The sequence below is a fragment of the Nyctereutes procyonoides genome, unplaced genomic scaffold (assembly GCF_905146905.1).
Source record: "Nyctereutes procyonoides isolate TBG_1078 unplaced genomic scaffold, NYPRO_anot_genome, whole genome shotgun sequence".
In the NCBI taxonomy this organism is placed as follows: Eukaryota; Metazoa; Chordata; class Mammalia; order Carnivora; family Canidae; genus Nyctereutes; species Nyctereutes procyonoides.
In genome coordinates this window covers 13,227,790-13,516,147 of record NW_026575159.1, presented here as the reverse complement: position 1 = coordinate 13,516,147, position 288,358 = coordinate 13,227,790, and the positions used below count along the sequence as shown (strand labels likewise).

At 38.1% G+C, this 288,358-nt stretch overlaps 2 protein-coding genes and 1 long non-coding RNA gene across 3 annotated transcripts; 1 reads left to right on the top strand and 2 right to left on the bottom strand.

Annotated features, from left to right (window-relative positions):
• Positions 1 to 33,102: 33,102 nt before the first annotated feature.
• COLEC10 (collectin subfamily member 10) lies at positions 33,103 to 77,385 on the bottom strand. The gene is made up of 6 exons (XM_055313901.1): positions 77,098 to 77,385; positions 55,263 to 55,334; positions 53,463 to 53,534; positions 43,189 to 43,242; positions 41,482 to 41,577; positions 33,103 to 39,673 (listed from the first exon to the last, which is right to left on the bottom strand). The coding sequence occupies exons 1-6, from the start codon at positions 77,243 to 77,245 to the stop codon at positions 39,282 to 39,284; spliced, it is 834 nt and encodes a 277-aa protein (XP_055169876.1). The 5' UTR covers positions 77,246 to 77,385; the 3' UTR covers positions 33,103 to 39,281.
• Positions 77,386 to 109,713: 32,328 nt separating this feature from the next.
• On the bottom strand, positions 109,714 to 184,460 carry LOC129502515 (uncharacterized). The gene is made up of 4 exons (XR_008662977.1): positions 183,882 to 184,460; positions 182,333 to 182,414; positions 113,725 to 113,916; positions 109,714 to 109,804 (listed from the first exon to the last, which is right to left on the bottom strand). It is a non-coding gene; the product is annotated as an uncharacterized LOC129502515 (long non-coding RNA).
• A 537-nt stretch (positions 184,461 to 184,997) lies between these two features.
• Positions 184,998 to 212,636, top strand: TNFRSF11B (TNF receptor superfamily member 11b). Its single transcript, XM_055313869.1, has 5 exons — positions 184,998 to 185,074; positions 203,402 to 203,771; positions 207,586 to 207,777; positions 209,394 to 209,618; positions 211,476 to 212,636. Exons 1-5 carry the CDS (start codon positions 185,045 to 185,047, stop codon positions 211,862 to 211,864), a joined length of 1,206 nt encoding a protein of 401 aa, XP_055169844.1. The 5' UTR covers positions 184,998 to 185,044; the 3' UTR covers positions 211,865 to 212,636.
• Positions 212,637 to 288,358: the final 75,722 nt, after the last annotated feature.

Sequence of the window (288,358 nt, the reverse complement as noted above, 5' to 3'; positions counted from 1 at the left end):
TAATTAACAATACATTGGAAGAATTGTAATGAATCAAGGCCAAATACTCATGCTTTTTAATATTTGTTCCCAATAAGGCTATTCTGTGGGGGAACTTCTGCCAGTGACACAAATGTCTGTCTCATCTGGCTGTCAATGACTTCAGTTTTCTGATTAAAGATCTCACTGAAGCTAACCACCGTGGGACTGGCTAGGAGGTAAATCCTTCAGTCGTAAAGATTAAGGTTAAAACACTAAATAAACCATAATATCTAAAGCAAATAATAACAGTGTTCTTTCATTTTAGATTATTCTGTCTGTTGACATGCATTTTTTTCTTAGCACGGTATATTAAGAATGGCATTTTTTTTTCAAAATAAGATCACATCTACATCAGAGGAGACTGGTAATACAAGAAGAAATTTCTTCCAAAAGTACTTTGTCCTTATCTACTGGGTAGACTGAGAATTAAAGATTAATCTGATTGTAGCAATACACTTATCATCTTTAGACAAGTAATTATGAGAATACTTCAAAAAGTAAGCACCAGTATGGCAGTAATCCCTTACAATTGCTTTTTGTGCTTTTTAAACAACCAACACACTGTTCTAAATTCAGTAACCTTTGCCTGCATATAAAAATGCTTGTGAAGAACTGACTTAACAACTTAGTTAACATAGAACTTATATGGACCCAGTGGTGTGTTTCTTAGGCTAAAATTCTACTCCCTTATCATCTGGCTTTTAATTCAGCATCTGAGTTTTATCTTTCACAACATTCTCACACATTCCAGGTTGCACTGGACACCTCACAATTCCCTGAACTCTCACTTTTATGCTCTTGTTCCTCTTCTGGAGTTCCTACTCCCTTCTGCTGAAATCTTCTCCTTCCTTAAGGGCTTAAAGAAAGGCCACACCTCCATTATGTCCTCACACATCTATCACTAGATGTGAGTTCTCTTTCCTTTTAAACGCCATGGCATTTAAAATATGCCTCTCTGGGCGCTTCAGTGGCTCTGTGGTTTAAGCGTCCAGCTCTTGATTTGGGCTCAGGTCATGATCTCAGGGTGGTGAGATCAAGCCCCACATAGGTAGGACTCAATGCTGGGCATAGAGTCTGCTTAAGATTCTCTCTCTGCTCTCCCTCTGCCTCTGTCTACACCGCTCCACCCCCCCCCTCATGTGCACATGCTCTCTCTCGCTCTCTCTTTCTCCTTAAAAATAAATAAATAAATCTTAAAAAAATGAATTATGCCTTCCATAGGGCACTTTTAAAATGATCTATTTCCTGGAATTCTCCATACTGGGATATTGCATTTGTTCATAGACTAGAGTGTAAACTTCGAGGTCACAGCTTAGGTCTTATGGATGTCTATCCCCAACGATGCCTGGGATGGTGCTTTTCAAAAAACAAGTGTGCAAGTAATAATTACTGAATATTAAATGAATTTCCAGGAGATCAATAAACTGTTAAAAATATTACACAGAAGATGAGGAAGAAATTGTCTCATGTTTGCAATGGGCCAAGAATGCGTGATAGTAACATCTGAAGCCTGAAAAAACTGAGACAAGCTTTCTTAATTCACAGCCCTGTTTCACCATTTGGAAGGCTGTTGTTCTTGACCATTGACTCAACCACTTTAATCTTCATTTCCTCATTTGTGTAATGGTGATAATAATATCACCCACCAAAACAGTTTCATTTAGGATTAAATAGGATAATTTATATGAGAGAGTTTTGCTGAATGTCCATATACTCATTATCTCTTGGCTAGAGTAAGTTTATTTTTGTTAGGATCTTCATGTGGGTATAGACCATATTTAAAATGATGTTGGTGGTAGGTGGCATTTTGCCTGCCTAAATGATAGTCGATGAGAAATTTGTAGCAAAAATATTAGAAGGTAAAATGAAAACTTGGTCAATGTAACTGGAGAAATTTTTTGTTAAAACATAATGTACCCAGGTTGATGAATAAAATTAAGAGATTCTTCTTATATCAGAGCCATTTCTTTGCACATTACTATTCAATTAAGCAATATTTTTTGAACCAAGAGCTCCTTAGATGAAATTAATAACCAAGTAGACTTTTCAGATTTGGTTGGAATTCTAAGCTTTGAAATTAGGTAGAAAAAACTTTCTAATTTCATCTCAATTTTCTAAGCCATGCTCTTTCACAATTTTATCATAAATTAAATATAAGCTTGAATAAATATGAGGTGTACTGTCAAAAGCAAATTAATTCTATTAGGTGTCAGTGCTCAGATCAGTGAGCACGTTCCCAGATTCATTTCCCAGTTGTCTGCTAAATGTGTAAGGGGACGAAGGAGGAAAGAGAAAGGCAAGATTTCACCTTCAACTTGCAGTTTTAGCACAGGAGCACGGGATACATGTTTCCCAGTTGTCTGCTAAATGTGTAAGGGGACGAAGGAGGAAAGAGAAAGGCAAGATTTCACCTTCAACTTGCAGTTTTAGCACAGGAGCACGGGATACATGTTTGAGATCCAGAGCCAGACAAATGACCTCAAATCTTGCCTTGCTTAGTCATTCACTGCATGTGACTTTCGGGATTTCAGATGGTGTCTTCATTTACAACATCGGAGAGATGTTAGCTACATTATGAATCTGTCATCGAAGTAGCCTAGGATTTATGTCAAGTATTCACCAACTACTCACACACAAAATCATCTTAATAATTAAGGTTTTGAGCTCAGAAATGCACCAAAGTACATCCATGATACTCTGAGCTTGAGGGGAAAGATGCATCTTTGCATGGCCAGTGCTAAGCACAAGGCCTGTACATACTGGCTGAGTGTTAAATGTAATCAGATGGAAAGAAGGACTTCAACTTCATTCTGTGGATACACAGTAAATATCCTGTCATCTTTCATGTTCTGTATGTATAGACATCTCTTGTCAATTCTTATCTGGGATGCAGTGGCATTTGACAGGAACACAAGATCCAGGGATCCTCTAACAGCTGGCTAACACCTCCATTGATTGAAGAATACATTCTACCAAAGGGATATTCTAGGAAAAATCATTCTGTTTATTTTTTAAAGACTTTCCACCAAATCCCAATAGAGTCTTCTTATCGTATAATGCCTTGAGAAAGCCTTATACCATGGGCTATAGTCAGCAGGACAGCTGGTCTTCTTGGCCTCATTTTTCTAGGTCTACACCCTAATCTCAACTTTCCATCTTAATGCTATGATAGTGAATAAAATAGATCCCAAAGAAAAGAAAGCAGACCAATTATTTATTTATACTTCTTATACTAATAATTTGGTAATATGTCCTGAGTTGTCCTTGGACTTGATATGTGCAAAGCAATAAATCTCTTGTGGGGTTGACATGTAAAGATGAGCTCTGAACACCAATCACTACTTTCTCACAATTTCTACCATGAATTAAATCTGCACCAGCCCCACTGCATTTTTCCTTTTCCAATTGAATATATACAGGTCTTTAGTTGCAACTTGGCCCTTGATAATTTCATCATCTTGAAGCAGCTATTATCCTCGAGTATTAATTTGTTTATATGGGACTGGAGTTATCCACTTCAAGGTTGTTTAAGGGAAAAAATGGAAGATTATAGGAGAAATTTCTGGAAATAGGCTGGTTCTCCAGAAGTATTAACTATTAAAGCCTTTTTCATTTGCTTTTCCTATTCACTCTTCACCTTGACTTTAAGAAAAATTTGATATAAATAAAAGGCAGGGATTAATAGGGAAAATAAAACTAAAAGATCAAAAGATAGTATGCCAACTGGATATCTATCCCAACAAACAGTCATTGCCATGTCTGTCTAGTCATTCACCTCTCCTCCTTCTGGAAATTGTTTCTCTGCACTCACTCCCTCCTTCTGGGAAGTGGTGTTTCTCCTATTGGAGCCATCTATTTTGAATGGAAACTGTCACTTGTAAATCCCAGCAACACTTAATGATCTGAGGTGAGTAAATAAATCCAGAGTAACATCCCTCACTGCCTGACCTTAGCTGATTGGTCTGAAAATGAACCTTCACTCACACTGAACAAAGTACACATCTTCTCCTTGGCTTTTTAATTTGAAAGAGAGAGAGAGAGAGAGAGAGAGAGAGACAGCAGAAGCCAGTCATTTCCTAGTGATGACTCTGGAAGATTGAGGATGGAGCTGCTGCCAGATTCTGTGTTTCCTGCTGGTGGGAAAACCTTTCCTAAGAAAATGAAGCCAACATGTGGATTCAAGACATGTAGTACATTCTGGAGACATTGGAGTTTCTATTCCCAGTTGGTCTCTGAGCCATATTTGCTCTTCTTGTGGTTATAAGTCTTCCAATAAATTTCCGTTTTTTTGGCTCAACTAGTTTTTTGTTGGCTTGCTGTCACTTTGAACTGGAAATAAACCTGACTTAGGAAATTCTTTTAAAAAATCAAGACCCCAAAAACTCTCACTCCAAGGACAACAGGAGGTTCTAGGATCTTCTCAGATAGGAGCACTTGGACCTGGAGCTAAGGGGTGGATGTTGCCCTTGCCTGGCTCTAAGCAGAACTAAGCAATTAGGGATTCCAGACAGGGGCAAAGGAAAAGATGGGTACTAAGAGTCCCTCTCCATTAATCTTCTAACCTTTATGAGCTCAGTCACAGAGTAAACAACAAAAATAATAAACATGTAATCAAAGGGGGTTAAAAGCCAGAGTCGGTGACTGGTCTTAATCAAATGGAGCAAACAGGCTAGAGGATAGATAAGAGTCCATCTATTCTACAGATACTTATTTAGGTACTGATATAAAGAAGCCAGTACTTCAGTTAAAGGGTGACTATGACTCCACTTGCAGAAGGAAACCCATTGTTAAATGAGTGGTATAGGCATCTCATCTAAGACAATAATTTTATTCTGAACACTAGTTCCAACACCAAAACAATAATTTTAATAGGAGACTATTCAAGTGACAGTGTTTTAATTCTTCATTTGTATTGTCTCTTCGTCCCATGTAGATAGTTTTTCCCAGTTCATGAGCGAGGTACCCAAGTTAAAAAAAAAAATCCTAGTGGAGTATATCTCCACTTTTACAATATTAGGCTTATAAAAATTCAAATTTACAAGACCATTATTTGTCTACACTGAAAGATTCTTTATTCCCTAAAAAAACTTATCACAGCATTTCTTTATCTAAATAAAACCTGTTTCCAATATGAATCATTCTGTATGTAACATATTAAGATACATCTCTTACATGAAGAAAAACAAACCTATAAGCACAAATAAATTGTCCAATGTATTTAAATTTGTAAGGTTTTAGTCTGCTGTTGATGATATGTATGAGTTCAGAGGTTGGACATAAACACATCTCATTCTACATAAGTCATATTTACTTCGCTATTTTAACAGTTCTCAGATGTTCTTTATACATTGATTCATTCATGGTATAATTAAGAAGAAGAAGTTGTAGGGTCTTTAGAACTCAACATCCAAAGTCATAAATTCACTAATACCATGGCAAGGACAATTGAATGGAGGATAATAACCATCATCTCTTAGATGAGTAGTCTTTTAGAACAGAAAGCACTTTCCCATTTATGATCTTATATGAGCCTTATTGTAGTCCTTTGAAGCAGGTATTATAGCCTTTTTAAGGATGATAAAACTGAGACTGGAACATTAAATGACTTGTCTAAAATTATACATGAGGGTAGTACATGGGAGAGCCAGGATTCATATTCATTTCTTGGGCCTGTTTTGCTTTCCAGTACAATACAGCTGCTTCACAGCAAAATACCTTATCTGTCCTTGAATAAGCTGTCTGAGATAGTTTACAAATGACAGTAACAACTTCCTCTTAAGGCAGTTTCCTGTTTTCCAAGCATGATTCTGCATAAGTGGCCCTGGACTGAACTTCTTGATAGTTGTTCAGAAATCAAAGCGTGAAATGTATTCAAGCAGTTTCTCAATTACTTAGCTCCAAAACTTTCCTTGGATATGATCCTGCTGTCAGATAACTGATAGATATGCCCCAATTTCTATCTGGTAAATTAACTACTGCTATTTGTCTCTGTTAAACAGATTTAGCAAAATATGTTTATTCTACAACCAACTAAAATGAATACTAAAGTGGAGTAAAACTTCAGTTGTTAATTTTGCATGAATAAGTTGGAGAATAATTTTTAAAAATTGAATCTATATTTAAATATTTGAATTTTATTGCATTTTAGAGACTTTATTACATTTTTAGAGGTTTATATATTCACCATGAACATTTATTATTGTGAGTCTGAGAAATATATAGTCCTTATTTATATGGCAATGTGTTTACTTTATTGAACAAATCCTAGGCTAAATACTCATTAGAGCCTAGGGATAATAACATAGGATAATGATTTTGCTTTCTTTTAATTGATGGATAGATTTGTAAAAAGACAAAATATTATAACCATGTTTGAAATAAAACACCTTTTGGGATTAATCAAAACTATTAGGGAAAGTTGGAATGTGCTTATAATTTCAGGCAAGTGAAAAATTGGGAAAAAGGAAAACAGTGATTAGGTAGGTTGTTTAATAAATAATTAGAAAAAAAATTAACCTTCTCTAGTCAACTAATTCCACCATGTCACTTATATTCCTCAAATGGGAAGTTTTAATTATGTATTAAAACACTGTTTGTATCAAGGAATAAATATTATAAGGCTTAACACTTTCTCATTATGGTTTTGTATACACATTTACAAGTTAAAAAATAAATGGAAGCACTTAGTAACTTCACAATAGAGAATTTTGAGGGGACAGAGCATTAAGTAGCCATTATTCGGCTTTGAAATCTATGATAACTCTATCATATTAATGTTGGTGACCTTCAGAGAGCCCCTTAGTGGATATGGTCAGTCTTCAGCTAATTTGAATCTGTGAAAAGATAAAAGTTTGTCTGAAGAATCCTATTGTTTCCATAGTTGCTTCCATCTTAAAAGCATCATCTGGTAAGGTTATCTGCTGAGCCCCTTTTCTTCAAAGATGTATGCTAAAGACATTGGATTTATTACTTCATTTAAATGTGTTATTTACAGCACAAATCTTACGGCAAGGATTTCATGCTTGGAAATCCTCTTGAAATAACTGCTCGTTTTGCCTAATTTACAGTGTTGCAATATGCAGTCAGTCAAATAAATGCCACATTAACAAGATAATTATTCACATATGGACTTCATCTTGAAGTAGGAATATCCAAGCCTTCCACATACTGTAGCAGACACTCTGACCATGTCACATTATTAAGTCAATAAAACATTATACCTATGCATGCTTGTAGTATAGGTATTTCTAAAGATTTCTTCCCAGATATTTGGCCCCTATTCAGGGCCTTAGGGCGAATGCTCTCAAGGGAAGCTGACCAGTTTTTGGCACTTCATCTTGTCTTGCAGTGAGATTTTTGTGGGTTGGATTCCAAATGTTATTGAAGTTGCCTAGCTACCACATCTCAATAGAAGGAGAAACTGAGAATTTTGACAGTGATGACCATGTAGCCAATTACCAGGGCTTTTCTTGGGTGGTAGGGACTATTCCATTTGCACCTACCATATCTTCTCTGATGAGACTGAAATTGGGCAAATGCTAGAATGAATAATCCTTCATTGCTTCTGATTCACCTCTAGTTGCAGTGGTTTCAGGCCCTTGTGAACTAGGAGAGAATTTAGAAGTCAGTGAGCAGATTTTGCAGAGCCTTCATTGTATGCCAAGATATGAGAGAGGGGTGCGTAGGGCCTGATCTGAGAGAGTTATGATGGTGAGGGAAACTTCTCTGAGGAGGAGATCATTAATCTGGAACAGCAGGAGTGTGTTGGCACAGAAAAAGCAAGAGCCCTGTAGGCAGAAGCAACTGCCTGTGTGGTGACTCAAGAAGAGCATCGTGTGTTCAAGGGTCTCAGGAAAGCGTATGATGGCAGAAAAGAAGACAGTCATGAAGAGAAGCAAGAAGTCAGTCTGGGCCAATTCTTGCAAGATCTTAGAAGAATTATGAAGAATTTTAGATTTTTTCCTAAACACAATAGGGAATCATTACTGGGCCTTCACAGAAGAGCTTTATGAGTCACAATTACAGTTTTAAAGAGATCCTACTGGCTACCACAAGAAAAAAATGGGTCCATGGAGGCATGAGTGAGACACTATTGGATGCAGAAGACCAGTTAAGAAGCTATTATATTTTTATTCTATTATTCCAGACACAAGATAGTGGAGATATGTACTAGGGTAATGCCACCAGAGATGGAAGGGAAGAGAGGGATCCAGGAGGCATTTTAGAGAGACAACTGGTAGGACTAGATGGTTGGTTTGGAAGTGAGAAAGGGAAGGTAGGGATCGAGGACAAAGACACATTCTCATGAATGTCAGTGAGAAACAAAGAAGGAGCAGGGATTTTTCTTTGGGAAAGTAGAGCTCTAGATTCTTGTGAGCAATGAACATCCTGAGTGGTCTCTGGTTTTCGTTGGTTCTCCTCAACTCATGACTTGGAAGTCTATTGGCTCAACTGTATCTCTAATGCAGCTGTATTTATGTTCATCACTGTGGCTATTTCTATTTCCAGTTAACTTATGGATATAATAATAGGATTTAGGGCGAAAAGAAACATTTTCTCTTTTTTCTTCCTCCATAATTTTTCCTTCCAATTTCTCTTTTGGGGCCCTAGAAAGGCAATGACATAGAAAGCAGAAGTTTGTGTGAGTGAGCGTGTAGATTGCTGCTGGTGTTTTGGGAAGTTTTAGTTTATGGTGATTCTACCAATGATTTCTAAAATCACCTTAAACGCACCGCTCCCAAGACTTAAATGAGAAAATCCATGATGTTTCAGTATATCTCTGCAGGGAGATTTTTAATAAGTATAATTTGTGCTAATGGAAAATGCATGATCTCTCATTACTGATTTTGGGAAGGTAATAATTGCTATATTTCCTGGACAAGTGGAAGAGTCCTAACCAGTAATGGCAGGGACAGAAAATAGGAAGAAGCACCCATTCCCCCCCCCACCACCACACACACACACACACTCATTACTCTCAGAATAGTTTTTGTTAGTCTATTCAAAATTCCTACCTGAGTTTTGGAATCCACATGATTATAATAGATGAATTCCAGCTAAGAAATGTAGAAAGAATGGTAAAATTAGAGAAATCACAATTATAAAACTCCTAATCAAGCAGAAGAAGGGCCTTGAGGGCTCATGTTTATGAATTGCCCCAGTTCTTGAGAGCCTGCAGGGTCTCAGGGACAGTAATGATGTGAGCAATCAAGCGGAGCAATGTGTTTTCTACCTGTGGGCCCACACAGGTACTTTACACAGCCAGAAAGTTTAAATTTCAATTTTCTCATGTGTAATATGGTGCCATGAATCATATCTGTTTCTCACTTAGAATGAAATGATATAAGACATAAAGTGAAAAAAAAAAGACATAAAGTGTTGAACTTTCATTAACAAAAAGTCTCTAAGTACCTACTCTTTAACAGACATTATTTAGAGATTTTTTTTAAAGATTTTGTTTATTCATGAAAGATATATAGAGAGATCCAGAGACACAGGCAGAGGGAGAAGCAGACTCCTCACAGGGAGCCTGATGTGGGACTCGATCCCAGGACCAGGATCACATCCTGGGCTGAAGGCAGATGCTCAACCACTGAGACACGCAGGTGTCCCAACAGGCACTATTTTAACACACTGTTTGTTATAGACACTGCTATAGGTGCCAAAAATATAAAATGGGCAAGACACCCCAGACTCCAACTTCATAAAACTGACATGTTTGTGGTGGGAAGACACCAAAATGTAGAACTGCCTCTATGTAGAGGCAGATAAGCAAAAGATTACGAGTCATAATAAGTGCTGGGAGAAAAGTAACTATTCCATTTTGGTAGTCAAGGAAGGCCTCTCTGAGGAGGTTACATTTAAACAATGCAAAAAGAGGGGGAGGGAATGTTGGTGGGAGAGGGAATATTTGTGTAAAAACTCTAAAAAGCTTTGTCTTCTTTGTGGAATCTGCTGTAGATTATTTGTACCGCACCCCCCCCATTCATTTGCTAAAATCTAACCCACAATATGATGGTATTAGGAGCATGGCAGGATACAAAATCAATGCCCAAAAGTCAGTGGCATTTCTATACACTAACAATGATACTGAAGAAGGAGAAATTAAGGAGTCAATCCCATTTACAATTGCACACAAAAGCATAAGATACCTAGGAATAAACCTAACCAAAGAAGTAAAGGATCTATACCCTAAAAACTACAGAACACTTCTGAAAGAAATTGAGGAAGACACAAAGAGATGGAAAAATATTCCATGCTCATGGATTGGCAGAATTAATATTGTGAAAATGTCAATGTTACCCAGGGCAATTTACACGTTTAACGCAATCCCTGTCAAAATACCATGGACTTTCTTCGGAGAGTGAGAACAAATTATTTTAAGATTTGTGTGGAATCAGAAAAGACCCCGAATAGCCAGGGGAATTTTAAAAAAGAAAACCATAGCTGGTGGCATCATAATGCCAGACTTCAGGTTGTACTACAAAGCTGTGGTCATCAAGAGAGTGTGGTACTGGCACAAAAACAGACACATAGATCAATGGAACAGAATAGAGAATCCAGAAGTGGACCCTCAACTTTATGGTCAACTAATATTCAATAAAGGAGGAAAGACTATCCATTGGAAGATAGACAGTCTCTTCAATAAATGGTGCTGGGAAAATTGGACATCCACATGCAGAAGAATGAAACTAGACCACTCTCTTGCACCATACACAAAGATAAACTCAAAATGGATGAAAGATCTAAATGTGAGACAAGATTCCATCAAAATCCTAGAGGAGAACACAGGCAACACCCTTTTTGAACTCGGCCACAGTAACTTCTTGCAAGATACATCCACGAAGGCAAGAGAAACAAAAGCAAAAATGAACTATTGGGACTTCATCAAGGTAAGAAGCTTTTGCACAGCAAAGGATACAGTCAACAAAACTAAAAGACAACCTACAGAATGGGAGAAGATATTTGCAAATGACGTATCAGATAAAGGGCTAGTTTCCAAGATCTATAAAGAACTTCTTAAACTCAACACCAAAGAAACAAACAATCCAATCATGAAATGGGCAAAAGACATGAAGAGAAATCTCACAGAGGAAGACATAGACATGGCCAACACGCACATGAGAAAATGCTCTGCATCACTTGCCATCAGGGAAATACAAATCAAAACCACAATGAGATACCACCTCACACCAGTGAGAATGGGGAAAATTAACAAGGCAGGAAACCACAAATGTTGGAGAGGATGCGGAGAAAAGGGAACCCTCTTACACTGTTGGTGGGAATGTGAACTGGTGCAGCCACTCTGGAAAACTGTGTGGAGGTTCCTCAAAGAATTAAAAATAGACCTGCCCTACGACCCAGCAATTGCACTGTTGGGATTTACCCCAAAGATACAGATGCAATAAACGCCGGGGCACCTGCACCCCGATGTTTCTAGCAGCCATGTCCACAATAGCCAAACTGTGGAAGGAGCGTCGGTGTCCATCAAAAGATGAATGGATAAAGAAGCTGTGGTTTATGTATACAATGGGATATTACTCAGCCATTAGAAATGACAAATACCCACCATTTGCTTCAACGTGAATGGAACTGGAGGGTATTATGCTGAGTGAAGTAAGTCAATCAGAGAAGGACAAACATTATATGTTCTCATTCAGTTGGGGAACATAAATAATAGTGAAAGGGAATATAAGGGAAGGGAGAAGAAATGGGTAGGAAATATCAGAAAGGGAGACAGAACATGAAGACTCCTAACTCTGGGAAATGAACTAGGGGTGGTGGAAGGGGAGTAGGGCGGGGGGTGGGGGTGGATGGGTGACGGGCACTGAGGGGACACTTGACGGGATGAGCACTGGGTGTTATTCTGTATGTTGGTAAATTGAACACCAATAAAAATTAATTTATTAAAAAAAAAAGACTCCTAACTTTTGGAAACAAACTAGGGGTGGTGGAAGGGGAGGAGGGCGGGGGGTGGGGGTGAATGGGTGACGGGCACTGAGGGGGCACTTGACGGGATGAGCACTGGGTGTTATTCTGTATGTTGGCAAATTGAACACCAATAAAAATAAATTTATTATTAAAAAAAAGAAAAAAAAAGGAAATGGGGTCTTTGGGATGTGAAGAGGTATATGAGGATGGAATCCTAATGAATAAGATTGTGCCCAATAGGAAAGACATTTGACTCTTTGAATCAGGAAGTGCACCCTCACCAGACACAAAATCTGCTGATGCCTTCATCTTGGATTTCCCAGCCTCCAGAACTATGAGAAATAAATTTCTGTTGTTTGTATGCTACCCAGCTCATGGTGTTTTTGTTATAGCAGCATGAATGGACTAAGACAATCCATGGAGATAAAGTGGCAGGAAATAAGCCTGAAATCAGAGCCAGAGCCTGATCATTGCAGGTATTATAGGTAGAGTTGAAAATTGGGATTTTTTTCTAAGACCAACAGGAAACTAGTGCAGAGCTTTGAAACAGGTAAGTTAAGTGATGTGGTGTATACTTTGGGTTTTTTTTGAGATTTATTTATTTATTTATTTATTTATTTATTTATTTGAGAGAGAGAGAGAAAGCAAGAGAGCAGTGGGGAGGAGCAGAGGCAGAGAGAGAGAGAGAATCTTAAAGCACACTTCCCACTGAACGAGGAGCCCAACATTGGCCTTGACTTCATGGCCCCGAGATCATGACCTGAACCAAAATCAAGAGTTAGATGCTTAGCCAACTGAGCCACCCAGGCACCCCTCCTATGTATGGTTGAAGCATGCTTTTAATGCTGTATGGATTTAGGGCAGGTAAAGGAAGAGAGTACACAATTAGGAGGCTGTTGCACTGATCCATGAAGAAGCAATGGTGGCCTGGTCAAAGGGGCCAGAAATGGATAAGGAAAGAAGGACAGGAATTCTGGATATACTTGTGATGGAATAAAGAAGATGATGGCAATTAGTGCAAGGAAATGAAGAAGAGAAAGTGGAGATTGGGATTAGGACCTGGGCTTCTGGCTAATTCACTGTGTAGGGTGTCCATGCCATTTCCAGGGGTGAGGAGAGGACAGGAGGAGGGAGGAAATGACCAGGTCAATCAGCAGTTCTTGCTAACTCATGCTAAATTTGAGACATCTATGAGAAATCCAACTATAGACACTTTCTCCCACCATGTTAACAAATGTCATTTATTATTATTAATAACCTTAATATCGCTAGTGAATGAAGCTGTTGCTTGGAGTGCATCCTTAGCAATTCTTCGTTGAGAACCTAAAATAATCACAAGTGATTATTCAAAGATTTGGGGATTCTATTTTGGCAAAATGTAATTTTATCACGATTAAATCAGTGTACTAAATAATGTCAGAATTTAACTTTTGAAAACTCTGATAAAAAAAAAATACAAATAGAAAAAAATATGAACATAAAATCCTGAGTGGCCAAACGGAAATGGAAACCTCACTTCATTCAGTCAATAAAATCAGTCAATAAAATTGTATGATTTGGAAAGCCAAATGATAACTTGCCAAGTTTTATCCTAGTTACATGAAAAGACCATATACTATCTTGGATTGAGTTAATGTGTTTGTTTTATACTACAAATTACTTTAACAGCAACATTCATGAAAAAGCAAATGGTATAATACCTTTCCCTCAAATCTTGAAACATTAAATCTAAATCACTGTAAAAACAGATGTTCATTCACACTGTCACTTAAAAAATATGGATACAAGGCCTCAGAGTGAGACAATTAGAAGTTACGGTTCCCTCAACAATTATAAATTGCTTGTGTTCAGCTGGCATTTCTTGTGTAACTGAGAACCATATGATTTGAAGGCTTGCATCTCTGTATCATTTGAAAAGTATAAGGCATTGAATTTTCTTGCTTTTTCAAATAAAGAGTTTTTTTAAAAAGCCCTAAAACATGGTTTATTATGTTATGTTGTCAAATAATCAAACACTTCTTTTCTGAACAATAGTTAGTTCATATACTATTCCTAGCAGAGCAGTAGGCACCCTTGAGAAAACCCAGTGAATACTATTTAAATTAAACCAACTTGAATCGGGTCATGTATGAGAGGGTGACCACCTGTCCTAGCTTGCTCAGGACCGAGGGGGTTTTCAGCATTGGGATTTCAATTTTAAAATTAGGACTTTCTTGGGTAAACCTGGATGAGTTATTCACACTTTAATGTGTCTTGTGTTGGAGAAGGGGAAGTGTTATTTTTACATATGTGTATTTTTAAAATTTGTGAGACCCCCAAATATCACGAAAAATTGAATCTGTTGATTTTGAGATTAAAAAAATAGATCTGCAGAAATATATAATAGATTTCATTTGTCCTTTATAAGTATGTTTCAAGCTGGGACTGAATCTTACCCTCTTTCTATGCTTGGCATCTCAATAATGCACACCATAGGCACTTTATATGTGTTGAATTAACAGGATATTGATTTGTCAAGAAAATTAAAAGGAAGAGTGGTACCACAATGTTGGTGCTTCCTTCCTTTCCCCCATGCCTTTAACTCTCAGATTTCCCTGAAAATGGAAAATTACTACAATCTATGCTTTATAGAATTTTTCTGGGGGAGAAGAGAGTGTGAGAGACTTTTAATTCCAAGACAGAAAAAAGTTTTATGAACAAGATTGCAGGTTGGTAATAAAAGTATTTTCTTTCTTTTTAAGATTTTACTTATTTATTTTTTTAGAGAATAGGAGGAGGGCAGAGGCAGAAGTAGAGAGAGAATCTCAAGCAGACTGCACTGGGCACAGCCGGATTTGGGGCTCAATCTCACAACCCTGAGATCAGGAAGCTAAGATAAAATCAAGAGGTGGACACTCAACCAACTGAGCTGCCCAGGCAGCCCCGTATTTTCTTCATCAGAACTATAATTTGGGGCAGCCTGGGTGGCTCAGCGGTTTAGCGCTGCTTTTAGCTCAGGGCCTGATCCTGGAGACCTGGGATCAAGTCCCACGTCGGGCTCCCTGCATGGAGCCTGCTTCTCACTCTCTCTCTCTCATGAATAAACAAATAAAATCTTTAAAAAAAACAGAGAGAGAGAACTACAGTTTGTTATGCTGCTGCAAAAAAAACAAATTTTAAACCCAACCTTTTCCCTTTTTTTGCTCTTTAATAACATAGCTGTTCTTTAGTGTATTTTTCATTGTTTAACTGAAACATTCGATTTGTAGTTTTTCAAGAAACTAAAATTAAAGAAAGCATTCTTTTTCTGTTCTTTTTATTTAATTTTTAAAAAATACATAAAACTAATCAAACCAGTTAGTCTACATTCTTGGTGAAGCATTACCTGTCCTGTTTCTTAATACAAGGAAGTAAAAATACATAAAATATATATAAAGGAGTATTGGATCAAGGCCATGTACCTTACTGCTTATGTTGTCACTTGAGACCGAAGATCAGAAACTCAGTCTTTGTCGTTTCTAATGGCTGAGTAATATTCCATTGTATACATAAACCACATCTTCTTTATCCAAATACCCACCATTTGCTTCAACGTGGATGGAACTGGAGGGTATTATGCTGAGTGAAGTACGTCAATCGGAGAAGGACAAACAGTGTATGTTCTCATTCATTTGGGGAATATAAATAATAGTGAAAGGGAATATAAGGGAAGGGAGAAGAAATGTGTGGGAAATATCAGAAAGGGAGACAGAACATAAAGACTCCTAACTCTGGGAAACGGACTAGGGGTGGTGGAAGGGGAGGAGGGCGGGGGGTGGGGGTGAATGGGTGAGGGACACTGAGTGGGGCACTTGACGGGATGAGCACTGGGTGTTATTCTGTATGTTGGTAAATTGAACACCAATAAAAAATAAATTTATTAAAAAAAAAAGAAACTCAGTCTTTCATCCTGCATATTCTTTGCCAGCCATTTGATTAATTCAATGGAGATGCTAAGTGCATCTACAAACACAGCTAAAGTTTTAGTGTAAATGGGAAAAGGAGCAATGCAGAACATTAGTGGGTTTCCCTTCATGGCATTTACAAATGGGAATAGATTAAATCGATTGCACAAGAGAGGTAGGTGTAGATGCCGAGAGAATAGGCAGGGTGGGCAGTGCCAGTGAAAGGGGAGACTTCCAGCCCTGCCTGGACTTGTCTCAAGAACAGTGGAATGCAAGACTCACTATATCAAGTATATCCTAATTTCTACGAGTGGAACAAGTTTCATAATGGCAGATATTCTCAGATTATTGAGAATTACTCGTATCAATATTAGGCATTCATTTTAAAGCAAAAATATACTTGATAGTAGTTTCTGTGACTGCCTGCCAATATACATGTAAATACACATTTTTTGTGCCTTTTATTTAAGAACTCTGCATTTAAAGAGATGTCTGACTTAGGTATTTGTATTTGGGGATAATAGTTTAATTCCTAGATTGCTCCTGTTGCAATTTGGAATAAGTCTGGAGAGATTTCGATGTCTTATGTCTACCCATAAGCTATTAGATTTAGCCAGTTCTGAAAAGAATAAAAGAAAATGTATTATATTCCTCTTGCCTCTGTGATAAATTCAGTGACATGGAATAAACTTAAATATGCCATCTGACAGTTCTGAAAGCCAGAATTAGTGAAAAAATTTGTGCATGAAATTTGTAAATACATGCTCTAAGAAGGTTTTTCCACAATAGCCCCAAACTAAAAACACCCAAAGTATTTATCAGTAGGTGAGTGTCTGCCTTCTGGGTATCTCCAACTGAATAGCAGTGGCCTCGAATTCAACATTTTCCTGCTGGAAATAATGAACCATCCACTTCCCTAACTCTTTACGCATTTTTAGGGCACACACTTGCTCATCACTTAACCAGGAACTGAAGGGTTCTCCTTGTTTTCCCCTCATCCACTGTGTATCTCATAGGTGCTAATTTCTGGCCATTTGGTCTCCTAAGTAGCTCTTGTGTCTGCCTCCTGCTTTTTCTCCCATCGTCACACAGAGCCACTGTTGGGTCTCGTATTAGCTCAAGTTTGACCAGTGTCAGTAACCTACTGCCTTATTTTACTGCTTCCACCTCAACTTTTACAGTTATTGTGTTTGGGCCAGAGGCCAGTGTGCCCTTATCAAGTGCAACTTGGCTTCCAAAGAGGACATAGAGCAGTAAAACAGTGTGGGAGCTAGAGTCGGCCACTTACTGTGTGTGACCTGGGATCAGCTATTCACTTCGACTTCCTCATCTACACAGTGAGGAAATAATAATGCTTCCCATCAAAGCGCAGTGAGGAGCCTTACATGAAAAGATCAATAAAAAATGTTCTACATGGTCCTGGCTCATTTGAAGAGATCAATAAATTAAATGTTTTCACCTGTTATTCATAAACTTAGCTTGATTCTGTGGACAATCACGAATAGTTGAAATCTCAGGATGACTTACTGCAATTTCCTGTTTTCTGTTTATTCCTATCCACTCTATACAATACAAAAAGCAAAGTTGAAGTTAAAAAGAATCAGTGATCAATGGAATGTACTGCAGTGTATATACTCCAGAACCACACCCAATTAAACTATTCTTTATGCAACGGGTGGCATAAATTAATTTCTAATTTAGTGGTCTGTATTGATGTATATTTCACAAGTTCTGGCCAGGACTTTTTCCTTCTTTTTTCCTTTCTTTCTTCCTTCCTTCCTTCCCTCCCCATTTTTTTCTGGGGTCATATGAGAAGCTTATCAGACAATAGTAGGTGACATTGTTTTCCATTTAGTTTATACTATATAGCCTATTTCTTTCTCTCTAAAATAGGGGAAAGACTGTAATTATCTAGTACTGCAATTATGAGAATCAAATGATTTAATTCATGTAAAGCGTATAGTTCCTGGCCCATAGTAAGGACTCAATAAATGTTTATATATATTATTTATTGCTGCTGCTATTATTATTATTACATCCTCAACTCATTCACACTCAATGGTAATCTAGAGATAGCATCAAAATGGACACATGCACACACATTTAGATAGCAATATCTGCATATGTGCATACACAAAACATATTAAGGATTTTAATTTTCTTTGATGCAGATTTGATTTCCTTTGCAGAAGGAATTTCTCATATTTTCTTTTTTTTTTTTTAAGATTTTGTTTATTCGTGAGAGACACAGAGAGAGAGGCAGAGGCAGAGACATAGACAGAGGGAGAAGCAGGCTCCCCATGAGGAGCCTGATGCGGGACTCGATCCCAGGAACCCAGGAGCACGACCTGAACCAAAGGCAGATGCTCAACCACTAAACCACCCTCATGTTTTCAATAGATGATTGAAATGACTTCTGTGCCGCTTCACCTGTTCTATTTTGCTTCATTTAACTAATCAATAAATATTGGATTAAATATTCTGTGTGGTACACTTTTGTGTGGTACTGGGCACCAAATGGTGAACGGTATTAATATATCCCTGCTCTTGTAGGGTCTAGATTCTAAGCGTGAATATAAATATTAAACAAGAGATTACAAGTTCGATTAATGTTATATTGGGGGAAATAAATGGTACCGTGGGAAGGTGCAGCTGTCATCTGTTGATTTATTAGTTTCCAGGGCAATGCATAAACTGAGTTATTTAATTCATTTTGATAATAGTTTCTCAGACTCTATCTCCTAAACAAGGAGTCTTTTGCACTTCTTACCTGTGTTATTTTAAAAACAAAACCTTTCAGCACTGCACTTACCTTGGTAATCAGGCATTTAAAAGCCTAAAATAAAAGAACAAAGCTTTTGAACCAAGTTACTCACACAATCAGAATGTACAAAGTAAATGAAAGGAATTCGAGCACAAATTTCTTGCCCTAAATAATACTCTGGAGAGATCAGTGCATTTAATGAATGAATAAATGAATTCAGTAAGAAGAATAGAAGTTTAATTATGAGTGTACAATCCTGAAATACATTCTTTAATTTTAGATTTGCCATATATTGACTTTATAATCTTTGGCAAGTGTTTTATCTCATTTACTAAGATTTTGATCTTTCCAAATAGAAAATAATTAGAAGTAAAATTGTGTAGTACCTTAAAGTTTACAAACTACATCAACTATTTTGAATAAAATTAGGTAATAAGTATGAGAAATAAAATTATAGAATCTTATAAATTTCAGTTTTACTTGACATGTAAAATAGCTATGATGCCAAATATTGCAGAAATAAACAATCTTTAGATATCATAATGTATATTATATTCTTCAAAGGAACTGTAATCCTCTTTAAGGTAGAGACTGTTTTGTTGATCCATTTAACTTAAAGACAATGAATAAATGCCTTTGCAAGAAATAGAAGTGATTTTTTGTGAAGCGATTTTATTTAAAGTTAACTGAATAACCAATGAAAGATTTTTTCCTAATACATTTATGTATATGTGTACGCATATGTTCATCTATATAGCCAAACAGCCAGCTATGTATTTTGAATTTATGCAGAATTGGCAGTCATTCTTTCAAAAGCCCTTTTTGAGCATCTGCTGTATACAGTGCTAGGCTAGGTGTAGATGAGAGGCAAAGATGAATAAGATTGGTCTCTGGCCTTAAGTGGTTTATAATTATCTAAAGATCATTCTCTAAGTATCATAAATTATGTTAGTCATTTGTTTGCTCAAAGGTACAAAATTTTCATGGCTGAAAGCATGTAATTCATGTAATTTCATGTAATTTAGACTTCTAGGGAATAGTGGGAGCCAAATATTTCTTCAAATAATTTTAAATTTTTACATTGCAACTGTTTTATAGTTGAAATTTCAGAATTTTAATTTTAGTACTTCTACCAGTCTAATATTTCTCTATCGAATCTTTGTCTTGATTTCTTTCTTAATCTCATTCACTTTACTATATGCTCAATTAGATAACTACAACTATCTATCTACAGCTATCTATTATTAAATCATAAACTACCACCTCTTCCCTTCCTTATAATATATGCTTTATACCTTATATTACATGTATATGCACACACGGTACCCACACACACAGGGTGCACACACATATTTCTACATCAAATATGGAGGCTGCCTCTATACACAGGGTACAGTGAGATGCACAAACCTGATTATGAGCAAACAAGTGAGCAAGAGAGAAGGAGAGACAGAAAGAGAGAAAATTACTGAAAACCTAAAATAGCTGGCAAGTAGCACAACTTATAAGGCCAATGAACTTGACTACAGGGTGGCTTTAAGCTTTCAGTCATCAACTCCAGTTTACATATTTCCTCTTTCCTAAAAAATAAGAACACAAAAGTATACTGACCAACCAGTGAGATTGTAAAGTCATTAAACCAATAATAGAAAAGGCTAACTGGTAAGTCAACATGAAGAAGGCTGATGATGATGATGATGATGATGATGATGATGATGATGATAATGATACCCAGACACAAAAATTCTGAAAGCATAGACATCTGGATTAAGGAAAAGCTTCAAATACTTTGGAAGTCCTCAAGGCATATTTTGTAATACAACACCATAATTTATATTCATAATAATCACTTCAACTATCAAAAATGTTTTATATTTCATATGGTCTTTTGAAGAAGAAATGCAGTTTTAATAATTCAGTGTATAAAGTTTCTCTCCAAAATAGTTAACATCGTTTAAGAGTTTGATCATTGCATGGGGAAAGTTTCATCAATCTAGACAATCTACATCACATCAATCTACTTCTGTGAAATATTTTATTCCCTAATACTTGTGTAAATAAGACACTCACTTTTCCTGGGTGCTAATCCTATGCATTTCTTTCTGGATCTTGGTAATGAGATTTCTTTAAACAAATGCAGTGTTCTGAGCATCAATAAACAGAAAGATTTGCCTCTGCTCTGCAATGGGGTATCACTTTAAGTTTGCCATACTTTATCAATGGCAAAGTCCTTAGAAGTTTTTATCATATATATTATATTTTGAAAGTTACTCCACAGTCAAGAATATGAGCAGATCATATGAGCTTCCATTTGTGGTGTTCAATTCCCTTTACTCGAGGCTTTTTTGTTAATGTATCCAATTTCTCTGAATGACTATAACATTTCTTGGATAGTGATACCACCAGTCCTTCTGGAAACCTGAAATGTAGAAGCACAGGACTTTTTACATCTTTTTTTTAAAAAACATTATCTAATGTCTGGTTTTGGTTATTTTAATCCTTTATACAGCCAAGTTTGATTATAATTTGGTTTTCAATCCAGACTTGGTGGCTCATTGCTTACGGGGTTTTTTTTTTTTTCAGTCTTTTTTTTCCCTTTCTTCTACTTAATTTTTGCCCCCTGGTCATTTGCATCTATTCCTCCTTCTTCTCTTAACCCCAGTTTTCCTCCCAAACTAAGGGCAAATGGTGGTGGGATGTCCTTCAAAGACTGAGGTGTAAATTTGCATAAATGAGTCATACAGGAATGCAGAAAATATAGATTTTATACTTTCCACCAAGGAAAGGATTGGTAATATTTTTTTCTTCATGTGCTAATTGGGTGATTATTTTTCAAGTTATTCCCATTTTTCCCTAAGGCAGATGGCTTCCTTTATTCAAGAAGGAAAGATTTCTGTGATAGCCCTTGTTTCCATAAATTTTATTGTTTGTAATCCCAGAGAAGAAGACACATAATCTCACCCATCATCCATACATGAAACATTAAAAAAAGGGACTGGCCTTGGCTGGAGTCACATGCCTATATCTGAACCAATCACAGTAGTTGGAGAAAGAAGTTGATCTGATTGGCCAATCCCCACCCATGGCGAGGGAAAGAGATTGATTGATGTTTGCAAGCCTGATTGCAGCTAGGTGGAACCGTTGGGCAAATTACTGATGTCTAAAATTCTAGGGCACTATTTTAGTATAGACCTGGCTTTGTTTGTAATATTAAACTAACTAATTCTACATTTAACAGTGCTATCTTGTCATATGGCCATTGTTTAGACCTGCAACTTTGTAGTAAATGTCTTTCTTTTCTAAATGGAACGTGGTAAATTGTCACCTTGAATGCAGATTGACTTTTTTTTTTTTTAAAAAAATGTAAGCCTGTTGATAGTGCCTAACAATGACAAGTAACAACACATAAACAAGGAACATGAAAATCAAGATCACATAGGAGCAGAACCATGTTAACAGTAGTGAAATCTATTTTAAATCCATTAGAAAAGCTTCAGTAGGTACCAGTAATGAGTTTTAAAGCACCTGGGTCAGAAACACCAAACAAGCTGCTAGTTCGCCACACAGGATTCATTAATCATTTATGCTGCCTGCAAAACTGGTCTGTTGAAATGGACCATGCGTGTAGTGGTGATGCTGATCCATGAAATTTTTAGATATGAAGACTGCACAGATGTTAACTACCAAGAACAGTTTCAATAGGAAACTGATGATTTTGATATTATAAGGAAGACAAGATTAGTAATTATGACTTCTAGAATATTCTGGATGGACACATATTTCTCCATTTAAGATTCCAAGCAAAATAGTCGGATGCTCAGCATAGAACTTTACTGGAAGTTCTCTTTTCTGCCCTTTAACTCTGATTTGCTAGTTTTACTGTTGTAGTTCCTCGCTTGGCAAATTACAATTGCCCATCCCTCTGGCCACTGAATTCCTGCAGAGACTGGGTACCTGTGCTATGTCTGCGTGCCTCAGCTATTAGCTATTGATCTGTGCACTTACAAAAAGTCAGATGCGTAATGTGTTTGTTCCCAAACCTGCTTTTGCCACTTAATTTATTACTATAATAAAGTAATTAAATATTAACAAACTGAGGTAATATTCATAGCAAAGGAGAGTTGTTGATGTGAAAATTAGGTTAAATCCATTGTAAATTCTTGGCTAATATAATTTTTTAAAATGCTTTCTAATTAGGTGCACACATGGATTTCCAAGTGGTTGTGCTGGCCATCTTGTTTTCCACTCAGTCTCATTTTCCTCCATTTCTCACCTTTGATATCTTCTGATGTGCCCCTCAAATTCACTCATTTCTTTTTCTTATCTTCTTTGGTTCTTTGGGAAGCTGACCCATATGGATTTATTTGTCAATGGGGTCCCTCAATCTCTGATTTCTGCTTGTTTTGGCAGTGAGAATCACTGGCAGGAGATCAGAGAGGAAAGTACTGAGTATTTTTTGCCCCAGTTCCTTCCTAGTGGGATCACATTAGGTTGGCTACACTCCTGGATTGAAATTCTCATCTTCTGACAGGTCACTTTCTCTCTCTAGCTCCTGGTAACTACTCCTCTTTTCCTTTTAGACCTACAGGAAGGAACTATCATCAGATTTTACCAGCCTCACTGTACTACATTATCCCTGGTGTCACCTCATACTTTGCCTACATTTTTATTTGTAGTCTTTTTTTTTTTTTAGAACTCACTTTGACTTACCCATTTTGAATGTATGTGCTGTTTCCTGCTAGCATTCTGGCTGACATGCCGGAGGAGTGAAGAGTATGGCTACTGACTTGCACAGTCCTGAATATAAATCTTAACTCTCTTCCTATAGTAAGTGGAGAATGCAGAGCATCGATGGTTCCTTTTCAAACCACACATTTTTCTTCATAAAAATGGATATAATAATAAAAACTACTCCACAGATGCACAATCTCCTTCTACTGCCATAGCGAGAATCCATTATTTATAACTTTTTTGTTTAACTCGGTTCTGATGCATACTAAATGCTTATTAGGTTTTGATACGTGAATAAATTATTTTATGAATGAAAGACAATATTTTCTCATACAGACTCCCTTCTTGGTAAATTTGGCAGTCATTAATCATATAATTCCTTTAGAGTCTTTAGGAAGAATATTCTTTGGGTGAGAACCCATCCGAAGAACTTTCACTAATGTCTCATTCTTTTGGTTTAGCACATAATCTAAAATAAATCCTGCGAAAGTGAAATGAGCTACAGTGAAAGGACACAAAATGAGTCATGAAGGTAGGCACTATTTTGGCCTTAGAGCCATGTGGGCTAGGATTTTTAAATGTCTGACTTCCTAATCAAATAGACTTTCTATAAAGTGACACATCTGCTAATTATCCCAATATGCTCTGTGCCAACATACTAACAATTTGCTATGTAGCATTTATATAACCTTATATAGCCCTTACTGTGCACCAGACTTAGTCGGATTACTTTATGTATATAAACTTATGCCCTCCCCATATAATTATACTGTTATTGTCCCCATTTTACAGAAAAGGAAATTAAAGCACACAGCAGTTAAGTAACTCACTTAACGCCCATGGCCAATATTGATGAAATCAGAGCCTGTACACTTAACCACTAGCTTGCAGTCACCTATAGCAGAGAAAAGGCTGTGTGTTTACTACAACATTTCGTCTTTCAGATCACACAGAAGGGCTGCATTTCCTAGATTGTCCTGCAGCTAGATGTGGTTAAATAGCTGAGTTCTGACCAGAGGAATGTAGGTAACAATGAAGTAACCCCCCCTTCCAGACTTGGCCTCTGAAATCACCCTAAGAGTCCTCTAGCTCTTCTCTTCTCTAGCTTGGGAAGGCAGGGGCTCCACAAGGGATCACAATGAGATAGAAAAGGGCAGCCCAACCTGTTTTCAACTATGACATGAATAAGAAGTAAATTTTGATTGTGTTAAACTATTATGATTTAAGGGTACATTATTCAGACATAGCTTAGGGTATACTAACAAAGAAATTGGTATTTTCAATCAGACTGTTTTAAAGTAAAACAATAATATATGGCATTGACCTCGTTATGCATCAGTAAGGTCAATATGAGAGATGGGGATGTATAAGAAACTAACTATCCATTTTATACTGTGAAAGAGCAGCTGGAAAAAACTGTTGCCTTTAGTAACTTGGGAGGCAGAGTAAATATCTTTAACTTGTACTTTCAGAAGAAGCGAATGAATATATAAGGGAACTAGTGTCTACTGGCTATTACTTGCCTTGGTGAGGTTGTTACAAAAAAAAAAAAATCAGAAAATAACCAGCCAGCATGTAAGTAGAATTAGAATAGATTCTGAAATAGATTCTGGAAATTGGGGTCTTGCAATGTTAGAAGACGCCAAATAATTACAGATGAGGTTTTAGAAGGCACTCAAGAAAAGAATCAGGCCTCAAAGATTATAAAACCCCAGAGGAAGGCATGGTCTCTAATACACACATCAGATTGTGTCCAAGCAGAATAAGGACCAAGATTCTCTTCCCTGCACAGAGACCCAGCGGTGCTAGAGAACAATGGTTAAATACAGTCCCCCAGGAGTGGCACGAGAGTGGTGGGTCAGCAGAACCAAAGAACACACATGGCGTTTATTCTGCAGCCTGAACGACTTTACGTTCTCAAACTGGCTGATGGCCTGTTATATTGCCAGGTACAATGTATCGATTTAACAACAATATCTCACTTTAATCATTAAAAAAAAGCCCTTTACACCTCAAAAATGCCAACTTGATAAAAAAATAACACAGTAAGATCACCATGGACATTACAGTAATTCTAAATATCTCATGGCAGTTGCTTTTTTAAAAACTATAATTGCTATTTCCTCATTTGGGAAATTTTTAGTGATCGTCAAAACACTTATGGAAACTGAAATTTCAGTGAATACAAAAGTGACACTGGAACAATAGGATTGATTTCGGACTGGCAGTTATATCCCCATGGGCTTACCTAAGTTTGGTTTCTTTGCGAGGGAGTAAGCGCAGCCCTGCCTACTGGATTAAGGTATGCAGAGCAGTGTGCTGGAGATGGGGAGGTGCAGAGCAAGGGAGAAACAGGAGGTATATTTCTTTACTACCAGTTTTACTTAAATGACTGGTAGATACATTATGTAGATTAGATTGTAACATTTAGAAGAATTTTGAGATAAGATATAGAACTACAAATAAATTTATTTTTGCATCATTGACAAGCTTCACTTCCCTGGGCTGAATCACTTGGCAAGGACGAGTTTGTGCATCTGAGTTAGCTGAGAAGCTGGGAGGTGAGAGGGAACAGAAGGAAAGAAGGGATGTAGGAGGCATCTTGTGATTTAACAAAATGGGTATTGGTGCTTCTTGATATTTATATCCCCAATCCCAGTGGTCTTGGGCCACTGGAAAGAAGAACAAAATTCAGTCCTAGAATTTCTAAGGAGTGAACGTTCTAAGTAATTGTGATGTATAATGTCTCCTGGCCAAATGAAGGTGGAATAAGAGCATGCCTTTGCTCTTTATCTCTTTTCACTTGTTTCCCTTTCTCTCACTAAGTCCTTAGTTTGATGCAAATTAGCATAATTCAAAATGCTGTTAGTCCAAACAAAGGTGTATTTATTTATAGGTAGATAAACGGGCGGATGTGTGGATAGAAAGATGGAAAGAAAAAGAGAGGCACAGAGAAAGACATTTTATGAGTTAATGAAATCATTACTCCTCTGCGCCTGTCCCCATCTCACCCATTCCCCTGCCACAGTGGTGACACAAGACCAAGCCTGAGCCTCTTGGGGACAACAGCAGATCATGGTGTCACAGACAGCAGGTCACATCATATTTTTTTCTGGAGTTGGTAAAGTGGAAAAATGGGGATCTGGGCTTACAGGCGATCGTCTTCCCTATCATGAGATGAGTCTGTAGAAAGGAGTCCAATGAAGAGAACCCAGGGAAGACCGAATCTTTTCAGAACCCAGATCTAGACGAGCCACAGTCCAGCTGCCCTGTGTTTACTACTTTCTTTCCCTGCTTCACTTAGTCTGAGTTGAGTTTCTGTTTCTTCCCATTAAAAGATTCTGGGCTGAAGTAGCACAAATGGGGATCTACAAGAACTGGTGGTGCAGAGGGAATAGGAAGATGGAATTCTAAATTAACTGTTATTTTCCAAATCACCTTTTTCTTTTTTTTTTTTATAAATTAATTTTTATTGGTGTTCAATTTACCAACATACAGAATAACACCCAGTGCTCATCCCGTCAAGTGTACCCCTCAGTGCCCGTCACCCATTCACCCCCACCCCCCACCCTCCTCCCCCTCCACCACCCCTAGTTCATTTCCCAGAGTTAGAAGTCTTTATGTTCTGTCTCCCTTTCTGATATTTCTCACACATTTCTTCTCCCTTCCCTTATATTCCCTTTCGCTATTATTCATATTCCCCAAATGAATGAGAACATACACTGTTTGTCCTTCTCCGGTTACTGTGGCCAAGTTCAAAAAGGGTGTTGCCTGAGTTCTTCTCTGGGATTTTGATGGAATCTTGTCTCACATTTAGATCTTTCATCCATTTTGAGTTTATCTTTGTGTATGGTGCATGAGAGTGGTCCAGTTTCATTCTTCTGCATGTGGCTGTCCAATTTTCCCAGCACCATTTATTGAAGAGACTGTCTTTCTTCTAGTGGATCGTCTTTCCTCCTTTATCGTATATTAGTTGAGCATAAAGTTCAGGGTCCACTTCTGGGTTCTCTGTTCTGTTCCATTGATCTATATGTCTGTTTTTGTGCTAGACGGACCAGTGATACTCCCCCGTGTTCCAATACAACTTGTTTTTGGCAAATCACCTTTTTCTTGATTGAGCTGATTGTGATTGAAAGTAAAATCTTGAGTCACATACTGGGTCTTGAGATTTTTATTAGGATTCAAATAGATTTTTTAAAAATTAAACTTACTGTTAATTTTTTTGAAGAACATAAATATAATTATATATGTTATAATTTATTTAATTATATATTTAGTTAAAATTATACTTTACATATAATTAATAGTGATATTAATGGTTATAATGGCTATATAATTAATGGTTATATAATTAATGATTATAATGATATAATTAATGATTGCTATATAATATTCATAATTTGTTATATTATTATTTTATATGTTATATGTGCATATACATATATATCTCCACTTTATAAGCATGATGACTGTAATGTCAAAGAATTTCAGAGTCTTGTGGAAACTTTAAAAATAGTTCTGAAGGATTTGAGTTGCAGGAGAGGCCTAATAGACCTGAGATGCCAGGATATGCCAAGGAGTGGACAGCACTCTTGGATTATGTTTGGCCCCTTTGGTTTTAGCAATTTAGAAAGTTCCTAAAGTTAGGAGTCATATCTTTGTCCTCTTTGTATCTGCCAAAACCAGCTCTGCAGACCTACTGGCTCCTTCTTCACCTATGAATAAATCTGTATATATTTTGAAAAAAAGGCACTACAACCAACTGCATTGTTTTAGAGAATTTCTCCTGGCCACAGCTTCTATTTTTCATTAAAACTCCTGTTCAATTCTGGGTTCCTGACCTATTGCCTTACATCTGGTTCCTGCCAATCTGCCTGCCTCTTGACTCTGATGCTAATTAGAACTGCCCGCTCATATTAATCCTGGCTGTCTACTGCTTGTTGCCTTTCTAATTTTGAAACTCTTCCAACTTCTTCATCTCATCCTCGTTTTCAAAATCTATCATAAGCCATCATCAGACTCTGCTTGATGAAGATGAGTTTGGAATCCACTCTCCATGCTGGATATCTTTGTCTGACCTTCAGTTCCATCTCTTTCTGGCTCTACCATGCTCAAAGCCTGAGGAGGCTGAATTTTACAGCTTACAACAACTGGATCCTATACCCTCTGGCTTCCAGTTAGAATTGGCCAATGAGAAGCACTTATAGGAGAACAGAGAGCAGGGAGACTGAGTCACTAATGATTTCCTGGCTTCCCTGTGGTCAGTCACAGTAGCCACAGGTCCTATCAGGTAGCTCTTACCTGTGGCTCTCTCTGGATCTGGTAACCTGTCCCCCATATTGGCCCTACAGGCCTTGCAGTTGCTGTCTTACATGTTTCATGACCCTTTGATGGTTTCCCTTAATTCTACTCAGACCTTTGTATAAGATTTCCCTTTCGACTCTTCTCAATTACCTCATTTGTGTGTGCTCTTTCCTGTAAGGACCTTGATTAAAGCACCTCTAGTTCCTAGATTGCTGCCCTGAATGCAGTAGGACCAGGGGGCACCCCAACTTCAAATTCTATTCCTGGATATATCACTTATAAGGTAGTTACTGAACAAGCATGCATTGGTTACTTCTTATATTCTGGGCACTTTGCCTTGCATTTAATCCCTCTTCCCATTAGAAAGCCATGACAGCAATGTGTAGAGCTGTGCCTCCAGAACAGAGGGAGAACCCCTGAGGGCCTTTAGGAAGCTAAGATTGTGAGTCCTATTTCACTGGATGAATGAGAGGTTGCTACACAGATAATGGGGAACAATACATGAAGGCAAAATACACCAGAGAGATGAACCTGTTGTGGAAACTTCTAGTACATGTCTAGATTTGGAGGTATGGGGATGCCTGGGTGGCTCAGTGGTTGAGTGTCTGCCTTTGGCTCAGGACCCTGGGATCAAGTTCTGCATTGGGTTTCCCCCAGGGAGTCTGCTTCTCCCTCTGCCTATGTCTTGCCTATGTCTCTCTGTGTGTCTCTCATGAATAAATAATTAAAATCTTAAAAAATATATTTGGAGGTATGCACCTGGAAATGGGTTGCAAAAGGAGGGGCTTAAAAAGGTGGGCAGAAGTCATATTACAAAGAATGCATATTCATTCATCTATTATCTAAGTTTGATAATACATTATATTATGAATTTGTGCTCTTATTTTGTAGGAATATAAAAGTAGGAGATAGGGGGCACCTGGGTAACTCAGTGGGTTAAGCTTCTGCCTTTGGCTCAGGTCATGATCCCAGGGTCCTGGGATTGAGCCCTGCATCTGGCTTCCTGCTCAGTGGAGAGCTTTCTTCTCCCTCTCCCTCTTTCCCTCCCCCGCAGTTTGTGTGGGCTCTCTCTCTCTCTCTCCCTCTAATAAATAAATAAAATCTTTTTAAAAATCATAAAAAAAAGAGTAGGAGATAGGATTGGAACAAAACTTAAGTGACTGTTTACCTGCAAAAGTTAAAAAGTTGTTGCCATCATAGAATACATGATATTTCATTTTTAAAATTAAATAAACACAAAATCTCCTATTACATACTTCACAATAATAAGAGAGGAAAATAGTCATTTGAAAGTTCTGAAGAGTTGTGTGTCCAGTCAGTCTAGAATACTGTCTCTACAGCACAGGGACCCGAATGCTTTCAGAACCCCAGAGGACTTGACAGCCTCACCTCCTGGAACCCATAGGCTATGCTTCCCTCCAGAGTGACTGGTGATGTTCTATAGGAGGATTCTGTAGTCTCCATCTTCCTGTCACACTGCATCCCAGGATCATATCACTTCAGCCCAGGGGACCCCAATTATGTCGTTTTTCCTTCTGTTGGTCAGAGCAATTGCTGCTCAAGTTTCTTTTCAGAAACTTCATGTTTGACCTCAAGTGTTTTAAACCAGACCCCGTTGGAACACTCTCTCCATTAGAATCTCTTCCTTTATGTGAGGTGGTATTTTCCTTTGCCTTCTGAGGGATAGAAAAAAAAGAATTGTCTTCAGAATTCTTGAAATATCTATTTATTCCTTTTGAGGAATGGATGAAATGTTCCTAAGTTTACAACCTATTACATGACTGGTGAAGGTGCTGTGAAACAGTCATGTTTTTGCACAGTTTTCCCTCTTTTCCATGCATCCATCTATATGTGCATTGTACGCACAGATAACAAGCTCAGGTAAGTGGGTTGTGAGCAGTCTCAATAAAGCATAAGTAGCAAGACAGAAACTGGACCTTCCAAATGTGCCCATTATCCTATGGTGAGACAGAAAGTGCTGTAGTTAATAATGCAAACACTGACTGCACTGAAATCCCATCAGAGTGAACTGAGGAATGTTACTTAATCTTTGTGCCCCAATTTACTCATAGGCAAAACAGAGATAATAATAGCATGTACCACATAGAGTGGATTTGTGGATTGAATCAAAATCACATGTCAAATGCTTAGTGTAACACTCAAGTTAAATAAGTTATTATTTTGATTGACTATGTCCAAAACCTCTCTTGATCTTGTTGCTTCAACTCCCCTTTACAGGCAAATTTCCTAAAAGTGGTATGACTTCCCTTTTCTATTAAATCCCGTGGTTTTAAATTAAAATATGCCTCTCACATGGCACTTTAAAAAATGACCTATTTCCTAAAATTCTTTATATTGGTATGTTTTCTATATATGCCATCTCTACCTTCTTGCAGCCCATGTCCCCATCAACCCCACTGTACTTTGTCTTTTGCCTCCATCATACTATTGAGATTTCTGCTAAGTTCCTTAATGACTTCATGTTGACAAATTCATTATTGTTGGGTGCCAATGGAAGAAACCATATTAAAAATCATATTAGGAGTAAAGGTATTTACCCCAAAGATACAAATGTGATGATCCTAAGAGGCACATGCATCCCAATATTTATAGCAGCAATTTCCACAGTAGCCAAACTGTGGAAGGAGCCCAGATATCCACTGACAGATGAATGGATAAAGAAGATGTGGTATGTATATACAATGGAATATTACTCAGCCATACATTGACATGGATGGAACTGGAGAGTATTATGCTGGGTCAAATAAGTCCATCAGAAAAAGATAATTATCATATGATTTCACTCATATGTAGAATATAAGAAACAGCCAAGGATCATAGAGGAGGAGAGGGAAAATGGAATGGAAAGAAATCAGAGAAGGAGACAAACCATGAGAGACTCTTAACTATAGGAAACAAACTGAGAGTTGCTGGAGGAGAGGTGGAGAGATAGGGTAAATGGGTGAGGAGGGCATTAAGGAGGGCACAAGATGGAATGAGCACTGGGTGTTACATGCAACTGATGAATTATTGAACTCTACATCTGAAACTAATAATGTACTATGTGTTGGCTAATTGAATTTAAACTAAAAAAAAAAAAGAGTAAAGGAAATAAGGACCTATAATCCCAATAGCTATGTGATAACTATACTTCAGCAAAGGGTGAGGATATTTTCCAACAACCATGGCCAGGAATTCCTAGGAAATAATGGGCCATAGGGATTATGTTAAATGCAAGGATGTTTCAGAAACCCAAGCATAGCAAATTATTTAGACAATTTAACAGCAAATATTTCTAGTATAAGGAATTTGCATACTAGGACCCAAATATCATATAATTTTTGTCCAGATGGATCTGAGGGCTTGTTTGTGGTGATCAGAGGAATACATTCCTTACTATGTATAATTTCACTCTATAAATATTATCTTGATAATTCATAGTTATATGAATCAGTGAAGCCAGAACATTAGTGTACATCAAGCTATTAAATTTTTTGAAAATGTAGGAATGAAGGAAACTTGTAACACAACATTTTGAAAGAGAAGCAGTAGTATCATGTTCCATCCCATTCACAATAAGGGAGTATTTGAAAAAAGAAGAGCTTAGCTATTTTTTTTCCTTTGCACTTCCAAAGGTGGAAATATAAACATATATATATTCCTCCTTCCTTGTTCTTTTTATAAAATCTCTCTATGCATAGGTGTTTAGTGTTAGGAAACCCAGATGAAATATTTTCAAGCTTCTTTAACAACTGTGCTTTTTGATGCTTTATTTTAGTGTCTCAATATGTATTTTTGGATATATCAACTTATCTCCTTTTTCTCAGATCTAGAGACCAAAATTGGAAATAGCTTCTTGTGTTTGTTCATTCTATTCTTTAAGTCCTAAGGCCCTTTAGGGCAAAGATAATATCCCTATTCTGTGGAAGAGAGAATTATGGTGCTTGTAAGTGCCCATATGGAAATCCTCATCTATCCTAGACATTGTATCCCTAAAGGGTACCAAGGTTGGCAAGTTCAAAGATAAAATCATACAAAACAGGAGATTGGGGGGAAATGTTTTTAAACATAAACATTGCCAGAAAGCATCCACTCATAAAACATGTATGTTTCTCCTGGTAGCCTTCTCCAGAATCACCTTCCTCAAGCTGATTTAGGAAATATCCATGTGAAATTGTGATCTGCTATGGGAAGAGTCTCCTATAATTCTATGTTATGTTGACTATACTTAGTAAAAATATTTATGTAGACTTTATTGGATTTAAGTTAAATGTGTTTGCAATTACATCTCTTCTTACCCTATTTTCTCAAGACTTAGAAAATGTTCCTGTGCCTGCCTGGGCTTTTCATACATCAGTACTCTTCCCTGGGGCTTATATTTTATTATATAAGCAAGAGTTGATTTTACACAGTCCTCAAGTTCTCATCTTCATTCCTTCTCCCAGAGGCCCACCAACCAAGTTTACACAAAGAGTAAGTTAACTATTGATAAATTAGTCTGCTTAAGGGTTTTAAAGTGAAAAATGCAATATGCCAAAGGGTTATATTGCTTTAAAATTGTATGGACACACATTAATCTCCATTATTTCCCAAATGCAGAGGCCAACATGGTGATTGATCTGGGGTTGCTATACTCACATTTTAAGAAATGGTAAAGTTTCTAACTCACTGTGCCTTCCTTCCTCCTATCTGTTCTTATTTTATTATGAAAATAACGGTCTATGGCAAATCTGGGTTTCACTGAATGTCAGGTGTAGGTCACCAGGAAAAAATAAGTCAATTGCCAGGTGTCAATGCTCATTTATGCACAACCACGAAGATACATTCTATCTTTGTGAGGAAATGGTGTGGGTGAGTATACACACTGATATAAGAACTTTTTGTTCACATCAAAATGAGTCAATGTGTAAATGTATTCATAGATATGTCTATGTTGCTCTTTGAGAAAGGGTAATGAAATACTGTTACAAAAAAAATTTCCTCATCCAACTTATTTTAATATATCTTTGAAGAGTTGTTATGTTGAAGAGGAAGCACATATAAAAATAGAACAGGTTTATATATTCCATCCCTAATAATGGGATAAATCTTGGGCCTCAGTGTGGTAGGCTTGATATTCAATGAAACTGATGAGAGTTCTCCCCATGAGTCTAGAAACCTGATTTGTCTTCTTTTCCATTGTATCTCCAGCCCTTATCATGGTGCCACTTAACACATATTCAATGCATATTCAATACTCCACAAATATATTTGATGAATTAATGAACTCTACTATCCACCCAAGCCATTGCACATCATATAGGCTTTATGAATATGGACTCTGATTTTGACTTCATTCTCCCACTGGCACTGGACACCTGCCCTGAACTCTCTCAATGAGACCTTACCAAACCATCTACCTTTTAATAGCCTCTTCTCTGGGGGTTAAACCCTGCCCACCATGTAACTTCCTAATAAGTAGATTTTTTTTTTATGACTGAGATGCCCCAAGTGACTTTGAATACCATTTATATTCTACATCTGTGCCTCTCATGCCTCACCAACAAAATTTGAATTCATTGGGTGTGGGACAGATCACCTAGGTTTAGAGAAACTTATAAAACTAGATATCTATCCTAATAGTAAGTGCCATAGCGAGGACAGTTGTCCCTGCCCCAATTCATACTTTCATTAAGAGCCTACTCCAGCTTATCTCTGGGCCAGAACTCCCCAAGTTATAAATAGCAAAGAGCAGAACAAGGGCAATGGGTGGAAACTAGAAGGAAGCATATTTTAGTTCACCATCAGGAAGATTTCTCTAACAGGGCTAGCAAATTACCAAAAACATTCATATATGGATTGCTTGACTACCTGTTGGGAGTGCAGTGAAAGAAATTCCTATATTCATAAAAATATTCACGTATACAATATCTGTGACAAATGGTTCCTTTCCTTTCACCTTCATTTTTCTTTTTCCCCCCTCAAATTTTACCGGCTAGATTATGAAGGTCTTACAACCTCAACATGGTGCAAGTTGATGATTTCATTTTTAAGTTTAAAAAAGTAGTTACTTTTTATGTGATAAATATGAGTTCAGATGAACTGCATCTTAGAAAAAGTGGGAATGGTTTTAGAATCAATCAAAAGTAGAAATGGGTTTAGAATCAGTCTCAATGCTAATTCTAACCAGGAGTGCAACTTTTGGCAGATATATTCACTGCCCTAAAGATGAAAATTTTATCTAGGAATGAAGATAAGAAAAGTGACCTGTTTGTGTATACACTCACAGAGACACCTATACAGCATATTCATATATACATACATATAGTGTATATGCGGTTTACATATAGTTTCTCACTAAAGTGATTCTTTGTATATAGAATGTATATAGATAACCCTCCAACTTCAGGAAATTCGCATTTCAGTGCTTTGCTTTTATGAAGACCTGTATTGGTACCTGCTTTCAGTAACTGAAAGACATCCGAAGAGAATTTCCACTTTTATGGGAAAAAGGCTGAAAAGTGAACACAGTGCCGGTTTGGCAGCTGCCGTGATAGAGGCAGCTACGCTCCAAACAGTGACAGTCACCCAGCCAACCTCCTTCCCCGGGACCTACACTCAGCATCCCAGCATCAACTACCAGAGCTCTGACCTGACTGTGAGCACCTGTGTTTTACTTTATTTTGTGCATCGTTATCAAGATGTGTCCTAAGGTATTAGAAAAGCCTAAGTGAGGCGCCTTAGGAGAGGGGGGAGGGAAGAGGTTGGGAACACTCAGAAATATTACATATAAGTTAATAGCAATTGTTTCTTCAATTCTCACCATTTCAGTTTACAAAAGGTTCACAGGAAAGCTCTACTTTCGTGTAGTAGGGTGAAACCTGTATCTTAAAACCGGACTTGTTTCTTTTCAACATGTAGTTGGTAGTAATCGTTAAGTTTTATTGCACTCATGTAAGGTGTCTGGCTGGTACCCTGTTTCTTACCTCATTGCACATTACCTCTTTAATTGTCACAGTACTCTGTGAGGAGGAACTATACCGATTAAGAAAACAAGGTTTAAAGCATAGAAATTTTCCCCTAATAGGGCTAATAGGTGGCACAGTTGGCATTGGAATTTATGACATCATGCACCAGATCTAGATTTTTTTTACTTTTAAAGTGATACACTTAAAGATTCAGAGTACTACATGGAATCCTGTCATGATTTTCTTATTAAAGAGAAACCTACAGATGTTCGGCTTTAATCTATTAATGATGCACTGGGTGCTGCAATTTAATTAATCTTTCCTCTTCAATAAATATCTTATTGTCTCAAATTATGCAATCCAGAAAAGTGAAAATTAGTTGGTTAATAACAAATCAGCCCATATATGGTTAACATAGATCTAAGCAGAACAATATATATGTATATATATTTTAGTGCCAGCAGTTTTTAAGGGTAACTTGTCCAAAATATAATCAATGTCTATTATATTTGTCTCAACATTGGATATACACCTTTCCACAGTGTTTGGAAAATAACTCTGGACATAAGATATTTCTTCTTACCTAGTTGCTGTGGAATGTGTTGCTTTGAAAAGACAGTACTATGAGGTTGTAAATGTATTTTTTTTTTAATTTTCTTCTCTTGGAACTTTTATGTAGTCCTTGTGATGTACACAGATGTATCCCTGAAAAGTTGAGTATTAACTTAACGCTTTGAGAATAAAATTGATTTTAAATGCTTATTATTTAAGGGAATTCTCATTAATTTTATGGGGCAAATAAATTATTTCATTTTTATTTTGAGCAAATCTTGATTTTCATACATCTGATTTGCTTTCCCTTTATCGGAGCTATCTACAGAACTATAGTGAGGCTGTACTAAGTCACCTCCCCAACACTAATGCCATATATGGACAATTTATGAATTGAAAAATAAACTGGTGAACACCAAATTTGTAAGGTAAGTTTCTGAGTCCCCAGCATCTCTGTTTCTTTACTCTAATGTTTAGCTTTGGAAACTAATCAAGAGAGATTAGTTGAGTTCCTGCTATGAGAGAATCATGGATGAGCTGCCATTTAAAATGAACAGTAAACAGGCTGGAAAGAACACTGGCTGGAGTCCTGCTTTTCTCCCAAATGAGTCGACTTTGATAAATTGCTTAGCTTCCTCAGGCCTAGTATTCTCATTAGGAAAATGGCAGTAAAAATGTCTTCCCTTTCTACAGCACAGTTTATCAGGATCAAATAAGACATAATGTGTGAGGGTGTTTATTTTGTAAAGCACAAAGAACTTGACAAAATTTAAGTAAGTTTTATATTAAATCTAATTAAGTGGGTGGTGCCTTAGACACTCTGTCATCTCTTGGAAGCATTGGCAGCAAAGATGAGTCATTGAAAAAAATGTTTTAATAAAATGAGGATAATAATAATAGTACTTAGAGTACACACAATAAATATTAATACTTTGGCCACCTAGGATAGATCAGAATATGGATCCCACTGCCACTTGCCTCTAAGCAATGTTTGCTGTGTATTCCCTCTGCTTTCCTCTTATCTCTTTCTTTTCCTCCAGCCATTCTTCAGTTCTTGTTTGTCATGCCCTTGACTGGCTGGCATTCCACTCAAGATTATTGGCTTTGATATAGTGTCTTGCTTTGTAATTTTTATTAAACTGCCTTGCCTTCAAAATATCATATGCCACATTCTCAAAAGCCTAAATACGTAGTTTATTAACCTGATGAATGGCAAACATTGAACAAATTCCTGTAATTGAGCTGAATGGATTGAAGTGTAAATGGGAGACCTTGACTTTGATGTCAGTGTATCCTAATGACCTTCTTCATGGATAGAACCTTCAGAACTTTTCCCCAGAGGTGGGAAATGAAAAGTTCACCTTTTTTTGGCTAGCAGACTGTTTTGTGTGACTTAAAACTTGGTCTAAAAATTGACTAGTTGCCAATATTTTTAAATGAATATATATCATAAAGTTCCGTCTGACTATCTTGAAATATCAGAACATATGGTGATATTGCATTCTCCATAGCAAGCATGGTGGTGACAGAGGCAGGGGAGCAGCAGAGCTGGTTTCTTTAGAAGAATAAGCTATGTTCAGTACTAGGATCCCCACCCATTTCCCTTGATTTATTTATGTCATTTTGTATGGCCCCTATAGGACCTGAGTTTGTGACTCTCGATAAACCGACAGAAATAACCTAATTAAATCTTATCTCATAACCAGTTAGTCATGGGTGAAATCATGGACAGATGGTTTAAGGTGAACATATGTTGTTGATCTGTTTCTCTTATTTCATTAACCATTTTGCCAGCATTTTAAACAGTCTAATCATATGTCACAAACTATAACTGGAGAAACAGTTTATAAGGGGGAAAATCTAGAGTTTTGTTGAGCTATATTATTTTCAAATTTGAAAGGAAAGCTGCTTTGAGTTTTGATTGGCAGTTCAAAGTAGAGTTTTTCCAGCTCAATAAATGTGAGTCCTAGGCATGTTCCAAACTCTCCACCTGCCACATTCCTATGATTTCAGAATACTACAAAGGGCATCTCTGGTGAGGTTTTTACAGCATATAGTTATGGAAAGTAAAAGGCCTCTCATGAAATGTCACCATAAGTGATATATTAGAGGCAAAGAGGAGAAGACTTATCAACTTAACATTGGTAGCACCTGAGGCTTCTAGAGTTTTCTGAAGTCTTCACAAACTTCTTCCTTCATTCTCCATGCATAAGGGGAGAAAAGTTGATATGGCCAAATATAAGATAAGGAAAAATGTAGTCATATTAGTAGCAAGGGGAAATTTAATAGGAGAATTATATTTTTGGAAAAAATCCTCTCTCTCTCTCTTTCTCTCTCTTTTCAATGCCTGAAGTTCACCTTTCCTCAAATCAAAATTAAAACTTGGAGCTCAGGAATTAAGCTGTGGTCCTATAGAAAGAGACCGAGGTAACTACTTGGTAGACCTCAGTGAAGGCTGTCAATCGGAAACATGGAAGTTCTCTGTGTGATTCTATACAGTCTGGAACAGGTCACAGGCTAAAAGGTTCTCATATAGAGAGGTTTGGGATTGAAGTATTTTTATGTCTGGGCAAACAAGAAGCCCTTTTGAGTTGGCTATAGAAATGGTAACTGAATAGTCAAAGAATAGAGGATCTTGGCTTCAAAGATGTTAGATAACATCTTTACATTCCTAACAGAAGGCCTTCCCATATGTCTGGCTTTGAGCAAGGGCAAGTTAGCCTAATCTTCACCAACCAACTGTCCAATTATCCACTGGGCTAACTAGACAGTGGTTTAGGGGTCTACGGAGAGGCAGCAGAGCAAATACCAAGAGAACATTTCATCTGACACATAGACAACCACATTCTACACAATTAGTAATTCAAACTCTCTCTCAGGATCCATATAACTTGGTGAGCTATTGGCTCAACGATATACCGTGTATGAAAATGTTCAAAATGAAAATGTTCAAAGAAGACCATGGCAATGGGGATTCCAAACCTCAGTTTAGCATTTTCTACTTGTCTTGAATCAGAATGAATTTGGTGTAATTAGAAAGAAAAAGATGTATAAAAATAACTGCAATGGTAGACACAGAGAAATAACAAATGGGTGGCAGGAGCAGAGTTACTTTTTCTTCTTGACAAACTCACAAACAAAGTACATGGTAAGATGGCACTCCGTGTCATTCCATCTGCCTGAGCTCAGCATTTCCACACAGTCCTCATGACCATAGGGATCACTGGGCTCTCCCTCCTTCCAGTTGCTGTAGTTCTGCAGTGGAGTGTTGTCCGTGAACACATACTGTCCCTCCTTCTCCAGGTCATTCACCCCAATGAACACCCTGAAGAAGCCACTCTTAGCGACATAGTCAGCGATGAGTGTGTTGGCAGCTTCATCCTTTGGCATGGCCAGCATCCCACCCCGGATCCGGCAGTGTGTCAGGGACTCCCTGTAGTTCTTCTCTTCCTGCACGATGTAGTAGAATTTCTCCTCAGTTTCCCTAATCCCTGCTATGACTTTGCCGAGAGGAAAAGATGAGCATGATTATGCATCTCAGAAGGAGAAATGGCAATTATGTAATATTGCTGGACTTAAATTCATTTATTTGTTGTTCAACAAGCAAGTCCCTATTATGAGGTAGGCACTGGTTAATTTTTTTTTTATCATCTTTGTAGTTATCAAATGGAGAACAAAGTCCTGCCAATTGTCCTCCCTGTCCTTCCTCCTTAACTCCCTGCACAACTATGAAGAAGAGACTATTTTGACAAAGGCTTGTTATATGAATTGCCATTCACCTCCTCTCAGACTATTTTCCTATCCTATATTATGCTTTGCCACACATAGAGTTCCAAAGCATGCCTTTTTCTATCGCACTTCTATGACTTTCATGCCTGGAAAGTCTACTCATTGCTTTACCTGGAAAACTCCTACTTGCCATTTAGATCCCCGTGGAAGAATTTTCTCCTATAAGAACTTTTCGAGTATCTCTGGATAGGCATGGGGCTCTTGAGCACTCTCCTCCATGTTTCCATAGCTCCTTCCTCTTCCCCTTTTGTATCACTGAACACATTCTAATCTGTTTGTCTGCATGCCTCATGTACTAAACTACAAACGTCTTGAGGACAATAACCATGTCTTACCACTCAGAACCTGTAAGAGTGCATGAGAAGGTAAAAGCTTATTGAATGGATATAGGAATAATACAGAAGATTGTCCACTTTTCCTGGGCTATGAACACGTCCATAGATTGAGATTGTCCATGCTCACTCCAGGTACATGAAGTACTGAGCTACTGAATAAGCTTCAGGACAGAATTGGGGACTCAGAATCATCCTGAGCTCATAATATATTAAATGCATTTTAGGCTTTGGGGGCATCTACATGTATTTCTTTGGGTCTGTAAATTAAAATTTACCAAGAAATCTATTATCACGCCAATAAATGCTGAAAATTATTGTTCTATGTTGAACGCCCAGTATCTGTTTTTTTTTTCTTTCATTAGAATCCAAGTCATGTCAGAGACAGCATCTCAGTATTATAACCAGATTTAAAATTAAGAGTATTCTGAAATGAAGATGAACACAGATGGCATATGTGTGTTTCTAATAATGTACAAAAAACATAGCTGGATTATAATAAATAAAAGTAAAACAAAATTAAACCAATTTCAACTGTAACTACAATAGATTCCCATTCACACTGTCTCAGAAGAGAACATGTAAGTCCCACTTAAAGGGCTGAATTCACTACTGATTGCAATGGGGAAATGGCTGATGTGGGAAGTTGCACAATTCAGGAAAACACATAATATTCTGTTGATTTGTACTGAGGGTAGAGGAATCAGTGAAACCTGTATTTGAATCCCTGATACTCTGTTAATTGACTTTGTATCTACGGGCAAGGTAATTTCTGTAAGCTTCAGGGTAATCGTAATACCTACACCCTAAGTATTATTTCAAGTACTCAAGAAAATAGCTATTGTTTTTACTTCTCTTTTCTGAGATGCCGGCTCTGACTTTTCCTGGCCCTTTTGATTCTTAGGCATGACTTGCCAAACTTTGCCCTTTTCTCCATTCACCTCTCTCCAGAAAGTATCTTTTTCTATCCATAGGTAATGCAATATATGTGAATATACGTAGATAGTGGTCTCAGAGTGTCCTGGAGTCTGAGAGGATAATTAGCATTTTAAGAGACCTATAAAGTGGTGACATTATCTCAGTAGACCTTTTCCTGAACCAAGGTATTTCCCACTAGGAATACTGGAATTGTAATGTTGAAAGAGATGAAATCAGTAGATAGCACAAAGCAAAAAGGATATACTCACCATTCTTGACAAACTTCATAGATGTCTTGAGGCGAGCAACACTAATATCCAGTTGTCCAACTACTTTCCGATACCTTCCACAATCACAGACAGTGCCTTTTAAATGACAAAAACTATGAATTCATGTGAAAGCACATAGAGACCAGTTGGAAAGAGCAATTGCTCTCTTCTCCATCTTTACTATCTTTTCCTAGTCTGGCTTTATCTTTCTGTGCATGGCTATCCTTTTAGTCTTTTATTTAAAACAAGGCTTCTGCTTTACACTGTCTTCAGGAATTTACAAAATATCTTTTGAGTATTTTAAATGAGTCGAAACATAATTCTAAGCCAGATTTTTAAAGAGAAGAGTAAATATGGCAAACCCCTGCACACATACTGTGGACCGTTTGGCATTTTTGTTGAACACAAAATGTGCCTGTCCAATCTCAAAATAAAATCTTTACAGCTTTCTTAAATTTCTAGTCAATATTCTCTTCTGTTAACTGCATTGCTCACTGGCTCACACAACTCTCCCAAGACAGGAGAAAACTTTCATGATGAAACCAAATGATAATTCTAATTATCCATTTCAAGTACAGCTTGAATGATCCTTGAATGTTTCAAGGACTAAGTTTAATTCTTGTGAATAGATTCAACTTATAATTTCAAGAACCAGTTGTCCCATTTGTGGATTAACTCTGATTTTAATTTCTGCCATTCATTCCCTCCTTGCTCATTTACTTTTTCAACTACCTGCTGATACTGTGACAGAGAAAAAAGTGTAAGGAAAATGATATGAAATTCAAATGATTCCCTTTTTCTATTTAATGACTGCCTCATGTAATCAGTTCCTTTTACTTTCTTCTTTGGCAGTTGAAAAGCAGAAAGAATTTTATTAGCCAAAGGGGGAAAAAATCTGTGGCTTTATTTATCCACATTCACAGTTAAATATAAGGAATTTAAAACAGGTCTTAGAATTAGCCTTCACTACACCTCTGTGACCTCCCCCAGAGCAATCTGCTTTCTTTCCCTGCACATATCACTGGAAATAAAACTCTTTTACAACTTATGGGGACTCTCCCTGACCATTGAAGGGATGTTGTGTATCCATGGGGTCTTTCTGGATCAGGCCAGTTTGCTGTGGGCAAACTGCTGGCCCGTTTGGTTGAGATGCTGGTGGAATGTAAGGCACGCCGGTGCAGTCCTACTTACTGCTTAGGCCATGGTGGATTTTCCTAGGGCTCTAGGACAATGAGGGCTACTTCCTAATGTGCTGGGTTTGTTTCCTCCCACTAAGCATGACTAGGATGGAATGTGCCATCATTCCCTTCCCCCAGGGCTTGGAAAGTCACCAGCAGATAGAGAGGAAAGTTTCCTTCTTTCCTTTCTCCTAGCCCAAGTAAAATAAGGTTAAACACGGAGAGGACAATTGTTTTTTTCATAAAAATACATTATTTTTAAAGATGAATACATTTAGAGGTACCTGGGGATTCAGTCAGTTAAGTGTGTGCCCTTGAGTTCAGGTCATGATCTTGGAGTCCTGGGATCGAGCCCCACGTCATGCTCCATGCTCAGCGTGGGGTCTGCTTCTCCTTCTCCCTCTGTTTCCCACCCCCCACTCATGCTCTCTCTCTCTCTCTCTGTCTCAAATAAATAAATAAAATCTTTTAAAAAATGAATACATTTGGGATAATGCTAAAATTTAAGAGAAAAATGAGCATGTTGTACCTGCTTTGCCTTTTCCTCCTGGTATTCCAGGCAAACCTTTTTCCCCTTTGTCTCCTGAATAAAAAGAAAAGCCAGGATATGAACAATGAACTAAAATGGCGAATCATTTCTGGCAGAAAATATCTTATATACCTAAAAACACGGGAAACAGTTTTTAAATTTCATTTGCCATATCTCCAACTAATATCCCTTGGTTTTATATTCATAATTTGATTTTGAGTTAATTACTCAAGTACAAAACTAATCAAACAAGTCATAATTTATTTAGATTGAATGCAGAATTCTGATGGGATGGCAAATAAAGATTGAAATTTGTGTCACCTGCCCTACTAACATAGTCTTCTGAGAAAGGCTAATACAATTCTCCGCATGTTTTTAACTTCAAAAGTGCCATTGTTTTGTGTATCTGAATCACTTGGTTAGCACATTGCAGTGTCTATGTATTTATTATGTCTCCAAGTCCTTCCATATGGCTTTGTCCTTGGATTTTCAAAGATATGTTGTGCTTTTTCAATTTAATTCAAATATTTACTATTTATTACTTACCCTATGCAAGACAAAAAGCTTCGTACTTTGACAGGATATAAAGAGAGACAAGATTAAACTTCTGACTTGAAGGATTTTACACTTTTGAAAAGATGTGATATATGCAAATATCTGTAATATAAAGTTGTGTCAAATATATTATACTGAAATATCAACCTTGATAATTTTCCCTTCTACTCTTTGTATGTGGCCATTTTCTTATTCAGTCAGAGGTATCCACAAAATAATTCTTAGAGAATCAGGATTATTAAAGCAGAGAGAAAAAAAAATGTTGATTTTTTTCGGCTTCAAAATAAGCCCTTGAAGCCTACATCAGACACAATAATTGAAAGCAAAAGCTTTTGATTTCCAAGAGGAAATGTTTGGCTGAAGTTCTTGAGAATCAAAAGAGAAGATCCTGATGGAAATAAAATAGAGTTTATGCTTCAATGGTGAACTGGAAAAAGAAAAAGAAAGAATTTGAGAGGAATGAATATAGGATGAAGGTCATCCATGCTAAAAGAGTATGGGGGCTTACTTTCATGGAAGTTTAGTGAGGCCAGGGAATTAGTTATATTCCCCGAGGGAGCAATGTGAGGGGAAATGGAATCAGAATTAAGGTTCCGCCTAACCTCATCCTTTCCCAGCAAAAGGGAAAAAATGGGAGCCACTCTAAAACCCATAAGGTGGCCCACATTGCCTGCTCATTATCTATTCTTTTCATCACTGCCTGCTGAGTACTTTTCACTAAGAGTCCTGTATGTCTTAACTGTTGATCTTCCAGGAAAGCCTGCATGCCAGGGCTCTAAGAATTTGCTGAGCCTTTCCAAATTGACCCCCGTGAACACTTCTCTTTATAGTGATGGTGGATATTCATGAGCTCCCCAAACAGAAGGAGGGGTCCTTGAAATCCAGAACACAATTAAATATGTAGGATGAAGCCCCAGAACTTGCGCTTGGGTGAAATAAAACAACAGTGAAATCCATGAAAATGGAATGTGGTAAATTCTGTAAAAGAGGTGTTGAACAGCAAAAAAAAAAAAAAAAGGCGTTGAACAGAGATAATATACTCTGGGTGGGAGGTAGATGACATAGTACTTCTACTGGGAGGATGAAGAAAGGCTTTCCTGGGAAGATAACCCTGGAGCTTAGTTATGAAAAAGAGAATGAAAGATGAAGTTATGAAAGATGAAGATGGGAGCAAGGTAGGGGAAAATGCACAACAGAGGTATAGTTGGAAAAAAGCATGGAAATATGCCACACACCCAGATGAAGATTGCTCTGCTCACACCTAAGTTGTGTCCTGCAAATTCCTCAATTTCTCATACATGTAAATTGTAAAAGGTAAAAATAGATTCTGAGAATATATTAATGGAAGAAAGAGAACTTACATTTGCTAAGTATTGTTCCAGATACTTTATATAGATATTATCATATTATTTATAGATACCATCAAATTAAATCCTATGAGTTAAGTAATATTATCTTTATTCTACAATGAAAAGAATGGAAGATCATAGAGACAACATAACTTGTTCAAGGACATCTAAGCAATTCAGTGGCTGTGCTGTTATTGAAACCCAACCATTTCTGGCTCCCCAGTTCATGGTGCCTCCCAAATGAGTGAACCAATGATTTAATGAAATAAAGTATTGAAAAAATATTATCAGTAATTGAAAGGAATGCCAAGTCCTTGTCACCACCAGAAACAATACGGACTTAAAAGATCATATGAATATAGTTTAATATTTTATCTTTTGAAAATAGTGTGTTTTCTTTAAATGTGGATTCCTTTCAATTCAGCGTGGGCTGAAAGTTTATTCTAGTCCTGCTATGATCCTAGTTCTGGGCTAAACCCAATGGTGGATATCAAAGAAGGCTAACATGTAGTATTTGTTTTATAAAAATAATGGGGGTTTTAAGGAAAACAAAACATACATCAGAGACCACAGAAATGGGACACTGTTACTATTACCTACTCACAGAGTGAAATAAAGGAAGTGCCTCACAGATATTTGGCAAAAATGGCGTGGATCAGAGTAGAGAAGATGTTCACTGAAGCAAGAGCCTTCAGCTGGATCTTCCTAGCTTGCTATTTTATTTTATTTTGTTTTGTTTTATATTTTTACATTTGTTTTTATTTAAGTTCCATTTATCAACATGTAGTTTAACACCCAGTACTCAGCTGGATCTTAATAGTGCAGAAAACAAATTTTTAAATTGATAGATGGCTTTCTTGTCTGACAAGATGTAAGGACTGCGACTACTTTCCAGTATTTTCACATGAATTTCTTTCCTTTTTTAACAGATGGGAAAGCCAAAGCAGTATGGTAGAGTGAACAACCATGGCAGTCCAAAAAAACCAACGCTTGAATTCTGGCTCTGCCGCTTACTAGATAAACATGAACCGGTTACATAATTTTTTAAGCCTCTATTTCTTTATTTATTTAAGTGGAAATAATGATGCAAGAAGCAGTAGATTATGAAGGGAGATAAATTAGGTAATGTCATCTTATCCTGGAATTAACTCTGTGCTTAAGTCATAGAGAATGGTCAACCAATGTTAGCTTCTGCCAGTACTTAGCCAGAAAGCATGCCACATCCTTAGCTGGTTCATGGAGGATGTGAGTTTATAGTGCCTATTCCCAAAAATGAATTCTGGCTTAAAGCCATACACAAAACTTACTTTGGCCCATGAGCAGGAACGTGTCAGTAATAACTGTCTTAAGGCTGAAGAATTAGAGGTTGTATTTAAACAAACAAACAAACAAACAAATCATAGCACTTTTACTGTAAAAGGATTATTGACCTTAAGTAAAAACATTTATTTTGCTATGAGATTGAATTTGCCTATATTAAATCATTCTCTCTTATTCCTAAAATGAAATATTGACATCCTGAAAGCTACCTTGTCCATGCGAGTGACAACATTAAGGTCAGCCCAGAAAGTTGAGATTAATCTGAGTCAGTGAAAAATTTAGAAGGGCCCACTGATGAAATGAGGACAATAAATTTCAAAGTGCAGATTAAAAATGAAATTAATCCAGGTGAGCCAGAACACTAACCCTCCATTTTTTTGAAATTCCAGGACATGCTCATAAATTTTGATGGCATATCTCTGGAGGAGAAAGAAATCTCAGTGAATGGTGGAAACTGATGTTAAGGGACAGTAGTACTTATAGAAATAAAGAGTAGAAATAGGCCACATCATAGGAAATGATATGTTTTATCATTTACTTTTTCATTCTTAATGCAGTAAATTAGAAAGTTTCCACTGTATAATAGGCATTATGATAAAATGATGAAAAAGTATGGTCCCCACGCAGAGCTTATATTTATTTAACTAAAAGTCCCAATACAGCCTTCACTCATTTGTTCCTCCAGATGTTCACAAGTCTGTAGGGGAAAAAAGACAAGCTAATAAACCATGACAATGTGTAAAATGATAGAAGTGTACAAATATGGAATTGGCTTGAAGAAGATAAGGTTAGTTAACTCTATCATTTCCAGACTGTTACTTCTTCAATATTTGTGGAAGTCCATCCATTATGAGGCTCAGAAAATCATACTGAACTCTACTCTTCCTATCTCTGTCATGCACCACCCTCCCCAAAATACCTTGTCTTATTCTATGAAAGGTTTAAGACTTGACTCAAGTTCATGAACAACAACTCTCGGAGTTGGAGCCTCATCTGTATTTGACACATCTAAATCTAGGCAAATGCACCAGCTAGAACAACTCATTGAAAAACAAACTTCTTAAATTCTGGACATGTTCATGAGAATGACTCCTCTTTCCGCTCCACTCCTACTCATCTCCAGGGCAGTACTTGGGATCTCAACCACATGGAACATTGAGACATTTCAGAAATCTTGAAGTCCAAGATCCCATTTACTGGCTATATCTTTCCATCTCTTAGCCAGTAGTTAAATGAAGCTGATACAGCTAAGAGCAGCTCCATGATGCATTTTATCTGAAAATTATACAATCTGAGGAGCCCTCTTTAAGAAAAATAATACACAATTGCAAATGGAAAAGTGGTATAAAAATGAATACCTATAAGAAAAGAAATAAAAACAAATCACTACATTTTAAAAGTAGACACCACATTGAAAATTCACTAATAATCATAACATTTTAATTAATAAAGTTGCGAATCTATAGTTCTTTTTTTCACACCTGTAGGCTGCATATGTTTGGCTGCATTCATGAATATGCAACTGACCTACTACTACTTATTGATAAGTGCATCATTTCCCATTGCAAAATAGCATCAACTTTGCAAAAACCAAACTTAGGAGTCTTCCTGCATGTTCCATTCACTTTCATTGGTGTATTTATCTGCTTCTGCATAAATTAACACTATTTTGTAGCTTTAAAAAAATGTTTAAATTCAGCCTTCCAGTTTTGTTTTTCTTTTTTAAGGTTTTCTTTGGCTGTTCTTGGTTCCTTTCATTTCCATATACATTTTGAATTGGCTTATGAAATTCTGAGAGAGCTACTTCTGGGATGTTTATTGAGATAGCATTGATCTATGCATAAATTTGAGGGTCATCTTATTCACATTGATCATCTTAACTATATTGAGTCTTCCAATCTATGAATGTAGTTTTATTTCCATTTTCTTAAACATCCTTTAATTTTTCTCATTATCACAATGTCCTGTTTGTTGTAGAAGTCTTAGACACCTTTGTAATTTTATTCCTAGATATTTAATAATTTTGATGCTGTAATAAGTGGCATATTTTTCATTTCATGTTTCTGATTACTGATTTCTGATCATATAGAAAGAAAATTGAGTTTTGTATGGCTAAACTGTAAAAAACTCAGTACAAATAGTTAATCTGTAGATTCATTTGTATTTTTTTAATAATAAATTTATTTTTTCATTGGTGTTCAATTTGCCAACATACAGAATAACACCCAGTGCTCATTCCGTCAAGTGCCCCCCTCAGTGCCCTTTACCCATTCACCCCCACCCCCCACCCTCCTCCCCTTCCACCACCCCCAGTTCATTTCCCAGAGTTAGGAGTTTTCATGTTCTGTCTCCCTTTCTGATATTTCCTACCCATCTCTTCTCCCTTCCCTTCTATTCCCTTTCACTATTATTTATATTCCCCAAATGAATGAGAACATATAATGTTTGTCCTTCTCCGATTGACTCATTTCACTCAGCATAATACCCTCCAGTTCCATCCACGTTGAAGCAAATGGTGGGTATTTGTCGTTTCTAATGGCTGAGGAATATTCCATTGTATACATAGACCACATCTTCTTTATCCATTCATCTTTCGATGGACACCGAAGCTCCTTCCACAGTTTGGCTATTGTGGCCATTGCTATTATAAACATCGGGGTGCAGGTGCCCCGGCGTTTTATCGGTATCTTTGGGGTAAATCCCCAGCAGTGCAATTGCTAGGTCGTAGGGCAGGTCTATTTTTAACTCTTTGAGGAATCTCCACACAGTTTTCCAGAGTGGCTGCACCAGTTCACATTCCCACCAACAGTGTAAGAGGGTTCCCTTTTCTCCGCATCCTCTCCAACATTTGTGGTTTCCTGCCTTGTTAATTTTCCCCATTCTCACTGGTGTGAGGTGGTATCTCATTGTGGTTTTGATTTGTATTTCCCTGATGGCAAGTGATGCAGAGCATTTTCTCATGTGCGTGTTGGCCATGTCTATGTCTTCCTCTGTGAGATTTCTCTTCATGTCTTTTGCCCATTTCATGATTGGATTGTTTCTTTGGTGTTGAGTTTAAGAAGTTCTTTATAGATCTTGGAAACTAGCCCTTTATCTGATACGTCATTTGCAAATATCTTCTCCCATTCTGTAGGTTGTCTTTTAGTTTTGTTGACTGTATCCTTTGCTGTGCAAAAGCTTCTTACCTTGATGAAGTCCCAATAGTTCATTTTTGCTTTTGTTTCTCTTGCCTTTGTGGATGTATCTTTCAAGAAGTTTCTGTGGCCGAGTTCAAAAAGGGTGTTGCCTGTGTTCTCCTCTAGGATTTTGATGGAATCTTGTCTCACATTTAGATCTTTCATCCATTTTGAGTTTATCTTTGTGTATGGTGCAAGAGAGTGGTCTAGTTTCATTCTTCTGCATGTGGATGTCCAATTTTCCCAGCACCATTTATTGAAGAGATTGTCTTTCTTCCAGTGGATAGTCTTTCCTCCTTTATCGAATATTAGTTGACCATAAAGTTGAGGATCCACTTCTGGGTTCTCTATTCTGTTCCATTGATCTATGTGTCTGTTTTTGTGCCAGTACCACACTGTCTTGATGACCACAGCTTTGTAGTACAACCTGAAATCTGGCATTGTGATGCCGCCAGCTATGGTTTTCTTTTTTAAAATTCCCCTGGCTATTCGGGGTCTTTTCTGATTTCACACAAATCTTAAAATAATTTGTTCTAAGTCTCTGAAGAAAGTCCATGGTATTTTGATAGGGATTGCATTAAACGTGTAAATTGCCCTGGGTAACATTGATTGCTTGTATTTTTTGGATATGCAATCACATCATCTGCAAATAATGACACTTTCATTTTTTGTTTCCAATTATTGTGATTCTTATCTCTTGTTCTTACCATTTTTCTCTAGCTAGGACCTCTGCTATGATGTTGCTTAGAACTGGGGATGAGGGCTGTGGCTCATCTCGTTTCCAATCTCAGGAGAGAAGTGTTCAAGATTCCCTTTTGAGTATGATTTTTAATAGGTTTCTCTTCCTGGTGTTGATATTACCTTTCAAATTAAATGTTACCCTCTAATTCAAATATATTTTGAAACACCAATGGGTATATGTTTAATAAATATTTTTCAGAATTTCTGGAGTTCTAAATGAAAAAGTTTATTTTTGAAGTGAAAAAGAGTGACATTTTCCTGGGCCACTCTCTTTTGGTAGGCCTTGAATGCCAGTTCAGTTTGAGCAACTTTGTGCATGAGCTTCTCAATCTTCTAGTGCTGCCTTGCTTATGAATTGGTGAATGATTTGAAAGGAAAAATAGTACTGAATGCACAGCCACCTTAGTGTGTTTCTCTTCTCCTCCAGATTAGGCCCCTAAAGTCCTATTCAGTTTGGTAGCTCTCCCACACATTCAAATTTATATTTGTTTTTTTTGTTTTGTTTGTTTTGACTCAGGTAGTCATTCTTAACAGATGGATTAATGCAAGTGAATTTCTCATAGCTTATAGCAGAAATCTGAATTTTGTTTTATTATTAATAGTAAAATTAAGAAATTTCTTTATCTTTGCCACTTAGGATTGATGATTTATGTAAATTAAAAATATTGTCAAATTTGAGGATACCTCTCTAAAATCCTTTTCATATAAGAGCTGTTGGGTTTGAAAACATTTTTCAAAGCCCAGCCCTAGCCCTGTACATTTCAAACGTTGTTTCTTTTCCACAACTCACACATTCCTTGTTCTAGATGTGCCAAGACACATTCATATGATGATCCAATCTCTACTCCTGCACGTTTTCACCATGACCTGGGAGAGATCTACACTGTAAGTGGTAGGAATATTCTTGGAAGCTATTCCTAGATTGAAAATATTAGCTATAACTCTCTGTGGAAATAACTGCAGACTATGTAAGCATATCCCATAAAGTCTAAACTATATGTTTCTCTCACTCAAGCTCCTCTTGGTGAGCTCCCAAAATACTTGTGTCCACTCCTTTGATCAGCTGATACAAAGAAAAATGTAATGGAGGGAAGCTGAAGCAGGAGACAGTGATGCATTCTCAATGAGGATCACCTGCTAAATGATCAGTTCTAGAGGGGTGAAAAATCTTACTGTGTTTTTACATAAAGCAAAAATATACACACAATACATAACAGATACATAGTCCAAGGGCGGTATTAAAATTTCATTTGGGAGGGCAATTAGAAAAAAATGTCTAACAAACTGGTTGGTTTGGGGGGCAATATGTCTAAAAAGGCTGGTTAAGCAAAAAAAAAAAGGCTGGTTAAGTAGGAAATATTTGTGCTTTTTTAAATGTTAAGAGATATTCTTTTAACCAGCTGAGGATAAAATGCCTTACTTTACAAACTTTACCAAGACATATGGCCATGTGCACCCATTGATGAGACTCTTCTCAGGGACTTAGGAAGGAATCTAAAAAGTGTGGGGGCTCTGAACCAAAGTTTCATTAGTTTCATGGTAAAACCACCCAAAATACATACTACAGAAAGAATCATAATCGATGAGGAGTCCTTCTAGCTTGTTCCAGCTATGAGAATTAGAATCACAGGTGAACATACACTATAAGCCACTGAATCAAAAATAAGCGTAGCAATTTCTTTTCAGTGGCACTACACTCTATCCCTGCTCTCAAATGCAGGCTGAAGGAAAATTCTCAAAGGAATGAGTTGGAAAAGGACAGGGAGAGAGGAGGTACCAAGCTATAGGACAAGAGGAGTGGGGCCACAGCCTCAGCTTCCAATGCATTTATCAGCCTGCCCAAGAACATACCGCAGGTGCCTAGGAGGTACATGATTGGTTATGCAGCTGCTCAGGCACATATGGAAGGAAGGCTGCCGGATATGCATCAAAGCTGCAGAATTCTGTTACCTGTGGCATTGAGTTTCCCCAGATCTATACCTTTGCACAAGTATCTCTTGCCTCCCACCTCAAATGCCTTTCCCTGTATTTCCATAAACATGTCACTGTTTTTCAAGACCTAGGTCAAGTCTTTATATCAATCTGGCCTTAGTCTCCCACATGGTTCCTATAGTAGTCATTTAGTTATTTAGTATTATAATTCTTTCTGAGAAAGTCCTATGTCCTATTCCCTAAGTAGTCTATGAGCTCCTTACAATAAAATTGTTATTCTCATTCGCCTTTGTATCTTCAAACTAAGTAGAACAATCTCAGTATGAACTGTTGGCCAGCAGAAGCTATTGGAACCTGCTATCATTCAATGAGAAGACAATATGGAGGAGTGCTTAGATAATAAAGAGGAGGCCACCCCTGTATTATAATAGGAAAGTAGTAATTTTGTGCAGGATTGGGACAAGACAAAATGGTATGAATATATACACTTAAAGTTTCTAATCTGTTAATAAATCCCAGATGCAGAATCATTATTATTTCACTCAGTTTAAGAAAAAAAAATATACTGGGGGCCCTAAGTGGCTCAGTCAGTTGGGTGTCCAGCTCTTGCTTTCAGCTCAGGTCATAGTCTCAGGGTCATGAGATCCAGCCCCACATTGGTCTCTGCACTCAGCAGGAAGTCTTCTTGAAATTCTCTCTCTCCCCCTCTCTCTGTCCCCTCTTCCTGCTCTCTCTCTCAAATAAATAAATAAAATCTGAAGGAAAGAAAGAAAGAAGAAAAGAAAGAAAGAAGAAAAGAAAGAAAGAAGAAAAGAAAGAAAGAAAATTCTGCTGTGTGCTGCCTTGAGTCTTACAAATAATTGCTTTCTACTACTGAACATGCTTTATGGTCACGATACCCATTTTAATTGTATCAAGTATTATAATCAGCAGATTCTAGGAGATACTTCAATACAGAAACTACCAGAACTTTATGTTTGATTCTGTCTCTGAATTTCAGTTTAATCTTGCTCAAGGCCTTTATTTATTTTTTTAGACACATTGTTTATGTATGAAAGGCACAGCTAAGATATGAAGAAAAACTCATGTTTTAAAACAAAGAAAAGAGATCATTTTCATGATACAGAGTCCTTCAGAATATATCAAGGGTGTGATTGATTTGCTTCAAACTGCCACTGGAAGAAAGGAAAACATAGCTTACCCTTATTGCCAATGGGCCCAGTCTTGCCAATGTTGCCCTGGTCTCCTGCATCACCCAGCTCCCCCTTAATTCCTGAAAAGCAAAGCATGTCATCTTTATATGCTAAGGTCTTATATTCCCTTTGAAGATGTGGCTAACACATGATATGCACTTGAAGGAAATACCAAAAGTGCATTCTTCTATCTGTGGTATGCGACACACATCCTGTGCTTTTTTTATCTACCTTAATAGCATTATAGTGTTTGTATTAAAACTAAATGTGGCTAAGTATGAAAATCCTGGACCCAATAATATTAAAATGCTTACCAACACAATACTTCTAAAAGGTCTATAGTAGAGGATGTTTAATCTAAAGGTCAAATAAAGGGCTGAGCGGAAGAATTCTTATATTTCATTCTAATTCTATTCCTCTGCAGCCCCTTTTTGGCTTCACTTTGAGAGCCTATTGCTTCCCTATTTTAAGATTTGACTATCTTAGGGCAGCCCGGGTGGCTCAGCAGTTTAGTGCTGCCTTGGGCCCAGGGCGCCATCCTGGAGACCCGGGATCTAGTCCCACGTCGGGCTCCCTGCATGGAGCCTGCTTCTCTCTGCCTGTGTCTCTGCCTCTCCCTCTCTCTCTCACTGTCTCTCATGAATAAATAAAATATTTAAAAAAAATAGAACCTCTTATCTTTAAAAAAAAAAGATTTGACCATCTAGCCATTTTTTAGAACAGGAAGAAATGTATAATCATAAAATCTAGTGATCAAAGGGACATCAGTGATTGTCCCACCAATTTTTCATATATATATATATATATATGAAATATAAATATAATATAAATATAAATTTATATTTAAATATAATATAATATTATAATATATAAATATATTGTAAATATAAATATAATATAAATATATCATATTTTTATATATGATATATTTATATTATATAAGTATATAAACATAAATATATATAGTTATCAATTTTGTTTCTTTGTATGATGACTTAAAAAATACCTAACAGCTATAAAACTATCTCTGTGATAATTTTGCAACTATTTGTATATAATTATAAAATATTGTACATATTTATAGAATAAGAAGAGTTTAAATCAGTATTTCTCAATTTGAGATCTCAAAGGCCTGTGAGTTCTTTTTTTTTTTTTCTCTTTAACTTTCTGAAGATTTTTGAAATCAGTGGTCTATGACCACCGCCTTGTAGCAGTTGGCAGGAAATATGTCCGATGCTTGGAAGACACACACTTACACATCATGTCTAAAGCTATATTTTGGTGAGATTGCTCTTGCTTTGTGAGTAAAAACACTCTTTAATAGCCTTTGTGTCATTCTCATCTTCTTTGCTCTGCTCTTCCCATACCCCACCATTTGCTGACAGCTCTTGAAAATAGGTAACTCAATGGATCAGACAACTCTTTTGAAGTTCCGTATCTTCCTCCTTACGCTCTAGGCCACCCAAAAAGAGTTGTTTAGCAGTGGCTTCTGAGAAGAGACATAGCTATCAACCCAGCTATATTTCTAAAACTCAGGGTTTCTTAGATGTTTCTGGAGACTGCTATTCCCTACAGCTCCTGGAGTGTCCACTCCTACCCACCCCAAGAAGGCAGCTTGAGAAATGCATTGAGTCCTATCGACAGTGTCATAGGAGCTCCCTGGTGGTGAGTAAATTCCCATCTGAAATACATTTCATTTTTCTTTGGAGCAGAGAGTGTTACAAAAGCTGACAATTTCCAGGGCAACACCAGTAGAGAGAGAAAGCAATTCTAATATTAGAATGTCAAATTCATGTCATTGCACTTACCTTTCGGCCCCATGCGTCCCACTTTTCCATGTTTCCCCTCCTCTCCTGGATCTCCTTTTTCACCATCATCTCCTTTTGAAATGGAAAATGAATGAGTATAGCAGCCCAAATAATAACATAGCACATCCTTTCCAGGTTATGGTGGTGAAGATGGTTGGAATCCATTCCTCAGCTCAGTGCTTGCCTTATAACTCCAATGTGACTATGTGTATTGGCCCACATGGACTGGACACTCAGGGGAAGGGAGGACACTTCTGGCATCTTTTGTCTTTTATTTTTTCCACATTGTTGGGGGAGGTCATTAGGGGATGTGATCACCCACTGGCCTATACCTAGAATTGACCTGGGAAGTCAATCAAAAGCTTCTCCTCTTTCCCTGTCTTGAAATGTATGAGCCCACTGTTCCCACAGTGGGAGCCATTTCAAGGAGGCAGCCTTGAGAGAGTGAGTTGTTGAGACCATCTGGCTGGTATATGTGTGACTCAACCCTGATAAGGCTTCTGTATAAACTTTTGAGACTGGCAGACGTGTGGAGACCTTTTCTTACCACCACTGAAGATAAGCCTCATATGTAACTTCCCTTGCTTATTAAAACAACCACCTACCAATCTGGATTGATCCGCTTTGTTTCTTGGTTCTCCCTTGCTCTCAGTGTATGTTGAGGGAGGGCGTCAGGGAACAGTTTCAAATTTTCTGCAAGAAATTATCATTTTTGCAAACCTACTAATTTTATGCTCAAAGAACTATCTTTAGTGGTGATTTTCTGAGAACTTTGGTTTGACAAATCTTTTTTTTTTTTAATTGAAATGTAGTTGACAATATTACATTAGTTTCAGGTGTACAACATACTGATCTGACAAGTCTATAGATCTTGCTATGCTCTCCACAAGTGTAACTGCCATCTGTTCTCATGTAATGCTATTACAATACCATTGACTATATTCCCTATGCTGTGCCTTTCGTCTCTGTGATTTATTCATTTCATAACTAGAAGCTTGTACTTCCTACTCCCCTTCACCCATTTTGTTCATCTTCCTACCTCCTTCCCCTCTGACAACCACCAGCTAGTTCTCTGTGTTTATGGGTCTGTTTCTGCTTTTTGTTTATTCGTTCACTTACTTTGTTTTTTAGATTCTACATATAAGTAAAATCATATGGTATATGTCTTCGTCTATCTGACTTATTTTACTTAACATAATACACTCTTGGGGATCCTTGGGTGGCTCAGCGGTTTGGCGCCTGCCTTTGGCCCAAGGCGTGATCCTGGAGTCCCGGGATCGAGTCCCATGTTGGGCTCCCAGCATGGAGCCTGCTTCTCCCTCCTCCTGTCTCTCTCTCTTTCTCCCTCTCTTTCTCTCTCTCTCTCTATCATAAATAAATAAATCTTAAAAAAAAAAAAGATTCTCACGGAGTCTTTTAAAAAGAACCCATAATACACTCTAGGTCCATCCATGCTGTTGCAAATGGTGAGATCTCATTCTTTTTTATGGCTAAATAATATTGCATTATGTGTATACATATACATACACATATACATTATATGTGTGTATGTTTATACACATATATGTATATAAATATGTGCATGTATACATATTGCACATATTTATATGTGTGAAAAATCTTTATTTTTGCTGGAGAATTTGGCCAGTTCTGGAAACATGTACATGTACAAACATGCATGCTGATGTGTGATATATACATATACTACTTATATTTATATATAATTATCTAAATATACAAAAATTCTAAAAATATATAAATTATAATTTATATCTGTAAATTATTACTCTGTGACTGCATGCTTGAGAGCCTCAAAATTACAGGCATAGACCAGGAAGCTAAGAATAGAAGACAGCTAGGAATGGGGATGCACAGCGGTTCTGTGTGAGCAGCACCTACCTTAGTCATAGATGGGTCTAGCTTTAGTACCTTGCCCAGTCAAGGACTGAATAAGTGCTTTAATGAAAAGTGTCTGGGGAGCACTTGGGGGGCACAGTCAATTAAGCCTCTGACTCTTGATTTTGGCTCAGGTCATGACCTGAGTTGTGAGATCAAGTCCCACTTTGGGCTCCATGCTCAGTGGGGAGTCTGTTGGAGATTCTCCCTCTGCCCCTCCTCCTGCCCATGCTCTCTCTCTAAAATAAATAAATCTAAAAAAAAAAATAGATGTGTCCTGGACAGTAAATCAAAAGCCCTGGATTTTCACATCATGTTAGTCACTGATGAGTTGAGCAGACCTTCAAAATCAGTAATAGAGCTTACTGGCTTTGTAGTAAGACAGATCTGGCCCTTCTCAGCTTGACCACTCATTATCTGGAGAAATTTGGTTATGTGATATCCCTTTCTGAGTCTAATTTCCCCCTCCTGCAAATTAAACTAATAACATCTACCAAAAGAGGGTCCTTGTAAGAAGTTTAATAAGATAAAATGCATAAGAGACATGGAACATAATCCATGCAACAGTAGCTATTGTTATGTTTTACTTCATATTTGAGTTTCCTCATCCTTAATATGAACTTCATACCTGCACTCCCTATCTCTCTCAGTTGTTTTTTGACCAACAAGGTAAGTAGGTGAAGATGCTTTGAAAATAAAGAGCACCATACACACAATATTATGACCTGCATTATCACCACACCAATCTCAAGATAGGAAGGAGTCCTGTCCAGGCCTAGCAAAAAAGAAGTAGAAAGAAGTAAATAAAAGGCTTCTAATGACAAAAGTGAAGCTTCTTGGATTAGACAGTTTGGGAGAGAGAAAGTTGAGATGTTACTTATTTATTCAGAAAAAGCATGATCAACCTCTCTTTTTCTCACAGAAGAATATTAATATTTTAAGTGAAAGCATAAGTCAAGTATGGAATAGTTGGATTTCCAGGTCATGAGATTGGTTAAACATTAAAATACTTCACACGTGAAGCTCTAAAGTCTCCTTTCAGGGAAGGCTTTCAAAAAAGAACACACAGATGATTTGTGTGATCAGAACAGAGAGGTGAAGTGGATGAACTAAGCGGCATTTCTTTAGATAAACTTAATAGCAAATGTTTATTGAGTAGTTATAATGTATGCCAACACTGCTAATCATCATACCAATTCTAGGAGGTGGAAACTATTATGGTGCCATTTTATGAATGGAAAAACAGATTCAAAGAGGTTAATTTCTTGCACTTTGTCATAGAGCTTGTAGGTGGTGCAACGAAATGTGTGTCTCTGTGCCTGGAGATCCTTACCAATAAACAACTGTCCCTTCCAATTTAGGATACTGTGACCCTTAGCAGATTTGGGAGTTTAGATAATTTGACATTGTGCCAAATTTTTTGAGGATAGAAAAGGGAGATGCAGAAAGAATGACTGCTTTTATTCCTTTTTAAAAATGGAAAACAGTGGGGAAGAAAAAAATAGCCTAGTATCTCAATGACTTAATTCACAGGGAATGTATCCTTGAGGTAGTTCAGTATCACTGAGACTTGGCTTTGCCACTCACCATATGAGGGAGCTTGGGAAGTCCTTGACCTTTTCTAAGCCTTGATTCATTCACTCATTTGTAGAATGGACAAAATACAAGTTTCTTGAGAGAGTTTTAGGAAAGATAAAATTGCAGAAGTATTTTCCTGTAGGAAGCCCCCTCCAACACTTTCAGGCTGGGCTAAATTCTCCTTTTAAGTACCTTCATGGTTGAAAATAATGAACTTTGTACTGACTGAGCCTATTTTTCTGTGCTGTTCCTTACAGTCATCTGGACCTGTGGGATGGCTGGGGTCATGGTTGATTTATTCTAGCATCCCCATCATTTGACACAGTGTTTGACTCTGGTGCTTAATGAATATAGTTGAACTGGATATATTTTGTTAGTCATAAAACATTTTACAAGTGTAATGGTAGTGTTTGCTGAATACTATGGGTCAAAGGGGTTCCTAGTCCTTGATACACATCCTATCACTTGATCTCTATAACAACCTTTGAGATGGATACTATTTTTAGCTCCATTTTTCAGATGAGGAAATGGGTCAAGAAAGGTTAATAACTTCCCAGGGCCACATAGCTTGCAAGTGATAAAGCCAGGATTCAAACCAGGGCATCTGCCTTCAAAGCCCATGTTCTAATCAAGCTGAATGATTGGGGACAAATTCTTGTTAACATTTCTGGGGTTGGAATTGTTCTTCTGTGCAATGGGACCAAAGACTGCATGTCCTGTTCACCAAAAGGCAAGATCAAACGCAGGCATGTATGTGAAGCACTTTGTGAATCATGAAACCACACAAATGTGAACTATTGGTGCTATTACTATTCTTCTTCCCTTCCCCATTCCTATGAGCTTTCCCTTTGATTTTCAAGCAAATATCTAACTGAAAGCAGCCAAACGAGTGACTTAGTCATCTACTGCTCCCTGGTGGCTCCTGATGGAGACCTGGGAGGGTGAAAATAGGATTATTATTCTTCTGACCTGTGTGCCTGTATTCCAGCCTGGTGGCGAGCAGGCTGCTGGCAGAGATGAAGTAAACAACTTGTGCCCTTGCCTTCAGCTTGTATCCTGAGTTCATTTGATCTTTGGGACTTGCTTTAATGAGAACAGAAGAGAGGTATAAAAGCAAGCTTTGGAAAGGATCCCCCACATGGCTCACAGTTGTCTGCTTTCATCCTCTTGGCAATATTTCATTGGATTAGTAGTGCAATTTAGACTTTCTTTTTTCTTTTAAAAATAGCTACTTACATTTTAAAATTAAATGAAAAGCTATCAATTGAAATGAACCAATTTCAATTTTACAAAAATGATTTGTTTTGGGCCCCCTAGGCCACCAGCTTGCTGTGATAATCTCTCTAGCAGAATTCCAGCAGAGCACACAGTTGACCAATTTTTCTTAGGTAAAGTTTTTTTCCCCAACAAGCAAAAAAGTCTTTTAAAATTAAATTCTAGTTTGAAATGAAATAGCTGAACCTAGGTCAGTACCCCCTGCTTAAAGGAAGCAATTATTAAAAATTAGTGAATTGATTTTGAAAAGGCTAAAGAAAATTCACTAGAAGCTGTACTTTTCCCACAGCCAAAATAATCTTATGGGCTAGAGGAAAGTTGTTGGCAATCCTTCTCCTGATCAGCCTTAGAACTGAGTAGAATAGATGGTATGGTGTGCTTTATTAATTGAGCCAGGACTTTTCTCTAGAATATATCCTCCCCATCTCTACCTACACCTTCTTGCTGATTGCATTCTCATTCATGGAAAGCTCTGTGGTCATATCAATTATTCCCTGGACCTCTCATATGCACCAGGTGTATCAGTATGGTCATACAATGGACTATCTCCCAGTACTTTGACGTCCTTGATCACAACCTTACCCTTTCACTGAAATATTCAGCCATTCTTGGGACCTACTATGTTTGCTTTTTCCCCATTCACTTAGTTCATCAGTCTCTCTGTGCCTTTACTTATCTCCCCATGTGTCCTGAATTCTTTCAACTCACTCATTCCTACATCACTCTCCCTAAGGCAAAAGGAGTGCCTTTCTTCGGTGAAGAGGGCTCTGGAGCAAGTTATCATTTTTCTGAGGCTCAGTTTCATCCATTAAATGGAGAAAACAATCATTACTTCATAGGATTGTTGTGTCCATAATGGGGACAATGCATGAGAAGTGTTTAGCCCAGTGCCTGGTGCTTGGTAAAATCATCTGTTCTTCTTTTAATAACTCAGAAGGTAGGTATAAGAATGATTATCATCCTCATCACCAGAAATGACATCTCTTTTAAATCTTCCTTTGTATTCACCACCTGAATCCTTATTTTTAATCATCACTTACTTTTTTACTTGATTATGTATACTAAGTAAATTTTCACATAAAGATAAATAAATATAAATATATACCCGTTACTGAGATTTAACAATTAACATATTGCCATTGCTCCATCTATGTATTTTTATTGATTTTTTTAAAAAAGTAAATTCCAGACATGACATATCTTCCTTAAATACTTCAGCAAATCTCTAAAAGATAAGAACATTCTCCTATGTCAATCTTAAGTTTTAATTGGCTACAGGGATTTACTAAAGTCATCTTTATAGAGTTCTGTGACCTTGTTTATCTTGGATCCATACTACTGTGCTGTATATAAACTAATAAAAAAAAAGAGGAGCAGACATTCAGAGGAGTAAACCTAGGTTTGGTGAAAACAAATCATGACAAAAATTCCATTTTTCTTCTGAAAGGACTACTAATAAATTGAGAAACGACCATGACTAGAGTGGCTGGAAGAAGGCACATTTCCACTGGTTATTCACAGAAGACTACAGTTCCTGTGAAGCTGGAGTGATGTTTTGGTGAAATCTGTGGGCTTCGCTCTTACAGATCCTGAATTCAATTTCTAATTATAGCCCTTTCCAGCTTTGTGAACTTAGGTATGGTATTTAACCTTTCAAAGTTTCTGTTTTATCTGTAAATAGAAATAAATAGAGTGCCTACCTGTTTAGTCTCCCAAACTGAGGGCTGTTTGCTTACTCTGAGACACATGGTACTTTGATTCATTTTGATAGCTTTATGATGGAAATTGCTGGTAGAGGAAGAAATCAATAAAAAGATTTCTTATTTCCTTTTTTCCCTGTCAAATATATTGCAGGTAATGTGTAGTATTACCTGTACTGCTCCTGCCCATTCCCTGAAGGTGGGATTTTTCAGCTCTCCAAAGGTCTTATACTCTAGAACTGGTGCCAAGAACTTGGTTAACAGGAGCCAACAGGAGAAGGTGACCTGTAATTTAAAACCAAGCATCTGCAAGCATGGCTCACTGACCCTCAAAGATAGCAGTGGTCATAAACTGTGGAGAGATTACAGACCCATGGTGACATTTCATCGCAGTTCTCTTTCCTCATTTGAGACACTGAGGGGTTTTTCTTCATATTTCTTTCAATGAAAGCATAAAAAATGAGCAAGCGTGATTTCTAAAAGAAAAATGGTTTGTAGACATTACTTTGTATCTTCATTACCATGAGGCAACTTATCTGAGACCTGACCTTGGCCAACCTGACTTAAGAGCAACAACAAAATAATAATAATAATAATAATAATAATAATAATAATAAACACTATACTCCATGAATAGAAAAAGGTCTTTCCATGACAGTAAGACAGACATCCTCTAAGAGATTTTCCAAGGCGTTTCCCAAACATTACCTTACTCAGTTATGATGAATGTGCTTGGAATAAGACCATCCTTGTAAAACAATTAATACCTTTCCTAATACATTCAAAACATTTGCAAACTATTTATTTTAGTCCTACAGCAGGAATATGGTTACAAAAGAACTAAGTTCATGTTAGTCTGTAGGAAACTGCTGCCTCTAAGGAGAAAAGCTGTCCAAGGGAGAAAGGAGCTCTTAACTAAAATGCAATTTGCCAAGGGTTTCAGCCTCAGAACCACAAGTCTTTGGAAACGTGGTCCTATGAGCAGAACAGGAATTTTGTAGTCTGTTATGGGCTGGATTGTTTCCTCACCCCCAAAATTCATATGTTGAAGCCCTAATCCTGGTACTTCAGAATGTAACTGTATTTAGACATAAGGCCTTCAAAGAGGCGATTAAGTTAAATTCTGGCTGTTTGAACAGTCCTAATCCAATCTGACTGGTGTCCTTATGAGAGAAGGAAATTTGGACACACGAAAGGATACAAAGGATGAATGCACTTACCCCTGAAAAGGCCATGTGAGGACATAGTGAGAAGGCAGCCATGTGCAAGCCAAGGAGAGAGGTCTTAGCTAACAGAGACCAAATCTGTCGACTCCTTGACCTTGCTTGGACTTCCAGCCTCAGAACTGCAAGACAATGACTTCCTGTTGTTTAAACCACCCACTTTGTGTTTTTTTTTATTATGGCAGCCCTAGCAAAGTAATTCATAGTCAGAGACCTGGGCTCAAATCTCTACTTAACAGCTCTTTAATATTATAGTGAATAAGTCCTCTCTCTGCTTCAGTTTCCTAAACTAGAAAATTGAGATAGTTACACTTACGCAGTTGCTTAAAGATTAAATAACATTATAGATGACAGAGCTAACAGGATCCCTGTGCATTGCATGTGCCCTTATCGACCCGCTAAATATCTCGTATGCCATGGGAATCTACTGCTTTCACCTTCCTGGTACCCTCAATTTGTGCTTCCAATAACGGCCCCACACATTTCCAAAGGAAACCATATTCATTTATTCTTCGTCCATGTGGTTTGAACCTAACCCACAGTGATTGGTACAGCAGTGGGCATGTGCCATAGTAAGAGCCAGTGAGTCTCAATTTGGAGATAAGCCTCCTCAATAACTCAAGCAGTTACAACTTGCAAAAATGGAGACTTGTTCTTGGGGTTGCAGTGAAGACAGACTATTATTGAAATGTCTGAATCTATTTTACTGCCATGAAGGGAGAACCTTCTTTAAAATGAAGTCATTATTGAGGAATATGGTATGAAGGCTGAGTCCTGAGCACATTGCTCCAGACAGGATGTAGCACAGCTTGAGTCCTGCCCTGTGACATGACACCATAGATTCCCCTTCTTGCCTCTGTTTGTTGGTCTAACTAACCAGTTTCAGCTTGGTTTGTATTTGGTTTCTTTCGCTTGCAAACACAAGTTTCCTTACTAATAGAACTACTAGACACAGATCAGGAAAATGAGAGCCTTCCTCTGAGGAAATGAAAACCTTAGGTGAAGATGGGCAGGTAAGTATGTGATTGTTGTGATAAATGCTGGAAGAGCAGCTGTTACAGGAGCATAAGGAGGAAACACCTGTCTCTACCTGCTTACACCTGAAACTTGCATATTCTTTCTCTGGATAATGTAAATAGGATCCCTTGCCCTGGACTCCATCAAAATAAATTTGTATCTTCAGGTAAGTGAAAACTAAAATACAAATTTGTCCTTATGTATGAGGCAGGCTCATACTAAAACATTCTTATCAATAAAAGTTTGTGTGGATTTTTATCTTCCATTCAAACCATGCTCACATGTGTTTGGCTCACATTTCACCTCCTCTCCCCAGGAGTCTGCTCAGTGCAGACTTTTCTGCTGCCATCTCCCTCTTCAACCATCAGGATTAATCTTTTTAAGTTACCCTGAAGCGAACACCCCCTGTACATCACAGCATCCACCACACTGTGTCAGATGATGGGACAGGTCAGGGAAGATACCCTATTTCCTTTGTGTCCCTGGTTCTTGGCACAGAGGCTCAGATGCAACAAGTGCTTTCTCAATGAAGGTTTTCAAAGAAAAGGAATAATCTTAAAGTGAAGATTGGTAAATGTGAGCTTAGTGACAATACAGTCACATAAGTTGGTAATTGATTGAAATGTCATTCTCACAAATGGCTGATTAATGAATGGACTTGAGTTGGCCAGTGGAGAAGTCTGTGTGATGGCTTGTGATCTAGGAGGGCAGCCAGACTGGCTCTACTGTTCCTTCTGCCCCATATTTTTGCTTCCTCCTCTTATTTGCTGGTGTCTCCCAATATCACTGCCATGCTCTAATCTCCCAGGCTCAGTACTCAAATTGGTTTTGGCTATTCGTCCTTCCTAACTTCCACTTTGATTCTTACTTTTTCTCCTTTCTTTTTCCTCTTATTCTATCTCTCTCTGTCCTCATACTCCAGCCCCTAGTCCTTGCAGGTGGCCTCTAAATGGTCTTCATGGTGTTCTATTCACTAGTGACTCCAAGTACCTAGAATAGTGTCTGTTCAATGAACAACTGTTGAAATACTGATTTCCTTACATCTGAGCTTCACTTTTTCAAATCATCTTGCAGACTGATCTTTATAAAAAATCACATTTTCATTACAAAACTGCTCTATTCAAAACATTTCAGCAGTTCCTCTGTATTTCTAGGCCACATCCAATCAAGTTAGTCTAGCATTTGGACTTTCACAGACTGGGCATCAGTAGAACTTTCTAGCATTATTTTCTGACATTGACTTTCATAATCTTCTATTCCTGTTCAACTTGTTTATTCATTGTTCATTAAAATGTCTTTCAATTCATGCCTCCATTGAAAGGCTTTTCTCTCTGTTTGAAGCTCATCTCTTTGGAGGAAAAAAAGCAGAAGTTAGAAAAGAAAAGAAAGATATCTTTGACCATATAAGAAATTAAAAGTTTCTATGTGATAAAAGGAGTCACATCAATATATAGAGTTTGTAAACAAATATATGACAGACAAGGACAAAATCAAACACTAAGACATCAAAAATGATTAATATTCTTAACATGCAAAAGCTTTTGCAAAAAGACAATAAGTGAAATAAAAAGGTGATCTAAAAATATAAATAATAAATAATAGATGAACAATGCCCATACTCACTACTCATCAGAAAAATAGTATATATGGAAATGTCTATATCATATTCTGCCATCAGAATTAGTAACAATTTAAAAAGACTATAGCATTCAAAGATGCCATAGATGCAGAGAGTACTCACTCATTGCTTCCGGCAACATGAATTCCTACAGTGTTTCTGGAAGCTAGTCTGTCAATAAGAATTAAAATAAAGAATCCACACCTTCCATTTTACCTTAGGGGATCTATTTCATGGGAATAACTTTAAGAACTAACATATAGGGACACCTGGGTGGCTCAGTGGTTGAGCGTCTGCCTTCAGTTCAAGGCGTGATCCCGAGATCTCGGGATCAAGTCCCACATCGGGCTCCCTGCAGGGAGCCTGCTCTTCCTCTGTGTATGTCTCTGCCTCTCTCTGTGTGTCCCTCATGAATAAATAAATAAAATCTTAAGAAAAAAAAGGACTAACAGATATATGTGTGTGCATATTTATATATATGAGAATGTTTGTAGTGGCAAAAACAAAAACCACAAACAATCTGAAAGTGTATCATCATGAAACTGATGAAAATACCAGTAGAAATATTGTGCAGAAATAATGTGTTTAGAAAGACCTCTGAAGAAGACGTGATCTCCATGTCATATTATATAAAGAAAGTCTCTTGGAGAGTCATATGCATATGATACTATTTAGAAGAAAGAATAAACAAACAAAAATATAGAGCAATGTGTTAATACCAAGCTATTAATGATGGTTACAAGGGATAAGTGGGTCTGGAAAGGGAAGAGTCACAGTAAAAAGTGAGATCATTAGCATTTTCTTTACACATCTTTATTCAGCACATATTTTCACATGCTATATTTTTTAATTAAATTTTTTATTTAAATTAAATTTATTTAACAAATATTGTATTGTTAGTTTTAGGGGTAGAATTTAGTGATTCATCACTTGCATGTAACACCCAGTGCTCATTCCATCTCATGCCCTCCTTAATGCCCATCACCCAGAAACTCATTCCATTCCCCGCCTCCTCCCCTCCAGCAACCCTCAGTTTGTTTCCTAGAGTTTGGCATCTCGTATGGTTTGCCTCCCTTTCTGTTTTCATTTTATTTTATTTTTCCTTCCCTTCCCCTATGTTCATCTGTTTTGTTTCTTAAATTCCACATATGAGTGAAATCATATGGTATTTTTCTTTCTCTGACTTATTTTGCTTAATGTAGTACACATGCTATATGTTTAAACAATCATGAAATACTCTTCCAATTTGAAAAATATATCATAAATAATGTAAAGAAACTGTGGAGCTTCTCTCCTTTTATAAATTTTACCTATTAGCCTTGTCTCAAATTCTAAATTCTCTGAATTTATTGATAGAATTATTTCCTTGGTAATTCACCATCTGGTTCCTTGTTACTACTCTCTAATTGCTGCCTTGGAGTATTATTTTAAAATGCACTGTTATTTAACTTTTTGTATTAATGTCAACTACTTAATTATAGTGTAAGTTTCTTGTTTTGAGGGCAAATATTTTACACTTTGTTCTCAAGAGCTACTCAAAACTTCACAATTTGCTCACTCATTCATTCCTTGAACAAATATTTATTGAGTCTCTACTAGCTACAAAGTCCTCTGTTCAGTCCTGGGCATACAGCACTGTCTCAGACCAGACATGATCTAAACCTAAAAGTTTGGTGGGAAGGAGACACCAAACAAGGTCTTATAAATGTTATGAGCATTATGAATAGGAAATTGTCATGTGTGTGGTTGGCAACTAATAAGGTAGGATTTTTGAAAAGATCAATGCTCTTTTTCCTTCTCCCTGGTGAGGAGATTTGGCTTTTATTCATCTATACTGCTCTTTCCTCAAATGACAAGATAATGTATCAAATAAGGAAATAGAATAGAAAATTTTTTCCTCTATAATTATGCTAAACAAGGCAAGGAAATACAATAGGTAAAGACATCTATTGTGATTAATTTATCTAATAATAATATCAATGATACTAGTGAAACAACTATGTTTACTGGGTGCTTCCTATGATCCAGTCCAGGTTGTCAATGTGTATGACCATGACATCAACCAATCCCTTTATTGTGCTCCATCAATTTCAGAGATCCATAAACTTTATTCCCCTTGCAGCTACTTTTTGAATAACCTAGCAAAGAAAAGTGGATTTCAAGGATCCTGCAGTGTTTCTTACTTGAATTACAAAGACCTCCTTTTTGCAGGTTTATTTGGTTTAAGAAGAATTACTACATGGAACCTGTAAGTCTTTTGTAGTCATTCCATGTCTGAGCAACAGGGAGGAAAAAAAAAATAACATTGTACTTAATGAAAAATACAATATTAAGATTTGTTGGGCAGGTTTTCTTCCTCCTGCACATATCATTCATTATTAAAATGCATTCACAGCCAAGTCAGTAGTAACAAATGCAAAGAGAAACTCCATCCATCTAGGATGAAGTGGCGTGCTTCTGCAATACAATGCAATTGTTAAGAGCAGAAGATCTGGGATCTGAGGGCTTAGTTCAAGTCCAAGCTCCATTGAGACCTCACTGGCAACCCCTTAAATTCCATAAGTCGAAGTCCCCTATTAGTACATCAGAATAGTGAAATATCTCCCTTACAGTGTTGTTGAGAGAAGTAAATGTGATAATGCATATGAAACGTCAAATGGTGCCTGGAATGCCGTGAGCGCTTGTGAAATTTGTGTTATAACAATTATCATCCAACAGCCACCCAGAATTTCTAGGCACTAGAAATTAGAGGGATAAAGAAGAGGCCAAGGGCAGGCAATACCCCTTTTAGCACATATCATGGCTGTGCAGATTTGTAACTCCCTGGCCGATGTGTATTTTTGCTTCCAGAGATTTGTGCCTCTGGCATTGAAACGTTTACAACACTCTATAGATGTAACACACAATATTCTGTCTAAAATTTCTTTCAGTACAAAGTGGGGCAGAAACTAATGTAAAGAAAACGAATAGCATTATAAGTAATAACTATGATTATATCCCAACATCCCAATCCATGGACATCCCACCTATCTGTGAGAATAGCAGTGTCCTCCCTGATGAGTCCACTAAATGAGACAAGTTATAAAAGCCATGAGTCAAGACAAATAGTGTTATTTGTTTTTGTAGAGAAGAAATACCTAAAAAATATTTACGGTATCTATTTTCAACTGCCTGCTGGACTTTTCCATCTGGATGTCCAGAGGCGGTTCAAACTGTTCAGAACTCATTGTAATCAGCCAATTTTACTTCTGAAATCTTTCTCTAATCCCACCCCTTTCTCCCTACCCCAACAACACTAATTCATCTCCAGTTTTTAGTTCATGATCCACCAGGAGCTTCTCACGTCCTTTCAGTCCTCTAGCCTATCTTCGACTCAGCCAAGAGATTTGTCTACTTGAAAAAAAGTCTAAGTTGCTTCATTCTCCTACTCAGACTTCCACTGGCTCTTCTGGTTTAACATTTGGCTAGTCAGACCTGATACAATCTTACAAGTTCTACAGGATGCCTATGAAAACTGAAAAAAAAGGAGAAAGAACATCCACAGTATAAGGAATATTAGATTAACAAAGTGTAATGAGTTTCCATTTACAATGAAGCCATTGGCTAGATTAGGGAAAACATTCTATGCTCTATGTTCTTGAAAAATTGATTCTATTTACCTAAAAGGAGGCAGAATAACACTCAGTTTTTCCTCCATCAGACACCTCTGTTCCAACAGTAGGTCTCTATGATGAGAAAGTGATGTCAATAATTTTGTTGCATTAGTGATGCATTTTGACATGGCACAGTACTGTGCCCTAACCTCCCACACCCGCATGTATTTCTAATTCCAAAAAGTAAGATAGGAAGGAATACAGGAAAACAGGCAGTAAAATGATAGATTTGGGGGAGATTCAGTTCTCAATGGGAAAGCCTTGTAGGCAGGTGCAGGAATACCTTGGCGTCAGTGAATGCTGAGCATTTTAATTTTGCATACTCTCATCTGTGCATAGCTAAAATGTTAGAGCATCAGGAAGAGAGAGCAGGAGAGAGTTCCACATTAGCATGGTCGGGTCACCTTAGAATAATACTACCATTGCATTGCCTCCCATCAGGGTCCTCTAAGTTAGGAAAGAAGGCCATATCCCTTGCTTTTGTATGCTCCATATGAGCATTATTTCAGTGTATTTGGTTTGTCTATGGGCCACTAGTGACGTTGCCCCAGGATCACTGGTGGCATGGTCTAGCTTTGCTCTTCAAGTGCTAGGATAAATCCATTCTAGAGACTTTCCTTTGTAATATATCCAAGTCCCTCCATCTCTTTGGGGACTTTGACTTTGGTCTGCAGCAAATTGTCACACTTGTATCACTCCATCTCCCAAGTTCCTTGGACGTAAGGGGCTATTTGGTCACTCAGCATGTAGTATGAAGCAGGTGGGGGGGCGGGGGGTACTTTGGCTCTGAATGTCCAAAATTCTCTTCTACATTTTTGTTTATCTCAAGCAAGGTAGAACACCAACATTTAAACTATTTTTGACTGCACTCAATACTGTAATGTCTCGCATATACACTCATCCCTGGCTGATGTCAAATAAATGACCCTCAGAAGGGTTACAGGCAAGAGTAGTGTGCTTTAGTTCCTTTACTTTATTATTTATTTACTTATTTATCTCCCTTTTTAAAATGGGAATAATGATTCCTATAGTATGTCAATGGAGCTAAAGAAAAATAACTGATAAACCCTTTGTAAATTCTAAAGACTCATATAATTTAACAGATACAAGTATTGTCAAGGGGCCACAAGAGACCTGAAATGATGGTCTAGAATTTTTAAATCAAGAACAATCACAATAAATATTTTGAAAACAATTAAATTATTCAGATGCTACTTCAATTGAGGCTCTGAGTGTCAGTTTTTTACTATACGTATTTATAATTACAGTTTATAAAAGATCAGAGAATGCTCTAGAATATAATTTAAAGAATTTTATAAAATTATAGAATATTGCAGATCAAATATGTGGTATAAAAACCAGACAGACTGGTTATGGATTGCAATATTCAGAAAAGATGAAAAAGGCCAAATAACACCATTTCTAACAGAAGTAGAATTTCATGAATAAAAAAACGTGAGACTTAAATGGTGTCTGGCCTACACATATGATCGATGACCCAAGGCCAACAAAACTGCCTTTCTGGGGCACAGGAAAATATTCCTTACAGGAAGAAAAAAAGACCAAAAAGCAGAGAAAACATTCTTTCTCTTGAGCTTTGCTAATCCATGGTTTTTGAATACTTAAAGGGTCCTTGGCAATATGTCAAGGACAATACGAAGTGCTTTGTATGGTTTAACTCATTTCTTCTCACCATGGCCCTATGAAGTAGTCACACTTATCCCATCTTTTCTTACTGAAAAGAAAACTAAAGTTCGGTTTTGTGGGGTTTAACTCATTTAACTCATACCCCATTACATCCCTGGGGGTATTTACACTGTTATTATTCCTATTTAATTGATACAGAACATCAGGCTCAGTTGGAGAACAAGGGGAAGAAGGCAACAGGAGGGAAGAGAAAGAGGAGGCTCAGGTTTGTGAACTACTGATAAAAGTTGACTTCACAGTGGGATCACAATAGGCAGGAAATTGCATCAAGGAGCAGAAGGTGGTGGGTATTTCCCTGATGGATTTCTACTTGAGGAGCCAACTTTACAGTCTGTGAGCATTTCATTATGCATGTGGGAAGAAAGGGAGCTTATAGTAATGGAAAATGGAAGCTAATGGGAAAAATGAGGAGACCTAAGTCATATGCTACACATTTAATTTTCAAATTAAGCATTATCTCCATTTAAAAAATGAAGACACTAAAGCTTAAGGTCGCATGAACAGGTAAGTGGCAGAGCTCAAATTCAAAGTCCATGATCTTTGCCAGCATGCAAGTACTTACTACTATGGCCCTAGTGGTGACTGATGGATAGCCAAGTTATTGTGCAAGGGAATTGAGGAAAGGGGTGGCTTGGGTAAAGAATACATCCTTATTAAAATGAAACAAGCTAATATTTTTTATCATTATCATTCAGTACCCCCTGACTCATCTTTGCTCACACTTTGATTGACTGGAGTTTTACTCTTCCCTTTCTGGTCTAACCTTGAGATGCTTTCTTTGCATCTACCCAAAGGAAAAAGGAGAAGAAAAATGGTCCAGAGCACCCTGGTCAAGCCACTTAAAATTTTGGTCTGTCTTTATGCATAAAATACATATTAAAACTCTCAATGAAAGAAGGCAGTGCATTAATACAGTTAATATAAAGGTCTTGGGAAAATACCTACTTGCTTAACCTCTCTGATAAAGCTGCCAGAAAGAAATTAGCAACTTAATTTATATCAAGGTGACCGAGCTAAAACAATTCTGTACCATGTTTATACATTGACCTCACAGAACTCCTTTTCTAATGTTAATTTATAAAATTAAATGAAGAATCATTTCATGCTTAATGAGAATGATAAAACATGAGGATGATGATTTAAATGGCAGAATGGAACAATGACTGGCCTGGCGATTAGAATCTGAATTCCAGTTCTAGCCCTGCCACCAGTTAATCACTGTGTGACCTAAACGAGTTATTTTTACCTCTCTGGGCTTCAGCTTTAACAAATGTAAAAACAACTAGGATTAAAACAAATTATCTCTGATAGTTACATTATGGGTAGTAAGACTTACAATTTGGCTGTGAAAATAATCCAGACATTCCCGGGCATATCTGGCCATCTGTTTGGGAAAGTCAGGAGAAGGCTTGTTTGCACTGGAGGCTGAGAAGTTACCTGGAAAAAACTCAAGTTGTGCCAGTTGCTAGGATCCAGAGACTGAAGGGGTATCAGATAGGGCCCTACCATGCAAATGACATTTGAGCTAAAACGTAAATGAGGAGAAGGAATGATCCTTGGGGAGATCTGGCCTGGGGTAAGTTTGAGCCAGACAGAAGAAACATCAAGGACAAAGATATTGGGCAATATATTGCCCAATATTTTGGGCAACAATGAGAGACAAAGCAAGGATGCCTGAATCAGACTACAAGTGGAAAAGCAGTTTGATGTAGGAGAAGTAGGGAGAAGCCAGATGGATTACAAAAAAGCTTTTAGGCCACACACACAAAAGTCATTGGGGGGAAAAGCTCCTAAATAAAGAAGCTAATGGAATCCAACATAAGCAATAAGGCAAAATATCTTTAATTTTCAAACAAACTAATGAAGTAATGGAGTTGATTATCAAAAAGGAGGGATATCATTACTTTCAGCATATTTTAATATCCAGTACAATGTTGAGCTGTAAGGTTGTGTGAACATTATGTTCTTAGGCATCGTTGCATCCATTTCTTATCACAAAGGGGTCAGTAGACTATATTTTCAAACTTGATTCTGATAGAAACCAGCAGATGTCATGGAATGGTACTGGACCCAGAGCCAGGAGGCCAGGGCTAAAGTTAAAATTGTGTATCTGTTCTTTAAGTATGTGAGAGACCTTGAGAGTTCTACTTGGCCTCGTTGAGATTGTTTCCTTATCTTTTAAGTTTAAAGTAATTGCTGTCACATAGGGCAATTGTGAAAATTAAACAAGATAATCTACTTGAAAATACTTCGGAAATTATGAATCATCACTCAAATATTTATTATTTCTACATTTCTTTTGAACATTTCTTATTAAAATTTCTTGCCACTGCTGTTTTCAAGTAAAACCACTAGAGGTCAGAATTTTACACGAATTGTTTAATAAAGAAACCAGGAAGGTGGGAAAGACATTTTCTACTAAACAGCACAAAATAATAAATTTAGGCATAGAAAGGAAAATAAAGATGGCTTTCAACAGAGAAGTTTTGATAATTGGAACATTACTGAACCCCAACATTGTTACTCAACAGACTTAGATAAACAAGGAGAAGAAGGAAAAATAAATAGAATTTAATTATCTATTTATGATGTCTACACTGCTTAAAGTATACATTTATTAGCTTATATTATTCTTAAAACAGTTCCCTAATGAAGCACTTTGCAAATAAAAGAACTAAGCACAAATATATGTTATAGCATACTGGAGATCAAACAGATTGAATTCAATGTCTTTCTTCCCACCAATTTATGCTTGGGAAATAATGCAGTAAAAAATGGTGAGTCGATATTGGACAATATATTATATGACAGGTTAGCATTACTTGTTTTCCTCTTGCAACTCTAAATAGTTTATTTAGTTCCCAGACTTCCAAATGCATTTAAAGAAAACGCCTTTTATTGTTTCTCAGAGTATCTAGAAGTTTCTAAGCACAGTACTGGTAACTATAGTATTGACATGATTTGCTGTAGAGAAAAATGATAGACCAGCTTGGTTGTAGGAAAAATATATTGAACAGAAGCAATAATTCAGTCCTTTAAAATGTTTCCTTCGCCAACAAGCTTGTTTTTCTTTATTGTTAGTATTTGGTTTTTGCAGAAATAAATATGCAAATCTGCCTTGTTCAGAGGTAGGGAGGAGCTATTATGTTCAGGAATGAAATAGGGTAGACGGCTGTTTGTGTCTTGAGAGATGACAAAAACTAACTCTTTTTTTTCATTTGTAGGCACAGCATCTAGCATGGTGCAGTGCGGAGGGTGGCAGAGAGGCGGTGATGGAGATACACAGGTTGCTCCATGCACATGAATATAGGCAATTTGCAAAGAAAAAACTGAGTCAACCGAGCCCTGAGTCCAACAGCTTGCAATCTAATATTCAGCTTGAAATGTAAACATGTTCTAGAATAAGTGCTTTAATTTGAAACCTTTAGCACCTAAGATGAGGCCTGAGATGTAGAAGATATTCCATACATTACATTCCAGAATTGTAGAGTGTCTTTAATAAGGAGGGAACTTAGGAATGCCTGGGTGGCTCAGTGAGCATTTGCCTTTGGCTCGCACTCTGTGCCACCAAACCTGTGTCCAGTGCCCCTGTTTGGAATTGTGCAATGGCAACTCTACCATCATATGACCGAATGGTGGAAGTTGCTTAAAGTAGCATCTTTCAAATACTTGGTGGCTTTACAGATATGCATGGCCTTGATAACTCAGGCAGTTTCACGGGTGTTCTTGAACCTGAAGATTTGAATTCCTTGATCTGCATGTGTTTGTTGGGCCGAGCAAGTAGGGAAGCATTTTCCAAAATGAACTTGACCACATACAGGCAGAGAATAAAACCCATTTTTAATGGTTTTCCTAGCCCGTTCTCCTCACGTCTGATCTGTCTCAGTTAACAAAGGATCAACACAGCGGACATTCAGGTTTTAACTACCTTTTTCTGTGCACAAGTTCCCACTCTCAATTGAGTGTTTCCTTCTTTGAGCTAACTATGTATCTGTCCACAGAGGACCTACAACATCCTCCCTGATTTCAGTAAAATGGAGACAGTAGACTGATCTAAAGCCAGATACCAAGAATTTAGACTGTGGTTAATGGGAAAGGATCCAGTAGGGCAGAGACAAGGAGAAGTGGTAGCTAGGAATGCCTGGGTGGCTCTGCAGTTGAGTGCCTGCTCAGGGCGTAATCCTGGGATCTGGGATTGAGTCCTACATCGGGCTCCCTGCATGGAGCCTGCTTCTCCCTCTGCCTGTGTCTCTGCCTCTCTCTGTGTGTCTCTTATGAATAAATAAATAACATCGTAAAAAAAATAAGAAGGGAACTTAGAATTCATTTTGATGCAAAGCCCTCAGGCTCTGGGGGAAGAAAAAATCATGCTAGGTCCTAGTTAGGAACGTAGTTCTGGAACCCCAGCGTTCTAGAGGACACAGGCTCAGGAAGAGTGAAGGATTTACATTGTTTGAAATCTTTGCAAGGTTTCTAGTGGGAAGGGGAACATTTTACATCAAGAAATTGGGACGCCTGGGTACCTCAGTGGTTGAGTGTCTGCCTTTGGCTCAGGGCGTGATCCCAGTCCCAGGATCGAGTCCCACATCGGGCTCCCTGCGAAAAGCTTGCCCCTCTCTCTCTACCTGTGTCTCTGCCTCTCTCTCTCTCTCTCTCTCTCTCTGTGTGTGTGTGTGTGTGTGTCTCTCATGAATAAATAAATAAAATCTTTAAAAAAAAAAAAAAGAAATGGGAATAGGAAGACCGTGACGAACAGGCTGCTGGTATCTAATAAAAATTAATTGCCCACTCTTCCCTCCTAAGTTTTTCCATTTATTGCTTATGGCACTAATATATGTTATTTGATGCATCTCTTATGCCTAAAATAATGCATGGCACTTAATAGGTACTCGATATGTTTTGGCCAAATTGGAATAAATAGAATTGCGGTACTGGAATGCATGGTATTTTGGAAGTTACTTTGACAAACTCTGTGCATTCTTCTAGCTTGAAAGCTGTAGTTTCTCGGCAAGGAAAATTGTTTAACAGTATTATTTCCAAATGGACTCTCTCATTTGCAGGGACAAGGAAAACTTAATTTTCAGCATTTTCCATGATACCCCAGGAATAACACAAAGTTATCTGTACATTATTGGAAAGTCCAATAATAGTTTTAAGTAAATACTTTTATTTCTAATCAAAACTTTCTTTTCTGAACACTTGCCCTTGCATTATTCATTATTCACCCAAGAAATTATTTGGAAGCCCCAAGGTCTCATTGTTACTCCCTGCATTTATTTTATGGTATCAAAGGTTAAAGCTTGGATTGCAATCTTAGGAGGAAATTAATTCACTGATTAAGAAAAATGCACTTTAAGCAATACACATTTAAATAACTGACAAGCATAGGGCGATGTATTTCTGCTTTTTCTGAAAGACCCTTTTTTTTCTACTTAAAATTTTAAGCAGCTGCAATTCTTCCACCCTATAGCCTGGAGAAACATAACATGAATTACTAATGAGGGAGCACCAATTTGCACTGCAGTGACCACTTTTAGAACAAAAGGGTCAGAACTGAAACCAGGAAAACAGCAGCATTTTTTATCAACCAGTTGCTTGAAGCACATTTAGACCTTGGCTCTACTTGAAAAAATTCTGCAATACTCTATCATCCTTCAGCTGAAGGCACTTGGGCCCAAAGACTCAACTTTCAATAAATAACTGTTCATTTATACACTACTTGCAATCCTTGACAAAATTTCTCTTCTTCATGGGAAGCCCACTAATTTATGAAATATATGAAAGATTTAATTTTCTTGTTACTGAGCTTTTGCCTGGCAACTTTACCAAAATCAGTGTTGAGAAAAGCATTTGAATAAAATCAGCCCAAGAACAGAGATGGTCTTAAGGAAAGTATTCCTGAAAGGCTGAAGTCTCAGCTTATGTTCCCCTGGAACAGCAGGGAGAAGAGAATTTTCCCCTGCCCTGGGTGAGTTCTACACCCTCCCAGCATTCTCCTACCTAATAACATCAAGGAAGGTTTTTAAATAGATAACAGGCCATTGAATTTCCAAAATAGAAGGAAAGGACGCTAGGGAGAAAAGAAAGTCATTGAGAGTTACAATAGGGTTGAAGGAGGAGAGAAGAGAGTTCACTTATCACTTATGAACATTTTGTTTCTTTCCTCACCTTTGGGTCCTGGTGCAATTGTGTGTGTGGCACAGACTTCAGTGGTAGGACGACTATCCATATCCAGACCTAGACTCTGAATTTGCAAAAGAAAGAGCACCAGAAGGATGAACTGGTTTCTTCGAAGTAGGGCTCCAAAGCCACTCATTGCTGTGGTTCTTCAAAAGAGGATTGCCCAGAAGTACCAAATAAGTAGCTTTATTTTAAATAAAACTTCTGCTTTAGGGAAGAAAAGTAAAGTATCTGGAGCACACATTCCAAAAAGGGCTACATAGACAAGTAGGAAGCATATCCTAGGCATATCCTAGGCTGTTTATTTTCTCAGTGTTCCAAATGGAACATACATTGTCCAGACTGTTTATTTTCAAGTGACAACAGTTTACTGGAAATTATCGCTGAACTAAACACTCGAGAAGAAACAACCCAGAGAATGGAGAGGATAGAGATGACTTCTGCTCAGTACATGAGCTGACAATTTAATATCCCATATTGCATTTGTATGTTGGGTTCCAGAAAGATTGAGCCAGAGATTGCTTGAATTACCTGCATATTATAGATACACCATGCAAGGCTTTGAGCTCTTCATAAGGAAATTTCATTACCTGTTTGTGGCAGCTGAATGCTAGTGCTCCCATTGCTCTTCGTGACCTTATTTCCTTCTCTTGTTACAAAGAATTGTCTTGGGATTAAATCCCAAAGGAAAGAACACCAGTTTTTCTGCAAAGCAATTGGCAATAGGTATCAAGAATATTAAAAAATGTCTATAGCCTTTGGTCTAGTGATTGCTTTTCTAGTACACTATTTTAAGAAAATATCTTGAAATGTGGACAAAGTTTTATTTAAGAAAATATGGTAAAAAGAGGAAGGGACATCAATCACCTAACAATGCATTGGGATTGGCAAATCGTAGTAAATACAAACATATGAGAGAGTATGACATGACCATTTTATTAAAATGATGTTTGTAGCAAGTTTTTGATAAAATGGGGGGAATAAGCTTATGTTATTATGTTTCTTAAAAAGCAGGATAGATATAGATAATAGAGATGCAGATATAGACATATATACAGGAATAGAAATAGAGATCATTCTTCCTTTCTCTATCTTCTATCATCTGTCATCTCTCTTTCTCCATCCATCCATCCATCCATCCATCCATCCATCCATTCATCCACCTATCTACTCCATCAACCCATGACCTGTATGAATAGCCTAGGTTTAGTAGGATATTAAAAAACTAGAACTAGAATCACATATAATAAGAGATGCCTTACCTTCTCTACTCTTGAGAGGCATGTTAACTAAGAGTTAGGCCAGAACGGGTTTTAGATCTACTTTCCTTGAAATTGGAAAAGAAGGACCTTATATATCCTCATAAGGGCTAATGAAGAATTATTTCTAAGAGATGTCATTATAAGTAATCATCAATCCAAGAAATACAGGTGTATTAGTTTCCTAGGGCTGCTGTAACAAAGTGCCAAAAACTGAATGGCTTAAATAACAAAAATTTATTGTCTCATAGTTCCGGAGGCTGGAAAAAGTGTGGGCAAAACCATGCTTGTTTTGAAGACACCAGGAAAGGATCTATTCCAGACCCCTATCCTACCAATTTCTGGTATTTGTTTGGCTTGTGACAGCACAGTTCCAGTCTTCACATGACATTCTCCCTGTGTGCATCTGTGTGTGTCTCTCTGTGTTAAATATTTCCCTTTTTATAAGCATACCATTCATAATGGATTAGGGCCCCTCCCCCTCAGTGATCTCATTTTAACTTGATTATCTCTTAACAATCTATCTCTAACTACAGTTAAATTATGAGGTACTGAGATTTAGGACTTCAACATATGAATTTTCTTTTGTCTGAGAAGACACAATTCAACCCATAACAGGCTTATAGTATAATGTAACTGGATATTTTTATTAGCAATACAGAGAGAGGGAGGAAAAAGAATTGTCATTAATTGAATAGTCATTATGTGTAAAAAAGGGTTGATCTCTTAATCAAGTGCATCTTGTTTAAGCCTTAAAATAACCTGGTGGAATGGATAGTAACTCCCCCATTTTGCAGACAAAGTACTTGAGGCTCAGAAAAATTCAGTAAATTGTTTGAGATCACTGTGAAGGTTAATTTTATGTGTCAATTAGACCGGATTAGGAGGTACCCAAATATTTGCCAAAACATTATTTGTGGGCATGCTTATGAGAGTGTTTCCAGACAAGATTAGCATTTGAATCTGAAGATTGTGTAAAGCAGATTTTGCTCCTCAATTTAGGTCGGCCTCATCCAAATCATTGAGAGTCTTACTATAACAAAAAGGTAGAAGAAGGAAGAATTTCCTCTCTGCCTCATTGGTGGAGCTGAGATTTTGGCTTTCTCCTGAACGTAGACTGGGGAGCTTACAGCATCATTTCCCTGGTTCTTGGGCTTTTGGACCTGGACTGAACTTAACACCTTTATTTTCCTGATCCTCAGGCCTTGAGGCTTGGACCAAAATTATGCCACCAGTTTTTCTGGGCCTCCAGCTTGCAGACGGCAGATTATGGGATTTCTCAGCCTCCATAATCATGTAAGTCAATTTCTTCTAACAGATCATGCTCTCTTTTGATATAGATATATGTATATATTGATATATACAGATATAGATATTGATATAAATATTTCTTGATGGTTCTATTTCCCTGGAGAATCCTGATTAAAAGTCACCAATTGAAAAAGGAACAAAAAATTCAAATATAAATTATTTCCCAAAATTCCTGCTTTAAAATGCTATTTACCTTCCATAAAGGTGGATAGGCTCAAGCTTTGAAGATGCATTAATTTTCACACATTCTTAAAACATCAAAATGATTGCATATGCCATATTAACAGTGATAGGAAAATAGTGGGAATCCATAGAATGGTGTGAGAAACTCAAATTCCATATCTATCATAACCAGATAAATGATATAGAGCAAATCACTCAACTTCAAATGCCATAAGGCATATAAAGTGAGTTTAGACCTGATATTTAATGTACTTTCTGAATTCTAAGATTCTTTGAAACTAGATGTTCTTTAAGTTGTTTAGATTATTCTAAATTTATTTTGTTTATTTCATTTCTTTGTCAAACGTTCCCTGACACATAGTGAAATACATTCATTACATTTATATGTAGAAATCCCTGGTAAAGTTTGAAGTAAATAATAGTCCTTAGTATTTTTCCTTGGGGTATCCTATGCCTATTATTTCTAACTCTCTCTCTCTCTCTCGCTCGCTCTCGCTCTCTCTCTCCCTCCCTCTCCTTCTCCCTCCCCCTTTCCCTCCTTTTTTTTTTTTTCTAGTTCAATAAAGCAGAGAGACTTCCAGGGAAGACAGCAGAGTAGGAGGACCTTAAGCTCACTTGTCCCACAGATACACCTAGAAAACACCAACATCAGTGAAAATAACCCAGAAAATGACCCAAAGACTAGCAGAACAGACCCTTTCCAGCTAAATGTAAATATGGAACTTAAAGTAATAATCATAAGATACTCAGTGGACTTGAGGAAAATATGGAGGACATCAGTGAGACCCTTAACAAACAGAAAAGGTGAAGAACCAATCAGAAGTGAAGAACACAATAACTAAAATTAAAAATACACTAGATGGAATAAATAGCAGACTAGAGGAAGCCAAAGAACAGATAAGCAACCTGGAGGACAGAGTAATGGAAAGCAATCAAGCAAAACAAGAGAGAGTAAAAATAATAATAAAAAATGAAAATAATAAAAAATGAAAATAGACTTAGTGAATTCAACAATACCATGAATTATAATAACATTCACACTATAGGGATCCCAGAAGAAGAGAGAGAAGAGGGCAAAGAAAATTTATTTGAAAAAATAATAGCTGAAAACTTCCTGAATCTGAGGAAGGAAATAGAAACCCAGATCCAAGAGGCACAGAGAGCCTCCAACAAAATCACCCCAAGGAGACACACAATAATTAAAAATGGCAAAAAGTAGTGATAAAGAGAATTTTAAAAGTCAAAAGAGAAAAGAAAATTACATACAAGGTATACACTAGAAGGCTATCAGCTGATTTTTCAGCAGAAATTTCACAGGCCTGAAGAGAGCGGCATGATATATTCAAAGTACTGCAAGAAAAAAAGCCTGCTACCAAGAATACTCTATTCAGTAAGGATATCATTCAGAATAGAGAGATAAAGTGTTTCAAAGATAAATAAAAGTTAAAGGAATTCATGACCACTAAACCAGCCCCATGAGGAATGTTAAAGGGGACTCTATGAGTGGAAAAGACCATAAGCAAGAGTAAGGAAAGTAGTAAACACAAAAGCAGTACAATTAAGTGTATCTATAAAAATCAGACAAAGGATTCACAAAATAAAAGGATGTAAAGTACGACACAATATACCTAAAATGTGGGGGCTGGAAGAGGGGTAAAGAAAGGGTTTAAATTTAAGCCATCAGGGTACCTGGGTGGCTCAGTGATTGAGCATCTGCTTTTGGCTCAGGGAGTGATTCCCAGGTTCAGGGATCAAGTCCCATCAAGCTCCCTGTGAGGAGCCTTCTTCTCCCTCTGCCCAGTCTCTGCCTCTCTCTGTGTGTGTGTGTCTCTCATGAATAAATAAATAAAAATCTTTTAAAAAAATAAATAAATAAACTTAAGCCACCATCAACAATGGTATATATAAACAACAATATGTGTATATATATATATATATATATATATATCATATATATAATGGTGTGTGTGTATATATATATCAACAATATATGCTGCTATCTATAAGATATTGTATGCAAATCTAATGGTAAACACAAATCAAAACCCATAATACATATGCTAAAAAAATCAAGAAAAAGGAATCTAAGTATATCACTAAAGAAAACCAGCAAACCATGAGAGAAGAGAGCAAGAGAAAAAGAAACAGAGTAGAACTACAAGAACAATCATAAAACAAGTAACAAAATGGCAATAAGTACATATCTATCAATAATTACTTTGAATGTAAATGGACTAAATCAAAAGACAGGATGATAACATGGATCAAAGAAATAAGCTTTATCTACATGCTGTCTGCAAGGGACATACACATACAGATTGAAAGTGAAGGGATGGAAAAGCATTTATCATACAAATGGAAGTGAAAAGAAGGCTGAGGTAGCAATACCTTTATCAGACAAAATAGACCTTAAAACGGAGACTGCAACAAGAGACAAGGACATTACATAATCATAAAGGGAACAATGCAACAAGAAGATACAACAATTGTAAATATTTCCACACCCAACACAGGAGAACCCGAAGAAATAAAGCAGCTAATAACAGTCATAAAGGAAGTAACTGATAGTAATGCAATAGAAAATTGTAACACTCCATTTACATCAACGGATAGATCATCCAAACAGAAAATTAACAAGAAATAATGGCTTTGAATAACATATTGAACCAGATAGATCTAAAAGATATATTCAGAATATTCCATCCTAAAATAACAGAGTACATATTCCTTTCAAGTGCACATAGAACATTCTCCAGAATAGATCACATATTAGGCCACAAAACAAGTTTCAACAAGAAACATACCAAGCATCTTTTCCAACCACAATGCTATGAAACTAGTAATAGCCACACAAAAAAATCTGGAAAGAATGGAAATACATGGAGGTTAAATAACATGCTCATAACCAACAGATGGGTCAACCAAGAAATGAGAGAGATCATCCAAAAATACACAGAAACTAATGAAAAGAAAAACACAGTGGTCCAAAATCTGTGGGGTGCAGCAAAAGCTGTTCCAAGAGAGAAGTTTATAACAATACAGACCTACCTCCAGAAGCAATAAAAATCTCAAATAAACAAATTAACCTTTCCCTTAAAGGAGCTAGAAAAAGAAGAACAGTAAGGAAGGAAATAATAAGGTTTAGAGAAGAAATAAATGACCTAGAAACTTGAAAACTAAAACCTAAAAAAAACCAACAAAGAGCAGATCAATGAAACCAAGAGTTGGTACTTCGGAAAGATCAACAAATTGTAAATCTTCAACCAGAGTCATCAAAAAAAGAGAAGAAAATCAGAAATGAAAGAGGAGATCTAACAACTGACACCACAATTTATAATACAAATTATAAGAGAGTACTATGAAAAAATTATATGTTGACAGACTGGACTAGAAGAAATGGATAAATTCTTAGAAACATATAACCTCCCAAAACTGAATCAGAAAGAAATAGAAAATTTGAACAGACTACCAGCAGTGCAATTGAACCAGTACTCAAAAAACTCCCACCAAAGTCCCGAACTATATGACTTCATAGGTGTATTCTGTTAAATAATTAAAGAATTAATATCGCTTCTTCCCAAACTATTGCAGAAAATTGAAGAGGAAAGAAAACTTCCAAACTTATTCTATGAGGCCAGCATTACCCTGATACCAAAACCAGATAAAGATACTACAAAAAAAGAGAACTACAAGCCAATATCTATGAGGAACATGGATGCAAAAATCCTCCACAAAATAGTAGCAAACCAAATCCAACAATGCATTAAAAAAAAATCATTCACTATGCTCAGGTGGGATTTATTTCTAGGATGTAAAGGTGGTTCAATGTTTGCAAATCAATCAATGTGATACATTACATCAACAAGAGAAAGGATGAAAACCATATGATTATTTCAATAGATGCAAAGAAAGCATTTGACAAATTATAACGTCTATTCATGATTAAAAGCCCTCAACAAAATAGGTTTAGAGGGAATATATTTCAACATAATAAAAGTCATATATGAAAAACCCACAGCTAACATATTCAATGGTGAAAAACAGAGAGCTTTCCCTTTGATCAGGAACAAAGATGTCCACTCTCACAAATTTCATTTAACATGATACCGGAAGTTCTAGCCACAGCAATCAGGCAACAAAAAGAAATAAAAGACATCCAAATTAATAAGAAAAAAGCAAAACTTTCACTATTTGAAGATGACATGATATTATATGTTAAAAGCCCTAAAGAGTCCACCAAAAACTACTGGAAATGATAAATGACTTCAGTAAAGTTACAGGATACAAAGTCAATATACAAAAATTTATTTCATTTCTATGCACTAATAATGAAGCAGTAGAAACACAAATTAAGAAAATAATCCCATTTACAACTGCACCGAAAATAATCAAATAGGAATAGACTTAACCAAGGTAGTAAAATACCTGTGCTCTGAAAACTATAAAACACTGATGAAAGAAATTGAAGAGGACACAAATGGAAAGATTTTCCATGCTTATGGATTGGAAAAACAAATATTGTTTAAATTTCCATACTACCCAAAGCAATCTACAGATTTAATGCAATCCCTATCAAAATACAAACATTTGTAACAACATGGATGGATCTAGAATATATAATGCTACATGAAAATAAGTCAGAGAAAGACAAATACATTATGATTTCACTCATATGTGTAATTTAAGAAATAAATAAGCAAAAGGGGAAAAAAGAGAGGCAAAACAAGAAACAGACTCTTAACCATAGACAACAAACTGAGAAGAAAAGGGGGGGATGGATTAAATAGGTGATGGGAATTGAAGAGTGCACTTGTTGTGATGAGTACCAGGTGATGTACGGAAGTGTTGAATCATTATATTGTACACCTAAAACTAATCTTGCATTGAATGTTAGCTAACTGGAATTTAAATAAAAACTTTTAAAAATGCATATAAATATCTTTCTGTATAAATGAATAGACTATTATACCAAAATTTAAATTACTGCAGATTATTCATCACATATTTTGTATGTAAAATACTACTTATTCTATTGTTGGAAATTTAACATTTCTAATATTATTAATACAAATAGCACTGTAAGGAACATCTTTGAAGATTTTATTTATTATTTTAGAGAGAAAGAGTGTGAATGTGTGAGTGGGAGGAAAAGGAACAAAGGGAGAGGAAATTTCAAGCAGACTCTTGAGATTAAGTGAGGTTCAATCTCAGGACCCTGAGATAATGACCTGAGGTGAAATCAAGAGAGATGCTTAACCAACTGATCCACCCAGGCACCCCATAGAGTGCAATCTATGTACCTATTCCTTCTGGACATTAAAGAAGACAAATGTATATAGCTTGGTAACTCACTGAATGTTGAGAGCAACATATAAGGATAAATTTTTTAAAAATGGGCAGCCTGGGTGGCTCAGTGGTTTAGCGCCGCCTTCAGCCCAGGGCCTGATCCTGGAGACCTGGGATCGAGTCCCACGTCAGGCTCCCTGCATGGAGCCTGCTTCTCCCACTGCCTGTGTCTCTGCCTCTCTCTCTCTCCCCCTGTGTCTCTCATGAATGAATGAATAAATAAAAATCTTTAAAAAATAAAAATAATAAAAATAAAGATAAAATTAAAAATAATTCCTATATTGTAGTCATATTCTGTTCTTCTTTCTTTGGAAACTGGACTCCATGGTTGATTTCTTTCTTATCTAATTTAGAAATTATAGTTCCCTTTTTTCCTGACTGGTAAATATGGGGAGCTTGTAACTAGGTGGAGATTCAAAGAAGAGTGCTTCCATAAATCAGAGAGGACTGCTCTACTTTTAGCTAAGATTTACTAAGAAATGTGATCTTAAAAATCTCTTTTCAGCTATAATCTGGGTGACTGGAAAAACACTATTGCCACTAAGAAATCTTGGTTAAGAAAAGAACTAGTTTTGAGAAGACAATAATGAAGCTGGGTGAGTTTAAGGGTCAGGAAAATAACAGGATAGAGATAATAGGCAGGCAGTTTGGAATGCAGGTCTTGATGCTAAGAGAAAATCTAGAATTTGAGATTTCAGCTTTAGAGTCACAAGGTATGGAGATTATAGATGAAAATAGAATGTTGAGTAGAAAAGTTCAAGAGTATAAATGTCAGAGTCTATATTCAGGGGCCAGAAAGAGAAGAAAAAGCTAACAAATAAATCAGAGAGGGAGCAAAATGTCATGGAAGCCTAAGGACAAGAAAGGTAAACATACAATTAATCACAATTAATGCATGGAAGGGTAAGATGAAGGTTGACAACAAGCCATGGGATTTAGGAGTCAATGATACATCAATAGAACCTTATAAATTAAATAGACCAGTCAGTGGAGAGATGTCATAAAGTTGAAAGGAAAGGAGTGACAGTCCCACGACCACTGGGAATGTCATTGTCGAACAGTCATCATAATAAAAACAATAATAGTAACAACACTTACTTTTATTGACTCAAGTTTCTCTTACTCTCTGCACCTATGAACGTAGTATTTTCTTCTCAAGGATTCTAAACGGTCATTAAACAAGAGTGCAGTTAAAACTGAGGGATCCCTGGGTGGCGCAGCGGTTTGGTGCCTGCCTTTGGCCCAGGGCGCAATCCTGGAGACCCGGGATCGAATCCCACGTCAGGCTCCCAGTGCATGGAGCCTGCTTCTCCCTCTGCCTGTGTCTCTGCCTCTCTCTCTCTCTGTATGACTATCGTAAATAAATAAAAAAAAATTTAAAACTGAATGGCATGGCATGTGAAGCAATGGAATCTAGACTAAGTTTCCAAAACTTGTTGATAGAAGAAATGAAAATAATGTAAAGAAAGTATAAACTAAACCCTATCTTTGAATCATTGAAGGGTGGTGTATGTGCATGAAAATCATGAGCCTGATGCCATTACTTAAGAACTGCGTACAGGTTCCCTGATAACTCAATACTTATGGGGTGAAATAAATAATGGTGTCAGTTTTAAAATAGGACACATGATTGGATAAATGCAAGAAAGGGCTCAAATTATGGTAAGTGTATTCTTAATGTGTGGTAATACCTAACGCCCTGAAAGATTTCTACTGAGACTTAAAACCATCCACTCTCAGTTATTTAGAAAATGAAGTCTTTGAGAACTACAAGTAACACTGCTTTTTCCTTTAATCCATGTTTTGGAAATAAACAATAAGCCAATCATTGTTTTCAGCAAAATTGGAAGAGGTTTTCGTGGATGTATCTTGCAAGAAGTTATTGTGGACAAGTTCAAAAAGGGTGTTGCCTGTGTTCTCCTCTAGGATTTTGATGGAATCTTGTCTCACATTTAGATCTTTCATCCATTTTGAGTTTATCTTTGTGTATGGTGCAAGAGAGTGGTCTAGTTTCATTCTTCTGCATGTGGATGTCCAATTTTCCCAGCACCATTTATTGAAGAGATTGTCTTTCTTCCAGTAGATAGTCTTTCCTCCTTTATCGAATATTAGTTGACCATAAAGTTGAGGATCCACTTCTGGGTTCTCTATTCTGTTCCATTGATCTATGTGTCTGTTTTTGTGCCAGTACCACACTGTCTTGATGACCACAGCTTTGTAGTACAACCTGAAATCTGGCATTGTGATGCCCCCAGATATGGTTTTCTTTTTTAAAATTCCCCTGGCTATTCGGGGTCTTTTCTGATTCCACGCAAATCTTAAAATAATTTGTTCTAAGTCTCTGAAGAAAGTCCATGGTATTTTGATAGGGATTGCATTAAACGTGTAAATTGCCCTGGGTAACATTGACATTTTCACAATATTAATTCTGCCAATCCATGAGCATGGAATATTTTTCCATCTCTTTGTGTCTTCCTCAATTTCTTTCAGAAGTGTTCTATAGTTTTTAGGGTATAGATCCTTTACCTCTTTGGTTAGGTTTATTCCTAGGTATCTTATGCTTTTGTGTGCAATTGTAAATGGGATTGACTCCTTAATTTCTCCTTCTTCAGTCTCATTGTTAGTGTATAGAAATGCCATTGATTTCTGGGCATTGATTTTGTATCCTGCCATGCTACCAAATTGCTGTATGAGTTCTAGCAATCTTGGCCACAGTAACTTCTTGCAAGATACATCCACAAAAGCAAAAGAAACAAAAGCAAAAATGAACTATTGGGACTTCATCAAGATAAGAAGCTTTTGCACAGCAAAGGATACAGTCAACAAGACTCAAAGACAACCTACAGAATGGGAGAAGATATTTGCAAATAACATATCAGATAAAGGGCTAGTTTCCAAAATCTATAAAGAACTTATTAAACTCAACAGCAAAGAAAGAAACAATCCAATCATGAAATGGGCAAAAGACATGAAGAGAAATCTCACAGAGGAAGACATAGACATGGCCAACATGCACATGAGAAAATGCTCTGCATCACTTGCCATCAGGGAAATACAAATCAAAACCACAATGAGATACCACCTCACACCAGTGAGAATGGGGAAAATTAACAAGGCAGGAAACAACAAATGTTGGAGAGGATGCGGAGAAAAGGGAACCCTCTTACACTGTTGGTGGGAATGTGAACTGGTGCAGCCCCTCTGGAAAACTGTGTGGAGGTTCCTCAAAGAGTTAAAAACAGGCCTGCCCTACGACCCAGCAATTGCACTGTTAGGGATTTACCCCAAAGATTCAGATGCAATGAAACGCCGGGACACCTGCACCCCGATGTTTCTAGCAGCCATGTCCACAATAGCCAAACTGTGGAAGGAGCCTCAGTGTCCATCGAAAGATGAATGGATCAAGAAGATGTGGTCTATGTATACAACTGAATATTCCTCAGCCATTAGAAACGACAAATACCCACCATTTGCTTCAACGTGGATGGAACTGGAGGGTATTATGCTGAGTGAAGTAAGTCAATTGGAGAAGGACAAACAGTGTATGTTCTCATTCATTTGGGGAATATAAATAATAGTGAAAGGGAATATAAGGGAAGGGAGAAGAAATGTGTGGGAAATATCAGAAAGGGAGACAGAACATAAAGACTCCTAACTCTGGGAAACGAACTAGGGGTGGTGGAAGGGGAGGAGGGCGGGGGGTGGGGGTGAATGGGTGATGGGCACTGAGGGGGACACTTGACGGGATGAGCACTGGGTGTTATTCTGTATGTTGGTACATTGAACACCAATAAAAATTAATTTATTAAAAAAATTCCAAAAAAAAAATTGGAAGAAGTTAATGGTAATTCTAACAAGACAGAAATCAGTGACTGGCTTATGAAACTGTCTCTGTAATTCCACATTTTCCTGAATAAACGTTTTTGTCTTCCATTTCCCTGGACATTGAAATTTCAGGCTTGGTTTTGTGCTTGTCTAAATGTCTAAATATGACATGCCACTAAAGTGAATAATATGTGGTATTTCCCCCTGTTATTCTTTTATCCATTTTTCATGGGCTGACTGGTGGGCCCTTAAAAGATATGTCCACATCCTGATCCCCAGAGCCAGTAAATGTGATCTTCTTTGGCAAAAGGGTCTTTTGCAGATATAAATAAACTGAGGATCTCGAGATGAAATAATCTTGGATTATCTGGGTGACAGGAACAAGTATCCTTAGGAGACACCCAAAGGAGAGACACAGGGACAAAAGGAGAAGGCTCTGTGAAGGCAGAGGTAAAGTTACACAGCCACAAGCTAAAGAACACCTGGACCTGCCAGAAACTAGAAGGGACAAGGAAGGGTCCTCTTCTAGAGTCTTCAAAAGGAACTCGGCTCTCCCGCCACCTCAATTTCATACTTCTGGTCTTCAGAACTGTGTTAATAATTTCTTCTTGTTTTAAGCCACCACATTGTGGTAATTTGTTATAGCAACCCTGCAGAAAATTAATGCACCATTCTTGTGATATTCATCCACAGTTACTGAAAGGAATGACACATGAAAACATTTACTCAATGCCCGACAGAGACTGAGCAACATCTGCTCTTGTGCATTTTAATTATCATGCATCCAGCTTATATGATATCTGGAGGGAGATAAAATACAGGATATGAAACGAGCACATCCTAAGGCAGAAGTGATTTACTAGTTAAAATAGGATAGCAACAAAATGACAACCTCCTCTCCTGAAGGAATTTCCTGACAAATTGATAAACCTCAGCTTTGGACTTGGTTTTGTATTTGTCCATTCACATAACTATCATATTGGATTAAAGTTCTCTCTTGTGAGTCAATTTAATTGAATGCAGTTTGTAAAAAATGGGAATTAGTAGAACAGCTTTTAAAATGACATATGGTTAGAAAGCAACATGCTAACAAACACACTTATAAAACTGTTTTATTATTGTTTGCTTTTTAAATTTCATATTTATAAAAACATATTTTTAAAAAATGATTTCACAAGCTTCTGAGATTAAATAGAAGCCTAAGCCTCCTGCTATTCCTGCCCCATTCTTGGTTCTTATTTCTAGAAAGAAATTATTTTAATAATTTTAGTGTTTCTTCTTTTATCTCTTCCATATTTTAAAATAAATTTATGCTAATGTTCTTGATTTTTATTTGTTTTTATTTGGACACTCGTTGTCTTCTTAATATGGAAGATGGAGGTTTCTTTCTCTTTCATTCTTAGCCCTATGTCCCCCTTGACACACATTTCCTTTCTTTCTCTTTATAATTTAATAATATTATCACTTAATACAATATTCAATGTTTATATCATAATGACTCTGTAACAATTATTCATAGCTGAATCATGTGGTGCATTATGATTACATTTTGTTTCTTGTACTAATTTTGTTTTTACAAGATTTAATAATTGGGTAGTTTTCTTTTGCATAGCTTTCTATGTACCAATCCCATAATAACCACTAATTCTTTGAGATTTGTCAGTTCAGTAGAAAATATAAAATTTTCAATTAGTCTTCATTGCTTTTCTGAGAAATATGTCTTCTAGAACCCTCATACTTCTTGCTCCATCTGGATTGGATATTCTTTAGGCTTCTGGTAGAGCTATTCAATTGGTATGTGTCTTTCATCATTTTCTGGAAAGCTATGTTATAACTCCTTTTCCTGTATCCACATATTTTTTTTTCTTGGTTTCATTGGTTTTTTCCTTGGTTTTCAATTCTCATTTTATTATAGCATGTTTTATATTTATTATAGCATGTTTTCTAGTAATTTCCTGTAGAGCATGGAGCTGTAGATATGTTTCTGAGATATTGCACATCTGAAAATATAATAATTCTACCTCCAAATTATATAATATTTTGGCTGGGTATAGAATCCCAGGGTGAAAGTAGTTTTCAATCTGAGGTATAAAAATATTGTTCTATTTTCTTCTAGCTTCTTGTGGTGTTAAGTTTGATGTCATTCAAATTTTCTATACTTTGTACAAAATACTTCTTCCCTCTCTCTGAAAACTTCTAGGAGCATTTCTTTATATGCTATGCTTTGAAATTTTGGTAATATGTCCTTAATACTGGCCTTTTTGCATTCACTGCACTGGGTTATCTGTAGTCACTTTTCTGTTACTTCTTCTGTTCTGTCATTGTAGATTATGATTATTATTTATTCCATTACTGCTATTTTGTTGACATTCTGTAGGGATCAGGACATAAACACATAGATTAAATCTGCTAAATAGACTCAGATATTTCAATTACCTTATAATACAGCTTCAAGCAACTCCTATGGGTGAGGTTCAACAAAGGTAGTTTCTCCCCTAAAAATCAGTCTTGGAGAGGGAGTTAGTTTGACCATGTGAAGAGACCAGAGCATGCTTTTCCATATAACATGTATGAAATTAGACTTTCTTTTTTTTAAAAAAAAATAGCCATTTCGGGATTATGAAAATTGATCAAAGCAGACAAATTTAGGAGTATTTATTCTTGGAAAGATGCCATAGCTTTGCATATAATAAAAGTATGAGTCTTTCATGCATGGAGCCAACTCCATCCTTTCCCCACCTCTGCTGGTGAGAAGAGCAGTATTATTAGCACAAGGATGGCCAAAAAAATCCAGCAACTTTGCTACCACAGACAGATGCAATACAAAATGGAGTGTGAAAACACAGTTACATATTAATGTAAGCAACTAGTGAGTACAGAAATAAATCCTAACATTGATGGCCACTTGAAGGTAAACAAAAGTACCAAGGCAATTCAGTGAAGGAAATGATAGTTAACAAACAGTGCCACACAGAACACTGGATAGCCACATGAAAAGAAATGAACTTAGAACCATACCTCACAAAGCAAGCAAAAATTAACTCAAAAGAGATCAAAGACAAATATGAGATTAATGTAAATACTTTTAAAAAGTATTTGCATCTAAGTACTATATATACATATAAACAAGTGTATATATACACATTATACTATGTTTATACTTATATATACTTGTATTAACATAAGCAATTAAACATAAGTATAAAACTTCTAGAAGAAAACATGATAAGATCTTTGTGACCTTGGGTTAGGCAAAAATTTCTTAGATATTGCACCAAAGCCATGGTTCATGAAAAAACTTGATAAACCATACTAATTCAAAATTTAAACATTTGTGCTTCAAACACACACACATACACACACATACACACACATACACATGCACACACATCTTTAAGAGAAAAACCAGACAAGTCACAGACTGGAAGAAAATATTTGCAATTCATATATCTAATAAAGGACTTGCATCCAACTCAATAAAAGAATACTAATGACTGAATAAAAGACATGAGCTAAATACTTGAACAGATATATCTACAAAGAAGACAAATAGCTAATATAGGTATGAAAAATGCCCTATGTCATTATTTATTAGATCACAATGAGATACCACTATACGCAGACAAGACTAGCCATAATAATAAAAAATGTGACAGGAGTAAGTGTTGGCTGGGATGTAACAAAGTGGAATTCTGATATATTGTTGGTAGGGATGTAAAATGGTAGAGTCACTTTGGAAAACAGTTTGGCAGTTTCTTAAAAAGTTAAATGTAAACTAATATGTACCCAGCAATTTAACTCTTAGATATATACCTAAGAGAAATTAAAACATGCTTCACATAAACATTTGTACATGAATGTTCACAATATTATTCATCATAGTGAAAAATTGAAAACAGTACAAATGTGCATCCAGCAGTGAATTTATTTTTTCTATCAAGTAATATATCCATACAATGGAATACTATTCAAGGTAAAGGAACAAACTACTGATAGATGTAGCAACATGGATGATGCCTCCTCTTCAAATTGTGCTAAATAAAGGAAATAAGAAACAAATGACTGCATATTATATGATTCTTTTTACACGAAATTTCTAAGAAAGCAAGATTTTTAAAAAAGATTTCTTTATTTGAGAGAGAGAGAGAGAGTACAGGATGGAGGTGCACAGGGAGAGGGAGAGAGACTCTCAACCAAACTCCCCACTGAGCTCAGACTCCACATTGATCTTGGAGCCTGACATAGGGCTCAATCTCACCTGAGACCCTGAGATCGTGACTTGAACCAAAATCAAGAGTTGGACATTTAATCAACTGCACCATCCAAGCGCCCTTTAAAAAACAAGATTTTAAAGATAGGAAATGGATGAGTGAGTGCTTAGAATTGGGAGTGGAAACAGGGATTGATTGCATATTGGAACTTCTGCAAATGATAGCTACATTGTAAAACTGAATTACAGGGACACTTGCACAACTATATAAATACACTGAAGAATCCAACTCTTTACTTATAACTGGTTAATTGTATGGTATATAATTTATACCTCCATAAAACTGTGAAAAAAATAACATTAAAATTGCATTCAAAACTCTTGGAATGTTTTAATTCTCAAGAAGTGTTTATAAGCCTGGAAATCATGAATGAGACAAACATAATTTTGCCCTACTTTGGAAAGCAGCCCTTATAGATTCAGTAAGTCATCAATCTTAAGATCATTTCCAGTTCAGTGTGTATTGGTTTAGCACACCTAAAGAGTGTCTTTATGTGATACATCTTCTCAGTTGAAGCACCAATAGAAAATTACCAGAGAAAAAATATTACTATAGAAACTCAACTAAATTATTTTATTTAAATACCTCTAAGTATAAAATTCATTACAAAATTACATTAAAGAGAATAGGTATCCCCAATCTTTTTCATTTACTAAGGGAACAATATCTTCTTCTGGCCCTAATGGAGCAAGGGACAAATTCTTGATTTTCATTATTTTTGTTCTATGATTGATTATATATAGTAATCTCTTGAATAATGTTGGATGAGTGAATAATTATACAGGCACATAATGATGAGAGCTTGAATTTGAATCATAGAAATATGAGATGAAGATGCATTAATTCACCTGCTCATTCAACAACTATATATTACTTATCAGATATTGAGGTACAATATTTGGAGTTACAATAGTCCGCAAGACACAGTCCCTTCTTTAAGGAATTTATAATAGTCTTGTTGACAAAACAGAGAAGTTTAAAGTAGTTGCCATTATCCTTTTTTTTCCCATGTGGATAAATACCAAGTATCCAGTTGTTGTGGAGGCCTAGAAGAGAGAGGCCTAGCCTAATCTTGGTGGATCAGGAAAGGGTTCCTTTACCAGATGTTTCCTGAGCAAGGTTTTGGAAAACCTATCAGAATTAGCCAAATAAACTTGAAAAGGAATAAAGGGAAGATATTCCGCATAAATAGACTAGCATACACTGATCTAGGAGAAGTGAAAGCAGTTCACCGAGACTAGAGTTTGGAACTTGTAGGGTAGATGAAGCTCGAGCTAATGTTAAAAACTAGATCCCACAGGGCATTATAGGTGCTGCTCAAGAGTTTGAAAAATATCCTAAGGGCAGTGGGAGCACATGAAGGATTTTAAGAAAGGAGATGTCACTATTAGAACTGATAATCAGAATATGAGAGCTGTGTCAGAGATAAAATGTCATCAGCCTCGTGTAATAGAAACCCAGCAACAGTAACTTACTGGCTTAGTTAAATAAGACATGTTTGTTTTTTGTTTTGTTTTGTTTTTGTTTTTTTTCCACATATTAAGGAATCCGAAGGTAGAGAATCTAACAGAGTATTACCAGGCTATCACCAGGGACCATGACTTCCACTTTCTGCCTTCCCTGTATTTTATGTGTGGTTTTTCTCCTCATAGTCACAAAAGGGCTGCTACAGTTCACACATTTCACTAACAGGCAGGATGAAGAGAATGGTTGTAGACAAAGTGTGAGGACAACAAAACTGCTGACTTAGTCACCTTTTTAAAGAATCTTCCTGGAAAATTTCTGGGGTGAAATCAACTTACATCTCTTTGGGCAGGATTAGGTCCTATGGTTAGCAGCAAAGGAAGGTAAGAGATCAAATATTTCAGTTAGGTAAACCAGGGCTTTGGAAGTAAGAATGGATCTTAAGCAGGTAACCAATAGTGCCTGACTCTCTGAGGGCCCTGAACATTAGCAGTGGCAATGGAAATACAGAGAAACAAATGGATTTTTAAAACAAAGTGGAGGGAGCAAGACTCATTGATTGTTTAGAAAAGGTAGGGAGGAGTGAGACGGAAGTCTGGGAGATTCCCAGGTTTCTAATTTGAACTGTTGGATGTGATGCCATTTACTGGTACAAGGAATGCAAATTTGAAAGAAAAAATGCTGAATTAGGTTTTGAATACATGGTTCAACATCCTTCTGTAATATTCAAGAGGATGCATCCGATGGCCCAAAAGATATCTCAGCCAGGGGTACAGTTTAGAAAGTCATCCCCATATAGATTGTAATTAAAGCCATAGGAGTAGACAAGATCTTGAGAGAATAAAAAGCAAGAAGAAAAGACACTTATGGTATTTTCAAGGAAGTATCAATAGAGTTTGGTAAGTTGTCAAAACTATGAAGAAAGTTCACGTTTTATAACTGGGAGATGCTTGGATGCTTTTGGCAGCACAAAAAAGGAAATTATTCTTTACGGCATTTTTTTTTTCCTTTTTGACAAGGCATTTTTATTATTTGCAGTCAGCTCAAATACATGATCTCTTTTGAATTGCTTTATGCTCTCTAGGACAAATAGATGATTAAATTGAATACGTTTAATGGAAACTATGTTAAACAGTAGTCATGACTTGACATTTAAGAGGCCTGAGCCCAGCTTTGAATTCTATCACAGATTTGCCTCTGGGAAGATTATTTATTTGTTCTACATCTTACTTCTCTATTTTGAAAATGTGGAGACCTGCATCCCTGCTCTGCTTGTGCAGATGGGTCAAATAAAGGTTATGGTACCTGAGCTCTAGGAGATAGGCACCAAACAGATATAGACTGAGGAACAAAGGACAACTTTGCCTGTCTCCTCCTGTAAACAGAGGTCAGGGATGAATATTCTTCAGAGTAATCGCTACCGTGCACTCTTGCCCTACCCCTTGCTTCTGAAAAGCCTGGAGCAGCAGGGTTTCCACACAGACAGAGAGTATGTGGTTGACCTCCTGTATCTGTTTGACAGTCAACACAGAGGAATTAAGAGAGACTATCAGGCATTTGTTGAACTGAAGAAATGCAGAATATAATCCATTCCTGGGAAAATATTTCCTGCATCATGGATATAAATATTTATTTCAGCTGTGCCGGAAAACATGTAATAAATGACATGCTCTGTTTTTTTTTTAACAGTCTGTTAATGTTTTAGAGACTTTGCATCACAAATCTTGATCATTTATATCATATATAATTCTCAAAAACATATTTTCATGAAATATTTTTGAGAAGATCTAAACTTAATAAGTAAGCAAATATCCTTCATTTCTCAGATTCTCATAAATTAATGTCTATCTGATAATATGCATAGATCCTGAAGCTTTTTACTCACATAATTAACAGGTACAAACTTCCAGTTATAAAATAAATAAGTCATAGGTTGAAAAGTATAGCATAGGGAATATAGTGAGTAATATTATAATAATGATGTGTGCTGGAAAATGATAAGTACACTTATTGTAGTGATAATTGTACAATGCCTGGAACTGTTAAATCACTGTGTTGTACACCTAAAACTAATATGACATTGTATATCAACTGTAGTTCAATTAAAAATAATAAGTAAAGTAAAATAAAATAAAATCTGTTAGAAAAAAATCGGGGTCACTAATGATAGCTGTAGTAGCCTCAAAAATTAAATGAGACAATGCCTCAGACAATGGAAGGAGCTGTCATTTTTATCATAAAACACCTACCTAATAAACAAGACTTGTAAGTAGCCCTCAGAGTTATGCCTAGGTGGTGATAACATGATCTTGGTGCAATCAATATTTGCACAGACTCAGCATTGTTACCATTCTGCATGACTTGACTAACATCTGACCTGCTATTAAAAAAAAAAAATACACGTGTTTTGCAAGCTCTAGCGAAAATGATGGATGTTGGTGGAACCATATTGAATAAAATATTTTGCAGTCACCAAGCCATGTGACTATGTAGGAATGAGAAACTCCAATAATCTTTAGATGAGAATCATTACGGCGATTTTGCCATCCTGATGGGCTTTCTATCAGTTCTTCAGGGGCTGACCAAGTTACCTCAGAAAAGGTCATATTTTGCTAAGGGCTGAGTACCTCAGTTATCTCTTTTGATGCTATACAATATTAAAAATATATAATAAATAAAACAGTTATCCCATTGTACATGAGAGAAAACTGAGATGGTGTTTGAGCTACTGGCTTACTATCACACAGCAATTAAGGTGCAGAGATGGGATTCAACCCTACACTGTACTTAGGCTGAGCCTGAGCGTCTTTACTTTTACACAGTGTACCCGACTGCTTCAACATGTTAAGCAATATGTATGTTGTGCATTTGGGAAATTGACAACTTAAATAATGCACTCTCTGCCCCACGTAAGGGTAGTTTTCTGCCTCTGTTAACATGAGACGCATTTGTAAATTTTTTTCCCATGCTAAGATTAAGTGTCACAATCTTTTATCTATTGTACATTCATATATTGATAGGAACATTCAGTGAACATTTATTTGGCTCCATCTGTGTGCCAGGCACTCTTGTTTGCAATGCAGGTCCAGACTTCCTGAGTAAAGTGTTTTTGTTGCTGTTTGAAAACACTGGTAACATTTTCTTTAGAGACATGACCTTCATCTTCCTCATAAAAACGTGATTTTATAATGTAATAACTCAGGCTCAGGAAGGGCAAGAGACTTGCCTTCAACCAGATGGCTAGGAAATAGTAGGCACTTGTGCCTAGATGTATGGGCTCATGACTTGCTATGTTGTGCTTTTCTCACTGCAGCACTCAAAAGGAAAAAAGTTGCAGTCATCCAACTTCTACCTACAACAGTTACCTGGGAAGAGCCAAGAATGGGCACTTTACTTGTAACTTATGCTTTTATTGATACACTAATTCCCATAATCGGTTAATTTTTTAAATTTCATTTTATTAGAGACTCTTAATACACATAGGTAAATGCAAGTATGTTTTGAATTTTAGAGCTCTTACACCTCCAAGCCGGAAACGAGCTTCAGTCAATAGCTCTGAAAGACATGTGTTTCCCTTAAATGCTTAGGTCAAGAGAAAGAGGATGGAAGTAAAGGTTTATATATTTTTAAAAAGCATCTTGTTTTCTCTTTTGCTCTATTTTATCCTTAGCCCAAGTATTTATTGATAGTTTAGTCTTTCTTGTTGGTGAGGAAGCTTCTCAGAATTTTTTAGACGTATGAAAAATTAATTGGCTAAACTGAATGTGAAGCATTATGGGAGTGATGGGCACATCACAGTAACCTGACCAACACAGGCAGAGAAAACATGACTTTGGCCTTGTTGCTTCCATTCTACAAACAAGTCCGTAAACCCAGGACAGAACCACTGCGATGTGCTCTTTAGTGGCAGAGAATTCCTTTGCATTAGTCACTGTTCCAACTGATGGTGGACTGATTTCTTGGCCTTTTTATCTCCCAAAATGTGTGTATATATATATATATATTTTTTCACATGGGTCTTAGAATAATGCAGTCATTTATTTAATTCTGTATTGTCTTAAAAGGTAGTAGCTTTATTAAATTAAAATAAAATTTATTTTAAAGATTTTATTTATTTATTCATGAGAGACACAGAGAGAGAGGCAGAGACACAGGCAGAGGGAGAAGCAGGCTCCAGGCAGGGAGCCTGATGTGGGACTCGATCCCGGGACCATGGGACCACGCCCTGGGCCAAAGGCAGATGCTCAGCCACTGAGCCACCCAGATGTCCCTAAAGTAAAATAAATTACCAAGCCAACCATGATGAAAATTTGTTCCTAAAAAAAAAATCCACTCAGATATTTAATCAGACTTTAAGTGTGTATATACTGTTTCTTGCAGACTCTAGCTAATAATTTATACAACTTTTTTGGATAGAAAATCTCTTTACTGATCAACTTCGGAAAATTGTGTCACTTTAAGACTGCCATACAATGACTTCCAGTGGTAACTGTGAGTTTATAACTAAAATTTTAAAGGGAAAGTGAACTTTCTTATTTATTTTTTTCCTTGACATCCGGGAATATATTAAAAGGAAACTCAGCTATTCTCTGGTTACTCTGGAAATTGTTAGAAATTACCAATGACAAGTGCTTTACATCAAATGTTTACTTTTAGAAATCTCATCAAAAATAACATAGCTAAGACTTATGGAGTGCTAAGGGAACATCCTATTTTGCAAAGTCTGTACATATATGATCTAGATTCTCACAAAAAGCCAAGTCATCAACTTCAGCCTTAAAAGCCTACCAAAAGCTGGTTCAACCATACCAATAGTACAATCCCTGGAAAATGGATGAGATCTAATTATCAGAAAATTGAACTCTCAGATCTTTGATGGAGATAGCCAGGAGTGCTAGAAGTTATAGCATGGCTCTCTTCCAGATTCAATCAGTGCTGAGATGACTTTATGTTTCTTCTTCAGAGCCAATTATACAGCTTCTGCAATTGATGTTAAAAGAAGATTCCTTTGATTCACCAGGAATTTATGAGTACCTATTCTGCCACCTAGTCAGTGGAGATAATACAATGAATAAGATTTAGTCTTTGAACTTAAAAATCCCCTTTTTTAAAAAACCAATTTCATAAAAAAAAAGCCCAAACTTCAAAAATATTTTTATGCTATTCTTGTGCCTTGGTAAATAAGTATGCTAGAAAATGCTTTCTCTCTTTGATAATTGAGCCTTGAAGATTGGGGACTGTCATGTGGAATGATGGTCCTTACTTATAGTAGATGAATATTTTGTATGCAGATAACATTAGATTTGTTCAAACTCTAGAATTTACCTCAAAAATAATCTTTTTCTAACACCAATGAGATAAACTTTTTGCCTGACATTTCTCTCTCTTTTTTTTTAATAAAAGAAGGCAATTCAAACTTCCCATTTATTTGTATCATTGCTGAGAGCTGTGCTTTTTATTAATTGCTTTTTTACTGTAATTGCCATGATACCCTTGACACTGGACACTCAAAGCCATTTTTAATATATTTTAATTTTTTTTAAAGATTTTGTTTATTTATTCATGAGAGACAGAGGGAGAGAGAGAGAGGCAGAGACACAGGCAGAGGGAGAGGCAGGCTCCACGCAGGCAGCCCGATGCGGGACTCGATTCTGGGACCCTGGGATCACGCCCTGAGCTGAAGGCAGACGCTCAACCGCTGAGCTACCCAGGCGCACCAAAGCTGTTTGGTTTATCCTATTAGTTTTTAGTTTTACTTTATGTTAGGCAATCATATTCCTATAGAAAAAATGTAGAAAACTGGAGAGCTTTAGGGGCACCAGGGTGGATCAGTAGTTGAGAATCTGCCTTTGGCTCAGGTTATGATCCCGGGGTACTGGGATTGAGTCCTGCATCAGGCTCCCCACAGGGAGCCTGCTTCTCCTTCTGCCTATGTTTCTGCCTCTCTCTCCGTGACTCTCATGAATAAATAAATAAAATCTTTTTTAAAAACCCAACAACCTGGAGATCTTTAATACAAAAATGAATACAAACCATCAGCCAATGGAATTTATGCTTAATAGAGTTCACATGTGCTTTTTTTCCCCACATTTCTCAGAGAGGAAATTCTTCAGCATTCCAACTAAGGGGGAAGGTGTTGGAAAACCTGCATCTATTGATACATATAGATTAGTTCTATAAGAATACAAACATGGATAGGTTTTTGTCTTTTTTCAGAAAGTAAAAGTCCACATTTCATTGTGTTCTTTAGTTTCTCCACCCTTCTACTTCCTGATCCCTGTAACTCAGTTGAAACTACCTTCCTGGTGCACCAAATGCAAAAAAGACTTCCCTAACTTGATCTAGATGGCTAATGGCTGGATTTGACACAGCGTATGTTGTAACATCTATTGGTTACTGAGTACACACAGAGGCTTGAGATGGCTGGCCATGGCCACGCTTTTGGCTTGGAGTTGCGCCCTGAACTTCCACAGTTGAAATGAGTCCATGATTTTCTGGCTGCCTGATCCATTACCCATGTGACAAGAGAGCCAAAGTGGTAAACCATTTTCACCAAGGCTCAGATGTACCCAAAATGTTTACCTTGTACACTGATCCATAGACTCTTTTATTTGAAGGTAGTTGCTATTTTGTGAAAATGCTGTACTATCTTTTTTGAGATGGTACTCATTAACATCTGTTGTTTTTTGGAATAACATATATGCCAAAAAAAATACATTTTTGAATAAAGTCCAAAGTAGGAGTGCTTGATTACTTAGGAGAGTTAAATCATCATGTAGGGGTTTCCCAAAGGAATACTGTTGCCAACATCTTGTCACATTCTTAGCTGAGTTCTTGATGTACAAGTTCATGCCAGTTACTTCATACTAAAAGCTAAAAGTTAAGTAGGAAATTCTATGGTTCCATGTGTTTTGGGGCCACTGACTAGCACATGAGGCCATAGGAAGATAGTGTATGGCTCAGGATCAGGCTGAAATGAAGAGAAACTTGATTCCTAAATAGGCGAAAACATGCCATTTTTTATTTGTGTAATTGTAAGCAAGTAAACAAAGCAGACATCATATAAAAATCATGAAAGACTAGGATAAAAATTACAACTGTTTGAAAATCAAGTCTTTCTTTTTCATATTTGGAAGAAGTCTGACATCTCCACCTTCAATTTAGAGAAGGGATGTGTAGGGTGAATTGTTTGAACTTTCTATTGTTTCTTTAAAAGGTGCCACTAAGGGGACGGGTTATCCATTATAAAGTATGAGCAAAGCAACTGCTAAAATAAGATGCAGCCAATATTTATCTGGATGATAAATTCATGTCAGGAATTCCAATTTACTGTACATCTATGGACTTATGATACCCACCATTAATCATACTTTTACTGAGAGGGCCCATTATCATCTGTATAGAGTCACCAATGAAAAGGATAAAATAAAAAGAGGTTGCTAGGATGAAGGTTGCAGATTCTAAACAGAGATGAGTGACACATGTTGGGTAGGATAAATCTACAAATAGCCTGGGGCCAGACATCAGACATTATTTGAAATGACAAACTTCACATTAAGTAAAAGAGAAAAAAAAGTTTATAGATGGAGCCAGACAGTGGTGCTAAAAGTTATACAACTGCATGATTCATTTCCAGAAGAAATCAATGTTGAGGTGACTTTTTTCCTCCTTCAGAACCAATAATGAGTCTCCTATAATTAGGTAAACTTTCTCTGTCCTATCAAAACAAACTGTTAAGCCACAGTGAGGCCACTGACACATCTACCCCTCAACCAAAGCTATAGTATTTTAATCTAAGTACAATGCAAAGATGCATGAGTCAACCTACCGTAAATTTTCAGCAAATAGTATGTGTCATTGGAAATAACTTCTGCTTTTCCGAAGACCGTAGATTTATTCTGTAGGAGTTTTAGAAACAAGCAACAATAATTTTAGCTAAAGCAATTCCCTGCGTTCACTAAACCATAACTGTCTGAAACTAGTTATTTCTAGAATTACACAGAACCAAAATAGCAAACATGTAAACAGAGAGCTATGGGTTAGAATTCATCAAATGAGGGGAAGAAAAAGTTTTGAATTTTAAGGTATAAAATATCACATCTGTGAACTATTTATAGATGCCCAATTTTAATGCACAATTCGAGCACTAATTAAAAACATTCTCCATAAATAGAAAAACCAATTTGCCATGTGTGCGCAGAGCGAATAATACAATCAACTTTCCCTAGCTATCAGTTTTCTTTTCATACAGTCGGTCAAAAAGTAATTGACCTTTGGACTTCTCATTAAAACTCAGCAATTGAGGCTGGAAAAATGAAGCTGGGTCTATTCATGCCATCAAATAGGGTTATAGCATATCTAATCCTGTCGTTTCCAGCTTTCTCTATTGTCAACACAAGTTGCTGGGCCGCAGTCTGAACCAACTAAGGGAAAAAACAGAATTGAGCCAATTGGCCATGCCACATTTATCCATCCACACCTATAGAGTCTTGGTTTGCCATGAAGCTAATAGAAAAAAATGGGAGACAAACAAGTAACAATTGAACCAGCCTGGACACTGGAATGGAGAGATGGACTCTTCATTGTATTAACCTTATGTCTTTAGCTTGTATTGATGCCTAAGGTAAATTCCAGAAGGAGAAATTCTCTTATCTCCTGAAAGTTCTGGAAAACACTTGTATCATAGAGAACTTGGGGCAAACTGGCGGTGGGGGGAGTGGTGGATGATACATTTTCCTGGGAAAGGATAAAATTATGGATATTAATATACAAATCTATGGGGGCCTGAAATTGGAGCTGGAGAGAACCAGAGATAGTGTCATTAAATCCCTTTATGTTGCAGATGATTAAAATGATAATACCCAGAGATATAGAGCAACTAGCCCCAAGTCATACTTTGCCTTAAAGACATGTATTTGGGTCTCAACTCCCAGCTGTGGTTTCTTTTAGTCACAGCATGGCTTTACTACTCTTTCATGTATTTTCATTTTGTTTTAAAGATAAACAGAATTGAAAAGGAGAACCAAAATTCTCATTAAGGACATCTTGTAAAGCCACACATATGTGCTTGGGTCTTCCTGGCAAGAGTTAGCCCTGCTATGGCCTTTGCATGTGATTGTGATCATTTTCAAGTACATTGTATCCCCTGACACCCTTTTTAAATCCCAAGCTCTTGTGATGGTTTTTGTATATTTCTTTAGAATGTATCTTTAGGTTTTTTTTTTTTCAAGTAAAATGTGAATCTTTACATTCAACATGAAACTTGTGTTTTAATTAAGGAGATCATATAAATTATCCTCCAAATCACACATTTGTGGGAGTGGATGGGGTGCTATTCATTATTACTAAAGGATAAGGGTGCAAACCTGAATTATTCTTGGCAAACTAGGATATGTGATCTCCCTAACATTAGTGATTCCAACATCCATAATACTAAAAAGCTCCTTGTACATTCAGACATTTGTCTCTATTTGTAGGTATTTGATGGTTTGCTTTGTTTTTATTTTGAAAGGCAGCATTATGTAGTGGAAAGATGAAAAGAAATAGATAAATATCTGGTGCTCCAAGCCTTACTGCTAACTGTGAAACTTTCAGCAAATCATTGTTCTCTCTTGGATTCAGTATTTGCCCCAATTAAAAGACATGGACGGACTAAGTCATCATTAACTTTTCTTCTAGCCCTAAGGTCTGGGATTTATTTGCCCTCCAAATTTCCACTTAATATATGTGTATTTTTATGTGTGTGCCTACACATACATGTATACATATACACATATCCATATGCATGTATAAAAAATAGAGGTCAATTATGAAAAAGATATAAAGTTTCAATAAATATTAAATAAGAAAATAACCAGACTTTGAGTCTGGAGTATACTGTTGGTAATATTATCTTTGAAAAGAAAGCAAAATTGTTTATCTATATTGAAAGTCACACCTAGAGACATAATGTTATATCAACTTGGTAGTTCAGTGACAGACAGGAAATGTTTTTTCATGTGTGTTTTTGGCAAAACTCTACAGCTTGGGATACTGGTGGTTTTTTTGTTATACAAAGTCTTTCATGTGGCAAAGTCACATTAGACGCTGTCTGGTTGCTCTTGGTTACGAAGGCTTTTCCTATTTGACTCACCTTCAATTTTTAGGCAAATTCTCTGGCTTCCTGCTATTGTTTCTGGGTGTCTGCAAGTCCTGGCTATCTTTTATGTGTCTACTGAAAGGAAAGACTAAGTAGGTGATAAAAGAGCTTTACATGGCCCATGTAACTTTAGAGGTGTGAATTATTAAAAACATAAAAGTGGTTGGATAAGAAACAGAATCTATAATAAATTCTAGATTCTTATCTAGTTTAATAAATCCCCCTTTTAAAATATAAGCGATAAGCCTTATCTTATTTTGTCTTTCTATAATGCTTGTCTGAAGTCTACCATTTCAAAACTTCCTCAAGTAATCTTGCTGAGTCAGGAAGACAAGTACAAACATGGGTGGTTTCCCCCTTTTGCTATGACTCTGTCTCTCTGTCTCTCTCTCTTTTTTTTGAAAAATTTTATCTTTTTTTAAAGTAATCTCTATACTCAACAAGGGGCTTGAACTTAAAACCCCAAGATAAAGGATTTGCATGCTCTACCGACTGAGCCAGCCAGGTACCCCTGCTATGATTCTGTTATAAAAATGCAAGATTGGTTCTTCATTCAGTTACTCCAATACATTCCTTCTCAAACTGCAGCACAAGAAATAGCTTTTTAAAAAAGAACTTATCAAGCTAAACAATGTGCTAAGCATTTTATACTAATAATCTCAACCAATTCTCAATAAGATCCATTGCACAAATGAAACAAATAAGGCTCAGAAAAGTTAACTAACCAAGTTTGCAAAACTAGTAAGTGGTAAAGTCAGGATTCAAACCCATGCATATCTGAAATCCAAAACCTGTATCCTTAGCCACTATACTATGTTATCTAAAGATCACTGTGGGGTAGGTAACAACTCTGTTTGTTACATTCAAACAAAGTTGTACATTTTAAAAACTCCTACTGGCACATCCATTTAGTATATTTGGTCCTCAAGATGTTCTGTGAGGGCAGTAAAATGGGTGTATGCTAGGTTCATTTCATAGATGAAGAATCAGTGTCTGGAGAGGATGATCCAGTGTCCCAAAGCTAGCGATCCATAGTGCCAGTAAGACTGTACCTGTGTCTTTTAGCAGCTGCCCTAGTGCAAAAATCCATAAAACCAGTTATTTCCTTAAAAAACTCAGAAAAAGGTAAATAAAACCTTAAACAAAAATTTGAAAGCATAATTAATCAATCTTAAATAAGGAACAATTGCTATATTAACCACAAATTCTGGAGATACCATTTTTTTCTTTTTAAAAAATGTTTTAATTCAAATTCAATTAATTAACATATAGTGTATTATTAGTTTCAGAGGTAGAGGTCAGTGATTCATCTAATGTAACACCCAGTGCTCATCACATCACGTGCCCTCCTGAATGTCAATTACTCAGTTACCCCATCTCCTGATCCCCCTCCCCTCCAGCGACCTTCAGTTTGTTTCCTATGATTAAGAGTCTTCATGGTTTGTCTCCCTCTCTGATTGTACCTTGTTTATTTTTTCATTTCCTCCCCTATGATCCCCTGTTTGGTTTCTTAAATTCCGCATATGAGTGAGATCATGTGATAATTGTCTTTCTCTATTTCAAGTCATATAATACCCTCTAGTTCCATCCATGTTATTGCAAATGGTAATATTTCATTTTTTGGCAGCTGAGTAATATTCCATTGTATATATACACCACATCTTCTTTTTCCATTCGTCTGTTAATGGACATCTAGACTCTTTCCAAAGTTTGGCTATTATGCACATTACTGCTATAAACATTGGGGTGCAGGTGCCCCTTGGGATCACTACATTTGTATCTTTGGGGTAAATCCTTAGTGAATTACTGGGTCACACTGTTTAACAAATCCTTCTTTCCCCTCTCTTGCCTGGTTCACACCCCAGCCAATGTCTGGCCAGTCTAAATTTGTGACAACCCCATTAATGGTGGCTAATATAACCCAAATCTCTACAACTCCCTGTCTTATCACATACTAGCTTATATTGCCTAGTCTGAGTATCATGCTCAATCTTAGTGGTAAGTACAGAAACCAGGTTTTAACAGTTCTTTCCATCAACTGAGTGATCACTAAAAGTTTGTTGACTAAAAGAAGGCATTTTTTGTAAGACATGTAATAATAATATTTATTAATTCCTTAATCATTAATATATGCCAGGAGCTTTGTAGGTACTTTAGACGTATTATAATATTTAATCCTAATAGCTATTTTATTTTACCCAATCTCCCAGATGTGAAAAATGAAGTACAAAGGATTCAAGCAGTTTTCCAGTAAGAGGCATAGTAAGAGGCAAGATGAGAATTTGAACCTAGTTAGTGCAGTTTAGAAGAATTAAGATTTCTAACTCATTGGCACTTACCAATTCTGTTAGGGAGTATTCTTTTAGTCTCTGATTCATTTTATAAAAATACCAGAAATGCATTCCAATAGTGTTTGCTACCGAATTGATGTACTGGATGAAAAGCTATTTAAAAAAAAAAAAAAAAAGACCTTCAAGTTTTTCTACCAGAATTAAATGGTATTCAATCATTTGGGGATCAGACCAGGAAAAAATAAATGCTGCTTGAACAGATTCTTGGCTGAGTATCTGATAAGAGCCAGCATCAAGCAGTAGATAACAACAGGGGCCTTGGAGCAAGCAAAGCTAGGATAGAGAGACAGCCCCACCCCTGTTTCCGGCCACGATCGCCACAAGCAGACCCTTAGACAAGGATCCGTGTGCCTCTTTGGCATCGTGCCAAACTAAATGTGAAGTTTCACTCCAGTTATGTCTGGGCACACAAACCATAATTTCCTATGTTTGGGACTCATTCTAGGTTACCGATTCTTCATTTGTCCCTGTTCTTTTATCCTGGGGGACTGTCCTTGTTAGTGGATGTCACAGTTTCATTTGCCTTGCGGCTTCCAGGTTTGAATTTGTTCAATAGGGAAGTAGCCCTGGTTGGAGATCACAAGGTAGGGCGAAAGAGAAGTGAGGTCTCCGCTCCACACTCTCCCTATGGGCCAGAGTTCCACAGCGGCCGTGTCCTCTATCAATGACCACAGCAGCTGTTGAATGACCCTCTTGTGTATAGTGCAAACTCTCACTGTTGCGGAACCCCAATAATTCAGTTTCTCCTCCATGTCCTACACTCCCTTTGATAGCTCTTGATGCCTCACCATCTCATTTTGATTCCTTGAACTCTGCCCATGCCTCTTTGTTAATGGTCCTTCTATCAAATTTTCTTTGCTCAAAGCCTTTCTTTGAGTGTACATCTTCCTGCTAAGGACCTGATTAATATATCCCACATCTGAAAGGCTATTCTCATTGTGGATTTCATCATAGAGGAGAGCCACCACATGTCTGTTTTTCTACAGTTTCCCTTAGATCTCTCTCTTTCCCTGTGTGCCCCTGGACCAGAAGGATTTCCCCCTTCCCTTTGTGATAGATGCATCTCCTACATCACATCTTGAATTTCACTTTTCATGTTTTGCGCAATTTTCAACTTGCCACCTTGAATCTTCTTCAGAAGCAGCTGTTACAAGTCAAAAACTGCAGGGTGAGAGAAATGCACTGACCCTGGGAACACAAGTGGGATTGGATTTTGGGGCACGAGAGATCCAAGCAGACAGAAGAACTTGTTCCCGAATAAAACAAAGAAGGCCTTAGTGCATTGAAAAGGAGGTTCTACAAGGCTGCAACAAAGACTTAAGTGAGAGTATGAGAGATGAAGCTGTCAAGGTGAATAGGGGCAAATGAATCATGCTGGACATGCCACACAGTGTGACCCCTGAACCTTTAGGTGTTATGCAGTAACACTATTAGTAAGATGGATACTATTACATATATTCAATCATGCATATTGTAATTTTGTATATAATGCTAATTAGATAGTCATGCAAAATTGCAAAGAACTCACAGAAAACAGATGTGGCCAGAGGTCACTGGGGCATGAAGGAACTTTGGAGGGGCTGGTGAGACAGCAGAACCAAAACCAAGGCAGAGTCTGATAAGTTTGGGAAACTGGTTCTACAATCTGGAGGTGTTTAGTAAGTTGTGTGGATAGGTTAGCTCAAGAATAAAATACTATGGTAGATCTAAAGATTCACAAGGATTGATCATATGATTCACATATGGATGAGAGTGAGGGCGTTGCATCACTGTTTAGACTCCAACATCCATTGATTCAAATACAGTCCTAAAACATGCTTAAATAACAGCTTATACAGAAAAAGGGAGAGTGAATGTACAATAAACTCTTATGGTAGTTTTTCCAGTGGTTTATTTAGATATAACAATACTAACATCAATTTTCCCCAGCCCGAGAGATAAGAAAGTTTGAGAGAATGCTGATTCCTATTATGTCATGCCCTTTTTCTAAAATGAAAATTTCTGGGGATCCCTGGATGGCTCAGCAGTTTGGCACCTGCCTTTGGCCCAGGGCATGATCCTGGGGGCCCGGGATCAAGTCCCACATCAGTCTCCCGGCATAGAGCCTGCTTCTTTCTCTACCTGTGTCTCTGCCTCTCTCTCTGTGTGTGTCTTTCATGAATAAATTTAAAAAAATGAAAATTTCTTAAATCCCCTATTTAAATCTGATACCCCATCCTTTGACTTTAACCAGAGCACAGTTTTTGATATCCTAAAAGAGAAGGTGATAGAGTAAGGGAAGCTAATATTTTATCATGTCAGTGAATTTACTATGTATGTAATCCTATTGCATTCTCTTAGCAACCTCCAGGGAGTCAAATAATACTCAAGGTTATCAAGCTAGAAATGGCAAAACTATGATGTGAGCCCAGGTATGTTTCATATCAAAGCCCAAGTTTATTTTATCGTACCATGTTGATTTTCTATGCTTTCTCTTCAGCAGCAGAAAAGAATGAGAATCAATTTCCTTGTTGTATCTCTAAAGTCTAGGGAAGTGTGAGGAAGACCCTAGAAAAGAGAAGAAGAATGTAGGTGAACACATTGGAAGAACAAGACGTAAGTATGATTTCAGATTTTGGAAGCCCAGCCATTATCCACAAGGAGATTATTCACCACCAACACTAAAAAATTCATTAACAATGAAGAAATTAGCTTAAGTAACACTATAAAATGTTAGGTACAGAAATAAGGAATATTTTTTCTGATATTTATGCATTTACACATTTATTAAACAACTAGGTATTAAGTGCTTCCTCTGTGTCAGGCACTGTTGTGGATTCTGACAAAAGTGTGAGAATAAGTTACACATGGTCCCTGCCCTCAGACAACAAAGTAAGAGAAGTAGATAATGGACAGGATAATATTTCACCAAAAATATTTCAGACTTTGCTCCTCAATGTGTATACAAGTTGTATGAATCCTTATCTGGCCTGGGATGGTTATTCTTAAAATCACTGATAATAGAAATCACCTCTGTGTTGGGTGATTTGAATTTTTTGCCCCTTCAGACAGAGCTACTCTTCACCCTTGTCAAGTCTCCTCTTTGCCTTGTGAAATTGACCAGTATGGATCTCATTGAAAGGCATATGTTTTGGCTTCCTCTTGGCTAAACCAATGGGAAGCCACAGCAGCACTGCAGGGAAAGAGACCTTCATGAAGCCTTGACCTTCAATGTAAGGTATTGTTCTTTTCAAGGTGAATGTATCTACATGACTCCTTTTAAGATCCAATATCAGCTTCCTGCTCTCTCTATGATGTCTTAGGAGTGGTAACAACTCAGCCATTATTTTCTAGCTCCAGGTTATTGCACATTTCCATGGGTTTCCCCTATATTCACCTGCATCTTTGTAAGTAGTCCCTTTGTAAATGACTCATCCTTAAATTTTCTTAATTTGATGTGTCTTCCGTTTCCCTGTTGAGACCCTAAAATAACACCTTTGCTGTCTCTGAAGTTTCTATTCTTCATTTACTTATTCTGCTAATGTTGATTGACACCACCCTCTCAATCAGGTGTAGGGGAGGACACAAAGATAGAGAACAATAATGCCTGCCTAAAATAATGTGCATTCTCACATACTCTTAGTAGGAACTAAATTAAAATATCTCTCAAAATTTTAAATGTACTTACCCGTTGCCTCAGAAATACCATGCAAAAAATTTAGTGGGTTCATTACAGCATTATTTGTAATAACAAGATACAGAAAACACTGGCTACATATATTATGGTACATTCCAAACAGTGGAATGAAATGCACATGTTAAAAAGAATGTAATATACCTGAATGTGTTAATATTGAAAAATCTCCAAGATATATTAAGTGAAAAAAATCAAAGTACTTGATAGTATGTTATATACTACTTGTGAAAAACAAACAAAATCCATAGGAGCAGATCTACACATAAAATTTGTTTTGGTTTTGGTTTTTGGTTGGGTTTTGGAGTGGAATGGTTTTCTTTTCTTTTCTTTCTTTTCTTTTCTTTTCTTTTCTTTTCTTTTCTTTTCTTTCCTTTTTTTGGACATATAGAATAAGAAATTTTGAAAGAGATACTTTTGGGAAGCAATGCTAAGAAGGGGAAATTGCTAGTTCACATTCTTTTAGCTTTAAATATCTGTTTCATCTTTTAAAAACCATGTGCTTGAATTAATCTTATTAAACAACATAAAAACAGGAATAGAAATGAAATCTTAACCCCCTATTTTGTTTAGCTTCCAAAATAGTAGTAATTCAGAGGAAATAAAGTAAGTCCCTAAAACAAATTTACAAGAAACAGCATCAGGACATTAAATAATATGACTTGTAAAACCTAAAATAGGAGCATATTACTTCACTTATTTCTCATGAAAATCTATTGAAACTGACTTCAAAGGCTGAACCACATATCCTTGACAGCCACTAGGGGCCTGTTAACATAACCTCTGCTTGTTTTCTCTCTTATTATTTTTGCAATACACTTATAACTGGAAGTCCCCAAACCTTGTAATTGTCAGCTAACTTTTGGAAAATGTGAATGGTTGACCAAGAATTTAAAGGGAAGGCCCCTCCTACCTCCTCTGAACTTTGTGGTGGTCTTCGGGTGCAAGATGACCTAACTCGAGCAATCCTCAAAGATGAGCCAAAGAAGAAAATAATCGTCTTTTCAGGAAAGGTTTCTTTGTGGACAGCAAAGGTCTCTGAGAAGGATTCTGTATAATACTATCTCTTTTTCCCAGAATTTATTGGTATCCATCCAAGATTTTTCACTAAAAATTAACATCCTCTTATATACAGATAGGTTTGATATCTGAGCTCAGCTGGCCCAGCCTATTTTTGCACAAAGTATATTAATATTCTTTCTATGCCTTAGACACTCTTATTAATCCAGCACAATTTCTTTTCTTCCTGTGTCTACTTTTCACAAATAATCACAACCAACCATAGATAGCAGATATTCCTAAAAGTACACAAAATATCTAATGCACATACAAAGCTATTTTGAGCTCAAAATTGCCTTCAAGAAGAATTCAGATTCTAAGCATTGTAATTTCTGATAGAAACTTCCATGCATGCAAGCATATTGTGTTAATTATTTTCTATTCTGTTTGTTTATTGATGCAGCATCTGTTGCTATTGTTACTCATGTGTGCTGTCAAGAGGCTCAATATGGAAGGTGGAAGAATGTCTTGTAGATGATCATGCCCAATGGATGGGGCATAGTATGCTACTAGTATTACCTCTGTTAACTCAGAATACTAGTCTGCTCTTTTTGAGTAATGTGATTAGTTCTCATCTACTGAGCTTCAGCCAGGTACTGGCCTAAATACTTTACATAAATTTTTGCATTTAAACTTCACGGCAACCTTTGAAATAAAGATGTCAATTCAATTTTACAGATGAGAAATGGAGGTTCAAGAATATTCTCTGGAATCACACAGCTAGTGAGAGTTGTGACTCAAGTGTTTATGTATTTTCTTCTAAACCCTAAGAGTAGGACTAACATCACAGGGCTTCAAATGCCCAAAGTGGCCATTTTGTTTTATCTCCTAAGAAAAGGAATTACCAAAAAGACCCCAATAACTTCCCTGTAGCAAAAATAAAATAGTAGTTCAAAGCCCAATGTAAAAAAAACCAAAGTCAGAAATAATATTTTCCCCTCTCACTTTGCTGCCCCCATCAGCAGCTTGAAAAGACCTTTCCCGTGGGTTTTCCTGGAAATATTTATACTCTCCAACTCTACTTAGAAGGGCTTTTATTCTACAATATTTGGGCAATATAACTATAAGGTAAAAGAGATGACAAAATTCAAGAGAACTGAACTTTATAAAAAGTCTCTTTCTGAATTGTTTTAAAATACAGACAATGGGGCAGCCCGGGTGGCTCAGCGGTTTAGCACCATCTTTGGCCGGGGGTGTGATCCTGGAGACCCGGGACCGAGTCCCATATCGGGCTCCCTGCATGGGGTCTGCTTCTCCCTCTGCCTGTGTCTCTGCCTCTCTCTCTCTCTCTCTCTCTCTCTCTCATGAATAAATGAAATCTTGAAAAAAAATACAGAAAATGACTGAGTTTGCTTATGGGAGAACAAGATTTTTCTCATCTGGAGAAATTATTCTCAGTCCTTTTCCTATAAAGGAAAGGGCAACAATTCAAATAATTCCTGAGGCTGAGTACAAAACCATAACCAGGAGAAATGCAGAGAGGCTTTTACAAACGTCTGAATTAAATCAATGATCACATTTATTGCACAGTGTTCTGCCTTCCTTTCAGTGACATCCCTGTCCCCTCAGCATATGGTATGGACCAGTCACCATATCCCTTGGAGCTCAGAGTCACTAAGAAAATGAACACTCCATCATGTCCATCAAAATCATAGAACACCAACACTAAAAGAGGCTACAGAGGTCTTGATTTCGGCTTTTTCAAATCTCCTTGCCCTGGCAACTCATCCCTCACCTTGTATTTTATAGATGAAGAAGGGTGATATGACTGTTGTCTTGCCAATAAATGGTGATATTAGGACTCGAAACCAGGTTTCTGAATCCCCACTCCTTTGTTCATACCACGACATCAGAGGACTTCACTTTGCATCCTGGCTAACTTCTTAAAAGTGGGTGATCAAATTCTCGAGGCCTCATGTTTCCCCATCTGTAAAATACAAAGAATACTGGTACTTGCCTCACAGGTTTATTGTGAGGCTTATATGAAAAGATGCCTGAGAACGGCTTAACAGAATGCTTGATACGCGGTGCCAATTTAACAACAATTATTATTATCATTATTAATGCAATGCTTTATAAATCAAGGTCTTATTCTCCAAGATGTGATGTATATGGACTTTAAAAATTGCATTTACTCTTTATAAATGCTCAATTTTTATTGCAAGTGAATTAAGGTCAAGTGTAACATAATAGAAATCTATATATAATTATTCCTCTTCTTTACCCTTCTTATGAATTAATATGTTACATGATCAGAAGAAAGAGTTCCAGATAACCAGAGAAGTATTTGCAGTAGTTCACAGCGGGAGTAGAAAAGCTCTCTGGAAAATGGTCTAGCCCATCCCCCAATTTACCATCTGTTTCAATTGTGGACCTCATGTCAATCGTCAGCATCTCTATTTGCTCATTTATTTATTTACATCAGAAATATGGTGATCTTCTTTCACTCCTACTTTCTCTCTTTTTTCCCAACACTTCTGGCTAATCAGTGGCTTAGTCTGTAAGTTTTATCACTGTACTCTGCATCTAATCTATCTTTTATCTCCATCCCACCAGTGACATGTTAACACCCATCACCTGTCATTTTAATTATAGAAGAATCTCTGTAGCTCTCCCTGCCCACTCCCTACCTCCCATTTTCCACACTACCACTGGAGGAATTTTTCTAAGACAAAATATAAGATAGTGTTACTAGCTGTTAAGAATCACTCAGGGGCCCCAACTGTCTGCAGAATAATGTCTAAACTGCTTGGCAAGATAGTCAAGAAAAAAGCCTTCAGCCTCAACTCCCACCAATCCCTACCCCCGGTTGTATGTCCTGGACATACTGAGATACTTGCAGTTTCCCAAACATGCCAAATGTCCAGCCTTTATTCTTTCTAACTAAAGAGCTCTTCTCTTGGTAATATCTTAATGCTCGACTACTATTTGTCCTCACAATTCAACTCAGGTTCTGTCTCTCTGAGGACAGCCTTCTCTAATAGGATCCTATCCTCACTTGCCTTGTCTCCTAGTCTTGAATTTTACACACCTCTATTATCATACTGTAAGGGAAATTTTTACTTGTCTCTTTCCTCCATTAATTGGAACTTTCTTGGCTAGAGGGTTGAAGTTTTCTCCTTATTGGAACCCTCATGTCTATCCAGATATAGGGCAAAGAGTAGGTACTTGGCAGATTTACTTTAATGGATAAGAACCTTCCTCACTTGTGACTGATAATCATTTGTTGCCACATGATACTTCATTTGGTCAACAATTTTCTGAGATGGAACTTTGAAGGAAGCTCATGTGTCCTTGGTTGTGGAGTGGGTTCTCACAACCGTAAAACAGGGTGTGCACAACCACAACTCTAGAGTCCTTTAATCTGGCCTGGCACCACCCTACATCTTTCTTTCCAAAGAATATGTTGGACCTTTAGATATGGTTTCTATGTAAGATGATTAGAGCCCAACATGATGTGACACTCTCTCAACTTCCATTCCTCCATCCCAGAGTCATCAGTGGAATTTTGAAATCTTCATGTAAAATATAGGATGAATAATTATAAATACTTTTCCACATAACAACTCAGAATTGTAGGTGAGGGGTAGGGTAGTAATTGTCTATAATATGAAATATGGCTAGTTCCACAGGCAAGCATTCACATGTTCACAGCTTTTTATTTTTATTTTTATTTTTTTTATTTTTTAAAATTTTTTTTTAATTTTTATTTATTTATGATAGTCACAGAGAGAGAGAGAGAGAGGCAGAGACACAGGCAGAGGGAGAAGCAGGCTCCATGCACCGGAAGCCCCATGTGGGATTCGATCCCGGGTCTCCAGGATCGCGCCCTGGGCCAAAGGCAGGCGCCAAACCACTGTTCACAGCTTTTTAGAAATTTATTGGTGGATAGGACCACATTTTCTCAAAATCTTCAAAATAACAATATAATAATAAGTAATGTTTATGTGCCCAGCGTTATTCTAAGTTCATTACATGTATTGAATCCTTTAACCCTCATGGTATCAGTGAAGTGACTATCCTTATTACCTCTATCTTAGGGATGGGAATTGAGGGACAAAGGTGATAAGTTATCTGTTTATGTTCATATGATTAGTCAGAGTAGAACCAAGATTCAAACTCCAGAGCGAACAGCTGCAAGGTTCTGACACACTTTTATATTTTGAACTGTATTTTCTTTTTTAGAAATATTTAAGTTGCCTATAAATATTAAATTTTTAGTGATACATTAAAAATTAGAAACTGCCTATGCTTTAAAAATACATTTTATTGCAGTAAAAGCATTATGTCCAATAAATACATAGCTGATATTCTTAAAAGTCTTGTTCTACAATTAAAATATTTCCATAGTATCCAACCATGTGTCTTCAAGCCCTTTTGCATGGTCATATTCATTGTCTGCTCTGGGAACAAGGAGGTAGATATGTGGCTCCAAGCCACCACTTCATCTGAGTGGGATTTGAGACCCACACAAGGAGAGACTAAAGAAGGATGAAAAAGGATATATCCTACTCTATCCCTATTTCTGCAAACTACTCATATAGAGAAGAAGAACATTTAAAATTCCTTCAGACAAATTAATGGTAGGCTTCCTTTAGAAACTCTGTTGCTGGCCAAGAATCTGTATAGGTTTGTATAGAGCTGAAGGGCTCATAAAGATTTTCCATTCATCATCAAAGATGTAGAAAATGCTTAACTAGAGGAATGGGAACAAAATTAGCCTCAAATTCACTCTTTATCTTTGGCTTCAATTCACTTAAGTAGAACTATTTGTTTTCTTCAACCAGATTAAAAGTTCCTCGAATAAGGAAACTTTTCTTCTATTTATTTTCTCTTGCCTTCAGAACATGGTACAATGGAAAGCACATGGATTGTACTTAGTGAATAGGATTCAGGTGAGACAGACACCTCCTTTCAAGATCCAAAATTTCTCTGTCTGAAAGAGTTGTAGAGAAGATGGTTTCTAAATGCTCCTTTACAAGTAAGTATTTTGTTTTTTTATGTTATCATAGAGTCATTATTGCCATTATATCTTTGGAACCTACTCTTTATTATCCTAATACCATAATACTCATTCCCTGGAAGACAAAGAAATAGTGAATGGTGATCAGACTCTGAGGCTAAAGACTCAATTATGCAGATTGCTGGTGGCCTCCCAGATGATCTTTCTGGCTTCAGTTTTGGCTTTTTAAATCCAATACCCATATGGAAGTCAGAGTGGTCTTAAAAAAGCAGAAATATGATTGTTTTAGTCTTGTGCTTAATACCACAAAGTACCCTTGTATCAAGTCTAAAGACTTAATGAGGATTACAAAGGCCCTTAGGAGCTTTGTGCTCTGAGATACTATACTGTACTCCTGCCTCCCTTGACTACCTCCAGAGGAATTAGGCCGTCTGTTACATGGTACTGCAACATCGTGTACATCAGTTGTGAGAGGTCTTACACATTGACTATTGCTTGCTGCTGTAACAGTCATCCCCCAAGTTAGACTACAGGCTTCATGAGGGCAGGAACTATATTTGCCTTTGCTTATCTTCTAATTATTTTCACCTTAGATGGTTCACATTTAGCTCAAAAAATAATTGTTGAATGAATAAATGAATGAATGAATGAAAAAATACCATACTACCATTAACTAGCCAGTATGATTTTTATTCCTACCAGCAGGAGAAAATGTTTATCTACCCAGGATGACACAACCACATATGAGTTAACTTTTAAAATAGCTTTTACTTTTTCAAAAGGGAGATTAGGGAGCATTCTTATTTTAAAATAGAGATAATAACTCCGTAAGTTTCTGTGTCATACACTTGACATTTTACTTTTTTCCTAAAGTCTGTCCTTTATACTACTGTGCAATTTCAATATGATATATGATAACATATTAAACCTTTCCTTAGCCAGGTATCCAGCAATTATTCATTTAATATGCCAGACATTCTCTTAGATGTCAAAGAAACCAAGATGTAGAAGGTAAGACTTCTTTTTTCTAGGAATTTGTACTAAATAAAGGAGACAGGCAGATAAACACAATAATACTCACATCTACTAAATACTGAGTACACACTTTGTGTGGTGGGTATATGCTTTTCTCACTTAACACTTACATGGACCTTCCAAGGTAAATTAAGAAAATCAAAGGGCAACTGGTCAAAGGCCACTCCACTAAGAGCTGAGTTAGGATTTAAAACTAGGACTGTCCAATTTCAGAGCTCACCATATCACATTATGATACAAAATTTTAAGTACTCTAAATCCAGACCTAAACACAGGAGGCAAGATAGGAGATAGGAATTTTCCCACAGGCAGAGAAGGGAAGGTCTGTGTGCATTGTGCACTCATATATACAAATTGGGGCTTTAGAAGAAAAGATATTTCAGCTATGGAGAGAAGTTAAATTCACAAAAAAAAAAAAAATTGGTTAAGTTCCCAGAGGAATGCCAGAGCCTCATAAGGTAAGCTAAAAGTAATTAGCTGTTACTGGTGAACTGGCTACATACAAGAGAGTGGCAAGAAATGGAATGTCTCTCTGATTAAAAAACAAAAACAAAAACAAAAAAACTTGTACTTTGCCTTACTGGCAATGGTATTTTAAGTAGGCACATGATGGCTGGATTTGAATTTGTATAAAAGATCATTAGCTATTTACAAAGGATTATTTGGAAGACAGAAAGACTGGAAGCAGAGACTGGTCCAGACAACAGCAAATAAGGATTTGAACTAGGGAAGTATTGTTGGAGCTGGAGAAGAGGTCACTAATAAGAATGTTTAAACGAAAGAATCAATATGGGTGTCTGGGTGGCTCAGTTGGTTAAGCATCTGCTTAACTATGATCCCTGGGTTCTGGGATGGAGCCCCCTTGGGCTCCCTGCTCAGCAGGGAACCTGCTTCTCCCTCTCCCTCTGTTGTCCTCCCCTCATGCTTGCTCTCTTTTTCCCTCAAGTAAATAAATAAAATCTTTAAAAAAAAAGAGAAAGAAATCAATAGAATTTATGAATTGAAATTGAACGTGGGCATGAGTATTTGATCAGTCCAAAATTATAGTTTGGCAATCTGTTGAATTTGGCCCTCTAGCACATGCTGTCTTGAGTAGCTACTGAATAAAACAATAACTAATTTTCCTGGGCACTTAGTAAGTGCCAGATATAATTTTCAGCAATCACAATAAACTCACATGCTAGGTATTATCATTATTCCTATTCTGTAGCTGTGGAAGTGAGGCACAGAAAAGATGACTTCAGAAGGACATAGAACAATGGTAATGAAGACTGTGAGGCTCTGCCCAGGTTCCCCTTAGGACCAGGGCATATTCCCCTAATGGCAGGCAGTGCGACTGCCTGAAAGCTCTCAGCTCTCAGCCCCTTTAGGAGAGCCACATTGCCCAAAGTCATAAAGCCCCTTCCAGGGGGGCAGCCTACAACCGATGATTGACAAATACAGGATTACAAAGGCAGACTCTCTTCTTCCCAGCTTCAGATAACTCTGAAAGCTTGTTCCAGCTTTAGATCCCCATGTGATTACCTCTGATAAGAGAATGCACACAGCTCGACTTCTTTTTTTGCCCAATCTCGCTTCCTGCCCACGGTGTTGGTCTCAAGAGCAATCCTTAATAAACACCCTACAAACTAATCATTTCAGAATCTGCTCTCTGAGGACTCCCTTCTGAACAGCCACCAAGTGGCAGAGCTAGCATTTGAACTCCGATAGATGGCTTACAATAGCCATGGTTTTAAACACTTTTCTATATAGCTTCGTGAAATCAGAGACCCTAGGGGCAATACTGAGTACTGCAAAAATGATTCATAAATGGACACATTTGACTTTTTTGTATTATTTCATGTTACAGAACAGTCACTCAATAAAAATTTACTTGAAATGAAAAGAAGAGAATTGAGAAGAGGTTAAACCAGGCATTGTCAAATCAAATAAGGAGAACATCTAAAGAAGGAACTAGTCAAACGCATCAAATACTGAGGAAAGATTAAATGGGATAAGGGTTAAAAATTGTCCATTGGCTTTGGCAATGGAAATTTGAGCAACCTGACTTCTGTTGGTGTAATGCAGGTGTCCGCACATTGCTGCACTGCAGAGAGAATGGAGAAGGAATGTAAAGATGATTGATTGTAAACAATACTATCAAGGAGCACAGCTTTCAAGGGAGCCAGGGTAGAGTCTTGATGTTTTCTAACATTGCCCATCTGTCAAGGTTGAGTAGGGTCCACTTCTACTGCATACACACAGGAAATCCAGAGTAATAAGGTTTGCAATAAGTCTTGAGCAAACATCCAAGACTCTGGGAACACCCATTCACATCACATCTCCTTTCTCAAGAACTGGAGGTTCCCAAAAGTGAATTCTCAAATCCCACACTGTGATGTGGTCAAGCCGCGTGCTTAGTCACTTCATACCCGGTGTCCACACTGTCGATTTTTTGGAAGCCAGAGTTTTCCTTAACGTCTTGCCCTGCCATTACACAATGAAGAGCGCCAGGAGCTGTTTCAGGTAAGAAGTTCCTGACCTACGGCCACAGGGGTGGGTGGCCCCGGGGGAATTAACCACAGAGAGTGTTTCCCACGAACCCACAGAGCACAGAATCCACGTTTGAAATGCCTGTGTTGCTCTGTGCTTGTTTCTTCTCAGCAGAGTGCAGTACCAAGCATTATGTAATAGAGGCAATAGCAGCTAAACTTTAAAAAATAATCTCTGTGGTAAATTTGAAAGTGAAATGTTGAAGACTGGAACATTTCAGATTTTCCACTCAGTGGATTGAATTGCCAGATACTTCAGTATCACTTTCTCTCCATTTAGCTTTGGAAAGCAGAGATCAAATGCATGACCTTGCAGTCAATTTCCACATTCTGGAAGGAATGGACTCCATGTAGGCTTGAGCTGGAGACCAAGCTGTGAAAAATAGCACTATGCAGATGCAATAATGTGTTATTGCAATTGTATAAATATCTTCTAGAAAATGGGATTTTTTGTTAGGATAATCCATGTAAATTCCCAATTCACTGTAACCAGGCTGAGAGATTACATGTCAGTGGTTTAAAAAAAGAGTAGTGTGATAACTGTTAATTCATAAATTATAAATCCTCCTTTGGATTCCCTTTTGAACTATTGTAGCAGGGAAGTTCATATTACTCTCTTTCAGGAAACTGGATGGTCTGTTTGAGCCTCCATGTTTCTGGAAAAAGTGAACAAATGTAATCCAGGCTTTAATATGACACCTTCTCCTCAGTGTCATGCAAGAAGGGTTGAGGCCTCATGCCACCTAGAACATTCAGTGAAGGACCCTCTGTCCACTATTCCTAAGGCAGGTGGCCATACATCACCACAGACATGAATGTGTGCACATATGTATATTTGTGCGTCTGTACATATGTATGTACATGTTGGGGGGCGGGGTTCTACCCTGAGGACTGGGCCTTGACCTTCAGTGTCCAGCATCTCAAGAGCTCCATGCAGCCATTCCCATTTGAGGTCACACACATAATCTAGGCCCTACGAGGAGTCCCACTATAAGAAAACTAGTAAAGTATAATCTGTCCCAATCTCTGGAGAAGCTCTAAAAATAATAAAAATATTTTTCCTAGTTCATTTTACTTTCAACTTTCCCAATCTTTGAAACTTTCCTTTATAAAGATTACACCAAACACTCAAACACTCCCAAAAAATACCCTAGGAATGGGTGAGAGATAACTTCTGGGTACCCATCAACTTTGTCTTTTGTCAATAGCTAATATGGCCAACCTTTCCCAAGCAGAGGCATGGAAACACGAAGTTTAAAACCCTTTCTTGGAACGGAGTGCTGAAAAATGGTGAGTATGAAGCAAATTTGGTATCTAAGCTGTACTGTAGAGGTGCCTGGGTGCCTTAGTGGGTTAAGCATCTGCCTTCAGCTCAGGTCATGATCCTGGGGAATTGAACCCATCTGGCTCCCTGCTCAGCGGGGAGTCTGCTTCTCCCTCTCTTCCCTGTTCATGCTCTCTGTTGCTATCTCTGTCTCTGTCAAATAAATAAAATCTTTGAAAAAAAAATTAACTGTACTGTATCCTCTCCACCCCCCAGCCCTTATCATATCGGTATGTGAACATGTTTCTGACAGATGAGGCGTCCAGCGGAAGAGGCATCCATGTGAGGTCTTGACCTGCAGTGCCTCGCTCTGGACAAAAGCAGCTGGCTGGAAGGCAGGACTGTCACGCAGTCTTCTGAAACAAAAGCAGCGACAAAATCCTGCTTCTGCCTATTTAAAAGCTATTCTTCTGATTTCAAATGATGGTACATAATTACACCTTTCCCCAAATGTATTGACATCAAATACGTTGACTGAAAGATAAATACGGAATGGAATGTGGCTTTTGCTGTAAGACATAGTAATTGAGGTATAAATTCTAACAGAAACATCATTGTTCTGTTTCACTAAATGTTAATCCACTCTTTCAACATAACAGAAATTTAAAACCAGAATGTTTTCCAATTTTCATAGAAAGCACAAAGGGAGAACCAAGCTGAATAATTAATATGTTTAGAAACTGGAGGTTAATGGGGCATCTGGGTCGCTCAGTCGGTTAATCTTCTGACTCTTGACTTTAGCTCAGGTCATGATCTCATGGTCATGAGATGGAGCCCCACGATGGGCTCAAGCTAAGCCAGCACCAGCATCGAGTCTTCTTGTCCCTCTCTCTCCCTCGACCCCTCCCCTCTTGCTCAGCACGCTCGTTCCTGCCCATGCGTGCTTTCTCTCTCTCTTTCTAAAATATATTTAAAAAGAAAATCTTTTTTAAAAAAGGAACCTGGAGGGACACCTGGGTGGCTCAGTGGTTGAGCATCTGCCTTCAGCTCAGGGTGTGGTCCCGGGTTCCTGGGATCAAGCCCCGCATCAGGCTTCCTGCAAGAAGCCTGCATCTCCCTCTGCCTGTGTCTCTGCCTCTCTCTGTGTGTCTCTCATGAATAAAGAAATAAAAATTTAAAAAAATTAAATTAAAAAAGGAAACTGGAAGTTTAAAATGAGTCTTTGGAACTTTTATAATCTCATTTTTAGTTCTGTTCATTAAATTCAATTGCATCATTTGTCTTTCTATAACTTGCCCTCTATTTTTGTTGGGTTTTCCCTCTATTGACAAAGTACTCTCCTTCAGGCTCTGAGCTTCTCTTTAAAGTTTCCCTTGAAAAATACCTTCTTCAAAATATATGGTCAGGAATATCATCCGTGTATTCATTCTACAAATTGGATACATACATGAAACATGTAGACATATATTATCCTAGCATTCTTAGAATTTATATTAGGGGGAGAATGGATGGAAGATAGGCGATCAATAATAAACATAATAAATACATAAATTATATGGTATATTACATGATGACAAGTGCCACAGAAAAAATACAGCAGGGTCAGCAATACTGGGAAACTGGGAGTGGGAGGGCAGATTGTAGTTCAGGGTAGGCTTTGAGATGGTGCTATTTAGGCAAAGAATTGAAGCAGGTGCAAGTACAACCAGTTGATTGTTTGGAAAAGAGCATGAATTACTGCAGCTGCCTCCTGCAGAGCAAGTGGCCAGTGCAAAGGTCCTCAGGCAGGAGATGCCTGTTGACAAGGAGGAAGATGTAGGCATTTAGAGTGAGTGAAGAAAACTAATAAGGGCTGGTGTCAGAGAGATAGAGTGGGGGTAAGGAAGGCCTTCTAGGCATTTTCAGGATTTTGGCATTCATTTGGAGTCAGTTGTAAGCCCCTGAAGGGTATCTAACAGAAGAATGTCATGACCTTTTTTTTTTTTTTTTCATTTTAAGAGGATTACTCTGCTGCTGCATTGAGAGAAGTCTGGGGAAACAGATACAGTTGTGGGGGACTAGTCGGGAGGCTACTGCACCGATCCAGGCAAGGCACTTTCTAGATCTATTCTGAAGAAAGGGCCAACAGGATTTCCAGAGAGGTTGAATGTGGGTATGAAAAACTGGCTGGCTTTCCCCAGTGACTTTATGCTCCACGAATGATGAACACTTCCTTTATATCTTCTCAACTATGAGCAGTTCCTTCTGCTTTAGTATTGCAATCATTTTTATGTAATGCTAACACTCCACCAATATTTTTGTATCTTTGCTGTTTCATCCATAACAGACTTAACAGGAAAAAAAAAAAAGGTTTAAGGAACACAACTGTTTGACAATGGGAGCAGCAGGCCTCTATAAGATGGGATGTCCATAGTCTGTTTCTCTTACTCTCCTTTAAAACAAAAACGGGCAGTGTTTAAACTGTCACAGAACAAATAAAACCCATACGTGTTTCACAATTTACGTAGTTGATTTAATTTGCTTCCAACAATTCCATCAGGGGGTGCCTGGTGGCTCAGTCGGTTCAACATCAGACTCTTCATTTCCGCTCATGTCATGAATTAAGTGTCCTGGGATGGAGTCCTGTGTTGTGCTCCCACTCCACAGGGAGTCTGCTTGTCACCCCCTTCCCTTACCCCTCCCCCTGCTCGCGCACACACACACACACACACACACACACACGCTCTCTCTAAAATAAATAAATAAATCTTAAAAAATAAAATTCCAGGGGCACCTGGGTGCCTCAGCGGTTCAGCATCTGCCTTTGGAGCAGGGTGTGATCCCGGGGTCCTGGGATTGAGTCCTGCATCAAGGCTTCCTGGGAGGAGCCTGCTTTTCCCTCCATCTATGTCTCTGCCTCTCTCTCTCTGTGTCTCTCATGATTAAATAAATAAATAAAATTTTAAATAAAATAAAATTCCATCAGACTTCTGATAGTTACAGCTTTTATTTTTCCTCATAAAACATCAAGACCTTATATTTGGATGTTGCCAGGAGAGAGATGAGAAATCTTGGCATCTGAACAAGATGACTGCCGGGGGAGGAACACCAACCATGAAATGGTCTTGCCAAGTTCTGTGCCAGAGCCAGCTTTATGGATAATGATGACATTACCTACCAAGTGTATAGTTTGCTTCTCAGTTGACTGAGCTGTTTTACACACATTAACCTATGTAATCCTCAAAACAAACCTGGGAGTTATGTGTTGTTGGCTGCATTATACAGAGGAGCATATTGTCTCAAGGAGGTGAATTGATTTCGCCAGGTCACATCACCAAGAAATGACTGAGCCAGGCTCAAAGGTGGGTTCAGAATTTAATTCTCATCATATTTCTACTATGGGGCCTCGGCCTGTTCCTCCTTGTTACACTTGCTGGCTCTTGTGAAAGAGAAGGTGGATCATAAATGAACATTGTTCTATTTCACAGTCTTGCTGAGGATTGGTCTTTCCAGGATCAAAAGGTGGTGGTGTTCAATAAGCTTCTAGGCTCCCTAAGGCCTTGACCTGAGATGTGGACTCAGGATGAAACACTACTTATTCCATCCCCCTCCAGAGGAAAGCCTTCAGCCTCCATCAACTCTAGTGGGAATAATTCCTGCCAGCTCCTATGCTTCAATTGTAGAAGACATTCATTCCTTGCCCCTAAACTGTGTGAGAGAGTCCCTGTCTTAGATATAATTGCTGCTGTAGTTCTTCCACAGGGAGTAAAGATCTATGATGAATGAGAGGACCTGTTTATGAAGTCTGCAGTGCCACAAAGCCCTTTAAGAAATGTTAAATCCTGTTAGTATAAATCTAGAAATAATTTGATACATGTCTCCATTACAGGCTAGAAGAATAAAAAGTCACCATCTGCCTTTCCACAAAATAGTATTAATGGGGCTAATACCACAGTCTTAAATTGAGGCAGCTTCTAAAATTAGGGAAATAGAAGGCACAAAACTCACTCCATCAGAAGTTTATTGATTTTTCAATTAACATTGAAGCTTTGCTCCCAAAAATTTTGCTTACTGGCTCAGACATGAAGCGTGCCTGTGGATAATAATTGACATGAATTGCTCTATTCCATACATCATCCTCAATGTCAAAATGACTGATAATGAGCAAGTCCTAGTTGTTTAAACACTCTTTAACTAAAGTAGCATCATTAGAAAAGATAAAGATAGCACAGCATGAAATTCGTGTGCATTTTTAATGATTCTAGCTTAAAACAAGCTGTGAGAAATCTATTTCTAGGTGAATTTAATTTAAACATAGTAAAGAGGATTATTTACTTAAGAAGAACTAAGCACTTTCTAAAAAATGAAATTTAATTGAGTGTGATTTTAGAAACTGGTTCAAGATTGCCAAGCTCTTAGCCCTCTGACATTTTAGGATGTTTATAATGAAAAAGTGAAAAGAAAACTCACTGTTGTGCTGATATTGGTGCCCACTGGTAAGCATAGAAATTATTTGCTAACTTAACTCCTTTTTGTATTTCCATTACTAAATATACATCTTCAAGGTACTACGTTCATCCATTAAGAATACTATTAAGAAGAAATGCCATTGAGCTTGACTCAATCACCACCTCAGGATTCAACACCTAGTATTTTAGCAACTTTTACTACCTATCTCTGTGCATCTCTTAGGAAACAGAGTTACAGAACAAACCTGGAACCCCTCTCTCTAGTTTTTGGAAAAGTTAAACACTTCCAAAATACTTATTTGGATAGTGAATATTTTATTGATTCATTCCAAGCACCTGAGACATTACCTGGTAAACAGTAGGACTCTCAATAAATATTTATTGAAGGTTGGTGAAATGAGCAGATGTTTTATTTTTCTCACCAACATTTCAACCATTTCACCTAATGTGAATGCTTAGCCAATGCTCAGCAATGAGCTTGGTTCCTAGGAAAAGTAGACTGAGGCAGAAGAACCAGAGACCCAGTTCACCACCTTAAATAGCTGGTGACCTGATAGGGCGGGATGAAAAGAGATGAAAAGAAACCCAGGCTATGAGTAAGCACTGTGTGGTCACAGAAGAGAAAGCTCCTGCCTTCCTGGGGAGCCCAGACAGGATCTCTGAGAGGATAGGATGCTTGATCTGGATCTCCTGAGGGATGTACTGATGAATGAAACCTCAGGAACCAATGATGAATCTGTTTACCTTTTTCTTCAAAAGTCAATCCTCATCATTCCCTAAGAAGCCAGATGCCCTCATACTGAAATTTCAACAGGACTGTTTCACTTGATTCATTGTTTATTGGGATAGGCCTTCAAATAAGTGAGGCATATTAATTGCCCAGCACTGTCCGTGCTCCATGTTGGACGTCTGTCCATGTAGAAGATGGCACAACCCCTGCCCTAGAGGATTCCCACTCTGGTGTGTCATCAGAGCACTGAACGCAGGCCCCTTTACCTGGGCTGGGGGTTGGGAAGGCCTCCCCTCCCACAGGAAAGCTGTGGAAGCTGAGATCTGATAAGCAGAACTGAGACAAACAGGGAAAATGGGAGGGGTCCTAGAGAGGGAAGGACATTCCAGGAAGAGGGAAGGGCATGCGTGAAACACCCACTCCCATAGGATCCAAAGACCAATTTCTTGGGAGCCTTTAAAATGAATGGCTTCAAGAACAAGTGGAAAACAGGTTTTCCTGTCACTCCTCCTCCACTCCACCTTCTCTCCTGCCCCTTCCACGGAGCCTGCACTGACAGGCAGCAGGGAACACGGGCTTTCAGTTTTCCCGTATTCTCCTCCCACTGACCCTGAAGCTGCAAGCCACAGGTTTCTTGGAACTGCAAATATTGTTTGAACTCCAGCTAAAACTGGAGATGTGTTTTGAGTCACATTATGCAAGCGTATTTATACCATCTGTTTATGACACTTACAGGTGGACACTATGATTCATTACACATACAGCTCACTAAAGATAGAAGCTTGGAAAATCCTGGGCTCTGGTGAGTTGCTGGGTATGGGCCAGTGTGCAGAGGGAGAGAAGGTAGTAGGAATCTTTTCTTAGAGTTTTAGGGCTTTTCACATAAATTCCGTACCTTGGTGAAAATGGTTTGGAGAGCATTTCGTAAAATGAATGTGATAAATAAAGGATGGAGAAAGAAAGTGACAAGATACCTACTACCATGACCAATTATGGACGACTTCCCTTCACTGTGGGGTGTGTGCATGTGTGTACACGTGTGCACATGTGTTAAGGAATCAGAAAATATTTGCTAACTATGGAGTCAGAAAGAAGTCATCTCTGTGTCAGAATTTGAAGAATTCAGTTCCAAGACAAATCCTTCTTTCTCCTAAGTAAAGCTCCTGTATGATTTGAACTTCACAGTTTGCATTCCTTATCTTCATATACAGATAATTCCTTAATTGTGTGTTTTGGTTATTTTTTTTTTAATCTTTTAGGACCCTTTGGTGACAATATACATGGGCCTAACTTCAAGGAACAGTATTTACCCACCCTTTTGTTTTTAGAAACTATTCCTCTACCCATAACCTACAAATGTTGCCACCACAAGCTAAGGCTGATATCATTCCATTCACTATGTTTTAGTCAAATGTGCAAACTTTTAACAGCACCGTAAATAACAATAGCTTTTAAAGTGACTCCGATAAGCAAGGATCTCAAAGTCAAGCTGTCTGATAGGGACCCTTCCCCCTGGGGTAGTAGAAATATCCAAAAGAGTCAAGGAAGAAAGAGCTCACCTCTGTATTCAATTAGTTGAGAAACCATCAAAGTAAATAAAGCAATACCTTTAAGAACACACAAAAACAGAGGCAGTGAAGTAGAACAGATTAAAAGAAAAAGGAGAAGTCTGTTTTAGCTATCAAGTGACCCCACGGGTGAAGTATAATTTCTTCTTCAGGACAATTTTAGTAAAGGTCTCCTAGCAAGATGGCTCAGTGGAAACGATTCCTTTTCATGTCTGTAGGGAACCGATGAAGTTTGCAGGAAACTCAGGCAGTGTAATTTCAAACCAAGTGCAGTAGGTCAGCTAGAGAGAGCAACTCTAGAAATCTTTTGTCCCCTCCTGGAATACTAATGGCTTTGAAAAGTCCCAATGGTCGTGAGGAAAGCCATTTGCATTTTAGGAATAAGACAGTGCGTAGAAAAAGCTCATTAGCTCTGCACAAGTCAAGACGGCTTTTACGGAATCCTCAGCCTTCTTAAACTGACAGCTGATAATGCTCATCTCCCAAAATTATTTTTGGCTGTAAAATGTTCAACAACTATTTATTGAGTCCTGCTATGTGCCAGGATTTGTGTCAAGCTGAAGAAATACCCAGATACATGAGGTCTCTGACTTTAAGAGTGAGTGTGAGAAAAATGTCATTAGATACTTAAGTAGTTATTATTATTATTATTTTAAAGATTTTATTTATTTATTCATGAGAATACACATAGAGGAGAGAGAGAGAGAGAGAGAGAGAGAGAGGCAGAGACACAGGCAGAGAGAGAGAAGCAGGCTCCATGCAGGGAGCCCGACGTGGGACTCCATCCCGGGTCTCCAGGATCAGGCCCTGGGCTGAAGGCAGCGCTAAACCGCTGAGCCACCAGGCTGCCCCTTAAGTAGTTATTAATATAAAATCATAGAAATATGGATATAGTGCTGTAAGATCCCTAAGTGGATGACTCTATCTGGAAGAATCAATATATAAGACATCAATTTCCAGAACATAAATCTCAGTAAGAGGTTCAGTGAATACACTCTAGGTGCTCTGTTAATCATGGCACATGTACCTGTGAAAGACATGACTAATCTGTCATTGCACTCATTCCCACAGAGCTGAGTTTGAGCCTCAGAATCCTTCTTAACACAACTGATCACCATCAATAACTAAGAGCCAGTATGGAAACTGCATGCTAATCTGGCTCCCTACAAAGTTCAGGAATTGTTATTAGATAATGTTAAGAACAATTTCCCATCTACATTGCCCAGTGTCAAAGGGTATTTAAAGAGTGCAGGAAAAGGAATCAGATGATTCAAATTCTAGCTAGGTTTGAGATTGTGACTAAACCTTTTCTCTGCCAGCTTCTTTCCTTACCAGAAATGGGAAAATATTACTTCCTTGAGAAGAGTCTGGAAGTGTTAGACATAGAAGCATTAAATATGTGGGTACTTTGGAAACTCAAGTGCTGAACCAACACAAAGCGTGGGTGATTATGACAATGTTTATTATATTCTTGGTATTATGGTTTCAAATAATCTTTCCATTCCATATGCTGGGAATTCTCTCTTGCATATCCCCGAGCCCCCATCTTGCAAAATCCAGGATAAATACGTTCAAGTGAAAATCAAAGTCATCCTTAAATGGGAAAAGAAGTTTAAAAATGTGAAAGAAGGAAGAGATGAAAAGTTCCAGTGTAGTAGTATAGTCATTAGGACCAAGGCCTCAGGGGCCAGATTATGTGGGTTTAAATTTTCCATCTGTAACTAGCTGTGTGACCTTGAGCAAATTACTTAATCTCTCCGGCCTCAGTTTCCTTGTCTGTAAAATGAGGTTAATAACAGAATCTGTTTCACAATAGTGTTGTGAAATTTCCCCTAACTCCCACCAGATCCCAGATTTGTTCAGCTCAGGATGAACATCCTAAAATGCTGAACCCAAGAACAATCTGTGTTTCTTACCTAGGAAGTTTCCCAACTATGGGAAACTCCCTCCCTTCCCCCCTCCCTCTATCTTTCCAAAGATATTCTTTGAGGGTTCATTATGTATTAGATATTATGCTAGAAATCTCAAAATTTTGTGTCATGGTAGATCCCTCAGAAAATCTATGTAGCTTTGATATTTCCCATAAATACGGTGAGTATTTAGAAAGCAGCTTAAATTGTCCTGTGAAAAAGATAAAAACGGTTCATTGCAATAAAGTATTAAAGGTTGGTTTCCTAAATTCTAGGATCTCTAAAATATGATCTCCAAACTTGTTTAAAGAATAGTCACCTTTATAAAAAAAATTTTTGAGGGCTAATTTCCAATATAGGTGAATATTAGTTTATAAATTACATAGAAGAACTACTGTAACAATAAATACTATATTATTTATTGAAAGGCACTAACAGTGGAACATTTAAACAAATGAAATAGAATGAATAGGTGCTCAAGTATTTCTTCTTATATTTTCATGGTTTGCCCTGTGCAGACCCCTGTGGCTCTCATAACTCATGTAGAGGACATCTTCTGTGGGATTTACATAGGTTTAAAAAAAAAAATGAAAACCCTGTAGAAGAAAAATATATAACTATAAATTGAAGAGAAATATGTTATTTGAAGAAAGCCAGCATCCTGTGACATAATTGGCAATTCTTATTCTCTATCAAGCCAAAGAGGACTTTACTGGAAGTAAAAACCTTCAGTAAGAATTCTTCAAAAGAATGCAACACATTTTCTTGAGAGGCATTGCCTTTTAATTAAGAGCTGCTAAATGAACTTAGCAGTAGGACGTCATGGTTAAACTCAAAGTCTCTGGGGCCACCTTTTCCTAGATTCAGATTCTGACTCCACCACTCCCTAGGACTGTGACCTTGGGCATGTCTCTTAGGCTTTTTCTGCACCTTAGTTTTTTCATTTGTAAAAGGTAGAATGATAGTCTGCCTTTATCACAATTGATGTGAGGATTAGGTAACTCCTGGGCACATACTATGTGTCCTAGGACTTGTCATTAACTTTAATAAAGACAACATTAAAAGCTAAGCTTTCTTAGCTTCATTTTTGAGTAAGTTGCTAACTGCATTACAACCATCAGAAGCCTAAGTAGTCTTCTTGGAGTGAGTTTAATCTTTAATCCGCAGATTAGCAGATCAAAGGTGGTTTACCCAGCTTTCCTAGAGAAATAAAGGAGGAAAGAAAAACTGAACCCCTGTTTGTACTGTGCCCCGTGAATTTGTCACTGCTGTAGGATTTATTCTAACTTCCCACAGAATCCTCCCCGTAAGGGGAGGGATTTGTGCAGGGGGATCTAAGCCAGTGGTCCTGTCCTTCCTCACTCAACTGTTGTATCTATAGGGTTTTATCAAAAAAGACTCTCAAAGGCTAATTTTATGGGTAAATGTTGGCAAGAGCCTGAAGCAGGGTATGAAGGGCAATGTTTCCCTAAGGGAGGAAACTGGAACAGTGTATATGTTTGTGTTCAAGAATTCTAAGCTGGTACTCATTTTTAATTAGATTTGCTCTTTGAGGTCATCTCTTTTTATTCTTGCTTAGTTAGAATTCTGGAAGGAAGGAAGGAAGGAAGGAAGGAAGGAAGGAAGGAAGGAAGGAAGGAAGGAAGGAAGGAAGGAAGGAAGGAAGGAAGGAAGGAAGGAAGGAAGGAAGGAAGGAAGGGAGGGAGAAATTGTTACTAAGTACCTGCTAAATGCCAGGTACTGTGCTAGATAATATATACACATTTACTTAATCAATATAACAATTTGACAGCGATGGGTATCATCATCCCTATTTTGCACATGAGGAAACTGAAACTCTAAAGATTTAAGTAACTTTCTCAAGTTTACAAAGGTTGGAGGCATAGCCAGGATTCATTATCTAATGTGACAGAATGAAGGTCATCACACACACCTGGCTCATTGCCTTCCAAAAGACACTCACCAGGGTCCTGAGCGGTTCTAGGAGGCCAGGTTCCTAGAGTGATCATCGCACTGACTATTCTCTAGAAGTATCTCCCTGAATAAATGCAAACCTTTGAGCAATTATGGACCCTAAATGTAAGCACAAACTGAATCCTAATGCCAAACAACAACAACAGCAACAACAGCACCACCACCAAAAAAACAATTTTTGGTAATGATTTTATTAAGTTAATCCTTCCCTAGCCCTATAGTATTACACTTAATAAATTTATTACTCATTTTCATGGGAATCATGATTGAAAAATATTACTCCAAAATTTGGGAACTAAGAATGTAAGGAGGGGCATGGTATTCTGGGACTTTCCAGCCTTCACCGTTGTCTGAGTTCCCAGATTATTTTTTGTTATCCTCTTCTACTCACTTGCAATTAATTGGAGTCATACATTATAAAATGTGTTCCCAGAGAGTCCCCAGTTTGAAAAAAACATTGTATTCCACAACTCACTTCAAATTCTGTTGTTTGAGTCCTGAACTTCATTTTTTCATAGGATTCATGTTATAGATTTAGTGACCAAAAATTCGTTGGTCTATAACATAGCTGAAATTTACCAATACCATGCTGGTAAAATGTAAATAATAGATTTGAATAAGAAATATTTATTTTTTCATAATTACTAAAATTATAATAAATATAATAATTATAATCTTGTACAATAAAAATCTCATAAAAATCTATCAAGGTATCATATCCCACTTTTATAAATGTGAAAATCGTCCTGAGCCAGATTAAGTAATTCACCTAAAGACACATATTAGTAGATCGTTGGGATTTGAACTCAGATCTGATATATATTTGACATTCTGGTTACTCAGCTTCTCTGAAGTTTGATTTAATAAAATACTGGCATCAAAGAATATTCAATTTCATTTCTAGTTCTATTACTAACATGCTTTGGACAAGTCCTTTGACTTCACTAGACTTAATTATTTCATTAAGAAGTTGAGCAGTTTGGACAATTGGTTTTTAAATTACAGGCCAACTAAGCCCTCTGGTGATAAATTTCTCATCACCTTTACCAGCAACCCTATACCATTATTCCATGGCTACAGTTTTTAGAAAGTTTCTTTTTCCTAGTCAATCATAATATGTCTCTCAAAAATTTCTAAACATTTTTCTCCTAGAATCCTGCAGAATAAATCTACATGCTCTTCCCCATCCATTCATCCAATCAGTAAGTATGTAAATATAGTACTAGTGTTGGGGAATCCAAAGAGCTAACATCAAATAGATGGAAATGAAATGAGACAATTAGAATTAAATATTTATTTATTTAATAGATTTACATTTAGAGAAATCCTCTGTCTGGGATATATTAGCTATGATCTGTTAGGCTATCCTGAAGTAGAAATAAAGTCTGACATCTCAGTGGTTTAATACAAAGAAAGTTTCTTTTTCACCCAAGTAAAGTCTAATGTGAAGGGAGGGATATTTCTACTGCAACTCTCCTTTCAACCGCATAGACAGGAATAGATGGAGAATGAAAAATCATGCAAATTGTTTTATGGCTAGGGTTGTAAATCATTTGTATCACCTCTGCCCACATTTCCCTGGCTAGAACTCAGTCACATTGTCCTACAGACATACAATGCTGACTGGGAAAGGTGTTCTTCCAGTATCTCCAGAAATCAAATTGTTTGGTGAACAAATTGCATTATGTTTCCTATAGGAACTCAGGCAATTTACATTTGTAGACTTGCAAACCAATTAAGATTTGAAAAATGGGTAGTTTTATAGGTGATTCATAGAATGGAGGTGCTTTGGACAGAAAGAAATTGCTGTGCAAAGATCCAGACAGAGCCAAAGATCCAGAAAAAGAATGCTATGCCCAGAAAGAACATTACATAAATGTTTAATGAGTCCATACCAGGTGTCAGTCCCTTTGCTAGGTGCTGTAATTATTTTGGTAATGTTCTTTAAAGCGGATGCCTTAGTGAAAGTGCCCCCCAAAACAGTTCCTGAACCTAATTTTTGAGTGAAAATAGTACATTTAAAAAGTTATCTCAAAAGTCATAAGTGAGAGATAGGGGAAAGTGACATAGAAAAAGAAGATAAGCCAATGCCAGTTTGCATTGTCTAGCTGGCCCTGATAGAGGCAACTATTGCTTGAGACTGAGAGTCATTACTAACAGCTTATGAAATGTGTCTTATAACTGCTCTAAGAGGATTTGAAGTGGCACACGAGAGATACCCAACACCAACCATTTCCAGTGCTATTCACTTCTTACACCTGTGCCTTCCAATAGTCAATCCACCACAAAGTCCCCTTTAAAGTGGTAGCCAATGATTAAAAGTGGATTAGTGGAATCAGCTCAGTCCCTGCTGCTATAACTCGACCTGAAGCACATGATTGTAATTCATTCTCTTACTCTTACACTATCTGTTATGGACTGAATGTTTGGGTCCCTCCCAAATTCATACATTGAAGCCTTAAGCCCAATATCATATGGTATTTGGAGATAGGGCCTTTAGAAAGCAATTAAGGGAAAGGCCAGGTGAACACACTAAGAAGGATGTTACCTACAAGCCAGGAAGAGAGCTCTCACAAGGGGCCAAATGGGCGAACACCTTAATCCTGGACTTCCACTTTCTCGAACTATGAGAAATAAATTTCTGTTATTTAAGTCACATTGTCTATGGTATTTTGTTATGGCAGCTGAGAAGAGACTAATACACTATTTATTTAGTATTTTTCTCATCTTTAGCCAGCACTATGGGTGGTCTAGTAATATTTCCTGGCGATCTAGGCTGCTTACCTAGTGAGATTGCCTACACCTTCTATCCTGAGGGCTTTGGATTAATGCCCTTTTAAAGTCATTCCTGTTATGCTTGCCCAGTTGCCACTTTCAGTGGGTGGAGAACAAGCAAGACATTTCCAAGTGAATTGGCTATACTGCAACTTACAGCAGCAACCCTAGCTCCTCATAGCAATCATTATCAATTCCTCACACTAGTACTGTAGTCATTCCTTGCTTGCTAGTCTACTAATATGAAGAATCCAAAATGACTAAGTGGTTGTTCTAGCTCCAAATAGAATAGAACCCTTCTTCTAGAGGTAAACTCTTTAGGAAAATAGGGCTTCAGGTCCATCAGAGCTTAAGCACAAATTTTACAGATTGGTCACAGAGAATGATAAGAGTGCCTAATTTTCTGTAAACCCCTTGGTTCCTGGATCCATATATTCTTCTTACTGGGGACCTAGCATTATCTTTTGACCATTGACTCAGTACATTTACAATTCTAAGGTCAATATTACTGAGCTAGCACATTACTTGAGATTTTAATAGGCCTTCCTACCATTCTATTAGGTCAGACTGATCATATAATAAGTAGATCTCATGGTTCTGATGATATTTCAGGCATTCTATAAGCCTCCAAATTGTGGTGCTGCTTGTAGCACAGAAGGCACAAAAGGCAACCTATGTGCTTCCATATATAATAATTCCAGCAAGGAAAAATCATCAAGAGGTTTGATGCAATCGACAAACCACCAAGCTACTGACTAGCTTCACTGAGCAAAAGTACCATTACAAGAGCTCAGTATTAGTCTCTAATGCTTACAGATTGTGAATTTAGCCACAGAAGTACCTAGGTCAGCCTTGGGGAGAGGCATCTCATGTTATTGTGTCTGTGCATATAGACTGTATCTGTCACCACAGCCACTTAATTCATAAGCCCATTGTGCCAATGCCAAGCAAAAAGTGGAGCTGGCTATTATCCTCTCCAATTATCATTGAGTGTCTCCTTTTTGATTCATGCTCTCCTCATGATATGTGTTTACTACTGGAGGTCTATCCATATGAATCCTATGCATACCCCTTTTTTGCCCTTCTGTTTGTCTTAATCATTCTATGTTTATGACCAATAGGCAAATTATTTTCTAATAGCAATGAATTAATCCATATGCATACCTCAAGCCATTTCCCCATCCATACAAAGTGAACAAACTCTGACCCTTCGTAGGATTTTCCCCACCAATCTCACTTATTATTATTATCCATGACTGGGTCTTTGGTGTGGCAGCAGTCTCTTTAAACTATTGTCCATATAATGTACCAACATCAAAATATTCACTAATGTAGCAGCATTCTAAATCTTTGTGGAGTTCATTTCTTATCCTGTGATTCTGGCTCACATGTGTTCTACAGGAGTAGTTATATTTTTGGCAACTTCATGATCTCGAGGTCCATCTACACAAAGTTATCCAATGTGGTATGATACGAAGAAGAATCTTTATGATTTAGAGACCTCTATGCCAATCAAATGCTTAAGCTACCATATAATCCAATGTTCCTCGTACCTATACTTCATCACAATCTACTATATGTGATAGTCTTAATCATGATGCTACTGCATGTCAAAGATTATCACCACCCACTTTCCTTAAGTAATCAGAGTTTTACTCCTTTCTTATCTATGAGTAATCCAACTTCAAAGTCTCATCACAGGGATTTGTTTTGCATGAACATTCTTAGTAACTATGGTCTTTCATATTTTTTTGAAAATAAAGACTCAGCTGAAGACTTACACAAAGATAATCTATTTGGAAGTAACCTCGCATATCAAGAATTATGGAGAGACTAAATAAATATTGTTACATTGGCCATTGGCACAGGTGACACACGCTAAACCTTCATAACCTACAGAAGAAAGAGATTTGTAAAATATCTCTCTGAACTTTTGATCTAGGCTCTTCCCCCCGTACATCAAGGTGATTCAATGTGTATGAATATCCCATACTTTGGGGCTGCCTGTCCCTGATAGTGGGAGATCCCCTTGTTTTGATGACAGATATGTCCCAGGGAAGGAAAAATTATGCGACTTGAGTACAAGGTGAGGCATTTTCCAAATGCATCTGAGTGAAGCTAGTCAAGTTCTATATAAAACTGGTCATGGTAACAGGACCGTGACTGAAATAAGAGGTGAGCATTGAGAAGTTTGACATAGCTCACAAGAAGTGTCTGATGCAGTATAAAGTGAAAAGGATTGAGAAAAATTAGGCTTGACACTTAGAGATCTGATCTCAAGGATATTTCTATGAGATGAAAATTATTTCACACTTCACCCTTTGGCAGATATCATTGAAGGATTTTGAGCATGGAAAAAATACACCGATATCTGCATGTTTAAACAAGTGTGTGGGCAGTTGTGAACAGTGCTAGAACTAGAGGTATAAAGACCAACAAATAAGTCTTTTCAACAAAGAGGTGATATATGATCATACTCAAAATCTAGACAGAATATAGATGAAATACCAGCTTGAAAGCTATTTTGGGAGAAGAATTAATGGGCTGAGTCTGGGTTGACCAAGAAGAGTATAGGAGAAAGGAATCTAGGATTACTCTGAAGTGAGTTGAGTGACTTAATGGTGTCATACACAAGTTAGAAACATAAACTAGGAAAAAGGCTGGTGTGGATGAAATTGAAAACATAGAGCTCCCTTTGGGTATGCAGAGTTTGAAGAATGGGGTGGAAATTTGGATGGATATATTCAAATGAAAATTGAGAATAAGAGTACGGAATTTAAGAGAGAGACTTGGGCTGCAGTGAAATTAATAGCATACAGGTGGAATGCTGAGGAAGCTAAAAATAACAGCCTCAGAAACATTACTACTCATCACAGGGTTCCCTCAAGGGTCATCCTTGGCAGCTGTGAGAGAAAAGGGAAAAAACTGAACTTGAAACAAGCAACAAGTACATGACACTAGAAAAGGTAATTTAGGATTCTTGAGATCATCGTTGTTGGTTGTCCTCCCTTGAACCTATAGTTGGAGTTGCTAGAATCAATGGTAGGCATCATGGCTGAACAAGTACCTCATTTGGAGGCAATTCTTTTCGTAGAGGTCAGAACACTTCTCCCCACTTATATTTCCTATAAATAACAGCAGCTAACCACTTTCTAAAAACTGAAGTGTAGTTGACCACAATGTTACATTAGTTTCAGGTAAACAACATAAGGATTCTACACATCTATAGGTTTTGCCATGCTTACCAACACAACTATGATATCATGGATCGTATTCCCTATACTGTACCTTTTATCCTCATGAGAATATATGTAATACTATTTTGAGTCTAGAGCTCCCCCCAAATCATGCTGCTTACTGTGGATGGGTTATAGTTAGGTTAAATATGTCTTGGGATCCCTGGGTGGCGCAGCGGTTTGGCACCTGCCTTTGGCCCAGGGCGCGACCCTGGAGACCCGGGATCGAATCCCACGTCGAGCTCCCGGTGCATAGAGCCTGCTTCTCCCTCTGCCTGTGTCTCTGCCTCTCTCTCTCTCACTGTGTGCCTATCATAAATAAAAAAAAAATATCAAAGCCTTTAAAAAATATATATATGTCTTGATTTGCCCGGTAAAATCCCTAATGTACCAATCTTAGTGGTACATTATTAGTTATTATTAGCTATTAGTTATTATTAACATGCACAATTCAACTCTCAGAAGCATCTGTATCCACATGATAAATTAAAGGATTCTCCTAGTTGTTAAGTGATGAAATATTGATCTCCCCAAGAAGTCTAACCAGCTCAGCATAGTTGAGAACCTCTAGCAAGTTTCCTCTGGCCTCATCCATTTGCTTCAGTGTGCTAGGTGAATATTACAATTTTCCATGTGTGCTAAGATGTGGAAAAGTTAGAGAATCTGGGCAACTTATCTCAACTTTAGAGATAAGGATATAGGTAAGTGGCACAACTATGATCAAACAAGAAGAGAGAAGGTACAATTGCCAGATCTCTCTAAATTATCTGCACTGCTTCCTAAGCATCCTCTATAAAAAGAATATCTAACTAATTCAGCCTATGTTCAGTGATGCCAATCACTCATTCTATTTACAGTATAATCAGTTTGTGATGACAACATCAGAAATTCACCTTTTAAAAATCTATCAAAAATTGTTTTTGGAAACAATTTTGCCATTTGGGGCCCAAGGAAACATTTCAGAGGAGCTTTAAAACCAGTGAACTAGAACCTGTTACAAAGTCTAATTTATTCCGTACACCATTTCCGTTTATGTGGTTCCTGACTTTGAATCTTCAAGCAATATTGAAATACAGTTTTCTTGTCAAGCACAATGTTAAAGTCATCTGACTTGGGAGATTTACAAAAAAATAGATAAAAAATGTAATTTGATAAAGACTTAGACTTCTCTCTGTTGTAATTGGTCACACAAAGAGTTTTTCCTAAATATTTACTATGCATTTCAGTTACTGAAACCTGCTATGATATTTAGCCAGAGGATTTCTCTTTGCAAAGTACAAATTCAATTGGAACTATGACAACAGAGAGAATTAAATAAGTATGATTATGTAAAGAACTTTTCTACCCTAACCCTTGGCCAAGGTCACTCAGTTACTAAGTGGCAGACCAGGGAATCAAAGCCAGGTTCAAGTGATTTCAAAAGCCCAGGGTTTTGAAATGATGTTCATAGCTGTCTTCAATGACTTGTGCCACTCACCTTTATGACACTTAATTCTCTTTGTATTTCTTTTGGTTAGTGAAAACAGGTACGTACTAATGTAGGTCTTTCGTAAAAGCAAAGCGGTGTAACTTAAACTTTCGAAAAGCAATCTGTAATCTGTCTAAGATACACTTCAAATAAATGGAATGAATAGCTGGAACTTGATTGAGCCTGGGTCTCTTGACCCACATACCAAATGCTTTTCACTATCCAACTTACTCTAGTGTAAAGGTGTTGATTTAGGTCCCACGTCAATTACTTCTGCCCAGGCAACTTCGGGGAAGTCAACTAACTTCTCTAATGCTCAGGTGTCTTTTCTTATTTTTTTTTTTCCAGATATCTTTCCTTAAAATAGGGGCAATGACATCCAGTTTCCTCCCAAGGCTTTGCAAAAGATATAAGATTTAAGAGCAAAAGATATAATGATTGTGAGGATTCTGGGTACCAGATTTTTATTTTCTTATTCCTGAAGTCAGCCATTTGATAGTCAAGTCCGTAGGGGTTGATTGTCTAACAAAATGGAAAGAGCATAGTCACTGGGGAGCCTCAGAGCTAGGTCCAAACTCTTGTTTTTGCCTTTCGATTTCACAACCTAACCCAAGACCCTTCTTTTCCAAGGCTTGGTTTCCTCACCTGCAAAATCGGCACACACAAGAAGTGTTGCTCCAGGATCTGTCCCTGATTTACTTTTTTTAAAAAAAATTGAAATGACTCTACACAGGTTTTAATTACACTCAGGATATTGATTTAAAGAGACATTTCGTATATACTCAGCAAAGGAATATTTGCTTTCTTGAGTGTGACTAAGTTTCATTTTCTAAGTGCAAGTTCCATCGTTACATTACAGACAGCCATTGCAAGTTGACTTCAAAAAGAAATAATTTATATCCTTCTCTGTTAAAAACAAAACACAACAAAACCTCTCCTGAAATCCAAGCAGATGATAGACTCGAGAGAGCAAAGAAGAGATCTGTGTGAAAATGAAACCTGTGTCCATCAGTAAAAGTATGGGGAGAAATCCAGAGGTTCTGATTGCTGGGTGAAGGGCAGGCTGCTGGTTTTGTTTCCTAGCACAAAGTGGTACACTTGGCCACTTTGGGAGGCGGGAGGGCTTCCACAAGCCAGCAAGCCACAGGAATGACTCAGGTGCTGTGAGAGATCGCAGAGTAACTTGCTGATGTGAATTAGCTTCTTCCCCAGGCCCCATTAAGAGGGCCACCCACAACCAAGGCCAAGTCCAAGCATTAAAATATCTATTTGTTTTCATAGGTTTCATATCATTTGATTCTCGAACATTCCTTCCTGAAAATTCTGTAAATACAGCAGCAGCCAGGATTCAGACCTTGCGATCACTCTCCCAAACTACTTTTGAGGGGGACCTGTCCTATCCCACCCATGAGACCTCCTGCTGAGACTCTGACAAAAACCAGATTGCTTCACACATCTGCAGCCCAGAGTTATTTTGGGTCTGCCACTTACCAGCAATGGGGCCTTATGTGGGTCACCTAACCTTTCTGGGCTTCTGTTTCCTTATCTATAAATCTATGAGGCTGGGCTGAATATTGAATATCTCCCAGACCCCGCCTGTCTCAGTGTTCTCTGATACAATATATGAACTGATAACAAGGATTCCCAAACTAAAACAAATTCAGTGCTGCATCCAATTTGGAATGCACTGACGTGATGTTACTAGATTTAGCCTATCTGTGGAGAGGGGGAAAAAAAAAAACAGAGTTTACTGGCAGCCTGGGTGAGTCAAAAGGCCAAGCAAGCTATTTTTGGTAAAGACCACTAAACTGGTTTGGGCATTTATATGCATTTTCTCAGCAAAAAGACACAAGCATCCTGCTCAAATTCCAGGGAAAGACCTACCTACACTTTGGTGCAATTCAGTAGTAAAATAAATGTACTTAGCTGAATAAGGACAACACTCACTGACTGCTTTAGGCATCTTGGTCTGCTAGTTGGTAAGGTCATCAAGTGAACTAGTCATATGGTAGGGTGCAAAGCTTCAGTAAGGAATAAAGAAGCATTTTTGGATTCTTTTTTTTTTTCCCTTTTGTCCACATTGAGTAGAATTAGTAAGTTGTTGCCTTGTGGAGACTCCTGTGGCTAGAGCTTAGGAGATATAATGACCATTGTTTATTGAGTTTGTAAGACAACTTTGTAAATTGATGTCAGATAAGTGGTCTTTCTAGTGCATGCTGATAATTATAATAAATAACAGTGCTGTCATATTAAAACCACTGAAATTTGAGGGAATTCAGTTCTGCTAAGGAGAGGTAACTCTAAAGTAACGTACAACATGATGACAGCAGTTAGCACTGCATATAGCATACTTGGAAGTTGCTAAGAGAATCAATCCTGAAAGTTCTCATCTGAAGGAAAAAGAAAAAAAACTATTATTCTCGTGTCTATATAAGCTAATGGATGATAACTAGACTACTTGTGGTCATCTTTTTACAATGTATATATGTGAAGTCATCATGCTGTACATCTTAAACATAAGGTGCGGTATGTCGACCATATCTCAATAAAACCGAAAGAGAAAATTACAAGGAAAATATTTTTTAATTAATTCTTTTTTTTTGGGGGGGGTTGTTTGTTTTTGAAGAGAGAGCTAACTCTGATAGATAGTATGTTAACGAGGCAGCAAAAAGTGACACTTCAAAGCAGGAACTTTGAAACCTAAAGTACTAAGACACAAGTCCCAGGTCTGCCTGCTTTATTAGTTCTGCTATCTTGGGCAAGTGCAGCCCCTGGGAGACTTGGTTTCCCCGTCTGTAAAATGTTGATAATGATTTTCCCTAACGTGAATATAAAAATACACATGAAGGATTTAGCATAAAGGCTAACACATACTAAGCACTAAGTTAAATTTAAATAAATACTAGTATTATTAATCTGTTGCTAAAGTAAACTTGCAATTATACTTTGTATAATTGTACATTTTGTATCTTTTATGTTAGGTGACTTCCAAAGCATGGAAACTCACATATTCTTATCCTTTCTCTATTTTGCCATTTAGGGTCCATTTTTGCCCCTTAGCATTCATTTTGTTTCTTTATAGTAAAGAGTTCATCAGATTTACCCTCAACCCCACTATATATGAACCTCTGAAGATATAGGGGCTGGGCCAAGCCATCTTCCAAACAGAAGGGTACTGAGAAATGGAGGCAACATTGAGAAAGCAAGTGGAAGCAACATAAAAAGAGAAGCCAGGCTATTATGGCATCATTTATACTATAGAATCATGTTATAGTATCCTTTACTCTTTTTTTTAATTTTTATTTTTTTTAATTTTTATTTATTTATGATAGTCACACACACACACACAGAGAGAGAGAGAGAGGCAGAGACACAGGCAGAGGGAGAAGCAGGCTCCATGCACCGGGAGCCCGACGTGGGATTCAATCCCGGGTCTCCAGGATCGCGCCCTGGGCCAAAGGCAGGCGCCAAACCGCTGCGCCACCCAGGGATCCCTATCCTTTATTCTTGATCCAGCCTAAAGCTTTACTCTTCAAACGTTCAATTATTTATTTGAATGATGCAGCTTGAGACAGATCTTATGCCATTCGCAAAAGAACAACTCCTATTAGACACTGGTTAAAAATGCAGTTCCTTTGACTTAATGAATCATTCTTTAGTAGTGGAGCTGAGGAATTCACAATCTTTAACCAGGACCCGAAGAGCTTCTCCTGCAAAACCACTGTTAGGGACTGAATTGTGCTCTATACCACCCTCTAACCTCCAAACCCAGGACTTCCATTGAAGTCCTAACATGCTATACTTCAGAATAGAACTGTATTTGTAGATAAGAGTCTTGAAAGAAATTACCAGGGTAAAATTAGTCATTAGGGTTGACCCCAATCCAATGTGACCAGTGTTTTTACGAAAAGAGAAGATTAGGACACAGACACATGTGGAAGGAAAACCATACGAAGGCATAGCAGAAGGTGGCCATCTATAAGCCATAGAAGAAATCAGCCCTAACAATATCTTCACCTGGAACTAGAGAAAATAAACTTTTGTTGTTTTAAGCCACCAGGTCTGTGGACTTTGTTCAATGGCAGCCATAGGAAATCAACTCTGGGAAACATCAATTCTAGGATTCCTCATCCTATGCTAAGATCTATTTTTGCAAACTTCCAGGCCAGCAATCCTGCAGCCTTTGCTTGAATCTCCTTGCAAAGAGAAGCCATAAAATTCCAGCATGGCCCAGTTCAAATTGGAACAGCTCTCCCTGGGTAAAATGCTTCTTTCCTTTACACTGGAATTTATGCTATCATAATTAAGGTTCATAATAATAACACCGAGAACTCTAAGAATCTAAAGTGGTTTCAGAACCGCCAAAGAAAACATTTTACTCACTGAAGTTCTCATATTATACTCTTTACGGTATAATATTTGATGTGAATATTCTAGACTTTAATTTAGGACATTTGACAAATATTATTGGGTTATAAGTAGCACCTTCAATTCACTGATCATTCTGGATAAAAAGTAATTTATCATAATTTCTAAAACAGAATGAGATTAAAATATTATGTGTGAAGTTTTCCTCCCTTAGGGATTTTGAACTTCTGAAGTGCAATCTGCAAATGATGATAAAATCTCAATAGGTTTAGCTTCACAGTCCCTCTTGAGGTCAGATCTTTTCATTTGAGAAGAAACACTCCTTGCATACAAATTTCTATCTCCACATCACATGCTGACTATTCCCATAAACTTATAGGCAACACTCCTGTTAGGAAGTAATATTTCTACTGTTTTATGTAAAACAGTTCTAGTGACTTTCTTACTGAAATAATGATTATTTTGGACAAGTACTGTCCCGTGGAGTTGTAGAAACTGATTACCTACATAATCGACTCCCAAAGCCTTTCCATTTTAGAGAGGCTATTTTTCATTTGAAAGCAGACACTGACAGGCTAAAATTTAATAAAGGTCCTTTCACTTCAGCTGACTCCATTAAAACTCATATTAATAGTGATAACAAAATCACAACAAAAATAGTGACTAACATTTATTGACCGCTTACTGTGGTTCCGGTAGAGGGCTTCAAACGTATTGTCTCGTTTAATATAATTATCCATTGACAAAGGCTGTATTCACTATATGCATTTTATAGATGAAACTCAGAGAAGTTTAATAACTGAAAATCGTGCATTTCAGTAAGTAGTAGAACCAAGTCTCTTTTTTTTTGTGGCGGGAGGGCTGAGAGGGGCAGAGGGAGCAAAGGGAGGGTGAAAGAGAGAGAATCTTAGTATATATGCTGCTGAAGCGAGCACAAAGAGAGAGAATCTTAAGCGGGTTCCATGCCCTGCATGGAGCCTAACTCAGGGCACCATCTCACAACCTGAGATCATGACCTGAGCCAAAATCGAGAGTTGGATGCTTAACTGACTAACCGACCCAGGTGCCCCCCAAGTTTCTTTCTTTTTAATTTTTGTGTTGAGTATAGATGACACACAATGTTACATTAGTTTCAGGTCTAGGGATCAATTTCCTTTTATTGAATGCTGTGCCCACCACAAATGTAGCTATCATCTGTCACTACACAATGCTATTATCATATTATTGACTATATGTCCTTTGCTATGCTTTTATTCCCATGACTTATTTATTCCAGGATTGGAAGCCTGTATCTCTCACTTTCTTTCACCCATTTTGCCCAACTCTCTGTCCCCTTTCCCTCTGCCAACAGTCTGCAGACCCAAGTTTCCTACCAAGTTTGATTTGGCTTTGATATCCTGCTCTCAATTGCTGCATTTGTTCCATAAAGAGAAAACACAGTCTGAGGGAAGAAAAAAAAAATCCTCTAGGCAACATCTGTAAAACATCTGTAAAACAGGGATGTTAACACGTGCCTCTTGAGATTATTGTAAAGATTAAATAGAAAGGTAATTTATCTTAGTATCTAGCCATAGTTCTCAGCAGACATTTCTTAAGTGCTTTGTAAATGTCAGTTTCCTCTCTTTCAGCAATTTTTGCCATGTATCTCCAGGACGCTAAACTGGGTCACACCAGAAAACCTATAACAAGTAGAAGGCACAGTTGCTCTTGCCTTCCTGTTTTTCGCATCCAAATGTAAATTCAAATTACTGTGATATGAGAAGATACGAAATAGTCTCTTTTAGTGAATACTTAGAATGGGAATTTTGTAGCCAGACTCCACTGGATTTATATTATCTCCACCATTTCTATCCACCACTTGTAAGTTCTTGGGCCAGTTACTTTCTCCTTCAAGGTCTTTATAGAATGAAGATCTATTTTGTGCGGTTGACATGGGGATTTTAATAGCTATTTCTTGTTGGTGTTAATTTGTACCAAAGAAATTTGATTATTATTTCTCACTCAAACCTCACAATGGCTTGATGATATGTGTACTAGTTTACCATTCTCAAGTTGAGGTAACCAAACACAGGAAAGTAAATATTTGACAAATGTCACATGGCTGTTAAATGGTGCACCTGGGATACCGTCCTAGGCAGTATGGCTGCACCATCTAGTTTCTTCACACACTACACAACACTGACTTACAGATTATAGACGATGTATGTGAGATTCCAGAAATATTTAAATGCAAAAAAGGAATATTTATTATATTGTCAATGCGTAAAAATAAAAATACACTAATTAAAAAGTTTTTCCTTGGGCTGAAAAGAGAGAATAAAAAGTTGTCCAATTTGTGAGGTTGATAAAGCTTTAAGTACACTAAGCAACGTTATGCTCTGTTTTTTATTCTGTAAAAGTATATGAAATTGATGACATTTCCAAACTCTTTAGGTTTTTGCTTCTTCATGTCATTTCAAAAGCTGACTTCCAACTTGATGACTTTTCCCATTAGCCCTGAGCCACTCAGCTTGCTTTTTCTAACAAAGGTCCACAGATAAATCATGTGTGGCTGACATGATTTCCTTGAAGTTCCCAGTGGTCTAATCTGCCTTGATGTGGTTCTTTTCATGGTTTCATATGGCACTTGTGGTACATGAGTGGGCATAAGGCCAGCAGGGTCATATTACATCCATTTGTTTTCTCTTCAAAATGAAGATTGTGTTTAAATGAAAAATTGTGTTCTGGGCACAAATTATTTCCCTTTGAAGCTCTATCTCTTAGCACAACATTTAAAGGTTTTGTGGAGAGAAATAAGTTGTGTTTTTACATATTTGTCAGTTTTAATTTTACCCTTCAATTTACAGTGAAGAAGGAGAAATTCAGACCATCCTCCTTTCTTCAATATTAAGGCAGGACTGATTTAGTGAGGCTTGTAGTTTTTATATTGAAACTCTAAGACATTTTAAAAAGAAACTGAAGACGACACAAATAAATTGAAAGCTCTTCCGTGTTCATAGATTAGAAGAATTAATATTATTAAAATGCCCATGATATCAAGGCAATATATAGATTCAATGCAATCCTTATTAGAAGTCCAATGGCATTTCACAGAAATAGAATACACAGTCCTAAAATTTGTATGGAACTACAAAACACCTCAAATAGCTAAAACAATCTTAAAAAGAACAAAGCTGGAGATTTCACACTCCTTGTTTCCAAATTATGTTACAAAGCTGTAGTAAATAAAACAGTGTCATATTGACATAAAAGTAAATACACAGATCATTGGAATATAATAAAGAACCCAGAAATAAATCTAAATATATATGGTCAAATAATTTATAACAAAGGAGCCAAGAATATGCAATAGGAAAGGACAGTCTCAATAAATGATATTGGGGTAATTAGCCACTTTTTTCATGCAAAAGGATGAAACTGGACCTCTATCTTATAGCACACACAAAAATTAACTCAAAATGGCTTAAGCACTTGAATGTAAAAACTGAAACCATAAAACTCCTACAACAAAATACAAATGGCAAGGTCCTTGCCATAGGTCTTGGTAATGATTTTTTGAATCTCACGCCAAAAGCAAAAGCAACAAAAGCTAAAATAAACAAGTAGGAGTACATCAAATTAAGAAGCTTCTGCACAGCAAAGAAAACAATCAGCAAAATGAAAAGGCAACTTACTGAATGGGTAAAGTATTTGCAAATCAAGTATCTGATAAGGAGCAACTTATCCAAAATACATAAAGAACTCATATAGCTCAATAGCAAAAAACAAACAAAAACAAAAATAATTTTAAAATGATCATAACTGAATAGAAATTTTTCTTCTAAGTACATGAAAAGATGCTCTACATCATTAATTATCAAGGAAATGCAAATCAAAGCCCTAATGAGATGTCTCTCACACCTGTGAGATGGCTATTCGAATGATGATTGTCAAGAAGACTACAAATAACAGTATTGGTGAAAATGTGGAGGGAAAGATGCACTGTTGGTTGTGTATAAATTGGTGTAGCCACTATGGAAAACAATATGGAGGTTCCTCAAAAGAATACAAAATAGAACTCTGTATGATTCAGTAATTACATTTCTGGATATTTATCTGAGGGAAACCAAAATTCTAATTCAAAAAGGTACGTGCATCCCCATGTTCACTGAATAGCCAAGATATGGAAACAGCCTAAGTGTCCATCAGTGGATGAGTGAATAAAGAAATTGTGGGATGTGTATTTGTGTGTGCATGTGTATGAGTATTATTCATCTATAAAAAAGAATGACAACTGAGGGCATTATGCTAAGTGAAATAAGTCAGAAAGAGAAAGACAAATACTATATGACCTCTGTTAATTGTGATCTTATATTTAAAAAAAAAACAATTTCATGGATATGATGAACAGGTCAGTGCTTGCCAGAGACAAAGGGTAGGGGTTGGAGAAAATGAGTGAAGTGTTTTGGGTTTATTTTAGTTATAATAAACTGATTCTAAAAAATCTTATTCAAGAAAATATTGGCATATTGGCATATGGGCATTTGTTGAAGCTCCATCTCTGGCCAGCAAAATTAAAGCATTAGTCTCAGGAACTAGCGTTGATGAGATCTCTGTACTTTCTCAAGCTCAGAACTGGGAAATTAAATGAAGGGCTGGAAATACAGTCTGACACAGTTTGTTTCTCCTTGATACTTTGCAGTCTTCCTTTTACTATATAATGAGAACCATGCCATATATTCTATTTTCCCTTTTCCCTTGACTTCCAAGAAATTCAGAAGTACAGTTTTGGCTCAACTTCAGGATTTTGCATTAAGCTCACATCTTCTACTGTCAGCTTTGAACCTTCCCTCTAGCCGTTTATCCTTATCCTTATTACTTGACTTTTCCTATATAATGTTCTGTTTATAGTTTTCATTTTTTTCTTATTTCCAGGCATCATGATGTGTACTATTTTAGGTTTTGCAAATTATTTTGACCTCAAGAAGAGACTACATAATCACATACTCTGGATATTTATCTGGAGGAAACTAAATTACTAATTCAAAAAGGTGTGTGCATCCCCATGTTCATTGAATAGCCAAGATATGGAAACAATCGAAGTGTTCATCGGTGGATGAGTGGTGCCTGTCTTCCCACTTATATTGCAGATTCAGGGGAGTTCAATGAAATTCCCAGCATCCTACATTTAGTGAGTTGTACGGTTGGATCCAGACCCTGTCTATTAAAAAAAAATGTACATCTTCAAGTTTTTAAAAATTTTTGTTGAACTATAACTTTAATAAACCTTCCAGTTGGAGTTTGGGGTCATAAGCAACCTAGTATATCTACATCTGTCTTTATTTTGCCATTCACAGGGGCACCTGGGTGGCTCAGTGGCTGAGCATCTGCCTTTGGCATAGGTCATGATCCCAGCTTCCTGAGATCGAGTCCCACATCAGGCTCCTTGTCCTGCATCAGGGAGCCTGCTTCCCCCTCTGCCTATGTCTCTATCCTCTCTCTATGTCTCTTATGAATAAATAAATAAAATCTTTTTAAAAATGTTATTTTGCCATTCACATGAATGATGGTGGGACATAAAATCCAAGGCTCATAATCTTTTCTCAGCATTTTGAAGATGTTGCTTATGTGGTTTCTTTCTTTTTTTTTTTTTTAAGATTTTATTTATTTATTCATGAGAAACACAGAGAGAGGCAGAGACACAGAGTGAGAAGCAGGCTCCATGCAGGGAGCCCAACGTGGGACTCAATCCTGAGACTCCAGGATCTGCCCTGGGCCAAAAGACAGGAGCTTAACCGCCAAGCCATCCAGGTATCCCAACTTAACATGGTTTCTTGAGCCAGTTTTTAAAATGAATCTCTTACCAATCTTTCTTGTTCCTTTGTAAGTTATCTGTTTTTCTCTCTGGAAGTTTTTTTAGAATTTCTCCCTATTCATGGAGTTCTAAAGTTCCACTTTGAATATGTTGATGTATGGGGTCTTTTCTCTCACTCTCCAGGAACAGTTCCACAGGCAGCCCTATGTTTCTTTCAGAGACAGGATGAGGTACCCTCCCCCGCTTCCCCTAGAGTATTTTCTATTTTTAAATTAAAGTGAAATTTACATAAAAGTTACCACCTCCCAAGGTACAATTCAGTGTTGTGTGTATTCACTGTATCGTGCATCCTCACCGTCTAGCTAGTTCCACACATTTTATCACTGCCAAAGAAAACCCAATACTGATTAAGCAATCAGCCTCTATTCTTGAGTTTTATGTACATGTTTCTCTAATGAAGTAATATATTTATGAGACTTAAAAGGAAAAGAAATACCTACTAGGATTGTGATCATCTGTGACAGCCATATTTTGAAAGGATCAATAACCAAATGGTATCTTTAAACAGGATACCAATTTGTGAGAGGAGGGCATAACAGTACTTAAAAGTATCTTCATTCAGGATGCTGTAACAAAAATACTGTAAACTGAATGGCTTATAAACAACAAACATTTATTTTTTATAGTTCTGGAGCTGAGGAAGTCCAAGATGATGGCACTGGCAGAGGCAGTGTCAGGTGGGGACCCACTTCCTCATAGATGGCATCTTTGCACTATGTCTTTACATGGTGGAAGGAGCTAAAGAGCTTTCTTGGGCCTCTTTATTTAAGATCACTAATCCCTCATAAAAGGTTCTGCCCTCTTGGCCTAACTATTCCCAAAGGTACAACCTATTAATATTATCATCTTGGGGGTATGATTTCAACATATGAATTGAGAGCAGACATAAGCATTCAATTCAACATTCTTCAAAACCATCACTTAAATGAAAAGACAAGCATGAAAGAAAATGTTGATAATACTTATAACTGACAAAGGATTGGCATCTAGAATACATAAAGAACACTTCCACCTCAATTGTAAGTTGCAAATCCCATTTTTTTTAAATAAGGAAAAGATTTGGTCAGACACATCATTAAAAAAAGATATCTGAATGGTGACCAGGTGTATGAAAAGAGGCTCAACATCATTAGTCATCAGATAAATGCAAATAAAACCCCTACTTAAGGGATCCCTGGGTGGCGCAGTGGTTTAGCACGTGCCTTTGGCCCAGGGCGCGATCCTGGAGACCCAGGATCAAATCCCACGTCAGGCTCCTGGTGCATGGAGCCTGCTTCTCCCTCTGCCTATGTCTCTGCCTCTCTCTCTCTCTCTCTCTCTATCATAAATAAATAAAAAATTAAAAAAAAAAAACCCTACTTAAGTGAGATGTCCCTACTAACCATTAGAATAGTTAAAATAAAAAAAAATACTGATGATACCAAGTGGTGGCAAGAAATTGGAGCAACAGGAACTCTACACATTTTTGGTGAAAATGTTAAACCATACAGCTGCTTTGAAAGAGTCTAGCCATGTCTTATAAAGTTAAATATATATTTATATGGCCCAGCAATTGCATTTCTAGGTATTTACCTAAGAGAGATGAAAACATGACCACACAATGACTTTTATATAAATTTTCACAGCAGAATTTTTTATAATAGTAAAAAAACTAGAAACAACTCATGTCTCATAGCTAGTGAGAAGATAAATATTGTGATATATACATACTATGGCATACTCTGCAGGAATAAACAGAGCAAGCTACTGATACATATACAAAATAACAAAGATGAATCTCAAAACAATTATGCTGAATGAAAGAAGTCAGACATGAGATACCACATTACACCAGTCAGAATGGCTAATATTAACAAGCCATCAAATGGTAGATGTTAGCAAGGATGCAAAGAAAGGAGAACCCTCTTACACTCTTAGTAGGAATGCAAGCTGGTGCAGCCACTCTGGAAAACAGTAGCGACATTCCTTAAAAAGTTGAAAATAGAGCTACCCTATGACCCAGCAATTTGCAGTACTGGGTTTTTACCCCAAAGATACAAATGTAGTGATCCAAATGTGCACCTGCATCCCAATGTTTATAGCAGCAATGTCCACGATAACCAAACTATTGAAAGAGCACATATGTCTATTGACATATGAATGGATAAAAAAAGTGGTTATATCTATCTATCTATAGATATAGATATCTATATATATATAGATAGATAGATATCTATATCTATATCTATATATATATATACACAATGGAATACTACTCAGCCAACAAAAAAATGAAATCTTGCCACTTGCAATGATATGGATCGAACTAGATGAAATAATGCTAAGTGAAGTAAGTCAATCAGAGAAAGACAGTTACCATATGATTTCACTCATATGTGGAATTTAAGAAATAAACAGGATCATAGCAGAAGAGGCAAAAAAAAAAAATAAAACAAGATGAAATCAGAGAAGAAGACATAAGAGACTCTTAATCCTAGAAAATAAACTAAAGGTTGCTGGAGAAAGAGGGATGGGGTAACTGGGTGATGGACATTAAGGGGGGCACATGATGTCATGAACCCTGGGTACTATGTAAGACTAATGAGTCCTGACCTCTACCTCTGAAACCAATAATACATAATGTGTTAATTGAATACATAAAATAAGATTTACATTTTTAAAAAAAAGAAAGAAAGCCAGACATGAAAGAGTATCTACTTTGTAATTTCTTATATTGAAGCAAAACTGATCCTTCCTGACGACAAATAGATAAATGGTTGCCTGAGGCCAGGGTAGAGATTGACTGAGATGAGGCACAATGAAACCTTCTTGGGAGACGTATTTGTCCTATATCTTGACTTTGATGAGATTACATACATGGAGATATTTATCAAAACTCACTCAACTGTCCACTAAAATGTGTGCATCTTGTTGTGTGTAAATTATACCTCCATAGAGCCAACTCAAATAAAAACAACAGACTGGGAACAAATAAAAATGCAAATGGTTATCTTGGAAGAGATAGGAAAAAAATTGCTTTGCTAGAGTAACATGTTGGATAAGTATTCAACTGGTTCTGTGGCTCCTCGGATGTTAAATAAGAATAAGAACTGTGTTGGGAGAATTCAAGTAAAATGTCCTGAAAACTGGAAATTTGTGAGTTTGCTATTTGAGAACTTTTCAAATTTTCTGAGTTGATAAAATGCAGAAGTCCTCTAACATTTGAAAAGTTTTGACATCATATTGACTTAGTATAATTACTCTTAGTACAACTTCCTTTGATAAAATTGATGTTTTGTGACTTCCCTTGAAATATCTGAATTATGAAGCCAGAAATTAAAATTACATTAAAATATGCACTAGAATGGGAAAAGTAATGGACCATGTTCCATCCTTGGCACTATACTATCTAGATATATGAACTTGAAATGAGTGGTCTTCATGCAATCCCTTCTCTAATTTATAAAATCAAAGTATGTATTAAATTTCTAGATTCCAAAAATAAATAAATAAATAAATAAATAAATAAATAAATAAATAAATAAATAAATTTCTAGATTCCTCCAGTTCTTAAATCCCCTATTAATTGCCCTAACAAGAGACTGACATTCTATGTTTGGCCCTAGAAGGATTTGTGGAACCATAAGAGGGCAGCATTCCATTTACACAATTTCTTACATAATTTTCTGTAAGTGCTCAGTATACTAAAAATACAGGATTTTGACAACAGAAGGTAATCGATGAAAGATTGATTCTCTTACAATGAGAGGAATTCCAATTTTTTTTAACCAGGCCCAGTTATTAGCTATGTTATTTGTATTATAAGTGCAATGTCTGACAAGGACAGAAGGCCATGGAAGCTTGCGCAGCTCAAGGTTACAATACCAAATTCAGGGTTTACAGAACTAAACACTCTTTTCTCTTTCTTCTGTTCTCAACACTGGTTCATTATCTCCTGGTCACTCATCTCAACCTGGGGATTGGAATGTCTCCTTTTCTCTCTCCTTGGCCTTCAGTTTATCCTCCCATTTAATGCTGAAGTACCTTCTCATTCTCTTCGGAAATTGCCTCCATTTTCCATAGTTACAGGAAATGAATGTTTAATAGTTGGGGAAAAAAGGTCCAAGTACTGGGAAATCGAGGAAACTTTACCAGTTACCAGCTGTGTCTGTGCCCAAAGGACAATCTGTCACCCTGTTGGCTTCCCTCAGATGCCTGAAAGAATGCAATTGACTTGCTTCAGATCACTATCTTCATTATACTCATTAGAGTGCACAGCGTCTCACAGTAATGGAATGAATACAAACAAACAGACAACACAATGAGTCACACAGCTTTTATTTGAAGTAGAAAAACTTGCTTGGGCAAAATAATTCTTGAGATGACACAGCAGAATTTACAAATTGGGAGAATCTAGAAACACTATACATACTTTTTGCACCTTGCTACAAGACCAAAGCAAAGTCATGCTGAAAAATGAAAAAAAAAAAAAAAGTCATTTGATTAGAAATGTTTTTCTGATTATACTCTGATTCCATTTTAATATGTAAAATCTATTTTGATGTAGTGTTAGGATGTTAATAAAATGTAAATTGCTTTTATCCTGACCTTCTGTTTTATTGTTTCTCCTCAGCTTTTATTACAGAATTGTTATTGCTATGGAAATGTTAACTTCCTGTTTGTATTTCTGGAACCCTGAAGGGCATGGAAGTTGTCCAGTTTAGGCTTTATTAGGTAGCTACTGAGAAAAATGTCTGCAGCATTTTTGTTTTGTTTTGCTGCAGTTCACTAGATGAAAATCAGTCCATTAAAAGAAAACTCTGTGGTCAATGCCACAGAAATGTCTCCCTTTTCTCCCAGTAATAAACTATAAAACTTCAGCTCATTTAGGTTAATTCTGAAGATCTGCAATTGCTGCATCTAAACAAATATGGACTTGAATCTAACCATTCTCAAATTGTACGTGTCTCTCTGGAATAACAGAAAACAGCAGTAGGTAAGATTGGATGACTTTTCCAGATGTATTTGATCATGGCTGCCACCCATTGGAGGAAGATTACAGTGAAGAGTTGAATCCTTGGCTTTCCCGCTCGTAAACTTAATTCTATGAGTTTACCTAAATTTTAGCTCAGATATTACCTTATAAACAGGAATGTCGCTTTACTAATTACTAAGAGAGATACTGAGAACAATAAGAATGAACAACTAGCCTCTATTCAGAGTCTTTCCTGGGAACAAGGCAATACAAAACAGAATTAGTGATAGAAAGCAGTTTGATGAAACAGCAGTAAAGGGAACTGAACGTCCTTGAAGGAATTCTCATTTTAATTAAAGGAAGATACACCTCTCTCTAGTGATCGGAACATAGTATAGCTGGTCTACTCTTTTGAATGATTACAGGATAATCGTTAGAAAAAATTTGTACTTTCTTTTTTCTCCCTCTGTAAGTGCTTGCATTTGCCCTAACAAACTTCCCCCTTTATGTCACTAAATAGGCCATCTTATGTATATTACAGGAACAAAATAGTCTTTGCTCCATGGTTCTTTAATTTTAATGGTGAAGACAGACACTTAAATGTGGTACATAACATTTTATGTGGTTAAAAAACAATACTGAGAATAAAATTAAAGAAGGAAAAGAAGACAGCGAGCAATGAAGGACTACTGTTTTAAATAGGATGGTTTAGAAAGTTCTCTCTAAAAACGCGACATTGAAGCAAAGGATTGATTTCAGTGAAGGGTAGACCATATATGTATCTGGGACAAGAAGGCTCCAGGCAGAGTAATTTATTGTGCAAAGGCCCCCAGAGTGGGGCAGTATTGTGTGGGACCGGAAGGAAGTCAGTACATCTGGACAAGACAGAACTCAGGTGGGGGTGGTTTAGGATGAGATGTGGATGAGGCAAGGTCATGATGTAGAGTTTGGAGTCTGTTAGGAGTTAAATAGGAAACACTTGGAAGATTTGGAAGAGAGATATGACATAACTTGATTCATCTCTGAGGGGAACCCTGGGTGGCGCAGTGGTTTAGCGCCTGCCTTTGGCCCAGGGCGCGATCCTGGAGACCCGGAATCAAATCCCATGTCGGGATCCCGGTGCATGGAGCCTGCTTCTCCCTCTGCCTATGTCTCTGCCTCTCTCTCTCTCTCTCTCTCTCTCTCTCTCTCTCTGTATGACTATCATAAATAAATAAAAAAAATAAAAATTAAAAAAAAGGATCTCTGACCACTGCACGAAAAATAAACTAAAAGAATGTAGTAGGTGACTTTCTCAGATGGCATCCAATGATTCTTGCCTCCTTCTTGCTCTTGTATAAGCCCCTCCCCTTGAGTGTGAGCAGGATTTTTTAGTGTGAACAGGATCTTTGACTTGTATTAGCCAATAGAATATGGTAAATATGGCAGGAAATTGCTTCTAGATTATGTATTAGATTATATAAAATTGTAACTTCCAGCTGGCTAGCAGACTCTCTATTACCTTCTTGACTTACACACTGTGATGAAGCAAGAAACCATGCTGGAGAAGTCCATGTGGCAAAGGAGGGTGGATGAGTGTGGCCTCTGGCTAGCAACAACCAAGGACTGAGACCCGCAGTCCAACAGCTCCTAAGGAAATAAAACTTGCCTATAATCATGTGACCTATTCCTAGTCCTATCTTCAGATGAGACCTTTGCCCTGGATCACACCTTGACTATAGCTTTATTGGTTTCCCTGAAGCAGAGGACCCAGATAAACTGTGCCCAGACACCTGATCCACAGAAACTATTAGATAACAAATTTAGGTGGTTTCAAGCCAGGAATACTGTGCTGATTTCTTATCCATCAACAGATAACTAATACAGGAGATAAAGATAGAAGCTGGGAGAACAGTTAGGTGAGAGGCATCAGTGACCTGGAGTAGGGCTACCATAGTGGCTATGCTGGGAAGGAGAAAACAAGGCAGAAGGCAGAAAACAAAAACTTTTGTTCAGAAGGCAAAACTATGAGTTTTGTGATATTTCAAATGTGAACTATCAGAGAAAAAGAGGAGTCAAGGTCAATGCCAAGCTTTTTAGCCAGATCAATTCAAGTTACTGTTTACCACCTAAGGAAAACTAGAAGGAAAGTTTTGGGTTTTTTTTAAAGTTTGTCTTATATTTGACCTTTTTTTGGAAGGTGAAGAGGCAGATGTTGAAAATAAAAGTTTTAGCTTAGATGTGCCAAGTTTAGGATGTCTCTTAGACACTTCTGAGTAGATGTTAAGTTCTGGAGTCAAGGGGAAGGCCCAACTTAGGTATGCAAATTTGGAAGTCATGCAACTCATCCTCACATTACCCTTGGGAAGACAGTAAAGAAACCAAGCCCTAGAGAGGAAAGAAGAAAGTAGAGCATGAAAATAGTTCTTTATTTAATTCCTTGAGGGTCAAGAATTGAGTAAAACTGGGAGAAGTTACAGAGAAGCCTCAGATTCCATTATTGAGAGTCTCTGGTTTCTATTAGTTTGTAGGTGAGCTGGGGAAGAAATGAAAATAAACAAATAAATGAATGGCAAAGTAAAAAATTTGGTTACAAGCCCAACATACTTTTTCTACTCAAGAAAATATGGTCACCAAGTGATAAATAAAAAGTTTCAAACCACCAATCAGGTGCCACTTTGTGAGAGACAAATAAATGGTATCAACAAATGCAAGTGGTTTCTGAGTTACTATGGGTCAGCTTGCAATCTTTCAACCTTCCTATGGTGCAAAAATGATATGCATTCAGTAGAAACCATACTTTAAATTCTGAAATGGAATCTTTTCCTGGGCTACCAATATGGTGTATGAGCCTCGTTCGTGATGCTGGGCAGCAACAGTGGAGTGCAGCTCTCAGTCAGTCACTTGATCATGAGGGTAAGCAACTCATATATGGACGACCTATCTGCACCCATACAACCATTAGGCCTTCTCACTTTCAGTGTAGTATTTAATAAATTATATGAGATGTTCAACATTTTATTATAAAAATAGGCTTCCTGCTAGATGATTTTGCTCAACTGTAGGATAATGTAAGTATTAAGAGCATGTGTAAGGTTGGCAAGCCTAAGTTATGAAGTTCCGTAAGTTAGGTATATTAAATGCATGTTCAAGGGGTGCCTGGCTGGCTGAGTCAGTAGAACATGAGACTCTTGTTCTCAGGGCCATAAGTTCAAATCCCACATTGGTTGTCAAGCTTACTTAAAAAAACAAAACAAAAAAAAAAAAAAAAAAAAAAAAGAACAAACCATTTTCAACTTAAGGATATTTTCAACTTACTATGGGGATATTTTACTCACTGATGGGGACATAACCCCATCATAGGTCAAGGAAGATTCATACATTTAATTGACTAGTTCTTGAGTTAATAAGAGGATGAGCAGTGAGTGGGGGTGGGAGGCAGTAAAGTAGGAATTCATTCTAATGTAACAGAGGCTGTTTTCAGGTAGCAGTGTAAGGCGGAAGTATCTGAAAGCTCTTGATACGATCCCTTCTGGGAGTTTTTATCGTAACATGTGGGTGACACTCTAACATTACTGAATAAGGCACGGAGAGCTTCCCTGGGGAGTGTTACATTTCTCTGTAGAAGTCACTAGGAGATAAGATGAAGATGCATACATTTGAAATAATTTCAGGACAATTATGGAATGTGTTCTCTGTTTTGTGAAGCAATATGCACGATTATTAGCATATTATCAAAGCGTTTACAGTTTCTATGTCATTTTAAAGGAGTGTTATAGGGTCCTTTCAATCACTCAGAGCATTACAATGTTTTTGTTTACTTTCACGTGTATTCCTGAGGCACCTCATAATCATCTTCAGTAGTATCTAGTGGGCATATATTAGTTCATTTAATTCTTATAATAACTCCACTAAGCAAGATCTATTTTTTAATAGATGAAATTGAGGTACAAAGAGTTAAGTAAACTGGAATCAAACAGTAAGTTGTACTACTGCAATGTTTAACCCAGGAGATCTCACTCCATTGCTCTCACTACATTATTTTAATAGACTGAATATTTGTGTCTTCCCCACCCCCAAATTCTTATGTTGAAGCCTTAACCCCAAATGTCATAGTGTTAGGAGATAAAGCCTTTGAGAGGTAATTGGGCTTGTCATGAAGTCATGAAGATGGACCTTCTATGATGAGATTAATGCCCTTATAAGAAGAGGAAGAGACCCCAGAGCTTATTCTTTCTGCCATGAGAGCCACAGGAAGAAAGTGACCATCTGTAATCCAGGAAGGGAGCCCTCACCAGAATTCAAACTTGATGGCACCATTTTGGATTTCCAGTGTCCAGAACTGTGTGAAATAAATTCCTGTTGTTTAAGCCACCCAGTCTATGGTATTTTGTGAAGGCAGCCTAAGTAGACTAAAATAATTATATTCTACTACTTCTGAAGTTCAGCTGGGCAGTCTTGTGAGATTAAGCTCTATTAAAAATTACTGTGTCCACATCACCAGATTCCAATACTTTTTTATATACAGGGAAGACCAAATTAAAAATACTACTTAGAATACCCTTAAAAGAGAAAAACCATACCATAGAACACTGTACAATTGAGGACTTTGGTTTGGTGATAGGTAAAGAAACTGATAGTCATTATCTACCTAGGCTGCATTTTCCTAATACTATTTGGAGCTCTCTATTGTGTTATTCAAGTTCCTATCAGGAAATTAGTCTAATTGAGGAAGGTTTAGTACGGCATTATTTACTCTAATGTTCAGCACCCCGAGATTTTTACCACTAAACTCCTAGGTCCCCTAAAATGAGGAGATGGCAAGATTAGTGGAACTCAGAAGAAGAGAGTCATACCTTCAGACAAGCTATGACCTTCAGTATGACCTTCAGTAGAGAAATCCAACCATCCAGAGGGGGATCTCTAAAGAGGGGTGCATTCCCTGCAGATCAGCATCCCTAGGATTGGGGTGGAGTTTGAGGATGAGAGATGGAAAGATAGTAGGCACATCTTTTTTTTTTTTTTTTTTCCCTTTAGAGTACCTATCTGTGGTCCTACCAAGATTAAAATGTGTGTCCTGGTCTACAGAATAAAGGGGCCACACTCAACCTATCGATTATACAACTTCCCCTTCCAAGTGAAGGCTCAACATGTCTAAAGTTGACCTTAGATCAAGGTTATTTCTAATGGCAGTGGAAATAGGAAGAGCAGTAGGCAGAGACAGTGCTAACCGGGCTTGATCTTTGGTCACTACAAAGTCAGGCTCCATGCAAATGTCAAAGAAGTAGTAAGGACGGGGATCCCTGGGTGGCACAGCGGTTTGGCACCTGCCTTTGGCCCAGGGCGCAATCCTGGAGACCTGGGATCGAATCCCACGTCAGGCTCCTGGTGCATGGAGCCTGCTTCTCCCTCTGCCTGTGTCTCTGCCTCTCTCTCTCTCTCTCTCTCTTTCTCTCTCTCTCTCTGTGACTATCATAAATAAATAAAAATTTAAAAAAAAAAGTAGTAAGGACTATAAAGAAAAGGGGCACTGGGTCCAATGATTCCAGTGTAGGTCATACTTGTGACAAATATTATCTTTTTGATCACTGATCAAATTGCTTAATCTCTTTGAGCTTCAATTTCTTTATGTATAAAATTAGCATAATTATGGTCCTTACTTATAAAATTATTGGGAGAATGAAAAAAAATCTATGTGAAAGAACATTATAATATGCTGAGAGCCATAATGATTTCTGATAAGCTCTGAGAGACATAAGATCAAAAGCACTTAGTTATATCTGTTTTAGAGGGAAAAAGGAAAAGGCACAAACATACATTGATAGTCTACTATGCCTCAGACATTATTCAATGCTTAATCTTTGAACACCAGCTATAAAATTAATGTTAATATTATTATTTTTAAAAAAATTTTAATTAAAAAAAACAAAAAATATTACTATTTTATAGGTAAGAAAACTGAGGCTCAGAGACAGCAAATAATTCATGCTAGATCCATTTTTATAAGCATCAAGCCAGAATTCATACTGAAGCAATGTGAATTTCAATCAAATGTATCGTGTTTGGTTTTTTTTCCTCCATATCATTAACCCTACCTAAAACTACACCAGAATATAGAAAACTTGTATACCTTGTTTCAGAGTTCACCTGGGTGTGAAGAAGCTGATCAACATCAGCCTCTCCTTCTCTATTAGGTGCCAGGAAGAAACCCTAGAAGTCCCAGGGCACTGTGCTAGGTACCAGTGGGGGCTGTGGCATCTCTGCCTGGCCCAAGTTTCTTACTGCTGGACTCAAAACGATAGGGTGTTCTGCGTTGAGCTTCAAAGTCCAATACCACCAACACTCCTTCTTATGTGAGAGCAGGCAACAGTCCAGCAAGGATCTCTGCCTTACTGTCTCAATGCAAGGAAGCTCCACACCACAGAGCTTAGGTCCCCTGCCAGGAGCCCATTAGGATTATCACCAGACTTCACCAAATGCCATTTGTTTCCAGAAAGAGAGTAGAGTAAATAGCCCTTTGATTTGTTGCTTCTCAACTTCTCCAGAAAACTATCCTAAGACTCTAGCAATGGAGAGTCTAGCATACCCAGAGTGGAGGGATGGTAGATCAGGATGGCAAACATTTGGTTTTATTTTCATCTGGTGGGGTAGCAGGGACTAAGGCAGAATGTGAATTTATGGATGAACTAGGCAGGAGTTCTCTAAAGGAGGGCCATCTTGCTAAGTGCAGTAGTGGCATGTTGGGTCAGGGAACTCAGAGCAGAAGCATCAATAATGATGCCATGGCTAGGCAGGATGGCACCTTTAGTCATGCCCAGAGCCAATACTGACCAGGTTACCTCCATTGTACACATCAGATCTTAGTCAGGGATGACTATTATTTGCTCCTATGTCTTTGTATGAAGAGTTTTGACTAGCCCAATTTCGTGACTTTTCCTCTCCCACAGGGATGTGAAGTTTTCTGATTGCTTTCCTCAGTTTTAGAATGGTAGTAGGGTCAGTGCAACTGAGAAGTTCATAGATCTATCTGTCCTTCCCATGGAATTCACCGTGTATGGCATCTAGAATGCAATCAGTAAACTTCTGTTAAATGAGTAAACTAATCACCCCTATGGTTTCACCTCTCATCCAAACTGACAGGTTACTATGTGTTAAGTGCTTTACATTCAGTTCCAGACCAGCTTATGCGGTATCTACATAAATAGCCCCCAAACATATCAGTGGTTTAAAACAACAAAGGTTTATTTCAGATGAGCTGGGGGGGCTCAGCACCATACCACCCTCTCTTTTGGACCCTGGTCGGTGGAGAGACTACCATCTGGAATACTGATGTTACTGAAACAAGCAGTGAAATGGTAAATATAACAATAGCTCTTTAAAAGCTTCCTCCCAGAATCAACATGTGTTCATATTTCATTGGCCGAAGTCAGTCATTTCACTCCAAAAGGGGTGAGGAATTTTAAACCTACCAAAAGGAGAAGAGAATGACAATATTTTGAATGTCTCTATGATCCTTATCCACGTGTTTGTTCATTTAAGCTTTATTCAGCTAGTCTGTAGACGCTATCATTGGTCCCACTTTAGGGATCCCACCAAGGATCTTGAGGCTTAGTGTTATTAATTGAGTTGATCAAGGGAATCAGACAATGAAGCCTGAACTTAGCTTGAGTTACTTCACCAGTCTGTTGAATGTTGCTATTATTAGAGTCTGGAAAATTCTGTTAGGGGAGATACAATGAAGTCACAAGGGTGTCTAGGACCAGATTCTGTGCTTGAAATCATTATGCAAACCTCATAGACCTAAGCCCATGCAGGCAGTGCTTCTGCTCTTCAATTTATCCTTTCTCTTTACTGGAAGAACTTGCTATTCCTTGAGCAGGGTGATAGCTCCTTATATAAGGCATCATACATCTGTCATCATTCCATCCATAGCCAATTTTAAAAGCTAACCAACAGGGATGCCTGGGTGGCTCAGCGGTTGGGCCTTTGCCTTTGGCTCAGGGCGTGGTCCTAGAGTCCTGGGATCGGGTCCCTCATCGGGCTCCCTGCGTGGAGCCTGCTTCTCCTTCTGCCTGTGTCTCTGCCTTCCTCTGTGTCTCTCATGAATAAGTAAATAAAATCTTTAAAAAATAAATAATAAATAAAAATAAAAGCTAACCAACAAAGGCAAATTTCCTTTTTTGTAGATGGTAGGTAATACTCATGGAAATTATTATGTAATTCATATTTATAACAAAACTATTCTTTCCATAACAAATTTTAGTAGTTCAGACATCAGAAGATTGCAAATTCAGTCTGTGGCTCACATTTTTCTTTCCATGTAGACAGGAAAAAATATTTTCCAAATGCTGAGATTAGGATGTAGACTTAGCTTGTTGGGGACAAAATATCACTTGGCTAATGACCTGCAGACTATTTCTGTGGAGTAAAATGAGCTTGCTAAAAATAAATTGTTGGTCTAAAATACCTTCACAAAACTTGGATGTGATCAGAAGATGCTATCGATTGACTATTATTTAGATAATTTACTGGAGTGGGCCAAATAGCCACAGGAACACTTTCCCCAACTTATATAAATAAAGGAATTTATCATAAGGACCTGGGTGGTTCAAAAAATCAAAACAAAAGCAAACTACCAAACCTCTGGAAGGTAATGGAAATAGCACAGCTCTGGGGATCAGGTGAACCACCATCAGAATTCATCAGCTTCATACATCTTTCTTCTGGGGGTTGGTCTCTGCATTGCCCATTCTAATTCCCAGGGTCCTGGAAAAAGTTTCTGAAAGGCATAGCATGGATTATATGCTTCCTGTTAATAGTATCTGGCAGATGTTACCAGCTCAACAAATTGTTGTTGAATCAGTGAAAAAATGAATGACCAAGCTCTCTGGGCCTGCAGGAAATAACACCATCCTTAATTATCCATGCCAGTAATTTCTGGCTGTCATTTTATGGTGCCTTAGGGTTTTATTCATGCCATTAAAACAGACTCTGGCATTCTCAATGCTAATATAATTACTTAATTAAAATATGGGCCCAACATTGATAACACCTTAGACCTAAAACAAAATCTCACTTTGAATCTCAGTTTTTATGTTCTGTTAAAAAAAACCTTTTATTTATAATCATTCATATTTTCATTTTTTTAGATCAGACATAGTATTTAACTTTCAGTCTGAGCCTCTAAGCAGCCTGAAATAATATCAATTGACATTGAACAAATACTTTATGCCAGTCTATCAGCAAATACTTAATCAGTTTTCATCGTATATGTAATACATAATTTAAACTCAAAATTACAGCCAGTATCATTATTATACTCATTGTAAGATGAGTAAACTAAGGCATAGAGTGACTACTTGATTTGATGCAAGTCATACAGCAGAGCAGAGATTTGAATCCAGGGAATTGGTCTCTTAGCCATGTCCTACGCCAATTCCCAGGACTGCCATCGTGGTTGGGTGTCATAGAAATCAGATGCAAGAGCTGGCTATGTAAGCTTCATCTTTCTTTCTATTTCTTCCCTATTTTTTTTCTTTTCATTTCTTTTCCTTTCATTTTTGGAGGGTAAAGTTATGATCTGAACGCACTAATGGTTTGAAACAGACCTTTACATCTGAATAACTCAAAGAAGTGTTTCTAGAGATATTCTCCAGGCCCAACAGGAGAGACTCTGATTCAGTGTGCTGGGGCAAGTAGACACCTGTGTGTAAGGTAAAAGTTCCCTGTGTAACTCTACATGGACTCCTGAGGCTGAACCACTGCATCAGGGTTTTCAGATGCCGAAGGAAGTGCAGAGATTGCATCTTACCTTCAAGGACTTGGAGGAAACTGGGAAATCCAAGTGATGTCAGAAAACTGATCCACCAAAAGCATACCACAACTCCACAAAGATTGTGAATTCGGTCTAGGTGGGAAGAAAAGTTTACAGCAGAAATGCAGTACCTGACTTGATATATAACAAACACTAAGAAATTAGAAACACTTATAGATGAGTCAACGAACTACCTGTGGTCCTGTGTGGCCCCTTTCCCTGTGTTGGGGCATGCCTTTGCATTTGTGAGAGGCTAGAGTGGAATGAAGCAAAAGAATAGAACTCCAGACGAGAAAAACACTGAAAATATATTGTGGTTAGAGTTAACTAGCTTCAATCACTTAAAAATGGAGCAATCTCTTACAAGAAAGAGCAATGGGAAGTAACCCCATACCTTTTATTCATTTCTAATGCTTTCCAGTCTCCAGGCAAGCTCTGTTCTGCAAAAGGGTTTAACGAACTTAAAAAGAAATGCAAGAAGTCATTTCAAAGGATCAGTGTGCTGTGACGTGCTCATACTAATTTGGAAGTCTCTCTGTATTTCGTCATATGAATTATTTAAAATAATTCACACTTCTTTAACAAAATGACTCATGTCTTCTTCCGGTCTCTACATAGTATCCTTCTTGTTGTCGTTACTATAGTCCAAAGACAACTTTTTGACTTTCTGCTTTGTTTGTATTTGTGAGAAAGGCAAAGTTTTTAAAACACGTTAATATCTGCTTGTTTAGGTAGTCGATTTTTTTAAATGAACTAAGTTTGTGCCCTCTTTTTCCTTGTTGTGAGTTTCCATGGGTAATCAACAGACACTAAGTACTTTATTAGGTTAGTACTGAATTTTTTTCCATAGCCCTGGGGCCATCTTACAGTCTGTTTTTTTCATTAGGACTTCACACATGGTGTTTTCAGTAAACTTTTATTTCCTAGGACCTGGTCTTTTTCCATTTAACTCTGGTTTTTCCCTGATTTGCTTTTAGATTATGTAACTGTTGCCAAATTAGACATGGTTTTATAAAACCACCACTACCTCTCGCTGTCAAATTAATATTTTAGTTTATCCACCCAGAAGAAATATCAACAGTCACCCATTTAAGTGACAAAATTAAAATTTGTCATCTAGCCACAGACTGGAAAGAATAACTGATTTTACTCCTCACTTGCCTGACCTCATCTTGATTTTCCATTCCCATGACAATGATCCCACAATCAACAAATATCAATTGAATGCCTACAGTTCAAGAAGCAAAGGACTGTGCGAGGGCCTGAGCATGAGATCCATTAACTACTCTCCATTCCTTCTTTTCCTGTTTTGAAGATGGTGTGAGAGGCTGGCCCAATACCATTGATCACTTCCCCACTTCATGCATGCACCTCCTCCTAACAGACAGAATCTGGCATCCAATATGGAGACTACAAATGCCAGGTACACACTTCCCAGCTTCCCTTACATTTGGAGCATGGCCATGTGGCCCACCATGGCCACTGGAACCTAAAAGGAACTCTACTGAGACTGGGGTGAGAAACTGGGCAAGAAGAATACAGTTCTTCTCTTTAATAAAAAGGATTTAGAGTACAGTTGTCCCTCTCAGCCTTTTTTATACAGTTGTTCCAAATAATTTGCCAAGTTATTTGGCAGCTACCTTGCAATCATGAGGGCGGAAAAGCTTTGGAACAAAAACCAACATTCTGAGGAAGACAGAGTGGAAGTTAGGAGAGCTTGAGTCTTCAATGGCATTTTGAACCATTGAATGAAACCTGGAATTTCCCTGCCCCTGTATTTTATAAATGTGGAATAATGATTGCACTTCTTATCAAATTCATCTTTAAGTGGGCAGTCTATTTTGCAACTGAAGGCTAATATATAAGGTAATTAGCCAGCTAATATACTTCCTTAATTATTATTCTTTCTTCAAAAAGCTGAGATATTAATGCCCTCCAAAACTTCCCTCAATAGCATCTTTTGACAACCCCCAACCAACACTCTCGCTCTCATCCTCTGCCAGGTGGAACAAAGCAACCTTTATTTTCAATTCCCATGTTACCCTGGCATACAGCCACTTATTTCCCTACAAACAACTTAGGTTACCAAAGCTCCCTCTCACTAATAGCTCTCAAATCCAATGCAACAGTGTAATTGGTGTGACCACCTGCACATGGGTTGGTGGCAGACAAGTTAAGTATCTTTACCAAGAGGGGGACTATGTTCACACCTGAAAAGGCAATGATAGTAGTTTAAAGTTCAGAAACAGAGGAAAGTCTATGCTGCATTATACTTAAGTCATCAATATACCAGTCTCTTCCTCAAGCTCATAAACATCTAAAATGAACAGATTGTACCTTTTCCCTTTCTTTCATTTCAATCCCCCCAGTGCCCTGCAGAGAGTTTAGCAGACTAGCATAGTAGCTCCTCAATAACTGTGAAAATGGGCTGATAATTACAGAATTTAAATGTTAAAGCTCAATAACACTTTAGAGACCCTCTAATGTAAACTCTTACAAGTAAAAATTCTGAAGAGTTTACATAAATTCTCAGATATGCAAAGTAGTAGGAGCAAAGCTAGAACTACTACCTAGGATTACTGTCTCTTAGTCCAGTGCACTTTCTTTCTACCAAGGGATGAATACATTTGTAATCTAGGTGAACAGAAAGGATAACCTGCAAATTTATAACTACCAGTGCATGCAGCTACAGTAAGTGGCATCCATTGTTGCAAGAGGGGAGAGAATATTTTGGCCTGGAATGGTCAAGATTTGCTATGATCTATGTCAGGTAGTACAATAGTCTGGATTCTTGACTTTATTGCCTTCACTCTTCTGACATCAGCTTGGAGAAGGCCTCTCTGACTTCTCAATCTAAACTTGGAAAGCACCCTATTTTTTCTCTCTAAGCGCTTTCAACATTTTCACTTCTCTTGACTTCCCACTTCACATTGCACATTTATCTATGCCTTTGTTTGTTTGTTTGTTTCATTTGCATCTCCTCCAGGAGAGTAAGGGCCATGTCTACTTTATTCCCCAGTCTATATCCAGCACCTCACACAGCTACGGATACATAATAAACATTCAATATCTAATCGGTCATGAACTTATTCAACAGCATTCCAGGAGATGGGAGTACAAAGATGAAAAAGGCAGACAAAAGTTTCCACCCTCTCACAGATTATATTCTACTGGAGGAAGACAGAAAATAAGCAGTATAACATAAGCACAATACTGTACATTTAAGAAATTTCAGATGTCACCAATGTGAAGATGTACAGTTTTATGTCTAAACAAAGAAAAGGACATCACAAACTTTGCTCTTGATGTGTCGATGCGTAATAACTTCAGAGATCTAAAAATATGAATGAAGGACAGCCTTAGAAATGATAAAATATAATATATTGTATGTTAGATGATGAGAAGGGTTGCAGCAAAAAATAAAGGCATGCGGGATGTGTCAAGAGAGTGCCTCAAAGTGATGCATGAATTAGGTTGGAATTAGATACGAGGACAGTGGGAGATCAGAGGAACAGGTAGTCATAAAGAATTGATGCATTAATTAAGAATCAACCTTGTATTTATATGGTAGGTAGTAATTTCAGTGGCAGATATATCTTAAACCCAGCCCTGCAATCATTTGTTGTGTGGGCTTGAGCAAGTTTTTGAGTCCTGGTTTCCTAATTTGGAAAATGGGTTTTATAAAATGTGATATTTGAGATAGTGTGTGTAAAAGAACTTGAACTCCATAAATACTAACAGATGATAGTTTTTAATACTTTTGTCAGTAACTCCTGAACTGAATTTCAGTTGATTTCCTATCTCTTTATTGTTTGTTTGTTTGTTTGTTTGAACTCTTGGACCCTTGCTTTGACTTGCAGTGCTGGACTTTCCTTCTTCAATTAACACTTTGTCTTTACATCTTGTTTCAACGTGTCCCTTATCTGTCTTCTCTACTAGATTATAAATTCCTTGAACATGTGAACCCTGACTTGTTCGTACCTGTGTTATCTAGAATATAGTGCTTGGCTCCTAGAAGGTTCTTATAGTATTTCTTGACTGAATGTAAAAACAAATGTGTTGGGTAATGGGCCTTCCCACTCCCCAAAGAGCAAAGGGAAAGTTTTCGATAAAGCCCTGGTGATGAATGCAGTGGGTATCCATCCATCACTCAACAAGACAACTTTTGAGTGCTAACTAGCAATAGTTTCAAAGGAGAATGCTACTCCTTGGACTACATGGGAATATCCCATAGAATATATAGGTCAGTCCTCATCTAGGGCTTTCCCCATCACACCAGTTAATGTCTTCCAAAGGCAGTTACTCCTTTGAGTTTGATTTGGATGAGCCATTCCAATAGTTCCTTCCCATGGTAAACTGTTAACTTTATAAGGTTCTAAAGAGATTACAAATGTTTCTCAACATTTTTGTATGGGTGCCAGAATTGATATCCACCACTGCTCTGTGGGAGGCTTGCCTTCTAGGTGATGCAAAACATCAGGGGGATGATTGGTTTCCCTATGTCATTTAGACAAGTATGACCTGGATAGCATGAGCTGAGCTGTAGGCCCATAAGCCGGCATGCCAACCCGCAAGTGTACTTCTTTGAAAATGATTTAGTTTTTTTCACTTCTTAAGAACTGAGTAGGGCATTAGAAAATGTTTAAAACCAAAATCCCCATTGAAATTTTGAGGTCTTTAAGCAAAAATAACCTTCTTCTGGCTTTGCAGGTCAAGAAACCATTAGAAAGAAATCATCTCAGCTGCCTGGATGGATGGTCTCGAGTCCAGCCACCCAGGCGCCAAAGCCAACACCACTTTGACGCAGATGGGGATTTAGCCAGAAAAGGTAGAGTTCCAGCGTCAGACTCTCTGCTTCTCCAGCCTGGGAGTGAAGGGAGTGGAAGATGGGAGGAGAGGAATGTGGGCCAAAGAATCAACAAAGTGCAACATGTCTCATGGTCAAGTTAGCAGGCAGAGTCCTAAATGATATTAACCAGTTTTTGCAACATGCAGAGAGCCAGCCCCTGCATCAGATGAGCCAGTTGTAGTCTTCCATTTTGGCACCTGCCCACAGGCCTCAAAAAATAGGAAAAAGAGAATTCTAATAACATTTGAAAATCACCTTTAGTCTACAAAAGCTTACTGTAAAATGATGGAATTGAGTTAAACAAAGAAACACCTAGCAAAAGAATGTAATGTAGGGGTGCTTGGGTGGCTCAGCCAGTTAAGCATCCTGCCTTAAGTTCAGGTCATGGTCTCAGGATCCTGGGATGAAGCCCCGCATCAGGCTCCCTATTCAGTAGGGAGTCTGCTTTCTCCCTCTCCCTCTGCCCACTGCTCCCCACCCTGTTTGTGCTCTCTCTCAAATAAATAAATAAAATATTTTTTAAAAAAGAACATAAAAACAAAAAAAGAATGTAATGTACATAAATATCAAATTATTATGTTGTATACTCGAAACAAATACAGTATTGTATGTCAATTATTCTTCAATAAAAAAGTAATAAAAATATGATGGAGTAAGACAGTTCTGAAATAATCTAGAGTTCAAACTCTTTTTTAAACAAGATTTTTATTTATTTATTTATTTGAGAGAAAAAAAAGCGTGAGTGAGAGAGCACAAGCAGGGGATGGAGCAGAGGGAGAGGGAGAAGCAGGCTCCCCACTGAGAAGGGAGCCCAACCTGACCTGGGGGTCCAATGCCAGGATCTTGAGATTATGACTTGAGTAGAAGGCAGCCGCTTAACCAACTGAGCCACCCAGGCACCCCTACAGTTCAAGCTCTTGATTTAAATTTTAGCCCATTTCTTGCTAACTGTGCCACCTTGGACTGGTCACGGGGATCTCAGTGCTACTTTCCTTATCATAGAAATACGAATCATATTTTAACCAATCTACCTGTCAGTTATTGAGAAGATTAAATGATCTGCTGACATTTTGTTGACTTAAAAACACTGTCCACACGTTGGATGTGGTCTTATGCCTTAAGTGATAAAATGATAGGGTATATTGAAAGGTACTGTGACAATATAGATACACTTTATGAATACTTTATGACTAAGAACATCATTTCTATTTAAACTTTTGACACAGTTTGAAACAAAAGCAGACTGTTTCGAAACAAGCAACTTTGCAGAGTGGTCCATGCGTGGTCCACATCATCCTGGCGCCTTTCTCCTCATCTTTATCTGAGCATGAACAGGACAATCTCTTGATTTGCTTTATTTGCAATGTGTGTGGCTTGGCTAGGCAGATATGAGGCATATAATGGCTCCCTTATATAATGCACTGTCTTGCTTTAAGTACTAAATGAAATAAAGCATGTAAAGTTCTTTGAAAAGAATAAAGTGCTTTACAAATGGTGTCTTCAGTGGTATCTCATAAATCTGAACCTCTACTTCTCATATAGCAAGAGTAGTACCTGGTGATTCAAAATCATCCACATTTTTCCCTCAGCACCAATGACTAGGTCCTCTCCCATCTGTGCTTGCTCGCCTTCCCTCTGCTGGGACCACACACCCCGCAGCACTGGTTCATCCACCACCACTACAAGGTCTTCAATAGCCTTGGGTTTCTTGCCTGGAATCTACTTCCTTCCCATATCTGTCTCTCAAAGGCCTGCTAATCTTTCAAAGGCCCTCTCTTTCAGGAAGCCTTTCCAGACACCCCTCTATGCACACTCAATCCCATTTCAAATGCACACCCCCTAAATGCCTAAATAATTCACATCATGTTTTTATCACTATGGCTTCTAACTTCCTGCACCACTTCCTTCCTATAACTTTTAAAAATGCACGGACCAACCTCTGATTGAGAGACCAAGTAATAAACTCCCAGAAGACAAGGAAGACATGTGGACATCTGCCCATGGTCGGTTTCCACAGTGCTTGGTGCCGGGCTGAACACACTGTAGGCACTCCTGGACACATGTTCCAGCTGATTCCACCACCATGGTTGCCACAAGATTTTCTATTTTGAGTATCTATACTTTTAAACAGGTAGCATGAATAGTCTTTGAAATTATAAAGTCTCTCCATTCAATGTCCTTCTCAGCCATGATACCCAGCCTAAGTACAACCATTCTATAGCAACCCATCAATGAATTTGTGTAGAGCTTACTGCTTGCCAGGCATTGTTCTAAGTGCCTTGCGTATCTTTGCCCATTTAATATTCAGAACAATTCTAAGAAGTAATATTTTTAGCTTCCCATCATATAGATAGAGAAACCGAGATACAGAGAAATGAAAGCACATAGTGCAAGGCAGCAAGTTTTCAAATATAAGCGGTCCAGCTTCAGAGTCAGGGCGACCACTCGGGTTATATTGCTTTTCATCTAAAAGGGCCCCAAATGACTTGACCACTAACCTGCCAGATCTTCGTCCTATGATATCTGAACCTTATCTTACATGTTTTTCTTTAAGGTAACCAAAACCCCCTCTTCCACACTTCTCACTGTCCCTGCCCCTTGGGACTTCTGCTTTCGTGTTCCTTTCTTCTCCCCTACATCTAACAACCATGAAAGGAACAGCAGAGTTTCCTTCAAATGTAAACTGTGGTAAGTACCAGGTTGTTGGGAAACCAAGAGGCTACTGAATCAGTCACTGTTTGCTGCTCCCTCCAACAAATATCTCTTTGAGATTCTAGGATGACTCAACCACACATCCCACACCTGCCAAGCAGGATCAGCTGCCCTGAGATCCGAGCCATTCTGAGTGTACACAATTTGAAAGGTCGAGCCCATTTAGAGTCCAGGTCAGTTAAATGATCCACTCGGGAGAAGAAAACAACCCTCATTTATTTAACATTGAAAATTCAGGCTAGGTATCTTACACAAGAACCCAGGAAATATAAATATTGAAATATGACAAATGATAATATGACTATATTATGATTAACCAAGGTACAAACATTTCTTTAAAACCGAACAGAAAAGAGTTTCATCATATTCCAAATCAATCTCCCTCCTGGAGTCAGAGGCCAGGAAGCTTTTACAATTCAGTGCAAAATTTATGTGAGCCTATGTACACTTTTTTGGCTGGAAGTCCTGAAAACAGCTTTCATGAATTTGAAAGCCCCAGCCCTGAGGCTTGTTCTTGGCGAGACAGCATCCCTGCTGCCCCCTGACCGGAGATGAAGCCACAAGTCATCATTTCTACATTTGGCCCTTGGTCCCACTGTGCAAAGTCGTCCCAGTTGGACTGGTTTTGAAGTGCAAGGGTGCCTTTGCCTCTACTGGAACTCCTCCCAGCAGAAGCAATATGCCCCTTGAGAGAAGAAATCCTAGCACAGATAATGATGTCCTTCCTACTGGGACCCAGAGGGTGACCTTAACTGTTCGCGGGCTCCACTGTTCCCACCTGCCTAATTCTGACTGCCATGTGGCGCCTACAGAAATAGGAGCCTTCAAAGGCCATTTCATGTTCCTGAGGACAAATGGTTGTGACAGGACTTGGGCTGGTTCTCATTCACAAATTGTTTATATTCCTCCAGGCCAAATTCTATCCTTTCTCTCCTGTATTCTGAGCTACTCCCTGCACACAGACTCTCCCCTCTGTCCACTCCCTTGCTGTGGGTTCTTGTTATGATGTCTGTAATTTATTTTACAATATATCAGCCCAGTATGATGTTATATACACATTAGTCAGGTGAATCTACTCTCTACAAGTAAACAGTTGACTTAACCAGGATTCCTACTTTCCAGGAGATAAATTAGCATGTCATGAGAAGGCCCGCATTCCAGGGAATCATGCCTACCCATCTCCTGGAGCCACCAGACTCTATTACTTAACTTGATGGTGGTATAATGGGCTCTTATTTGGTGAAATTATGAATATTCAAGGTACTGGGTTGGTAAAGCATGCACTCCTTGTGGGAGGAACATATTCTACAAGTGGGCAAAATTTGTTATGGGGTGTAAAGTGAAAAAAGTCTGAGATACTGCAAGGGTTTTATGTTTCTCAAAAGCACAATCCTACTTGAAAAAAATCATATGCTTCAATATCTAATTTCTCCCTTTAAATTAAATTATTCTCCTTTGAGGGGTAACAATGAAAAGATAAGTGGGGTAATGCTGGGCTAAAGTATTTTAACACCCTCTATATCCTTGTAGGAATACAGAATATAGCAGTTTTTTGCACTTTCTTTTTAGAGTTGGTGAGTATGATGATAGCTATGGGCTTGTCCATATATGGCCTGTCTTGTGTTGAGATCTTTTCCTTCTATACCTAATTTGTTGAGAGTTTTTTTATCATGAAAAGATGCTGAATGTTGTCAAATGCTTTTTCTGCATCTATTGAATAATCAAATGGTTTTTATTCTCCTCTCTGTTAATGTGGTCTTTGATTTGCCTAAGTTGAGACATTCTGGCTTGCCAGGGATAAATCCTACTTGATCAGCCGTAGGATCCTTTTAATATGCTGTTGAATTCAGTTTCCTAATATTTTGTTGAGGATTTTTGCATCAATTTTTATTAGGGATATTGGCCTTTACTTTTCTTGTAGCTCCTTGTTTGGCTTTGGTATCAGGATAATGTTGGCCTCATATCACGAGTTTTGAAGTGTTCCTTCCTCTTCAACTTTATTGTAAGACTTTAAGAAGGATTGGTATTAATTCTTCTTTTAACGTTTGGTGTAATTCACCTGTGAAGCCATCTGGTCCTGGGCTTATGTATTGGGAGATTTTTTTTATTACTGATTCAATCTCCTTATTAGCAATTAATCAATCTGTTGAGACTTTCCATTTCTTCCTGATTCAGTCTTAGCAAGTTGTATGTTTCTAGGAATGTTTCCATTTCTTCTAGGTTGTCCAGTTTGTTGGTATGTAGACTCTGATGATTCTTTATATTCCTTTGGTACCAGCTGTCATACTCAATGGTTCGACTTTTCTTTAGGATCAGGAACAAGACAAGACAAAGTCTCCCTACTTCTATTAGACACAGTACTGGAAGTTCTATTTTTTTAATAATAAATTTATTTTTATTGGTTTTCAATTTGCCAACATACAGAATAACACCCAGTGCTCATCCCGTCAAGTGTCCCCCTCAGTGCCCGTCACCCATTCACCCCCACCCCCAGCCCTCCTCCCCTTCCACCACCCCAGTACTGGAAGTTCTAGCTACAACAATTAAGAAAAAGAAAAAAGTTGGGTCTAAATTGGAAAGGAAGAAATAAAATGATCTCTGTTTACAGACGATATGATTGTATATACAGAAAACCTTAAAGAGTTCACTAAAAATCTGTTAGAACTAACAAACTCACTAAAGTTGCAAGGTACAAAATAAACATACAAAAATCAATTGTATTTCTATCACCAACAATGAACTATCTGTAAGTGAAATCTTGAAAGCAACCTCCTTTTCCATAGCATCCAAAACAATAAAATATTTAGGAATAAAATATTTTTGGGATCTGTGCCCTAGGTTTGATCCCTGAACTGTGCTGTATTCTTGTGGCTGCATCCTCCCACTGAATATTGTCACAATTGCTTCAGGTCAACCTGTAACACAAATTGTGTATAGAAGACCACAAATTTGAGACTTTATCTAAGTATAAATTCATAGTGTGTGGCCACTGGGGGTCTTCTTGCTAATAAGCATCATACATATAGCAGATTTTGATCTAAGAAGAGAAGCTAAACCCCACCTACTTTTAACTGTTGGCTGTTACCAACATATACTAAATACCTAATTATTTTGCAGAACAGAATTTACTTCTAGCTTTAGAAAATCCTCAAATTTATTATAAGCCCCAGAGTTAGTAGTTATGGCTCTGGAATGAGACTCTCTGGGCCCAAATCCATTCATTGATCTCGTGTAAGTTACTTAACTTTTCAGAGCTTCAGTCCTCTTTTTAGTAAAATGGGAAGAATAGTTTCTATATCATGGAAGTTAATAAATATGATAAAGAAATTATAGAAATTGTTAGAAATTGTAGGTATTCAAAAATGTCATTATTATGATGATTAATCAATTATATTACCATTACTTTGAGGAACAATTAAACCTCAAGTATCTAGAAAAATATGTAGAAACAAACAAAAAAAGTAAAAATTTATGTACTCTTTGCATAAATGCTTTTTTTTTGCATATTTACTTATTTTGCCATTTAGCTCTCTTGTATCCTTCTGATAGGTTAGTCACCTACTCCAAAACTAGGATCTAAAATAAGATTCTTTATTAGTAGTATTGGAAATTTACATAGCACTTTAGGACTAATGAGCTCTTTTACATACATCATCTGATTCTCCTGATATCCTTAGGAAGTATGTACAGCTTTATCAGGTAACTGGAATATTAACTTTACAGACAATAAAATCAAAGACTCAAAGAAATCCAAAGACACTTGGATACAAATGATGGACTCTGTTATGGTCTGTTGAGATTCCTTTTTCCCCAGCTTCCTCACTCAGAAATATCAGGAATTTGGCACAACCTTCGACAGACATTGCAAAGAGGAAATTGTGATGTGTGCTGCATGTACAGAAAGGCTTGACATATGTTTTCCTTTGCTCAAGTGGGCAGGGTATACCATTTCATGTAATTGAGCTCTTTTATTAAAAGCCTTTATCAAAGAATGTACATCTTAGGGCGTAAGGGTTTTATGATGATTATGCTGGTGACAACTACCCTCCTACTTTCTGTGGTCTTCCTATCTCTGCTCTAGCTGCATTACCCACCAAAACATGATCCTTTTGCATGTGAGTCAAATCACTTTACTCACATCTTAAGATAGGCCAGTGGCTTCCCTGTCTTTCAACTAAAGTGCTCAATCTTTATTCTAATCCTCTTGTCACTATATGGTTTGGCCTTGCCTACCTCTCTGGCCACAAATAGGTCAAATCTCTCATTCCCTTAGCTCTAGCCAACCGACACCTCTCATTTGGGGTAGCCCACTTATTCTTGGCTTTATCTGGAAGACTTTGACCCCACCTCCTAGAATAGGCCTCTTCATTCTACTGTCCGATCAGAAGTTGCTTTTTCAGAGTTCTTCCCTAAGAAGCTCAGCTGAAGTATCCCCTTCTTAACTACACACCATTATATTATTATGGACTTTAACTCTCTTACCACTCTCTGAAATTGGCTTATCCACCTTCTGAAGAGTTTATTTCTAGGTTTACTTCATTACTCTCTTGCTCTAACCTGACTGGAAGCTTCAAATGTGTGGGAACTATTTCTGCCTATATCAGGGGCATAATGGCTGGCAGCTACTATGTACTAAGTAAATATTTGTTGAATAAATGATTGATGTTACTTTATTTGTACTGAAACAGACTTTTCTGGTTTTGTTAATGGTGTCCCTTCTGCTGAATGTTAAATAACTGTATTTCCCTCTTTAGCTTATCTTCACTTATCTTCACCTAAGGAGGGTCCTTTGGGCTTTTATTTTTTTAAAGATTTTTATTTTATTTATTCATAAGAGAGAGAGACAGACAGACAGAGAGACACAGGCAGAGGGAGAAGCAGGCTCCATGCAGGGAGCCTAACGTGGGACTCGATTCCAGGTCTTCAGGATCAGGCCCTGGGCTGGAGGCAGCGCTAAACTGCTGAGCCACCTGGGCTGCCCTGGGCTGTCTTTTATCTGCAAACTCCTGTTTCAGGAAGCAATTCTCTCTTGTGGGCTAGTTTCTCTGAAGACCATCTCATCAAAAGCTTTGTTTCTAAAGGTTTGTTTTAGTTAAAAGAGGGGAGTTTCCCAGTTAGAAGTACCAACTTGACATCAAGAGAATAGTTGTAAGGGTTCTTATTTATCATATTTGTATGAGCCAGGTACAGACAAATTACAGGAGGTTTGGGGAAGGGGAAAATCTTCTCATCAACACTAGAGATGACCAAATTTCCTGAAGGATTTTTGAAGAACTCTGAGTGTATATGCAGTATTCTCTAACACTTCTCAGATGTAAACATTTATGTGTTCAGAAACCTCCAGGTGAGTAGTGATTTGGGATGTGCATCCTTGTTTAATTAAGGAACCAATTTCTCAGGAATGAGTAGGCACTATATGGATATCTGAGTTTCAGGAAACCTTCGTTGAAGTGACTAGAGCGATTGGCAGACAAAGCCAAAATGCTTATAAGCAGGGGACTATGTCCCCTCCTCAGGCTGCTAAGAAGAACAGATAGTCTGTTATGGTCTGTCGAGATTTTTGTGCCTTTTCCCCAACTTCCCCACCCAGAGGTATCAGGAATTTGTCACCAACTTTGACACAAATTTCAAAAAGGAAACTGTGGTGTGTGTTGTATGTGCAGAAAGTCTTGCCATACAGATTCCTTCTACTGAAAACCTTTATCAGAGAATGCACAAAATTTCCTCCCAGCCAGTAGCCTCCTAACCTCAGTCAGAGAAACCAGAATCCATAAGTGGGTGATGCATTCTAGAAAGTGATGTAGGCATAAATCAGAACTGCCAGAACCATAGAGGCTAGTTCATTAGATGGGAGAGAGGGGAAGAAAGTTCAGAAGAGGAAGAAAAAGGAAATTTGAGGGAGAAAAAAGACTGACTTTACAGTTCTGTATCTATAGCATGTATTGAGCACTAATGTGGCAAAAGCTGATCTTCCCTGGAAACTTAAGCATGAGATTATGAGTCCAGAAAGAGGAGAGTACAACTATGCTACTAAGGGAAAAAGGGGACCCCTCATACAGTGCTGGTGGGAATGCAAGCTGGTGCAGCCCCTCTGGAAAACCGTGTGGACTTTCCTCAAAAAAACTAAAAATAGAGCTACCCTACAACCCAGCAACTGCACTACTGGGTATTTACCCCAAAGATACAAATGAGGTGATCCCAAGGGGCCCCTGCATCCCACTGATCATAGCAGCAATGTCCACAATAGCCAGACTATGGAAAGAGCCCAGATGTCCATTGACAAGTGAATGGATGTATAAAGAAGAATATTATATATATAATAAAATATTACTCAACTATCAAAAACAAAGAAATCTTGCTATTTGCAATGACATGGATGGAACTAGAGGGTATTATGCTAAATGAAATAAATTAGAGAAAGACAAATAGTATATGACCTCACTCATGTGGAATTTAAGAAAAAGAATGGAGGGTCATAGGAGAAGAAAGGAAAAAATAAACAAGGTGGAATCAGAGAGGGAGACAAACCATAAGAGACTCTTAATCACAGGAAAACAAACTGACAGTCATTGGAGGAGAGTGGGTGAAGGGATAGGGTACCTGGGTGATGGGCATGAAGGAGGGTCCGTGATGTAATGAGCCCTGGGTATTATATACGACTGATAAATCACTGACCTCTACCTCTGAAACCAATAATACATTATATGTTAATTAATTGATTTTAAATTTTTAAAAAAGAACTATGCCGCTAAGGATTGAATTTCACCCCCCTTCCCCTGGCTCCCTGACATAATTCATAGGTTGAAATCCTAACCATCAATGTGCCTGAATTTGGAGAAAGGGCTTTTCTAGCAGTTAATTAAGAATAAGTGAGGTTATGAAGGTGCAGCCCTAGTCCAATACGATGGGTGGCCTTTTAAGAAGAGGAAGACAGGAATTTCTCTCCCAACAGGCAAAGAAGAGGTGATACGAGAGCACACAGCGAATGGTGACCACACACAGGCTAGGAAGCGAGGACTCAACAGAAGCTGGCACCCTGATCTTGGACTTTCAGCCTCCAGAAAAGAAAATAAATGTCTATCGTTTAAGCCACCCAGTCTATGGTGTTCCGATATAGCTGCAGGAGCAGGCCAAGACGTATTTCTACCCTCCACTTGATGCACTGATAGGGGTTGCTGAGCACTGGATTGTAAATGAGGCAGCTCTTCTTATAGATCGCATTTCAAAAGACTAGGCTTCCCACTAAAATGTGCAGGGCTCCTTGCAGTGCCATGGACAGGGGTTACGGGGAATAACATGAGATGGTTTTACTGATTCCTCACCTACCACAATGGTATGATTAATATTAAGAATAATAACATATTTGGTAGTAGTAATTGTTAATATAACAATTTAGCAGCTCCTTTCAAAAGCAGTTTTTGTAAAGGGGTGGGGAGTTCTTAAGTGACATGGAGATTTGCCCTCCATTCTCTATGTGTCCATACTATCTGAATTTTACCATATGCAAGGATTTAAAGAGTCGAAACCTAGTTAAACACATACAAATACTTTTACATTTGCGCTGTGATTTTTAGTTTCAGAGGGCTTTTCCTTGCATGTCTGTGTTTGGACCTGGAACCCCAGGAAGTTGGCAGGGTGAAGTTCAAAGAATTCCACCAAGGGCAACTAGAGTGATTGAGTCACTTTCATGCTTAAAACCCTCCAGTGCTTCCTAAAGTCCTTTGGAAAAAGATAAGAATCGATGGCACTTTGCAGCCTGACCTCTGTCCACGCCCCTTTCCAGCATCTTCCAGTCCGTGCAGTGCCTTGCTCTCCATGCACCAGCCATCCTCAGCCACTTCAGGTTCCTTCCAATCACACCAGCTTCCTCCCTGTCCTCCCTGCTCACATGTTCTCCCTCCAACACTACTTTCTCACCACTAGTTAATACTCCTTTTACTGTCTAACATCGTAGGGTCAGATGCTCCTACCTTAACATTTCTTTCCAGGCAGCTCACTGTCCTATTTATGATGTATTTGTGTGATTGCTGGATTACCAGCTTTCCATGAAACAGTTATTAGGGATCCCTAGGTGGCTCAGTGGTTTGGCACCTGCCTTCAGTCCAGAGCATGATCCTGGAGACCTGGGATCGAGTCCCACGTCAGGTTTCCCTGCATGGAGCCTGCTTCTCCCTCTGCCTGTGTCTCTGTGCCTCTCTCTGTGTGTCTCTCATGAATAAATAAATAAAATCTTTAAAAATAAAAAGAAAGAAACAGTTATAATGGAATGAGTGACAATGCTGGTGTCGCACCACCACTGAGTGGGGGATAAGTAGTGCCTATTGATATCTGGTCTGATATTTGCAAGAAATCCTTAAGTCACTGATGACTTAATCAGAAAGTGCTTCAGCTTTCATTATTGTCGTAAAGCAGGTACACATCTACCTCTGCATAGTCTGTAACACCTTAAGAGTCAGATAGCTTTTGTCTAAAATCATTGATATTAGAATCATGTTCATTAGAGAAGAAATTGGCAAACATTAATAAAAGAAAATCAATAGCCTAGTATGTCTCCTCCGTCTGTTCTTTCTCCTATGAAACCAGAAAAGCTTTCATTTTAACAACGAAATAACAAGGAGTATGTTTTTGTTCTTCAAGTTAACAATCTTTGATTTACATAATCTCAGAACCAGTATTTCCAATTTTCAGGCGAGGGGACTTAGGTGCAAGATGATCTAGATACTTGATCAGTCACTTCAGAGCCCCTGGCATGCCCTGTCTCCCAAATGACCTAAATCAATTCCTGTTCTGAGTTTCAGGCATTTCCATTACGATGATGATTAAAGTGGCCTTCTGTCTCAGGTGCTCTGCTACTGTGCTAAAGAGATGAAGTGCTTTCCTCATGGAAGCTCCCGCTATTCGGGCAGTTTCTCTAAGCCTTAAGAGTGGCAGGAATGGAGGCTGGGATGATCAGAAATGCAGGCAGTGAAAATATGTTCAACATGGGGCCGAAGTTGAAAGGGTTCAGGCAAGAGAAGATGAGAGCTATCTGATGAGGTGATGCCTAGAAAGTCAGCATCACACATATCTGGTGACCAGGAACAGAAGGTTAAATTTATGGGGCAATCCATTTAATGTCACAAGTGGTCTCTGCCAATGAGGGATCTGTCACAGGAAGATGAATGTGGTCTGCTAACTTGGTGTCAAATAGCCCCCTTTGGGTTCGGTCCCAAATCCTTGGGTCCATTCCAATGCCAGCTTCAGAGGAACTCTGCCTACAGAGAGTGCTGGGCCTGCTGCCCATAGTGGGGGGGTGGGGGGAGTGGAGCACATGAAAGGACCCAGGGGCATCAGCCAGATTGCCTCAGGAATATAACAAATGAAATGACCAATAACTCACAGTGTCTGTTTCCTGTCAGTCAGTGATTTAAAAATGACCCATAGCCAGGCCCTGAAACACACAGTCAATACACAGTCGATTTTGTAATTCTAGATAAATGGTGCCCCGGCTTTTCTCAGTATTACAGGTAATTACACACACCTCCTTAAGCACACAACCAACCACCACTAACCACTGTTGCTATTATCTGTAGTAGCTCCCAACAGTTACAGGGAGCCAGACACTAAGCTAAAAGCTTCAAGGAATACCACAGGAAGATATAGGATTTCTGCCCTTGGGAGTTTCTAATCTCAGCTCACCTTATGCTCATATAAATGTCCCTCTGAGAACCTCAGATAAGAATAATATAGTAGCTAGCAGGTAATGAGCGCTTTCTATGTGCTAGACACCATTTTGAGTGCCCTACATGTTTTATCCAATTTAATCCTCATTAATAACCTTTATGAATCCACTGAGGTCAGCGTGACTTTTATCCTCATTAAGATAGGTAAAGAAACAACACAGAAAGGCAAATAGGTTGGGGAAAACTTACCTGAGGTCACCGAGCTGGGATGTAGTAGACCTGGGGTTCAAAGCTAGGTGTCTGCCTCCAAGGACCAGTATCTTAGGCATCTCTAGAACAATCATAGACACAATTTAGTAAATATTTCCTATAAGCCAGGCATTTTGCTAAGTGATCTTACGTGTACTCCTCTATGCAATGCTCACCACTAGTGATTAGCTTTATTTATGGAATATTTTTAAAATGCTCTCATTTGTTCCCTCTAAAATTTCCATAATATCAGTATTCTTTTTTCACTTACAGATGAATGAACTGAGGCTTAGGGGAGATATGAAACTTCCCCAGGGTGAACACTGTGGGACTTCCTGCTTGTTTTCTCCAAGGCTTTGGCTCCTGCATGTTGGCATTAGATTATATGTCAACAAAAATGCCTTCAAATAATATACTAGACCAACAACACCCTGATTAAAAAAAAAAAAACACAATAATATTGTCACTTATCTAGTGCCTTACTTCTAACATCTGAATTTACTTGAGTCCGGCAGTAAGTCTATGTTAGTAGCTCAGGCTGTAGATGTTAAAACTGAGGTTCGAAAGTTGAGGGGCTGGTCTGGAGTCGTACAACTTTGGCCTCACTCACTGGTCTTCATTCATTCATTCATTCATTCATTCATAGTTCGCTGTTAGCTCCAGCCTGGGAGGAGGCAAAACTGCAGGAGGCCCTCTGTGGGAGCACCTGGGTGGCTCAGCAGATGAGCGGCTGCCTTTGGCTCAGGTCATGATCCCAGGTCATGGTCCCGGGACCGAGTCCCACGGTGGGCTCCCCTCATTGGGCCTGCTTCTCCCTCTGCCTGTATCTCTGTTTCTCTCTCTCTCTGTTTGTGTGTGTGTCTCTCATGAATAAATAAATAAAATCTTGAAAAAAAAAAAAGGGAACCCTTCTATCTTTTGTAATTCACAGAAGAGCGGACATTCTTTTTTTTTTAAATGTATCTTTTTTAAATTTTTTATTTATTTATGATAGTCACACACACACAGAGAGAGAGAGAGGCAGAGACATAGGCAGAGGGAGAAGCAGGCTCCATGCATTGGGAGCCCGATGTGGGACTCGATCCCGGGTCTCCAGGATCGTGCCCTGGGCCAAAGGCAGGCACCAAACCGCTGCGCCACCCAGGGATCCAAGGGCGGACATTCTTATCCTCTAAATACATTCTACTCTGTGGACCCAGGTTGAACTCCTGGTTAGAAGCATGTCCATTTGAAGGGGCAGATGGTGGGGCCTGGGCGGCTCAGTCAGTTGAGCGTCTGCCTTGGGCTCAAGTCATGATCCCGGGGTCCCAGGATCAAGCCCTCATTATAGGGCTCCCTGGTCAGCGGGAATTCTGCTTCTCCCTCTCCCTCTGCCCCTCCCTTCCCTCTCACTCTGTCTCTCTCTTTCTCCCTCAAATAAAAAATAAATAAAATCTTGAAGAAAAAAAAAAAAAGAAGAAGAAGAAGAAGAAGGGGCATATGCCCTGATCCCTGTGAGCAATACCTGCCTTCAGGGGGGGGCCCTCTTCTGGATTATCACCTTCCATACCTTCCATCCTTAAACTCTGATGAAGAGTAGAACTTGCCCTTTAGGAGAGGCCTGTAAGTGAGCCCTTGGCCCCGACGGGGAAGCCGGCTCCGCAGTCGTGTTTTCGGCCTGGGGTGAAAACCCGGGAGAACTCACGGGAGAAGTTTCGGACCTCTCAGGACGGGGGACCAAGGGTTCCAGAAGTCACCGGGCCTCCCTGCCAGAGGAGTAGCTCGCAGGAGCGGGTGAGGAGGACGAGACCTCTTTATCAAGCCCCAGACTTAGGTCGACAGCTTGGCGGCCGTGGAAGGGCCGTAGGTAGGGCCCCAGCGGCCCGGGACCCCTTTGCTGATGGGGGTGTCGATGGGGAAAACCGAGGCCCAGAGAGCCCGCAGCCCGCAAGCTGTCCCTGCCCTGCCCTGGGCAGCAAGCTGCTGCCCGGCTCAATCTCGGGCTCTGACGGCCCCGGACAAGGAGAAGCGAATGGGGGGGGGGGGACCCCGGCTCTCGGACCCGACAGGAGGGAGGGGAGCTCCTGCTGCGCGACCTCGGGGCCCCGGGCTTCGGGAGGGCTCCCAACAGCTCTGCGACAGCGCGGGGCCTCCCTGGCTGCTGGAGCTCTCGGGGCGCGCGGGGGGCTGCAGGGGTGTGGGGGGACCCCGGGGACACCCCCCCACCCCCCCACCCCCCACCCCGGTCCTGGCCGCAGCGGCCCCGCAGCCCCGCGGCGCGCGCCCGGCCCTCCCAGCGCCGCCAGGAGCCGCCCGCGGGCGGGACGCGGCCCGGAAACCCCAGCACCGCGCGGAGACAGCGGCCTCCTTGTTGCGCAGCCCCGCGGCCCCCGCCCCGGCCCCGGCCCCGCCCCGCCCCGCCCCCCCCCCCCCGCGGAGCCCGCCAGCCCCGCCCCGCGCCCAGCCCCCACCGCGCCGGCCCCGAAAGCGTTAACCCCGCGCCTCTGCACCCCGCCCGAGTTCCTAAAAAAGAAAGGTGCAAAGTTTGGTGCAGATAGAGGATGAGCGATCAAAGCCCCGCCGGTACTTCCTGCCGCCCGGACGCTGTATATAAGGTGATGAGCGCGCGGGCTGCGGAGACGCCCCGGAGCGCTCGCCCCGCCGCCGCCGCCGCCGCCGCCGCCGCCGCCGCCGCCCCGCGCCCCGCGCCCCGCGCCGTGCCCCGCGGCCGCGATGAAGCCGCTGCTGTGCTGCGCGCTCCTGGTAAGTCCCCGCCCGCCGCCTCCCGGCCCCGCCGCCGGGACCCGCTCCCCGGAGCGCGCGGGGCGCGGCGCGGGCAGGATGCAACCGGGGCCCCCTCGCGGAGCTCCTCGCGCGCCTCTCGGGGGCCCTTTGCCCGGGGGACTTCTGCTGGGCTGTGCAATCCGGGGGGGGCTCTAGCTAGACCGACTCCGTTGGAATATGATATGCATCCACGTTCCTTACTTACTTTCTTCTTTGCAGATGATCCGCCGCCCTCAAGGAGTTTTTGCTTAGTTAGTTGCATATTATTACTAGTACTACCACCACGAGGATCTAGTTATCGTTTTAAACATGTAGGTAGATAAAGGGGTCGCGTAGAAGCAGATGCCAGGCCTTTGAACACTATGACAGCTAGGATAAAGTTTGGATAGAGTGAACATGATGTGATGCACCCTTAGGCTCATCACCCGCCTCCCCCGCCCCAACCCCACTTAAGCAAACGTAAGGGGAAATTTTGCATAAGTGGCACCAGAGAAAAAGATCATGCACACAAATGCCTGCCGACACATGCATATATAGATCTCATGGCTGTGCAATTTAACATTCTAATACAGTTTTATTATTGAAGTGGTTTATTCCAGTTCTCAACTTCAATATAATGTGGAAGATACTGGTGGGCTGATGCCGATTATGTTCCAAAATAGATTTAAATAATTGAAGTTCAGCACTGAATAGGGCTACAAGACGTTTTTAAAGTGCTGTTTGGAAAGAAAGAGAGGAGCCTTTGTGACTTAGCTTACTTTTTTTTTTTTTTTTGAATTTAGAGTTTTGGCCAATCAAGCTAATAAGATTTGTTTGTAGATTATTCTAGATGTCACTAGAGTGTTGAATACAGTAAGATGTGAATGAGACATTCACAAGAGGATAGGAAAACCCGTATTTAAGCCACATATGTGTTTTGAACATGTTGGAGTAAATGCTTGAGTTTCAACATCCAGCCCACAAATAGTGAGTAGTAGGCAAGGAAGTCTTCCAGTTAGTTCCCAGGATACACAAGCATAAATAAGGAAATAGCAAAGTCACTAAAGAAAATGTAGGTTAGACAGGAGTGCACAAATGAGGATCTTAGCTACCGCTAAGATCTTACGTATGTAAGATATATAAAATAACTCCACCAGTACAGATACTAAGTAGAACTTTTTAAAAAGTAAACCTTTATTAAAGCATAACATACACAGAGAATTGCACAACTCATAAGTGCCTAATAAAATTTCTCAAAGTGAACGCTTGTGAGCTAGCACCCAGATCAAGAAATACAGCACTACCAGCACCCCAGAAGCAACCTGGGCTTTATCTGGGTCACTACTATGTCTGTAACCGGAGTAATCAATATTCTGACTTCTAACATCATAGATAAGCTTTCTTTGTATTTGGACTTTACATAATGGCTTCGTCACTTTTCTATGTCTGGCTACTTTCACTTAAGTTCCATTTATGCGATCATTTTTTGCCATTGGTTGTACAATAGTTCATTCATTTTCATTGTATGGCATTCCATTGTATGGATGTACCATAATTAATGTGACCATTCTAGTGTTTTGCTAGTTTACATGACTCTGCTGTTAATATGGGGACATTAGTCTTTCTTGTCCTTTGTATTGTCAGATTTAATTAATAATAAACGTATGACCAAGGACTTCTAAATCTCAGAATTTCCCTTAAATAATGTATGTACCTAATCATAAGTGTTCCTAAGCAAGAAGTAAATGAACGTTCTGATAATGTAGTCTATCTAGGGAGATAGATGCGTATGCAGATAAAACTAATTGTGGATGATACAACATTATCAAAGGAGAAGACTTTCTATGTGCTTTGAACCTAGTGAAATCTTTCAATGAAGAAGACTTCCCTTTCCCTTTCTGCAGTTTCTGAGATTGACTTTATTTGATAAATGATTGGAGACAGACACTTTGTACTTATGCGCAAGGAGTCCAGATGCCCTTTCATAAGCACCTTGGTGCAACTGTAAGAAGTAGAAGCATTAGAGGAATTTGTCCTTTGAGGCAGGCAGGCCCAGAGACTAGGGACAGAGTGGAAAACAGGATGGACACCATGCCTACTTCCATGAGCCTCACAGTCAAATGGAGGAGGTAGACATTGGAATATCAACTTTCTGTCTAATGAGAATAACAAAAGGGCAAGAGCTGGGTGTCCTGGGTGTATAAAAAATTCGCCCTCCAGGTCCTTATAAAGGAAGCTGCAGTGCAGTTGGGCCAGAATTCAAGTCCAGCAGTACCATCTACGTGACAAGTGACCGTGGGCAAGTTACATCTTTCTTGTGTTTTTGTTTTCTGTAAAATAGAGGGATTGTTATGCACACATGCAAGATAACTACATAAATCTGCTGCCTATTACCAGTAACTTCTAGCAGTCTGCTCACAGATCACTGTAGGTAAATCTAGACCCAAGTGAATTTTGTAAATGGAAAGCTGATGATGCTCAGAGGAGGGAGAGGAGGCCAGTACCTATTACCTTGAAGGAGGACTAGAATGTTTCTATTGTTGCAGATAAAATCCAGGTGTCCTGAACCTAAGAAGTGGGAGGAAGTAAAATCATGTGGCAAAGTAGAATTCTAGATTGTTTCTAGGAGATCAGAGGATATGCCCTTAGGCAAACAGTGCAGGGGCATGGCCACCAACACTCCTGCCACAGTCACAGTCACGGGGCTCTCCGGAATGCTCACTAATGTGTCAAGCAGAGGCCATTCCATTCATGGGTGCTCAGGTACTCTGGAAGCATCCTGGCCTAGGCCTAGATTTTAACTGGTGAGTGAAACTTCCCACTGTGTAGTGCCCTGAACCATCCAATGGCCTTCTCAGAGTTAAGCTCCCAATTCATGTCAGGGTGATAAGACTTGGGGTGGAGCGTGGGGCTGAAGGGGTTGTGGGGAGGTAGATGATGTTTTTCTCAGGACTATTGCCTGATCTGTCCGTCCATCAGAATAATGCCTTTCCTGGTTTGTTTTGTTGTTTATTTTGGTTTCCTTCCCCCTCACCCAATGATTGAGAGTATTTGTCTCCTTTTTATTTATTGGCTTCTTTACTTATTTTAAGAGAAAAATCACTCTGAAGGTTGTAGGAGAGTCCCAAACAGTCCTGATCCCTGCCCCTAGCACCCATCAGCACAGTCTCCCAATTTCTTTTTTTTTAATTTTTTTAATTAATTATTTATTTATGATAGTCACAGAGAGAGAGAGAGAAAGAGAGAGAGAGAGGCAGAGAGAGAAGCAGGCTCCATGCACCGGGAGCCCGATGTGGGATTCGATCCCGGGTCTCCAGGATTGCGCCCTGGGCCAAAGGCAGGCGCCAAACCACTGCACCACCCAGGGATCCCCCAGTCTCCCAATTTCAATCTGATCTTTAATTTTATTTCTTAGTCTTAAACCACAGTTGTCAAATTCCATCGACTGGGGAAGAAAGCATTCTGTGCCAGATTTTTTTTTAAGATTTTATTTATTTATTCATGAGAGAGAGGCAGAGACATAGGCAGAAGGAGAAGCAAGCTCCCTGCAGGGAGCCCCATGCGAGACTCTATCCCAGGACCCTGGGATCACCTGAACCAAAGGTAGATGCTCAACCACTGAGCCACCCAGGTGTCCCTCTGTGCCAGATGTTTTATCCACTTGGTTCTAGAAGGAGAGCTATGGCAGTGTCTATCAAAGGGGCACTAAACACACACTCAACTAGTCTAGCTCTCCTATCCACTTACCTGCCTGCTGGGTTTTGTCCTGAGGAACCCTCAGCCCCCCTGCCTGCATGTTCCCTATTCTGAAAGTTTTTTTCTGAAAAGTATTATTTCCTTCAGCATCTCATTAACCACTAGCATTTTTTTAAGCCCGAGTTTCTCCTTTGTAGTCAAAAAGAGGGAACTGGGAAATAGATTGCAGAGAAAGAGTAATTTTATAAAAATTTATGTTTGCATTATTCAAAGCCTTGACTAATGATGCCTGGCTGCCCCTTATGTTGCTACCATGGAGCAAAAATGCCAAAATTATCAGCATATCTGTACGTTTTGCCCTGTAGGGCAGTAATTCTCAATCATATCACTTTTTTCATGCACGTTGAAAATAAATCCTTTGTAACAACTCTCTTGCTCTCCTGAAACAAAATTTAGAGTGCATATATTTTACCTACATACATAATTTTTAAAGTCAATATACTAGCATAACTATACTATAAAGGAGAAATAAAAAGAAAGTAGCTAATAATAAAATAAGCTCCACTGTAAGACATCATGAGGCAGTGACATGTTAGCGTCTTTATGTGAAATTTCCATGAACAGACCACTAGGAACAAAGGCCAGAACCCATGTGATGTGCTGGGGTTCAGAACCATGATCAGTGTTGGCTACCGTGTTGTGCTTTTCTGAAATGGCAAACAAACCTTGCTAAAGTTCTCCTTACTGCCAGAGATTTAACATTCTAATGTTGGCTTTCATATCTTTCAAAATATTGAGTATGACACCCTATCCGCCTGACCAATATTTTAGGCCAGGTGCCAATATTTGTACATTTCTACTGTGAAGGTTCCTATCAATATCTTCATGAAGACCCATTCTTAAGTGAGCAACAGAGATGAACTAGATTCATAGAGTGACTCGTGGAGGTCCTACCTAAGCTCAGCTGAACCCACTTTCTCATTACCCATTTGGTTGGTTTGGGCATCAGGTATTCATTTTTGGTTGGATCAAGTTTACATGTTTGTAAAACACGCCAATGGAGAAGTCAAATAGACATTTGGATTCAAGTTTTCAGAGTATAGGAGAAGCCCGGGCTGAAGATAAAAATCTGGTCATCATTATACAGTAGGTTTTTAAAGCAGTAGGGAAAGGTGATTGCACATGGTGAGAGAGGAGAGAGGCAAGCAGCCCCAGAGCACATTTGTGATACTGATAGTCCGGTAAACAAAATGCAAATATGAGCAGTAATAGCAGCCATGTTTAGAAAAGAAAACAAAAATCAAAATAAAACTGAGCAACCCATAATAGCAGGAACTAGTGAATCGGAAATCCTAGCAACATCTGTAAACTATCTGTGCAAGAAGAAAGACTGAGGTATGGCCAACTTGAAATAGATACAAGGACAGTATTTTTATGTGACATGTAATTAGTTTTTGGAACTCACTACCACAGAATATTTTGGGGTGACTAGCATAGAAAGTCTAAAAAAAGAATTCTTTTAGACAGTTGTAAGGGATAAGAATAGTATTACAACACATTAGGTACGAAGCTCTGTGGTCCCCACTCCGTCTCACATTTACCTGGACTCTCTAAATTAATGCCCCGAAGGCCAGAACAGTATGCAGACACACCGAAATGGTTTCTCCCAACTAAAGGTGGCATAACTTCCCAGGTATGGCCTGGGCACGTTGTTTTCACCCCAATTTCTGAGAAACACCTATATCAGCCAGACCGTATGGGTAGGCGATGCAGGAGGAAATGAAATGTCCTTCCTAAAGCCCTTCTAAAAAAAAAAAAAAAAAAAAAAAAAAAAGTAATGTGCTCCTAATGGTCTTGATTTATTACTTTCTTATTTTGATTTTTTAAATATTTGCCTCTCTAAAATGATGTTTTAATACTGTGAAGACATTGTTTAATTTCGTTGAAGCATCGTCTATAAAAATAAAAAGAAGAGCCTTAGGATTTTACTTCAATTTCATCCATATCTTGGAAGCATTTTCCATCAGGACTTCTTAAATAATCAACTGTAAAATAGGAAAATGGGTGTCAAGATGGATTTAGATTTAAAACAAGACCATAATTCATCTAAACTTTCTGACTGCCGTGGTAAATTCAATTTTCTCCCCTGGTCTTTGATTCAAAAAACCTCAATTTCCTTCCCATGTAATGGTACTTTCTTGTTCAAAAAGTGATTTCTTTTATTCTTAGAAAATACGGTTATCAGGAACCTATTCTTTAAAAAGTTCCTCCCACCATCAATTTGCAATAACACCACCACCAAAAAAAAAAAGAAACAAAGTAATTTAGGAATTCAACTGGACATAGTGACAGTAAGATCACTCCAGTGGCAGGAAGCAAAGTTCTGTCTTAGTCTGCAGTCCAGCTGGTGATGCCAGCAATGTGAGATTTTAACTTTACCATCTCTAAAAATTGTTGGATCATTATACTGTACACCTCAAATGAATATAACACTGGATATTAATTATACTAGAATTAAAAACCATAATCATAAAATAAATAAATAATAGGGGTATGGATCAGGTGATATGCAGGAGGTCTGCCTTAGTTTTAAGCTTTTGTTATTAAAATAACAAATTGAAGATACACTAATACACCGAACATGCAAAAACCAAAAGGACTTATTTATGAAAAAAATAATCGTAAAGGAATGTTTTTTAAAAAAAATCTATTTTGTTGGGGCGCCTGGTGGTTCAGTGGTTGAGTGTCCACCTTTGGCTCAGGTCATGATCCCTGAGTCCCAGGATCCAGTTCCGCATCAGGCTCCCTATGCGGAGCCTGCTTCTCCCACTGCCTATGACTCTTCTCCCACTGCCTATGTCTCTCATGAATAAATAAATAAAATCGTAAAAAGAAAAAATCTATTTTGTTGCAGTTGCCATTTTCTTCTGCCCAACTGGTTTCTCATATAAGAAATTCTGTTTAAGTCAGTGAGATCCCAGAGGAAGCAGCTTTTGAAATGTCACCTCCTTTTAAGTAGTGAGACTTATTTGTTTTAAGATCACAGATTATTCTTTTAAACCATAAAACATTTTCTCATTTGGAAACAAGTCTTTCTTGTCGTTAGCTAGTATGCAGAGAAGTCGTTAATGTGGGTATTTTTCATATTCCATTTAGCCAGAAGCCAGATCCAAGACATTCCCTCAGGACTTACTAAAGAGGTATAATTTTGGTTGCTAGCAATCTCCTTAGACTCATTGCAGAATTTTCTTTGCATTTGTCTTCACAAGGAAGTACTTGACAACTACGCATGGCTCTTTGGAATAAATGTCAAACCTTTGGGCAGAGTAAGCATGGTAATAGGTTAAATATTTCCCTTGAGGACTACATCAGGCTAATAGACATAAATCTCTGCTCCCATACATTCTGTTTTCTTTTTTTTTTTTTAAGATTTTATTTTTAAGTAATCTCTACACCCAACATGGGGCTCGAACCCACAACCCTGAGATCAAGAGTCACAGGCTCTATGGACCGAGCCATTCAGGTGACCCCAGTCCCTTCTTTTATTATTGAGTAAAAAGAAGAGAAAATCAACTGGATTGTGCTAAAATAAAGGTCCTCGAGAAAGTATGACTGATGTTTTTTGATCAAGGATGTAGTTGTTAGGGCTGCTTGTAAATTGTTCTCAGTCCTCCCTTCTCGAAGCATGATAAGACTGTGCTTTCCAGTCTTCTGGTGAGGGTGGAGGGTGGGGAGAGGATGCAAACAGAAACAGTGCCAGCCACCGACTTGAGCATTAAAATGATATGTCACTCCACAAAAGAATACTTAACTGAGGACCTATGACCCCCTTCTCCAATTTTTTTTTTCTTTCCCTCCTCCACAGTGAACCAGCCATATTCTAGATATTGGTGGCTTTCTCATCTTAGATCCTGGACAAAGGACAATGCTAACAGGTTTCAGTGGATGCACTAGGAATATAGCATGAGTGAGAAATAAACCTTTGTTATATTTAAGCCACTGAGATTTTGAAGTTGTTTCTTAGCACAGCATAAAACTCAGCCTGTCCTGATGGACACAGTAGCCAGACCCCAAGTATATCAGCTCATTGAGCGGCAGGAACTTCAAGGAGCATTTAAAATCACAAATGTTTAAACCTGTGATTTTATAGGGTTTTTTAAAAAAATTATTTATTTATTCATGAGAGACAGAGAGAGAGAGAGAGAGAGAGAGAGGAAGAGACCGAGGCAGAGGGAGAAGCAGGCTCCTGCAGGGACCCCGAAGTGGAACTCCCATCTCAGGATCCTGGGATCTTGCCCTGAGCCAAAGGCAGATGCTCAACCACTAAACCACCCACCCAGCTGCCCCTAAACCTACTATTTTAGATTATCAGTTGAAACTCCTTCTGTATCGAAGATATTGTTAGGGGTGTTCATGAGAAGGACTTCTTCTTTCTTCTAATGTTAAAAATTCAAAATTTAGGGAACTAAAATTATGTAAAAGCTTAGCTGGGCTAAATGGAAGGATCAACAGATACCTAACAGACTTTAAATCAGACACCCTATTATGTGAGAGTAAGAAAACAAGGATCATGTTTTTTCTCTTCATTGGTTCCAACTGACCCTTCCTTCATACAGGTTCACTGCCATCTTTCATCAGGATGACCCATTGAAGCTGAGCTGACGAAAGAAATCCTAAAATAGAAAGACACTAATGATACTTAGAATATATTTTGTATATGAAAGTCACACACAGGATTTCACTTAATTTGCATAGAAAGGCTCTGATGTGGAGATTAGTATCTATTTCATAGACAAAGAAACTTGAGGTCCAGAGAAGTGAAGTAATTTTCCCTAAGGCGACCTAGCTGAGTTTGTTTGTCCTATAAGAACTTACATCTAGTAGCTGAGTCCAGTGGAACACAAAATATCTATAAGTTAGAGCCAAGCTTCTATGGGTACCTTCACACCCAGTGATCTCTGCTAAGGTTAAAAGAACCCCAGCTGAGGCCCCTGAGCGTCAAATCTTTGGGACAACTGATTCCAATGTATTTTCCATCCTTTTTCAGCTCGGACGGGTGGGGAGGGTCACCATGTTTTTTTCTTTTAAAATTAAATGCCTTGGCCTCCTTACTAGACACGAGTTAAAAGCCCAGATGCCTTAGGAAACACAGCATGAGGCAAACTCACATTCTAGTACTTTACTAGAAACTACAATCCTAGGGAGCGAGTAAGGTGGCTGGGCAGCCCGGGTGGCTCAACGGTTTAGCGCCACCTTCGGTCCAGGGCATGATCCTGGAGACCCGGGATCGAGTCCCACATCGGGCTCCCTGCGTGGAGCCTGCTTCTCCCTCTGCCTGTGTCTCTGCCTCTCTCTCTCTGTGTCTCTCATGAATAAATAAATAAAATCTAATAAATAAAAATTTAAAAAAAAAGAAGAGTAAGGTGGAAAAGGAAGGAGAGCACTTCAAGAGGGCACATTACCAAGAAGCTACTGCTTAGTATAAAGTACCTCTCAGGTGCTGGGGTGGCTCAGTCAGTTAAGTGCCTGCCTCTGGCTCAGGTCATGATCCCAGAGTCTTGGGATCGAGTCCTGTATCAAGCTTCCTGCTCCCTGTGCTTGTGTGTGAGCTCTCTTTCTCTCTCTCTGTGGCAAGTAAATAAAAAATTAAAGTACGTCTCCGTTTCATAGCACCATTGTCCAGAGAGGTTGTGGAAACTATCGTATATTAGGACAAGAGAAGGAGAAGAATTTATTCAGCAGGATAGATGGCTGGCTGGATAGAAAGACAGACAAGATGGATACATAGATAAGATGCATAGGTACAAGGTAGATCTTATTGAACTTTATGTTGTGTTGTAGTTGATTACTTCTATGCCTGTCTCCTTTGTAGACTGCAAGTTCCCAGAGGCAAGAGCCACTTGTTAAAGGGCTTAGATTTAAACAGGATTGGACTGAATCCCAGCTCACATGTGTACTGGCCCTGTGACCTTTGACACATCATTAAAGTTCTGTGAGAGGCTATTTCTTTGTCCATAAAATAGGGATCATCATATCTCCTCAGAGACTGGCGAAGGGGATGAATGTTAATAGCATGTGAAGAAAGGGCTTAGTATAGAGCCTGCTATATCATAATATAATGCACTAAGCTAATATTATTCCTGTATCACCTGGGGCTCCTAGAATTTCACGTGTTGGAGGCACACAGTAAATCCCTCCATGTTTAACTCATACCCTATTTTGTTCCATTTCTATTTGTAGTTTCTGTTCCATTTTATAATCACTACAGCTTCTCGAGCCTAACTTTTTCTCACCAACTGCCCTTAACTATATGTTGATTGGACCTCAATCCAGATCATTAACAAACAGAAGAGATTAATAAAATGTGAGTAATGTATTATCTTCAAAGAAAAGCACTACAGAAATAAAAAGGAATTTTAAAAATTGGTGTTCAAAATGATCAACATACTAAAATGTATTGCCAGTTGTCAGCCCCAAATGCCAAGGACAGCAGGTGAAATACTCTTAAGTAATGCTTATTAAATGGACCTGAATGGACATAATTATAGAGAAAATTGCAACCAGCTCTGCGGTTGAGTTGAACTTTTCAGAATTAATATTCAATCTCAAATCTGGTGATTAACAGAAGCCAAACATGTGAGATTTCTACATATCTTTCTGGGAAAGTCTTGAGTGTACCTGTATTGCTAGTTCTTTTGCTTCAGATTTTTTCTTTTCACTTGTGAATCTATCAAACTCAGCTGTCTGTAAAACTCCTCCAAAGTGCCAGAAGCATCACAAGCAAATCTATCCTGATAATTCTGGTTGATTCCAAACATAAACAATTTACTGCTAATTAACTTAAAAGGTTTCAAACAGCTAAAGGAAACTTCTGAAGGGAACAAAAAATTGCATTGAAAGTTGAAGTTTACCTGAGACAGTTCTTCAGCCCCAAAGGAAGCAAAAGAGTGTAGAATCTGGCTCAGCGATTCATCTAACAAATCATAATTCTTCGTGTTTCCTTTCCCGTTTGCCTAGTATTAGCTGTTGGCAGCAAATCAGTTCTGTATAGATGAACAGATTTAATTCATTTGCTCTTACTTCTTACTTAGAGACATAATCCTCAGCCAAACAACTGGCTATTGTGAAAATTATTAAGCAGTGGGAGACCCTTAGGTGGGGAACTGGCAGCAGCAGATAAACCTCTCAAATGAACTACCCGCTTTTTTCCTACATTCGCATTTAAAATGGAAGCTAAATGCAAATAGACAGTACCTGCAAAATGCCATGGGAGATGAAAGGTACTTTAAAAAAATGTTTCCTAGAGGCACATTGTGTTATCAGTATCATTTTACAGATGAGAAAATTGCAGATTTTTGCTTGTTCTTGCAAATTTACATGTTGGGTATTTGTGTGCACACATCATCACCAGTAATCCTAATTACACACAGTAAGCATTCAATGTGCCTATTGAACTGAATAAAATTAAATGAGATATATTGAATACTTGATATGTGTAAGATACCATGGTTAAGCATATAAGGAGTATGGAAACAAATTCTTTTCTATCTGGTCCCCCTAAGCAAATCCATGAAATTGCCTTAAAAATATTTGAAATAGACCAAGAAAATGATACCAATTGGGAAGATACTGAAACTAATTTTTTAAAAAATCACTTTTTCTAGAGATAATTAAGAATAGGGTAGTCAACTTCCGACACATCATAGGTGTGTTAACTTCCTACTGCACAGGAAATTTCAAAATGTCTTCTGAAACGTCTGGTTCAAAATATCTCCCATTTCCCACCTTCTGTATAATTAGTATATGTAATAATGCCTCCTACTTGTCTGGGAGCTTATTCTTTACCAAGTTTATTTGTGTACCTTCTTTTATTCATTTGAAATACAACAGTTGTACAGGGATAGTTAAAATAAGGTTTATTCTCATTTTAGAGGTGAGATAGTGGCTCAAGGTTACTAAACCTGGTGGTCACACTGAGTTGGAAGCTTGGTATTCATAGTCTAAATGTAAGTTCCCAGCTAAATGTGCTCTTCTTGGGCAGCCCGGGTGGCTCAGTGGTTTAGTGCCGCCTTCAGCCTGGTGTGTGATCCTGGAGACCCGGGATCGAGTCCCATGTTGGGCTCCCTGTATGGAGCCTGCTTCTCCCTCTCCCTGTGTCTCTGCCTCTCTCTGTCTCTCATGAATAAATAAATAAAATCTTTAAAAATAAAAGTGCTCTTCTTAATATTGATCTAATGGCCAAGATACATACTTTTTAGAATTTGTTAAGTTATCCATTTAGCATTCTTTTCAAAACACTGTGAAATTCATTTTTTACCTTCTCTTTTTTCATCCCATCTGGCATATAAATTCCAGGGTTAACTTTTTGTCCTTTTATGCTTATATGCAATATCCATAGGCCATCTGACCTTTCTGCTCATAGAGCCATTTCTGTGCTCTTAACCCTGAAACCTGTGTCTTTAGCTGCCTTTGTCTCCTAAATTCCCAATACATATATCCAGTTATCTAGTAGATATCACTTTGAGTCTCATAGATGGAAGATGTCCCAAGGTATATTCATTTTCTTTCTCCATAACTGTCTTCTTCTCCTGGCATCAGTAATTAATGACAATACTACATACCTAATAGTTCAAATTCATGGGTATGTTCTTCAATCGCTTTTTCTAGGGCGTCTTCTCCATGCAATCAGTCAACATATCATATCTATTCCTTACCCTCCCTTATCAGTGCCTAACTTCAGTCCCTTATAATTTCTGACCTGTTTCTCTGCTGAGTCTTTTCTTCTCTCTTCTGCTTCCAATTGATTTGCAGTGATTTATGAGTATTTTATATCAGGCTGGGCTTTTAGATGAATGTTCCTATGAAACAGGAACATTAACTTATTCAACTCCATCATTTAGAGGTATTTCTACAGCATAGTAATTGTTTCAGGAAGCATTTGTTGATTGAATAAATGAATTATTTAAGCAATGGAGGAAAAAGAGAATGGGCTACTACACTGTAAAACTATAGAAAATCAAATACACTAAACTTCATAGGAAAATAGTTTTTTTAAAAAAATAAGCTTTATAGTTAATCCTGCAAGAGATCTATAGGAAATTCACCATCATATGTGTCCTGAATGTCTCCCTTCTTGGCTAAAATGAACTGCAAAATGGCATGGTTTCTAAACTGACCAGAACTTTAGCTAACTCTGGATAGTCCTCAAATAGTTCTCTGTGGCAAAGATCATGACGAGAGATCACAAAAGGAACTCCCAAACCAAGTAGTTATTTCAGGCCGTGCGTGGGCTCCTTTTAATGAATTTTCCATAAACAGAAACCCACTGGGTCACTCATGGTTCTGTATACCAGAGAGCAAGCCCAGTAGTATGGAATTTGCTGCATTGCATAATGTAAAAATAAACTTGTTAGAGAAAGTGTATTCTTCACTTGGCCTTTAGGATGAAACATAGACCAGTAGAGTGTTCTAGTCAAATCACCATCTGAGAAATTTCTATCTCGGTGGCTTGGACCAGTAAGTGCTAGTCTCAGTACAAAGAAGAGTCAATGTCAGTTCATCTGGACTTCAGGAAGGCTTTGGTTGATCTTCCATGATCTCCTAACTCTGTGCTCTTGGGTCTAAATGAAAAATAAGCAAATCAGGTCTTACTTTTAAACTATGCATGAAGGCTATATATAAGTGAGAGCATCTGGTAAATGTTAAAGGATTTGACCAAAAAACAGTATTATATGGCACATGCTCTGGGTTTGAATTCTGCTTCCACTAATAATGACTGTGACTAGGACAGTTAGTTACTCATTCGAAGACTCATTTTTGTAGCTGGTAGAAGAACAACAACAACAATAATAATATCCTAATGTAGGTACAGATCAAAATATTATAAAGGTTATTTTTAATTCTACTGCCTATCACAGAGTAGAGATTTGATGCATGTATGTTAGAATGGGATAGGCAAAATAGAATTCCATCTTCATATTGTCCCATTTTTGTTACCTGCAAATATCATTACCATACCACTCTACTTCCTAAATATTAAGAATTCTAATTAGAAATTTTGATTGGGACTAAGAGTTGGATGATTAACAAGAAAATCAATTAAAACATTAATGCTAAAAAGTATACACATATACTATAAACTAAAACATTTAAATAAACATTCATTCACCTGTAATTTGAGATTTGGCCAAGGCTTTTCCTGGAATCTGGGTTTGCTAACTGAAGTCCTATGCTATCTTTCTTTAAAAAAAAAACAAAACCTGTTTTATAATATATATGGCCCATGCATTTCAATTTTGGCCCTTAAAGACCTTTATGAAACAAACTGAATATTCTAGACATTTACCCCATTTTGTTTTTACAGTTGTCTCAGCTATTCCAAATTCTTTTGTTTTTTTAAGATTTTATTTATTTGTTCATGAGAGACACACAGAGAGAGGCAGAGAGACATAGGCAGAGGGAGAGGGAGAAGCAGGCTTCATGCAGGGAGCCTGATGTGGGACTGGATCTGGGATACCAGGAACACGCCCTGAGCTAAAGGCAGGCGCTAAACCGGAGCCACCTAGGTGTCCCAGCTACTCCAGATTCTATAATAGATTGTTTTTGCTTCTTTGTGGCTCATCTTTATCAAGTCATTCCCAAAGCATTTTTCCTAGAAAAGTAATTTTTTTTCACACCCCTGTTGATTGATTTGCATAATATTTGACTGAATTACCTAAGGATAGTTACAACCATAGCATGTACAGATACAGAGATAAAACTAGATAACAGATTCAGCAACAAACATGCAACTGGCTTTTGTGAAGTACCAACTTCATGGTAAGAGCAGATGAAAGATGGCATGTCAGAAGACAAGGGATGGCTGAGAAGTCAGGGTACTGGGACATCAGTTGTTGGTTCTACAAAAAGGAGTAGTAGACATGGGTGAATGTGAAAAGTGGAGATTGGAAAGGGGGGTTCTGAGATCCAAAGTGGTTTCACAAATAAAACAGTGGAGCAAGAAGTAGGGAGTTAAAGCAAGAGATTTGTTTCCAAGGCCATTAGCTAATTAAATGCTGTCAAACCACAGAATATTAAAATGGTAGCTAGAAAGGACTTTAAAGAACAAATGATTCAACCCACTCACCACCACCCTCACTAATATTTGATAGATGAGAAAAGATGATTGGGCTGACATAGAACATTCTTTAACCTCTGTCCACCATGAAAAATGGAAGGGCAAGGAGAAGAACGAAGCTATTAGACATGGCACTTTAAGTGACCTTTCAAGGAAAGAGGCACCAGGGCTTCAGGAAAACTAGATGGAAACACTAAATTGGAGGAGTCCCAGATTCCCTCAAGCAAGAGTGGTCTACCCCAAAGGGTGTATGCATAAGAAATGGGAGGAGGAAGAAAGAAAAAATAAAGAGAAAAAGGAGATGGAGCCAATGTTAAGATGATGTATCCTTCTATGGCATCTTTTTCATTGCTTTTCCAGGAAATGCTGAAGAAAGTAAGGGACAGGACTGACATGAAGAGCTCCATTGATCTTGCCCATCCTCTGTCCAGTAACTGGTTCCAGAAATTCTGTGTGGGAATTAGGGCTAACCAGAGATTAAGACCTCACCGTCCAGTTTTGGCCACACAGTTCTGTCTTTTTACCATAGTGGAAAATTTTCAAATAAAACACAGAGGCCCAACAGAAGTTGCTAAAAACAAGTTATTTTGCAGTTCCTCAAGGCCTTCTGATTTGCAAAAATATATATGATAATCCCGATGTGGTGGCCTTGGAGAAATTACCTTCACTAGTATAATTGCCCTCTAATCCTTAAATCAACCTTATTTATTTATGTCTCTGTGGATTCCTTTCACCTCAACTTCCCTGTATTTTGAAGAAATGGCAACTAATTTCTTATGCATGGTTCCTGGAAACCAACAGTGTCATGTCCAGTTGCCTAGAAAAATATAAATTGCATCAGCTTTCTTGGTCAGATCTTCAATTTATGTGGCTCCTTCTAGTGAGGAACACAAGCACTGAGGGGGGGGGGTATCCATCCCATTCTCATCATTTCTTGATAAGGGAGAAAAGAGCCAGCTGATAAGTAAATGGCACAACTAAGCCATGTTGAAATGAGAAAGGGGGATTGATGGGGAATCAGGCTGGAGAAAGTCTTAGGAATTCTAGTCCTACCAAGATGGGGCTTACTCAGTTGTAGCACACAGGACAAAGGTGTTCCTTTGCACCTCAGAGACAAAGCTCTTAAAAGTGACATAATCTGTAAAAATAGTCTTTCAGAAAATCAAAGGTGAACAGCGAGAGAAAAAAGCATTTCTCCTTGCTTCCGTGTGTCTGCAAGTTGCACTGGGAAAACTTCATTCCCTAACATTGAAGATTTTAGGAATATTTAAGCCAAATTCACACAAGGGGCCTTGAAAGAGGTAGCATCATCCACTCAAATGACCAGGTAGCTACAAGGCTTTTCCATCTTGCTCTGTTTCCCTCAAAACATGGATTGCTATTTATAATTATTTATTTCTTCACTTCTTTGCGGTCTTCCCCCTCACTAGACTGTGAACTCCTTGAAGGCAACAGCCATCTTGCCTTCTGTGCACCACTCTATGCTAAGTTCATTCTACAATGCCTGGTACACAGTGGATGCTCACCAGATGTGTGTTGAATGAATAAATAGATTCCATATTTCTGAAAGCTTCAGAGCAAGCCAGAGTTTCCACCCACTATTGGTCCATTTCTTCTTTCTCGTGTTGATGAGCTTTGTCTGAGCCAATAGAAAGTCCCTGGGGAAATTCAAGGACTTATTTTCCCTAGAAACCCTCAGGTCATGAAAGTATCTTGAGAAGGCCCCCAGAGCAGCCCTGATTTTGCATTGTATTCCACTTTTTGTTAGGTAGGAGTCCTTTATCTCACAAGACTCTGAAGATTGTTCATGGCCCAGTGTGAGATATTTTGGTTTTTTTTTTCTTTTGGCTTATCAGCTCATATTAGGTCTAGTCAGCTTTGATGCTTGTCATGTTCCAGTAAGAAGTGAATGTGTTGTTAATTAGATGAAAATGCCCAAATGCTTATGAAAAGGGCCATTCTTTACCTTTGTCACTCCAAATTCATAAGGGAGTGTTGTTTCCCTAGCTGGGCATGCTTTTCCCAGGTCAAGGGGCTCCTGTGAAATTTCCTGGGTTCTATAAAGAAGAAAAGTTTGGAAAAAATTACTGTGTTTGGTCTGCCACTTCCCCAAAGCTTGAAAATAGTCTATGTTGATCCCTGTACCATAAACAAACAATAAAAACCAAATGAACCACCCCCTACACACAAACAACACTGTGTCTTCTGAGAGTGTGCTTTCGGTAATTAGTGTGAAGAACTACTTCCATGTTCCCTTGAAGATCTAGAATATGAGATAGAGCACCCAGGTGGAGCTGCCCTCCCAAGCAGCACCCTCACCCATGAGATTTTCTCACCTGCTGTCTTGGACCTATTCCTGATTTTATGTATAGAAACTTTTGAAACCCTGCCTGTTCCCTGAGGTTTTTCCCAACCAACGTGAAAAGAGGTGGTCATTTAATTTTCTTGTCACCATTTACCTGTAAGAGTCAAGATAGGGCCGTAGCATGTTCTGGAGGAAATATCAGTCTTAAAATTCTAGGAATCTTTCCATGAACTGCAGGCTCCATCCTCATGGAGGGGTTACGTCTCACCTGTTAGCATATTCCTGGTGCATTCTTGGTAGGTGTTCAGTGCCTGGCTGGTGCATGATTGAATGAATGAATGGATGGTCTGGACGACTGTTGATGTAATCATGCAGTCTTCACACATCACCAGCTCTTTATTTCACTATACATCAAGTCTTAGAATGGGAAAACTGAAAGAGAGATACGTAGTCCTAAATATAGCTACAGTGATCCCCCCGCCATTTAAATGTTAGTCTCTCCACCTTCCCCTCCATGCTTCCAATCTCTTTGACTTGCTGATTTTATTTTTTGTACAACACTTACCTTCTAACATGTAATTTATCTGTAATTATTCTCTTACCCACTACCCCAGTGGACTGTACACTTTGCCAGAGCAGGGAGGGTTTCTTGACTGTTTTACTCAACAGCTGCATTCTAATTGTCCAGCACAGAGCTTGGCACATATTAAGGGCTCAGTAGCTATTTGTGAAGTGAATAAATGAAAGAATAGTTATTGAGTATGGACTCCACGCACTGGAGTCACTGCAGGAGTTTTTTTTAATCTCTAATCCCAGCTCCACACCCGCGGAATCAGAATGGGTAGGGTTGTGAATCCCAGGAGTCCGCATTTTTATCAGGGAGTCTAGGAGATTTCTGGTATAGCTTATTCTGAGGCCTACTAATTCATCCAACTCATTCATCTAGATATTATCCTGAAACCCAGGGAGATTAAACATCCTATTATCTATGAGCCTGGGTTTACTTAAATCAATGTGTGTTGGCACCCCCATCTTGGTCTTTGAGATTAAGCTACGAGAGGCAAAAATGACGGCTTCTGAACTCACTTTCTGTGGTGCAGCCCTGTAGGCAGGAGGGTAGTCAGGGACTTTCTGAGTCTAATGATGCTTTTGCACAGAAGAGCCACCCTATCTAACAATGCTAACATGCCATTGTTTCCCTCTCTCCTAGTTCCTGGACATCTCCATTAAATGGACCACCCAGGAAACCTTTCCTCCAAAGTACCTTCATTATGACCCAGAAACCTCTCGCCAGCTGATGTGTGACAAGTGTCCTCCTGGCACTTCTCTGAAACAGCACTGCACAGCAAGGCGGAAGACTGTGTGTGTCCCTTGTCCCAACCACTACTACACAGACCTGTGGCACACCAGTGACGAGTGTCTATACTGCAGGCCAGTGTGCAAGGAGCTCCAGTATGTCAAGCAGGAGTGCAACCGCACCCACAACCGTGTGTGCGAGTGTGAGGAAGGGCGCTACCTGGAGCTTGAGTTCTGCCTGAAGCATAGGAGCTGTCCCCCTGGCTTTGGAGTGCTCCACGCTGGTACGCATCAGCTTTCAGCATGTGACAAAATTAATGAGATCATACAAAGTCAGGTAGTACTGAAAGTTTAAGGGAACACTTTGCGTCCTGGTGATATTATAGGATAGCAAATTGCAAAGGTAATAGAACCTGCTAGGTACGTCCTGTGTGTCTGGCTGGCTGCCAAAGAACCATTCCTCAGAGGAATACTTTGCCACTACTGGGCAATTTAGTGACAGATCTCAAATGCAGCAAATGGCTCTCTAATGAGATGCGTGATGGAGTGCTCCTTTTTAAAGGGATATGCTCTGAGTCGCACTGTTTATAGTTGATACATACCTCTGTGTTTCCCTTCAGCATGGACAGCTTCAAACTACAGTGCTTTTTGACAAACATCAGAAATGATAATTGATACCAGGAGAGTAATTAGGCTGATATTAATGAGGCTCTGGAGTGCTAACAATAAGCAGTTATAATTAATTATGTAAAAAATGAGAATGGTTCGGGGAAATGCATTTCATTATTAAAAATGAAGTTAGAAAAAAAAAATAAAAAAAAAATAAAAATGAAGTTAGTTCTTCCCTTGGCATGGGAGTTGAGTGTCTATGAGGATAAAGACCAGCAGTATCTCTAAAATGAGCTTATTCTTTATCATAGACAAAACAGATTGTCAAGCCAAGAGTAAGTACTTGTCTACAAACAAAAGTACTTTCTCTTTTTGCATTTTGAACAGCACAGGTTAGGGCCAGTGTGCATTGAATCTTATAAAGCTGCAACCCACATTCTTTCCTACCACATTCATGAAGCTTCAATGCAGTCTGTATCCTCTCGTGACTTGGGAAAATTAAGAATATTCACTTCCTCTCCTTTCCTTTTTTCTCCCACTTTTCTGGAGGAAGTAGTAATCAGTATAGATTCTGATTACTCAGTATGAAACAGTGTATCTCACCCCCAGGGCTACTGACATTTGGGGCTGAATAATTCTTTTTATGTGCAGCTGTCCTGTGCATTGTAGAATGTTTAGCAGCATCCCTGGTCTCTAGCCACTAGATGCCAATAGTATTCCTTCCCTAGTTGTGATGACCAAAAATATCTCCAGACATTGCCAGTTGTCCCCTGGATGCCAAAAATCACCCCTGGTTCAGATCTACTGGTTTAGAGGATGCTAATTATTTGTAATTATTTTAACTTTCAGAAGTGGTGTTCTACCACTTCTACATAGCCTAAATTATTCAATGACAAATACTTTAGGTTTAAAGGCATACAAAGGAAACATTCAAAAGTTGAAATCTATTTCGTTGCCTAAGTCGTGAATCACATAAAAATAATTACAGGAGGTGCAAATTGCATGAGTGTCCCTTAAAATGTCTCCATCGTGAGTATGAAGAAATTGGTGAGACTTCCTAACTTTTATTGCATGATGCTTGGGGATTCAAAAGCTAAACCAAATTGTAGGGGGGTAAAACTCACCCAACAAAACCAAATCCATTTAATTCAATTCAGTTAAGTTGTATATACAGAAAAATTAATTAAGCAGGGGCTCTATAGCTTGGAAACTAGAAAAATTTGGAAAATAATGGAAATGGCATTTTCTCACATCAGCATGAAAATTTGTTTGTGGAATGAAGCAAGCAGGCAGCCAGAAGACTTAGACAAAAAGACACATTTTATTTGTGGCACCGCAGTGGGGCTTATTTACCTCTCCCTCCCTAAAAACCCACAGAGCAGTTCCTCATGGAAAATAAGAGGTTTCCAGTCCAAAGAGAAGGAGGTCTATGTAGTGTTATTCCAAAAAGTATTAACCATTCCTTGCCGCTGTTGTTTTGAAGTCAGATTATCTCTTTTCCATGTTTTACCTATGCCATTCTGTGTGTGCGTCCTGTAATTCTTATGTCCTTTCTTACGGCTGGCATGATGACATCCTCAATTGGAAAGCAGACCTCCCCTCCCCATTATGGTGTCTCACATTTTGCCTGTCAGATTATACCTTTTACCTTTATTTCCACTGACAATAATAAGGCAAAATCATTTACTTAGATGGATAAACCTTTTTTTTTTTTTTACAGAAAGTTCTAACAATGATAAAAGAGGGAAGTCCTCTTCAGAAAGGTCATTATATAAAGCTTCCCAAATATTTTAAGAAACTTTTCCTTCCATTATTCTTGGATTCTGTTTGTTAAAGAACTTAACAAATTACATTACCTGAAAGAATGTCTTGTATCTTTGATATTGTCCTTGGGATGTGTGGCAAGACCCAAACCATGGGTCTGAAGAATGATAAGACTCTTCTGAAGAATGATATCTAAAGAATGATACGATTCTTCTGAAGAATGATAAAATTCTTCTGAAAAATGATAAGAGTCTTCTTTACGCAATTGGCTTTCCAGAACACGTGGCAGTTGGCCGAGGGAGACTTAGATCCAGATGGCCAAGTCCACTGATTCCCAGTATGTTAGCAATGAAAGAATACTACGGAGTCCTTGCCAAATACCTCTGCTTATGATAGTGTAGGAACTGGTGTTGAGTTGGATCCCACTTAAGGTGAGAGGTATAGTAAGAAAGTATTAAACAACAACAAAACTTAGACCTCTATGGAAGGTTTTCCCTAATATGATGTCACTGCAATGCTGGAAATGGCACATGAAAATTTCAGGCCTGTGGTTTGCCCCTTCCTCTTTTTTTTTTTTTTTCCTGCCAGCCCTTTGTCATTTTTACTGGTCAACGCATCATCAATTCCTTTAGAAGAAGTAGGAGCTGAAACTAGAACAAAATTGTTTTGCTCTTTCTTTCCTTCTTTCTTACCTCTGGTTTTGATACAATGAGATGGGAGGTTTGAATTTTTAATAAATGAAGTTTATTAACTTGCTGTTCCTTTCATTTGTCCCTTTTGTATTTGTTATCTCACCTGAACCAGAATTGGCCTGGAAAAAGTACATTTGAATATTGAAGTCTGAATCTGTTCAACTAGCTTACACTAGATGGAGGTGTTTTCATATGCAAATACCCTGTAATGTATAATCTAGCCATGCATAATAGAGTCAAGGGTTTGAAGGTATTTATCTTTAGTTGTTGACTGGTTCAAGTTTTTCTAACTAGCCAGTTCTCCAAACTTATCATGTATCTTTCCACCATGAAATAAAATGCCCTTGCAGTCACCCTTCCCTGAAATTTTACTGATGGTGCTCTTTTAAAACTCAATAGTTTAAGCAAACGGTATATCATCTCCCATTTACTGTGTAGCTTAACTGCAGGCTTACGCTTTTAAGTCAGTGATCAACTTTATTGCCACCTTCAAAAGTTTATTATAATGTTGTAAATTTTTACTTCTCAAGGTTAGCATACTTATGAGTTGCTTCAAAATTAGGATTCAGGAAAGACAGAACTTCAGGAGGCACCGACTGGAATTTAACAACCTAGCATTCAGTGGGTACTAATTTCAAAGAATGATATTACAGCAGATATACACAGCAGTTATCTTCATGATTTTCCAGAAAGAAATGTGAGAAGAATATGGTTGGCAGCAAGGCCTCATGGATGCTTCAGCACAGGCAGGACAAATGAACACCCTTACTCTTTCCTTCCCTCTCATTTCGTGTTTTGTAGGTCACAGCAAAACATATTTGTGTTTGTACTTCAGGGAAGGGAGACCACCTAAGGGGTTACTAACTGTAAAGGTTTTGTTCTCTAATAACGAAGTGAAAAATGCCTAAAGTTTTGTGCAACATAATAGTAGAAGTAAAAACCAAGTTAGAAGTCTTTCCAAAATGTCTTAAGAGGATGTCTGCTGTGCAAGTGTTTGAGAAGAAGGTGCTAAATTGCTTGGTATTTTCTGTAGGAACCCCAGAGCGAAATACAGTTTGCAAAAGATGCCCAGATGGGTTCTTCTCGAACGAGACGTCATCTAAAGCACCCTGTAGAAAACACACAAACTGCAGTGCATTTGGTCTCCTTCTAACACAGAAAGGAAATGCAACTCATGACAATGTATGCTCTGGAAACAGTGAATCGACTCAAAAATGTGGAATAGGTAATTATATTTCTACCTCTTCTTAAATAATTATAGCTTCTTAAATTTCTACCTTCTACTACCTCTGAATTAAATACAAGACCCTCTGGCTACCTTCATGTTTTTTCATTCTTGAACATTAACAGGCTAAGACTGTTCTGTGTATTGCTGCTAATGCCACAAGTCAAAATCTCTCCAGAGGTCTTACCTTGTCATGATCATGCTCCCAAACTTGACTTTGTCCCTTTCACACTTGACTCAAATCTTACCCATGGGGAATAGGGTGATGCAAAGATTATGTCTAAACTCAAATTAGCAGTCAACATTTTAGAGGTTTTTTTTTAAATAAATTATGCATTTTTAATCAGTTTTAAGAATAAAAACCGGCAACTAAGAAGCACCATGACATAGACTGGTAACAAATCAGAAAATGCAAATCTGGCTTGTTACCTATGGTATTACTACCTCTATGGCACTGAAGTGATCAGTTCCTCTGTTGTCCTAAACTCTATTCAGGAAGGGTCACTGCTCCAAGCTCATTATGTGAATGTATCCCGTGTTGGTGTCATTCCTACAACTTGACTAATCTCAGACATTCTATCAAGGATGCATCACACTGAAGATGACCTGCCTTTTATCATTTAACCAGCTTGACCCCCCCCCCCAAGCATTTTTTTGTATGACATAGAAAAATATGAAACATAGGACTGTGGGCTGAGATATTTAAGATTCAAACCCAGTTCCAACATTTTTTCACCATGTCATCAGAATCTTAGACCAGCCATTTAGCCTTTCTGCTTTCCTATTCAAACAATGGAATGAGGGAAGGAGCGATAAGAGGAGCGACTTTGACCTTTATCATTCTCTTTAATTCATTTTTAATTTTATTTTTATCATTGATTGAGCACTTACTGTGTGCCAGGTACTTTTGCTATATGAACTTTAATCTTTACAAAAACACTGTGAAGTTTGCTCAAGTTCAGTATAGGTGATGAAGAATCAGAGAAGATTCATCAGGTCTGATGAATCCGAAGACAAACTCTTAACCTCTGGGATAAACAGATTCTACCCAGACACTCAGGCCATTGTATCTAAGTGGCATATTTTTTTGTGTTTATTTTCCCACTTAATGTATGTTTTTACATCTATATCTATCCTTGTTCTTAAAGGTAAACTAAGTGTTTATGTGTGTGCAGAAAATGGTATACTACTCTAGATTACTTTTCACACTCCTCTAAAGACAGTAATTATATTTGTTTTGACACAGATCTTGACGTAACTTGTGGATGCTAGCTAACCCTCTAACAGGATATTTAATATTTACATGAAAATAAGTTAATGCGTACTTCAAGTCATAGAATTTTTGCTGCAATTAATTTACAGCAATATTTTCATTAGACATTTGTTAAAATCTCCCCCCACCCAAATGCCCTAAAAGGACATTAGAAAGGACATAAACCCAGTTGAGTTGACAACCTGCCACTAAGACCCAGCCAACAGAGGGCTGATTTTATTCGAACTTCACATTTTAACACGTTAGATTTTGAAAAACCCTATTGTGATGGCTTATTTATGTCTTGCCCACTGGACTTCCAAGAATCCAGTTGCTAAGTAAATCTTGGTTTTCCTACCTTTAGATGTCACCTTGTGTGAGGAGGCATTCTTCAGGTTTGCTGTCCCTACAAAGTTCACTCCTAATTGGCTCAGCGTCCTGGTAGACAATTTGCCTGGCACCAGAGTAAATGCAGAGAGTGTAGAGAGAATAAAACGGCGACACAGCTCACAAGAACAGACTTTCCAGCTACTGAAGTTATGGAAACATCAAAACAAAGATCAAGATATAGTCAAGAAGATCTTCCAAGGTATGGTAACCTGAAATAAACAAATCAAACAGAAATCAAAGATACCCATTTATCATTAAGAAGACTAGGTACCCGTTTAGTTGTGTGGATGATGTTTCCCTTTGGGAATTATTATTGGATGAAAATATTTTCACTAAATGATCGTGTAGAAGCTATCCCTAGAGCGGTCATCCACGGTTGTAGTGTCACCTCCTCCATACCCCCAAATGCTTTTTAAAGTGTATTGAACACTCTAAACCAAGAGATGGTCCATTTCACATACAGGACCTCAGGAATTCCACCTCTAGATCCCTTAGCAGTTTTATTAGCATTCCCTCTGGCCTACCTAGATGTTCTTTACACACTTTGGATCTTATCTTGCATTTCCACCAAGAAACTATGTTGTATTTATTTGTATTCATTTGGTAGTTCTCTCCAGAGAGCCTCCAGGCGTCTTACAGATGTCCTCTCATTAATCCTCACAACATAGCCTATTTTAAAATTACCATTTTAATAGCATATGTTGTGAGGATTAATGAGATGAGGTCCGTAAAGTGTTTGAGCTTCTTAGAGAAAAGGGTTAGTTAAAACCAAGTACGCTCATGTTATAGGGTTTTATAAAGAACCTCCTTTAGAAACAACGTGTGTGTATGCGTGTGTGTGTGTGTGTGTGTGTGTGTGTGTGTGTGTGTGTTATGATGGGAAAGAATCCAAAGGGGAAAAGGAAGTTTCATCCAGTGTGGACTGTAAGCTTTAGAATACACAGAATATACAGTGGAAAGAATCTGGACTTCGGTTAGCTTTGGAGCACCTGCCAGAAGAAGGAGGAAGGTTTTCATAGTGTAGACAGTGTCAGTGAGAAACCCATCTGCAATTTACCTGCAATTAGATGACTGAGGAGTTTTATACTTCCCCAAAAGCCTCAAGCATCTGAAACTGAGGCCTGTTATTTTAGGAGACTAAGATCTTTGACAGCTGAATGCTTTCACTTGTGCAGAGTAAAGTTTTCTTCTATTTTGGCAAACAAAATGTATTCTTTGAAAGTATAATTAGCCCTGAAGCAAGTAAAAAGGGGGGGGTGGGGTGGAATAGAGAATCAGAGACTGTTAGAATTTTAAGGGGCCAAATTCTCTATTTTAAAAATGAGGACATTTCAACCCAAAAAGATGAACTGACTTGCCTTAGGGCTCACAGACAGTAAATGACTCATGCCATTAATGGAAATGTTAGATACTCTCCCTTACATTTATGTAGCAGCTCATTACTGAAATATACTCTAGGCTATATAGATCCTACCATTCTTTGCCCTCATTTTATTGGGTTTTTCAGATCTCCTCCTCCGTAGTTATTATCCTCTCGTGCTATATCCGTAGTTATTATCCTCTCGTGCTATAAATTATCTTGGTTTTAACTAGCCCTTTTCTCTTCAAATGGGGTATATACCAGATATCCACTAGTTCAAGTTTATATTAAAAAATGGCTAACTCGAATACTTTATTTCTATTTTTCTGAAATGTTATGGTTTTAATATTCCCAATTTTTCTTAGAAAACTGAGAGTGACGTGTCTATAGTTTTCTATTATTCATTTCCAAAATTAGGGCTTTTTACAAAGCTTTGTTGGATGCCTAGAATACATAAAGCATATTACCCTTTACCACAAAATAATATTCAACTCAGTTCTCACAAATAACTAGCATCACTTAGGCCTCCCTTCCCTCTCAAAAAAAAAAAAAAAAAAAAAAAGGAAAGAGAAGGTTATCCTTAAAATAAATTTATGAAATTCTACGAGAACCTCCTTCAGCCTCATGATAGTTTTGTGCTGGTGGTTTTAGAATATACGTTATGTGAACATCTCTTTGGGCTTTTGCTTTATGCAGACATTGACCTGTGTGAGAACAGCGTACAGCGGCACATTGGATACACAAACCTTACCTTCGAGCAGCTCCGCAGCTTGATGGAAAGCTTACCGGGGAAGAAAGTCACCACAGAAGACATTGAGAAGACGATGAAGACATGCAAATCAAGTGAGCAGATTCTGAAGCTGCTCAGCCTGTGGAGAATAAAAAATGGTGACCAAGACACCTTGAAGGGCTTAATGCATGCTCTGAAGCACTTGAAGCCATACCACTTCCCCAAAACTGTCACTCAGAGCCTGAAGAAGACCATCAGGTTCCTTCACAGCTTCACCATGTACAGATTATATCAGAAGCTATTTTTAGAAATGATAGGGAACCAGGTCCAATCAGTAAAAATAAGCTGCTTATAACTGGAAATGGTCACTGGGCTATGTCCTCATAATAGACCAGATCCAATGAATGAGTAAACTATTTCTCAGGCACTTGTTGGGGGCGGGGGGTACAGTGATTTCTTTCTCATTGCCAAGGACTAGATCTGGCCACAGGGCACAAAAGGAAACAATGGTGTGGAGAAAGAACTAACGTCTCCCCAAAAAGTTTATCCAACTGATAGATCTGGTCCAATATCTACTGACTATATTTTCTTTTATTACTGCTCGCAGTAATTCAACTGGAAATAAGAAACTAGATTCCATTGTGCCATACTAAATATGGGAATGTCTAACTTAAATAGCTTTGAGATTTCAGCTGTGCTAGAGGCTTTTATTAGAAAGCCCTATTTTTTTTCTGTAAAAGTTACTAATATATCTGTAACACTATTACAGTATTTCTATTTATATTCATTCAGATATAAGGTTTGTACATATTATCATCCTAAAGGGAAATTGTATAAGACAATTTTAGAAAGAAAAATATATGTTCTGTTTATTATTATGACAAATGAGAGATAAAATATATTTTTTAATGGAAAGTTTATAGCATCTCTTAATAGGTACGGCCATCCTTCCTGTGTGGAGTGTTTTTGTAATATACTTTTACCTGTATAAGCTGTAATATCATTTTATAGAAAATGCATTATATAGTCAATTGTTTAATGTTGGAAAGTGTATGAAGTATAAATTATCTGAATATTAGATGCTCTGAGAAATTGAATGTACTTTATTTAAAAGATTTTATGTTTTTACTATCTAAACATCATTAAAGTTTTCAAATTATTTTTCATTGCTTTTCCTCTTGCTTTTATTTGAATGGGACACTAATGGGTCTGAGCTTTCACAATTTTCCTTGTTCTTTTATCATCAGGACCACCTGAAAATTGTTAAAAATGCAGATTCCTGGACTGATTTATTGAGAAGCTGGGGAAGAGGGCAGAAACTTGTATTTTCAATAAGTTCCAAAGAAACTTACCACATTGAAATTAGAGAATTTCTGAAGTCAAGCATAGCATATAGGTGGTGCAAACCACTTACAACTGCCACGACTAGCACTAAGACACCAAACTAGGTTTTCTTAATCGCAAGTAAGGGAAACTGGCACTACTTAGTTTAACAGAATAATTGGAAGGGTGGGATATTGGGTTGAATGATGGTGCTCTCCAAAAATATCTTCACATCATAACCTCCAGAGCCTTTGAATGTTACTTTATTTAGAAAAAGGGTCTGGGGATTCCCTGGTGGCTCAGCAGTTTAGCACCTGCCTTCAGCCCAGGGCGTGATCCTGGAGTCCTGGAATCGAGGCCCATGTCGGGCTCCCTGTGTGGAGCCTGCTTCTCCCTCTGCCTCTCTCTCTCTATCTCTCATGAATAAATAAATCAAATTTTAAAAAAGAAAAAAAAGGGTCTTTATAAGATGTAATTAAGGATCTTGAGATGAGGAAATCATCCTGGTAGGCCCAAAATCAAACTCCTGGGATAGAGACTCTGGTTGTCCTAGAATGGGACTGGTGTAAAGAAATGGCCAGTGCAGGTCTGTCTTTTTCAGTTGCAATTCCCAAAAAGGGGATGTCACTATGAGCATGGTTGATTCCATCTCATCATTTTGTGGGTTACAAACGTCAAGACCATGACTTAGAGTATAATGTTGTTGCTGATCAGCCCTACCTTTGTAAAATCACATCAGTTATGACCACTTTGACAGAAGGGCAGATCCAGGTAAATACCAGAGAAATGCATAAATCTGGGGAAATAAAAAGCAGAAATGAAGTCAAGAGGCTCAAACTCAGAGAATCAGAATCCCAACATCACTTGAAGTGAAAACAATTGTAGGAATTAAGTGTTGAAGGTATAAGCAGCTGAACAAGAGTTAACAAGAAGCCTGTGTTTCTCCTTCAGAAGCTCTAGTGCTTCCATCAGAGTTCCTATTTACAGAAAATTAAATGACCTACTCACACCGGGTAGACTTGAGAAACATTTGAAAGTTAATGGCATCAAGTATAAATCACTGAAATGCCAATTTCTTTGGCTTTCCTGGTTGTTGCTTTGGGTTCACTCTACCTCAACCTTCTCCTCCAAGGGGAATATGGCAGGTGACTTCACATCCATTTCTCTTTTTCTAAAACTTAATTTTAAAACAACATCAGATTTATAGAATCACTGAAAAGACAGTGTAAAGTATCCCTAGTGAGCTATATTGTAAAATATGACTCAATTTCAGTCTTTCTGATGTTTTCTCATGAATGGACTGATGTTAGGGATCTGGAGAATATCATGTGGGTAATGGCCCTTCTCATATATCATATCATATCAGGGGCCAGTGATATCAGCAAGACTAATTACTGTTGATATTAACCTTTGTAACTGAATTATTTTTTAATTTAAATTCAATTAGCCAACATATAGTATGTCATTAGTTTCAGATGTAGAGTTCAGTAATTCATCTGTTGCTTATAACACTCAAAGCTCATCAATATCACATGCCCTTCTTAATTCCCATCACCCAGTTACCCCATCCCCTCATCCACCTTCCCTCCAGCAACCCTGTTTGTTTTCTAGAGTCAAGAGTCTTTCATCGTTTGTCTCCCTCTCTTATTTCCTCCCATTCAGTTTTTCCTCCCTTCCCCTATTATCCTCTGCTCTATTTCTTATATTCCTTATATGAGTGAAAACATATAATTGTCTTTCTCTGATTGACTTATTTTGCTCAGCGTTATTACTCCCCAGTTCCATCCATGTTGATGTAAATGGTAAGATTTCATCCTCTTTGATGGCTGAATAATATTCCATGATGTACACATATATATTCTTTATCCATTCATCTGTTGATGAACATCTGGGTTCTTTCCAAAATTTGGCTATTGTGGACATTGCTGCTATAAACATTAGAGTGCAGGTGCCCCTTCATATCACTACATTTGTATCTTTGTGGTAAATACCTACTAGTGCAATTGCTGGGTCATAGGGTAGGTCTATTTTTAACTTCTTGAGGAAACTCCACTCTGTTTTCCAGAGCAGATGCACCAGCTTGCATTCCCACCGACAGTGTAAGAGGGTTCCACTTTCTCCACATCCTCACCAACATTTGTTGTTTTCTGACTTATTAATTTTAGCCATTCTCACTGGTGTAAAGTGTTATCTCATAGTAGTTTTGATTTGTATTTCCCTGATGACAAGTGATGTTGAGCATTTTTCATGTTTCTGTTGACCATTTTTATGTTTTCCTTAGAGAAATGTGTGTTCATGTCTTCTGCCTATTTCTTGACTGGATTATTTATTTTCTGGGTGTTAGGTTTGATAAGTACTTTATAGATCTTAGATACTAGCCCTTTAGCTGAGTTAATTTCTATATAAGATGTGAGATATGTATTGAAGCTGCCCCCCATCTGCCACCTTCTTTACATATGATCCTCCTTCTGTTCCAACATGATTTATTGAAAAGACTAGCATTTTTCCACTTAAATGTCTTTGAATCTATGTTAAAAATCAGATGATTATATTGTGTGAGTCACTTCCAGATTCTCTATTCTATTCCATTTATCTGTAAATCTATCCTTTCACCTAATATACTGTCTTAATTACTTGTACTTTATAGTAAAGCTGAAAATTATTTCTGATGATTACTCTATTACATGGGAGTATACTAGCCTTCCTTGCATTTTTCTATGTCTTATAATTTTTTTGTTAAAAGTCAAATATGTTGAGTAGGTCAGTAGAAACTGGGGAAAATAGTTTATATACCTGGATATGGGCATGCCTTTCCTTCTGCTAGAATTATAAAGGAAGGTTTTGCAGTAATCCAGTTAGTAATTCACTTATCTTGTCAATTAATTTCTTTTCTTCTTCTTTTCCTTTCTTTTTGCAATGTACTCAGTACATCAGGGGTTTCAAATTCCTATAGATAGCTTGTTTCTAGGGTGGTGGATGTGTATCAGAGCAATGCCTGTTTGAGTTTTAGATCTTCCCCATGAGCTGTTCCTCAAAAGCTTCTATCTGCATATTCTTGTTCCTTTCCCATTCCTTTCTCAGTAGCATCTTGCTGTTACTGTCATTTGAAGTCTGCCAGTTGTGGGTTCAGCACTTAATCCTGCCTCTTGTCCCAAGACTAGACTTTTTTCTCACCTTCTGTTCCTTTTCTTCAGTTGTAATGAGTGTTCACCAATGTTCTAGAGCTAGTGGGTTTTCCCTTTCCCCTGCTATATTAATATTTTTATTCTTATGGGTGAGGGGTCTTACCCATCTCCCTATAGGGCTACTGCCCCTCCCTCCAAGATCCTGTGGTTCTTTCTTACCTATTCTGTGAATACTCAATGGGATTCATGGAGAAAGAGCCTGCAAAAGTGTTGGAGGAAGTCATCAAGTGGACCTGCTCTGGTTGACCTGTTAGTTGGACAAAGGCAATCAGAGGCTCCTCACTTAATCCCTTTCCTTGAAATGTAAATTCTTCCCACCATTCCCACAGTGGGAGCCATTTCTAGGATGTGGCCCCAAGAGAGCAATGTGTCAATGGGACTATACGGACTGAATACATAACAGAACCCCAGTCAGGTCTCCTAAACTTTAAGAATTTGATGCGCAGGTGTAGAGATCTACTCATCTTGTAGCTGCCCAAGACTAGCCTTGTATATAATTCCCTTGCTTATTAAGCCTGCTACCTACCACATAGAGTGGTCTTTCTTTAGTCTTTCCTTGCCCTCTGTATATGGGGACCAATTTCAGATTTCACCTGAGAAGCTGCCAAGATTGCAAAGCAACAAAAAGTGTGCCGACTCCTCCAGTTTCTGCAGCACCCAGTTCTACACTATTCCACCAGCCCACACATAGCCTTCATCAACTTTTCAGCTATCCTAGTGAGCTCTTCTTATTTGTGTCCCACTGCATCTGCTCCAAGTAAGCACATATTCATATGTCCTCTCTCCCTGGAATCACTTTCTCTTTTCAGATTTTGGGCCAGTTATTTGTTCTGTGACCTCAGGGGTCTAATGAGTGTTTGCTTGTTTGTTTGCTTTAAATTAAGACTATTTTTTAAGAGAAGTTTTAAGTTCACAGAAGAATTAAAAGGAAGGTACAGAGATTTCTCACATACTTCCCTGCCCTTGCACATGTATAGCTTCCTTTACTCTCAACATCATTTACCACAGCAGTGCATTTGTTATAACTGATGAACCTACCTGGACACATCATTATCACTCAAAGTCCACAGTTTACATTAGGGTTCACTCTTGGTGTTGTACGTCCAATCGATTTTTTTAAGTCACAAAGTTGAATTTAGTTTGGTTATTTGTAAGATTGAGAACATCACCAATTCCAGCTCTCTGCATTCTTCCCAGGAAGAAGTTAGAACCTGGTCAATTCTGCTGTTTAAAAACTTGATGTGAAAGATCGGATGGGAGTTCAAACTATCCTCATTTAATCCATATCAACTGTGTCCTCTTGTTGATCCAGAACCTTACACAGATGTGAAGTATTTTTGATGGGTTGGTATTATGGACTAAAGAATACAGACCAAGAAATGGTTTTGAAATCCTGATTCTAGACCAGTCATGTAAAATATTCCAGGAAGTTTTTACTTACTAACCATGGTTTTCTATTCTACCTATTTTGTTAAGCCTCTTATTCAATAGACCATCTTTAGTATTTTATTCATATACTGAAAATCTAATTTGTTAATCCACTGAAAATAATATTTTTGTGTGCCAAATTGTAGTGCTCAGTACAGTGCACTTTATACCAGTTCTAAGCAAGAGATATAGTGGCAAACTATCATTACTCCCAGGAGCATAGTCTTGGGTTGTTCTAATTTACTATTTGTGAAACTATCTCTGTCAAATACAGTGGTGTTTATACTCAGTGCTCAGGTGCAGAAATAGGTGTGAGGGAAAGGGAGAGCCCTAGAACAGAGAACTCTATGCATTTTGCCAATGCAGAGACCAATAGCCCTAGGAGTAGCTCCTTTTCAAATGTTTAGCATCTTTGGAGATGTTTCCTAAACAGATGTCCAAACTCAATCTGAGGGATAAACTTTTTTTTTTTTTTTAATTTATGATAGTCACAGAGAGAGAGGCAGAGTCACAGGCAGAGGGAGAAGCAGGCTCCATGCACTGGGAGCCCGATGTGGGATTCGATCCCGGGTCTCCAGGATCGCGCCCTGGGCCAAAGGCAGGCGCCAAACCACTGCGCCACCCAGGGATCCCTGAGGGATAAACTTTTACTATTCTCTTCTCTTGATCAAAGTTCAAAACAGCAGCTGCTATCAGTTCAATAAATATAATTATAATTGTTGATATTGAATACAACCATATGCTCTAATTCTTTGACTTTCTTGCTGTTATTTTCCAAATTTATCTCTCCTCAAATCTAGGAAACTATAAAACAGGGATTTAACAGTGATATTAAGCAGCAGCAATGATCTCTGCCACTGAGTTTAAATACATCTGTCCTGAAGATGGCTAGAATCGAGTTGGAGAGACAGGATCTATATATGACAGAGTAATTGCTAATACCAGACAGGATATACTTAGTACCAATTGAATTGCATAAACATGGCACATTCATCAATGTCATCTCTGAAGCCCAGGGCAGACCAAGAAGCAATAACTTCAACTTAGTCCTGTAGGCACATCTAGGCATAGAGAATGAAGTGGGGTGTAGACATAAGGAATTGTATTAGAAAAGCCATACAGGCTAAAATGTACATAACATGTTGAGGAAACATTGTCTAGACTCATGTAGTTTACCTAAAAATTCAAAGTGTACTATAAAATAAGCTCAAATTAGTTTATTGGTAGCATCCAGTGGGCTGTAAAATTAACTGCTTCATCTACACAGAACTCTTCAGTTTAGTCTGGTAAACACCTCCTTTCTTTAGGGAACTGCTGTCTCCCATCCCACCCCCAACTCAACCACATAGTTCCAATGGAGCCTGACAATAACTGCCTCTCTTTCTGTACCCCCAACTCTTCCTATCGCTACCCCCAAGGCATTCAGTAAGAGACCTTCCTTATGATGTGTGCATTTGGAATTACTTAAAGAAAATTTTTTTCTGTCCAATGGAAATCTATAGAAGTGTGAGGCTAAAGTTGCCAGAGGCCACAAAGAATGGGAGCTATCAGAGAGAACAAGGAAGAGAGACAAGCAAGGAATCCTGATGATGTTCAAGTCCCTGGTTCTAGCCACATATTTTCTTCCTACTATTTAGTTTTGTGAATCATTGGCTTTCCCTTCTTTCCCTTCTCCCCCAAGCTAGTTTCTGTAATTCATAAACAGGAGCTCTGACTAATATATAGAGTAAGTAAGAGGTCCTTGAATGTCAGACAAAGGTGTGTGGATTAGAGGAGCTGTGATGCTTGCCAGGTTCTATCCATCTGAGAACACTTAATTAGATAATATTCACCTATAAACACAATAGGAACCATTAAAGTTTTAAGAAAGATTTTGATGTCTGCAAAAGTAGAATTTTAAGAAGATTATTCTGACAGGAGTGAATAAAATGGATTGGAGCGGGAATAGGTTAGAGATTATTAAACCAGATGAGTTTGACTATTAGAATAGTTCAGCCATGAGGTAAGTAGGCAACCCAGACTGCAGGTGGGAGCCCAGAGTGGAAAGGAAAGATCACAGTAAAAACCATTAATCTTTCCAGGAGAGTCATCAGAGGAAGAGCACCATCACTGGGCATTTGGTTATGACTAATGGATTGAGATTCTGTCCTTTTCCAAATATTTAATACAAAATAAGTCTCCTATTTCCTTGGGTTTTCTTGAGTCTTTTCCCAGGGAAATCCACCTCATCTTTTGAGACACAAAAGCTTAAGTCATATTTCCACAAAAATCCTTCTAACTAAAACAAAGACATATTCCAAATTGACATTTCAATAGCAATTTTGGTTTTTCATGACTCACTGACTTCAGACAAGAGGAGGTAAACAGGACAGATCATGCATAAAACCTGTGTCGTTCGCATGCAATCATAGGTTTCTGAAAGACATGAGGTCATCTGTTCATCTCTCCTGCCTTGGTCCAGCCATTCCTAAACCATCCTGGAGAGTGATAACCTTGTATTTAAGCATTTTTAAAGCATCTTATTGCTACAGTGATTCCCTTAAAACACATACACACACGTACATACACACACAAGCACAGCACACATGTGCACAGATATGAACACACAGCATACATGTATGTGCACACATGCATGCATACACATGAACACAGCACACACAGACACCAGAACCCAATTTCTGCACTCAATAGCTCTCACTCTGACATCGAGATTGGGCAAAATGGTTTGTTTAATGGAAACTTTTACTTTCTTGGAATTTTAGAGCAGGTGGCCTTTAATTCAACCTACTGTTTACCAAACTTGACCTAATCATGAGCATCACTTGGGATGTTTATTCAAAATGTACATTCTCTAGCATCCTCCCAGAATGATTCTGAGTCATGGGTCAGGACTCGGGTGCCAGAATTCTTATTGGGCAATTTTGGAAAACATTATATCTAATCCTTAAGAATCCAAATGAGGCTGCAAGAAATTAAGTTGCACAGCTACTATCAGAACTCGGAGTTTCTCAGTCCTATCAAGACTCTTGTTTTACTTTATGCTTTTCCTAACAAAGATGGGGAACCACCAGCTTTCTCTCTGGAGTGTGTTTAATCCCATCATGTATGTGCCTATCCTTGCATTTAGCACCTGACAATTTAACTGTCTCCCTTCATGCTGATGTTATGGTAATGATATCAACAGCAATAATAATAATAATCACTATAACTTATTAAATGATTTTCTGTTAGATATGGGTCCATTTAGGTTGTTAGAAAACAATGTTTTATAAGGGCAAAAGCTAGGAAGTGACTGATTCATCTGATTTGCCATTGTTTCTACATTGACCTTGGTACTCACAGTAAATGTCATTTATTGAGAACTTGTGAGGAACAAAGTCCCACACTTAAGACTATTACAGACATTATCTCATTATATCCCAGTAACCCAGTTATCAAATCACCATCATCATTTTACTAGAAGCCAACAGCCTTCAGCTGACTTCCCCTAACATCCACCATTCTTTCATTTGGGATTTCTATTATTATATTGTGCTTGGACTGGGTATATTTGCCTGATCTAGTCACAGCTATCTCAAGTCTTATACATCCTTCCAATGACCAACCCCAATTGCACCTTTAGATTTAAGCTTGAGGTATCGAACATCACTCCTGAGATAGAGAGCAAGAGTGAAGAAGAAGAAGAAGAAGAAGAAGAAGAAGAAGAAGAAGAAGAAGAAGAAGAAGAAGAAGAAGAAGAAGAAGAAAAACCCCACAATTTGAAAAACAGAAATCCACTAGCCAGGAATCCAAGAGTAATGGTTTTGCATGGAAAACTCCATCTGTTTTTTGTGGATCTGGATCAGATTTTTCCCTCCAGCCACGAGAATATGCCACTCAAAAGGATCTGCCTTGGATGGTGACAAGATGTACTCTGCCATTAAGCACTCGTGGCAAGGAAAGCATCCAGGATTTGCTTACTAAGAGAGGATGGCAAAAGAAGTAAGCTTTGCTAAAGCCTCCAGAATAAATTTTTGTTTAAACCCAACCATGGAGTTAAGACTGGGTATAAAAAAGACTTAAAGCCAACAGACTGGCACTTGGGTGTAGCTGGCACTATATCTTTCCCTAATTATTTGAAAATATGCTGTTGACTAAGCCACATTTAAAGAATAGGGAATATCATAATGAAGTTTCTAGAAAAAAGAAAATGGGGTCTGGGAATAAAAGAAAAATAAGAGCAGATTCTACCTAGAAATAAGTAGCTGTCTTTCTCAGAAGTGGGTCCATGTGAGTTAATAAACCTTCAGTAAAAGAAAAAAGGGATTAGGAGACACACCTAATTTTAAATCCTGTCTCTTCTCCTAAATGGTGTGATTGGTTTCGGGCTCAGCCTTCCTGTCTGCACCATTGATAGAATAAAACCTCAGAAGCTTATCTGGTCATTCCACGTAAGTTTCTGTCACAGTACTTGGCATAATAAACAAGTGTTTTTAAAAACTTATTCCTTCATAAGACATAAATTCACACGAGGGATGACACCCAACTATTTTGTGTGATCGTTTGAGGGAAATGATAAATGGGCATTCCTCCAGGAAACTATGCTGGTCATTTGGTTCAGAGCCCTAACCACTTCACCACAAAATGGAAGAGAGGGCAAGTCAGGAGGAGGCAGTTGAGGGGACAAGAAGGCATTTACAGGCCTGGGTTTTATTCTGGGCCCCAGACATGCTGGGCCTCCCTAGGCAAGTCACTGAATACCACTTATGGTATTCCAATGGGAATGGTGCTGTTCAGAGTATAGACACAGTGCACCTGCAGCAAGATGGGTTTTGACAAATGTGGCACCAAGCTATTGCAGAAATCATAGAGACAGTAGATGCATTGTAGGGATGTTTTCCCTTCACATGCACAGCAGACATTGTGAATTTTTCAATTAAAGTAAGACCCTCTTTAAGATGAAACTCTCTAACAGCCACTGACATTTGAGAGGTTGAGTCAGCATATACCCCCAAAGTCAGATAGTTCACTGAATGTTCAGTGAAGCCACATCAATCACTTTGACTTCCTTTTGATGAACTGTATAAAAGAAAATCTCGCTCAGAAGGAACCATTCCAATTGGAAATAATCTTAAAGGACAGCTGAAAATAACATTCACTGAATACCTGTCGTGCCAAGATCTTACCTTTTTATGTTCATTCTCTTAACAGCTTTACAAATTAGGCCTTAATATTCCCATTTTAAAGATAAAGGGCTATGGCCCAAAGACAATAAGTTAGATGCCCACCATTTCATTGCAAGTGAATAACAGAAACTCCATTTTGTCTTTTAGAATCCAATATTTCATTCTATCACATTCTATCACACTGGCTCAAAGACATTAGGGAAGTCAGAATGGTCAATTAAGAAGCAAGATGTGAGTATTCTAATGCTGTATTTAATGTCCTCAGCATTTTCTTTTGGCCTTGGTGTTGAGGAGAAATTAGTTTCACACAATTCTTGAGTTTTGCCCACAGACATTTATGCCATGCAGTATCCACCTATTCTGTTTCCACCCCAAGTAGGTGAACAGAAATTCAATTCTGACAGTAACAAGCCAGAGGTAGCACAGACCTCATAGGTTAAGGGCAAAGTCTTCCACAAGACTACCTCCATTTCAGAAGTTAGCCACCAGACAGCCACAAGCATCAGGGTTCTTCAGGCCATGAAAACTTCTGACAGACTAGATACAAAAAAAAGGGGGTTCCCATGCCCCCAGATTCAATGACTTGCTGGAATGACTCTCAGAACTCAGGAAACACTATACTTATGATTATACTTTTTATAAAGGATACTCCTAGGGCTAAGATCTGGAAGGGTCCCAGATATGGAGCTTCTGTGCTCTCTCCCTGGAGAATCAGATGTGCATCACCCTCCCAGCACAGCAATAATGTGTTTACAAACCAGAAAGCTCCACTGTCTGGAGTTTTTATTGGGGTTTCATTACATGAGCATGATTGATTGAACTCAATTTTCAGCCCTTCTCCATGCCACAGATGTAGATAGCTCAAAGTCCCAACTCTAAAAATTATCTAGGGGCCTACCTTGAACCATTTCATTAGCATAAAAACAGTATTATTTATTACTTGGGATAGTCCAAGGATTAGAGTATCCCTTCCACGAACAAAGGCCAATCAAATTCTTTATTATATGTCATTGTTCTATCCCATCCCACTTAGACCAAATTTGTTCTGTTTTTTAGCACCTTCAATTCTGTCAGGGGCACTACCAACCACCCTTTAAGTCTGCCACAGCTGAGAATTTGGAGCTGTCTTTGACTGTCTTTCCTTTGCCTTTCTCAAGTAGCGTGATTTTCCTTGGGGTGATTTTCTTCTCCAGGTTTCCTGGATTCATCCTCTCCTCAAGTTCTCCTATCATCGTTACCACAGCCATTCAGAATTCAAACCCTCAAGTTGTTGTGGAGCTTCTTAACTGATCTATCCCACCTTCATTTACTTTAATACTTCTTGCACACAACTATCAGATCAATCTTCCTTAAACATCCAAGTAATTATAGGTGATTTGTTCCTTTAAGCATCTTGAATGAGGATCTGTTTTCTCTGTGCTCTAAGGTCCCCTGTGACATTATGTTTCCTTGCCTTTTGCTCAAAGCAGAGATCAGAAAAACCATCACTGTGCCAAATAGTCTTGAGGAAAAGTACACAAGTAACTGGAATGAGCACTGATTCTAGAGTCCAAAAGGTTTGGGTTTGAATCATGATGCAACTGCAGGCTACAGATGCCTACCATTGTAGATGCACTGTATAGGGCAGAGATGTGAGGTGTGCAGTATATAGATACTTAAATACAGAAAATCAAATCTGCAGTTAAATGGGTATTTTTCACACTCACCACACATTTCTGTAAACTCTTCCTTTTTAAGACACTATGCTAATTTCTTATTGATGCTGAAACAAATTACCACGAACAAGGGTTTATTTGTTTTTTTTTTAATATTTTTTTCTTTATTTATTTATGATAGTCACACAGGGAGAGAGAGAGGCAGAGACACAGGCAGAGGGAGAAGCAGGCTCCATGCACCGGGAGCCTGACATGGGATTCGATCCCGGGTCTCCAGGATCGCGCCCCGGGCCAAAGGCAGGCGCCAAACCACTGCGCCACCCAGGGATCCCACGAACAAGGGTTTAAACAATATGAATTCATTTTCTTATAGTTTTGGAGGTCAGAAGTCCAGAATGAGTTTCATTAGACTAAACTCAAGATGTTGTCAAGGCTGTGTTCATCCTGGATGCTCTGGTGTAGCATCTGTTTCCTTATCTTTTCCAGTTCAAGGCCACCTGTACTCCTTAAGTCTGTTCTCCATCTTCAAAGCCCTCTAAATCAGGCCAAGTCTTCATGTTACCACCTCTCTGGTTCTCCTTCCTCTGCCTGTTTTTTCCACAGTTAAGGACCCATGTGAGTACATGGGGTCCACCTGAATAATCCAAACTAACTCCCCATTTTAACATCAGCTAATTAACAACCTTAATGTATCCACACCCCTACTTCCCTTTTGTCATATAAGGTAACATATTCAGAAGTCCCTGAGATTAGGAAACAGACATCTTTGGCAAGGGGAGGGCATTATTCTGTCTCATACTAAGTTCAGGTGAAGTATTATCTAGGAAGCTTATCCTAATGACTCTCCTTTGTTTTTCTCTCTTTCCTATAGTTCAGTAGTTTTCAATTTTGTCACATGTGACATTTTAAAAGATATTGATGTCTTGGTTCCATTCTTGAGACTGGTGGGGGGTTAAATTGGTCCATGGTGTGACCTGAGCAAAGGACATTTTTGCAAAGCTCTCCCACTGACTCTAAAGTGCACCCAAGGTTGAGAACCACTGCTCCAGTAAATGTCTGTGTTTTCATCTTATCTCTCAATGTAGAGAGGAGGTATATCACATGATAATTCAAAGGAAGACTGCAGAATGCCTATATTCATACCTCTTGGCTCCACTTCTAACTAGTGATCAAAACTTGAGCTATTTAAGCAATCCCTTGATTCTTCTGATTCTTCATTTGTAAACTGGGAGGAATAAAAAGGCCTCCTAGCTTTGCTGAGAAGGTTGAATGACATAATGTATATAAAAGGGTTTAGTGAGGCACATGCCTTATCTTTGAAACTCATCTAAAAGCTCTGACTGGACATAACCAACCACTCTTTCTGTGGTTCTCAAAAAATACTTGTTATTTGATGGACAGAAAACAAGCAAGTGTGGCCAAACCACATGATTGCAGCTCTTTGAGCCATAAATCTTATTTCAGTTTATTTTTAGAATCATTTTGTCATATCTTCATTCTCCAAATATCTTCAACCAGTGTAGGCTGAATTCATGTTAGAATCTTTCTGGAAGCTTTTTAAAAGCTTCAGCCTCAGGGTCCAGCTCCCCTCCTCCTCCCTGAGATATTAACTGACACCCAGACATCAGTATCTTTTAGTCCTTCAGGTAATTATAATACAGAGCAAGGGATTAGAATCTCAGACCTGGACTAGATCTCTACAACTGTTGCACTCTGAGTACATCTAACAAAAGTAATGGGGATCCCTGGGTGGCGCAGCGGTTTGGCGCCTGCCTTTGGCCCAGGGCGCGATCCTGGAGACCCGGGATCGAATCCCACGTCGGGCTCCCGGTGCATGGAGCCTGCTTCTCCCTCTGCCTGTGTCTCTGCCTCTCTCTCTCTCTCTCTGTGTGTGTGTGTGTGTGACTATCATAAATAAAAAAAAAAAGATATTTAACAAAAGTAATGACTTATGCCTGGGAATGCCATGATGGGTCTACTGACTGGGAAAGAGTGTAGTAAAAAGGAAGTAGGAAACAGAAGGGATTTAAAAAGTTGTAGTGTAGTAGGAAGGGAGAGAGGGAAGAAGGGAGAGAGAGGGGGAGAGGGAGAGGGAGAGGGAGAGAGAGAGAAAGCAGACACAGAGAAAGTAAGGAAAGAAAGATGGTCAAGTATACCTAAAATTTATCTCTGGATGACGTGATCTCATGCTATCTCTGATCTCATGCTATGTATTAACTATGCTCTTCTACCCCAACTGGGCCTTAAGGAGAGATTGGTATCCACAGAAAGAATTTCATTAGAGTGGAGACTCTATGTCCTTCCAACAGTGTGTACTCATATTTCAACAAACCCAAATCCAACAGCTGCACAGATTTGTTCTGTGGCCACTGAGGTAGGTAGTACTAGAAGTTGTGTAAAAAAAGACTAAGCTGAAAGTTTGGGGCTATTCCTTAATAGCCCCTGGGTAGTACACAGGTCACTATGGGGACCGCAAGGAACGTGAGTCAGAGGAGAAAATTACTCAAGCAAGTTGCCCAATCTCCTAACATCCGGTGGTGGAGAAAGTCTCTAAGTAACCTCAAGGTAACTCCCAGGCAGGTGGCCAGAGCACAAAGAAATTTCCTATCTGCTGTAAAAGGATCTATAGCAAAAATTACATCACAACTCGACTTTACATATCTACTTAAAATGTAGAAAATTCTTCCCCACTTATGATCTTATCTGATTTTTTTCCAGTGGGGGAAAAAAAACACCTTTGTAAGATACATGGGTTAAATATTATCTCCATACTGGAGATGATAACTTAAGTCTTAGGCAGTGAGTGACTGATAGAGAAAATCCTATCTCTTTTCTGGATGCACTTTTCCTTAAGAAAAGAATAATTAATCATGACATAAATGATTACAAATATACTGTAAGTATTTAAAAACCATTTGTCAAGGTGCTGAAAATCAGGACCAGTAGGGTACAGTGAGGCTCCATCTAAGAAGGAAAATGAGCCTGGGGAGGTGTTTTGATATGGAATAGCAGCAAGTTCCACTGGGAAATGGAAATTTAAAATCAACAGTATATTTCCCTGCAAAAAAAGATTATACATAACATATCACTACATATATATTTCTGCAGTGAACATGAAATTTCATTTACCAAATGTTATCATGTTAAAAGTCAGACATTTTATTAATACTAGTTACTGATTATTAAATATCTGAATAGCAGAATAAGACAAGGTTCTTGACAATGCATTAACAATCGAGTCCTAACAACTGCCCAACAATATAGGTCATTATTACAGATTATTCCCCATTCATGGTCAAGGAGACTGAGGCCCACCCAGCCAAGGCCCCACAGCTCGCGGATGGCAGAGCCATGATTCAGACCCAGGTCGCTCTGACTCCCAGCTCATGCTTTTTCCGCTGCTCTATGCCATCTCTTCTAAGCCCATAATTAAGCAAAATAATATACTCTTCACAAATGAAAAGATCTCATGCACGAAAGTGACGAGACAACTTTTGGTTGATGGGCTTCCAAATATGCAGTGGATCTGGAAACCGCATTTGGCATAAGGGGGCCTAAAGTCCAGACAGTTTTCATGATGTAACTCAAGGTCTCCGTGAATGTTAGCCTTGAGTCTGAAATAGCTCTGAGCCCTCCCATCCTGGCATCTTCCCTGCAACGCCCCCTAGTACCCCCAGCCGAGCTCAGACCGCCCACAGGATTTGCAGGTGGGTGAGTTGACAATGCTGGTGGGGTTTGAAACAAGGTACATCATGATCCCCTTCTTCATCCCAGTAACTATTTCCAATGCTCTCACTCTCCCTTGGAGCTTATTCTCGGCTCTGCAGGACTTCATGTTTGTTTGTTTTGCCTTCAGGTTTAAAAAGGAGTCTTAGCAGCAGTTCAAGACCTTTATAAAATTAATCTGTCATTACTTAGAGCCATCCAGAGGGCTGCTGAAAAGGAATGACACTCAGTGAGGTGGTACCTGAGACCGGATTTTGAGTGTGATCTGGTTTTGCATAAAACTCATTTTCATGGTGTTTCTCTTATATCCAATCCCACTTACCTTGTCTTAATCAAAGAGCATCTTCCCTCAAGTCCTAAAGTCAGCCAAGAGTACACCCCATGGTTCTTATCACACCCAACAGCCTTACCTGTGAGGCCCAGTGATCCTGCAGCTCTGGTTGTTCAGCGGGTCACTGCCTCCCTCAGTCTTCCTTGGTCCCATGCCTTGTCTTCCTTGAGACCCTTTCGTACCAGGGCTTAGTTTCTGTCAAAATGGAAGCAATAAAAAGGAGTGAATAGGGACACTGGAATTCCAGACTAAAGAACCCACTCTGAGTTTACTTCCCGCTTCCCTCAATCAGCTGACGTGGGTGACCAGGGACTAGTCACTTACCTGTTGGAGACTCCTTTTCTCACATATAAAGCAAAGATCACAGTAGTATGTCCTACTTATCTCACAGACCTATAGGAAGGATCAGAAGAGACAGCAGACAAAAAACAATTCAGTAAAATGTGAGGTAAGCATTAGTTCATTCACTACTGCTCCTGTGACTGGAGACTGCCTCCTGGAGCTCCCCTTGACAGTGGGGAGGCAAAACTGGAAGTGAATTATCATATGTTGCCATGTGATGGGATAAGGTGTAGAGTGTCAAGGGGGCCTGGAGGAGGGATCCTGGGTGATGTCTGGGATAGGGGACACGGCCAGATTCCAGGAAGAATTCACAGAGGAAGTCAGATTTGAGCCAGGCCATGATGGCTGAATGGGCGTTCTCTGAGAAAACAAAGAAACAAAGAGCGTCTCAGGACAGAAGACCAGCACATATAAAGAACTGCTTATGCTAACATAAATTTCGTCACCTTAGTCCCAGGAAGGCCACAATGGCTTTAAGCAGAAAGTGGAATAATAAGAAGCATGTTTAAGAAAGATTATTTTAGAGGCATTGGGGCAAGGAAAACAAGAGAAAAGTTAGTTTTTGTTGCTACTATTATTATTATAAGAGATGATCTCTCCTGTGGGCCTGAATAGAGATTAAGTATGATTTAAGAGTTCAATTGTCCTCTGCATGAAAGAAACATCATGAACCCTGGGGCAAGACTGGGAGGGGCAAAGAGGCATTGGCCTTCCTTTCAAGGTCAGGTGACATGCCAGAGTAGGATAAAGACTCTTTCTAGAGAGTGGAGATTCCTACTGTCAGTAACCTCAAGAAAGAGTTGATGCTGGAAAAAGAAATGGAGCCCAGGATGACAAAATTCATCTCTGAGCCTGGACTCCATGAAGTCTAGATAAGTTCAAAGACAAAGATAGTCCTGGAGATGCCAGGAGACCCCTGAGAGGGACCCCAGGAGAACGCACTTGGGTCTATCATGACTGAGTGTCTCCACATCAAACAGCAGTGTATTTCCCCCTGATTTAATCCCCATCTCTTATCCCAGAGCCATCAGCCATGTCATGAAAACTTGTTAACTAACTAGTCTCAGCTGTATCCAAAGAAAAATGAAGCTCATCCAGACCGGGACCATGGATTATAGTGAAAAGCAGTGAGGATAATGGTCAATGTTTATCAAGCCAAGAATGAAGAGTTAGGAGCTTAGGTGGATTACCTTATTATCTCAACAATCCTGAGATTACAGAACTACAGTTAACCTCATTTTACAGGTAAGAAATCTAAGGTTTAGTGTGGTTAGAGAATATGTGCAAATCACACAGCTTATATGCAACATTCTGTCTCCAAAGCTAATTCTGCTTGCTGCTACCCTGGACTATCTCCAAACTTTGGTCCAAGTGAGCAATGGCCGTACCCATGTATGGAGGGGAAACAACGGAGACTGGTAGTGTCATGTGGAGCAATCTGAGATGGAACAGCTGTGGTGGGTCCATGGCCAAAAGATGCAAGTGCAGGTAACAATGCACATTAATACTGGGACAGTAGGAGACGTGGCCTAAGGCTGCTCTGAGAGCCAAAAAAAAGGTCAGGAAACATCGAAATGAAGACTAAGCCCCTGTTCACACTGATAAGCGGCACCAAGCTTCCAGATTTAGCCTATCCAATGTGGCCATCTTGATGCCTACCAGTTGATGAGGCCTGAGGGACTTCCAATTTACCATTATATGGCCATGAGTACTGTTTTCACAGAGGAAAAGAAGAGGAAAATATCAAGAACTTATAAAGTGGCCCATAATCAAATTTCAAACTTGAAAATTCCTGAGAAAAAAACTATTCAACGTGGACCTAAACAAATTACACGCTGATAGCATGCTGTTTGTAGAGCCCTCTGACTTAATCTGCTGTTCTATTATCAACCCCACTGTTACTAATGGATTTTCTTTGGAACTCAATTCTAGCAGAGCAAAGAAGAAACTGGCAGCAGCACAAGAAGCTGCTTTAAAGGCAAATAACATCAATATGTACCTCTGGGGCCTCAAAGACATGTGGTTGCCTTCAAAACTAGTCCCAAGGGAGCTCTCTGGGACTTCTCCAGGTGAAGCTTCTTCACTTCCATAATCTCAATAGAACATTCTACAGTTCACAGATGACCTTACCACTGTAACTCTTCCAAATTATGTAGGCGCATCTTGAGTTCCTTACTCCTCAAAAGGTAGAAATCTAAATCAGCAGCAGCACGACAGCATCTGGAAGGTTGTTAGAAATGCAAGATCTCAGGCCCCACCAAAGACATATTAAATCAGAATCCTCATTGAACAAGATCCCCAGGTGATTTACGTGCATGTTACATGAAGAAGCATAGTTGAAGATTGCCTGAGATCTCTGAGTATCAGGCACCACATAGGATATAATATCTGTATTACAACATTGACTTGAGTATGGGTTTGTGTGGCTCAAATAACTAGTGAATCCATTAACTATGGATTCTCAACATGTGTCCCTTGCTCTTGCTTTGCTAAGCACTAGAGGTGATAGCAAAAAAAAAAAAAAAAAAAGAAAAGAAAAACAAAAAATAGCCAAGATATGATCCCTGCTGACAGCAAGCTTACAATTCTGTTGGAGAAAGAAAATATACATACATTCAGAATTACCTTTCGGAAAGGAAAAACAACCCTGTCACTGCTCAGCATAAAACAACCAGGATTCACCAATGCCAACGGGATTAAGTCTATACTGTAGCAGAGCATCAGAAGCCTTTCAAGAGCCTGGAGCAAACCTTTCTCCCCAACCTCATCCATGGCCACTGCCTTTCCTCTGGTGCTTTGCCTCAGCCACACTGACCCTGAAGATCCTAGAATATGCAGACCTTGCTCCCATCCCCATGCTTTGCCCTTGCCGAAAGACGCCACCCCTTTCTGCCCTTCCCCCTTCTTATGATCACTCCATAGAATTCTATAGACTTATCCCTTCTGTGATAAGCTTTCCTTTGGCTTCAAATTTTAAGGAATTTTCTTTCTTGCATATTCCCATTGCAAGTTCTGTTTTTGACTTGTAGGTATAAGGTCTAGTTGAAAGAAATAAAAATGGTCTATGAAACAGCTATAAATCAGTAATGCAATCCATCAAATCACTGTCTCCACCTCAAACACACCTAAGAGCCCATTCCCAGGATCAAAGTGCCCTAATTCTTCTCCCTCAGACTTCCCTGCAGATCATCTCACCTACTGGCTAAGCCCTGTGGGAACTAGAGGATCTCAGTCCTAGGCCTGGGATATCCTTCCACACTTCTTTCATTTGGGAGACTCCTGCTCATCCTTTATTTATTTTTTTAAGATTCTACTTATTTATTTGAGAGAGAGAGAGAGTGAGCGAGAGCACAAGAGCTGTGTGAGGGGTATAGGGAGAAGCAGACTGCCTGCTGAGCGGCGAGCCCAATACCGGGCTTGATCCTGGAACCCTGGGATCCTGACCTGACCAAAGGCAAATGCTTAACTGAGCCACCCAGGCACCCCTGCTCATCCTTTATATCTTGTCTCAAATGCAACATTACTTAGAAAGCTTCCCCACTTCCCAGAAGTATGTTGGTCCTTCTCATCTGTGATCTAACAACACTTTGTATTTGTCTCTATCTAAAAACTGATCTGGTTTATTGTGTATCTTTGCTTGCCTGTCTCTTCCACCTGACGCAGTGTTTCTAGGACAGAGACTTATCTTCTATGGCATGAGTAGGACTGCTTGTGTATTCTCACTGTTCTGCAAATGTCTGGCACAAAATAGACCAGTGCTTCCTAACCCCTGCTAATTAATCATCAGAATCAACCACATGTCACTTAAAAATTCACATGCCTGCGCTTCATCCCAAAAGATCCTGCTTCTATAAGTTTAGGATAGGGTTCAGGCATCTTTATTTTTCAAATGCTCCCCTGATAATTCTGACATGCAACCAAGATTTAGAAATACTGCAGGAGGCCCTTATCAAAGTCTGTTAGTGATGGAAATATCCATCCTCTACCCCTGGGTATGCTCACTACTTTTCTAGATAAACCTGAGGTACCTTGATTGGATTGCCTTGGTCCTTTCTGGCTACATATACACCTTATACCTATCCACATCCTGATATCACTGCACTGATAGTAAGTAGTATAAGTATGTAAGGGCTCAGTTGTTGTGTGTGGCCATCTCTATGTGTAATAGGAGGCAGAGAAGAATAGGATGAGTATGTAATTACAGGAGAATAATGTCAGAGATCTTTCAGGTACACCTTGTCTCCTCTGTCCAATGTTCCCAAGATATCATGTCCCTACCTCTACAACACCATCCCTTAACTTTCCTGGTATGAGCATATCTGTGCTTAAACTAGACTGCCCCTGCCAGACTCCCTGCAGCTCTTCTCTTTGGTGCTGTAATCTCAACTCCTATCTCAGTGCCTGCCACATAATAAGTGCTCAATAAAGGTTTGATGACTCCCTGACTCTACACAGACCAAATAACTGAATGAATAAATGAGTGAAAAAGAGGATTTGGATAGATAGATGGAAAAGAACAGGAGTGGGGATTCAGAATCAAGGCGTTCATGGGTCTAGAGAAGAGAATGAGATTGGTACATGATTAAGACAACGAGGTAAGAGTTTTTGAATATAGCTCCTCTTCTTTGGAGAAAGTTAGAGGCCTTTGTGGTTCCTTCCATGGGATTCTAACAATGGACTGCTGTACTGTGCAGGAGGGAGCTGTTCTGGGAGTCAAGTAGAGTTATTCCCAAGTCTGCCATAGAATTTCTATGTTGCTATCAATAAAGGAAAGAAGGAAAATGAAAGGGAATATTTACTTGGCATCTATTTTGTGCCTGACGCTTTGCATATGCTGTCTCCCTGGGCAGCAGTGACAGCTTCTTGTGCTATTACTGTCCTCTTTCTGCTGATGGAAATTAAAGTAAAAGAGTTTAAATGACTCTGACAACTTGTTCTTTTCCCTGCGTACTTTACTGCTTCCATTCACTTAAGCTATCTGGGCCTCTGCTTCTGTGACCTGAAAATGAATGGATTGTGTTAGATTACATCTTAGGTCTTTTTAGTTCTAAAATCAACGGGTTTACCTTTGCTGTGGGGTTTCTCAACCTTGAGGCAACTTTCTTTGAAGCCTGTCTATTTCTTAGTACCATACTAGGTGTCATTCAATAATTGCTTACTAAATGCAAGAATTGAGTTTAATCACCTGGGCAGCTCTGGGAGATAGACAGTGTAACATTTTGCTCTAGCTGAGAAACGTTTGCTCACCGTCCCTGAACAAACCTTGCATATTCTTATTTTTTCACTTTTGCCCATAATTTGCTCTCCACTTATCAAAATTCTACTCTGTCTTAAAAGTCTAACTTGATTTACCTCTCCCACGAAGGCCTCCCTGGTTGCCAGTGAAACCAGCTAATATGGAAGGAAGGATGGGGTTATTGCAGTTGATTTACCAACAAAGTCAGTCACATCTCAAGCTTGGGCCACTCCATAATAAGAGAATGGGTGATGGGAGGCAAACTCAGAGTCCAATATGTTTCCTCAAGGGGATTTAAAGAAAGAACTGTCCAGGGGTGCCTCAGTGGCTCAGTTGGTTAGACATCTGCCTTTGGCTCAGGATCATGATCCCATGGTCCCATGGTCCTGGGATCAAGCCCCAGGTTGGGCTCCTGGCTTAGCCTGCTTCTCCTTCTCCCTTTTCTCCTCACTGTGCTCTCTCTCTTTCAAATGAACAAAATCTTTAATATATATATATATATATATATATATATATATATATATATATATATATATATAAAAGAACAGTCCTAAATTGCTCTTCCCTAGATTCTCTGGGCTTCAAAGGACCCCCATTATCACCTTAGAAATAAAATGACTATATCTAGTTTAAAAACTATTACTTCTAGTTTTTACAATTCTTTACAAACTGTTCACAACCTCTGCCATCACATACCATTAAATCTGCATATACCCAGCTCCCTCACATGGAAGATGTCTCTCTGCCTGGGGTAGTAGTGGAAAATCACTGAAGAGGACTGACTTTATGCATTACATCTCTGCCTGAGGACATCCTCAAGAGGTCAGGTCACTATCCATGCAAGCAGAATCACCTGCTTTATGGAAATATTTCTTCTTTTTAATATACCTTTGTTCATTCTTAGTAAAACAAGATGTAATTAGCATTACTTAGCCACAACCAACAAAACTGAAATGCTTACTCTCAAGTATACACACATACTATGATCTCTGACATCCAACACAGATGACTAAAGAATATGTTAAATATTCTGGCTAACTGTGCTATATGAATCATAGTGAGCTTTAAAAATCAGACAACGGTTTTTGTCCTTTGTAGGTTATCACTTAACATTTGCTCACTTTTGTATCCCTGATATATGGCACAGTGACAAAATGAGGCATTCAGTAAATATTTGTTGACTAAAACCAACAATCAATGGATTCATCTCTACTTCTTTTATTATTCTCTTTTCTAATATGACAGAAAATGTGTCATCAATATAATAAACACATTAATTTCACACTGGAAAATCTGAGTCACATAATGGAAGAAACCTGTGTCCCCAGGGCTTTGCTAATGTTTCTGTAGTTATACTTGCAATTCATCTGTTTTTACATTCCCCTCTCCTTTAGTGGACATGTGTTTTTTAAGGGAGGTGACTGTCTTACTCATCTCTGTATCATCAACATTTATTACAGTCCCCAGCTCATAATAAGTTTAGTAGTTGTTTATTAAATGAGTGAGCAAATATATTTCTAAAATGATTGCTGTGCCTACATTGACTTCCTGGCCCCTCCTAGTCCCTATCCTAGTTTTTTTTTTAGAATTCTCAGCTACTTCTCTGTTGTATTTAGACAAGCAGCTTGTGGGAAAATTAGAAGTAAATCCCTTTTACAAAAAGTAGAAACTCTTGATAGGAATAATTTTTAAATGTTTTTTTAAATCGCAAAATTGTAATGCTTAAAGGAACATCACAAATCTTTCAAACATGAATAATATATTGAAAAACCTATCTAGCAATAAGGTGAAATTGGTATATCTTATGATATATTATAAATGAATACTTAGAAAAAAACACATGAACAATCAATACACAGGAGAAATTAAAATAAGCACATAGAAAATCTTTCATATAGATATTAGTTGGGAGTTTGGGAGGTTATAAGAATTCTCATGCTCTGCTCATAGGAATACAGACTGGTGCTGCCACTCAGAAGAGCCAACTGGCATTACTGGCTTTATATGCATATAACCTAAAATCCCCCCACACCTCCTCATGGCTGACAGCCTCTCCATGGCGTCCTGCCCACTGCTCCCTTGAGTGTATTCAATAAACTTCTATTTCCTTGGTTCTGCCCTACGTGGATTCTTTCACCACCCATGCCACAGCTTCTACCCAATAGTCACCCCACACCTGGGGGCTCTCATCCAATTGAGAGACACCCCATTTATAAAGGCACTACAGAAAACTGTAGGATTCTTCCGAGAGACAAACAGATTTGACCAAATGAAAAGGCATACCATGATCTTGGATGGAAAGAACTGATGTCAATTCCTTCTAAATCACTCTATAAGTGTAGTGTCATTTTACTAAATACACCAACAGGTTTATTTGGGAAACAAAGAGCAAATTCCAAAGCCAATACAAAAGAATAAATACAAAATAAATAAATAAAATAAATAAATAAATACAAAATAAATAAATAAATAAATAAATAAATAAGAATACCCAGAGCAATTCTAAAAAAGAAGAATATTGAGAAGGGACAACCTTTATTAGATGTTAAAATATCATATAAAGCAAAATAATCTGCAAGATATATCATGGATAGATGAAGAGACACCCAATAAATAGAAAATAACTCAAAAAATGGCCTCAGATGTACACAGGGATTAAGCATATCATAAAGGTGGCATTTCAAATCAACGAGGAATAGAAGGATTATTCAATAAATGGTACAAAATAACTAGATGGCCACTGAAAGAAAAGTCTAGTGAGATCAATAATTTAAAAATGAACCTATAAAAGTTCAAGAAAACACTGTAGTGATTTTTGATATACAATCTCTAAGTGGAAGAGGTCTTTCTAAACATGACATAAAAACCAGAAGTAATGAAACCAAAAAAAAGTGAAAATTTGACAATAAAAAATCTGGACATAGCAAAACCTACAGTAACCAAAGTCAGAAATTGTCAACAGCAAAACAAGAAAAATATTTGCATTTTATAACTTAGAAAAAAAAGAGCCAATTTCCCTAATACTTAAAAAAAAACCTCCCATAAACATTAAGACCAACAATCCAATGAAAAATTAAAGGAGTATTTAGAGAAAAATAATAGCCCTTAAACATACGTAATTATGTTCAAATTTTTTAGAAGATAAATGCAAATACAAATTATGGTGAGATACCATTCCCACCCATTATATTAGGAAATACTTTAAAAATGTGTTAGGGGCACCTGGGTGGCTCAGTGGTTGAGTGTCTGCCTTTGGCTCAGGTCATGATCCCGGGGTCCCGGGATCGAGTTCCGCAGGGAGCCTGCTTCTCCCTCTGCCTATGTCTCTGTGCCCCTCTCTCCCTCTCTCTGTGTGTCTCTCATGAATAAATAAATAAAATCTTTAAAAAATTTTTTAAATAAAAATAAATAAAAATTTGTTAATGCATGCGTTGTCAAGAATGTAGGGAAACAGCCACTCTCCTACACTGCTGGTAAGAATGTAAATTAGTAACACCTCTAGGGAGGACAATTCATCAGTAGCTATCAAAATTACAATTGCAAATATTTTTGACACAGAAATACCACATCTACATATTTCTTCTACAAATATACTTGCATAAGTATATTCACTGCTGCCCTATTTGTAAGACCAAAGATTGCAAACTATTGTTTCCTATCCTCCATTGAAAATATTTTCTCTTCCTTTATTGCCTTGGGCACAGTAACAATGCTGAGTTTTAAGTCAGTCTCTGAATTCTTGGGAGCCCTGTAGATCTGTTTATTTCCTATCAGTTCTATTAATTTTTCTTCAGGTTGTCACCACTCCTCATGTGCCTGTTGTTTGGTTGGTTGGTTTTGGTGGCTGGAACTTTCTATTTGTAAAATTATTTCTAAAAATAATGTGAAGCCAATTGTGGTTACATTTCACAGTGAAGATGTACCTTTGCTTCCACCAAGAGCTATTAGCAATCTTGAATCATCTCAATCCAATTTCTGGAATTATGAGGTCATGATCAGATCCTGTAAGGGCTTGCCCCTTGGGACTGGAATTCATTCAGTCTTTGTGTTTACCCCTTTGGAGTCCCAGCCCAAAGCTGAAGGGTCACCTTGGAGTGTCCTTAACATTTTTGTCCCATGAAGTTGTTCAAAAAGTCTTCAGCATTCTCACTCAGGTCTAAAGCACCCTCAGAGGCTGGCCTCACAGTCCTGGGTTTCCATTCCCCTCAGCTCCTAACCAAGTAACCAAGTAATTCCTTCTCTCTGTTTAACTCTCTAATACCTTCAGGTAGATAATATCTAGGAAAGAGATATCAGGTAGATATATAGATAGGTATAGATATAGATAAAAAATATATATAATAAAGAGCTAAATTATCTCTTTATTAGGAAAGCACCAACACCACATTCTTGGAAATTACTGGAATTTTATTTGCCTCAGGCTTATGACTTGCAATCAAAGACATTGTGCAAAGAAAGCAAAGATTAAGTACACTTTAGGGAGAAGGAGACGATACACATTGGTAACATAGGAGATCAGGTTGGCAAAAGAAGCCATCCAATACACTATATATAGATTGCAATATTCAATAGCGTTTTCAACAAAACTTTTTTTTGTTTAAATCAAGAGCAAAAAAAATTAAGCAATGTTTACTTTAGACATAAATCTTATACAGCTCAAAAAGCATCTTTTTCAGATCATAGAGCATAAAATGGAAAAAATGTCTAGGCAGGTGAAGTCTAACTACTGTACATTTATCACCTATTAAAGTTGCTTATATGTACCACAGTGTAAAAAAAAAATACCGAACAAATTAAAACCTTGAAAATTGCCTGATGAAAAATAAAATAACCAGTGGCTTTTAATGGCTTCTCCTGGTTATCAGTGCTACAAAAAGACAAAAAAACTTCTCATCTGAACAGGTGGTAAAACCAGGCACAGTCAAACCGTTACCAAATTAGACCCAACCATAGAAATATACTATCCACCCACATATTTTCCGTCAAAAGCTTTGTATGTTTTTAATCTTTGAATCTTTGAGGCTCATTTGGTCACAATATGTTACAAATATTTGTGTGTGTGTCTGTGTGTGTTGTGTATTTTTATACCATGATATCATATGTATATTATATATATATATATATATATATATATATATATATATATTCCAGTAATTTCCAAGAATGTGGTGTTGGTGCTTTTGCTATTTTTTTTTTTAACATTTAGCTAGCTTTTCTGGTCATCCTTGTGGGACACTTCCATATTATCTTGCATGATGACCAGGAACAAAATTCCCAAAACCCCAACATGTTCATCAATCAATAAATTATGGTACATTCATACAATAGAATAAATTATTATGCATTTATGATTGAATAACAAAAATGTTAAATAAATGATGGCATATTTATATAATAGAATGCTATTCAGCTACAGAGAGGCTATTATTTAGGTGCTGATATAGACCAATCTCCAAAATACATTGTTTGGGTGAAAAAGCAAGGTACCTAACAATGTGCTATCATTTAGTGTAGTATCATTTTTTAAAAGATTTTATTTATTTATTCATGAGAGACAGAGAGAGAGAGAGAGGCAGAGACATAGGTAGAGGGAGGAGAAGCAGGCCCCATACAGGCAGCCCAATACGGGACTCCATCCCGGGAATCTGGGATCACGCCCTGAGCCAAAGGCAGATGCTCAACTGCCGAGCCACCCAGGCATCCCAGTGTAGTATCATTTATATGCTATAATTTAGACAAAAAAAATTCTAGAAGGATTAAAATAATTTAATACTTGGATTGTTTGAGGTTGTCCCTTCTTGTTTGGGTCTTAGAAAAGTATATAGCCAAGGCATGGAAGTGAGAAGAAAATTCTTCAGTTTTTATAATTTTTTACATTGATTTTTGAAACCAGTAATATATTATCTGTTCGATATAAAAGCAGGTAAGATAAATATTAGATGATAAAAAATGGGTAAAGCTATGTCCATGAACCTGTTTGTTGCTGCAGTGTTTATAACAGCCAAAAATTAAAAGCGACCCAAATGTTCAACTATATGTTCAATATAGTTGACCTAAATGTTCAATTATAACACTGTCACTCATGGAATATTCTGTGATGATATGAAAAATAAATGTGGACATTATACAGAAACATGGATACACTACTTTTCTATTGGTGTGTAATAACAAACTTACCAGCACAAAACATCATTTGTTCTCTCATAGTTGTGTAGCTCAGAAGTCTCATGTGGTGAAGCTGGGTTCTCCACTCAAGGATTCACAAGGCTGAAATCAAATGGTCAGGTGACCTGAGTTCTGTTCTTAGAATTCTGCCTCCCTCAATGGAAAATGCATACAATGGAAATGCAATGGAAAATGCATATACCATTAAAGAAAGAAAATAGCAGTGACTCTTAAACACATGCAAAGATATTCAGTCTTACAAGCAAGAGAAATTACACTGAAGTACCCTTTTCACTTGTCAGAAAAAGTTTTAAAAATTTGGTAACACACTGGATTGGCAAAGGTATATCAACAGATGCTTTCCTACATCATTCTAACTTGTATTAAAATGCTGCATACAACTGCTGGGGATTTACCCCAAAGATACAGATGGAGTGAAATGCCAGGACACCTGCACCCCGATGTTTATAGGAGCAATGTCCACAATAGCCAAACTGTGGAAGGAGCCTCGGTGTCCAACGAAAGATGAATGGACAAAGAAGCTGTGGTCTATGTATACAATGGAATATTCCTCAGCCACTAGAAATGACAAATACCCACCATTTGCTTCGACGTGGATGGAACTGGAGGGTATAATGCTGAGTGAAATAAGTCAATCGGAGAAGGACAAACATTATATGGTTTCATTCATTTGGGGAATATAAAAAATAGTGAAAAGGAATAAAGGGGGAAGGAGAAAAAATGAGTGGGAAATATCAGAGAGGGAGGCAGAACATGAGAGACTCCTAACTCTGGGAAACGAACAAGGGGTGGTGGAAAGGGAGGTGGGCGGGGGTGGGGGTGATTGGGTGATGGGCACTGAGGGGGGGCACTTGATGGTATGAGCACTGGGTGTTATGCTATATGTTGGAAAATTGAACTCCAATAATAAAAAAATAAAATAAAATAAAATAAAATGCTGCATACAGCAATATACATAAACTATGATAACAACCAGGTAAAGTAGGGCGTGTGTATGTGAGTGAAAGAGAATGAAAGAGAGGACACAAAAATGTTAATAGTCACATAAAAGAATTTGGATGCCTTAATTTTTCATTAATTTTGAGATTTCTAAGTACAGTTACTATTTTCTTCTATTATTAAAATTATATTTACAGGGGGATCCCTGGGTAGTTCAGCGGTTCAGTGCCTGCCTGTGGCCCAGGGCATGATCTTGGAGTCCCGGGATCAAGTCCCACGTCGGGCTCCCTGCATGGGGCCTGCTTCTCTCTCTGCCTGTGTCTCTGCCTCTCTCTATATGTCTATCATGAATGAATAAATAAATAAAATCTTTAAAAAAATTATATACAGAGGAAGAACAGTAACTTTTTCCATCTCTTTCTGTTTACTGCTGCACACACAAAAAAAGAGTGGATTTATTGCAGTGCTCCAGATCATTTTTATTCGTTGGTATTGCTGAGATTAGGACACAGGTCCCCAATCCCAGGTCCTTTATATGCCATGCTGTCCAGTGTCTTGCTGGAAAACTCCAGGTATATGAAAGTATGACAATTATGGAATGCCTGTTGACTACTGTGTGCTCACTACTTGCTAGGTACATTTATGTATAGTTAACCCTCACAACAATCCTATATGAAATATTTTATTTCATAGTCTCACTGGTTTTTTAATCCTAGCTCTGATCCAGAAAAACTGCAGGATTTGGCAAGGATTCCACTCCTCCTCACTCAGCTTCCTCTTTTGTAAGGTGGAATTAAGAGTCCTAAGAGTTGTACATAATGAGTCAGATACCTGTGATACCCTGCCTATATCCTCCAGCACTTAATCACATCCATGCCTGCTTAGTCAACTTCCAACTACCAGCACCATTGACTCATTGCCTGAGGTCTTCCTCCAACCAGGAAACCCTTTCTATTTCTTTATGGGAAAGTCTGGAAGTTCTGGAGGAATTAATGCCTCCTACTTACCTCCAAAAGTCCTTAATCAATGAATAACTGGGGAGTACATGGATAGTCACTGAGTTATCCCAACCCCTGGGCTTGTTCTATTCAATTTCCCATTTCCCCAGCAGTATTAAGTTCCAATCACGCTCAGAGTAATTCCCTTGACAATATGCTCTTTTTCTTTTTGCAGTAAGAACACTTAACATGAGATCCACCCTTTTAACAAATTTTTGAGGGTACAGTATATTATCGTTAACAATAGACATGATGTTGTACAGTAGATCTCTAGAAATTATTCATCATGCATAATGGAAACTTTATATCCATTGAACAACTCCCCATTTCCCCCCTCCCTAAGCCCTTAGCAATCATTCTACTCTCTGCCTTGGCTATTTTAAATATCTCATATAGTAGAATTATAAAGTATTTGTCCTTCTAGGACAGGCTCATATCACCTAGCACAAAATCCTCTAGGTCAATCTGTGTTGTTCCATATTGCAAGATTTTCTTCTTTTTTAAGGTTGAATAATATTCCATTGTACATATACTACATATTCTTTATCCATTCATCTGTCAATGGACATTTGGGTTGTTTTCACATCTTGACTATTATGACCAGTGCTGCAGGGAACATGACTTTAATCAAGGTGTTGGTCAGAGCTGTAGTCTCATCTGAAGACTTGACTAGGAAAGGATCCACTTCCATACTCACAGGCTTGTTGGAAAAATTCAGTTTTTCAGCAGTTATTGTACTGAGGGCCTGTTTCCAGCTGACTATTGGCTAGAATTTCTTACTTCCTTGCCACATGCACCTTCCTAATATGGCAGTATGCAAATTGAGAAGGCAATAGAGAGACTCTGCTAGCAAAATAGAAGTCATAATTTTATGTAACCCAATTACAGAAGTGACATCCCATCATCTTTCCTTATTCTAATGTTTAGAAGTAAATCAAAGGGTGAGCCCACTTTGAATGGGAAGGGATCAAATGAGGGTGTGACTACCACGAGGCAGGGACCATTGGAAGACATACTGCAATATACCTGTCACACTAGTCAATTTCAGATCATTCTGATAGGAAAGAAAGAGCCTAGCTCTTTCAGAAAACATTTCTTTTTGATTTCTTTGAGGTACTCTTGGAATCGTCTCATGAAATTAGCTTTTACTTAAGCAAATATATTCTAAGAACATAAGAGGCTCTAAAACTTTATGGGTAACAAGAAGAAGACAAGAAGGAAATCGAAGTTATTCATGACTAGTTGAACAGCAGAAAACTGGGAGAGTATATTCAATATTGGTGGACCAATCTAGATAATGGACATCGACAAACTTAAATCAACATATATGCATTGAACATACTCTTTTGTATATAGTAAGGACTTAATAATTATTTGGAAAGAAACCAAATAGAATTAGATTTAAATGTATAGATTTCAATTATCTTGCTAATATTATTCATGCTTTAACTTTTACCGAGAGCCATTCTGCTTCTGCTTACAAATGTGATGAAGAACTTGTTCCTTAAAGTAGAAATAAAATTGACTATAAAAATCAGAGTCCATGCTATTATTACTCACTCTTGACAGAGCTGTGCTTATAAAGTACAAAGGGCTTCCTTCTCTCTAATCTGAGGGGATGTTCCAGTCCACCAAATGAAAAATAAAGCTACCTTCAACAGCAGCCAAGGAGTTAAGAAGCTGGGTATGAAATTGTGTCTCCCTCATTACCTGCAATGCATGGCTGAGGTCATTTGAAGTAATGCTTGGAAATCCTCTACTAAAACAATCACAAGGTGGGTTGGGAGTTTATGCCTTTTGACCAGGTCCATAACCCACATCTGCCACAGAGAATTTTAATTGATATTATTCTAGAGGAAAGTTCCTATGCTAGTACTAAACCAGAAAAAAAAAGCAATTCAACACTGCATTATTCATCAGCATAAGTGAAAATAGAATGGATTTAGAGTAGAAAACTACTTTTCAGCAGGGAGAGGGCTTCTGGTGAAACCAGACTATCACCACGAGGTTTGGGCCCAATATTACAAAAATATATGTGACAAATGAATAAAAAGTTATTTCTAAATCACCTTTTCCATAGTGAAAAAAAGGTAACTTTTTTCTTTGTACTGTCTATGATTCCAAAGCATTGCTTTTATTTTTCTAAGAATAATTATCAAGTCATACACACACACACATACAGAAATCTTACTGAAAATTTTAATTAGTTCCCTTATACATTGTCTTTGTGATCTGCTTTCTACTTTGTCTTTATGTTTTTATTATGTCTTTCCAGGCAAAGTGGAGAACTGTAATTGACCTTGAGTTAATAATGTAATTATTCAGATATGTAGGATTTTTTTTCTTGTTAGAATTTATCAGAGAAGTTACTTTTGCCAATTAAGATAAGAAGCCATTTACATTTTCAAGAGTGTAAGAGAAACAGCAAGGGCTATTTGACATTTACTGAGCATCTATTATGTGACAACTGTTTTTTAATGCACATACTTTAATTGATTGATCAGTCCTACAAATAAGTTCTGTTATCCCAATATGATAAATGAGAAAACAGAAACTGAAAAATCATGGAAGGGAAGAAAACTAAAATTTGTTAAGCAAGTGGATACTAATATGAGGTGCACTACAAAGTACATATTCATTTACATTTTATGTATGCATCCTCATCTTACAGTTTAAGTTGTTACATAATTTACACAATATCATACACTTAGTAAGCAGTTAGGTTGAACTAGAATGTGAGTGGATCTGATTCATTGTATTTTTTCCAATTATATCAAAATACTTCAGCATAAAATTCTTTAAATGTAGCTGCTAGCAGAGGCACTGAAGAATTTACATGGCTTCCCCCCAGCCCATGAGGGAAAGTTTGCTATTTATAAAACTGTTGTATTCCCCAGCAGGGAAAGGCATCTGGGATCATTTCCAGAATTAAATTCACTCATAATTAAATAAATAAAATTAATAAGAGTAAATATTAGAGGCATCTTTCTTGGCTTAATTGTATGTTCCAGTATAGTTCACCAAATCTACTCTATTATAATTTCTTTTCCTTCTTTTCCTTCCTACTGAAACTTTTGAACATTTACTGCTTCATTATAATGTGTTTTTTAACTCATTATCTCCTATTCTAGATTAGGAGTTCCTTGGGGACAGATACCTTGATACATCCTAGGCATCTAATACCTGGCACTTAGCAGATGCTCAGTAAAAATCAAAGAAATGAATGACTGAATAAAAAATAAATTTATTAATAAACATGAAACAATAGGGTACCAAGCCAAACGTTTTAGCTCTAGTCAACTTTGGAATAGTCTAAAATATGGCACTCACACTAAAAGGGATGCAATGCTTCCAGGCTACCTTGAGTTATAGATTTAGTTTGTCAAATACTTGTCATTTATTTATTAGCATGTGACCTTAAAATAACAGTATGTCTAACTTTCGGTTTCTCGTGTGTAGATGGAGATAATACAAGTACCTACCTCAGAAAATTATTGTAGAAATTATGAGATGATGAACCAAATGCAGTGAGCATGGCTCCCGACACATTATTATTTTAATAATAGAATGAGAGTAAGAAGTGCCTTTTTTTGGTTGTCTGATTTATAAGTCCTTACGAATTAAAACCAAGAGAAAAGAGAAATCCCCTTTATCCTTCTAAAAAAGCATTGAGCAGTTCGGTTGCAAGGACAGGAATATCTGTGGTTTGGCCCAAATTTAGATCTTGTGCCCTTCCTGGCAACGACGTTGAGTTCTTTGGTTGTTGACCTGGGTATTGGGGCCTCCTCAGGGGTCTGGGATGGTGAGGACATGGAAAAGGGAGTGCTGTGCTACCTAAACCACATGAACTGAGTGAGAGAGGAGGCAATCACTAAAGGAAAATCAGAGCAGAAACACCTGCTTTGATCCCCATAGGGCTAAACTAAACAGGGATAACCAATGTAGGATGACTTTACTACCCAAGAGAAATGAAAGCATCTTCAAATACCAGCTTGCTCCTACTGAAAGGCATAACTCTCCAAATTCAAGCTAATCACTTAGCGCTATGGGAAATATGCAAATAAAAGGGCTGAATTCTGTAAATAAAAGGTTCAATTTTCCTCTGCGTGTCTGTCTTTGCATATATATATGACGAGGATATATATATTATAATATAATATTATATATATTAAGGTTACATATAACAACCACATGAATTCCCTTGTCTCAGGAAAGAATAAGCTACAGTAACAAAATTCAGACATAAATTGCCAATACTTCCTAATGTAGTTTTGTTTCAGAAGGTTTTTCAAAAGTAAAAGTCTTATTGATGCCAAGCTCCAAATAGTACTTAAATCAGGTCATTTTGTCCTAGAGTCATTTATGCATGGGTGATGGTGATAGTGGTGGTGGTGGAATGTGTGTGTGTGTGTGTGTTCAGTGTACCCGTATATGTGTTTTCCCCACATTTCTTCTCACAAGAAATTTCTCCTCTCCACGGTTATCTACCACTTAAACCATCAAACATGGAGGAGAGAGAAATACTTAGATAATGTAACCTTCTTTCTTGAATAGAACAGCAAATATACAAGCAGTTTTTTTTTGTTTTTTTTTTTATAAATTAATTTTTATTGGTGTTCAATTTACCAACATACAGAATAACACCCAGTGCTCATCCCGTCAAGTGTACCCCTCAGTGCCCGTCACCCATTCACCCCCACCCCCCACCCTCCTCCCCCTCCACCACCCCTAGTTCATTTCCCAGAGTTAGAAGTCTTTATGTTCTGTCTCCCTTTCTGATATTTCTCACACATTTCTTCTCCCTTCCCTTATATTCCCTTTCGCTATTATTCATATTCCCCAAATGAATGAGAACATACACTGTTTGTCCTTCTCCGGTTACTGTGGCCAAGTTCAAAAAGGGTGTTGCCTGAGTTCTTCTCTGGGATTTTGATGGAATCTTGTCTCACATTTAGATCTTTCATCCATTTTGAGTTTATCTTTGTGTATGGTGCATGAGAGTGGTCCAGTTTCATTCTTCTGCATGTGGATGTCCAATTTTCCCAGCACCATTTATTGAAGAGACTGTCTTTCTTCTAGTGGATCGTCTTTCCTCCTTTATTGTATATTAGTTGAGCATAAAGTTCAGGGTCCACTTCTGGGTTCTCTGTTCTGTTCCATTGATCTATATGTCTGTTTTTGTGCCAGTACCACACTGTCTTGATGAACACAGCTTTGTAGTACAACCTGAAATCTGGCATTGTGATGCCCCCAGATATGGTTTTCTTTTTTTAAAATTCCCCTGGCTGTTTGGGATCTTTCCTGATTCCACACAAATCTTAAAATAATTTGTTCCAACTCTCTGAAGAAAGTCCATGGTATTTTGATAGGGATTGCATTATACGTGTAAATTGCCCTGGGTAACATTGACATTTTCACAATATTAATTCTGCCAATCCATGAGCATGGAATATTTTTCCATCTCTTTGTGTCTTCCTCAATTTCTTTCAGAAGTGTTCTGTAGTTTTTAGGGTATATTTTGAGAACCATTTGAATGGTAAATGGTTCTCCAACCTTTTATTTTCAGGTTGTAGGTGTCCTTCTGTCTAAAATGAGTCTCTTGTAGACAGCAAATAGATGGGTCTGTTTTTTTATCCAGTCTGAAACTCTGCGCCTTTTGATGGGGTCATTAAGCCCATTCACGTTCAGAGTTACTTGAACTTCTTCTTAAAGGGGAGTTTTAAGAGTCCCCCTTAAAATTTCTTGCAGAGCTGGTTTGGAGGTCACATATTCTTTCAGTTCCTGCCTGTCTTGGAAGCTCTTTATCTCTCCTTCCATTTTGAATGAGAGCCTTGCTGGATAAAGTATTCTTGGTTGCATGTTCTTCTCATTTAGGACCCTGAATATATCCTGCCAGCCCTTTCTGGCCTGCCAGGTCTCTGTGGAGAGGTCTGCTGTTACCCTAATATTCCTCCCCATGAAAGTCAGGAACTTCTTGTCTCTTGCTGACAAGCAGTTTTTTTAATATGTTCACATGAAAAGAAAAAAAAGAAAATGCACAAGGTAATTATGGAGGTCACTGAAAGTTTCTTTTCTCCTTTTGTTTTTAAATGAAATGTACAGTCTTCAAATTAAAAGAAAATTCTGGGAAAACATTGGGATGACCATTTAAAAAGTATGAAATATGAAAATTTCAAGTAATAAATAATGAACACAAATAAATGGCCTGCCAGTTTGTCAACCTCTAAGCCAAGCATTATATTCCAGGATTTGAAGTGAGTAAGGAAACCATAGAAACTGATACTGAGCCACACATACAAAGAAATCTCACTTAATTCTATTGTGTTCTTAAAACATGGATATTTGCATGGGTAGTGCATCAGATAACTACACTGCAACATCACTTTTATTTAATACCACCAATTCTGGAGAAGTATATCACAAGAAATGAAAACCTGGAACCAATTAGAGATGTTCCCAGTTCTGGGTTGGGCCTGTTTTCCCTGGAGGTTCTACAAGCCTACAGCCAATATTACTTCCAAGATGTAGCAAATAAAACAATGGTATTGCTAAATGAAAATATCAGTGGATATTGTAGGCCACCTTTGGAAAAGCGTCTTATGGAAACATACCTCAATCATTTAACTTGACAGGCCAATCTATTATTAAAAGTATGTCTGTATCTTTCAACAAATCTTGACTCATATTGGTAGCTTCCTTCCTAGTTTCAAGAGACTACTATCACCATGTGCTTACTATAATAGAAAGGCTCTTATCATTTTATTACAAGTGGCCTTCTTCCTTAAAATCCAATCTTATTCCTTTCTTAAAGTCTCAATATAATATAATGCAATAAAAATATAGTCTATTACGTATAATATATATTAATACAATGTAATATGTTTATAATATATTATTTGGATTATACTTACTATTGTTTATTTATTTACATATATTTATAATTTATAATACTATATTTATAATGAAATAGGTAATGTAATATAACAATGTAATCTATAATTATTACCTAATATATGGTTATATTAAAATATGTAATACATAATATATCATTATATACATGTATATATATGCTTAATTATGCCATTATAGGATAGAATGGAAATAGGGTTGAAAAAGAGTTCCCACTGAGATTTAATTTAGGGTCATGGATTAGACATTGCAGTTTTCATAATTCCCCATTCACCAGTATCTCAGTTATAAAATCTATTCCTTGTAAATCTACCTCAATTAGCATCTTCTCTGAAGAGACTTCCATGCCCATACTCTTGACTACCAGAAAGATAGAGCTATTTTTCAAAATGCCACCAGTATTTTGTGCAATGAGGTTAACTGCCAGTGAATGTATTATGAGATAATCGCGGTCTCGTGCCTGCCTCTAGTACAAACTCCTATGGTTACTGTGCTGTACTTGTTTGTTTAATGCCAGTCTACACAGTGGGACTCTGACTTACCTGGGCAAAAAGCCACGTTATACTTGTTTTTTTTTTTTTGTTTTTGTTTTTTTTTTAAGATTCATTCATTCATGAGAGACAGAGAGAGAAGCAGGCTCCCCGCAGGAGCTGGATATGGGACTCGATCCCAGAACTCCAGGATCAGGCCCTGAGCTGAAGGAAGACGCCCAACCACTGAGCCACCCAGGCGTCCCTATACTTGTTTTTGAAAGTGGCAGATACTGCCTGAACTGGGCTGCCTTTACCAAGCCAGTGCATTTATCTCTCAGCTGCTAGGAGTCTTGGCTGCTGGTGGCCCATAGCAATCTTTCTCCAGAGAATTCTTTTCGGACTAGGAGCCCAAAAATGCCCATGAGGAGAGCCCTCATCAAATGACTGGATGATTAAAGGGTACACAGGCCCAACCTTTCAATTCAAGGTGGGACCAGTCTGTGGGGTACTTCATGCCCTGCAACTCCCCTGGAGATCAGCTAAGGTTAGACTCAGCTGTATCCACATCTCTGCTTAGCTTCTTATCCTGCCCAGATCTGTTTCCTTCATTTCCTTACAGGCTTCTCCTGGAAACACTCCATCAGCTGTGGAGTGGGAATCTGACCTGAGACACCTCTAAGTGCACTGAATTCTGTGACAAATGGTCTCTTTCTCCTATTAAAACTCCAAGATCCATAAGAACAGAAAAGATGACTTATTCATCTCTTCATATCCAGTACCTAATTCAGTGCCTGACTAAATATTCAAAAAAAAAGTTTGTAAATTTGAATTAATATGTGAGTATATTTACCTCATTCCTTATTCTCTTCTTGGCCTGAATAGATAAATCCTAGGAAAAGCAAGATCTGGGTTTAAGGATTATCATTGCCATTACCATTTAATACCAACCGTTCTCTAAGACCAAATATGAATTGTCAGGAGAAATAGTAAGCTCTGAAGTAAGGGGGGCGGTGGTAAAGACACTACTCCCCACAATTCTATCCTACCGTAATGCACATAACAGAAGAGTGGTACCTCATCAATTGAATAGATTCATTAACAGTTGCTAATGGCCATATATCAAACCGAATTTTCTTTTGTTCTCCTTTCAGCTTCCCTGAGACTATTTTCCATTCCTCACTTTCATCTTACTCCCATATTAAATCAGCATTAGGTTGGTAAATATCAAGCCAACTCTAGGAAATAAACATTTTCTCAGTTATGTTTTCTTGGCTGCAACACAGTATATCACCAGAGATTAAAACAAATATGGGGCTCTGTTCTCTACTGTATCCCTTGGAAATGATCCTATTTCTCCTCACTATGGAAGACTGATTAGACTCCACAAAATGAATTAACAAGGTTATCCAGAGGACAAGAACTCCCACATTAATCAAAAGCATGTACCTATATCTAAATTAATCTGAAATCACAAGTTTCTCTATCAGTGTTTCTGCTTGGGCCTATGTCTTACTAATAAAGTAGCAGGATTTCTGTGGGCAGAAAATTGAATGATACTCTCGATGTTCTAATTATAATTCCTGTTACTAATGGATCACCTCAAAGTTTGGCCAAGAAAGCTTAAAAATAATTGGCTCTTAACAAATACATTTTGTTTTGGGGTAGACATGGGTTTCAGATGAGAAAAGGCTCATTAGGTTTCTATTACTCAACTTGCTTCAAATAGACAAGATCTGATTCTTAACACAAAGACAAAAATTTACTCAAATACTATCTCTAAGCGGATTCAGAGTTTGGGAACACTGATATTTGGTCAGCTCTTCTGGAAACCTCCAGCCATCTACTGTATTACAGTAGATTGCGATTACAGAGTATGAACAAAACAAATGAGATGAGGGGGTGCAGGGGAGGCCTGGGAGGGGCCTAGGAATTCTAAAGAAAACTGGCCTTTAATATTGAATCAGCTGCCATTTCACCCAAGTTGAGGCTGGATATGTTATGTTATCTCATCTATTCTTTACTATAACCTTGACAAGGCTGGATTTTTATCTTAATTTTACAAGTGATAAAAGTTGGCTTTATAGATACCAGATAGCTTTTATTTTTTTTTTTAAATTTTTTTTATTTTTTTATTTATTTATGATAGTCACAGAGAGAGAGAGAGAGGCAGAGACATAGGCAGAGGGAGAAGCAGGCTCCATGCACCGGGAGCCCGATGTGGGATTCGATCCCGGGTCTCCAGGATCGCGCCCTGGGCCAAAGGCAGGCGCCAAACCGCTGTGCCACCCAGGGGTCCACCAGATAGCTTTTAAAAGTCACATGGCTACTAAGTTGCACAGCTGGAATTCAAACCAGGGACTATCTGTTCCAAAGTCCATCATCTTTTAACTTCATCACTCTTTATCAGGTTAGCTAGTATTCACTAAGGGTTTATTTTTCACTGAGCTCTTAAATATCGGCATCTCTGTGACTCAGGCAGGGGGGAAAACACTTTTGTGGACACTCTTTATGACACCAGCACTGACAATCCTATCACCCTTTTGATATATTATTTACTAGCTAACAACTAATACATGATTTGTTCTAAGAAGCAATTCTATACCCAAAGAGTGAGTGCAGTCTTCCTTAAAGTTATCAAAATGAGTTAGTAAAAATGTAGTGGATGCTTTGAGGGCATGCTAATACTTTGGAATATGTCAGTAAATGAAGACAAATGAAGGCAAAAGCGGGTAACCTCGATCTTGTGGACAAATGCCCACACCAGACACAAACATGTTCATGACTCCATGGCTACCAAAGCCCTGGGGAAGTTCATAAATGATGCCTGGTCTCCTGAGTCAGAAAGAGAGTCTGAGTTCCACTCTAGAAAAAAGTGGGGAGAATACTAGGCTGCCATCCTCTGTTCTCCTGTGAAGTGGTATACGAAGTATCTGCTACGAGTGAAGGATGTGAGACAAAGTTGGGGAAACAGCAAGTGGTAGAGGTTAAATGGGTTTAGATTCACCGTCTTGTGGAATGGGGTAAAGAACTGACAGGGGACAAGGTGACAAGGATGCAAGCTCCCTGAGGTCAAAGAATTTTTCTCCCTTGTATCTCTTTGGTGTTTGTACAGAGAAGGTGTCAATAAATATTTGTGGAAAGACCAACCTTGGAACAAACTCTTGAATTGGTTTTATAAATGACAGTATCCATGATATCATTTTGGAAATAAATGAAATTCTATTAACAGTATTTCAGTGAAATTGGCAACATCTCATGCCATATCATCTCTCTCTCTCATGTTCCTCTTAATGCCAACTTCATGAAATTGAAGTATGGACAAAATGAGTATCAAGGGTGAAGTAGAGGTGTAAAGATTAGCCTGATGATGACCTGTGTAAGATAGTTACAGATTACCTTCCCAGGCTTTGCCTTGGTGATGGTGAAGGGGTTTGTGAGTGCTGGGAAATGATTGTATGTAGATAAGTCCAAAGTCCTTTGGGAACATAGGACCTGCAGGTGCTGGCCTGATTCTTACTTTCCTTCTTCAAGGGCCAGAGATTCTTAGATGCTGCATCTGAACCATTCCCTTTCCCCTTGTTCCAGAGCTTCTTGGTGCTTTCTCTATGTTTTCTCTTTTTCTTTGAGGAGTTTCTAGCAAGGCTCCAGTGGGTTGCCCCATCCTTCCTCCAGCAGCTGCCCCTCAGTTTTAGGGAATTGTTTTGCTAGAGATTCTTAACTTCTGTAGGAAGCTACAATACTCATCTGGCCTAGAGATGTTGCACTGTAATAATTTTAGGGCTTGAATCTGCCTTTTCCTTGGCCCCACGTCTCATCCCTACATCTCCACTCCCTTAAGGCACCCATTCCTGCATGGTTAACTCCTGCTTCTACCAGTGAAAGTAGGAAGAAGGGGAATCAGCAATGTGATGTATTAGTCAAGTTTAAGCTTTCAAATTATATTTGCAAACCTGACAAAGCACTTCATAATCTTCATATAAAAGCCTAGCTTAAAACAAAGGGCTTATTCAATCTGTATAAAATATATAAATGAGTAAATTATTGCTAATGGCATGACTTTCTATACTCCTCTTCAAAGCTGAACTAGAAAATTATTTTCATTTTGAACAATAAATTCCTTTTTTGCAATATCCAGGATACTTCACTAATCCATTTCAGGTTTTCTGTATAACACAGATCTGTGTACATTTGTAAACAAAAGATTTAGCTGCAAGAGAAATGAAGAGGAAAGCTAGGCCTGCATTTCAGAGTAACATGCAAAAACCATTAAACCAGAATTCATTTTAAACAAGTTTCTGCTAGATGGTATGGGTTGAGTGTGATTACTAGTTCTAGAAACCCGTTATGAAACAAAAGTTAAACATTACCCTGGAAAATTGATACAAGTGAGTTGAATTTATTTATCTACTGAACAACAATAAATAGAGCTTAATTTTGGCAAGAAGAGTAGGATATCTGGGAAAAGGATGTTATCCCAAGGATGTAGGCTAGAACAAGTTATGTTAAGGAAAGTAAAAAGCATAGAGATGGAATTTTACACAATTATTCAGAGTGTGGTAGATTTATATTACGTCAGTTTGGCTCAACTGGAACTGAATGTCAAAAATTCCCTTGCCTATATAGCTCCTGGTTAGCATGAAGTATCAGCCACACTCTTTTTGCATGCAGAAGGTAAGGGCAGGCAATGAGGCTCTTGGTAGTTTATATACATAGTTGCTTGTTGCTGGCTTCTCACCTTGGGGTAGCATCCCCTCCACTATTTCCTGTATGTACCTCCTGCCAAATCCTTATTTGGCTTCTCTGGCTCCTGGGCTAGGTGTAGATTTAGTTCCATGATGAAAGTCACTGGCTTCCCCTGTAGGATACCCCCAACCCAGGTGTCAGGTGTAAAGGCAGGGAGAGATTGTCATGGTTTTAAAAGCCTGTCCTTATGTTCTGTCTTCCCTTATATTCCCTTTCACTATTATTCATATTCCCCAAATGAATGAGAACATACACTGTTTGTCCTTCTCCGATTGACTTACTTCACTCAGCATAATACCCTCCAGTTCCATCCACGTTGAAGCAAATGGTGGGTATTTGTCATTTCTAATGGCTGAGTAATATTCCATTGTATACATAAACCACATCTTCTTTATCCATTCATCTTTCGATGGGCACCGAGGCTCCTTCAACAGTTTGGCTATTGTGGACATGGCTGCTAGAAACATCGGGGTGCAGGTGTCCCGGCGTTTCATTGCATCTGAATCTTCGGGGTAAATCCCTAACAGAACATAAAGACTTCTAACTCTGGGAAATGAACTAGGGGTGGTGGAGGGGGAGGAGGGCGGGGGGTGGGGGTGAATGGGTGACGAGCACTGAGGGGGACACTTGACGGGATGAGCACTGGGTGTTATTCTGTATGTTGGTAAATTGAACACCAATAAAAATTAATTTATTAAAAAAAATAACACATGCTAGTAATAGAAAAATATATAAAGAATGAAAAAATAAGTTACCCATGATCTTATCATCCTCAGAGATGATCACTGCTAACATTCTGGCATATTCCCTCCCTGATTTTTTATATATATATATATATATATATATATATATATATATATATATATATATTCATACATTAACTATATTTTTTACAAAATATTATCCATACCATGCATAATTTTGTATCCTGCTTTTTCATTCTTATCTAAGTATTTCATCAATCATTCTTTTATAGAAGGACAAACATTATATGTTCTCATTCATTTGGGGAATATAAATAATAGTGAAAGGGAATATAAGGGAAGGGAGAAGAAATGTGTGGGAGATATCAGAAAGGGAGACAGAACATAAAGACTCCTAACTCTGGGAAACGAACTAGGGGTGGTGGAAGGGGAGGAGGGCGGGGAGTGGGGGTGAATGGGTGACAAGGGGGCACTTGACGGGATGAGCACTGGGTGTAATTCTGTATGTTGGTAAATTGAACACCAATAAAAAATAAATTTATTATTAAAAAAAAAAAAAAAGCCTGTCCTTATTGGGCTCTGGTCATCATTGCAGGTTTCTGTTTGTGCACGTTTCCCCTCACATCCAACCTTTTTCTCAACTGCCTGCCCTGTGGATGTCTGCCTCCACCACCAGATCCAGAAGGAAACCTCTCCCATGATAGTTTAACCACGTCCCACAACTGTGTAAGGCCAAGCCATTATTATAGATCACTTATTTAGATATTAATGTGTATTTCAGAGATTTTGTGTTTCTCTGGTCACACTCTGACTAAAACATGGGGAGACATTATTAGAGTGAAGAAAAATTGGGTAGATAATTGGATAAATCATCTGTAATTTTTCAGAAGAAAGGCAGTGACTTTGATTAAGCTATTGTCGTAAAGTTCCCCACAATGCTCAACAAAGGTAAATCAATGCTATTTAAAAAGGCCTTCAGCATCTTCATATAACTTTATCCATGTTACTAAAGCTGTTAGTCACACACTTTTAAATCATACACAATAGTTTAGATTTATGTATATTTATGGCTAACGTTTCAAATATATTCAGTGTTTGACATTACCTAGGTGATAACGCCATTCTTACTAGCTGATGTTCAGTATTTAAGATTTTGCTTTGTATACCATTTTTGGTGAGAATTTTTATCTGTAACCTGACTTTTCTGTCAAAAGAATTCTGAGAGGTCAGAAAAGAGTAAGGACAAACATTGCTGAAGCCCATGCTGTCACATTTGCACCTTATAATTTCAAAATTTCACAAAACCTTTATTGTTAGTTTCTTATTCCCATTTTTAAGTTGGGGACTGAGAATCAGAGAATAAAGTGTTCTGTTCAATATCTCACACCTAACAAAAAACTATTTTTCTTTAAAAGTGAGCAAAACCATAATCATACCAGTGAAAAAACTGCAATAACCTTTAGAACCAGAAAATGTTGAGGTACTATGCACTCAGAAAACTAAGAAGATAAGAAGCAACCAGAACCATATAACAAGGATTCAGTGTCTGAACAGCTGGGCACAGCAACAAAAAACAGTGATAAAAATTTTCATCTCTTGATAATAAAGGCTTTGCAGGTAGTAAACTATTTACAGTATATTTAATCCATCGGAAAGCTGTTACATTTTTAATATGCAAAAATGAATAAAATGGGAAAGAAAATGCCCAAGCAAGAATCACACACTAGACCACAAAACTTCCAAGTATCATCTAATGACTAGGGAGGAAGTATGTATTCTAATGAAAAAAATCCCCAACGTATAATACCTAAAATTTTCATTTCAGCAATTGTCCCTTCAATATTGAGACCCTTTGTCTATTCCAAAGGGGTAATAACAGAATTCTATCTGAAATCCCCTCAAGTTCCCAGTTCTCATGGTCACTTCCTTCTCAAATTTCTTTGTTACTAATCTATGGCATATCGTTACAATCTCAGTGAAAGTTTGAACACAAGGAGCCATTTCCCAATGGTTGTAAAAATAAATGGAACATGAAGGGAAGTTACCCTTTATACTGTAGTAGAGTCACAGAATTTTAGTGGCATTTAATAATGATTTCCAGTCTTTTACAAATGAGTTAACTGAAAATCAGAGAAGCGAAGTTTTACTAATTAAATTCAAAACCAAGTTCACCAAAAAAAAAAAAAAAAAAAAAGGCGAGTTCAGGTTTATGGGCGTATTACATTACACAATCCTGGGAGTAAGTTTTAAAAAATAAAATAAAATCACAAATACAAAATTATATACAGGGCTTTGGGTGTGGCTCACAAAAGTGTGGGTTTAACATTCTAAAATCCAACTTGAAAAGGGAAAAGCCAACTAAGTATTGAAAAACACAATCCTTGGAAATGCAGGGAAGCAGAGGGGCATCAGCAACAACTAGAACCAGAGACATGAACTTCATTGGATTGTTTCTGTCTCTGTTTATCTCTGCAGGTTGGCTTTATTCCCTCTCTCTGTAAACCAGCATTCTTCAGAGGAGGAAATATGGCTGCTCATAGTTCTTAAGTTATATATCATAGAGTTTTAACCCCTGAGATGCTGAGATGCTCTCTGGGCCAAACCAAATCTAGGGAAGGACCTTAATTGATCTAGTTGGGTCCAAGTTAACTGCTGCCAGTGGCACTGAGTCATAAAAGCATGGGGACAGCCAATAGCATACTGTCAGCATAGAAAAGGATCTGTGCCAAGAAGAATCTGGAAAGACAAAACAACCCTCCACAAATCATTTGCTCAATGCCAAACAGCTAATACGTGGTGTATTCATAATCATCAACTACGGGTTCATTTCTAGCATAATGTTTTTCTCTAAATGTTACAGCAGATACTAAAGAAATTAATTTTCCTGGCTCAGAATTTTTGTTTTCTTGGCATAGAAAATTGTCAGAATAAAACAAAAACAAGACCCAACTCAAAATAATTTTAGTTTTTCCATTCAATTTAGAGTTCTCTTGAATGACTATTATACACAACAGTTCTCATTAGAGATTTATAAAGAAAATAGGACATCTGGGTTAAGTATGTATTATTTATTAACTCATACTAGAAATTTCCTTTTTACTGCTATTCTGATGTAATTTGTTTACTTAACTCTTTATCATATAGAGTGCATGAAAAAGTGCTAATTGGTTGTGCCCTGTGATAAATGAAAGATTATTATACAGTGCTTTGATTTGTAAATAGCATAATTACAAGCTTATTAAAGCCACTTTTTTTTTTTAGAACAAATAGCATGTCACCAAACATTTCAGGCCAAAAAGTTCCTGCATAAGGAAGTGGCTATTGATTTATATTTCCTAGTTAAGTAATTCTCCATCGATTTATATTTCTTTGCCCTAAACAAAGTGCTTCAATCATTAGAAGAATTAAAAAAGGGGGAATTAAAAATGGAAAATTTTGACAAAATATATTATAATAGAAAGAAAGTCCCTGGCCTTTCCTTTTCTTTCTTTAATGCAGCTTTAGCAGCATCTTTTTATTTTAATTTTTAGATTCATAAATTCCCATTCTTCTTGATTAGCTCAGAGAATTTCTCCCCACTTGGATTTATGACATATGTTGAAGGAAATCCTGGAAACGATTTATAATAATGTCTAAACTATGCTACTTTGCTTGAGATAAGAAAAGACAGGGTTTGAAAATAAAGTAATGGATTTCAGTGTTCAGCTCTCTCTACCAGTGAGACTTTCTCTGGGCTAGGCTCAGCTTAGCAGCCCAATGGGAGATAGGCTATGTCTGTTGCACTGTGTGCTACTAGGCAAGAGCACAAAAGCCTCAATTCAGAGGCTGGAGAAAAGAGTAGGAAACTAAAACCAAGGGTAGCAGATGCCACACTAAACTGAAGGCGTATGAATTACCTTCTAGATGAGTAAGAGAACAACATCTGTTCTTGCTCATAAATCAAATCCTGCCCAGCAGGCTCGGGGCATGGGGTTCCTTACACAGAAGCACAGGACAGGACACATGAGGAGAATAGATGACAGTGTGATTCCTCACACTGACGTGCAGTAGAGCAACATTAAACAGGGTGTCCAGGAAACATCGGGAGTGGCCCACAGAACTGTGAGCCCTTCAGAAACCAGAACTGAGCTCATACAACCTGGTAAACTCTACTGGCACAAAATAGAGGGCCAATTTAAAGCAAAGCCACAAATGTGTAAGTCTGCTGGACTTTTTAAAATGTAGTTGTAGCCACTGATCAAAGGACAGGTTTAACATATAAACAACTTGGAGAAGACTCCTGATCACATTTGAACATTTTACATTCCGCCTACCTACTTGATAGCATTACCTTCAGGATGTCCCCTCTCACACTCAGAAGAATATACTATTTGTCATTTATGTATGTTGTATCTTTTTTCTCTTCTTTTTTTTAAGATTTTATTTATTTATTCATGAGAGACAGAGAGAGAGACAGAGACACAGGCAGAGGAAGAAGCAGGCTCCCCAAAGGGAGCCCAACGCAGGACTCGATCCCGGGACTCCAGAATCACACCCTGAACCGAAGGCAGACACTCAACCGCTAGGCCACCCAGGTGTCCCTTATCTTTTTTTCTTGAATTGCTCCATTTTCTTTTCTGATATCATAGTACATGATCATGATTTAGAATATGTCAAGGGTGCTTTGCATGATAGAATGTCTCCCTTTTCCCCTCCAACTTGGCTTTCCACTTATCTCAGCCTTAACCTGTGCCCAGGGAGAATCACCTCCACCAACTGTGTCACATGAGCTCCCTTGCCCTCTGGCTTCTAATTGGGTTTGACCCATAAGAAATATAGACATGAGATCAAATACTAGAAGAGAAAGGTGGGGATATTTTATCCTTACTCTCTTCCAACTAGACAGTTGTTAAGAAGGGATTGTGTTCCCCTTGAGTGAGTGTCTCAGACGGACCCTGTCAGGTGGTTACAGCTCTCTCTAGATTCCAGAGGTGGTCTCTTTGACTGTGTTTGTGTTGGCCTGATGGTGGGAGAAGCTTCCTGTCACTGCTAGTCTTAGAGGGCTTTGTCATCCCTTTTTGAATCCCTTAACCCTGCCACACCTTGATACAAGTCTCTTTATTGCATTTTCTTAAATTATTCTTTTAAGTACAACATCTCCTTTTCTTCTAGAACTCTGATTAATAAAGTTAGTAAAGAAATATCATTTACTACAACATCAAATCTGAAGAAACACTAATCTCATAAGCAAAGTCAATGCAAAGGGGAAGGGAAGGGAAGGGAAGGGAAGGGAAGGGAAGGGAAGGGAAGGGAAGGGAAGGGAAGGGAAGGGAAGGGAAGGGAAGGGAAGGGAAACCCATAGACAAGGGGAATATTTCCAGAAAGCAGTATGGTGTAGTGGAGCAGTACCCGGCTTTTAATACCACGGTTCAAAATCCGGTTCTCCCTCTTGCTAGATCCATGAACTTGAACAAATCTTATAGTTTCTCAAAACCTGTTTCTTTCCTAATAAGACGAGATTAATAATAGCAGCTCTCTCATAAAACTTGCAAAGAATCAGTGAGATAATTTGTTTTAAACTCATAGCACGCTCTTGGCATTAAAACTGATAGCCTAGCAGCTATGATAATGGCAATGGTTTTAAAATGATGTTTCTAGGGATGAAACCTCAACTGAGAGGTATAATCTAAACTCTTTTAAGATGACTCTTAGTGACCTATGCTAAGGAAATTCTACGGTGCTACTTGGTTTACAAACTGCCGTGGCATTATTGTCACCAAAGAATAATAAGCAATATTCTGGATTATTAGTTTATCAGTTAATCTCCAATATTTAAGGTTCCCAGCCTGGAAATAGCCCCTTCTTTCATGCTCAAAAGATACAGCACAGAGGCGAAGATGATAGAGATGGTGGTAAGGATGATGGCAACTCTTACTGAGATTAATTACTGAGATTCACTCTTACTGAGAGTAGCTATATGATAGCACTCACTATTCTCAGCATTTGACACATATTAAGTCTTTCAATTCTCATAACAATCGGATAGTGTATGTCCCTATCTTCTCATTTTACAAATAGAGCAGTTGAGGAAAAGATCAAATAACCTGTCCACGGTCATACCTAGTAAGTGGCAGAAGGGATGTTCAAACCCGGGGACCTAGGCTCCAACCCCCATGTGTTAAAGCACCCAGCAATCCTGCCTCACCCTGCAGTTTCTACCCCCATTTTTGATGCCATGGATATCTGGGTTCCATCTTTATGAATACAAACATTTAATTTAGAATTATAACACCACTGACAAATTTTTGTCAAGCAAGCGCTTTACAGAGCAAATATCATTAGGCCAGTTTAATTTATTATTGAATTTTCTATTCAGCACAGTGAAAACATTTTTATGTTTACTTTATTGAAATTATATTCATCAGGATCGTTTTTCTGTAAACTGTACACTGAACATCTGATTTATTGGTCAGTCATTTTGTCCATATAAAATGTGACTGATTATAGCTTCTACCCATAGTACTTTTCTTTTATGGTTATTATAATAGAGCTTCAACAGATCCACATTTAATTTACATGAATTCAATCAGCTTGGCCAAAGTTTAAAATAAATCTAAGAGTTTCAGTGTTTTCCCAAATCCACCCCCAAGGGATTCTCAAACATTAAAAGGTTTCATACATGGTGAGGACAGAATTGAGTAGTGATTCCTCCAAAAAGAAATTGAGGAATTAACTTGGGGTGGGAGGAGGCGGGTGTTGATGAGAAACAGCTTATTAACATGATCTCAAAATATCTCCCTACAAATTACAATTTACAAAAGCTATAATTTGCTATACAGTGGAAGAACAAAACAGCGCCTTAACCGACAGATGGAAATGAGCATCATGAATACAGGCATGATGTGCCTACAGGTGTGATAGCCTAAGAAGGACACAGCATTGCTTAATCTAGCAATCCTGCCAAAAAAATATGTAACCAGAATTACATCATGGGGAAACGTAGGTAAACCACCTTCTAAGACAGTCTGTAGGGGCACCTGGGTGGCTCAGTCCATTAAGCATCTGCCTTTGACTCAGGTCATGATCCCAGGGTCCTGGGATCGAGCCCCAAGTTGGGTTCCCTGCTCAGGGGGGAGCCTGCTTCTTCTTCTCCCTCTGCCCACCCCCACTCATACTCTCATTCTGTCTAATAAATAAATAAAATCTTAAAATAAAAAGACAGTCTGTCAAACCACTGGCCTATAATCTTTAAAATTATCAAGGTCAGGAAAGATAATAAAAGCTAAGGAACTACTCCATATTAAATAAGAATGATAACTAATACATGATCATAGACTAGATTCTAGAGAAAAACCTCTGTGAATGATGTAATTGGAATAATTGAAAAAACTGGAAGTTGACTATTATATAAATAAGTGTAGCCACGTTAAATTTCCTGACTTTGATAACTAGACTGTGGTTATAGAAGAAAATATTCTTGTTCTTGAGAAATACACCCTGACGTAATTAAGTGACAGAGTCCCGATGTATTCAATCTACTCTCAAACAGTTCTGCCAAAAGCTGAGTGTGTACATGTGCATGTGCACGCAGGCACACACACAGTGAGAGAATAGAAAGCAAATGTAGCAAAACAGTCAAAATGAGTGAATCTATAGAAAGGGCATACAAGTATTCTTCATAATTTCATGCAACTTCTCTTTAAATTGGAAATTATTCCAAAATATAGCTTTATTTATTTATTTATTTATTTATTTATTTATTTATTTATTTAGGACACAGAGAGAAAGAGAGAGAGAGGCAGAGACACAGGCAGAGGGAGAAGCAGGCTTCATGCAGGGAGCCCGATGTAGGGCTCGATCCCAGGTCTCCAGGATCATGCCCTGGGCTGAAGGCGGCGCTAAACTGCTGAGCCACCTGGGCTGCCCAAAATATAGCTTTTTAAAAAGTAACTACTGGGCACCTGGGTGGCTCATTCTGTTAAGCACCTGCCTCCCACTCAGATCATGATCCTGGGTGGGAGGGTCCCAGGACCCAGTCCTGTCTCCAGCTCTCTGCTCAGTGGGGAGCCTGCCTCACCCTCTGTCCCTTCCCCTGCTTGTGCTGTCTCTCTCAGATAAATAAATAAAATCTATAAAAAGTAATAATAGTTACTTTAAGCCCTTAGAGAAACATTGACCCAAACTAGAAGGACTGTTAAAGTTGAATGTAGAGCATAAGGATAAATGCTAGAGCTGGCAATCTGTAATTTTCACAAAATTTTGGAAGTGTTGCAAAATTCCTGTTGATTACCGTCCACCCATGGAATTGCATACTGTATATATTATCCCGTTATACATACATATTACTGGACAGGGCTATTTACCAAAAATGTTTGTATTCTATGGGCAATGCAGAGATTTTTCCAAGGTCATTTTTTTATTATACAGGACTTTTAACTTATTTGAGAACTTAAAAATCAGTTTGTAAAAAATGTTACTTCAATGCATTTCTAGAAAGTTTACTTTTTCTAGGTCAATTTCTGCAGCTCTAAATTTTAAAGGATGCAGTTTATATGTTCATTCAGGGGTTCATGTTGATTTTTATTTCTGATCAGTGTGCTGGATATTCTCCTTATCCTCTCCCTATCTGTACTTTACCTTTGCCACCCTACTCTGAATCTAGGGGACTGCATCCAGAGCTTTCATGCTCTCTAGTTTCCAGTTGGATGTGAACATGGAGAGATGTCAGCAAAAGATCAGAGGGTGAGAGCCAAGTGACAATGGGTTTGTATCCCCAGGCCTTCCCCTGATCTGGCTGATTAACGCTTCATTCCCTTCCTCCAGAGGCCACAGTTCCCGTTGGCCAGCTTTTGTTCCAGTTTTTAGTAACAGTTCTGTCAAATACTGGCTCTCTAAACCATTACCAAAATTATCTATTGATAAAGCAAAGTTGAGTGTTTTGCTTATCACAGGAAGACAGATCAGCACCTTGCCAGTCTTAGCAGGCACTTGTAGGAAGAGCAAAGTCAGGATGTATATACAGTTTTGAAGGTCTGGTTTTTAAGGTGGATTTTTCAATGTGTGCAGTTGGTTAGGACTGGGCAAAGCTCATGATATAATAGTTTAGGACTGGTGAATACAGCAAGAGAGGGTTTCCAGGTGAGTTAAAGAATAAACAATTGCTTGAAAAGCTTGGTTAGGCTGTTATCCTGGGTAGGGATATTCACACAAATGAGAACATGTTAAGCAGTATAGTATTGAGATGAATGGACTTTCAGAAAGTTCCTAAAACAAGCAATAAAGTTATTTGAAACTTCATCTTCCTGGGCACGAGTTGCTTGAAAGAGCAAAGTCATGTCAATGAAGACTGAATGCCCCATGGGTATAGGTAGGTTTCTGTTCTCAGCTCCCTATCCTTTCAGGAATAGGGATGGCAATGGATCCCCACTGTGAGTAGCTCGCAGTGTCCTTCATCACCCTGTGGTTGGTTTTCCTTTCCTGCCTACACCCTCAATAATCTATTAAACTTTATTCAATTACTCCATTTGAATGTGCCATCTGTTTCCTATTGGGACCCTAAGTGATAAAGATAATTATGAGTTAGCTAAACATTTATGCATTTGTATATATTATTAACTCAGCAACTCACACAGAATTGCTCCATTGCCCAGTACTAATCAAGGGTGTTGTTAGTCCAAATAAGTATCATTGTGTATGGTTTGTTCAATGGAGGTGCAGTAAATGTAAACTGCAGAGTAAAAGACCCTGCTTTGTGCCTGCATCATTTGAGACTACCTGCAGAAGTGGTCTCATTGACCTTTTGCACTCAGTCTAACAGAGGACAAAAGATACTTAAACCATTCCTGCCAAATACTGGGAATTTAGGACCTCTAAGTCCTAACCCTGGCCTTCTACTCTGGTTTTTAAAACTGTACTTTTTTTCTGTTTCTTTCTGGGTCTCCATCTCCATCATGACAATCTACACGCTGACTCAAAACTGCTTTATTCTTGGCAGTGCAAGGTGCCAGGAACTGGAAGCTTGACCATAGTCCCAAGTGCAATGGGGGTTACCAGCTGACTGCCTTGCTTGTTGCTGCTGGCCTCTAAAAATTCTAGCATCAGTCTGTGAATTCCTCTGTTTTCTAGACACCTCCTGTGAGGGAAGGGTGTGTGTCTGTTTTCAACCCCCAATGGCACTGCCTACCTATACTACCTGCCCTACTGTTATACCCTTTGGTATGATATCTGTCCCCTAAGTATCTAATAGAGAAAATGGAAAAAAAGGTCATATGCCAAGTCCTCCCATAATACACTCAACAAAAACTTGAAAGAAACTAGATCTTTAAAAGAAACAAAGCAAAGAATATAAATGCATGTTTAAAAACATTTCCTGAATATATGGAAACTCTTTGGTCTTTCTCTTTCCTAGGAAGATCACCGTCATCTTTAATATACACACCTTGCAAATGTCTGCAAGTGCTGCACTGAATTATTTAGTATGATTTAGCACGGCTGTTTGTTCTGTGTTAGACCTGTTTGGAATGAAATGAAAGAAAGGACATAAGACAGACACAGAGGAGCACAATTATAGGCAAATCACACTAGGTTTCATTCATCATTCTTTGCTTTCATGCCAGGAACTATTTCAGCTTAGTTATAATATGGACATTATATTTATTTCAAGGAGATACAAAAACTCATATAATACATATCTCAATACTTACAGAAATAAAAGTGAACTCTACACAAAAGCCTGTGTCACATGCAGTTGCATTGACACTTTAAAAAAAGATGGATTGTGGTTTCCTAAAGGACATGGTATGAATATCCAATGTATAAGTAGGAAATATGAACACTCCCTTTGGATTGCATATTGGGTTCTAATCTGAGACAGCCGAGAAACCATAAACCAGGAGTCATTTCAGGAACTTCGTGGGTCTCTCATGTAATGCATTACAAGGGTACAGCCTTCCTGCTGAGAATATGTTTAATTTGTATTGTATAAATTACACACCGTACAATCTAATACAGTGATTAAAAGCTTTGACTTTCAAGTTAAATAAACCTGAGTTTGAATGCCAGCTCCTATTCTCACTAGCTCTGAGAGCTTCTGCAAATTAATTTATTTCATTAAACCTTGGTCATTTCAACTGAAAATGGGGATAATGATAATGTTAGCACCCACTCATAAGGTAAATTATAAGAATTAAATGAAATAATGCATGAAAAATACAAAGCATGGTGTCACGCACATAGTAAGTACTTAGCAATACTGTGTCATTCAAGTTGCTGTTTTAATATAGAACTTGTACTGGGGTATGGCTGGTTTTCACTTTAATCGTACTATCTCCATTTGGGTGAAAACCAATAAATAACACTTTTCTAACTTCTTTCCTGCACCACATCAGTTGATAACATCCAATGGCCCATTAGGGATTTTTCATATGGAAGTTACACCTGCACATCAAAGTTGCAATTTCTGAGGTCAAACTTATCATCTTCCACCTAAAAAGAGTCCCTCTAATTAACCACTGTTGTTAAACTGGAAAAATCCCTTTGTTCTTGAAGGTAGTTAGAGGCATAAATTTGATTTGATTCAATTAAAGGCTAAGAAAATTAGAAAACAGAACCATGTACATACATAGATAACATGTTCATCACCATTAGCCATCAGAGTTATATCAGGATGTAATCCCTAAAATGGGAAGAAAAAAAAATAGGTCAATCTAATTTGGGAAAAAAATGATCAATATTTAAATTTAAAGCCTTTAGTAAATTTTTTCCAAGTCTCAGAGGTATAAAGACAACTAAAATTCTTTATTTCTATAGCACCTTACAGTTTACCAAGATTTTTCACATATATTAATTCTTCAGGTAGGGCTATTATTCTTGTTTTACATATAATAACACAGAGTCAGTACTTTAGATTGGACTATGAGGAAAGCACAATGCCACTGATGAGGTGGCATGAGCAAAGATCCAAGTGAAGGAGAGACCACCCATGCAGCTCTATAAAAGAAGAGCACTCTAAGGAGAAAAGGCCCTGAGACAGAAGCAGGCTTGGTGTGGTAAGGAAATAGCAAGATTGGCCATGGGGCTGAAGCAGAGGTAGCCAGGAGCCCTGCAATGTAGGGCCTTGTAGGCAGTGGGAAAAGCCTTGGAATCTTTACAGTGAATATCACCTAACAGCTTTCTGCTTCTAGGTGGAATTTCTGAGGCTTGATTTTGAGCCTTCTAACTCAAAATTGCAGATGGTGACCCAAAGAATGGGTTTTCTAGGTAAGCAGATAAGGCCCTGGATCACAGCTCGAAGTATTACCACAAAACTCCACCATTTTATGTCCTCGACCACACCAGCATCCAGTATATCTAGATTATCTCTGGTTCCAATTCTTCTATGAAACCAGCTTCCATGCTCAGGAATTTATCTTTTCTCTCCTTTTGCTCAAAACTGCTCAGGAGAATACAAGGGCCAAGGGAATGATCACAGAAGAGACGATTCTTCTTGTGCTTTCTGCTTCAGCCACTTGTCAAAATTTAATTTTAATCAAAACTCTGTCAACCTTTCTAGATATGACATGAGACAAGTTATTTTAACTTCTTTGTTTTGTTTTCCTCTCTTTGCAACATAGAGATTCCAATTCTACTGATGTTTTCAAGAGCTGCTTTATCCCAGAAAAATGAGGTAATAAATGTATAGCTGTTTTGGTCTCTTTTCCAGGAGGATGATATGTCAGCAAGTATTTATTAAGCAACTGTATGTTCCCAGCCTGTGCAAGGCTCCATGGAGCATAAAAAGAAGTAAAATGCCTGAGCCCTGACTACAGAAAACTCAAAATTCTCTTCAGGAAAAGAGTAAGTTTCCATAACCAATGACTAGAGCTTAAGGTCTTAAAATTAAGAGAGGGATTTTTACAGGTCTCTTTAGGCTCTACTCCTTAATGGGGCCATTGGAATCAGTTGACATCTGATGGGGCTTCAGGCTTCTCTGAATTAATAAGAAGCTGTGGTCCTCATTTCTCCCTCCAAGGTATAAAAATTCTTTCTTTAAAGAAGAATAATCATATTGGGCTTTACAAACAGAAAAAGGATGTCAAGATCATTTAGTCTTTTCAGAGAGATCAGGAACATAACATGTTATATTCAATTCAACAAGGCAGACCAAGTGGCTGTTTTCTGATGATTTCTGAGAAGCCCCCCATAACTACCCTCACCCTTAACCTTTCCCACTGGCCCAACCCAAAGTAACTGTAATTTCCACTTTTTGAGTCACTTCTTTAGAATCAATATATTCTGTGTATTGAAAGTCCCTGTCAGAACGCAAGCAAGTTACCAAGAAGTAGCCCATTAACTGATTAGTATGGATTAATATATCATTTTCATACCAAGGAGAAAGTCCTTAGGAGACTACAAATACGAAAGGGTTTGGAACAAGAAGTAATGTTTGAGAAAATGGGAACAAAGATACGCAGGACCAGAGACTCTGAGACTTTCATGGACCAAGATATAAACATCTATCTACTGTGTATAGTGCACAGAGGAGAGAAGGTACATGAAGGGAAGATAAGAGCACTTGATTTTGCTCTTAGAGTACTCAACTCAGGCAACTCCACAATGTAGTGTCGGTTGCTCTGGTATTCTAGTATGAGACTAGACAACAGAAGTGACCTTGGAGATACCCTGCTTCAATTCCTCCTCTTTGAGGGTAAAGAAAACACCGTCTGGGACATTTGAGTTACTCAATGACACTCAGCAAGTAAGTGACGGAATAACAATTGGAAATCTAGACTTCCGACTCCCCACCTGTTTTGCTAAGAAAAAAAAAATCGGTGACTCTCAAGATTAGGATCTTTGGTTAGGGTTTTTCCAGATCCTATTTCCAAGGCTTACAGTCTCTGAATTAAAGGTTCTTTTATTTTGGTTATTCTGAATGTTTATTCAAGAAAAAGCTATTAGACAGGGCTCAAACTGGGATTAGCATGCAAAGAAACTTAAATCCTTGGTAGAGTATATCTTGAAATTCAGAAGTAGAAAAGTTCTGGATCAGAGGTTGGTGCAATATGCAGACACATTTCCTCTTTTCTTCCCACACTCTCATCTTAAAACTAATACCAGACAGTACTAGACATCAAAGACAGCCAGCTGAGACAGGAGGAAGTGACTGTTCAAACAGGGAGGGATTCAGAAAGGTAAGTCCCTAACAAATAAGCCCGGGTGATAAATGACATAAAGCCATCACCCAATTTATCAAGGTCTTCAAAAACATACATATCTAGCCCACAAACATCATGAAATGTTTTCCTGATAATGTTGGTGATTGATTCAGTTTTGTACACAAACAGTGCTTGATAAAAATACCTAAAAAGTAAAATATGTCCTTTTTTTTTTTTTTTTTTTTTTTTTTAGCTTAAGACACCATGGTACAATGAAAAGAAAATAATGTTTGAATTGCATGCTTTTTATTCCTGGTTCCAGGATAAAAGAAAGAGTATCAAAAAGAGAAGTGTGAAAGGGGAAAATAGGAATTGTATTTGTTTTGCGTATCTATCCAGTATCATAGAGTACCTTGGTTAAGGTTATTGTTAAGGAGCTAAGAAGACCTGGACTCAATACATATCTAGTCTTTATTGACTATATGACCATGAGCAAGCTATTGACCTTACTTCTCCTGAAATAGTAATAATAAAAGCCAACTTAAAGAGTTGTCATGAGCATTGAAATTGAAAAAAAAAATCACATATTAGAGCGCCTGGATGGCTCGGTTAAGTATCTGCCTTTGACTCAGGTCATGATCTCAGGGTCCTGGGAGCAAGTCCCACATCAGGCTCTCTGTTCATTGGAGAGTCTGCTTTTTCCTCTCACTCTCCCTCTGTGCTCTTCCCACCCCCTCAAATAAATAAATAAAATCTTTAAAAAAATTACATGTATAGCACCTAGCATAATGCCTAGCATAAAGTAAGTACTTGACAAAAATATATTCCCTTTCCTTCAGGTGCCCTCATAAGAAAAACAATTAACTACACAAAGTAATTTAAGAAGTATTTGTTCATATATCCTAGCCTTCTAAATATCTTGTCAATCATTTACAATTTCGGTTATTTACACTTTAAAGATTTCTTGGTCCTTGAAAATACCACAGAGAAGAACAACACTTGGGATTTTAAGATAAAAAATTGGAAGGCATTCAATTTAAGAGTGAGGAAAGTGATGAGATAAAAATGTTGAATTCCTGAGTAGGAACAGGGGTTATAAGCAAAGTTAAAGATAAACAACAGACCAGAAGAAAATATTTGCAATGCAAAAGTTAATAGTCTTATTTTTATTAAGAGTTCTTACTAATTAAGAATACAAATGTCAATGGAAAATAGTCAAAATTTTTGGATAGACAGCTTACAAAAGAACCCTACAAATTGTCACTATTTGGGGATCCCTGGGTGGCTCAGCAGTTTGGCACCTACCTTTGGCCCAGGACCTGATCCTGGAGTCCCGGGATCGAGTCCTGCGTCGGGCTCCCGGCATGGAGTCTGCTTCTCCCTCTGCCTGTGTCTCTGCCTCTCTCTCTCTCTCTCTCTCTCTCTCTCTCTCTCTCTATGTCTATCATGAATAAATAAATTTTAAAAAATCTTTTAAAAAATTGTTCACTAGTCTATTAATAAGGAAAGAAATACAAAATAAAACATAGAGGTATTATTTTGCTTATCAGATTCGCAAAATTAAATAGATCAATAATATCCAAATAAGGAGACTTAAAAGCTAAGGAGAAGGTAATGTTTTTGAAGGAAAATGTGGTACTACCTAGAAGACATTTAGATGTTTATACTCTTTGACCTAGCAATACAACTAGAGAAAGCATTATGTACATCACCAGTGATAAGTGTACAAGGGTATTTGCTGCACTATTACTTGAAATATCCAAATCATTGGAAACAAATATCAATATCTAGGATGTTTTCAGCTGCAAGTAACAGCAAAAATCTCAAAGCAGCTAAAAAATAAGAAAGTTTTATTATCTCATGTGCTAAAAGATATGAAAGAACATTTTGAGAGTTGGTTAATTTATTGGCTCAGGGATATCATGAAGAACAATGGTTACTACCACCTTTTTCCTCTGTTTGCCATAAAAACTTTGTTCTCGCAATAACAGCACTTGCCAATATATGGCACCACCAACCCCTGCTTTATACCAACACTGAACAAAAGATGAACTGCCATCTTTTTGTAACCTATGGAAATGTCTTTCCAGGAAACTTTTGTTTGGACATCCTCTAATTTCTCTTTGGCCAGAATCATATCATATACCCATTGCTAAGCAAAAACCTCGCCAGCAAAGAGAATGGGTTTCCCTTACTTGGTTTAAGAAAGAACATGGCTTCCTACCACTAAGTGGGTCACCAAAACTACATCTGGGACCTACTTTAAAGGGACAGGACAAAGAATGACAGGAAAAATTCTATACTTTGATTGAAAAACTGGATATACAGTTATTTACCTCCACTGAGTAAGATTAAAAGGTCAATGAATCAGAACAGGAAAGGTTATGTTGTGATAACAAATAGGCCCTGAATTTCAAAAGCTTAATGCAATAACAATATAGTTTCCTTTCATTCAAGTCATAGTCTTGTTCAAGTCACCTGGCTCTCCTTGGCTGCTCACCTTTCCAGTAACAGAGGGAAATAGATTTCTTCTAATTTGTGGTTCTACTTAATCTCAAATACATCACCTCTAAAGTTATCGCAGAAGTTAAGGAGAGTATGATGACTGCACAGGGATTTCATAGCTAGCCTTGGGAGTGGGTCACATTATTTCAAAACACTAGCATCCCATTGGCCAGAACACATAGTCCTTCCCCTAATGGTAAGAGAGGCTGGGAAAGGTAGGTTGTATGCTCAGAAAAGAAAAACAAAATCCCAGTTTGGTTATATATAGCTTTGTCTCTGTCAGAGGGGATTTTTTTTTTAAGTGATTTTTCACCACTCTGGAAAACATTATAGAGGTTCTTCAAAAAACAAAAGTAGAACTATCCTACAATTCAGTAATCACATTACTGGGTATTTACCCAAAAAATACAAAAACATTAATTCAAAGGGATATATGAATCCTAGTGTTTTTTGCAGCATTATTTATAAGAGTCAAACTACGGAAGCAGCTCAACTGTCTACTGATAGATGAATGGATAAAGAAGATGTAGTATAAAGAAGATGTGCAGTGTGTGTGTGTGTGTGTGTGTGTGTGTGTGTGATGTGGAATACTTCTTAGCCAATAACAATGAAATCTTGCCAGTTGCAAAAACATGGATGGAACTGGAGAGTACAATGCTAAGTGAAATAAGTCTGAAAAAGACAAATTCCATATAATCTCACTCATATGCAGAATTTAAGAAACAAAACAAATGAACAAAGGAAATAAAGAGAGACAAACCATGAAACAGTCTCTTAACTAGAAAGAACAAACTGATGGTTACCAGAGGGGAAGTTGGTGAGAAGATGGGTGAAATAGGTGATGAGAAGTAAGGAGTACACTCATCATGATGAAAAAAAAAATAGTTAAGATGGTAAGTTTTATATTACGTAAATTTACCACAATAAAAATAAAATCTCACCCCCCAATTTTTCCTCTCTACTTTAAACATTTGTCCTATTTTTTTTTTATTTTTTGCAAGTAACTGTTATTACTTTGAAAATTAAAGCAGTTATATACACAAAGGTAAGGAGTCCCTGGTCATGCCTGATAAGTAATTTTACCTAGTTCTGAAAATATTTAATTCCATTTTCCCTATATGAAAATCCTCTTTCTTTTTTTTCTCCATCATGAGGCCCCTGATAGAGAAGAAAATTACAGTGGAGAATTGTAGGTTATGGATTTACCATATAGGATGCTAAAAGGTCAAGGATTCCAAATCTGGGAGGTAAAGGAACTCAGGACATTATGGACAATGTTTGAGAAATATACAGGGACATATGGAAACTGGCCTTACCACTTTTCTTTTTCTTTCTTTCTTTCTTTCTTTCTTTCTTTCTTTCTTTCTTTCTTTCCTTTTTTTTGGCTGTTTGTATTTTTGTTTACTTCACTTTTTTAAAAAAAAGATTTTTATTTATTAATTCATAAGAGACACAGAGAGAGGCAGAGACAGGCTCCCCAAGGGGAGCCTGATGCAGGACCTGATCCCAGGACCCCAGGATCACGACCTGAGCCAAAGGCAGACAATCACTGAGCCACCCAGGTGCCCCTGTTTACTTAACTTTTTTATTTTATTTCTTATTGTGGCAAAATACAGGTAACATAAAATTTACTGGTGTAACCATTTTTAAGTGTGCAATTCAGGGGCATTAAGAATATTTAGAGGGGTGTCTGGGTGGCTCAGTTGGTTGAGTGTCCTACTGCAGATTTTGGTTCAGATCTTCATCTCAGGGTCATGAGTTCAAGCCCCACCTTGGGCTTCACATTGGGTGTGGAGCCCACTTAAAAACAAAATAAAAAAGAGTATTTGCAATGTTGTGTAGCCATTATCAATACTCGGTTACAGATTTTTTCATCACCCTACCTAGAAACCCCATATTCATGAAGCAATCATTCCCCATTTCCTTCTTCCCTCAGCCTTACGTGACTACTAATCTGTTTTCTGTCTCTACAGATTTTGCCTTTTCTGGATATTTCATATAAATGCAATCACACAATATGTGGCCTTTTGTGTCTGGCTTCTTAGATGATTTAGCATGAGTCAGCTATGTGATCATCTGCTAGTTTATCTGAAACCAGTCTTGTTAAGAAAAGGGACTTATTTCAGTCTGTGGCCTTTCAAAACCATTTATTTTTCTCCACACAAAGAAGTCACAGAGTAGTTGGAAGAGGTAAACATGTAAATAGGAAAATATAATAACATATGGTAAATGCAATGATAGATATTGTTTGGGAGGAATGCAATTATCCCAAACTGAGCAGCCTCAAAGGCATTTCATAAAGGTGATACCAGATTTTTGTATGAATGGATTTAGAAATGTTAATAAAGCAAAGTGGTCTTAGGGAAAAGAAAGGATACGTGTGTATGTGTGTGTGTGTGTTGAAAAAGACACCTTGAAATGCTTTAAGCAAATTGACAGCTCAACAGTCTGCTAAGTGAATTGTAACTTGGAGACAAGGTCATGGAACATGCCGGGTTAAAAATAAGGATGATGACACTGAAGTAATTCACTATAGCAAACCTCCATGTCATTGCCACGATTGCTGGGGCTAGTCTTTCCCTGAAATCAGATCTCATCTCTCTCAAAATCTTCCATCTTCTTATTAATTCACACCTTTTAATACTTAAAGATTCGTTGGCTCATAATCTTCTTTATTCACATTTTCTTTCTAGCTGCCACAAACTGATATTATCTCCTTTGAGGCAGAGTCACATAGGAGACATTGCATCGAATCACAATGGAGTGTCACTATTTCTTATAAGCAAGGTAAAATCAAGCACGTTGGAAAGATGGTGAGGTAGAAATCTTTCCTTTTAATGAAACAAACAAATAAATAATGTGATAAATCTTAGTCTAGGTGAGGATGAGGATTAGTAACAAAACTAAGCAAGTATGACCAATGCTTGCTTTAGGACTTACATGGCTTGTTGCCTGTGCAATGCAATCTTTTCCTTTGTTAACTTCAATCTGCCTATACTTCCTTCATTTCCTATAGTTTTGCTTGTTCTGTCCATCAAGCCTTTCCCCATCCTCAAGCCAAAGCATGCAAACATAAGCCCAGGTGGCTCTGCCACCAAGATCCTAGAATTCTTCAGAAACTAAAGGATGGCCTTTTTCCGGGCACCTTTGGGATGATTCAGCCTCATTATAGTTGCTTTTAGTATTCAAGCTTTGGGAAGGGCAAGATCAGCAGGCTGATTTGGGATTATATGTAATCTCTCTTGACTACTCATATCCTAATTTATCCAAGCCTACAGAGACCCTGTAAGGTTATAGTCAATGCTAGAGAAATGGTCCCACTAAAGCATCAACTTTCCACCCCTCTGTACCAATACCACCAACTTTTCCAAAAATTAAAAATCACCTCCATCTCAACTCCCTCCATGACCTTATCCCCAAATCAATAATTTCTTTGTTCTTTAGTCTAATTTATATCTACTGGTTAAAAAAAATAAAAAAGGAAAAAGCATTGAGATATGTACAACTTACATTGGGGTTATTTTGCTGTTGTACGCATGATGATCCTGAAAGATCTATCTTTTTAAAAGAATTAACAATCATCCCCAGCACATGGTACCCAACTTCTTTTAAGTTGACTTTTAAGGTAAAGGAAACAAAGAAAATAAGACCTAGTCTTTCTTCTGAGAAACAAAGAAAGGCAGAAGAGCCATATTTTTGGAGAAGTAGAAAAACATTCAGGAAGGAATGTGGAATCTTACTACAAATAATAGATTCAGGTAGTTCAAGGATAATATTTTCTTTTAAAAATATTCATTATACTTGCCTGGAGAACCAAAAACCATTGTTTTTTGGCCAAACAAATCAAAGATGAATGTTGGATTTCATGCAACCCATTTCCCTATGTGCATAATACTAGATAACCAAAATAAACATTAAAAAATACTCATCATGTTTTAGGCACCCAGAGAAGGTAAAGGGTAAGGAACTCTGCTCCTTCTTACAGCTGAAAGGGGGAAAATATGTTTTAAAAAAAAAGACAATTGGATTTGTATTATTATTATTATTATTATTATTATTATTATTATTAGGGGCTGGAAGGAAGAGGTTTTGGACAAGCGGTATCCACATTACTTACAATTCTCACAAACAGAAGTTATCATATGTTGGGTACTATGGCAGGTAAGAGAATAGGCTTCAGAGTTAGGCACACCAGGCTCGAATCCAGAACCTCCTATTCATTTTTTCACTTGACTTCAGACAAGTTTCTTAATCTTTCTAAACTTTATTTTCCTATTTATAAAGTAGAGATAATACTTTGTAGAAGGAATTTTTTTGTTGCCTTTATTGTTGTATTCAGTTACTATTGTGGTAACAACTGGTACCTCATACTGTTTTTGTGAGAATTAAATGAGATAATATACACATATATGCCTTGTACATAGAAGGTCAATAAATGTTATGATTATAATATATTTTGGTGCCATATCAGGTTGAACATCTAAACAAATCCAAGCCAATACCGCCTTTCTTAAGTTATTTTTCTTAGCCATTAACAGGAAGATTGGCTTCTTATTTTCTTTTATTCCTTCACTACTATCAGTACTATGGCTTTCCAACACTTTGCAATAAAAGATGGACTAATCTAGTATCAAGATATCAGAAATGGGGATCCCTGGGTGGCGCAGCTGTTGGGCGCCTACCTTTGGCCCAGGGTGCGATCCTGGAGATCCGGGATCGAATCCCACGTCGGGCTCCCGGTGCATGGATCCTGCTTCTCCCTCTGCCTGTGTCTCTGCCTCTCTCTCTCTCTCTCTCTCTCTCTCTCTCTCTCTCTCATAAATAAAAAAAAAATTAAAAAAAATAAGATATCAGAAATGGCCTTGGCCTCCATTCTCCAAACATCCTCCTGACAACTCCTCTAAAACACAGAGGAACAAAGAATGAAGGACAGAAAACAGAGCAGCTATGGACAAAATTCATAAAAACAAAAACAAAAACATGGTTTGCTCGATATAAGAAAGAATGTTCTAAAATAGAGCTGCCAAAATATGAAATGGACATCCAAAAGTTGATAGAATGTTAGGGTTTCAGGGGACTTCAGAGGTTATTTCTTCAGTTGTCCTCTCTGTTTGAATTCTTTCTTTACCAGTTTACTACTCCCATTCTTAGGGAGTAAATACACCCAATTTTGAGAATACTTTCCAGGGGTCAGCAAACGTTTTATCAGTAAAGGAGCAGACACTAAATACTTTTGGCTTTCTGGGCCATATACAGTCTCCATTGCTACTGCTGCTGTTGCTTCCCCAATAGCCCTTTGAAATATAAATGCTATTCTTCACTCATAATCTGTTTATGAATCGAATATTTGTGTCCCCCCCCCAAATTTATATGTTGAAACCTTAACCTCCAATGTAATAGTATTTGCAGAGGCGGTGTGAGGGTGGAGCCCTAATGAATGGCATTAGTGCCCTTACAAGAGAAGGTATGAAAAAGTTTGCTTCTTTCCTCTCCTTGAGTCACGTGAGGAGATGAAGATAGATGGCCATCTATAAACCAGAAAGCAAGTCCTTACCAGACAACAGGTCAGTCAGAACCCTCATCTTGGACTTTCCAGTCTCCAGAACTGTGACAAATAAAGATTTATGGTTTAAGACATCCCATCTGTGGTATTCTGCTAGCCTGCCCAAACTGACTAAGATGCAGTCCATACAAAAACAAGCCATGAAAACAGTATGGAGATGCCTGGGTGGCTCAGCAGTTAAGCACCTGCCTTCAGCCCAGGGCATGATCCTGGAATCTCGGGATCGAGTCCCACATTGGGCTCCCTGTGTGGAGCCTGCTTCTCCCTCTGCCTGTGTCTCTGCCTCTCTCTCTGGTGTGTCTTTCATGAATAAATAACAACTTAAGATATATATATATGCATATATATATGCATATATATATATATAATACATTCACTAATACTCTAAAAAAAAGAAAACAGTATATAGAGGTTCCTCAAAAAATTATAAGTAGAACTACCATACGATCCAGCAATTCTACCTCTGGGAATATATTGAAAGGATATATAAACTCTAATTCAAAAGATATCTGCACTCTCACATTCATGGGAGCATTGTTTATATGAGCCAAGACATGGAAACAACTTAAGTTTCTATTGATGAATAAATGGACAAAGAAGTTAAGATATATATATTAAATATTATATATAATGGAATATTATTCACCCATAAAAAACAAGGAATTCTACCATTTGCAACAATATAGATAAAGTTTGAAGGCATTGTGCTTAGTGAAGTAAGTCAGGCAGAGGAAGACCAATACTGTATGTCTTACTTACATGTGGAATCTAAACACACACACACACCAAACTCCTAGAAAAAGAGATCAGATTTGTGATTACCAGAAGCAGAAGATATGGACAGGGGGGATTGAAGGAAGGTGGTCAAAAGGTATAAACTTCCAGTTATAAGTCAGTGCTAAGGAATGTAATGTACAACATGATGATTTTAGTTAGTGCTGTTGCATGATATCTAGGATAAATTGTAAGGAAAGTAAATCTGAGAGTTCTCATCACAAGGAGAATTTCTTTTCTTTTCTTTTTATTGTCTCTATACGACATGATGGATGTTAACTAAACGTACTGTGGTCATCATTTCACAATATTATAAATCAAACCATCATGTTATATGCTATAAACTTACACAGTGAGGTATGTCAATTATTTCTCAATAAAACTAGACAAAAACCAAAAACAGGCCATGGGCAAAATCCTACTTGCCATTGTTTGCCAGCTCCTGTTCTAAAATGTGATGATTCTTTTCAGTATTAAGCCAAAATCTACCCCCTCAATGGTTCCATTCATTAGTCCTAGTTCAGTATAAATAAATATAAGAGTCTATCCTTAAACTTCTACTTAGCTGCTTCTATTAACTCTTTGGGACATGTACTATGATTATCCCACTTTACAGACAAGGAAGTGGAGACTTATAAGTTGCTCTAAGTTACACAGCTTATTACAGTGGGGATTCAGGATACAAAACCAAGAGCTTTAAGAAACTCTTTCCACGCTGAGGTCCTACCTGAGGGAAACACAAAGACATCAGAATCCTCTTTTGGCAGTTCTTGAAATAGTTGTCAAACTCACAAAATATTCTCTTTCATGGTAACTAGTGTCTGATTCCTACTGCTTAATAATATGGTTTTAACACTGTGGTGTTCATTTTCCTTTAAGTAAGGTCTTTTTCAAGTTTTCTCCCCACTTAATAACTTCAGCCAACACCAATATTTTCCCTTCTTACTTATCAATATAACTTTGCTCCAAACCTAGTATGTGGAATATGGATTTATAAATATAGACATTTGGGTGTAGGATTTAATAATCATTCAACTCTCTCTGCCTGTCTTTTTCTTTTCCTTTTTTTAATGTAGGCTCTACACTAGGTATGGAGCCCAATGTGGGACTTGAACTCATGAGTGTGAGATTGAGATCTGAGCTGAAATGAAGAGTCAGACATTTAACCAACTGAGCTACCCAGGCATCCCATCTCCCTGTCTTTTTCATGTGCGAGGCACACATATTCAAAATTTTATTTTGTTCTGTCTTAATTTTCATGAATTCTGCCTCTGTAAGTTTTCTCTACTCCAAATTCATGTAAAATTTTTTAGATGCTCAACGGAAAATGCAAAATCATCCTTTAATTACCAAAGATTACTCAAAATTGGATAAAAGATCCTCAAATCACAACCATTTTCAGACAGAAAATAACTGAAGAAAGCCATACTCAAACATGGCTGGTAGCCTCTGAGACGGCCTTCACTTTGTCTATGTAACACCTTCCCTGACTATGGGCTGGACCGAATGACTGCTTATAATAACTAGAACACAACACAAGTGATGGATGTCACTTCCAAGACTGGTTATACAAAGACTGACTTTCATCCTGCAAGATCTCTGTTTCTCTCTCTCCCCGCCCTCCTTCCCTCTCTGAGTCCTCTATTACTCTCTTACATGCTTGCCCTGATGGAACCAGCTGCCATGATGTGAACTTCCCTGTGGAGAGGCCCATGTGGCAAGTAACTGAGGTGAACCTCTAGCTAAAACTAGCAAGAAACTGGGGCCTTAGTCTAACAGACTAGAGGGAACTGAGTCTGGCCAATAGCCAAGTGAGTGAGCTTGGAAATGGATCCTTCCCTAATCAGGTGTTGACATGACGACAGCCCCTGATACTTTGATTATAGACCACGAGAAACTGAGCTCAAGTCTAAGCTGTGTCTTGATTTCTGACCCCCAGAAACTATAAATTAATAAATGATTACTAGTAAGCTGCTATATTTCAGAGTCATATGCTACACCGCAATAGGTAATATAATAAGTATTTGGTCTTACTAAAAGTAATGAGACTGCTTAGTGGGTAAGGGGTTTCCTTTTGGGATGATGAAAATGTTCTGGAACTAGATGGTGGTAATGGGGACAATTGTGAATGTACTAAATGTCACTGAATTGTAAACTTCAAAGTGGCTGATTCCGTGTTCTGTGAATTTTACCTCAGTATTTTTTGAAAAAGGAAGCAGTACAAGACAAAGAAACTAGGAGAAAAATGGGAAGATAAGAGGAAAAAGAAAAGTTTATGTAAGGACACCCACAAGAAAAATAATGCATCACAAAGAATGAAAACTATGATCAAAATTTGGCACCAAGTTACTCAAGGTAATGAATCTGTGGGGACAAATGTAGAGACCCTGGGGCTCAGGTGAGGGCAAGAAGCTGAAATTTACAAAGCAGCAGCAAATGATAAAAAGGGTTCTACTATGAAAGAAGGAAATAGAATGAGGGGTATAAAGGTGCTGTTCTCTTAATAAATAATTCTAGAATGATTTATCCCTTTAAATGACATAAATGTATAATTTATTTCAAAAGTAAACTTCCAACAGTCAAAAAAGAAAGTGGTAAAAAGAGTTTAAGACTCAAGCAAACTTTTTGTGCAGCTAAGGGTAGAATTAAGGGTAGCTACATTTGAACTTAGTTTTTTTCTCATGTACTAAAAGCCTTCAAAGTACACTCTGCAATCCGGAATCCAATTAACAAACAACCTAGAACTTCTCATACATAACGAGGTAAGATATTGCACATACTGCGGGCAGGGACAATTGTTTAAATTATCCTGCAATTAGAAAAATATTTCTTCCTCATGGTATGTATCTAGACTGCACTGTCTCTGAGACTTAGTGCTTGTTTTTGGGAAATGTATATGCACTTTGTACTCAGGGTATCCAAACCAGCCCCACTCCTGCCCTTCCTCACGTTGCTTTTCTAGCTCGGTGATTCTTAATGCTGTGTTGGAGAATCAGGGTAAAATCAGGGTCCCACAATCAGAATTTCTGATTTGGCTGGGCTGGAATATGACCCAGGCATGGGATAGAAATAGACTATTGTTTCTAAACACAACAGAGAAATAGAACAAATCTGTGTTCTAGGTTGGAAGATACTAGAATTTGGGAAATACAGCTCTGACAAAGACCCTGATCCAATAATACATCCTGGAAATATATCCTGGAAACGTGGATGGGATTGATGGAAAGCACTAGGACCAAAATCAACGTCTGTGAAGAAAAGGGGTTGTGGGATAATGAAATCTCACACTACAGGTTGGATGAGAGGGGCATGGAGCTGAGAACAGGCCAACAAGACCAGGCAGTTTGGTGTGTCCAAGTAGGGACTTTCCAATGAAAGAGATCATTTATGCTGCTTTTTCCCTGGAGTGTCTACACTTGATGTGAACAGAAATTTTTTGTTTATAACAAGTCCTAGTTTTGCCTCTATCCCAAATCCTCCATAAGAGTTCTTTGTGACTAATTCAGAAAGTGATCATCTTACGTTTAGAGACAAACCACTGGTAAAGATGGTGTCGTGTGCCCCCAAAATTCATGTTAAAGTTCTAACATGTCGTTTCTCAGAATGTAACCTGATTTGGAGATAGGTTCTTTATGGAGTCAATCAAGTAAAAATGAGGTCCTATTAGGGTAGGCTGTCCCATATGACTGTTGCCCTTATTATAAGGGGAAATTTAGACACAGAGATAAGCAGATGGAAGACAAAGATGATGAGACAAAGAACAGGGCCAGGTACCAGCCATGCAGAGAAGCTCAGAACAGATCTCTCCCTCACAGCCCTCAAAGGGAGTCAACCCTGCCATTTCCCTGATTTTGAACTTCTACCTCCCAGAATTGGGGAAAACAAAACAAAACAAAGCAAAGCAAAACACAGTTTTGTTGTTTAAGCTACCCAGGTTGTAGTACTCTGTTATGTCAGCCTTAGAAAACGAATACAGAGGTACTGGCCTTTCCTTTAGGGTGTCAGGGCTTTTGTTCAGAACAATCCCTGTTTCTTTGAGAAGGGCAGGAAATAGCAGATTACCCATAGAATGAGCCAAATGATTATTCCAATGTAATTTTAAAAAGTCACATTCCCCCCCAAAAGAGTTCAATTTTTAACATCAAAATGTGTCCTTATGGTATAAATGGGAAATATATATTTGGCCTTTGTCTCTAGGACTTGTAGAATAAGGGCTGCTTTCAAAAAGAACAAGGCATCACTAGAGGGTTGGAAATTTCAGCCCCATTACCTGACCTCAATGGAGGCAAAAGGGGCTGGAGATTGAGTTCAATCACCAGTGGCCACTTAATCAATCATGCCTGCCTAAAGAAACCTCCATAAAAACTCCTAAACAACGAGATTCAGAGAGCATCCAGGTTGGCGAATAGGTGAAGCTGGGAGGGTGGCAAGCCCGAGAAGGGCATGGAAGATGTGTGCCCCCTCCCGCATACCTTGCCCTGTGCAACTCTTCCCTTTGGTTCTTCCTAACCTGTACCCTTTACAATGAACCCATAATAGTATGTAATTCTGCGGGGCATCCTAGGGAATTAATGAACCTTAAGAGGAAGTTGCTGGAACCCATGAATTTGTAGCAAGTCAGACAGAAATGGGTAACCTGCTGTCTGTTATCTGCAACTGAGTCTGAAGTGGGAGCAGTCTTTGAGACTGAGCCCTTAGACCTGCAGAGTCTGATGTTAACTCCAGGTAGTTACTTTCAGGAACAAATGGAATTGTCAGAAACCTAGCTGATGTTTGGAGAACTGGAAAACTGTAGAGTCACAAGCATCTGTATCCTGCAAGGCAAGTAAGATTATGGCCATATTGTTGCTCATTCATTCACTTACTTATTAAGGGAAACCTACCACATCAGAGCCTCTTGTCGCTGCCCCTATAACTCAATGGGATGGCAAGGAGGGGACAATGGGCTTCTCAGGAATCGCAGCCACTGATTCCTGAAGAGTCACCCAGGAGCTCATGCTCCATCTCCAGCTTCTGGTTTTCTATAAAGCCTCCTTCGAGCCAGCTCTCCTTAGCAGCCTCTGCCTGGGCGGCAGCTAAGCACAGACAGGAAGAGTGGGAGAGCGTGGGTGAGGTCAGGAAGGAAACCAACCTGGCTTTGGCCCCCACCAGTTCTTCCTTTCTTCTCCCTCCTACTCTGGGGCTTCAAGGCCTTTTTTCTCACTTTGGACAAGAAATAAAGGTAACATGAAGTGCAAATTACTGGTTGGCAGCCACTGCAGTTTTTGTCACCGACAATTCTCACTCCTGAGCCACTTAGATTTCCCCTGGGCCAAGTCAATTTCCTCCCTCCTCTTGGGTTTGCTTATCCTACACGAGAGCACCACCCCCAATCCACACATAACCCCAGACACACAACGTAAGCCCTTTGCCTTGCCTGCTTCTCACTCTTCTGTCCTTTGACCTGCTGGAGTTGTACATTTGTGAGTTGCTTTGCTAATTTTCCTCCAACTGTCACCTGTGGTTGGCATAGGTGGAGAACCATACCAACTGGGCTGAGGTTTGGGGCAGATGTGGATTCAATCTCCCCTATGTTCATTAGCTGTGTGTCTTGTATAAGTTACTTAAAGCCTCTGAACTGGTTTCCCTTCTTTTTTTTCTTTTTATTTTTTTTATTTTTTTGTTTTTTATTTTTTATGGTTTCCCTTCTGTAAAATGCAGATTTTAAGCCAAAGAGCTAATAGGTAGGCAGGTTTAATTGGATTGTCAGCTAGATTGGAGACAGTCACTTAATATCATTGCAGAAAACCATCAAGATCATATAACTTTTGGAGAATCTAAGAGAACCTGAGAACCTGAACTACACTAAAAATGCAATTTACTATTTTTATCTTCACAATAAGTTAATATATTATGGTTTAGAAACTTAATTAATTCTGAATGTACAGGCAAGAAGGAATACTTTTGAATTCCATATTCAGACCCTGCTCATGCCCAGGGTTGGGATGGTTATGCCAGAGCACAGTGGCTACAAGCCCAGATGTCTGCAAAGAGATTTTCCTTTGTTCCTCCTTAGGAAACTTCATTCGTAAACTTTAATGTGCAAAGTACCTTATAGGTTTATATGCCAAAAATCAAGTATTATGTACTCTGTGAGTTATAAAAGGAATTTTTGGAGTAATACTAACTATCCTGAATTTACCTTATACAATGATTTAGAATTCCATTTTTAGTAAATGTTTATCCTATTATTTTAACATAGCATAGACAGCTGAAAAATTAATATTCTAGTTTTTCAGTATTTCATGTTTTTTAAATATCCATGGTAATATATTCTTATAATGTGTAAAAACACTATAAAAGAAAAGATAAGCAAATCTGCAGGCTGCCACCACTCTCAATAATCCCCCTCTCACCCACCACACATGCTCACACACTCGCACAGCTTGGTATGCAATCTTTCAAATCATTCTAACAAATTTATTGCATGTATACACATCTATAGGACTTATGTTGTTATTGTTTTTAACAAAATATAATTACAATATATACATCACTGGACAATGTGGACTTTTTACACTTAACTTGTATAGATTAAAAATGCCCAGTACTAGTAGATATAGATCTAACTTGATCTATTTTCTAGTTTTTATGCATATATTCACATACATTGAATATTTTGTACACAGAAGTTCACGTCAAATATTGTGAGAAATTTTTTGTTATGTCTTTTTCTCTTTTATTTTTTATTTCTCCACACCTTCCTTCTCCTTTCCTATTTTCATATCCAATCTACTAATAATGAGTTTAAAGATTTTGCCCTGGTTTTGCGTTTCTAACAATGTCCTATTTACATTTTTTGTTCACAATTCTGAACTATATTTTCATTTCAGTTTGAGGCCTATATATTCTTTGTATTCTCTAGATTTTAAAATGTTGTCTACATTTATGTTACAAATACATTTGCGAATCTATGATCCATCATCCATTGGCTTTGGTATATTCTGCTATATATATATATATATATATATATGTCTGTTTTTTATATCTTTTGGATTTCTTTTTTCCTTTTTTTTTTTTTTCTTTGAGAGAGAGAGAGAGAAAAAATGAACCCATGAATGGGCAGAGTCTCCAGGATTATGCCCTGGGCCAAAGGCAGGCGCCAAACTGCTGCGCCACCCAGGGATCCCCTTTTTTCACTTTTCTTGGCTATTTTTGTTATTTTGTCTTTCATAAGAACATCTCTTATGAAATTCCCAAAAATTCTTCTTATAATTATAACGGAACTGATATTTTTATTTATTAAAGTTCTTATGTAAAAATATGGCATATCTTTCTAATTACATGAATATCCTTTTATGCCTTTCAATAAAACTTAATATTTTTCTATAAGTTTACTATTAAATTTTCCCATTTAATTCTGATGCTTTTCTTCTTGAACTCATTCTTAAGTATATCATCATTTTTGCCACCATTATGAATGAAATATTTTCTTACTTTCTTTTTTTTAATAATAAATTTATTTTTTATTGGTGTTCAATTTGCCAACATACAGAATAACACCCAGTGCTCATCCCGTCAAGTGCCCCCCTCACTGCCCATCACCCATTCACCCCCACTCCCTGCCCTCCTCCCCTTCCACCACCCCTAGTTCGTTTCCCAGAGTTAGGAGTCTTCATTTGGGGAATATTTTCTTATTTTCATTTCTGGTTACCATTATTCTAGAGGAAATCCATTGCTTTTTATGTCTTTATCTTATATTAACATATAATATATATCTTTCTTATATAAATGACTTTCTTTGACCTAACTTTTCTAGTAATTCTTATTAATATTCAATAAATAATGTACATGTTGATTTTTCTTTACACAGTTTTTCACCAGTAAAAAGCAATAGGTTTATAACTTCCTTTCTGAAATTCTTGCTTTTGTTTTAGTTGAGATGGTTTTCACATTTGAAGATTTAGGATACTTATAATTATTTGGGATGCTGAGAGTAAAAAAATTATTTCATATTTGCTATTTTTACCATTTGTCATTATCTGGGTTTTAAAAATGAATATTAAAAATCTCACAGTGCCTGGGTGGCTCAGTCAGTTAAGCATCTGACTCTTGGTTTCAGCTCAGGTCATGATCTCATGGGTCACAGGATCAAGCCCCACATTGGGCTCTGTGCTCAGCGAGGAGTCTGCTTGAGGATTCTCTCCCTCTGCCCCTACCCCTGCTCTCTCTCTCTCTCTAAAAAAAAATAAATATTAATAATCTCCAACAATTAAAGATGAATAAAGACTGAATGTCTAACTTTGCCATATGCATACCAGACTGTACGTGAAAATGAAAATAATTATATAATCATTTATTAGCAGTCAGGAACCAAAATAGTCACACATTTTGTATTTCTAAAGTCAGTGAAGCCTGGTATCTCTTCAACTTGTAGGAATTCCAAAGAATACTTTGTTTGGAAACTTTACCCCTTCACAAACAAAACAAATATTCTGATGGTAGGATCTACTAATTTTCTAGTCAGATTAAGCAGAAAACAGAGGTTCAGATGGCATTGTAGCTGTAGAGGGCTGCTCTGACTGGGGTAGGTAAAGAATTAAGGCTCCAGCCAACAGCTGTGTGAATGAACCATTTGAAACTGGATCCTCTAGCCTGGATCAAGCCTTTAGATGACTGGCTCCTGCTAATATCCTTACATCATGAGAGACCCTAAGGCTTAAAAGGGTTTCTCCAAAATTCCTGATCCACATAAATGATGAGATAATGTTTATGGCTTTAGGCCGCCAAGATTTGGGTTAATCTTTTTTTTTTTTAATTTTTATTTATTTATGATAGTCACACACACACACAGAGAGAGAGAGAGAGAGAGAGAGAGAGAGGCAGAGACACAGGCAGAGGGAGAAGCAGGCTCCATGCACCGGGAGCCCGACGTGGGATTCGATCCCGAGTCTCCAGGATCGCGCCCTGGGCCAAAGGCAGGCGCCAAACCGCTGCGACACCCAGGGATCCCTGGGTTAATCTTTTAATGCAGCTGAAGATCACTAACACAATATATATAATATACTTTTTAATTTTAATTTATTTTTAATATACTTTTTAAATATTTTCCATCTTACTCTATGTTAATTAATTTTAATTTGACATTTTCTTTTTCTATTTGTAGCTTGTTTGCAAGTAGAACTGCTTATTAATTCAGGATCTGTACTGTACTTTTCCAATGTACTAATGGTTCACTTCTTCCTGGCAGTTACAACCAAGCCCATTATTTCTCTATTAATATTAATTTTAGCTCCAAAAACCCTTACCAAGTGATCTATTCCTCAACTATTTCCCTTCATCTCCCATGCACCTCTTAGGATGAGTCTTCAGATTCCCCATTCTTCCTGATTCAGTGTCAACCCTGCCACCCCTCAAGCACTTCATTCTCATCTTTGTTAGGACTTATTTGTTGTGGTCTACTCTCCATAATTTTCCTCCTATGGAATAATCAGATGATGCATGCTTTAAGTCCTTTGGTATCTACAATATTTTTATTTCATTATGCTACTGGAATGGCATCATGGCTGCTTTTAGGATCCATGGTTGCACTTCCTTCTAAGTAGTCTGTAGATGTCACTGTATAGTGGGCGACTCCTCATTCTGCAGATGAGAATTCCAATGCCAACCTGAATTTTTAAATTAACCTTCAAAATAGCTTGTTCTTTCTACCTGGAAGCCTCTACATTTCTTTCCCCTTTATCCTTAAACTTAAAGAATTTCATCAGGACCCACTCCAATGTACCTCACTGTCACAGGTCTTCCTTCAGTTTAGAAAATTTTTCTTCTTTTGTTTAATTATTACCTTTCTTCCAAATCTTCTTGTTTTTCCTTTTGAAACTAATACTACTTGCATGTTAAGTCTCCTGCAACTATAATTCTCACCTCTCCCTCGATGTTAATCTCTTTTCAGTTTGACTTAGATAGTCTCTTAAGGTTTCCTCCACTTATCTTCCAAGCCTCTAATTTGAATCTCAGTAAGGACTACTTTTTCCTTCAATTTATCTGCTTGTATTTTACTTAAAAATTAGTGCGACTTATCCCCAAGTCATTTATGTACTGTAATGAATCTCCTTTATCTGCTCCTGTTTCATTCAAGTTGCTGTTCACATCATCCACCAGCTCTTGTAGGGGAAGGGGCTGCTTCTCCTGTTATGCTTGTTCTTCTCTCTCTAGGCATTGGGAATGTTCCAGTGTATAGTTCTTTGTCAGCTTATTTGGGACCAGCTGTTCCCCTAAGTAGCATGGTGGCTTCTGCTCCCCTGAGACTATATATGGATATAGCCAGCAGATTTTCTGACTCTTGTCTGATCACTTGAGGAACACTGTCTGCTCCTTGGCCTCTTCAAGCTTTCTAGTCTCAAAGATGGAGTAGGCTCAACTCATTTGCTCAGTTTTTCTCAGATGGTCACAAATGACAGACCAACACTGCCCCTTTCCAGGACCTGGGCCTGGTTCAAATCTTCACCCTAGTGCTCATCTGTCCTGGCTCTCATGACAGCCAATGCATGGCAAACCCTGCAAAATCTCATTCT

Bases quoted from the DNA above. Each gene is read 5' to 3' on its own strand.
- COLEC10 (XM_055313901.1), bottom strand. From the start codon at position 77,245: ATGAGTGGCTTTGGAGCCCTACTTCGAAGAAACCAGTTCATCCTTCTG. The intron at 43,243-53,462 runs GTAAGCTATGTT...CTTTTTATTCAG, and splicing joins TGGGCCCATTGGCAATAAGG to GAGACAAAGGGGAAAAAGGT. The intron at 39,674-41,481 runs GTGAGTATATCC...CTCTCGGCAAAG, and splicing joins TATGAAGTTTGTCAAGAATG to TCATAGCAGGGATTAGGGAA.
- TNFRSF11B (XM_055313869.1), top strand. From the start codon at position 185,045: ATGAAGCCGCTGCTGTGCTGCGCGCTCCTG. The intron at 185,075-203,401 runs GTAAGTCCCCGC...CCTCTCTCCTAG, and splicing joins TGCTGTGCTGCGCGCTCCTG to TTCCTGGACATCTCCATTAA. The intron at 207,778-209,393 runs GTAATTATATTT...TCCTACCTTTAG, and splicing joins GACTCAAAAATGTGGAATAG to ATGTCACCTTGTGTGAGGAG.